At 42.6% G+C, this 239298-nt stretch overlaps 2 long non-coding RNA genes across 2 annotated transcripts; one reads left to right on the forward strand and one right to left on the reverse strand.

Annotated features, from left to right (window-relative positions):
• Nucleotides 1-7123: 7123 nt before the first annotated feature.
• LOC125642529 (uncharacterized) lies at nucleotides 7124-178080 on the forward strand. The gene is made up of 5 exons (XR_007358431.2): nucleotides 7124-7313; nucleotides 156765-156925; nucleotides 171245-171451; nucleotides 173608-173772; nucleotides 174628-178080. It is a non-coding gene; the product is annotated as an uncharacterized LOC125642529 (long non-coding RNA).
• A 50003-nt stretch (nucleotides 178081-228083) lies between these two features.
• On the reverse strand, nucleotides 228084-232458 carry LOC142073219 (uncharacterized). The gene is made up of 2 exons (XR_012669968.1): nucleotides 231696-232458; nucleotides 228084-229836 (listed from the first exon to the last, which is right to left on the reverse strand). It is a non-coding gene; the product is annotated as an uncharacterized LOC142073219 (long non-coding RNA).
• Between the last annotated feature and the right edge of the window lie 6840 nt (nucleotides 232459-239298).

Here is a 239298-nt window from a genome sequence, read left to right on the forward strand (position 1 = left end):
TCCTAAAAGACACTGAGTGAGGTTATTTTTATTTTTAACCCAGATAGAAGCCAAAAATCTCATGTGACAGCTTGCTTCATATCACAATCAAAGCATCTGCTTTTCTTTTTTGTTTAAAAAAAAAAAAGCTTCTGAGTGTATTGGGCCTTTCAGTTCTCAAGTCAACTAATTCTGATTTCAGACATGCAGTGTAATTTAAAATTGTGTTCTTACAATAGCCAGGAAAGTCTAGCGTTAATGCTATGGATATACAATTCTACACATTTTTCTGAATATTGTTACTGTAGAAAGCTTTAGGAGTTAGTCAGACTGATGTTGGTTTCAAAAACAGAATATGCCCTTTAAAACAAACCAAGGGCTTGTTTGAACTCTTAAATATTTTTTTGAGTTATTACTGTGAGAAAAGAGGTCAGATTAAGTGGAAAATGACTCCACTGTAGTTCTGAAAGCTTGGTTAGTTTCCTCTTTCACTGCTGACCTGCTTTTAAAATAGTGATAACTAAAGAAATATAAGGAAACTCAGATATATGTTTTGTTCCTGTTGTTGAGGAATGAACTGACCTTTGGACGACAAATGGTGTGTTGATGTGTGTGAACTTGCAACATTTCCAATATTGAAGAAAAAAATGTAGGTTTAAACCAGTGACTATATTTTCTTTAAATTAATTCCTACTGTGAATGCGTTTAAGGCTCTGATTAATGTCTGGGCTGTACTTAAACATTTAAATTAAACTACTTATTGTAATTAAACACTCATCTCTGTCTCTCTCCCACTCATGCTATAAATGAACTCTAAGATTTATGATAAAATTTTCATTAATCTACAGAGCTAAAGAAAGAATCTGCATTACTGTAAACTGAACAGTTAATCTCAGCTGCAGTAATGGGTCATAAACATGAATTTAAATAGAGTCTTTAAAGGATCCAAGAGTGTTTTACAAACTGAGGGCCAGGTTGTGCCAGGTGTGACAAGGTGACTCCATTGCCCCTTCCACCACTCTCTCTTCTGTGCAAAGGCTGAGAGCCACTGTATGTACCATTCTTTCCTGAGCACATGGAATTCTCTCTGCTACAATCCCTGTACAAGAAGCTCATGCCTTTAGTCTTTCATAAATTCACAGAGCATTTATGTTGTATATTGTCTTCACAAAGAAACAGGTTAAGGATTACTTTATCTAACTGCACACTTAGAATCATAGAATAACAGAGTTGGAAGGGACCTCTGGAGGCCATCTAGTCCAACCCCCTGCCCAGAGCAGGACCAATCCCAACTAAATCATCCCAGCCAGGGCTTTGTCAAGCCTGACCTTAAAAACTTCTAAGGAAGGGGATTCCACCACCTCCCTAGGTAACGCATTCCAGTGTTTCACCACCCTCCTAGTGAAAAAGTTTTTCCTAATATCCAACCTAAACCTCCCCCACTGCAACTTGAGACCATTACTCCTTGTCCTGTCGTCTGCTATCACTGAGAATAGTCTAGATCCATCCTCTTTGGATCCACCTTTCAGGTATTTAAAAGCAGCTATCAAATCCCCCCTCATTCTTCTCTTCCGTAGACTAAACAATCCCAGTTCCCTCAGCCTCTCCTCATAAGTCATGCATTCCAGACCCCTAATAATTTTTGTTGCCCTTCGCTGGACTCTCTCCAATTTCTCCACATCCTTCTTGTAGTGTGGGGCCCAAAACTGGACACAGTACTCCAGATGAGGCCTCACCAATGTCGAATAGAGGGGAATGAACATGTTCCTCGATCTGCTGACAATGCCCCTACTTATACACCCCAAAATGCCATTGGCCTTCTTGGTAACAAGGGCACACTGTTGACTCATATCCATCTTCTCGTCCACTGTCACCCCTAGGTCCTTCTCTGCAGAACTGCAGCTGAGCCATTCGGTCCCTAATCTGTAGCGGTTCATTGGATTCTTCCGTCCTAAGTGCAGGACTCTGCACTTGTCCTTGTTGAACCTCATCAGATTTCTTTTGGCCCAATCCTCCAATTTATCTAGGTCCCTCTGTATCCTATCCCTCCCCTCCAGCATATCTACCACTCCTCCTAGTTTAGTGTCATCCGCAAACTTGCTGAGGGTGCAATCCACACCATCCTCCAGATCATTATTTGAAGATATTGAACAAAACCGGCCCCGGGACCGACCCTTGGGGCACTCCGCTAGATACCGGCTGCCAACTAGACATGGAGCCATTTATCACTACCCTTTGAGCCCGACAATCTAGCCAACTTTCTACCCACCTTGTAGTGCATCCATCCAGCCCATACTTCTTTAACTTGCTGACAAGAATACTGTGGGAGACCGTGTCAAAAGCTTTGCTAAAGTCGAGGAATAGCATGTCCACTGCTTTCCCTTCATCCACAGAACCAGTAATCTCATCATAGAAGGCAATTAGATTAGTCAGGCATGACTTTCCCTTGGTGAATCCATGCTGACTGTTCCTGATCACTTTCCTCTCGTCTAAGTGCTTCAGAATTGATTCCTTGAGGACATGCTCCATGATTTTTCTGGGGACTGAGGTGAGACTGACCAACCTGTAGTTCCCAGGATCGTCCTTCTTCCCTTTTTTAAAGATGGGCACTACATTAGCCTTTTTCCAGTCTTCCGGGACTTCCCCTGATCGCCATGAGTTTTCAAAGATAATGGCCAATGGCTCTGCAGTCACATCCGCCAATTCCTTTAGCACTCTCAGATGCAACGCATCCGGCCCCATGGACTTGTGCACGTCCAGTTTTTCTAAATAGTCCCGAACTATTTTCTAAATAGTTCTTCCTTCACAGAGGGCTGGCCACCTCCTCCCCATGCTGTGCTGCCCAGTGCAGTAGTCTGGGAGCTGACCTTGTTCGTGAAGACAGAGGCAAAAAAAGCATTGAGTACATTAGCTTTTTCCACATCCTCTGTCACTAGGTTGCCTCCCTCATTTAGTAAGGGGCCCACGCTTTCTTTGGCTTTCTTCTTATTGCCAGCATACCTGAAGAAACCCTTCTTGTTACTCTTAACATCCCTCGCTAGCTGCAACTCCAGGTGTGATTTACTCTTCCTGATTTCATTCCTACATGCCCGAGCAATATTTATATACTCATTCCTGGTCATATGTCCAATCTTCCACTTCTTGTAAGTCTCTTCTTTGTGTTTAAGATCAGCAAGGATTTCACTGTTAAGCCAAGCTGGTCGACTGCCATATTTACTATTCTTTCTACACATCGGGATGGTTTGTCCCTGTAACCTCAATAAGGATTCTTTAACATACAGCCAGCTCTCCTGGACTCCTTTCCCCCTCATGTTGTTCTCCCAGGGGATCTTGCCCATCAGTTCCCTGAGGGAGTCAAAGTCTGCTTTTCTGAAGTCCAGGGTCCGTATTCTGCTGCTTTCGTTTCTTCCTTGTGTCAGGATCCTGAACTCGACCATCTCATGGTCACTGCCTCCCAGGTTCCCATCCCCTTTTGCTTCCCCTACTAATTCTTCCCGGTTTGTGAGCAGCAGGTCAAGAAGAGCTCCGCCCCTAGTGGGTTCCTCCAGCACTTGCACCAGGAAATTGTCCCCTACAGTTTCCAAAAACTTCCTGGATTGTCTGTGCACCACTGTATTGCTCTCCCAGCAGATACCAGGATGATTGAAGTCGCCCATAAGAACCAGGGCGTGCGATCTAGTAGCTTCTGCGACTTGCCGGAAGAAAGCCTCGTCCACCTCATCCCCCTGGTCCGGTGATCTATAGCAGACTCCCACCACGACATCACCCTTGTTGCTCAGGCTTCTAAACTTAATCCAGAGACTGTCAAGTTTTTCTGCAGTTTCATACTTGAGCTTTGAGCAGTCATACTGCTCCCTTACATACAGTGCAACTCCCCCACCTGTTCTGGCCTCCCTGTCCTTCCTGAACAGTTTATACCCATCCATGACAGTACTCTAGTCATGTGAGTTATCCCACCAAGTCTCCGTTATTCCAATCACATCATAATTCCTTAGGTAATGGACAATAGGATAGTAATTTAGAGACTGAGTCTATGGTGATAGTTCTCTGTACTATGAAACAAACTGAGCAAATTTAGCCATTTTTACGTAAATTTATTGCCCATTCTCGTGAAGTGTGTTTTCCACTACAGAAAACACATCTTCAATTTTTACTCGGAGAGCCTAGAAAACAAATGTTTTGCTGAATCAGAAACCTACAGTCATTTTATTAATTATAATGGTGGTAGCCACAAAGGTTCCCTGGTCTGGAGTGGTGAGGATCGGCCTGTCATTACTGCCTGGTGCCATATATTGTTGAGCAGTAAAGCTTTACACATTAAATGTAGTTTGTGTGAAGGGGAAAAGCTTTTTCCAAACCAGTTTTGGTATTGATGAGTGTGGATGGGATTCAGTAACAATCGTTTGTTTGTTTTTTGATCCATAGAAAATGTATAATATCAAAGTTAGCATTTCTTTCTTCTTAGAACTCTTTTTCAACTACTCAGATTTATGTCTATGAAGAAGAGAAAGGGATTCCATTACCATGAATGTATTAAACCTAAGTCTATACTTTAAAATATTGAATAGTGAATTAGCACTCTAACGTACAAATCGTTCACCAGGACATATGCCTATATATCAGATGTACCATTAGAATGAATTGCAATTCTGACATTAACAACCTCCTGAAAGACAGAATGATAAAATGTTTCTCAGATTTCAGTAGACCTTTGCAAAAGCTAGGTATTGTAATGGCAGGTTAACTACCTTTACGTATGCAATCAAAATGCACTTCTATTTCTTTAAGAAAATATTTGACTGTTGGCTTCTGCCTAACCACTGAAACTAATGGTAACACTTTTCTAAACAGAGAAAAGCCTGTTGGTCCTAGGAATACAATGTGAGAGTGCACCTGCTTAGAAATAGGGGCTGACTTTCATTTTTTTGGGTGGGTGCTCCACCCCCACTCTGCCTCAAGGCCCCGCCCCCACTCCATCCCATTCTCCAAGACTCCACTCTCACTCCACTTCTTTGTGCCTCTGCTCTGCCCCTTCCTGGAGCATACCCTGCCTTTGCTCCGGCTCTTCTGGCCTGTCCCATTCCCCGAGCATCTCCAGCCCACTGTGGAACAGCTGATTGGCTGGACCCACCCAACAGCTGATCGGTGGGTGGGTGCTGAGCACCCACTATTATTTTTCCATGGGTGCTCCAGCCCCGGAGCACCCATGGAGTTGGTGCCTATGAATAGGGGACATTTGCTACTGCTTCAGATAGCAGGACTGTGTATCACACAGCCTTCAAGCAAATGTGAGAGAAGTCCTAAAATGCAGCCTATACAACTCCTCAAATTGCAGGATGATTATAAAGCTAATCAAGATGAACTAATTGTGGTTGGCAGTTTCAGCTAATAAGCATCATTTCCGCACCCCACCCTCCTCATATTCACCAGTCAAGGAAGACAGAGTATAGTGAGAACATATGGTTCTAATTTATTTTATTAAAGTTGTTAACTCCCTTATACTTTTGATGTAGGCATGTAACCTTCTAGGAAGTTTCCTGTGTGCCCCACAGTTTCACCGCAGTTGGATGTATCTGTTTATAGAGTATCTGTGCAGTGACACCTGCTCATATTTTGTCCTCGAAAGTAATTTCAGATGACTGCTTCCGGAAACCAAAGCATCAAGTATCCTGGAATTGAGGGGTGCATATCAGGTAAGACAGGAGGCAGCATGTGGGGGAAGTAAGTATCTTTGTCCCATTGCAAAAGGAATGGCCCCGATGAAAGGGAATATATTCCAGAGAGGATTGCTAGAGATCAAGATGTCAGTTATGACAGACTGATGGTCCATTTGTTTGAGCAAAGATTGAAAGGGTTTTTTTTAATCTCTGTTTAATGTAAGGTTGGCTGTAGCTTTGAGTGTCTGGGCCAATAGTCCTCCAAGTCTGAATTAAAACCTATGCTAAAGATGGGCAATTTGTGATAAAACAGGCAATTAGCTTTCTCTGCTTAATTGTTGTTACTGGCAATTTCAGAGAATGGAATATCACCTTTTTCATATTGACAGTTATGTGATAGTCTTACTAATATAGGTAAGAGAAGCTTTAAAAAATCACCAGCTTTAAATGCAAAGGAGGGCTAGGGACTAGGAAGAATAAATGTTGAAGAAATGTGGCTGTTAAACTGGAGAAGAAAAAACATTTTGAGAAACATGTTTTATTCCCCAGCCAAAGCATATTCGCTGCAAATTTGAGACCCTAGGACTTGATACACAAAGTGTTCAATTCAAATCAAAGACTAACAGATACCTGTTATGTTTAAAGTGCCTTTTTATAGTAAGAGGAATGGACTCTCTCTACTGAATGGTAGGTCAGGATAAGTTTGGATGCTGAGGCTCTAGAAAACAGTACTACTACAGAAAAAGCTATGAGAGAAGTGAATCTGCATTCATTAGTGTTAATATTTTGCTTGTTGATATTTCGTTACCAGACAAAGGGGGAAAAAATACTGCTCCTAGCAAAGAGCTGCAGCAGATTTACATTTTAGTAAACATGCTAAGTTGTTCAGATGCTTGTATAGAGTCTAACTCTGTGGCTTCTGGACACCTCAGATTGAGCTTGAAAATCAATCAGAACAGTGCGAGTCATCAAAAGAGTAGCTCAGTGTAATTGTTACACAGGGCCCAGACTTTGCTGTTTAGTCAGGATCATAATAACTACTTAACATTACAAGTGAGCTTTGTACTGTGACCTGAAACCCTTTTAAGATCAGGTACTGGCAGTGTTTCAGAGTAAAGGGCACCCTGTGTTGATGATGCCCTGCCACTGCAATCTAGGATTTGACATTAAAAGTGACCCTACCAAATCTTGCCACCATGGCAAGATAAAGGGGACAGACAGTTGCTCTAGCAGCTGGATTCCTTATTTCAGCTTTCAGTGTACTATGAAGCACCAGGAACCCTCAACACCTATTGATGCAGTCTGAGTTGTGGAGCTTGGACGTTTGAAGATCATAATTTAAACGTGAAATCCTTCTCAGAAGTCAATTGATAAAGTAAAGTGAGCAGCATGGGTGTTTACATGTGCAGTGACTCAGCCTCTCTGCCATAAACAGATCTTTGTGTTGTGCACTCTCCTAGGGAAATTGTTCTGCTGCCATGTTTCCTGACACTAAATATTTTTAGCAAGCTGCATCATGCTGTCAGCATAAGGGATTGTTGAAAGGTAGAGCTCTGTTTCTTTATGATTTGGATAATCGAGGGAAAATAGTGTCCCCCATTGTGGTGTTTGGATTGTCATAATTAATCAGCTACGTGTGGAGAAACACTTTGTGGAAGAAAAGAAGAGAGCTACCACGTAAGTACATGGATTTTTCTTCAACTATCAAGAGCATTACACCAAGTTTCAATGAAATAATACAGATGAATCATGTTTCTGGCTTTTGTAAGAATAATTTTCAAGTCTAATTTGTCGTTTATTTGATGGATAGAAACCAGGACTAGAATAGGTCTATTTAGACCTAGATAGTGTTTCCCAAACTTGGGATGCCGCTTGTTCAGGGAAAGCCCCTGGCAGGCCGGGCTGGTTTGTTTACCTGCTGTGTCCACAGGTTCAGCCGGTCACGGCTCCCACTGGCCGTGGTCCCCCGCTGCAGGCCAATGGGGGCTGCGAGAAGTGGCGCGGGCCAAGGGACGTACTGACCGTCGCTTCCTGCAGCCCCCATTGGCCTGGAACACTGGTCTAAGAGAATCAAATTTTCAAAGGGACTGGAATTTATCTTGCAAAGCAGCAGTCACAAAATTTTCAAATACTTTCCCCTGTCTGACTCACAGAAAGTCTGTATACATATGTGATGAGGTGTCCATCCCACACCAGGGGGTCTGAAATAGTAAATTAAGCCAATTGACCTATAGGTTGCACCTGGAGGGAAACCAGGAGTGCTAAGGCCTAATTTGCTGGGGGAGGATCTGGGACAGGTTTATAAAGCCAGGAAGCTGGGAACAGACTGGGCTGTAGGAAGGCATTGCTTCCCTTGGGAGGAGGGTATTGTGTGGTTGACACACCCCTGGGAGGGTAAGCCAGAAGATCAGGAAAGGCTCAGGGAAAAGGTAGTAAGGTCCAGAAGGAAGCAGACCTTAGCTGCTGACTAGAGGGTCCCTGATCTGGAACCTAGAGTAGAGGGTCGGCCTGGGTTCCCCTACCAGCCACTGGGGAAGTGGCATCATAGGGGCAGCAAATGGGTGGGCTGCCTAAGACTGCTAGTAAGGAAAGACTAACCCCTCATAAGGGGGAAATATGCTGAGTGACCTGGCAAGAGGGCCAAGTCACAAAGAGGAATCAGGAACTCCTAGAGTGAAAGAGGGGCTGTGGACTGAGAGAGAATTAGACCGAGTGCAACTGCTACACGGGGCATTGGCCTGGCAGATCTAATCCCCAGAATTGCCAGGATGTAGTGCTACCCCACAGTGAGTAGAGTGCCTTATCACAACATATGGTAGGTTTTTTACATGTGACAAACTATACGTATGTCAGAACGGAGTAGTTGCATGTCTAAGGTATTAGCATGCTCATTTGATATTCTGTGGGTAAAAATATTCGTGATTAAATGTCACTGCAAATGTGTTGCAAAGAAATTGTTGACACAATTTTAAAGATGACTTTTGAGGATTTGGTCTTCTTAAATAACTGAGACTTTTGTCCAGGACACTGATTGATTATAACGTGCTGAGTTGGGAATAGAATCCAGGAACCAAACTCCCAGTCCTTTCTAACTACTAGACAACACCACCAGTGAGTAAAATCAAGTTGAATAATTTATTTGGTAGTGCTTCTGTTGCATTTATAAATAGGGTTTTTTAAATCACTTGTTACAGAACTCTTAAATACCTGTGGATGAGTCATTTTAGGAGGCTAGAATCCTTAATGGATGGATCTACTTTTTATTGGTATTGAGGGTTAACTTAATTTTATGCAGGTAGGGATCTGTCCTCCCTTTACCCTGAGATGGGCATAAACTAATAAGTACCTTTCATTCTGGGACTGAAGCTACAGCTTCTCATTTTTATACTTCCTAAATCTGTACAGAAAATCAGGTTGACATTGGTTATGTACCATGTATGTACTGAATGAATCATGCAGTACCATTTTAAGAAGTAATGAAAGGCAATTTACACAGATTATTCTATCATATATAGGTTCTTATGCCACCCTCATCAATGTAAATCGGAGCACTTTTCAGTAGTGTGGTATGTGACCTGCTGAAACCCTCTGATGGTTTAACTACGCAGTTGGGTAATGTGCTCTTTGGGGGTGTGATTTCTAAAATGCAACAACTTGCTGTGCATTAATTGGTCCATATACCGGTGTACTTAACACAGTGGTGTTAGAAACAGTACTATGTTAAAGTGCAGTAGATGTGCACCAGCAGCATCTATACGGAGCAATTAATTTGCAACATGTTGTGTGCTTTAGAAATCTGACCCCCATTGTGCACATTACTCCATCGTATAGACAAGCTACAGTACTGATTGATGAACTTTTCAACTGAATGGAGTACTAGAAATACTATGCACAATAAGTCTACTTTATATATAAGGAAGAATAAGCCAAACCTTTCTAATAAAAAGTTATGTCCTGCAGCAGGATCACACACAATACCACTATTTCCAAAGGCAGCTCATCTGATCAAGTCAAATACTATTCATTATAGTAAGTTCAGCTGTTGAAAATGCATACTGCTTTCATTTTCAATGTGGCTTTTATTTTCCTGTTGAAATCTAAGTTTATTTAACATAAATTTAGCTTATATTTTCCAGGAAACCTTTGCCCTTCGTGTATGGAGCTATCTCATTGTGCTTTTTAGGTTGTTGAGAATGTTTTCTAGATTGCGTTTTGATAGGGATATGAGAATTTGAACAGGTTATGTCCGCAGCTAATGTTGCAGTCTGCTTGTATATATTTAGGGGGGAGAAATCACTGTGAAGGTAAAGTACAAATACAAAACTGACTATGGAGGTTATTGTTTTTTAATTCAGAGCCTGATGGTTTAACTCTTAGTCTGTGCTTAAAAGTGCTACAGTGGCACAGCTAGAGCACTTCAGTGTAGACACTACAGCGATGGGAGGGGTTCTTCTGTCAACAAAGGTAATCCACCTCCCTGAGAGGTAGTACTAGGTTGACAAAGAATTCTTCCATCAACCTAGCTACCATCTACACTGGGGGTGGACTGGGGGTAGTTTGTTTTACCAGTGTCTCTCTCAGGGTGTGGATTTTTCACAACCCAGAGTCTAGCTTTGCCAATGTAACTTTTCAGTGTAGACCAACCCTTGCTCATAGTAAGTAGCACCTACTCATAGGAGGAATGCCATTACTCTAATTATTATACATCATGAGTAAGTGTTGCAGAGTTGAGGTCCAATCCTGGAAGCACTTGCCACTGGGTGTAAAGCTAACACTAGTTGTAACTGTGCTGATGGCAAAGGCACTTTCATGGTAGATTATTAGTTGTCTCTTAGGTTAGACTTTATGGCCTGGTCTACACTAGAAAATTAAGTGAGCTTAACTATGGCCTTGTTTACACAACGGTTTTGTCAGCAAATGTTATGCCGGTTTAATTAAAACTGCGGTTGCATGTCCACATTACCTCCTTGAGTCATCAGAGTGCATCCACACCAACAGCTCTTACATTGACAGAGAGAGCAGTGCACTGTGGTAGCTATCCCACTATGCAACTGGCCTCAGGGTGCTTTGGGAAGGGTTTGCAATGCCTCATAGGGCAGCTACAGCGTCACATGATGCAGGTTTCTCAATCCCATCATTCCAGGGGCATCCTAGTAGATTGTCAGCTGCTTTTTCAACTGAAGTGTGTGGAGGGAGGGAGAGGAGAGTGGTGTGTCTGGGTTGAGGGAGACAGCAGGCTCACTGACCTACCCTGAAGCAGGGGGACGTGGACATCCCTGCAAGTCAGCCCCTGCTCTGCCCAGCACAGCAGTCTTTCCCGAAGCAGCCCGCTCTGCTTGCTTGCCTGTGGTTCTGTGATTCCCTCAGAGTTCTCCCACAACCTCCTCAGCTGCTGGGGGCCACATCCTGTGCAGCTCTGAGAGCTCTCCATGCTAAGAAATGCCAAAGCAGCATAGCAGTCCCTCCACATCAGCAGTCTGCCTGCTGCTGTGTTCCTAGTGCAGGGCAGAACAGGAGCATTCCATGTTAATGATTTTCTCTTTGTTTCTAACATGGAGCAGCATGCTCAGCTGTCAGATACTTCCCAGAGCTTTGAAAGGGGAGGGGGTGCATGTTTGCAGGGCAGCAGAGATCAAAGCAGTGAGCAGAGTGGTCATGGCAGGCATTGTGGGATACTGGCGGAAGCCAGTTATGTCGACAAAACAAACAGTGGTGTCTACACTGTTGCTTTGTCGCTTTAACTTTGCCAAAAAAGCTTATACATCTCCTTGAGGTGGGTTTATTTTGCTGGCAAAACACCAGAATTTTGCCACCAAAAGTTGTGTACACACCTCCACTCTTGTCAGCAAAAGGCAGCTTTTGTCAACAAAATGTGTAGTGTAGACAAGGCCTCTTATTCTGGAAGTGAAAAATCCACACCCCTGAGCAGAAGTTAAGCCACCCTAACCCCCAGTGTAGACAGCACTGGGTTGATGGAAGAATTTTTACGTCAACCGAGTTGCTGCCTCTCAAGAACGTGGACTGTTTACACCGATGGAAGAACCCCTCCTATCAACGTAGGTAATGTTTACACTGAGGTGCTACAGAAGTGCAGCTGTACCGGTGTAGCATTTTAAGTGTAGACAAGCATTATAGGATCAGGCCAAGGTTTCTTCATTGATTATCCACTTTACTATTTGAGGGAGAGAATTTTTCTATTATAACTTGTATTGTATTTACTTTACCCCGCCCTGATACTGCATTGTTAAAGCATTTTACTTTTGTAGATGCAATAGTGATGTCAAAAGCTTCATGTTTCCATCTTGTTCTGTTTCTTTTGAAAATCTTCCATATCCGTTTTTCTAAAAAATAAATACAAATCATGGACTTTTGAAACCATGATATAAGCCAGCAAACTTCAAGTATGAGATAATTTCAGGTGCCTAATGAAGGGAGGTAGGAGATTGGGAATGGGTACAATCAGGGTCCAGTCATGCTTAATGGATTTTTTTTTTTAAGTAGTTCTGTTGGAAGGAAATGTAAAATATCAAGAGTGAAAAATTAGGAATCAACAAGTACGGTAATTAATACACTGATTTCCAAGAAAAAGCCTAGTTTTGTTAGCAACATCTGTAAGCACAGACTCCATTAATCCTCTCTAACCACACTGTATTTTAAATGCACATGATGTTTTTAAGAAAAGATGCATTGATCAAAACTGGTTAAATACGAGTTTGTCAACCTGATCTCCTAGAACTGCTATTGGGTGGTGGTGCCGTGTGCAGCGTACTAAATTGAATTGTTGGTGTTTGACTTTATAATTTTAGTCCCGAGTTAGGCCTATTATCTCCACTTTATTTTAATACTTTGTCTTACACGTTGACGTTTTTCCCCCTTGCTGCATGTAAACTGACCTTGTTCATTTTTTCCATGTTCCCATGATTCTGACCCCTTGCTCCTTTTAACTTTCCTAGCTAATTGTCTTCAATTTGTTTTCACTGTACATCTAACCTTGTTTGAGGACTGCCTTTTTGACATCTTACAGGAAATCTCTTTGCTCTGATCTATGTATTGTCTGACTTGTGTGAAATTGAATGTAAAGAATTAGTTAAGTGCTTCACATTCACAGTAAATGTCTCCTTCATTTGATCTGGAACTTTACAAATCCAGAGCTAATATGTCCTGGATTCTGCACCCTTTAGAACAGGGGTCGGCAACCTATGGCATGCGTGCCAAAGACGGCACGCGAGCCAATTTTTAATGGCACGCTGCTGCCTGCCGGGGATGGCAGACAGCAGCGTGCTATTAAAAAATCCTGCCTGGCCCGGCCTGCTCTTCTCCGACCCCCCCCCGCCCCACTCTCTCCTTGCAGGGCAGGCAAGCTTCCCCCCTCTCCCCGCCTCTTCCCCCAGCGTGCTGGGTTCCTGCCCCTCCTTCTTTCCCCCCTTCAGCCTATCAGCTGGCGGCTCTTGCTACGGAGAGGGAGAGGGACAAGCAGAGCTGCAGCATGCTCGCGCTCTCTGCTCCGGGGACCTTGGTGAAGGGCTTGGAATCGGCGTATCCCCTCCAGCCCCCTGCCGTGAGCTGCTCAGGGCAGGGGGCTTGGAGCACCCCCACGACCCCAGCCCTCTGCCCTGACTCCTGCGCACACACACACACACACACACACCCATCATCCCCCAGCTAACGTACCTGTTTCTCATTACTTTCCTATAGCCATCTGGCCTTGCCCCATCACACCTTAGACAATATGTCTACACAGTGGCAAAAAAACAACAACCCTGTGACAGTGACTCTCAGAGCCCAGATCAACTGATTCATGCTTGCCCTGTGGGCTAAAAATAGGAGTGTAAATGTTGGGACCCCGGGCTCTAAAATCTAACCAAGGGGGAATGTCTCAGAGCCCAAACATGTACAGTGCTATTTTTATCCCCAAAGCATTAGCTTTTGGGGGTTTGTTTTTCTTCCATTTGATCTTCAGAAATTATGGTCTTCTCTGATATCACCTTCTCTCTGTGCTCTGGCACCCTGAAGAGCTGATCTATATTTCCTTCCAATACAGAGATGGTCAGTTTGGTTCCTGGTAATGCCATCAGGGGAATTTCAAGCTAATTAATGGATATCTTTGTGAGGAAAAAATCTTCCACAAATTATGAGCTCTGTTATTAGCACACTTCTGTCAGTCTTCCACCGTTCTGATTTTGAGAACCAAAGCTGTGCTTGCACACTACTCTATCCACTCCGTTGTTGTCCTCCCCAAACTTGGTGTTGCAGTCCGCCATTACCAAGCAGATGTCATGCTTAGTAATATTGTCTGCCAGAGTTTGTAGGCAATTGTAGAGTTGATCTTTGATCCATCATCATAACATTCCCTGACAAACGGTGTACAATTGTCACGTTCCTGTGTCATGTTCTGAAACTTGGTGAGAGCAATCGGCCATTAACTGGCTACCAATCTGAGTGACTCTCCTGCTTTAGAAGTCATAATAAATGTTACTCTCTCTGAGCGGCAACCATATTGCCTCCCCAACTATAACAGAGCTTTGTTTTGTTTTTATAGTATTTTAAAATCTATATATGTGCACAGTATATATCCACATGTGTTTGTGTTTATATTTATATATCGTTATTTAGAGGTTCAAAGCAATAATACAATGAATACTATTACGATTTTAGGAATGACTTTGTACTTATTGATTTCCAAAATTAAAATGTCTGGGTTTTTTTTTTGGTTCGTTTTTTAAATAACGTTTTGTTTAGGGGATAGTGCAGTATTTTTACTTCTCATGTTTGAGACAGACCTGTTATGCTCCTTTGTTCCCTCTGAAAAGGAAAACTGGGCTTCTCCTATTTAAAATTCGTAAGATAAATCAGCTTTCCAAATTGCCTTAATTGATTTTTTTATACACTGCCCAATCAATGTTTCTAATCAGTTACTGTCTTATCTACTTGGTACAGTAGTTTATAAAGGAAGACAAAGAAAATCATGTTTAAAGTGCTCAAGGCTTCATATGTTCTTTTATGTGTGTCATAGACATCTCTACTTAATTTGTACAACCTAAAACAATTTTTAAAATCCAAAACCTAGTGCTCAGTTCAGTGTTTTTCACCCTCTCTAACTAGTTTTGAGTTTTGATAGAGTTTCCGATCCCAGACATCTTATGACATAACCTGAACAATATAGTTAGTCAAAAATCAAAGTAGCATGTATTTGAAGAGCAACATGCATAGTATTGATTTGATTTATTTTTAATTAGTTGAATGCCTCCAGATGATAGCGATAACAGTCTATGAAGCCACAAATGCTGAATGATCAAGTTAATTAATAGAGAGCAATGGATGAATAGGAAACAAGGTTGACAAAAGCTTGTTTTTCCACCCTCATTTGGGGATGGGGAGGAGAAACTGTATGAAAAGAGAAGTGCTGGAGTACCTTGAAAGGTAATGAAATTCAAAATGTGTGTTATAGGAACTGTTCAGTATTGAAATATTGTAGTGGGGAAAAAGCCCAATTGTGGAGAATATTCTCATGCAGAAGCATTGAGACTTTCTCCTTCAGATCGCTTGTGTCCATGACTCCTGCTATCTCTTTGTAGTTAACTAACCCTGAGTATCTGCCTTTTCTGACCATCCCCATTTTGCTATTTATATTCTATGCCCACTCGTGTTCAAGACCACATATTGCTGCCTCCATCATCCCAGTGAAGTGATTCAGATGCCTTTTAGAACTGGACATACTTTATTCTCAATTGACAAGGGCATTTTTGACAACACCAGGAAGAAGTTCCAGCAGCAGCAATCCAATTTGGGTAACCTGTCCAGCAGTGCAGAGTATTAACAAGTCCATTTCACTTGACTTTTAAGTTCTGCCCTACATCGATTTAAATAAACTATGTCTGGATCAAGAAGCATTTTGGAAGAATAGACACACAAATAATTTCTACGGGGAAATGATTACAGAGAAGTTAGCATTGCTGACATTCAAAGGGGTTGCTTTGAGGTCAATCTGCTTGAAGAGGTTGAGAACCTTTTCTCTACTCCAAGAAATTCATGGAGTGCAAGAGTCTCTTCAGTAAAAGAGGTGATTGATAGACCTCAAGACATACTAGGTCAAATCCACATACATTATGCTGGCACTGTAGTACAGCGGTAGGGGTATTGGAATGATTCACTTGAATATATTCATGGTTTGTTTGTTTTTTTTTTCTTCTTTTTTAAGAGTCATTCTCATCCTATCTGTTAATGATTCTAGTTTGTCACTAGATAAGTGCATCAAATTTACTGGGCAAACAGAAGAGCCCCCTCTGTCCTGTGTATGGGCTTGGCTTGTGTTGTATAACCTGCGGTGCATACCAACAGATAACTGGACTTGACTCCGGGCCAGTGAGCGACTTAAGTGAGTTCAACATGCTTGTGCATCTGGACTAGGGTGACCAGATAGCAAGTGTGAAAAATTGGGACAGAAGGTTGGGAGGTAATAGGCACCTAAGTAAGAAAAAGCCCCATATATCAGGACTGTCCCTATAAAATCAGGACATCTGGTCAGTCTAATCTGGACTTATTTATTGCCAGAGGAATTAGATTTTCACTTGTACACTTTTAAAAATTGCATCTCATGGTTAAAGTGGCAAGGTTAACGTCAGTTTTGTCCAATGCTATTCTTTCTTAAAACGAACCATTACATTTACGATGACTTCATTCCTGGCACCTTTTTATTAATATCAGACCTATGCAGTATAAAAAAGCAAAACAATTAGTAGTTCTATGCACACATATTGACAGCTTTTTTTCAATATGCCCATATATGATGGCAAATCCTGCCAAGAAAAAAAACTAACTTACTTCTGAAGTAAGTTACATAGAGAGAAGGAAATTGGCTTCTGTTAAGGAAGTAGATAATTAAGTTGCTACCGGTGATTGAGGAGTAAGGTCCAGTCTCTGCTAGAAAAGATTTGCTAGTATACCTGTGCTGTTTTTGCTGGTATAGCTTAAACCATAAATATTCACCAGACCAGGGGCTTAAACTTGGATCAACCACAACCTAGGGGAGCCACTAATCTACAGAGGCATTTTTATACTGCTTGGCCCAATGACTATTGAAATGTTTTATACAAAGTGGAATAGCTTCAACAGAAGACGCTGATAGAGGCCTTTTCCAGAATACCTTATACCCTGTGATCAGGGCATATCTAGGTATGTGGGGACCTGGATTCAAATGGAGTAGGGAGTTGAACCTGGGTCTCAACCATCCCAGGTGAGTTTCCCAACAACTGAGTTAAGATATACGAGGGTGTACCTCCTCTTACTAACATTTTGTGAATCTGTCCCTTTTAAAATACTCAAAAACAAAATATTTCAGGTCCAGTAAAGTTTTATTCAAACCCAAAATTGATGTTTTTTTTCAATTTGCTAGCATTTTTTGGATTTGATTTTTGGTGGTGGTTGGTTGTTCTGAGTTTGTTTGAAACTGCCAGTGAACCAAAAAAAGTCTTATTTATTATTCTATATATCATGACCCTTCTCATGTATATAGGGAAATGAACCTAATTTTCCTGGTGAAATTTCAAACCAACTATGCCTACCTGTGTTCCTCCTCAGTTTCAATAAGTTACAATTTGCTACTTTATCTTGCGGCCTAAGCAATTATGTAGTGTTAAGTGTGCTGTTAAAAACTGCAGTGTTCTACCACAGAGCTGGCTGCATCACAATGCTGAGTTAAGTGACCTGATGTATTCTGTACAAAAATGTTGTACAGATAAGTTTGAGAATTGCACATGAAAGGTGTTATGGGTAAAAATGTCCATATTTTAACAACAAATATGTGTAAGTAAATGCATGCTATTAAGGAGAAATGCATTTGCTTCTTGGGCTTGCTAAGCTGTCAGTGGAGATGCTGGGGGAAATTTACAGGGATTGGGAACAAGGGGAGGAGAGATGTAGCACAATCAGCATTTTCTTTTTGTAGTTTGTTGTACTAATAATAGGTCAAGGTTGAAGACAGATGTGTTCGTTCTTCTGCAATTATATGTGCAACCAAAAACCAGTTTTGCTAACTCTTGTGGTTTTTTCATGAGTCATGTGATATTTTTGCATCTGTCTTAAAGTCCTGGCTGCTAGAGTCATGTGAATACACCAAAATATCAGCTTTCATTTAAAAAAAAAAAAAGTTAAGTGTCTGGCTTACACAGTTGTGGAAAGAATCCAAATGCAAATAAAAAGGACCGAAAATTTATTATTTTTAAAATCCCCCTGAGTTTTGTGTCAGTCCCATGCTTTTGGGGAGTGATGCATGATGTTAGAGGTTTGAAATTGACAATATTGGAACAGAGAGACAAGAACAAAGGAAGCTTACAGATATCACTGCAACAGAAACTGTTAGCATATGCTGTCTTGAACTGGGAAAGTACAATAAATAAATAAAATATTCTTCTGAGAATGTTGCCTGCTTCTGACTCTGCACCGGGCTAAGAGGAATGAGAAATACTCAGTTTCCGTGCAACAACAAATTCTTTAAAGAGGGCACATAAGGTTCTTTGTACAATGGTATTGATATTGTACAGAAGTGTACTTCCAAAAGTAAAGCCAGGCATCCTGACAGTAATGCTCCTTTCTGGTAAATCATACCTCCTATTAGTCAAAAAGAACATGTCACTTTAAACTGGTTTCAATGTAACTATTTTTTTTAAAGTATGGTTTCCAGTAATTTCAAAGACAACTTAATCGTATAAAACTCGCAGCAAGTTAAAGTACATGAATGTGACAAATGAGCAAACATGAATGATGGCCAATTGAGGGAAGCTGTGCCAGCAGCTCTGCAAATACTAAAGCATGGCACATGGTGTGTCTTGATGAGATAGAGTGTGATGATTTTTAGCAATAAAGAGGGGTGACCGCAAAATGTAATGAGGTGAGAGACGATCTGGTTTTAATTTCTTTAGATCCTAATCTATTGTTTAAACAACTTCTTCGCATCACATTATGTAAGTATATCTTGTGCACTTCCGTGGTATGGCCCCTTTAGGTGGATGTATATATAAAATGTCTCTAGAATTAATAAAGACCTTAACTATACACAGCACATCTAACAAGTATATCTTTAGATAAATCATTCTAAATCCACAACTATTTTCATACCCATTTGGCTTTGTCTCTGACCCAATGGTATCACATTTTGATATTGTATCCTTAAACCTGAATTCTTCTGTGTTATCACTAATAAAGCTCTTCCTTCTGTTATAAACACACATGCTTCTGTGCTCTTGGACAATGTTACTTGTCTCTTGGGAGTGGGTGCCATTTCACTTATGGCTGGCTTCAGAGTTTTCTGTATATACTCCCTGATGTTTGTAGAACACTTTGGGATTGATAGATGGTACAATGAAAATATAACTATTTTTAGAATAGAAGAGAAATATATGATGCCCCCATAATGATCCCAAATTAGCCCATCCAACTCTTTGAGACAACCAGCAGGTACATTCTTTTGAAATGCTTTTTCACATAGTAATTGGAGTAGGCTGTCCTTTGAATTCGTATTCATCCTCACTGAATGTGCAGTGCAAAGAAAGAAGTCTTTGTGGGACCTATTAGAAGCTCACTATAGCAAGCAGCTGTTAAATCAACAGTGAAAAATTCCAATAGCAGTACAACTTGAGCATTAAATATAAGGGGATGCAAGCATACAGATAAGCTTTATCTGTTCGTGTTCTTAGTTAAGTAACAGCTGCTTATAGAAGGAGGTACTCTAAATTTCCACATTCTAAAAGAGCCCTATTGTCTGAGAATAAGATGACTACTCCTCCTCAATCCTCATGGTTTTTGCTCATTTCATGAACAAGTTGATATAGAAGAGATTTGTGAGCTCCAGGAATAATGGCTTTGTGTCACTGATCATATAGTATAGGAAAAAATCCACAAGTTAAGGAAATTATTCATATAAACAGTAAGGAATATTTTTCCCCACAAGGTATGAATTCACTTCCCAGCCATCCATGCTCAGGTACATGAAACTACAAGAAGAGCTAAAGGATTCAAACACCAGCTTCTATACTGTATGGTTAGAGATCAACTGCACTGTCCTAATAGAGAGAGTTGTACATAGACCACCCTCCCTTCACAGATACAACCAGTGTGTCCACATTCCTGTAGTTAAGAAGCAGTTTATTCTGAGGATAAGAACAGAATACTTGGGACACCTATTGAGGTCAACATTTTAAGTACTAATTCACCACACTCAGTGTCCGTGTTCATAAAACAGTTAAGGGAGGCAATATATTTTCAGTGTGAAGTGGCCATTTCTGTAACTCATCCATCAGAGAAAAACTATTACACGCAAGATGGAGGAGCAGCCCAGCTATTAGAAAGAAGTGTTCTATATGAACAGGGTGCAGGAGTTCAGTTATTTGTGTAATGATCCATTCCAAAGTGAGCTCTTTGACTCTTCACAGAAACAGAGAAGAGAAGGTTAGAATCATGTGAGTGTGCTTCTGGTGTATGTATTGGATAAGTCGCCATTCAGTAGTAGTGCCAGGATACAGTCACTTATTGGGCATTTCCCCAGTAGTACAAGGTGGTCTGATTTTCAAATTCAGATGTGCTTGATGTTGAACAAGCTAATAATTATGGTCAAGGTTATCTCTGAGTTCTCCTTTCTTACATCAAGTCCATGTCTCCCTTCTGTCAAATCACTGAATTTCTGTCTGGATTCAGAGTCAAAACTCCTCTTGTGTTTGACTACTTTCTACCAGATCTCACTAACAAGAAACGTTGCATGAAAAATGTCAGCATAAAAGGAGTGTTTCTTGCTGTGAGCCTCTAAACCTCCAGCATCTCGGGCATCCTTTTTTCTTAACGCACACAGTCGCATAGACAGCAAACAGTTCTTTTTATGGAAAGAGTCCTCTGAACCTGCAGAGAATGGAAGCAACAAAAACTCTAAAATGAGTAATCAGACAAGTGCAGTCTGAAGCTTGATGCTTCGTAAAAGAACTGTTGGAGTTGGTCCACTATTTCTACCTTCACTACAACCCAAAGTTTCCAACTTTCACCCAATCAGTTTCCAGCAGTTTTGTCCCTAGTATGATAGCAGAGCTGTCTCTCCCTCCTAAGGAAAAACCACCTACTATCTGTGGGCCATTAACTTTTATTCTTTTAAGGGCATACATTTGTAGTACATCAGGAGCATAACCATGAACAAAATATTTCATTGGTTGGATTCATATCTGAATAATCCAACTAAAGACAAGGTGTGTGAGTTATTTTCCCCTTTATGAAAAATCTGTGTAAATGCATGAATGGAAATATGGATGGCTATGTGTTCTGATGGTTAGACCAAGGAACTTAAGTGTCAGGACTCCTAAATTCTGTTCTTGGTATTGCCACTTGCTCACTGAGATATTTTGGGAAATCAATTAACATTTGTTTGCCCCAGTTTACTAATCTGTAAAATGGTTATTCAGTTCACTTAACTGTTTCACTTTTAACTGGGAAATCTGCTGATTCAGACCTTTCCAGGGGAACCAGTTAAAGCTTGATTAATTCTGAATGAATACCAAAGACTGCTTCTCAGTGGGGAAAGCCATTGCTACATAAGTGGGCTTTTTTAGGTGTGTGTGTATGTTTGTTTGTTTCTCTACTTCTTTGCTAATATCAATTTTCGGTATTCACAGAAAGTGTGTTCAAGTGCCTTTTCCTGTCTGCTAATATGGTCCTTCTATCCCTCCACAGTAACACTGGACACTGTGAAGGCAGCATGCTCAGTTCTTATAAGGGAATACCTCTTCTCAATGCTGCCGACATGTGAATAGTGACTCCAGTGATAGAAATCTGTTCAGTAAATTTACAGGCTTGCTGCAGATCAACAGCTCCTGGGACACAGTATATTTCTGAAACTCCTCCAGCTAACTGGGAATGCCACTGTAGTGAGACCAAAGCTCATCCCCTGGGGCATCCCAATGAAGTGGATGCTAGCACTAGTGATTTGGTCCAATGTATTGTTGATCAGTAGCAAACAAATGTTTTAGATGCAGCTTCTTCTGACAGTGTCTCAGGATTGCACGTATGTTTGGTTCAAGACAAAACATGAACAACTTCAATCTACAGTCAGTTTTGTTCCCTTTTCATTAGGAAAATGGCTCTTTTTTTAAAAAAAAAAGATGATAGATGTGTATATGGGAGAACTCAATTTCTCCTTACATTACAGATAAATATTTTGTCCTTGTGAAGTTCAGAAATACTGAAATTGGAACTTTCGAGACAGGCCTACACTTCAGCTCTCCATGAGGAAGAGAGAGGCTATTTAACCTAAAAGGGTTTACAGATTCTTTTTTTTTTTTTTTTTTTAACAAGGCCAGCTGAAGAAGAGGTGTTTGTTAGAATGCTTCAATTAGGATAGCTCAGTTAGGAATGCCTTTTTGAAGATGTCTGTTACAAAGGCAGTTGGGCAAATTTTTTTGGCCAAACAGTTGATTTGCTGAAAAATGTAGTTTCAGGTCAACCAATATTATCTGTGAGTTTGGGCTGCATTTGGTGAATAGTTTCTGCTGGAAAAAAAAAAAAAGAACTTTAAAAAAAAATGTCGAAATGTTTCAACTTTTAGTTTCAAAACTACTTTATTTAGAAATTTAGCTAGATTTAATGGTTAAAGGGTAATAAGCACCCAGAATGTAACACAACATTTTATTTCAGGTCAAAGCATTTTTGAAAGGTTTCATTTGCCCAAAAATTACTTAGGTTTTTTTTTTTTTTCATTTAAATGAGAAAATGCCAAAATCTTCCATTTTCAATTGACAAGAATTTTTCCAATCTTATTTTCCATTTCAGCCATCAGCAGAAAGGGACCAAGGAGGCCTCGTTTAAAAAAAATAAAATAAAATAAAAAGTGAGCACTTCAGCTTCCAAAATTTTAAAAGACAGTGTCTAACATGAGATGGGCAAGGAAGGAGCATGAAATTATGGGCCCCATGTATCGGATCTATATGCTTTAACTCAACAAAATGTGAGTGCATGCATGCACAAACAAAACCAAGAAAAGGAAAAAAACAAAAAAACAACCACCACAAACTGTGCATTCTTTCCCCATCAGTATTAAAGATTTGTGACTACATGGCAGCATTTACACTGTATGAACTTTATTTCCCAAAAGCATCTGGTTTCCATTTACAAGCTGCATGGAATATTCTTTCTGGAATTAGTTTGTATATTATTAAGATCAATCAGGGAAAGGAATTTTTGCATGAGAATCTATATTAAACTGCTGATTAGTATAGATTATATCCTATTTATAATCATGCTCCTTGTAATGAAATAGAGAGAACCTGAGAAGACTGAGAAGACTGCTTTGAACCTGAGAAGACTGCTTTGACTTCAGGCTCCCATTTTCAGGATCTGGACTAAGCAAGCAGCCAAGATTCAGTGGATGTATCAAGCCACTTTCTTTCCAATATGGAAAGGTTCAGTACAAAATGGTTTACTTATGCCTACATTAATAATATATGTCCCGTTTAAGTATGGAATTGGCAAATATTTGAGTCCTAGACAGTACAGATAAGTATTAATCCAGTCAGTGCTTTTTGATTCCCATCTGATTGTATTTTTTTTTAAGGCTTAGAACTGTATTCAGTTAGCAATTAATAGGTGTGTAGCAATTAATAGGTGATAACTGAAGCTAGTGTCAACAGACTGAAAAGTATTGTGGTTTGAGAGGCAATTTTGATGTCAATGTATGGTGCTTTGTTTAGATTCACCAAACTGGACAGTTGTGCAAATTCCTTTTATACAATAAGTTCTCTCTGAAAAACTGCTTGACATGAAGAATCAGCTATGTTACAACTTTCAAATCTTTCCAAGAAGCAAGGCCTAGTCATTAGCTTGCTGCTATGGTACCAGCCAGACAATTTATTGTTAAATGCTTGTCAGTAGAGAAAAATCTGCTTTTTTCTAGCAACTCTCAATGGCACTGACATTTACTCAGAGTAAATCTAACATGGATTGGTTCAGAATACCACAGCATGACAGCCGTGACATTTACTGCTGCCATACTTTGACCAATATTGTGATGATAAGGTCTTGGATATCCCATTGAATTGGTGACATATAATTTCTAACCTAATGGAAAGTCTATTTACTTTTTAAACTAAGGCCTAAGAAGAAATTAATTAAGGATCCTTCACTTGCTTCTTGATGTATACGTCATGGAGGGGGCATTAAATTCCGCCCCCCAAACCCATTTCCCCAGATGTTAGAAGTACAAGTTAGTTTCTTTCCTTTCCTTTTAGAGTCTACAAATTTGTTTGCCTCAGGCATGCTAAATTTTTAGATCACTGCATGCTCTCCAGATAGTATGAGATTATTATAAAAAGAAAAGATTATGTATACATTTCATTTTAAAACTCTTCTGCATGGGACCATGAATTGTATATAAATGTCAATGAGCCCCTTTGTGCCTCAGGGTTCCCCTTCTATCATTAAAATTTTGATAGTGCTCTGTCTGTCACAGGTGTTGTAAGGCTGTAGTCATTAATGTTTCCAAGGTGCTCTGAAATCTTCTGATAGAAGGTGCTATACAAGTGCCTATTATTCTATTCTTTTATTATCCAAATATTTTCTTTGGTTTTTATTATTGTAAAATGATACAAATAAAACATGGAGTCCCTTCCTACTTGTTTTTCCCTGCACCAGCACAATATAATAAGCAAACCTACTCCATGAAGAAAAGGAGTACTTGTGGCACCTTAGAGACTAACCAATTTATTTGAGCATAAGCTTTCGTGAGCTACAGCTCACTTCATTGGATGCATTCAGTGGAAAATACAGTAAGGAGATTTATATACACACAGAACATGAAGAAATGGGTGTTTATCATGCACACTGTAAGGAGTACTTGTGGCACCTTAGAGACTAACCAATTTATTTGAGCATGAGCTTTCGTGAGCTACAGCTCACTTCATCGGATGCATACCGTGGAAGCTGCAGCAGACTTTATATACACACAGAGAATATGAAACAATACCTCCTCCCACCCCACTGTCCTACTGGTAATAGCTTATCCATTACAATCTACATACCACACAGACTATGCTGACAGCTTGTGCCACACACTCTCAAAGAAACTGCGGAATCACCTGATCAACATCCTCTACAGCAAACAGGGAAAGATTAAGAATGAGCTCTCAAAAATGGATACTCTCATAAAAAACCAACCTTCCACACAAACTTCCTCGTGGCTGGATTTTACTAAAACTAGACAAGCCATTTACAACACACACTTTGCTTCTCTACAAAAGAAAAAGGACAGTAAACTTTCTAAACTACTACATGCTACAAGGGGCCACAGCAATGGTTCCCTCAACCCACCTAGCAATATTGTTAACCTATCCAACTATACTCTCAGCCCAGCAGAAGCTGCTGTTCTGTCTCGGGGCCTCTCCTTCTGCCCCTCCACCCCCACGAACATGATACAGTTCTGTGGTGACGTAGAATCCTATTTTCGACGTCTCCGACTCAAGGAATATTTCCAAAATACCTCTGAACAACATACTAATCCACAGAGGTCTCCCTACCAACACTACAGAAAGAGGGATTCTAGGTGGACTCCTCCTGAAGGTCGAAACAGCAGACTGGACTTCTACATAGAGTGCTTCCGCCGACGTGCACGGGCTGAAATTGTGGAAAAGCAGCATCACTTGCCCCATAACCTCAGCCATGCGGAACGCAATGCCATCCACAGCCTCAGAAACAACTCTGACATCATAATCAAAAAGGCTGACAAAGGAGGTGCTGTTGTCATCATGAATAGGTCGGAATATGAACAAGAGGCTGCTCGGCAGCTCTCCAACATGAGTTTCTACAAGCCATTACACTATGATCCCACTGAGAGTTACCAAAAGCAACTACAGCATTTGCTCAAGAAACTTCCTGAAAAAGCACAAGATCAAATCCGCACAGACACACCCCTGGAACCCCGACCTGGGATATTCTATCTACTACCCAAGATCCATAAACCTGGAAATCCTGGGCGCCCCATCATCTCAGGCATTGGCACCCTGACAGCAGGATTGTCTGGCTATGTAGACTCCCTCCTCAGGCCCTACGCTACCAGCACTCCCAGCTACCTTCGAGACACCACTGACTTCCTGAGGAAACTTCAATCCATCGGTGATCTTCCTGATAACACCATCCTGGCTACTATGGATGTAGAAGCCCTCTACACCAACATTCCACACAAAGATGGACTACAAGCCGTCAGGAACACTATCCCCGATAATGTCACGGCTAACCTGGTGGCTGAACTTTGTGACTTTGTTCTTACCCATAACTATTTCACATTTGGGGACAATGTATACCTTCAGATCAGCGGCACTGCTATGGGTACCCGCATGGCCCCACAGTATGCCAACATTTTTATGGCTGATTTAGAACAACGCTTCCTCAGCTCTCGTCCCCTAACGCCCCTACTCTACTTGCGCTATATTGATGACATCTTCATCATCTGGACCCATGGAAAAGAAGCCCTTGAGGAATTCCACCATGATTTCAACAATTTCCATCCCACCACCAACTTCAGCCTGGCTCAGTCCACACAAGAGATCCACTTCCTGGATGCTACAGTGCTAATAAACAATGGTCACGTAAACACCACCCTATACCGGAAACCTACTGACCGCTATTCCTACCTGCATGCCTCCAGCTTTCACCCTGACCACACCACACGATCCATCGTCTACAGCCAAGCTCTGCGATACAACCGCATTTGCTCCAACCCCTCAGACAGAGACAAACACCTACAAGATCTCTGTCAAGCTTTCTTACAACTACAATACCCACCTGCAGAAGTAAAGAAACAGATTGATAGAGCCAGAAGAGTTCCCAGAAGTTACCTACTACAGGACAGGCCTAACAAAGAAAATAACAGAACGCCACTAGCCGTCACCTTCAGCCCCCAACTAAAACCCCTCCAACGCATTATTAAGGATCTACAACCTATCCTAAAGGATGACCCAACACTGTCACAAATCTTGGGAGACAGGCCAGTCCTTGCCTACAGACAGCCCCGCAACCTGAAGCAAATACTCACCAACAACCACATACCACACAACAGAACCACTAACCCAGGAACTTATCCTTGCAACAGAGCCCGTTGCCAATTGTGCCCACATATCTATTCAGGGGACACCATCACAGGGCCTAATAACATCAGCCACACTATCAGAGGCTCGTTCACCTGCACATCCACCAATGTGATATATGCCATCATGTGCCAGCAATGCCCTTCTGCCATGTACATTGGTCAAACTGGACAGTCTCTACGTAAAAGAATAAATGGACACAAATCAGATGTCAAGAATTATAACATTCATAAACGAGTCGGAGAACACTTCAATCTCTCTGGTCACGCAATCACAGACATGAAGGTCGCTATCTTAAAACAAAAAAACTTCAAATCCAGACTCCAGCGAGAAACTGCTGAATTGGAATTCATTTGCAAATTGGATACTATTAATTTAGGCTTAAATAGAGACTGGGAGTGGCTAAGTCATTATGCAAGGTAGCCTATTTCCCCTTGTTTTTTCCTACCCCCCCCCCCAGATGTTCTGGTTTAACTTGGATTTAAACTTGGAGCGTGGTCAGTTTGGATGAGCTATTACCAGCAGGAGAGTGAGTTTGTGTGTGTATGGGGGTGGGGGGTGTGTGTGAGAAAACCTGGATTTGTGCTGGAAATGGCCCACCTTGATTATCATGCACATTGTAGGGAGAATGGTCACTTTGGATGAGCTATTTCCAGCAGGATAGTGAGTTTGTGCGTGTGGTTTTTGGGAGGGGAGTGAGGGGGTGAGAGAACCTGGATTTGTGCAGGAAATGGCCCAACTTGATTATCATGCACATTGTGTAAAGAGTTGTCACTTTTGGATGGGCTATCACCAGCAGGAGAGTGAATTTGTGTGGGGGGGTGGAGGGTGAGAAAACCTGGATTTGTGCTGGAAATGGCCCAACCTGATGATCACTTTCGATAAGCTATTACCAGCAGGACAGTGGGGTGGGAGGAGGTATTGTTTCATATTCTCTGTGTGTATATAAAGTCTGCTGCAGTTTCCACGGTATGCATCCGATGAAGTGAGCTGTAGCTCACGAAAGCTCATGCTCAAATAAATTGGTTAGTCTCTAAGGTGCCACAAGTACTCCTTTTCTTTTTGCGAATACAGACTAACACGGCTGTTACTCTGAAAACTGTAAGGAGAGTGATCACTTAAGATGAGCTATTACCAGCAGGAGGGCGGGGGGGAGGGGGAAAACCCTTTGTAGTGATAATCAAGGTGGGCCATTTCCAGCAGTTAACAAGAACGTCTGAGGAACAGTGGGGGAATAAACAAGGGGAAATAGTTTTACTTGGTGTAATGACTCAACCACGCCCAGTCTCTATTCAAGCCTAAGTTAATTGTATCCAATTTGCAAATTAATTCCAATTCAGCAGTCTCTCGTTGGAGTCTGTTTCTGAAGTCTTTTCGTTGAAGAATAGCCACTTTTTGGTCAGAAATCGAGTGACCAGAGAGATTGAAGTGTTCTCCGCCTGGTTTATGAATGTTATAATTCTTAACATCTGATTTGTGTCCATTTATTCTTTTACGTGGAGACTGTCCAGTTTGACCAATGATTAACTTCTCCCCTCATCCATGACTAACTTCTCCCCTCATCTTCCTTGGGCCTGCTAACCTTCATTATCTCCATCTCTGACAAACCCACTATGTTTATATTTCCTCCTATCAACTCCTGAAGTCACTCTAACCTTGCAGAGAACACACAAAGTGCCTGTCAGGATCACAGCAGGTCTGGCTGTCTTTGTGCTTGCTTTGGTCTTTGACTTTGGTGAATATCAAAGGAAAGTGTAGGTCCACTATTTAATAGGGAAGGAGAGCTAATAATAGATAACAGCAAGAAGGCTGAGGTATTTAATGCCTAGTTTGCATCATTCTTCATTAAAAAGGTTAATCGTGACCAGATACTTCACACAATTAATGATTATCAAGGGGGAAGGAATGTAAGCCAAAGTAGAGAAAGAAGAGGTTGAAGAATATTTAGATAAATTACATGTATTCAAGTCAGTGGGGCTGTATGAAATAGAGCTTAGGGTACTTAAGGAACTATCTGAAGTAATCTTGGAACCATTAGCAATTTATCTTTGAGAATGCTTGAAGCATAGGGGAGATTCCGGATGACTGTAGAAGGGCAAACATAGTACCTGTCTTTAAAAGAGGAACAAAGAGGACCTGGGGAATTACAGACCAGTCAGCCTAACTTTGATACCTGGAAAGATATTGTAACAAAGTATTTGCCATTTGTAAGCACTTAGAGAATAATAGGGTAATAAGTAATAGCCAACTTTTTTCCTGTTTTTTTAAAAACAACAACAACAACAATAAAAAACAACAAAAAAAACAGATCATGCCAAACCAGATGAATTTTCCTTCTTTGACAGTGTTACTGGCCTAGTGGATAGTTGTGAAGGAGTAGACATGATGTATCTTGATTTTAGTAAGTCTTTTGATACAGTCCCACATGACATTATCATAGGGAAACTAGGGAAATGTAATCTACATGAAATTACTGTAAAGTGGGCACAAAGCTGGTTGAAAGACCATACTCAGAGTAGTTATCAATCATTCACTCTCAAACTGGGAGGGCATATGTAGTGGGGTCAGTCCTAGTAAATATTTTCATTAACGACCTTGAGAGTGTGCTTCTAAAATGTGCAGAAGACACCAACCTGGGTGGGGTCAAAATGAGTTTGACAAATTGGAGAATTGGTCTGAAATCAGCAAGATGGAAAGTCAATAAAGACAAGTGCAAAGTAGCACACTTGGGGAGAAAAAAAATCAAATGGATAACTACAAAATGGGAAATAACTGGGTAGACACTAGTACTGCAGAAAAGGATCTGGGGGTTACTGTGCATCACAAATCGGATGAGTCAACAGTGTGAAGCAGTTGTGAAAAAGACTAATATCATTCTGGGGTGTATTAGAATTATTGTATATAAGACACATGGGGTAACTGGCTTCCTGAGGTACAGCCTCAGATGGAGTATTGTGTTCAGTTCTGGGTGCGGCACTTGAGGAAAGAGGTGGAAAAATTGGAGAAAGAATTCAGAGAAGAACAACCAAAAATGATAAGTTTAGAAAATCTGACCTATGAGGAAAGGTTTAAAAAACTGTGTGCTCATGCTTGAGCAGAGGACTGAGAGGGGACATGATAAGTCTGCAAAGGAGTGTTGGTTGGTTGGTTATTCTCCATGTCCACTGCTTCTTGTCTTACCTTCAATCAGCTTCATCTGCAGCAAGGGAGATTTAGGTTAAATATTAATGAACAATATCTAACTGTAATGTTGGTTATACACTGGAATAAGGGAGGTTGTTGAATCCTTGTCACTGGAGGTTTGCTGTCAGGGGTGTCAAGGTATACTTGGTCCTGGCTCATTGCAGGGGGCTGGACTGCATGACCTCTCAAAGTCAATGATAGTTCAATCTTTACAGGCCAGACAAATTTGATTGGTCCCAGTTTTTTCTTAGCAGTAAGCAATAGTATATATGTGCCTTATTTTCTAATTTACATGTTCTATGATAAACCAAGTAATAATCTGTTAATGGACATTGTCAGAGATGGGATACTGGACTATATGGATCCTGTGGGGCATTTTCTAGTTTCCTAAGATTTTGAAACTCCAAATATATGTAGTACCAGGTAACATCAGAATTGCTTTTATACACTTGTTTTGACACACACAGACTAGAATAAAATAAAATTCAACTGCTGACTCTACATGATTGGAAAGGCAGACACCTTCTGTCTTTGGGGAAATTAAATCTGTGCGCAGAAGCATGTTTATAGTTCAAGCTTAATGTCCAAGTTATAAGGTAGTCCGTAAGGCTTGGTAATATCAACTTCTGGATGAGAGAAACAGTCCCAGATTGAATGAATTCCCAAACCCTGTTTATCATGCACAAAGTTAACTCTCTTTCTTTCTGTCCTGCATTGTAACAACCATTAGGTCTCCTTCATATAAAACAGGCTTGGTTTTCTTTTTTCAGCATTTCCTTCTGCACTGTTGTACCTATTGACCTGACTATACTGGAGATCAGTATATAAATGTAGCTCTACTAATGTACCTATAATGGTGCAAACCTCTAATGTAGATTTGCTGCAGTGGTATAAAACAAAGCTTCTGCCATCATGGCTTTACCCCAATTTTAAACTTCCTTGTAAGTTAAAAGGAATTGGAAATAATACATTCAGGGAATCCTTTGCTCACCTCAGCTTCTTCTGGTTTCTTTTTCTTTTTCTCCTCTTTTCTTCCCACTGAGACTTTTACACAGGATGGCTGTCGGAGACCCTGCTTGTAGCATGAGGTGTCTGTTTTCCCTTTATTTTATCTCATTAGGGTCCATCAGTAATACCCTTCCTCCAAGGCACATCTGTGGAAGTACCTTGTGGTGGGAAGTCACAACACTATAAAAAAGTAACCTGGAAGGTAAAATAGTTTTTGAAGTAGCCATTGTATGTAGAGCTGTGAAGATGATTTCTCGGTTAAAAAAATACTGCTTTATTTTGAATCAGAATATAACCTGAAAATTTTAAAATTCTCAATGAAGGAAAATTCAGACATTTTCAGGTGGATCAAAATGTTTCATTTGGGAGAAAATGGAAATGTTTTAATTTTGACTTATTTTCTGTTATAATATACAATAAAATCAAAACAAATGAATTTCAAAGTAAAAAAGGAAATGTTCTATTTTTTCACCAGATGCTTGTTTCAGAATATGACCTGTTTGACAGAACCACAATTTCATCAGAATTTTTAAGTTACTTTCAATAGCTCTTGTTGTAATCAAATAATTTTAAAATGCATTAGGCCAGAGAGATTCCAGTGGTTAGGGCGTGCACCTGGGCTCTGGGAGACACCAGTTGAATTTCCCCCTCTGCCTGAGGACGGAAAAAAAGATTAAAACAAGGGTTTCCAAACTCTCAGATAAGTACCCTAATTACTGGACTACAGCATCATTCTCCTTCTCTCTCTGTCTCTGACTCGATGCGTATTTAATTCTTTAGACACAATGAAACAGTTTCAACAGGAGAGATTCCTGTATCAAAATATCCCATAGTTCCTCTCCCACCCTCATTTTGTGTGGAGTTAGACATGCTCAGAGAATGTCTACCAAATTGGGCCCCATAGGCCAGACAGATGAGCCAATCCTAGTTCCACCTGGTTTGAAGATTGCCCTGGGGTTTAGGCGCTGAGGCTGAAACAAGCCCAGCAGCAACTTAGGTGTCATGGCCTGTTTTAAAGAGAAAATTTAGATGCCAAGGTATTTGAGACTCCTACAGGATTAGGCGGCCTCTGAGTAGGTTTTTTAGAATCTCAGTGATACCTAAATTTGGGACTTAGGCACCTAGTCTTTTTGTGGTGCTGGTTCTATAATATCCACCATTCATTTTCATCTTGGGTGTTTCATATCACATTAAGGAAAAGGAAGCAGAGTCCACCTCTTTTCAGAACACAAGTAAATAACTTATACAAGAGTGAGCATTTGAATAAAATATTGGATACACCCTGTATCTCCTCAAGCACTAAGTCTTTTAATTAGGATGAACTTGATTGTACAGTTACCTGCAAACCATAAGTGGCAAGTTGGCAGGATTTGTGTGCACTTCTTACCCCGGTATCAGATATCCTATTAGTTTAAGTGGGTTCTAATAAGTCAGGAGGAGCTGGGTCTGTACCCCATCGAGTATAAAGAGTATTGACCTTGCTCTTCAGGAAGAGCACTGGAAGGTTGTTAGGAGCAGCCAAAGTAGGGAGAAGGGATGAATGCAGGGGTGAAAGTAAGTCAAGTGACTTACCGGTTGTCATAAATATAAAGGGAAGGGTAAACCCCTTTAAAATCCTTCCTGGCCAGAGGAAAACTCCTCTCACCTGTAAAGGGTTAAGAAGCTAAAGGTAACCTCGCTGGCACCTGACCAAAATGACCAATGAGGAGACAAGATACTTTCAAAAGCTGGGAGGAGGGAGAGAAACAAAGGGTCTGTCTGTCTATATGCTGCTTTTGTCGGGGATAGACCAGGAATGGAGTCTTAGAACTTTTAGTAAGTAATCTAGCTAGGTATGTGTTAGATTATGATTTCTTTAAATGGCTGAGAAAAGAATTGTGCTGAATAGAATAACTATTTCTGTCTGTGTATCTTTTTTGTAATTTAAGGTTTTGCCTAGAGGGATTCTCTATGTTTTGAATCTAATTACCCTGTAAGGTATCTACCATCCTGATTTTACAGAGGGGATTTCTTTACTTCTATTTACTCCTATTTCTATTAAAAGTCTTCTTGTAAGAAAACTGAATGCTTTTTCATTGTTCTCAGATCCAAGGGTTTGGGTCTGTAGTCACCTATGCAAATTGGTGAGGTTTTTTATCCAACATTTCCCAGGAAAGGGGGGGGGTGCAAGTGTTGGGAGGATTGTTCATTGTTCTTAAGATCCAAGGGTCTGGGTCTGTAGTCACCTAGGCAAATTGGTGAGGCTTTTTACCAAACCTTGTCCAGGAAGTGGGGTGCAAGGTTTTGGGAAGTATTTTGGGGGGAAGGACGTTTCCAAACAGCTCTTCCCCAGTAACCAGTATTTGTTTGGTGGTGGTAGCGGCCAATCCAAGGACAAAGGGTGGAATATTTTGTACCTTGGGGAAGTTTTGACCTAAGCTGGTAAAGATAAGCTTAGGAGGTTTTTCATGCTGGTCCCCGCATCTGTACCCTAGCGTTCAGAGTGGGGGAGGAACCTTGACACCGGTACTCTGGGGCCACCTCTGGGCCCCAGAAGGGGCGGGGCCTAGGGTGGAAGGGGCGGGGTTGAGGGGGTCAAAGCCATCCTCAATCCACCCTGTAAGGTAAGTGCTCCCCCCAACCGGGGTAGCAGCAGCAGCAGCCCGGGGCTCCGGGGGCTATTTAAAGGGCCCGGGGCTCCCCTCTTCTACCGCCCTGGTCCTTTAAATAGCCACTGGAGTCCTGGGGAAGCAGCGGGGCTCCAGCGGCTATTTAAAGGACCGGGGTGGCAGAAGCAGCTGGAGCCCCAGCCCTTTAAATAGCCCCAGGAGCCCCTGCTACCCCAGGGCTCCGGGGGCTATTTAAAGTGCCTGCGGCTCCCCTGCTTCTACCGCCCCTGTCCTTTAAATAGCCGCCGGAGCCCTGGAGTAGCGGCGGCGGTAGAAGCAGGGGAGCCCCAGGCCCTTTAAATAGCTGCCGGAGCCCTGCCGCCGCTACCCCAGAGCTCCAGCAACGGGGCTCTGGAGGCAATTTAAAGGGCCTGGGGCTCCAGCCACTTCTGGGAACCCCAGGCCCTTTAAATTGCCCTCTGGGGAAGCCGGGCTGCCCCAGTACGGTGCACTGGCTTTTGCCAGTACACCATACCGGGGCGTACCGGCTTACTTTCACCTCTGGATGAATGCAACTTTTACTTGGAGTTAGATTCTTAGTAAAGCTTAATCTTAGCAAGAGGGATATTTTTTTGACTCTCCATTGTGTTTGGACTTTTTGTTTTTGAGCAGCTTGGCAAAGGTACTTGCTTATATCAGACTAGCAAAATATTTAAATATGTAAATAGAAATATATAATCTCAAACGCTACAGGTTCTCAAAGTAAGATTTTTTTTCTAACGATTTGGGTTTATGTTTTGAGAGAGATACATACAAGGAGAAAATAAAAAAAAATTGCTCATTTTTCGATAGACTGCTAGTTCATTAAGAATTAGTGATCTGCTAATTTTACATACAATCTTAATGTTAGTTGCAGGTCTCTTCACACATATTTCTATATAAATGATGACTTGGCTAACTGTCAGAGAAACAGAATGACAAACATCTTCTTAAATTTTGTTTAGAATTGAAATGTTTTTAAACATTCCCAAAGTTCTGTTACAGAATTGCAATACATTACTTTTAAAAGTGGAATTTCACTATCCATTGTGGAACTGGCCCCACGAGTTTTAAATGTATTATCTGTGCATGGCCAATATCACCAGCATCCACAGAGGCATGCGTAACACAAGAACCAGAGAAAATTGCTTGCGTTCGCTCCCCACCTCTCTGCAACAAAATAGGTCTATGAAAACCTTTGGATATTTCAGCAGTATGAAAATCTCACAGCAGTAAGGACTGTGAACAAACTGTGATAATGTTTGTGAGTATAGGGATGGGTGAAATGGTTGAGGGGGAAAAAAGTGACTTTCTCTTTCTTAGTGCTATTTCTACCTCCTGACACATTTAAAGCTTTTGAAATGTTGATTTAACCTATTATGAACCATTTCCAGAAGCAATTAGATTGCCAGATCTCAGCTCGGATTGAAACCAAAAATACTGAAGCTACATGTAAAAAAAAAAACCCAAAACCTTTGTGTTCATTCCGGTGGTAAACAAGTAGTGCCAGAAATTTCAAACTTCACAGGAAATTTTCTCACAAGACAGTTAACTACAATTTGCAGATTCAAAGGGTTTGCTTGCTTCAGATAAAAAATGTCTAAGTAACCAAAATTTGTACATCCATACTAACCAAATCCAAATTCAAAATCTTTTGAGAATCACCTGTTGCAACTGTAGATTGAGTTGTCTAAACTGTTTGGGGAATAATTCAAAGTTCTAGCCTTGCAGTGTGAGACCAGAGCTGCTACAATTATGTACCATTACACATAACTGTTTAGCAACATTTGCAAAAGTTAAGGCACAAAACTGCGCCCTCTCTGAATGTCTGACTCTGAAAACTGAAACAGCATTTCAATGCTTGTATGAATTTGTACTAGATGTTAAAAATGGTTACACCCCGCAAGGCTGAAATTACTTTTTCTTCTGATTCCTTGTTTAACTGAGTTTTCCTGAATGTTAAAACTGTTGTGCAAATTGCCAAAAAAACAATTTTTTTCAGGTAATATGACTTCACCTTCCTCTCTCTATTTTCAGACTAACTCTAACCACTGTGCTAAGCTGTGACAGAAGAAGCTATGTAGAATCAGTTTGTCAGACAGCAGTTTTGTTTTAATGGCTCTTTTAAAGTTTGTGAAAAGCCTAGGACAAACTGGGGGTACTTAGGCACTGAAACCCTTTCTTTAGACACTTAAAATAGAGTCTAAAGTTAGCAGTGAGCATTCAGCACCTCTGAAATACAAGCCTCTATTTTTCAGGTGTCTAGGTTTCGGCCTCCAAGTTGGGAACATTTAGGCAAGATTTATTTATTTATTTATTTTTACTTACAAAGAGAATGCAGTTCTGTCACACTCTCTCTCATAAAGTGCATTTAAATGGCTTGTGGTGAGCCTCTCTATGACTTGGATGCCTCACTCATACCACAGCTTCATTTGTTAACCAACAGAGCAGGTTGACACCTTATTGCTTCTCATAGTGACACTGAAAAGCTGCTGCTTCCTCATATACTGAGCTTTGTTGTATTTTTCTATTTTTTTCTTTTTCCCCCAGAACACATTGGACAGCTTGTAGAGATTTTGCTGTATTTTACAGTATGCACATTTTTGATCAAATCTATAAGCTAGACAGCAGCTGTCTTTAAATAGTTAAAATGTTTACGTTTCTGTAACATATGTAGAGCAAATATTCTTTAAAGGGGACTTGTAATAATAAATTATAATAAAGGTTATTATAATGTAATATTCATAACACTGTGGGATTAATAAACCACCTGCCTTGTTTGTAGGAAAGGTGTGTTTTCTGTGGAACCCATGACTAGGAGTATACATTCGATTCAATAATCTTATTGCACATCAATAGGAATGCTGGTTGGGCGTACACAACTGCCTGAACTATTCTTATAGTGTAAAATGTATCCTGCGTTTCCTAACTTGTGAATGTAAACTCCTGTGGGATTTACGTATGTGTGTATGTGAGTAAGTGCCCTACAGTCTATCTGCAGTGCCAGTGGACTCAAGTAAATATAATTTCATTTGCAAGAGTGGCTCCAAGGCAACAAACCTTCCCAGTAGAGCCCTTGTGTTGGCTCTTAATGGCACAACAGCAAGAGCCTACTTCTTCAGAAAGATGTCAGTGGGTGCTGGGAACGGCACTATAGGCATTCAGAGTGAACCCAAAGTCCCAAGAATTTGACGCTAGGGGAGGGACAGTTGAGAAAAACAAACAAACAAAAGAACAACCTCAGGCAAAGCAGTACTGAACTCTGGTGGGAGAGCTCCAAGGAAACTTATGGCTACTCTGCGTCCCTGATTCAAAGGCCACTAAAGCCAAATAACAGAACTGAACCCGTCAGTAGTACTACTCGAAGTTTCTTTGATAGCAACTACGTAGACCTGATTCACCGCTATGTTACATACACCAACATAAGTGACGAGTGGCTTTAGAATTCCTAATTTTCTAGAAGAAAATTTGGGAGACTACCTCATGGGTTGCTATGGTAAACTGTTTGGAGATTTCTCTGCTGTTTGCACTGTCCATTTGGAATATTAGGGACCTCTTCCCACAAATACTTGAGTTTCAACTGGCCATGCGTACTCTTTAAACACACACATAAGTATTTTCAGGATCAGGGCCATTTTTTTGCCTGCTGTAGCCCTTCACTCTAGGCTAGAAGAGGCAGTCTGCTGAGGAACATGTCTTGTGTTGCTCAATAACTCCTTTCACTGGTTAAGGGCTGGCATAGAGTCCCTTCAGTACTCTTTGACAAGGAGAAAAAGGGCTTGATGGGGGAGGGGACAGAGGGACCACATCGGAGTTCATCCTTTATAAGAAAGGTAGAATGTTAACAATATAGTTTAAATTCATCGTTAATACTTGATTTATTATTAGCTGTTCTCAACCATTTCTTAATACTAAAGGATAGAAAAAAGTCATAACATTTAATTTCAGAAGCCTTCCAAAAAGCAGAGGAATCACATGCAGATAACATATTTTGAAGCTTCTCTTTAAACTGTTCAGATAACATTTTCTTCTTGGCATGAGTTATAACTTCAGTTCCGAGCTGTGTAGTTCATTTTCTAGATGTCAAGAATTAGTTATGTCCTGATGAGGTCTAATTATTTATGACTTTAAAATATAACTCTGGCACAATAAAGTGTGTTGAAGCAAAGGTTACTGTCCTTCATGGTTTAAGATAATCAAATTATACACAGGACAGTGCGGGTAAGGAGAAACAATTATCAGTCATGCAAACACAATTAAAAACAGTTTTGAAGCTTGAAGAACATTTTATTACAGCTTTTAAATAAGAATATTGTCATAATGTACAAAGTTGCTAAATAATCAAACCCCAGTCTATTGTAATGTAATCTGTTCACAGATATATTTGCGTGCGTTTTCTGTTTGCTCAAGTATAGCGTTTGGGGGCTGGGGATGAAATGCCATACTAGTTCTCACATGGAGTTCCAATCGTACAAGGTAGACACAGGAAGAACTGATGCATAAGATCAACAGCTAATTTGGTCTGAATATTTCTGGGGAGGAAGTATCAGGTAAATGTTTGGCACACAGATGTTTGCTAATGAAAAAAAGAGACAAAATAGTGACTCCAGCAGTTTGTTTACTTGTGTGTCAGTTCAGAATACCCAATTCCATTTAGTTTTATTTAAAATAGTCAAAAAACATAGCTATTCAAAAGCTTTGAGTTGTGCAACAGTTTATGTAGTCATGTGACTTTATTTTTGTTCCTATTGACCTTCCTCCAACCTCGTCCCTAATCTTTGCTTGGAACACTGATTGTGGCTTGTCAGGGCAGGATTGTCATGTCAGAGTTTGAACAAAGAGGTTGTAGTCTTGATGATGGCCTCTAAGCATTGCTGTGATACAATGAAATAAAAGGTTTCAGAGTAACAGCCGTGTTAGTCTGTATTCGCAAAAAGAAAAGGAGTACTTGTGGCACCTTAGAGACTAACCAATTTATTTGAGCATAAGCTTTCGTGAGCTACAGCTCACTTCATCGGATGCATACTGTGGAAAGTGTAGAAGATCTTTTTATACACACAAAGCATGAAAAAATGGGTGTTTATCACTTCAAAACCAGACTCCAGAGAGAGACTGTTGAATTGGAATTCATTTGCAAATTGGATACAATTAACTTAGGCTCAAACAGAGACTGGGAGTGGCTAAGTCATTATGCAAGGTAACCTATTTCCCCTTGTTTTTTCCTACCCCCCCCCCCCGACGTTCTTGTTAAACCCTGGATTTGTGCTGGAAATGGCCCATCTTGATTATCATACACATTGTAAGGAGAGTGATCACTTTAGATAAGCTATTACCAGCAGGAGAGTGGGGTGTGGGGAGAGAAAACCTTTTATAGTGGTAAACACCCATTTTTTCATGCTTTGTGTGTATAAAAAGATCTTCTACACTTTCCACAGTATGCATCCAATGAAGTGATCTGTAGCTCACGAAAGCTTATGCTCAAATAAATTGGTTAGTCTCTAAGGTGCCACAAGTACTCCTTTTCTTTTAATGAAATAAAAGGTGAAGTTCTGCCCTCATTGAAGTCACTGGTAGTTTTACCATTCACTTCTCTGTTGCCAGAATTTTACACGTAGTGACTCAGGTAGGCCTGAGTCTGTTATATGCAAGCTTGTATCAGAGGATTTGACGTTCCTATGAATAAAACCCACCCTCGCTCTCTCTCTTTTTTTTTTTTTTTTTAAATGTATAGCAATGTTTTATCTGGAAGCTTGTTTTTGTTTTGACTGTTTGGATTTGTTAATTGCATTTTCAGACAGTTCTCACTTTGCCTTAAACTGCTAAGATACTGACTAACTATTTCATATTAGATTGACATGCAGCTGACCTATGTTTCCAGAATAAGTTGTTTAATTTATCTGGCCTATTTAAGGGCATGCATTTTTCTGAGAGTTCAGGGTTCTTTTGTTAAGGGGGAGTGGCAGGCAATGTCTTTAGTGGAGGCATCTTGTCTGAGATGACCGTTGTGACAAAAATCATGTTGCTGTAGAATTTAAAAGGTGTTGTTCATGACCTAAACTGCCAATTTAGGCCCTATTTCTTACCCCTCACCCCCACCCCCATCACTTATAATTGGACTAATCAATTTGTTTCTACTTGACATGATTAAATAAAGGCATGCCAGACACTTTCCCCAGAGTTACCAGGGCAGGGTTAACGTATGCAGAGGCCAACAAAGGCCAGGCCACAGAATCAAGGAGCTGTAACCAATTCCTTAATGGGCCCTCCTGCTCCTCGCTTTCGTGAATCAAGTAGGTGAGAATCTGGCCACAAATAGTGGCTTAAGTTCAAAGGGAAGTTTATGGGGGGGGGGGACCCCTGTTAAAACTATGGAAGTGTTTGAACTCTGACATTTCCCCTTGGCCACCTTTAAACTGTATTTAAGTGTCCTCATAGCCTCAATGCATTTGAGTTTAATGGTTGCTTAACATACTTAAAGGTATCATGTTATTCCAAAGTACGTGTTAAATCACATATTCATACTGTGTAATTGTGATTAGTACTGAACATAAATGATGGCAGATATAATTAAGCTAGTTAAAAGATTAAGAGGATATAACAGTTATCAAAGGAAGCAAGACACTCTTAAAACATTTTTATCACCAACAGTTAGTTCAGGGGCTTGGCCACCATGCTGGCCAAGGGTGGCTTGAAGATGTGAAGTTCAAAGAACTATACTTTGTGACATAAGCTTTTGGAAATACTAAACCCATTCTTTGAACAGCAACCTGACCTCACAGCTGATGAAGGGTATGCAATACATTTTTAAGCCAAGGGGGTGGTCCTATCTGAGGATGGGGCAATGGAATTCACATTTAACTATGTGCAAGTAGCAAGGAGGAACAGTGGCTGATAAGTTTGAATAGTAGCCATGTGGCATTTTCCCCTATTCACCTCCTCCATTATTCAGTGTTATAAAATCTGATTACTCAGGATTTACACAAGTGAACTAAATTTCTCCCTCTGCCAGACCAGAGACCATTTTACAACATTACGAGTTTTTTAATCTTTTCAGTATCTGTATGAGCTTAATTCAAAGTCCTCTGTAAAAAGAATTTGGAGCTCAGAGGATATATCTATATCCAGACATTTGTTTTTAGCACTGCTTTCTGCCCATATTTCCAGAGCATAGGTATTTAATCTTTATGTGCTATCCCACAGCTCCACACTTATCCTCTTCAATTTCTGTTTCTGGTGCCAGTCAGAGAACTTAATAACACAGAATTTGTGTATCCAATAGTCTACATTCTAATAATATTCTACAGTTTGATATAAAAAGTTGTATGCAAAATATGCTCCCTTGACGTGGGAGGAAGGAAAAGCAACCACTGTTGGTTTTCATTGCATACTGATACTAAAGTTATTAGAACATAGAGAAAGACCAGCAGAAAGGACAACTGTCCCAGCAGCAGCAAGTTGTTAAGAGGGTGAAAAGAATACAGAATTTTTAGTCAGTTAGCACGTTCATAGATTGTAGCATTAACACTAGAATGTCACAAAGATTAAAGTTCTAGTCAGGATGCGCTTTATCAGCTGCCAGAATCAATTGCTTTTGTACAAAGATCAGTGCTGAAAACACACACGCGCCTAGATGTATGCTCTTAAATCCAGATTTCAGAATCAAGAACAAGTGGCTTCGTACTCAGAGGTGCTGATCACCTGCAGCTCCCAATCACTTAAGTAGTTTTTGTGGGTGCCTCTGGAATTAAAAGAAAATCTGGCTGCTTAATGAACAGTGATTTATTTTAGACAACCAAAAACATTGGCCTAAGGATGCATGTTTTAGAAATACTGAGCACCCATTAATTTAAACAGAGCTGATATGGGTTGGGTTAAAATGTTGTTTATGTAACAAGTGTAACAGCTGCCCTTCATTCAGGTGAAACTTAAGAAAAAGTAGTGGTCTCCAAGAAAAGGCATACTGTCAGGAGATCCACTACTTAGGCAGAGGGATTTTAGCATACGAGTGCAAGACAGCACACAGACAGACGCGGCCTGGACAAGCAGTGTGTGTGACCCTGATCCTAGGAGAACCGAAGAAAGTGAGCATGTGTGTCTGGGCAAGCTGGCTTAAGAGGCTTGGGCTGTAAGCAAACAAGCTATCCTCTGTTTGTTTTTTCCAGTATTTGGGGAAACATGACTGTGTCCGTTCCCTGTAAACAAACAAGATGGCATAAAAAATACGCAAGACTCTCCCATTGATTTCTTCTCCCTCAGGGCCCAGAGCTATGACCAGCTGCTTGGGTCAGAAAAGGTAACAGGAGTCAATAGGAACTGCAGGTGCACAGCACATATGAAAATCAGGTCACAATTGCCAGTTTAATCAAGGAAGAACATTCCCTAGTTATGAATTTTAATTTTTTTTAGAAATGGCATTATATAACTTGGGCAATGTATAACTCTGCCTCTGGTTGACCTGTTCTCATCTTTCATGGTACATGGTAATGAATAACTTGATGTTACAAATTATGCACAGTACTCCATGTAACATTGGTAGTGCAAACCCTGTATTACTGGTGGACTCCAGATTTTATTGGAAATCACCTTCAATCCCCAATGATGATTCCATATTAAGTGAGCTTTACACACTTCTTCCGTACACTTGTGTTTAATAGGCATGTAACCAGACCAATTCTCCCCACACACCCCTCACCCTGTAGAAGAGTATGTTGTAGATTAGAACCACAGGTATCTTATGGCCCACTTTTCGGTATTCTTTTTGTGGAATGGAAGAATCTAACAAACTTCCATTTTCCTAGAGACCACAAGGGTCATCTAGTCTAATCCCCTGCCAAGCTGTGCAAGATTTGTTGGGTCTAAACCATTCAAGACAGATGACTATCCAACCTCCTTTTGAAAACCTCCCATGAAGGAGTTTCCGCAATCTCTTGAGGCAGTTTGTTCCATTGTGTGGTGCTCTACACGTACAGGGTGACACATACTCCTGGGCAATAGAGAGCACAAGTTTTAGGTGCCATGTATGATCTATTTTGATGGCATAAGCACAGTATTGGCAACTCCAAGCATTCAAAAATAAAGAGACTGTATTCAAAATCATGGGATTTAAAAAACAAACAAACAAAACCTTTCAAGTTCTCTATTTGGCTTGTGGTTTTTGTTTTTGTTTTTTAAATCTTTAAGGTATTTTGAGTCATTTTTCAAGTCTTTGTCTGCAACCGGGAGGACTAGAAACCCTTTTTTGGGGGGAGAGGAAAGCTGTCTCTCTCAAACTTAGCTTCATAGACCTCTGATCGAAAAGAAAATATATCCAATATATTTTTAAGAAATGTATTCAAAATATATTCCACAGAAATAACTTCTGTGTATACATGTTAAGGTAGTTATTCATGTCTGTTATCTTAGGAGTTACATTCAGTTAATTTTGGAAACTCTTATTTCTTACCTTTGTGGCTTCCAAGTTAATGCATCTTAGACCCCTAAGTTGTTCAGAAATGAGTATTACACTGAGCTGAGGGCTGGAAAGGGCAAACTTCAGGGGGTAATCCACATTTTTGGATAAAATAGCAAAGGTTTTTTGTGGCAAGTTTTTCTACAAAATATGTGTCTGTAGGTGCTCCAAAGTTGAGCATGCCAGGAGTATTCCCTGCCATGATTGGTCACTGGTGCTGGAGGCCTCGACAAAGGTGAAGAATAATGTAATTCAGAACAAGGCTCTGCAATTTCTCCTGGCAGCCACCACCATTTGTGGGCTCTGTGCATATATATGTTGTCATACGTGCACACTGAGTGTCACTAAGGCCGTGTCTATGTTAACAGTGCTACAGTGGCATAGCTTCAGCGCAATTCCTATGGCACTGTAAGCCCATAGTATAGACTCAGAGTAGAGTAATGGAAGAGGCTTATCAATCACTGTAGGAACACCACCTCCCTGAGTTGCAACAGCTAGGTTTATGAAAGCATTCTTCCGTTGACTTAGCTGTGCCTACACTGGGGTTTTGGTTAGTGTGGATATGGCATGCCTGGGTGTTAATTTTTCACACCTGTGAGTGCCTTACCTATGTTAATCTAAGTTTTTATACTAGGCCTCAGTAACTACTTTAACTCGAAGAAGAGAGAATGCAGTGAACTTCTTCTGAGCTGTGAGAAACATGAAATCAACATTATTTAAAAGGAGTAGCTTTTGCTTTTTTTGCTTTTGTAATTAAAAGCTCCTCTATAACTACTAGACCAAGTGAAAAATCCAATAGGCCCCCACGGTCCGAATAGAGAAGTTTTCTAAAAAATAAGATACATGAGAATGGTATCCTACTTCTACAGGTTGAGAAAATACTTCAATCTAAGCTTATTTCTCTACAGTAGGGTTTTTTTTTTTAAAAAAAATTATTGGCTTTTGAAGCCATTTTTATGGCAATGCTTTCTGAGTTGGAGTCTTAATCCTTTCTTTTAAAAATATCTCATGCCAAGCATTAAATATCCAACACTTCACATTTAAAAAAATATTTTTGACAGTTTGCAGGGTGAACTGTTCTTTTTATCCTGTCCTCATATCCTGTTGCTTAGGTAATATACCACTAATGACCTCCCCAGAATTAGTCACAGTTTGGAACTTAGATTGTGGTCTTACAATTTGTCTTCACCCATATAGTTCTTTTATGTAATACTTCAAAACATTTATTTCTTGAAAACCCTCTTGCTCAGCTGTTCAATAGCTTCTACATCTAAGGATGCTGATTTCTTTCCAATCAGTGTTCTGCTACCATTTAGCCTGTCTTTCAGGAAAAGTGAATTAAATTTATTTAAATTAGAGTCTCATTTTCTTACATTGTATCTAATTGAACATTCATTTCATTTCATTTCCTCAAAAATCCTTAAGGATAAGACACAATGTCAGAATATTTGCTTAACTGAATGTTGGGATTATGAGAGAGCCAAAATAAGTTAGTTTTTGGGATTTATTGAGATGCTGCTCAACACATCTTCAGTTAAGTTGAACTACTTGTGTCACTAAGTTTACCCCTTGGTTGTTGACATGATGCAGAGAATTTGTCTAAGTTTTCTGTTCTAGACATAGCAACATTTGTGAATTGTATGACAAAATAGGTTAGGATTGCACTCTGTTACTTATGTAATGCCTATAACAATAGTATCTAGGTGCTGAAGTTCAGCCAAAGGGCATAATTTTCCAGAAGAAAATGGGATTTGATTTGGATTAGCTAGAGTTCATTCACTTGCAATTAAAATGTCTTTTCTTTGGGTTAATAATATAATCCAAACTACTGAATAATCTTGGTAACCAATAATTAGACTGTAGGCACTTTGGGGAAGGGACTTTTGTTTGTGTTTGTAAAACAATGGGACTGGGATCTTGATTGGGTCCTTTAACGGTGCACTTCTTATGGCTTATTGGGGTTCATGTCTAGGGAGAGATACCTGGCTTGGAGCACAGGACTGCCAGGAGGGAATTATATATAGAAATCTGATCTTAGTCTGGGTGAGTTCAGATCTAGATGAGGGTGTAAGGTTTAGTCCGAGGAAGGGTGCTAGCAGACATGCCTTGAGTTAGTTTCTTTATTAATAAACCTGATTCCAAAAGGGAAAATTAAATTGGAAAAAGCATCATTTGTGTGGCATTTGACTAGGAAGACTGTAACCTGGGGCTGTGGACGTACCTGCTGTCAGACTGAGGAAGCCACTGATACAGTTCCTTTGGGTACCACCATAATGTAAATGAGAATAGTAATTGCCTTACTTTCTATGTGAGTGCATGATAAACTGCTCTCACAATCTGTAGATTTATTCTCCAATCTGCTACATATCATTTTTTTGTTTTATGGATATGGTATGGGTTGGAAGGAGCATCATATAGATGGTATCAGCTGGGGAGTGAAGCTTAGCTATACGCTATTCAGCCTGATGGCCCTGTAGCGGCTGCTGAAATTGGTGGAGGGGCAAGAGACTGAGATTCTGGGTACCTGTTGTCCAGCAGATAGTTTAGTTAATTATTAGACTAACTGTCAGCACAGGTGATATAAATTGGAAAAACTGAGTGAACAGGGCAAATGGAGTCAGGTTTTTGTGTGTAATATAATTTCTCCTTGCCTTTATTGTGAGGCTTTTTTTCACTGTGTCTTTGCATGTGTGTGCTTAGTACCATGGCAAACCTAAGTAAGAATCCTTTTAACTTTTTATTAAAGATACAGAAGGAAAATTAATTTACACTTCAAAGGTTTGAAGTAAAGATTTTAACATTTTTGTTCCCTTTCCTTTTAGCGGAAGGATGTCAAATAAGGAGGTTTTCCTTCTAAAAACTGTCTTTTAGATGGTGGTAACTTTCCTTTTTGGGGAAAAGAGGAATGTAGTTGAGATGGGCTGAAGCTATAATTCCATTTTCTAGAAGATAAAACAAGACAAATATTCACAAAAACAGGGGGAAGGGAGGGAGAAGAAACAACAAAGATAAAAGATGCTGCTGCTTCATTCTCTGGCGTTGAGACTCACTGGGAACCGTACTGCTTGAAAAATACAGGCATCGCACACCGTCTTGTTAGCCATTCCAAAACCTGGCAAGCTGGTATGAGCATCGAGCATTGCTATTAGCTTTGCTCACAGCAGTGTTGCAAAATATACAAACTAAGGCAGACCCTTGTTAGACAGAAGGTAAAAGGAGAGGCATAGGAAGAAAAAGAAATAAGGTGGGGAAGAAAAAAGACACACAAAGGGTGGTACTGAGTGAAGGAACAGTCTAACATTCCAGGTGCTGTTTGGGATTGAGTCGAAGCTAGTAGAGGTGAAAGTGTCACGTAGGTCCCTCTCTCTAGGCTGATCTAATCAGGACATTTCTCAGAATCAGGTCCCAATGATGTTCTGGTAGATTGCAGGGTTCCAGCAGATGGTGAGGGTGGCAGCCATGGATGGTGATGTTTGCTCCTTTCCTAGTCACTCTTCTCCCACCCACCAGTTGTTCTCAAGCAGGTTTTCTTTTTCTGCTAATTTTCCTGCTAAAGTCTTTTCTTTTTAAGACCCTGGGAAAGGAATGATGAGTGGAACAGACCATTCATTCATTATTTTGCTCATTAGCCATAATTTCCAACACACCAATTTTGGTCCAATGACTTCCATACTTTCCTTGTTTACTAGGCATGATCTTAACGCAGCCCTTGAGTTATAGCCATAGATCTGTTTTTGTTTGGACTAATTTAGTCTGTCTCTGTTTTGCACCTTTTCCTATCAACAGGTGGTATGGTCACTGTGATATTTTATGAATTTCTGCTCACTTTACTGTGGTGCTTACAATTAGGGTAAACTTGCAGGCCCAATTATCTCAACCACATTTTCACTCCCTGGAAGTTACAATATGTGTGTGTGTTTAAACATAACTCATGGTGTAGGCTAATATTTTGGTGTCATCTATTGTATTCTGCGACTGGGGAAAAAATCTTGAGAAATGATACATCCAGCAAGCCCTTATGTCCAAGCCGTCTGTTTCCTTAACTTCCAATTTGACTTAGCAGTTGTCACGGAAGCCCTATTCCTAGGGTGCTTTGCAAATTTTCTTGTATACAGCTTACTTTGCAGTATACCACTTGATACTTTTCCGTGGGTTTTGAAATTGGTTACATTGTAACCCTTGCATTCTTTTTTTATTACTTTCCATTAAAAAAAATCATCATGGCTTTTTAAAGTGTTAATATTTTCTTGAAGATTTGGAGGTTGTCCAAGAAAGCCTGGGGAAGGGGAGGGTTAGGTGCTCCACTCACATTGGTTTCTTTCAATGAGAACTGAGTGCCTAAAATCCCTTAAACCCCTGTTAAAATTACATTTATCCATTTCTGGGCCATGGTGAGAGGAAAATCACACACTATTCTTATTGTAAAATGTTCTGACCATGTTTGGCTAGATGATGAAAGTAAGTGGCTAGAAGTTTGTCAAGTAATTAGTCCAAAGAGCAATGGGCATCTCCCCAAGCTGGAAACTAAAGGCTCGTGGAGAACAAAGTTATGAGATATTGAGGACTTTGACAATTGGGTGGGAAGGCACTGACATGTAAACATATGTGTAGAATTCAGGTATGAAATGTTTGTGGCATATTAGGGAGGCTGAGACAGGCTGACAATTCTGTTAAGTTGCTAATAACACTATTATTATTATTTCTGAGTGTCAGTCACTCCTCAAATGAAGAAAGAATGACCTTCTTTAAAAATCAAAGGGAATTTGTGCTTGTCCACTGAGGAATTATGCAACACTTTTTTTCTGTCTGTGTTACTTCCATTTAGTGCCTGATATAAGCAACATCACATTTTACTGGAGAATTTTTAGCCACCAAACCAAAAAATATCAACTATTTCCACATCTCTACTCAGGGTACAGGCTATACACAGTCTGATTAGAAGGGAGAAAGCCAGAGCTCCATAACCTGTGTCATAGTACTTGGTTGGATCCTATGTTGAGTGAAGTTCTGGATGGTTCTGAACATCCACTGAGGTAAATTATTACTATGACTGTATCTGTGTTTTTGTTTTTGCCAAGTGATTGCAACATATGACCACCAGGAAGACCTTTGCTCCTATTATTTATTATGCCATACATCCTAGGAGCCATAGTCAAGGAGGACCCCAATGTGCTAGGTGCTGTACAAATACAGAACAGGAAGATGGACACTGCCTCAAAGAGCTTACAAAGCCAAGAGATGACCAATGATACAATACAAAAAGATGGGTTCTTACTGTGAAACAATGAGAGAATATTGGTCAGCCTAATTGTCTCAGCCCACCAGTGGCCTAACCTTTGTCAAGTTTATTGTAGGTATGACTGCCTGTACCCCTGTGTTCACTCTTTCACAAGATTATAGTAAATTTTGTATGAAGTATGCCTTGAAGTATCATTTGAAAACTCATAATTTGCTGATCATTATTGTCCTGGTAAAATATGTGTGGCAACTTTGTATGTAAAGTTAAGATTCATCTGTATGATATAACTAAGACATGTTCCAAGTCTGTGGAGCGGTCACAAACCAGTTCCCCAGAGGCAGAAGGCAAGCTGACACCTCAGCCAGATGTCATCAAAATCAAGTGGACCACCACCTGGTTAAGTGGCCACGCTTTGGCAGGAAAGAGGGTGTGGGCAAAAAATCTACATCTTGACAATGAAACAGCTTGGGGTTCCCATCCACACAGATTTTCTGTTTCCTGAACCTCAGCTGGAGATGATTCTCAAAGAAGAGAAAGAAAGAACTATAAGAGGGGAGAACAGATGCCCCCAATTATTCCTCCCTTTTTCTCTGCCACAACACCTGAAGATCGAAGGAAGCAGCATTATTTTCTATTAATAAGCTTCCTACATTTGTATTAATGAATCTGCCTCTGTGATCCACTAAGCCTTGCAGAACCTTTTCAGTTCACATAGTCACTTGCCCCTTATGGTGAGCAAAGTATTGGGATATGGGTTCTATCGATGGCCCCTGCACTGTTTGGAAACCCCATCCTCTGAAATCCAGCTATTATGTCTGGAATTTTAATTTGGCAACCACTCATGGGTAGATCCCAATATTTGTTGCCTCACAAACTTGAAATTTTACATGACAGCTCATCAGGGTAAAATTTTCTGGGATGTTGGGGAGGAAAATTAGTCAGGAGTTTGAAAGTTACTGTTCTAAAAATATTTTCCTCTTGCTAACTGATTACTTTAGAGAAAACTTTCTTGGTTCACCATACTTCCAAATTAGCTTTGCTTCAAAATTCCAAGTTTGTTATTGCTGGCCTTGCTGGAAAATCCATTTTTGTGGTTTTGTTTTTTTCTGGGGTGGGGCTGGTTAGCGAAATATTGATCCCACACTATATGAAATAGCTAGAGGTTCAGAGCAGGGTGAAATAGAAGGCAAAGGAAATCAGGAGAGAGAACCTGAGAGAAAAAGGAACTGTCCACTTCTCACCAACCCAAGGAAGCAAAGAAGAGAGACCTGAGTTAAATCCTTAACTGTTCAATTCCAAACATTCTAAGGCTTTGGGGTTTTAAAGTACCGAGAATTATTGATGTTTCCTGTTTAGTGTGGTAGTTGCATTCCTCACAAACCTCGATGTGAAGAGTGTTTCAGTGTAGATATTATCTATGCCAATGGGAGGGGTTCTCCCATCTGCATAGGTAATCTACTTCCCAAAGAGGCGGTAGCTAGGTAGATGGAAGAATTCTTCAGCCAGCCTAGTACTGTCTATATGGGGACTTTGTTAAGTTGACCTATGTCTGTCAGACATAGACTAAGCTATATCAATAAGATGTACATGATTTTCTAGGGTAGGCCACCTATCTACAGACCAAAAGGCCAGGTATGACTGCTAAATCCTAGTTTTCAATAACCAGACAATCTGCATTTTTTTACAGAAACTTGCCAGCACAACTTGATTTCTAAGGCTCTGACAGTGGACTTTCCAACCCCAAAGTTCTATGCAAAGGACCTATAGTTGTCTGATGTAGCCTACTTCCATAGGGCAATAGCAACCCACTTCTGAACTAATATGGTTTCCCTGAATCAAATGTTCTGGTGCTGGAGGTTGAGTGCAAGTTCCTCAAGCAGCTCCATGAAGGTCAGTTTTCTCATTTGGAAGTTCTGAAGCCACTGCTGGTCATCCCAGGCTTCCAAAGCTGTGTGATTCCCACCCACAGTGCTGGTTCTCCTGCACCAGAAGTAACAGTCCATCCAAGTAATGGCACAATATGTCCCAGCTTTCACTTTGTGAGCTGAATGAGTAGTAATTGACTCTCAAAGTCAGCTGTCTTAGTGTCAGAAAATTCCATCCAGCATTCTCCAATTGCCTACTCCACTAAGTAGTTCCACGAGGAGCAGAACCAGATAATCATCCCATTGCGCCATGTCTTCCACCCAGTTTGGAGCAGTGAGTAGCAAGGTGATCAGGAATTTCCATCGCAAATGTGTGAAGGCGGGGGACAGTACCAACAACCCACAGCAAAGCAATTCCTACAGGGTCTCCGTATGATGTACAGAACCTTGGGATATCACCCATGAAATGGTAGCACTAACATCATGTAACAGCACCAGAATGTGGATATACATATGTATACAGTGTTATACCCATGTCTAGCACAGCATATGTAAACATTCAGTCCAGGTATGGGGAGCATACAATAGCATGTACATGATTCAGTACTCAAGTATACATGCTATTGTAGGCATAACTTATGACTTTCAAAAAACACCATAGGAAATAGAACTCTTACATGCTTTAAATGGCCATTCTTGTAAGCTATGCATTAATTTTTGAACTAATAAAAAGGAGTACAGTAATTTTAAAATTATAGATTGTCTGTATCCAATATCCTATTTAATTTAATGTTTTTATAATCAGTATCCATAGAAAAACAAAGCAATCAAAAGGTTAGAGTATTTTCATTACTTAACCACAAGACCTAGAGAATGTTTTTGCATTAATAGGTATGTCATAAATATAAAGGGAAGGGTAAACCCCTTAAAAATACCTCCTGGCCAGAGGCAAAATCCTCTCACCTGTAAAAGGTTAAGAAGCTAAAGGTAACCTCGCTGGCACCTGACCAAAATGACCAATGAGGAGACAAGATACTTTCAAAAGCTGGGAGGAGGGAGAAAAACAAAGGGTCTGTGTCTGTCTGTGTGATGCTTTTGCCGGAGACAGAACAGGAATGGAGTCTTAGAACTTTTAGTAAGTAATCTAGCTAGGTATGTGTTAGATTATGATTTCTTAAAATGGCTGAGAAAAGAACTGTGCTGAATAGAATGACTATTTCTGTCTGTGTGTCTTTTTTGTAACTTAAGGTTTTGCCTAGAGGGATTCTCTATGTTTTGAATCTAATTACCCTGTAAGGTATCTACCATCCTGATTTTATAGAGGTGATTCCTTTACTTCTATTTACTTCTATTTCTATTAAAAGTCTTCTTGTAAGAAAACTGAATGCTTTTTCATTGTTCTGAGATCCAAGGGTTTGGGTCTGTGGTCACCTATGCAAATTGGTGAGGATTTTTACCAAACCTTTCCCAGGAAGTGGGGTGCAAGGGTTGGGAGGATTTTGGGGGGAAAGACGTGTCCAAACTACGTTTCCCAGTAAACCCAGTTAGAGTTTGGTGGTGGCAGTGGATATTCCAAGGACAAAGGATAAAATTAATTTGTACCTTGGGGAAGTTTTAACCTAAGCTGGTAAAAGTAAGCTTAGGAGGTTTTCATGCAGGTCCCCACATCTGTACCCTAGAGTTCAGAGTGGGGGAGGAACCTTGACAAGGTATATAACAGCTTTAGAGAGAAGTTGCCATTTTTCAATCAAGTGATAATTACCATAGACTGTGTGTGTTCAGTGATAATTACTGCTTTGATGGCAGAACTCTCAGATGAAACTATAATTTGATCAAACCAGGAAAGCAGGATTATTAATCATGGACTCTGACGTCATCATGATCTACTGCTTTAGTTTTACTTATGTGTAATTACAGCAAAACAGAACTTCGCTATGTACTTCTCTGCAAAGAAAATATTACCACAGAAATTTTCATTTATGGAAATTAAAGTACATTAAGAGAGGTTTAATGACAAGCACGCTGTTAAATACTGTGTTGTGCACCTTCACATATGCAGATTGTATTTCCTACTTACAGAAAGAAATGACTCTTGAAAAGCAGTAGAAAGATTCCTTCCCACCGTCCAACCTAGAGAGCTCTACTTTGATTTGTTTTCCTGATAAGAGTGAGAAGCAAAGTGCTGGCTTGTTGTATCCCTGTTTAATCCTTTGATGATCAGTCTGAATTTCTTGATGTAGTACAGTAATGCAAAATGCATTATATTTCATCTGTCAGTAGCCTCTGACCTCCCCACCCCTTGACATCAAGGGATAATGACATGCAAAGTAGGTAAACAACATATGCTTGTTAGATTTCTAGAATTGAAATTGGCATCTGGGGGCGAATAGGGGAGAGGGTGTTAAATATTCCATAGCAGAACTGCTCCTGCTTTGAGTATTTATGCTAGTCAGCTGCTCACAAGAGCTGAATAACATAGTCAGACAGAAGCTTTAAGTTTAGCTTTTTCTATTATCCCCATACAGGAGGGATAATCAATGTGAAGAAATCTTTGTTTTGCATTTAATTTCATGGGTGGCAGCTAGAGAAGCCTGCCAGCTCATGATAAGAGATTGCACTTCCTCAAAATGATCAGAATAAATTATTTTAATGTCTAAGATTTCCCCCCTCCTCCCCCCCCCAAAAAAAATAGAAGACCGCTATTCTGGAAGAAATTCAATCCTAGAATTCTACTGCAAAGCAAGGGGAAGGAATGTTAAGAATATATACTGTTTTCTGGCAGTTGCAACTTTCTGCTACCTTTCTGGGACCAGTCAGTTTTCCTTTTGAAACATCAGTTGGTCTATTATTACTGTTGACTGTCACATGAGTCTCGAGGAGTAGAGAGGTTGCGCTGCACAGACAGTCCATGGGATGGCAGGAGAATGGGAGACTTGCTAGGCCCCTGATTGAAAGTGGGCCCAGCAACATGGAGGAATGGAATTGTAGAGGCTCTGGAAGGCATTTTGAAAAATGGGGAACAATCAAGCAAGATTTGAAGATGCGTGAGGACTTTAATTTTTAAAATTTTTGGTTCAAGGAAAGGGTCAATACTTGGGGATGTTTATTATACAGCTAGCAAGGGATGTGAAGGGTAACCAGAAGGGTTTCTACAGGTATGTTAGCAACAAGAAGGTGGTCAGGGAAAGTGTGGGACCCTTACCAAATGCGGGCGGCAGCTTAGTGACAGATGATGTGGAAAAAGCTGAAGTACACAATGCTTTTTTTGTCTTGGCCTTCACGGACAAGGGCAGCTCCCAAACTGCTGCACTGGGCAACACAGAATGGGGAGTAGGTGAGCAGCTCTTAGTGGTGAAAGGACAGGTTAAGGACTATTTAGGAAAGCTGGACATGCACAAGTCCAGATCTAATGCAGCCAAGAGTGCTGAGGGAGGTGGCTGATGTGATTGCAGAGTCATTGGCCATTATCTTTGAAAATTTGTGGCGATTGGGGGAGGTCCTGGATGATTGGAAAAAGGCAGATATAGTGCCCATATTTTTAAAAGGGAAAAAAGAGAACCCGGGGAACTACAAACCAGTCAGCCTCACTTCAGTCCCCAGCAAAATCATGGAGCAGGTCCTCAAGGAATCCATTTTGAAGCACTTGGAGGAGACGAAGGTGATCAAGAACAGTCAACGTAGATTCACCAAGGGCAAGTCATTCCTGACCAACCTGATTGCCTTCTAAAATGAGATAACTGGCTCTGTGGATATGGGAAAGCAGTGGATGTGATATATCTTGACTTTAGCAAAGCTTTTGGTATGGTCTCCCACACTATTCTTTCCAGCAAGTTAAAAAAGTATATATTGGATGAATGGACTGTAACGTAGTGTGACAGGGTCGGGCCAGATGGCTACAGGAGAGTAATTTTTTTTTTTCAGCAGGAAAGAGTTTTATTTGCATAACACTTAAAAAGAATCACCAAGAAGAATAAAGCAAAACTATGCAACAAAACAAAAGCAAACGCAAGGTACAGCAGCCTTCAGGAGGGAGAAGTGTTCAGGCTAGCCTGGGCCCAGAGCGGGGGGGCTTCCTCGATGCTCATGGTCTTCCACCCCCTCGAGTTACCTAGTGCCACACCCAATGTCACCGATAATTCCTCTCCTGAGAGTGCCCGACAAGATGGACACGGCTGCGGGGTGGGCGGTTTGGGGGTGGGGGGACGTACACCCACATGTGATAGGACCCCTCCTAGGAGACAGTGATGACGGTATCCACAGCGGCAATGGCTGGGGCTGGGGTCTCTCGCTCTTCCCCTCAATCAAAGGGTCAGATGGAGGGAACCGGACAGTGTCACCAAGCAGAGAACCTCGGACAGCGCCCACCGCTCCTCGAAGGGAGTTGGGAGGACGCCGCCCAGAGGAACTCCGCCCAGATATGTGAATGTACTGAGGATCGGAAAACGGCCCTACAGTCGCAGGACGCTTCATTGGCCAACCTCCTCTCTCTGGTTTTATAGATGGCTGTTTTAGCTAGGGCTAGGAGGAGGTTAACCAGGAGATCCCGCGACTTTGTGGGGCCACAGATGGGGAGTGTGTAGATAAAAAGGTGAGGGGAAAAGTGTAGCCAAAAGCATAATAAAATATTCGTGAGGAGCCAGAAAAGGGGCTGCAGTCTGGCACACTCTAAATATATGTGTGCCAGGGTTTCCCTCATGTTGCAAAAAGGGCAAGTATCCGAGATGGGGGTGAACCGTGTCAAAAACACACCCGTGCTTACAGCTCCGTGGAGGAGCTGCCAACTCATGTCCCCGACAGGCCTCAGGACCAAGGTGGAATACAGGCTGGCCCACCGGGGCTGATCACCCTCCAAAGGTGGCAGGAGGTCCCACCACTTTGTATCAGGGAGGGACAGCAGGGCGTGAAGGGTGTGAAGCGTGAGTGTGTATAGATGTTTCCGTGGCGCGATTTGGAAGCTGACCGGCTGCAGTTTGTGCAGCCGGCTCTCAGTGAAAGGGTGAGGGGTTTGTTGGGATCTACGGGGTAGGGGCCCAATTGAAAGGTCCGGCGGGCCTGGGGTAGAGGGTGGGCGGGGTGCGCCCTCACGCAGGGCTCGGTTGAGATAAGCCCGAGCAGCGGGCGTCAAGGCAGCCTTCACCTCCTGAAGTACGCGCTGTGGGGTACGACGTTTGGAGAGCCCCATGTGCCAAGCGAGCATCAGGGGATCCAGCCAGTCTCCCCGGTCGTAGTCCAGGAGGTCTCCGACTCTCATGACTTCCGCCAGAACTAAACTCTGGCACATCGAGCGGGACTCCGCCACCTGCAGACGAAGCTGGGGGTTGTGCAGCAGGGCTCCACGAGGAGATCTGCACCCATGGTGGCCACCACGGACCTGGTCATTGAAAACAGTTTCCAGGTCCGGAGGAGGTCCTGGTAGAAGACTGGCAGCCCGGAGAGGTCTTGCGGAAAACTTCTCGGACAAAGATAAAAGAGCTGCCGGTCGTATCGGAGCCCTTGGAAGCGGCGCAGGAAGGCGTGCACCAGTATGCTCCACCTCGAACTACCTGCACTATAAAGGAGCCTCTGCAGGGCCTGGAGGTGGAAGACACAGACCTGAGTGTGCAGACACTTCAGGACCTGTTCTCCTTCCTTCAGGGGTAGATGAAGAACTCCAACAGGGACCCAGTGCATTCCTGACCAAAAGAACTCTAGAATTGATGTCCGGAGGTTGGTCAGGAAACCTGGGGCCAGGACCAGGGTGTTGAGCCAGTACCAGAGCGTGGACAGGACTAGTTGGTTAAGCACCATGCTCTCCCTCGGAAGGAGAGACATCGGAGTAGCCTTGTCCATTTCCGGAGCCACTCTATCACCCCGCCTTCTAAATTTTGCCAGTTCTCCGGCGGAGAAGGGTGCGTGGCAGAAAGGTAAACTCCTAGGTAGAGCAGTGGACCCGCGCTCCACCGGATGGTCTGAAGCGCGGGTGGGAGGGAGCTCACCCGCCGCCAGTCCCCCACCCCACCAAGCCAGAGCTCTTGACCCAGTTGCCTCAGGCGGAGGAGGCTGCCGAATAGATGGCCTGGCAAGCCTCCACCCACGCCAAGTCGCCCGGATCCTGGACCACGAGGAGCACGTTATCGGCGTACGCCGACAGAACCAGCCGCAGCTGCGGCTCCCGCAGCACCAACCCTGTCAACCTCCTTCGGAGGAGACAGAGGAAGGGCTTGATTGCCAGAGCGTACAGCTGGTCCGAGAGGGGGCACCCCTGCCATACTCCTCGCCCGAAGCTGACCGGTTCGGTCAGGGTCCAGTTGAGCCTAACCAGACACTCCACAGAAGCATACAGCACCCAGAGAAAACCCACAAACTGAGGTCCGAATCCAAATGCCTGCAGAGTGCCCAGGAGGTACCCATGGTCCACTCTATCGAATGCCTTCTCCTGATCAAGAGACAGGAGGGCGAACGACAGACCGTCTCTACGCCTGAGTTCCAAAACGTCTCGGACTAGAAATAGGTTGTCAAAAATGCTGAGGCCCGGGACAGTGTAGGTCTGGTCTGGGTGGATCACGTCCACCATCACAGACCCTAGCCGCAGCGAGATTGCTTTCGCTACGATTTTGTAGTCCGTGCTAAGGAGCAAGACGGGACGCCAATTTCATAAATTGCGGAGGTCCTTCTTTGGCAACAAGGTGAGCACCGCTCGCCTGCACGAAAGAGGGAGGACCCCGCCCTGCAAAGACTCGGCCCAGGCAGTGGCTAGGTCTGGGCCAAGGATGTCCCAGAACACGCGGTAGAACTCCACAGTCAGCCCGTCCATGCCCAGAGATTTATTGGTGGGCATGCGACGGACAGCTTCCGAGAACTCGGCCAGGGTGAGAGGCAGCTCTAGTCAGTCTCAGTCGCCCACGCTGACCGTGGGGAGTTCCTCCCAGAGCACTCTGCAAGCGCCAGGATCAGTCGGATCTGGGGAGAAAAGGCTTGTGAAGAAGTCATGGGCCCTCCCACACATCTCCACCCAATCCATGAGGGGGGTGCCGTCTTCTCCTAGAAGGCAGGTGACGTGTTTCTTGGACCCCCTCATTTTCTCCAGGGCGTAGAAGAAACGGGAGCCGCGATCCATCTCCCAAAGGAGGCGGATGCGAGATCGAACAAAGGCACTTCGGGCCCGATGGTCCTCGAGGGCCCAGAGCTCCTCCTGCTTCTCCCGGCATGCTCTGCAGAGGAACGGGTCCTCAGGGCTGGCGGCCAGGCGCCTCTCCATCTCTAAGACCTCCCCGTTCCAACTGCTCTATCACTGCATTTCTCCGTTGGCTGGTGCCCTGGGTGTAGTCACGGCAGAGCTTGGTGCACACCTTCCCTAGATCCCACCATCACTGCGCCGAGGGAAAGGCACACCGCTGCTCTTGCCAGGCCAGCCAGAACTCCCGGAAGGACGTCATGAAGCCCTCATCCTCCAACAGGCTGTTGTTAAAGTGCCAATAGGCCGGCCCTGGCCCCTCTGCACGGAGGGAGGCTGTTATGGTGGCTAGATGGTGATCGGAGAAAGGGGCCCGCCGAATGTTAGAGGAGTGGGCTCGTGAAAGATGGAAACGGGGTAAATAAATACGGTCTAACCGAGAGTGGTGTGAACGATGGGCCTCCACCCGGACAAAGGTGAACGTGGAAGTGTCATCTGGGTGGTGGTCATGCCAGACGTCCACTAGGGAGTGATGTTCGACTATTCCTCGGAGAATGTTTGCCGTGGCCAGGCTCAGCTCGGCCGCTGAGCGGTCCTGCTCCTCGAGGGTGGTGTTAAAGTCCCCTCCCAGGACTAGGCACTCGTCAGAATCTAGGGTGCCAAGGAAGTTGGACACCCACTGATAGAATTGCGGCCGCTTCGGGCTCATTGTCGGGGCATAGATGTTAATGAGGTTGACCATGAGCCCCTCCATATGGACTCGGAGATGCAGCAGGTGGCCCGGCATGGCCTCAGTGACCCCTAGCACCTCGGGCCGTAGGTTGGGGGAGAACAGAGTCGCCACTCCAGCTTGTTGAATTTTGAAGTGGCTAAAGTAGACCCCTTCCCCCCACTCCAGCCACCAGCTGTCCTCGGCGGTCGGATCCGTATGAGTCTCCTGCAGGAAAACCACAGGGTACCCCCTTTCCCGAAGGTAAGAGAGCACCTGGGACCTGCGGAGAGGCATCCTACAGCCCCTGCAGTTCAAAGTTGCGATAATGAGAGGCGTCATGCAGAGGGCTGGGGGGGTGGGGGTTCCTTGTTGGCGGGGGTGTTCGCGGCCCCCGGCAGGTCGTGGAACAATCTGTGACCCATCCCTTAAGTGAGTAAATCATCACGAAAGCTGTGGGCCCGCCCGTAGGCCGCAGCACCGTGCCTTCCTTTCCCTCTACCCTTCTTTATAAGGGCCCTTGTGGCCTGGAGGATTTGATCAAAGTCCCCCCATAGCTGGAGAGCTAGCTGTACCCTGTTGCAGGAGCCATGGATGTCTTCTAAAAACTCCCGCAACGCTTTTCGCAGCTCATGGGGGGGTGGGGTTGCGATTTCCCTGTTATTCCCTGGTGGAGCTCTCGGTGCAGCCTCATGGTCCGCTGAGGCGGGCAGGCAGGGTGCGGACCACGGACGGGGCATCTGACAGGCTAAAGTTATTAGGTCCGTCTCAAGCCTTGGGGTAGAAGGGGATGGCGGAAGGAAAATTGTAGCTCCGAATGGGTTGCGGCAGGAAAATGCAAAGGCTGCTCCTTGGGGGGGATCTGCAAAAAAAGGAAAAGAAATAACCCCAGGGGCGGCAATAGCATTGCAGGAGGAGGTGGATTGGGCAGGGACAGGGGTGAGGGCGGGGGCAGAGGTGAAGCTCTGGGCTTTGGGAGGCAAGCAGATGAGGCACCTCCCGAACAGATTCGAGGGTTAAGTGGGGGGAAGGAGGCTCCCAGTGATGCTAGGCGCAGGCTCTGTGGTGGATTTGGCAGCCACGGCATCAGGTAGTGGACCACCTTCTGTAGGGTGCCCACCCGGGAAGGCGGTTAGGGGGAGGGAGCATGGGGAAAGGGGGACTGGGGTAAGTTTGCCTAGATTGAGGCCAGCCGGCAGTAGGTCATCCTCTCCCTGGGTGACCAGGGTCAAACCTAGGGCCTCGATCTCCTCATACATGGAGGAGAGGTCGTCTTCTGCCACCCCAGGGGTCTCCCCTCTGGCACCCGCTTCGACGGTCGCTTCGGTGTTCGCGGGGGGTTCGGGTGATATTCGGGCAGAAGGGGCTTCCTCAGGGGTCTCAGAGGGGAGGGTCTCCCGTGGAGGGGAGATCCTACCTTCCAGTGCTATTTTGTCTCCCCCTCCCCCCCCCCCCCCCGACACTGGTGGATGGATCTCACTCGTGGGCATAGTGGAAGGCTCAGTGTTAGTGCCTCCCTTCCTGGTCTTCCGGGGGGCCTCCGCATCGGATGGGTGCAGTGGAGCTCAAGCCTTCCGCTTGCCTCGCTTCCCCTGGACTAGGGTCCAGCCCTCCATAGCATCGTCTGGGGGCTGGTTAGCAGGGGTCGTGTCGGGGGGCAGAGGCGATGGTTCAGGGGCTCGGGGGGGGTAATGGTGAAGCAGCATGGAGGGGGGTTCTCCTTGGGGCAGGCCCTCTCCTATGCCCGGTAATATCTTTGCTGCACCCTCCTCCATAGGCTCTGCTGGATTGTTAACAGCAAGGGCGGGGCTCCCTCGCTCGTCTGGGCGTTGTAGGGTAGGTGTCTCTTGGGCCCGGGCGGGAGCAGCGGTGGATTGAGCAGGAGGAGAGGTGGTTTCAGGTGCCGGGCGGCCAGGGGCGTCAGCAACAATGGAGCCGATGTCCTGCCGGGTCTCGGGTGCCCCTCCCCACCGGGCCAAGGGGCAGTCTCTTTGGACATGCCCCGCTGATCGGCAGAGGTAGCACCGGGCCTCTCCCATGGAGTAGTAGACCCAATAGCGGGCTCCCTGGTAGGGTACTAGGAAGGACCCCTCGAACGCCTCTCCATCACGCGCCGGCGGCGGCGGTAGAAGCTGCACTTGCCGGCGGATCAAGAGGACGTGACGGAGGGTGGGGTCCTTGCAGCCCAACGGGAGAGGGCTGATGACAGAGACGGGTTTCCCCAGGGTGGAGAGAGTGGGTAACAGGGCGGTATTGGGTAGAAAAGGAGGGACGGAGGTCAGGACTAGGCAGGCACCCAGGTCCTCTAGCGGCTCCAGGGGGACGAGCACCCCCCTCCACCTCCAGGCCCTTCTCTACCGCCTCCTGGGCGGCAGCCTCCGATGCTAAAAAAAAAAAAACCAACCTTCCCGTACATTTTGGAGGCTGCCACAATAGCCGTGGGTTCTACCAGCCTCGCCCAACGGCTGCACGTATGTCTCCACGTGGGGCGAGGTGGGCACCAGGAGGCAACAGACGCCGTGCTTCCTGGTCATGGTGGGAAAGGGGCCCCGGCCGCTATTGATGGTAGTGGAGGTGGTGGATGGGCAAGATGACGACGTGGGGGGGGCTGCCACCCCCTGGGCATATGCCCTGGGGGCCGGGGGAGGGACGCTCGCAGAGCTGGTGGAGGGAACAGCGGGGAGGGATGCCATGGTCGATGACGAGGCCACAGCGGTGGGGGCAACCCCTGCCATGGAGGGCCTGATGGTTGTAGTGGGGCCCTTTCCCTTTTTCACACCCTGGACTTTCCGACTAACCCGGGGGGCTCTCCTAGAATCTGGGGGGGGCGGTGGGCGTAGCAGCGGCAATAGTCGCCCCGGTGCCTCCTGCTGCCGATGCCCCGGTGGGGGCGGTGGGAGGTGTTTTGGCAGCAGTGGTGTGGGGAGGAGGCTTGGGGGTTGGGCAGGGGTGTAGGTGGGGGAGGGGCAGCTGAAGTTGTTAGAGGGGCCTCGCCCCTCTCATTCCCTGCCATCGTGAGCAGGGAGAGACGGGGAGACACCAGAAGGCGGAAGGGGGAGGGAGAAGCAGATTAACCACTTCTCCTCATTGGGCTGCAGGCCGGGGAGGGGTGGGGAAATGGGTCGGACTGGACAGAGGGAGGAAACAGGAGTTGGGGTCAGTTAGTAGGGGCAAACTGTGGGGTGGACAGTCCGGGCCAGGGGGGACGGGAAGTGGACCCACGCGCGTTTGTCCAAAGAGTCTTGTTTGGTAGGCTGTTGTTTCTGGTCCAGATGGTGGAATCAGGGAAAGCAGCTGAATCCGGAGGTAGATGGTAAGTTGCCAGCAGGGACGGACGGCGGGGGGGCCGTGATGGTTGTAGTCGTGTGGGGAGGGTCACCTATGGATTGGGGGTCTGCTCTGTGCCACATCCCCTGTGCCCCTACAAACGCAGATAAGACACAGTCAAACTCCCCCCACACGAGAGTACAGTTCAAAAATTACTCAGTCTTATGGCCCCCTCCATGATGATTTGTAGCTTCCCTGGGTGGTTTTTTCTGTCGGCTATCTTTCCTTCTGGTTTTGTAGCGAGGCTTTCAGCAGGCCAGGAATGTCGGAGAGATAAGAAGATTCCTCTCGGCCATGAACATATCGCAAAACGGTTGGGTCTGGGGGCTTCCACTCCCCTCCTCCGGGGAGAGGGTCGGCAGTCCTCCCCCCCTCCTCTGGGGTTTCAGCTGGAGCAGTAGCAGCGTCCGAGGGCAGGCGTGCGGGGGCTGGCAGCTAGCTGGCAGCTGACCAGCACTCGAACGGCAACAAAAAAAAAAAAACCAGCAAAAAAAACAAAACGAAGAAAAAGCGTCTGGCCCGGTTGGGGGCTGGGGGTGGGAAGCTGAGGCGGGGGCAGAAAATGAGAAAATCCCAGGCCAGGGGGCTTTAGGAGAGTAATAGAAGGCAGATATATTAGCCCCAGGTTAAGGAGGTCCCTTTTCCCTGGGTAAGGGAGCAGGGAAGGTTCCAGAACAATCAGGAACCTTCTGGAGACAATTAAGACAGGCTGATTAGAACACCTGCAGCCAATCAAGAAGCTGCTAGACTCAATTAAGGTAGGCTAATCAGGGCACCTGGGTTTAAAAAGGAGCTCACTTCAGTTTGTGGTGCGTGTAAGGAGCTGGGAGCAAGAGGCGCGAGGAGCTGAGAGTGAGAATGCATACTATTGGAGGAATGAGGCGTACAAGCATTTTCAGACACCGGGAGGAAGGTCCTATGGTGAGGATAAAGGTGCTGGGAGGAGGCCATGGGGAAGTAGCCCAGGGAGTTGTAGCTGTTGCACAGCTGTTCCAGGAAGCACTCAAAAACAGCTGCATTCCACTGGGCCCTGGGCTGGAACCCAGAGTAGAGGGCGGGCCCGGGTTTCCCCCAAACCTCCCGACTCCTGGTCAGACACAGGAGGAGTTGACCTGGACTGTGGGCTCATGAAAATGGCCAAACTGAGGGCTGTTGTGAAGCTCCAAGGTGAGCAATTCCACCAATAAGTGCAAGATCCACCAAGGTAGAGCAGGAACTTTGTCACAGTGGATAGAAAGCTGGCTAGATTGTCGGATTCAACGGGTAGTGATCAATGGCTTGATGTCTGGGTAGCTGGTATCAAGCGGAGTACCCCAGGGGTCGGTCCTGGGGCCGGTTTTGTTCAGCATCTTTATTAATGATCTGGATGATGGAATTAATTGCACCTTCAGCAAGTTCGCAGATGACACTAAGCTGGGGGGAGAGGTAGATATAATGGAGGGTACGGATAGGGTACAGAGTGACCTAGACAAATTGGAGGATTGGGCCAAAAGAAATCTGATGAGGTTCAACAAGGACAAGTGCTGAGTTCTGCACTTAGGAAGGAAGAATCCCATGCACCGCTACAGGGTGGGGAATGTCTTGCTAAGTAGCAGTTCTGTAGAAAAGGACCTGGGGATTACAGTGGATGAGAAGCTGGATATGAGTCAGCGGTGTGCCCTTGTTGCCAAGAAGGCCAATGGCATATTGGACTGTATTAGTAGGAGCATTGCCAGGAGATTGAGGGAAGTGATTATTCCCCTCTATTCGGCACTGGTGAGGCCACACCTGGAGTATTGTATCCAGTTTTGGGCCCCCACTATAGAAAGGATATGGACAAATTGGAGGGAATCCAGTGGAGGGCAACGAAAATGATTAGGGGGCTGGGGCACATGACTTATGAGGAGAGGCTGAGGGAACTGGCCTCATTTAGTCTGCAGAAGAGAAGAGTGAGGGGGGATTTGATAGCAGCCTTTAATTACCTGAAGGAGGGGTCCAAAGAGGATGGAGCTAGGCTGTTCTCAGTGGTAGCAGATGACAGAACAAGAAGCAATGGTTTCAAGTTGAAATGGGGGAGGTCTAGGTTGGATATTAGGAAACACTATTTCACTAAGAGGGTGATGAAGCACTGGAATGCGTTACCTAGGGAGGTGGTGGAACCTCCATCCTTAGAGGTTTTTAAGGCCCAGCTTGACAAAGCCCTGGCTGGGATAATTTAGTTGATGTTAGTCCTGCTTTGAGTAGGGGATTGGACTAGATGACCTCCTGAGGTCTCTTCCAACCCTCATATTCTATTATTCTATTATATGGAATTTGTCCACCCACCTCCCATATTCTCTGAGCAGGCAATCTTGTTGTTTGTTATAGTTCTTAAAGGAAGAGTAACTGCCAAAGAGCCAAAATGAGCACTGTAGCTGATGTTTGTAAAAAGATTAACATTTACTGTGCATTAGAAATGATGTTATAAACTGTGACAGTGGTCACCCTTGGCTAAAGAACCTTATTCTGGCTTCTGAAGTATTACTTTAACATGCCTAGATAGCTGCCTGACAAGCACCTGGGCCTGTTAAGGCTTCCAGAACTGGTGGGAGTGTTCCTAAGGAGACCAACACCAGCAGAATGCCTGCCTGCCTTCCTCTTCAAGCCTAGGCAGGAAAGGAATGAGTAGGGAAAAGGGGCCAGATGGGAAGAAGCGGCTTGAGACCCAAGATCTTCTGATTCAAGAAGAGAGTGACTGTTTACCACCCAACCCCAAAAGGATGTCGGTATTACTGCTGAATACAAGGAAGGTAAGCCTACCTGAATTATGATCTGGGCCAAAGGGAACTTTGGAGAGCAGCCCTGTTTGTATTAACATCCAACCTCCAAAAGGAAGGGTGGACTTGAGGGACTAAAGAGTCTGTACCCTGAAAAAGAGTTAGTAACCCAGGCACAGGAGGAATCTTGATTTTTGATTACTCTGGTCTGGGAGTAAATCAGTACAAGAGTTCAAAGGAGCAGTGAGCCTGCAGGGCTGTACTGTGTCACAAGGGGGTGTGCTTGAGAACAGTGCCCTGAGATACATTGGGGTCCTGCTTTAGGAGATTTAGAACCATTTGCTTAGGTGAGTCTAAAGCCTAAAGAGTTAGGAATGAAACCGAACAAAGTGAATTTCCCTAATGGAGATAGATACAAGATTAGACCACCTACATGAAGGTGGAATTAAGGTTGACAGTACCTATCAGTAACTTAAGGGTTAAAAAGAATTCAGGGCTATTGCAGTGATTCCAGAAGCAAGCATTCTAAACCCAGAATGATTCAAATTGAAGCTTATATTTAGAAGAAATCCAAACATCTTAAGGTAAGAACTGCACCCAGTATAGGCACCCAAACAATCTTGAGCTGGCCCTGTTGTGGCGTCATGTGATCATACAATTACGATGCTAGTGTTTGTGATCCCACACATGGGTCAACATAGTCCTTTTCATGAAATACCACATGTTGAGTTGAAGCTTCAGATTGCGGTCTTGGCTCCAGTAAGGAAGAAAACCAAACTGCAGCATCGCAGCATGAGTTACCAGCTCCTGGTGGGATTTGTCTTTCACTTCAACTGCAGAAAGTTAGCTCTAAAGCTTTCAAACTGCTTTCTGACTGAATTTGTGTAGTGTGCGAGTGTAACATGAAACTCCATGGGTCCTTTCTGCAGTTGGTGCTACCAAAGGAACTTAAATTGTATATATGAGAGAGAAACGGATATGAATGTCTCGGCTATATATGAATCCTTTTAAAGACAAAATGAGTCACAGTAAGTTCCAAATGAGCCAAAATTTGCTAGATTTGAAACTTCACTGTTGAATAATATCTAGGCTCGGACCACTGACGGTCTATGAATTGAGTCTTCAAAAAGAGTTAACAGTCCAATTTAATAGCAACATTTTTCTAGCTCCCGCCCCCCACTTGTTTCCTTCAGCCTGGGCCAATGATGTGGCACACAAAGGATAAATACTGTGTAGCCTAATAAAATCCCAACACATTGCTTAATATGGGTTACGTATTAAATGTTAACAATAGATGTTCTGTTAGTACGGTATTTTACTAAAACAATGGAGTCAAGGGCTTGCATTGATAGGGTAGGTGAAGAGGTGAACTGATGGAGCAGTAGTACCTAGAGACACTATGCCTTTGCAAAGCATAGTGAATGTATAGAACAGCATACTGAACAGCATCAGTTGCATCTCCCAGTGCTCTCTCAGGGCTCTAAACTGGTATTCAGGAGGTCGACTCCATCAGATAACAGCTTTCTGGTGGTGTTTAAACTAATCCTTAGCTCCAGGAGGTACAGTCATCCATGGCTGCTTCTCACCCAAAGTAATGGGAAGGGGATTCCCTGCATACTTCTGCTGGATGGTCAGAATTTGACCCAGGTAGTTTTGATTCTCAATGGTGGCAGTTATTTGTGAATCCTATAACAAACCTTGAGTTAATTAAGTCTGCCAATCATCTAGGCATTGCTCATGATCATGTTTATTTTAGATGGGCATAAGTGATTGCCTCATGCTCATTTGTTTTTTGCACACTGTGTAGTGTTGTGTTAACTAAACTCCTACTCCCATATCGCCATAAGCTTAAGTGAAAGTGATCTATTTGGTTATGAATATGCATATTTGTGTGCAGTGAATGTGACCTGAGTAAATAATCCCTTCTTTAAAAGGGTAATAGGCCTTATCAGTTTCCATTCAGAGAAACTGCAGGCCTGGAAAATGTGTGATGTGGATATTTAGTTTTTATGTTATGTTTCTCCATCTGTCCTGTCTTGTGGATATGTTAAAAGGATTAGGACAATTTCTCCTGCCTCAAAAACAGCTCGTATAAGCATGCAATAAGAACAATTTTGGAAAAGCTATACTCAGGGAGAGTCATCAGGAAGAAAGTTCATGCATCTCTAACTCATGTCATTGTAGTTGTATGGGATAACCAATAACAGTTCAACATTCCCATTCTTATTAGCATTTTAATTGTCGAGGGATTATCTGCAAAACAATACAAGAAACACCAGTAATTTAGAATAGTTATCCCCCTGTATATACAAAGCTTGATCTTTTGAAAGGACTAAACTATTGCCAAAATTGAAACTCAAGAAATATTGTAAAGTGAGAAGTCATAAAGTTTTCTCACATTGCAATACTGGTAACACTTTAGATTACGTTTTAACATTAAAAAAATCAGAACATTTGCATTTTGTTTTACGTTTTGCACTTCATTCTGTTTGGAGCAGTTAGCTGAGAAGCTGGCAGATACACAGCAGTGTTTCCTATGTCCCATGGGAGTTTGGCAAAGCTTTGTTTTGCCATCATTTTTTTTTTATAATGCCACATTGCCTGTACCATGCCAGAGAGCAATCCAGATGGTGCTTGATTTTCAAGGAGGCCACAGTCCTTTAAGATTTGCCATGATAATGATGACACAGAGAATATGGTTGCAAAACTAGTTCTCATTGGTTCTCATGAAACTAGTATGATTCTGCAGTATTTGGATTGCTAGAGCTGAAGATGAGCTCTTGCTTGAATTGAACACAACAAAGAATTCTGTATTGGTATTAAGATTTGTCAAGTCTGTGTTAATTCCCATCTACCTAAAATTTACCACCCAAGTTTGGGTCCTAAATGTCTTAACGCTATTTTAAGTCTCTGTAATCCTGACTGTCCTCTCCTTCCAGTAAACTTCCCACTGGTTTGAGTATGTGATCAGTCCTTTAAATGGATCATTTAGGGCATAATTCACCACTTCATTACTTGAGTTTCATACTGGTGAAACTCCACTCATTTAACTGGAATTTCTCCATAGTAGCAAACAGTATGTACACAGAAGCCAACATTTTTGCACTGGGGTACCTAAATTAGTAGCTTCAGTGGTATTTTCAGGGGGACTGAGTATCTTACACCTCCCATTGACTCCAACTTTTGCCTGAATAGTTAGGTGTCTGACTTTTATCACACAACTTTGAAAGTTTTGGCCATATTTTTTTTCAATAGCATATTTTGATTATGGGTGTACTCAGATATCAGATGCTCTAGCTGACAAATAATTACAAGCTTACTCTTAAGGGTTTTTCTCCTCATTGCCTTTTTATGGTACAACAGATGCACAGAAGCTGTATTAATTTTAAGAAGGTGAGTTATACAGTATGTGTGTAATATATTACACACACACAACTCTGTTAAAGGAACATTATTAAGGTTGCATTGTAAAGTATTCAAAACCTAGGAAATGCCAGAATTAAGGTTGCCCGTGCAACTGGGACTGTCTCTGTACAGAAAATAATAAATTCACTTCTTGTTTACTAAATCTTCAAAAAAATAACTTGTAACACTCCTCCCTGCAATGGCCTACATTTCCTCTTTTACAACAGGAACAGAGGCTTTAGATTAGCAAATCTAGTCCTTTTCTTTTTAGAGCTGACAAAATCTATCAACTGCTAAGAAGTGGCAGCATGTTTGCAGAGTCAAAAGTACATGGGACATGTATTCCTTGGGTAATCTGTTCAGCTATCAAGCATGGGGGAATGGGGGGAAACTATAACCATCCTCCCATGTTCTTGGATGTTTATACTGGCTACTTAGAGAGTCTCTTAAATATGGTAAGGGACCAGTGCATCTTATATTCAGAATGTTAAAAGTTGTTCCATCTTCTCGTCATCATTGCTGTTCTTTATAGTAATGTGTACTATGGAACTTTTAGTGCATGATAGCAGGGTCTACATGGCCAGTTAGTGCAGGACAGACTAGTACTCTGTACATTCATACCCTGGTTTGCCATGCACTAACTAGCTATTTAGACAAGCCCTTAGTTTATCTTTCTGCTTTCACAGTTTAAAGCGCAGGATTCTACTGTAACCTGTCCAGAGGACATATGGACAACAGCTTTATAGTATCCTTGTGCATCATGCATGTTGTAACATTCTGCTGTCACTCTTGAAGGAAAAAAATCTGTTCCAGTTATAGTTTATATATAGTGTGTGTATAATTAACTCATTTAGCCATCACAAAAAACAGAGTCTACAAAAGTAAAAAAATGGTAATTTGAGGGCTTTGTTTTCTTGGTGCTAGTTCTTGCTAAGATTGCCTGCAAGTGGAAGATAATAAAGGTTTTAATGGCCACTCAATAGAAAAATCATGGTACTAACTTTATGCTGATAATATAAGTACCCCCAAACCATGCCATGAAGCATCTGAGACCGTGTTAATGTTATTATGGTGGTTAAGACTTTTGTGCAAGGTACTAAGGGATTGCCGACATAAGAATGTTTTAGCAGATGGACTGATATACTAGTACAGTTAAATTGATAGTATTATACAAATTTAACTCCCTGTGTGGACACGCTCATTCAGGTCCGAGTGCCTTTTTGTGGTTTAGCTTAAACCCCTTCCAAAGTGACGTAAGCCAAATTGAAAAGTGCACTCATGAATCTGAATAAGAGTACCCACACTGGGAGTTATACTGGTATAATTTATACCAACATATCTTTCCTGTGTTGACAAGCCCCAAGACGATAGCGAACATTGTAGGGGGAGGAGGGATAGCTCAGTGGTTGGAGCATTGGTCTGCTAAGCCCAGGGTTGTGAGTTCAATCCTTGAGGGGGCCATTTAGGCATCTGAGGCAAAACTTGGGGCTAGGTCCTGCTTTGAGCAGGGGGCTGGACTAGATGACCTCCTGAGGTCCCTTTCAACCTGGATATTCTATGATTCTATGATAGTGTTGACCTTGAAAAAGAAGTTAACTGGTTTATTTTTTCAAACTGACCATTGTCACTGAGTGCTTCACAATTGTTTGCTAATGAATGACAACTTGCAGCTGCAAAGTTTTGCATTTTTCAATATTTTCACATGCTATACTCAGTGCACTTTCACAGATACGCGCTAAACTGGAGTAGCATAAGCTTTTGGCCAGAGGCTGCTGTTAGGTTGGTAGCATTGCTGTTTTAATTTCAGATTTGAGGTCTGTTATGGAATCCGAACACTGAGGCCTGATCTATACTTCAAATGTAGGTTGACACCCCTTGTCCCATAGCTATGCTGACCTAGCCCCCAGGGTAGATGCAGCTATGTCAACAGAAGAATGTTTCAGTTGACATAGGCTTGGTGTACACATTATACTCCCTGGTTAAGTTGACAAAAGGCAGCTTACGTCGACCTAGCTGTGGATGTGTCTACTCTTAAATTTCACTTCTGCCAATGTAACTGCCCCATTATACTGACTTAACACCACCTTCACCTTCCACCATGGTAGGACACTTTCCCATGCCACTCAGTGATTACTTCAGCAGGCACCATTGAAGTAAATAGCCTTAGCAGCATATTGTCTCGGGTGGCATCACGATGTCAGCAGCAGCTATGCTCTCTGCTTCTGTTACCCTCAGGAGTGAGAGATCAGCTCAAAGCGCTAACACCTTTGGAAAACAGTGCCAATATTCTGTTCCACTGCCCTATATGCAAATACTCATTCCTGAGCACTTTTTCCCCAACTCCCTCCCCTTCAGGGCCATATGCACCATGGCTGGTGCTGTGACTGGTGCCATGTTGTATCAATTCCAAGGAGAAGAGAGAATGTAGTGCTTACAGCTTGTGGGGATCAGGAAGAACGAATTCAGTATCCTAAATTTTGATTTCTGTCATAGATACACTGACAATGTTACCTCAGTGTGTGGTGTTGTATCTTCAGCTGCTGGTATTGTGGCCTTTAGGGTCTCCCCCATCACAGCAGTGGAATGCCTGAGCCAGATAAGGAGGAGAAAGAAGAGGACTTGGGATGACATGTTCCAGGAGATCCTGCAAACCAGTGTTGCATCAGAGAATGAATACAGGGACCAGAAAATCACCCTGGCAGACAGCATGGACAAGGACAGAGTAGAGAGGAGAAAGGCGCAGGAAAAGGGGAGAGACATGCCTCAGGAGATGCTTGTGTTTCTGAGACAGCAAACAGAGATGCAGTAGACTCTGATGGACCTGCAGATTAAACAAACCCATGCTCACCTCCTTCTGCAGCCCATAAGATAACTCTGTATCAAGACCTCCCTACCCTACCCTACCCTACCCTACCCTACCCACGTTCCATATGGCATCAGGGGTCAGTGCACTACCCTTACCACTCCACTGGGAGACATTAAAGCAAATAACAGCTTCACATACCCTGGCCTGTGTAAGACATGTTTGGTGTATATGTGCCTGAAATTGAAATAACTGTTCTTTCCCCAACATAAGTTATGGTCCCTTAATTTATTAAGTTTTAAATGTGGTCATCTTTTATTACCTGGTTCATTTTACAGAATAAAATTCTATTTTTGGAACAAAATTCATCTTTATTCACAGCATATGCTTTCTGGTGCTGAGCAGGTCTGACACTCGTCAATTTCCTGTTGCTTTTATTTTGTCACAGAACCCAGACATCCTTCATGGACAATGTTAACAAGTGCATTAGTAGTGTTATATTTCTACACACATAGCACTCATTACAAGATGAGCTGCAAAAGAACAAGGCCAGGTAGACCACACTACAGCAACACATGCTCCTCTGGATCACTATTAAAATGGTCTTTCAAAGCCTCCCTGAGCCGTATAGCTCTGCACTGAGCTCTTCTAATAGCCCTTGTATCTGTCTCTTCCAATTCAGGAGACAGCCACTCCCACTCCACCCTGGTGGAAACTTTTTCCTCTTTGCTTCAAGGATATTATGCCAGACACAGCAGGCAGCTATAACCATGGGGATTTTTTTTAATGAGGTCCAGTCTCACAAGAAGACAATGCCAGCGATGCTTCAAATGACCAAAGGCACATTCAGCTGTCATACTACACTGCTGAGCCTGTAGTTGAAGCATTCCTTGGTGCTGTCGAGGTGGCCAGTGTACTGCTTCCTGAGCCATAGGAGCAATCGGTAGGCTGGGTCTCCCAAGATCACTACTGGCATTTCAATATTCCCAATAGTAATCCGCTGGTTGGAAAAGAAAGTCCCTGCTTGCAACTTTCTGAACAGTCCTGTGTTCTTAAAGATGCATGTGTCATGCACCTTCTCTGACCACCCCACACTGATGTTGGTACAGCATCCCTAGTGATTCACCAGCACTTGCTTCACCATAGAAAAGTAATCCTTTCTGTTGATGTATTCTGTGGCAAGGAGGTCTGGTGCAAAAATAGGGATGTGAGTGCCAGCTATTGTCCCACCACAGTTCAGGAAGCCCATTGCTGCAAAACCATCCACTTTGTCCTGCACATTGCCCATAGTCACAGTCCTTCATTGTAAGAGGCAATTAAAGGCCCTGCACCCTTGCATCACAACAGCCCCCATGGTTGATTTCTCAACTCCAAATTGATTCCTGACTGATTGCTACCAATCTGACATTGCAAGTTTGCCCAGTGAAATCATCACTTGCTTCTTAACTGTCAGTGCAGCTCTCATTTTGGTGTCCCTGCGCTGGAGGGCTGGGGCAAATTTGGCACATAGATCCAGGAATGTGGCCTTGAACATCTGAAAGTTCTGTGGTCACTGCTCATCATCCCAAATCTGCATGACAGTACCATCCCACCAGTCAGTGCTTGTTTCTCAGGCACTCCAGCTGCAGCTGCTCTGCAAACCATCTCCAACAACCTTGAATTGTTTCTTTCTGGGTCTCACAGGAATCTAGTCTCCAAGGAATCGTCATAACCCCTATGGCTTTTCTTGCAGTTCTACAAATACTGTAAGATCAGGCACCCGTGCTCGCAACTCTCCTCCCAGTAGTGCAGAGCTGTGAAGGATCCATGCTTCTGTTCCACATGGTGGACAGCAAGGAGGGACGTATGGGTTTGTGGGAATTTTGAAAAGGTGTGAAATATTACGCGATGGATAGTACTGCGCTATTGGAAGCTGAACCCATGCGCCCAGCCACCCCTGCACAACTCATTTCGGCCCTGTCAGGCATTGCTAAAACTTTCCTAAATGCTCTGCGCTGTATGGTGTTTAGCTGCACAGTGGGATAGCTACCCAGGTGTGCTGCACTCCACATCAATACAAGCGCTCCTATTTGTAGCATTCATACAAGGTTCATGCACTTGGCAACATTCAGGGCACACCCGGAGTGTTGTGTAGGAGCAGTGCACACACGGCTCCTCTCAAGGGCATGAACCTTGGAATCTCGCCCAGATGACATGAACCGTGGGAAGCCTCCCAGGACTGGGCTCAAGGCCCGAGAGCAAGGAATGCGGTAGATAGAAATTGGTAAATAAGAATGTTAAACAAAGCCAGTGTATTCCTTTTATCTGTTGGAGAATGTAATGCGCGAGGGGAGAGAAAGAATAAAGGAGAGGGTGGAAAGCTGACAGGAGCAGCCTGTTGGCAGACCAGCCTGCTTGCTTGCTTAAAGCTTTGTGCTGTCTTGTATTTGAACCGCAACAACTGGCGCCCAAACGTGGGGCCCTCAGCACTCACCTCTCCCGGCAAGGGTTTCAGACGCGTCACTCATCCACTTTGCGGATCCTGGTGAGTATTTTTTGTTGTGGTAAGTAAGGGAAGCTCCCTCTCTGCTTTGCAAGTGCAACACCGCAATGAGCTACAGTATTTGCTGCGTAAGACTCAGCATGATTGCCCCACTCGAGAACTCACTCTCCTGCTACAGGAGGTGAGTGCCCAATGTCCGTGGTACCCTGAAGCCGGAGTCCTTAAGCTAGCGGACTGGGAGAGGTTGGGCCAGACATTGCACAAAGAGCCTCGGGCGCCCGTGCAGGCTTTACATGCCTGGCACCTCTGCAGCGACGTGATACAGCGTGTCGCCTCGGAAAGGGCCTCCCTCACACCAATAGAGAGGCTGGTGATCTCACCACTCCCATCCGTTCCTGCAGCCATCCCCCATCCTGGCACTGTGACACAGCGTGTCGCCTCGGAAAGACCCTCTCCCGCGCCAATAGAGGGGCTGCCGATCTCACCACCCCTGTCCGCTCCTGCAGCCATCCCTCCCCCTGCTTTGCCCCCAGTGCCTCAATTACTGCCGCCTCCTTTGTCTTCCCCACCGGAGCCGGTGTGTGATCACCATCCCCCTGTGGGGCCCCATGCTCCGGGGCCCCCCGGGGGGTCGTCTGCGTCTGCTCAGGGGCTTTCATTGGTGCAACAAATGGCTCACGCAGCGAGGACTCGCCCAGATCTTACAGCAGAGGAATTAGCTGATCTGGTCTCAGTTTGCCCGGTGACCTGGCAGGATGATGGCCAGGGCAACCAGCTTGCAAACTGGGTCACTTTGCCTTACTCGGTGATCAGAGAGGTAAAGAAAGCGATTCGCGAGTTCGGCCTCACTAGCACGTAGGCACGTGGTCTCCTTGAAGGGCTAGGTACTGGGTACACCCTGGTCCCTGAAGATTGGAAGGTGCTGTTGCGCATGATGCTGACGCCCAGTCAGTATGTTATTTGGCTTAGTGAGTATCAGCAGATGGCGGAACGCCAAGCCCAGGTATATATAGCGCAAGGTGTCACTTATGAGCAGTTAGCAGGGGAGGGCCAGTTTGCTACCGTTCAGATGCAGTCTCAACTCCCTCAGGGCGTCTTCCCCATTATTTCCGCCTGCGCCCAGCATGCTTTCCAGAAGGTCCTGGATTCAGGCAAGCCTACAAAAAGCTTTGCCAGTCTCCGTCAGGGTGCATCAGAGTCCTTTATGGATTTTACCAACAGATTGCAGGAGGCTATCCTCCGACAGGTGGATAACCCTGCGGCAGCTCAGGAGATTCTGTTAAAAATGGTGGTTGAAAATGCAAACGAGGATTGCCACCGTGCTCTCCAGGCGGCACAAGCCGCTGGCGTTCTAGAGCTGTCGGACATGCTGCGGGCGTGCCAAAACATCGGCACACAAGCATATAAAGCTGGGGTTTTGGCCGCCGCCCTGCGGAAAAGCAGGAAGGAGGGGAAGCGTTGTTATCACTGTGGTAAGGAGGGTCACTTTCAGCGGGAGTGCCGCTCATCGACGGCACCCGCCTGCCCCTCAAAGAAGTGCCCCAAGTGTCAGAAGGGCTATCACTGGGCTAATCAGTGTTGTAGCGGGTTGGGAAACCGCACGACGGGTCCCCCCCCCAAACCCAGGGCCAAATGGGGGTGTTCCCCACTCAGACAACTGTTCCTCTGCCTTAAAATCCATAGACTCCATGAGGGCGGCAACTGCTGGAAGTGCAGGGCTTGATTTGATTATGCAGGAGGATGCTGATTTTCAGTTGCCGGGGGAGGTTTGTGCCATACCTACACAGGTGACGGGACCTCTCCCTGCCGGATTTGTGGGTCTGGTTCTCCCTCGCTCACACGCTGGGAAACAGGGTTTTTTTGTCATCCCAGGGGTCATTGACGCCGATTACACTGGCATTATTAAGGTTCAGGTGTGGACCCATCTTCCACAGTCGCTCCCGTGTGGACGGTCAATTGCACAATTGATTTTAGTCCCCTATCAGGTGCCAGCCACAGAGGATCGAGCCCGGGGCAGAGGCGGCTTTGGATCGACGCTGTCTCAGTCGCCGACTCACGACACGTCCTCTCCACTTGTTGCTCTAACAATGTCGGTCCGCCCCTCGAAACCTCAGTTAACACTTCTTTTAAATAATTTTCCTTTTACAGGGCTGGTGGACACTGGAGCTGATGTTACGATGATTCGTGATCAGGACTGGCCGGTCAGTTGGCCAACAGTTCCTTCTAAAGAGTTGTGGGGGATCGGGGGTAGCAAACCCGGGTGCCAAAGTTTGTCTTGGGTCACGGTCTCTAAACCAGGAGGCCGTGCCCTTGCTACAATCCGCCCTTTTGTGCTCCCTGTCCACCTCAATATTTGGGGCCGTGACTTACTTGTAAAGCTGGACACCACCCTCGATATTAATATATAATGGCCCAAAACCCTCCCCCACCCACCTTGCCTTCCGCATTACCATTGGTATGGCAATCCTTAGAGCCCGTATGGATTGACCAGTGGCCCCTCCCCCTAGAAAAGCTGAAAGCGCTTCATTTGCTTGTACAACAACATTTGCATGCACAGCGACTGGAGAGCTCCACTAGTCCCTGGAACACCCCGCTGTTCGTTATTAAGAAAAAATCTGGTGCATGGCGGCTGTTACATGATTTAAGGGAAATAAACAAACGCGTCCAACCCATGGGCCCCTTGCAGTTTGTGTTGCCAAACCCGAATTTAATTCCTCAAACCGATCAGCTTTGTGTGTTAGATTTAAAAGATTGTTTCTTCACAATCCCCCTTTGCCCACAAGATCGCGAAAAATTCGCGTTTATGGTGCCAGAATATAATAATCAGCGACCCTCTCAAAGGTATCAGTGGAAGGTCTTGCCCCAGGGAATGCAAAATAGTCCAACCTTGTGTCAATTTTTTGTGGATCGGGCCCTCACCCCTTTCGTGCCCAATACCCCCACACTAAAGGTCTACCATTATATGGATGATATTTTGCTTAGTGGTCCCCAGGTCACGGCACAACAGCTTGAATATTTGTCCCATATTCTCAGCCAAAATGGCCTGTTAGTGGCACCAGAAAAAATCCAACGCTCTTATCCCTACCAATATCTCGGGCATAAGGTTTTACAAACCTATGCTGCCCCTGTTCGCCCGGAAGTGGTCCTATCCCAACCCCTAACCTCGTTAAATTACAGCAAATTTTGGGTCATTTAAATTGGATTTGACCCTACTTCCGTCTCCCCACATCGATGCTGCAGCCGTTGTTCGAGCTTCTACGTGGAGCTTGGGCACCGGGCACAGTTATTGCCATCACTGAGGAGCACATTGCCTGCATTCGACAGATCAAAATTGAGTCAGCAGTTTGTGGATAGACTCACTGAGGTTTGTCCCCTGTGGTTAGTTCTCCTTGCCACCCCTCATACGCCTACTGCGGCTCTGTTTGTACCTCGTACAGACACAGCTGTCTCTATAATAGAGTGGATATATTTGTCTTCCACTCCTCCTTGGAATATTTATCCTTATTTAGACACCCTCTCCGACCTTGTTCGTAAAGCCTGCCACCGTGCAGTGCAACTCACGGGCACTGATTTAGTTGCCATTGTTTTCCCCTTATCACGTAGTGAATTTGATTCCTTGTATCACACCTCCTTGGCCTGGCAGGTTGCTCTTTGTGATTATTTGGGAGAGATTTCTTATAATCCCCCAAAAGATCCTCGGTTGGTGATCACACAAAAGGTGCCACTAATCGTACATCGTCTTAGCTGCTCTCGGCCTATTGTTTCAGCTATCACTCTTTTTACTGATGGCTCACCACATCGCGATGTTGTCACCTATCAATTAGGTGACCCCCCTCGTTGGCATTCTTGTTTTACGCTGCCTCAGCGTTCCGCGCAGTGCTCAGAACTCAGATTGATGCGGACCTCCTCCGCCTGTTTTTGTCCTTACAGTATCTCCTCACCACTTGTAATTTCCCTTATTTTGTTGCTCATATTCACAGTCAGACCCCTCTGCCTGGGCTACTTACTGAGGGCAATGCGCGCGCCGATCGCGCATTACGTGGTCAGGTCAATTCCCTTTTTTCTGACCCCATTGAAAGCCATTCTTTTTTTCATCAGTCTGTCTCTGTTCTGGCCCGACAATTTCACATTCCTGCTGATCATGCACGTTCTATTGTTCGTTCCTGCCCCCACTGTGCCGCTGCTGCCCCTACCTTTTCTTATGCCGTTAACCCCAGAGGTACTGTAGCAAATCAGCTGTGGCAAATGGATGTCACTCACATGCCACAATTCCGCCCCTATTTGTTTTTACATGTTTCCATTGATACCTATTCGGGATTCCTTTGGGCGACCCCACAGCGTGGGGAAGCCATTCCCAAAGTTATTCACCATTTGCTAGCCTGTTTTGCTGTTATGGGTCGCCCGAGCCAGATAAAAACGGATAATGCCCCAGTCTATTGCTCCACAGCCCTCTCCACCTTTTGTGCCCAATGGGACGTCCGTCTCAAACACGGGATCCCTTATAATTCCACAGGCCAAGCTATTGTTGAACGTGCAAATCGCACGCTAAAAACCTTGCTCGACAAACAATTAAAACAAGGGGAGCTGCGTCTCCGAACCTTAGGAGACATTCAGCAACAATTGCATGTCCTTTTGTTTACTTTAAATAATTTAACACTGAATACAGATCAGCATACCCCCGCGGATGGCATTTCCATAAGTCCGAGGTACTGGAAAGACCGCGTGTCTATTACCATCAGCTGCCCGATCCGCAATGGTTGGGCCCAGTACCTTTAATTACTTGGGGTCAGGGATATGCTGCTGTGTCTCTACCTGCAGGACCGTTGTGGGTTCCAGCCCAGTGTGTGTGACTGGCACTGAAACAGCATGGCGCGGCACCAGGGGCTGTCAAACCCCATACCGGAGGTTCAGCTGACCTTGGAGGAGAACGTGGTGCCTCCTGGGTCGACAGTGGCGGGACGGAGACGGAGGAGACGTAGCGTCCCAAGCCAGCCCGTGACATGGGGAGCAGTGAAAGCATTGGTCGCCGCAGCTCAATGAAGACTGGCAGCAAACCAACAGCCAGAGACTCCTGAGACTCTGTTTGTGGCCATTCTCACTCAAATCACTGCTAATTCTGTATTGATTGTGTGCCTTATGTGCCTGCTATTTCCTGTAGGAGTTGACTCGGGAGCACCTCCTCCGTTATGGGCCTGAATGACATATAACCTATGGGAAAGATTGGCTTCAATAGCAAATATTACCCACTTTTGTTTATCTGATTTTGTAGCAGCTGAAGAATTGTTAGGTACGTGCCTTATTCCAGTATGTCATCACCCTGAGGCAATAGGGAATGAGACAATGCTCGCTGCTTACGCGAACCTCTCTTCCCAGTACTCTAGTATGGCTAATTGGGGCCCGGCCAAATACATTTTACCTTCTTGGGCTTATTTTTTGCTGTTGCTGTGTGCAGTGTATTTCCTTTTTGTTAAGACGTTGTCGAGACCTGCCCTGGCAGGCTCCACAAGTTATGACCTTGTTTGTCCGGGAGTTAATTGGCTTGCAAAAGCAAATTGTTGGCTACCATGAGATGGCCGAGCACAAATAAACAAAAAAGGAGGGGATGTAGCATTCATACAAGGTTCATGCACTTGGCAACATTCAGGGCACACCCGGAGTGTTGTGTAGGAGCAGTGCACACACGGCTCCTCTCAAGGGCATGAACCTTGGAATCTCGCCCAGATGACATGAACCGTGGGAAGCCTCCCAGGACTGGGCTCAAGGCCTGAGAGCAAGGAATGCGGTAGATAGAAATTGGTAAATAAGAATGTTAAACAAAGCCAGCGTATTCCTTTTATCTGTTGGAGAATGTAATGCGCGGGGGGAGAGAAAGAATAAAGGAGAGGGTGGAAAGCCGACAGGAGCAGCCCGTTGGCAGACCAGCCTGCTTGCTTGCTTAAAGCTTTGTGCTGTCTTGTATTTGAACCACAACACCTATTGAGGAAGAATACTACTGACATGAGAAGCGTAGTGTGGAGACGCACAGGCGATGTAATAACTGTGGTGGTTGTATGGCTATGTAACTTAAGTCAGCATAATTTTGTAATGCAGATGTGGCCTTAGCTACTGTTATTTGGGGAGATGGTGTTCCTACACTGACAGTTGAAACCTCTTCTGTCAGTTTGGGCTGTGTCTACACTATCAGGTTGTGCTGGCATAGCTGCCATGACTTAGCTGTGCTAGCATGGTCTTTGTAATGTAAACATACCATAACTTCACATGCAAGGTTTAGCTTGAGAGGTAATAAATAAAAATAAAAGACTGAACCTTAAGCCATACAATACAGAGCCAAAGTAAAAACTTGTTTTTGATTCACTGACCCCTGTTGCATTTTTGTACAGCTTATTAAATCAGATTCACGTGCAAAATTAGCATTATGCTTTTCTTGTGCATTACTTATTTCAATTTCAGTCTGTTCATTACATTGTTTTCTCTCCCCCCAGACAGTGTATTGGAGTTCACTATTGGATTGCAAATGACTGTTACCTTGAGAAGCTAATAAATCAGTCCCTTTCATTTTCAAACTGTCATCTTAAATGCAATTATTTTGACACTGTCTCAGGTTCCTCATGACATGGTTTGGGTATTTAACAGCAGGGATAGGATCTATTCAATGGATCCCCACCTCTGGCATATTTAAAGCCAACCGATCTGCAGAATAACAATAAAATGATGCAATCAATATATATTATGGGCCCAATGGAAAGTGCATTGAAACCAGTAAAATTAGGCATTTTATATAGTAGTTAATAACTTAGCAAGCACTGTGCTCCATTCTTTCAAACACCAGTTTTAATCATGCTGGTGGAGCTGCAATGCTTCTGAGAATTAGATTAATTTTTACCGGTGCTTTGCTTCATGAATGTAACAAATATTGTAACTGGGTTCATGTAAACCCAGTTAGACTAAAAAGGCAATAACCACAGTTTTTTGTAAATATAATCCCAACTAGTAAAAAATGTCCATAATGAAATGTAAAGTCACATGTAACTCTGATTTGAGTGTTGTGGAAACTTTCATGCTATGAATGACATATGAACCTGGGAGGTGTGTGACTGCTTTGTACTGAAAGCATGTGACACTCACAGCTTTCAGTGGGTTTAAAGAAAACCTGGTAAAATTAGACCATAGGAAGTGAGGTGTGTTTGATTTACAGGATAAAACAAACCCACAAAGCCATATTCCGTGCTGCTATAATTGGGTGCAGCTCCATTCTGTGCTGCTATAAATGGGTGCATCTCCCTTGGTTGCAGGGTAGTCTTATTTACACCAGTAGAAAAGATGGCCTACCATTACAGTGCAATTCAAGTGTGAAGAATCCATGCAGTATAAAACTAAGGGAAATGTTACTGTGATGCCTTGCAACCAAAACCACTTAATTTCACACAGCTCAAATTATAGCCATTAGAGAGAGAATTCTGAAATGATGTGCCATTCGTCAGGCAATGTATGACATAATGATCATTAACCATGTTGTGTGATTTCAGGTTGGGAGAAGCCATAGTTAATTACTGTAGTTGTGTAGTCCTGTTTCTTCACTAGCATTACGGTTGAAATTTCCCTTGAGTTTAAAGAAATGCCACACAAATGCCTCTCTGAAAGTTTATATTCTCATGATAAAGTTCTAGAACATGCAATAGGTACATATGACACAGCAAAAAGATTCTCCAATTTATTTAAACTTCACTACTCTGTGTGGGGAAAATGCCAAAGTTCTTGCAGTAAGTAACCTGGCTAAAACAAAACAAAACAAAACAAAAATAAAAAAAAACACCCACAAACAGGTGAACTCTTGTGGCTCAGTTGTTCCTTCTATATAGTACTAGATTGCAACTGTTGCTGTGATCAGAAAGTAGCCTGAAACTAAAAAGCAGTTTCAGCAACATATGAACTTTTGCCCCAGATCAGTAAAGCACTCCTAAATCAAACAGCACTTAACCATGTGCTTAAGTTTCATTGAAGATAATAGGACTCAAGCTCATCCTTAAAGTTAAGCAAATGTGCAGGTGCTTTTCTGACTCAATGCTATATGCTCACAATGAAGACTGATTTCAGAGTAACAGCCGTGTTAGTCTGTATTCGCAAAAAGAAAAGGAGTACTTGTGGGACCTTAGAGACTAACCAATTTATTTGAGCATGAGCTTTCGTGAGCTACAGCTCACTTCATCAGATGTATACCGTGGAAACTGCAGCAGACTTTATATACACACAGAGAATATGAAACAATACCTCCTCCCACCCCACTGTCCTGCTGGTAATAGCTTATCTAAAGTGATCATCAGGTGGGCCATTTCCAGCACAAATCCAGGTTTTCTCACCCTCCACCCCCCCACACAAATTCACTCTCCTGCTGGTGCTAGCCCATCCAAAGTGACAACTCTTTACATAATCAAGTCGGGCTATTTCCTGCATAAATCCAGGTTTTCTCACATCCCCCCCACCCCCATACACACACAAACTCACTCTCCTGCTGGTAATAGCTCATCTAAACTGACCACTCTCCAAGTTTAAATCCAAGTTAAACCAGAACATCGGGGGGGGAGGGGGAGGGTTAGGAAAAAACAAGAGGAAACAGGCTACCTTGCATAATGACTTAGCCACTCCCAGTCTCTATTTAAGCCTAAATTAATAGTACCCAATTTGCAAATGAATTCCAATTCAGCAGTTTCTCGCTGGAGTCTGGATTTGAAGTTTTTTTGTTTTAAGATAGCGACCTTCATGTCTGTGATTGCGTGACCAGAGAGATTGAAGTGTTCTCCGACTGGTTGAAGACTGAGTAATTCTCCTCTTTACCTGTATCCTTAGTGAAAAGTAAGAGGTCACTTGATTACATTTTTTCCAGATTTGCTGCCCTTTAAATTTAAAGGCAATGCTTCTTTCCATGACAGTAGTCATTTTCACAAGAGGTCTAGTTAAATAGTGTGGCAGTATTTTTTTTTTTTTTCAAAACCTGTGTGATTTCATAAACATTATATGCATGGAGATAAGTTAGTGAGCAAAATTATATGGGTGACTTCGTGATGGTGTCAGGAAGGAAACTATTCCATGCAGAGCATTGTACAGCTGGGATTGAGCCTGCAAACTTCTGCTTGTGCAATTAATACCAGCACGTACTTTGAAAGAGTTTGTAGGTTCAGCAACTTCTTCAAGTACGCTACTTCCTTCCCCTTCCCACCAGAAACATGAAGTATTGTGTATTGCCCTGACAGAATACATAGATTCTCTCTTGACTTTGAGCATATAAGTAATTCCATGAAATTCAGTGGAATTACTCGTGCTGAAAGTTAAGTCTGTGCCTAATTGTTTGCAGGGCTGGGCATATAATTTTTAAATGCTTGTTGGCACTTGAAAACTGATGCAACCAGACATTACGTAGTACAGTTTCTAGAGGTGGGCCATTTCTAGTGTTACTACTGATAATTTCTGATAATAGACTTGAATATTTACAGCAAAGAAATAAACATTGAAAATTATTATATTCAGCAATAATGTTTTAATTAAGAAAATTATAAAAAATTCTAAGTGTGAATAATTATTGAACAACTTTGGTGCTTAATTAACTGTTATATTATGCTACTTTATTAGGCTGCAATAATTAATCCATTAGCAATTCTATTGGCTCAGATAAAGAAACTAATTACTTTAAATCTTCATGCCTATGAAGAGATGAAATGCATTATGATTATCATTAGAATAATTTTTACAGTAGTTTGGATAAGTAATATCCTGTTTTATTTTGCTTGTTAGAAAAGCTATTATAAGAGCATAATCAGTTTCTAATAGCAAATAGCACAGGACAATTACATAATGTAATGTGTGTTGTATCTGAAAACTCTATTTTAGTCTAATTTAACAGACTTAAATTTTGCCAGTATTAATATGTTTTTTATTTGAAATATGTAAGCAGTATACCTCACTGTTGCAAATATCAGATGTACTGTACCACAGTGAATTGGGCACCTGGAGATAAAAGGCCATAGCAGAATTTCATAATCAAGCTAACTTGTCTTATAATTTAATATTTTTAGCTCTGTTATATTTAATTAGCTCAGACTATTAATGTGGGGATAGCTATCAAGGTACCATTATGGGAGTGATAATCCAAGTGAGATGATATTGCATTAGTTTGTGAATGATTATGCTAATACAGTACTTGTGATAGGCTTCTCAGTTGATCTGGCTAAATTCTGCGGTAAAGCAGCTGAGCATTTGGTTGTTCAATAATTATTACATTATTATTGTTTGTTATTTAGATTACTATAGCATGTCGGAGCCCTAGTCATGCCTCAGGGGCCCCCGCTGCAAAAAAGTCAGTCCCATTCAAAGAATTTACACTCTAAGTATTAGACAAGAGACAACAGATGGATACAGACAGATGGAAGGGGATGGAATGCAAGAAAATGAGACCATATTGGTCAGCATGAAAAGCAGTAGTCTCAGCACACCAGCAGCCTAACTGTTGTGAAGTTTATTGTCAACATCATGCAAAGGAGAGGGATTTGAAGAATTATAATGAGGTAACTCTGGATGTTTGCAGGAAATCCCTCCCAAGCCTGAAGGGCAGTGTAAGAAAAAGCACAAAGATGTTTGTTTGAAAATTTAACAAAAGAGCTGGATTCTCAGGCTGACTGGAGGTGGAATTGATATCTTAATATTGAATAAGAGATGGTAGGTAGGGAGGGGATAGGCCACACAAGGCCTTGAAAATGAAGACAAGTACCTTATGTTTGATGTGATAGAGATGGGGAGCTAATGGAAGTTTGCAAAAAGAGAGGTGAGAGCCATGACCATAACTGGATTTAAATTGACCTTTTTCTATACTTGTCATTTTTGCTAATTATATTTATGCTTTCAATAACTAACCTGAGCAATTTGTGTCAGTTTCTTAATAAATAGCCTGCATCGATGCAGGCTAACTGCCTCATAACAAAATTGAAGTAGTCCCCCAAAACACCTTATATCAAAACGTGTTTTAAAGCTTGTGGTGTACAGGTTAGCTTGTGGTCAGTTGTTTTTGTTCTCTCATCATGGGAAAAGCAAAAATAGGTGACCCAGGGTCACCACTTGTCCTACTTTTATGCTGGGCACAAACATCTGCCCGTAGGCCTCTCTTTGCTAACATTATCCTAACTCCCTTTGTGTGTATTCCATACTTGTCCCATGCCATGTTTCAAGTTAATAAGTTACAGCAACTTCTATCAGTATTATACCCCACAGTATTATTGCCTACCAATGCATGCCTAACTGTATTAGTGGTTCAGGAGAGGAAAGGGTCATAGATAAACAGTACTGAACACTTTTATGATCTATAGGATTTTTTAAAATCCTTATAGCCACAAAGTGGAGAACTAACCAGTTGTAATAGAAAAAGGAGAGTACAGTAGATACCCCACCTACTGTCCATATTTTATTCTTTAATCATACAAGGGCAGAATGGGTCACTTGAGTGACATTATGCTTGTTAAACTGTCTTTTTGAATAGTCAGCTGCCTACGAGTCTTGCTATTTATAACCGTGAAATAGGCAGCTGTTAGTAGGAGAAATCCTTCCATTTTTCTGCCACTATTAAATACTTATTTTATCAAGTAGCATGTGTTGAAAGGGATATGGAATTGCAGAGTTGGTACAGCAGGTTAATGCACTAGAATCTCCTATGAAAACTGGGTGTAAATTTGATTTGACAGGTGAAATCCATTTGTTAATCTTCATCCTTAGTCCTAATGGACATTTTTTATGTATATAATAATTTCCACATAATTCAGCACAATTGGTACCATTAGCATCCTCTATTAAGGTTAGTTTTTCTGAAAGTCAGGCTAGTGTAGGTCAAGACCGAGGTGCATTAGCAGGGCTGTTTGTGACCTCACTCTACCTTGCTTTTAGCCATTATTATCTGCCTTTCATTTTCATAACCACTAACGCAATCAGATTTCGAGTGAATAAACTGAGAGGAAATAGAATCTTCACTTCATACACGTCAACAGATGCTTTAATTTGTGTGCTGAAGACATTAATTTGAGTGGATTAGTTATTCCTTTTACAGACTATAATCTAAAACATCAAATGTGTGCAGAAACATATGATGGTTATGTACAATTTTAGATGTGTTAACTGAATTTATCCTACTTAAAGCTGGGTATAGCAGGTTGTTAACTTCTAACTAATTCTATATTACAGAAATTCTTCCCTTCTAGTCTCCCCACAACCTTATTTATTTATTTATTTTTGGAGCATTTGGTATGACTGTGAAGTCTATTCGGATGTGACTAATATAAAGTTACCAACCATACAAGGGCAATTTGGGGTTGGTTCGATGGAAGTTTCTGATCTTTGGAAGTAAGTTCTAAGGAGACAGTTGAGATTTCCAGTAGTGTCTTCTGTTTAAATGATTCCAAATGTAATGAACTCAAGGAAAGCACACCACTTTCAGGATGCTGCTGTCACTTAATTTGGCTTGTTGATCAGACATACGCTGAATGACATGAGTGAAAGGCATATTCTTTTATTCTCCCAGATTCATTTCAAGCTATTTGATAAGGAAGGAGCTTAGGATCTCCATGGAAGAGGCATTAGTAGTCTATACCCTGTTCTAGCTCTGTCTGGGGTCTTGCAGAGGGGGCGACTTATGTTACACTGTCTGGAGTGGCTCATGACTGTGAGTGTCTACCTCAGGGCAGACTGTCAAAAGCAGGTCAGACACCCCAAACTGGTGGCATATTCTACTAGATCTCACCAGCCCAGTACCAAATATGAATTCCTAAAGTACTACAATACTGTTTGTGATTCCATTATAATAGTCTTATAATGGAATCACAAACAGTCCCCTTGGACACTCCAGTCTACTTTGCTACCCAAGCAAGCTGGGCTATGTGATAAATGGTCACTTACACCAAAAATCACAAATAGTTCAGGTTAATTCCAAGACCCAAGAGGCCAGTCACTCACCCAGATCAAGTTGCGTCCTATATCTCTTGATGAATACAATGCTGGTATCCAATTCTATACTAACTAAAGGTTATAGCTAAGGAAAAGAAATGAGTTACTGAGAGGTTAAAGCAAGTAAAATATATGTACAATTGAATCACAGTATGTAATTGCACATGGTAGCAGAGATGTAGTAATCTTCCAGTTTCCCAAGTGTCTCAGGGCTACCCATAATCACTCTGGGGATCACTGTGTTCTTCAGTTATTCTGCCCTATTGGAATCCAAACAGTCCAGAGATGAAGAATTTTTCCTTTGTATCCATCCTTATACCTTCTCACAGAAAACAAGCGGAGAAGGCCACTACCCACGTGGGCATTTTCTTTGAGGACGGAAATTGAGGAAAGCATTTAGAGTCTTTGATTTGCGATCATCTCACACAATGACCACTTGTTTTGAAATTAGCATTTTACTGTTAAAATTTTTCATTTGCATTGCACAAGCCTTTCTCATTTGGGTTATTTAGTTACGGGTGTATATACAATATAAATGTTTGCTATTACATTATAAAGAGAAACAGAGACGTAAAAACAATGTACGTAATATCTTGTTAGTTTCATGAACTTTGAACACCAAATACATTCTTATTCATTTAACAATCACTTTGATCTAGACTAATATGCAGGTGAATTGCCCTGGTTTCCAGCTGTGCATTTGTAAGTGTTTAGTGAGTCTTGGGGCTTTGGCATGAGCTGAAACCTGGTCTGCCACTGTCACAGCTTAGACAAGCCCCATGTGGGTCCTCGTATTCTGTAGCTCACTGTCTAAGCTATTTGGTGACAGGGTAGTAAGAGATCTTCAATGTGATAAGTTAGGGAAATTTGCACACATGAAATGTTGGTTAAATTTCAAGAAAGTGTTTCTGCCAGTGTTTCTAGTGGACCACAAAATGAATAGCTTGATGGCTTGACAAAGCCCTGGCTGGGATGATTTAATTGGGTATGGGTCCTGCTTTTGAGCAGGGGGTTGGACTAGATGACCTCCTGAGGTCCCTTCCAACCCTGATATTCTATGATTCTATGATTCTATGATTCTATGAATAGTCCAGCAGTTAACCCCTTAACCTTCTTAGCTTTTATCACATAAACAATTCTGGGATACTTATTCTTAGGACTAGAGGTGGGGCAACCAACACTTCTGTTTTTCTAGAGCTACATGAAGTCTGAAAAAAATTATGCTCAACTTCTTTTGGCATTTCACATCCCTCTGCAATTGGCTGCAGATACCTTTTGTCTAGTAGACAGTAATAGCTCACGTTGCTTCAAGGGCAAGTCACTCATCCTCTGCCTCACTTTGGCATGTAGCAGCTGCGTAAAGTAGTTTTGGCACCGGCCTGCAAGGTAGGAAACCTGTATTGCAATTGTGTGTGTGTGTGCATACGTGCGCACACCTGTACTTCTCCTGAATTTTGCCTCTTCATAGAATCTCTTTACTATCAAATATTTATTGGGTATCGTGGCCAGAGGCCATGTACTTTTAAGTATATGCATAATGCAGAACACTGAAAGAAACATTTAGTAAAAGGAGGAGAGTTGGAACACTACAGTGATTAGTTATCAGATTTCATTGGCCAAATTGGGCTAATGTTTGTGGGGAAAGCCCTGGGGAATCAGGGAAGTTTTTGCAGGGTGGACTGGGCTGGCACTTTTACATGGTTCAGCCCCCTGTATTCCAAGTTATCCAACTGTGGATGATGGATTTGAACTTGGACCAGCAGTTGGGTTAGGTGAACGTGATCACCTGTTAGTACCCTGGAGTGGGACTTATAAGGAGAAGCCTCCTCCATCAGAGAGAGAAGGGGAGAAAGATGCAAGGGGTCCAGAAGGGAACCAGGATTAGAGATGACTGGGGAAAAGGCCTAGCTGGACCTACTTGCACGGAATGAAGGAGCAAAAGCCTCAAGAATTAGAAGCTTTAGTAAATGCCAGGGAGAATGACCTTCCTTTTTTTTTTTTTTTTTTTTTGCAAACCGGTAAGGGGCTAAAAAAACCCTGTGGAGTAGGAAAGCCTTGTTTGCTTTAAGTTGACATTTGAACTATGGTGGTATTTTAATAAACCAGACTCCAAGAAGGGGGGTTATTTGGCATAGAAGCAGCTGAGTGCTCTCATTAGGAAGCACAACGAGCAGAAACTAAGGCAGCAGAAAAATCTCACACTGGATTGGTTAAACCTTGTTACAGAAGGCCTTTCGAGGCAACTCTGCTGTTTGAATGAGGAAGTGGAGGTTTGGCTACGCCACGTATAAGCTATCAGGTGTCTTTAAAAGTTAATATACTTCAAAAACAGCAATTAATAAGTGAGGCCTAGTCTGCTAAAGAATGGGAAATGGGCCTTAAATTCTTCCCGGGCAGTTCTGCTACCAGAGCAGGAGACTGAGTTACCCAAATCAGGATGAGGCTAGCAGCAGGAACCGTTTCCAGATGTGTTTAAAACATTATTCCTCAGTTATGGAACTAAAAGAGTGACAGATCTGGCAGCCAGAATGTTCACCAGCTGGGGCTGTGTCCAGGAGAGCAAAGGAAGTCTGACGCCTTTTGTTCCTCAGCCCGGCTCGAAAGGGAAAAATGACATCTGAACATTATTGTAATGCATTTTGAGAGTGTACATATATGAGGAAATCATGTAGTGTATTTTCAAGCTGTGACTGTATTAAAATACCTGTGTTTTAAAGTTCCTCTTTATATGTTCCTCTTGACAAAGCCCTGGCTGGGATGATTTAGTTGGTGTTGGTCCTGCTTTGAGCAGGGGGTTGGACTAGATGACCTCCTTAGGTCTCTTCCAACCCTAATCTTCTATAATTCTCTATGTCTTGCTGTCAAGGTACTCTCACATGAACAGCAAGAGCAAAAGATTTTATTGAACATGAACAACACTGGCTGTCTAGCTACAACCATGTAATTCAGTAGACAGTGTAAGCAAGTGCACTGGCAGTCCTACTGCAAAGGAGGTAAGTGCACAGGGAGTGCAGTAGTATGACACCTGTTCTACAAGCTCACATCAGGGTCACCATGCCGGCATGAGGGTGGAGTGTAGAGGGGACAGCTGACCATGTGCACTTTGCTCCAGGGACTAGGGCAGAGAGGTAGCAACCCAAGCAGCCTTCCAAGGTACCTGACTCCCCTGTTACAGGGGATATGACCCATTATCTTTTGTCACTCTTGTCCCTCATTCTCTCCAAGTCTCGTAACATCTTTATGTAAGCTCTTTAGGGCTGGGATAGGGTCTTAGGTGCCATAAAGGCATACAATCATGCTACTGAGCTGTTTTGAGGTGTAGTTCATTACCCTCAACTCTCAATGGGAATTGAGGGAGCTCATCACTTTACAGAGTCAGGCCCATCCTGAATCAATCATAATGATGATTGACAAAGTCAGTACCATAGAACCCTGGCTTGCTAGGAAGCCTGTGTAGGACTTACAAAGCTACTAAGATGAACAAAATATGTTAGTTTTAAAAGTTAAACAATTATTTCTTGATATTACCAACAACTCTGTATTATCCCTGCTTTCTTCATCACTACTGCTGTCCATGCAGCCTTCAATAAGGACGGAGTAGGAAAGTGTTGTTGGCACTTTTCCAAATCTTATTAATTATCTGTACCTGTGACATTGTCCCGCTGTTAGTCATTAACCTCGCAAAACTTGTGCCAATGATGGGGTCCCAGATATGCAGCTGCTCTGTAGGAGTTCATCACACAGGCCGCCTACATACTCAGGTCCTATTTATTAGAGTATAACAAGCAACAGATGCCAGGTGAGGAGCTGATTTAGATTGAATAAATTCCACTAAATCAGATGTCCTTGTTAGTACAGCACCATTGTTAACGTGTGAAAATTACATTTTTTTTAAAACGAACTATTATAGAACAGGTTTCAGAGTAGCTGCGTGTTAGTCTGTATTCGCAAAAAGAAAAGGAGTACTTGTGGGACCTTAGAGACTAAATAAATTTGTTAGTCTCTAAGGTGCCACAAGTACTCCTTTTCTTATTATAAAACAGACTATTGGGATATTTTTTTCAGTTTAGTGTCCAGTCTATACCAGCGTAGCTACCTGGACTTGTTTTCAGTGGAAGGAGGGCCAGGTCCATGACAGTGCAGCAATATGGTAATTTGGACATTACACACAGAAGAATCTCTTCTCTGTGTTTTTAGTCTATCAGGAATGGATGTGAAGTTTTCAGGAGTCTGTATTTTAGCCAGCTCTATAAGGATGTGCTCGAAGGTGAGTGATCTTTAAGAACAAATTAGCAAAATAGTAACTACTGTATGGCTCATGAAAGATAAAGTGACATGCCTCTATATACATGAAGCAAAGAGCAGTTTCAGCTAATCCACTGCCTGCCTCAAAATTAATGTCATGGTACATTAACATTAGCTGCGAACTTAATTCATGCACTAATGTACAGTCCCATAAGAATTCAATTTGCAAACATCTCTGTGTTCAATCAGTTCTTCTTATGTACAGTAGACATTTTAAAAACAGGTTTCCAAAGCAAAGCCATTTGATACTCACAAGGTTCAATAAATGCTTAGGAAATTGTGCACTAACATTAACTAAATCTGTTTAGGCTGTAGTATTAAGAGGGGCAAAGATTCTGAGGTGTCATGTTCCTGGAAAGACTATCAAGATTGGGGGATTTGAATGAGTTAGCAGCTTATTGAAGAGCTGGGAAATAAGCAGTACCAATGTTCTTTATCACCATTCTTCATACTGGCCATTTCATGAATCCAGGCTAGCATGTCTATTGTGCTTGTAACGAACAGTGTTTGTCTACACTGTTCATGGATACTTGCGAACGGTGTAGATGGAATAGCACCAAACTTGAGAACTCACCCACTTGACCTAGAGTGAACTACCTTAGCTTTAAATAGTGGGCTGTTATATATGGAATCTAGTGGGAGACCTCAAATGTGCAAAGCCAGTGTATTACATAGCCACTAGCGATGGCTGAATCCTTTTAACTGAAAAGTTTGACAAACACTTTGACACACACACAAAAAGGAAAGTTTTCACATACTCGGTTTTGGTTGGTGTGTTTCCTTTTCTTTTTCTTTCTCCTTTTCTAACAAACTTCAGAACAAAACCTTTGGAAACTTTAATTTTGTTGTGTTGGGCAAACTCTAATTCCCCCCACTCACTCACTTCCACCTCCTTTGCATTAGTGTGGGATGAGTTGTAGGAAGAAGTAAAGTAGAGAAGAAGTTATCCTACCAAAAATATACTTTTCAAAAAATTTTGAATTCTTCAACTAGCTTTAACAGCCACTTCTCAATTCAAAATTACAAGTACAGCATGTAGAATTTAATGGCATGTTTTCTGGATGTTAAAGATGCTTCTCATTACCATTATAGCATGTCACTTAACTACAGAGCTGGCTGGACAGTGGAATTTCTCTTCCATGGGAAATTCTGATACTTCAAAATGTGCTTGGTTGTTTTTGGAACAAAAAGCCATTAAATATATATGCATAGTTTAATATGTACAATTTAAATGGAATAAAACTAAATGAATCTAAACAAAATGTTTTTATCTCACTGAAAGAAGTTTTGACTTTAATGAAACAAAAGGAGGGTATAAACAAATTGTTTTGACTTTCTTCCATTGAAAATTGTCTGAATGACCAAGTTTCCATGAAACATTTTAATTTTGACTAAACTGCATTTTCCTATGGAAAACTATTTTGCTTAAACTTTTTGAGCAGCTCTACTTTGCGGATGAATGTCCATCTTTTTCAAAGGAATAGGAGGTCAAAGTGAAGAAAATGACTGCCTGCCTCTCTAATCTGTTTAGCGGCTCTTCCATCCCTGTACCCAACCCCTTATTTATTGAGGTTTTCATTGATATGTTCCCTGAATGGTACTGTAACTATATTTCTCGCAAGTATATTTTACCTTAGCTAATAGGTAAATAAGTGCTATTAACCTCATGAGTCATATTGTTGGAAGTCACCAAATGGTGCTGTTGAAGCTGGTCTAGCTAGTTCTGTTTCTGAAAGCACAGAATTCCGTGTTAAATTCTGAAGTGGTTGTCAGTTGTGCCAGAGTTCTTTATAGATCCTAACCATGTGACCAGTAAGATCTGTTCAGGCAGAACATGACCAAATTGTTCCTGGGTGTAGAACTACTGACTACAGGTCATCTACACAAACCAAATATTGCTATAGGGTGCCAAATGCATTAGTGTTAGTTATACATTTCATTTCTACATCTGGTCTGTAGCTACAATTGTTCCAGAGATCTTTGGGCACTGCACCCGACCCATTACCCATAGTTTTGCAAATCATTAAGCGTATCTGTAGTGTAAGTGCTGGCTAATTTTACAGTACAAAAAGAAGTGCACTGAAGGAGATTTGTATCCCTAAATGTCACATTACTTTATTTCATGGTGAACCGCATCCAACTTCTGTTCAAGTCCTGCGCAAAATGCCCATTTACTTGAGTGGGAGCAGAAACTGGTCCTATATGTATTTTTCAAGTAGTTAATAACAGAGCCATATCCCGCTGTCCATTGATGTCATTAGGCATTCTGATTAGAGTCTGCAGAAAGTGGCTAATGTATGTACCAGTCCTTTTATGCTATTTTTATTTTGACTTTCTCTTACAATAGACCACTTTAAAAAAATAAGAAATATCTAACATTGGTAGATATAGTACAGATTGCACTAATCAATGAGAGCTTCCCTAGACCTTTTTTGTTGACATGGGGATTGAAGAGTTTGGAGTTTCATTAACTGGGCCAATAGAAATGCTAATGAGAGAAGTTATCTCTTTCAGAAATGGAATTGTTCGATAATATGACCATTACTTGCCAATGTAAAATAATTACTGTATAAACCTTCTGCACAGTTTTAAGGAGACTAATAAGTGACAAGCCTTTTGCAAATAATAGCCAACAAATAAGCTTACTTCTGTCTGTAATGCAATATTGTTTTTGTTTTTTTTTTAACTTTCTCTGGCACTCATAAATAATTGAATCATAAATACATCTCTTTAGGAGTGATTCGCTGACAATGTACATCTAAATGTATCAAACTATCAGGAGAATCTAAATGATCACTTAGTTAGTTACATGACCAGAAGAATTAGCATATAGGGTTTAAGACTATTAGCCAGAGCTGAGGCTCTTAGTGAAAACAAGACTCCCATGGAAACAAATAGGTGACAGGCTCAGGTCCTATGTGTGCACTTGAAATGCATTTACTAAAATAGAAGTCTAAAGCATGCATTGCTTTACGAACAAATAGGTGTACTGCAGTGTAACATCTGGAAATGACTCAAACAAACAATTTTCTATACTTCTCTACTTTGCATGATTTAATTAGCTAACTAGTTTGTATGTTAATGCACATTTAAATGGTTAACATTTAATGAACACAAATATGACAAGAGATGTTCAAACTTGGTACTGTAACCAAAGCACCTATTGTATGTGCATAGGTTTTAGCAAAATAGAGTGGAGAAGGAAACAAAAGTATTCTAAATGCTGTACAAAGCTGTGAACATGTAAGTCTGTTCCTTTCAGACTATAACTGTCTTAACTTTGTCAGTGACCCTGGAGGAACAATTATTGGATTGAGTGTTTGTTCCATTTAATAAGGATCCTTATTAATTCAAAATTTCAAGTAGGTCTGATTGTTCCTAGAGAATGAATGTCCTTTCTAGTCAAATGATAAATAATCTAAATATAGGTGTGTTATGGGGGAATTAAATTCTTGCTAAATGCTTTTGTATGAGATAATGTTTTGTGAGTCAAATAGCAATTGATGTAGCTTTTCCTCTTTGATTCCATTCTGCTCATTCTTAATTTTTTTTCAGCTGAGAGAAGACAAATTCTTATGTCCAGACGCATTAAGGAAAGTGAAGATGCTCACTAAGCCTGTATTGAATCCATTTATAGTGACTATCTGTAGCAAGTATAGGAAGTGTTTTTAACTCTTTTACTTCAAGAAAACTTGGAGGCGATTCCTGCAGCCCATGTGAGGGCTTAAGAAACCCTGAAGACAACAGAGCCATTTTAGTTTCACTGCATTTGAGGCAGAGGAGAGAGAAAAGCCTGGATGCTAGAGAGCTCTGCTCTCTTGGGACCTCTTATACCACAATGAAAGAGTGAGAGGGGAAGGTGCGGCAGTAGCAGCATCTCTGCCCTGCCTCTTTTGGGCTTCCACCCCCACCCTTGAGCGACGCTGGGGACCGGCAGGGCAGGGCAGGGCAGAGTAGGGTGGGCTGGAGCCGGGTCTCTCGCTGCTGCTGGCACCAGGCCCCCCACTAGCCCTCCAAGACACCCTGGACCCTGCTTCCCCCTGAAGTGTGGGGCCCCCCAGAGTGTGGTAAGCCCAAACATTGGTGGAGCACGGGCACCACAGGCCCATATAACTTGCCACCTATGCCGGTGAGAGGTTACACTAAAATTTTAAGCTATTCCTGACATGTGAAACAGCCCCACTCTCTGCCGAATAATTGGGTGAAACTGTGCTCTGCTCTTAGCAAGCACACATATCCAAATGATTCTGGTTTTCCCCCTAGACCTCAGGGACCACCACTGCAGTGAAACACTTGTGATCTGGAGAGCACACTGAGACTACATCTATGCTTCACACCACCGGCATCGGACTGTAGGTTGTGTGTAACTACATGCTGCAGTGGAAAGCAGTGTGTCCACTCTGCAGTGTATAGCTACATGTGTCAGCCTAAGGCTCTGACACGAGGGAGGCAGTGGGGAAAGGCTTTAGCAGCAGGAAACTGCTAGACCTTGTGCCTGCCACCTCCACTTTGCCAGAGTCTTTCCCCACTATTGGAGCCTTTCTCTGTGGTGGGGAAAGGCTCAGACAGCCTCCAGGCAGTGGAACACTACACTGCTAAAAACAGCAGTGTAGACATAGGAAGCATGGGTGTGTAGAAAGCCATGTAAGATGCATATCATAAGGCTCTGGTGTGTCTTTACTCTACTCACCTAAGCAGTGCCTCACCGTCTACATTGCTATCTATACCCATGCTGGGCGGGGCGGCATACAATATATGTACTCTACACTCCACCGTAAGAAGTGTGCACTATTGATGTATGCTGAATATTGGATGTTATTGAGAATCCTGGAGTCTCACTGTTTCTAGAATTAAAAATTTAATTATATATATGTCAGGGATCGGCAATCTTTGGCACGCGGCCCATCAGGGAAATCTGCTGGCGGGCCAGGACTGTTTGTTTACCTGCAGCGCCTGCAGATTTGGCCGATCACAGTTCCCACTGGTCACGGTTCGCTCTTCCATGTCAATGGGGGATGCAGGAAGCGGCGCAGGCTGAGGGATGTGTTGGCTGGTGCTTCCCGCAGCCCCCATTGGCCTGGAATGGCGAACTGCGGCCAGTCGGAGCTGCGATTGGCCGAACCTGCAGATGCTGCGGTTAAACAAACTGTTCTGACCCACCAGCGGATTTTCCCTGACGGGCCGCATGCCAAAGGTTGCCAATCCCTAATATATATATTTATTTATTTTTACCAAAATATCATTAAAGGCTGGCCCAATCCTGGTGAAGCTGGATAGAAAGCCAGTCACCCTAAAAGCTAATGTGCAGAATCTAGTACACAGATATCAACATGGGTAAGAAATTTTGGAGTTATAATTTTATTATCTGCTGATTTGATATCAATCCTTATAACTGACCAGCCACTTCAGATGCTCCTCGTGAATAGCAACAAGAACGTTAAATTCACAGATTTAATGTGAAAGTTATGATGCTTCGGTCTTAAAGGTTTTATGAAATGGGCCGAATAGATGTTGAACAGTTACAGGCTCGGACTATACATGTCACCTTGAGCCAAAGAGTTGCAAAAATATTGAAACCTTAAGATTTTAGAAACAGAACTTTTAAAATCTGATTAGTCAGACTTGACCAAAGACATCTTATTGGTAAGCTCCCCATGTAGGGATGATATGAATTTGTACATTGACCATGTAGTTTAAAAATATACTATTTTTTACCTTCTGTGGTTTCCTCCCACTGGCTGCCTTACCAGTAGAGTATACACATAAATCTGTGTTCCGTTCCTCCTCTCATATGTCTGGCTTCTCATGGAGGAGTAACCATTGTGTAATATCTGTTTACTATCAATGCTGTGTCTGGAAAGCAGCATTGGGACTAGTAGGTTTGGCATTTAGATACAGCGTATCAGTGTGTAGCCTGCTGAGTGGAGAGCAAATCAAGTAATTTTTTTAAAAGTAGTTTACTTCCAGGAAGTTCACTTTGGTCTTTGATGCAGTCAGTTTTAACGGAATGGCCAGATTTATATTGCTACGCTGTATAATGAAATTGCTAAGCCTTCATTATCTGAATAGTGCTGTGATTCATGCTAGCAAGTGACTAAGAATTATAAAGCTGGGGGAAAGAAATGAGCTCTTATGATGATGATGGCTCTTCAGTGTTCCAGTTATTATATGGAGATATACTGACGAGCCTTCATTTGACATCAAATTCTTCAGATCTGAAAATACAGTCGATGCCAATTTCTGTGTCTCGTTTAGGAAGCCGATTTTAACTATTTTTTTTCTGAATTCAGTCCTCAGTTTGATACATTATCCCACTATTACAAATATACTCAGAATATTTAACTGTTCTCAATAACTAATGGTGCCATAGAGAATGGTACAACAACAAATGATAGTTCTGATTCTTCTTCTGTTTGGTGGGATGCAATTCTGGATTCGTTAATAGTTTGAATGTTAGCAGATGATTGAGTCACTTCTCCCCCTTTCATTGTCTGTCACTCTTCTTCCACAAACTAGAACCCTGATATAAAATCTGTCAACAGTATTCTAACTATATTGCAACAGAATTCCTCAAGAACCTTGCAGTTTATCACTGCTGTTGCCATCTTTCAATGACCAGTCCTCTCAAACAGGAAGCGAACTGATGTTTATCTTAATCACTTTGGCTAACTTTGGGCAACTGTACACTAACATCAGAAGGAGTTTAGAACTCTGCCATGAATAGAAAATTATAATAGACCTTATCCAAGGGATGCTAATATCGACTGTTATGCATGTACTGTTGAAATTAGTATTGGGTGAGAGCCAGTGATGAGCTGCCAAAATCTTAACAACAGGCTCCTTCGTCACCCCACAAGGAGGTCGTTGCCCACCCCTGCCCCCCGGGACTCCTACCCCATTCAGCCCCCCTGCGTTCCTTGATGTCCCCCCCCAGGACCCCTGCCCCATCCTTCCCTGTCCCCTGACTGCCCCCAGAACCGGGCAGGAAGATCTCGTGGGCCACCGTAGTGGGTGCCCACCCCATCCCTAAGAGCCAGGGGCACCTGCCGGGAGGTGAGGTGGGGAGTCCTGACGGTGCTTACCTGGGGTAGCTCCCAGGAAGCATCTGGCAGGTCCGTCTGACTCCTAGGGGCCGGGGAGCAGGGGGAGCGGCTGCTCCCCCACTGATCACATTAAAAGTGGTGCCTTAGGTGCCGACTCCCTGGGTGCTCTGGGGCTGGAGCACCCATGGGGAAAATTGGTGGGTGCAGAGCACCCACTGGCAGCTCCCTGCCCAGCACCACGCCCAGCCCCAGCTCACCTCTGCTCCGCCTCCACCTCCTCCCCTGAACGCACCACCCCGCTCTGCTTCTCTGCGTCCCTCTCCCCCCCCCCCCCCGGCTTCCCACGAATCAGCTGTTTGCGCGGGAAGCAGGGGAGGGCTGAGAAGCAGGCCACGGCTTCACACTGAGGCCGAGGGTGGCGGAGGTGAGCTGGGGCGGGGAGCGGTTCCCCTGCGGCCCCCCCCCAGATTACCTGCTGTGGCACAGGTGGCCCTTTCCTCGCGCCTCCCTCCCGCCGCCCCCGCCCAAGCTCACCTCCACTCTGCCTCCCTGGGCCTGAGTGGGAAGCTGCCGCTTGCTTCTCAGCCTGCCCCGGCTTCCCGCGCGAACAGCTGATTTGTGGGAAGCCGGGGAGTGGGCGGAGAAGCAGAGCTGGGCGGCGCGTTCAGGGGAGGAGGCGGAGGTGGAGCGGAGGTGAGCTGGGGCCGGGGGTGGAGCGGGGAGCTGCCGGTGAGTGCTCTGCACCCACCAAATTTTCCTCTTGGGTGCTCCGGGGTGGAGCACCCATGGAGTCGGTGCCTAAGGTGCCACTTCTGGCCGGTTAAATTTAGAAGCCCTTGCGGAACAACCGATTCTAAAAGGGCTTCTAAATTTAACAACCAGTTCTAGTGAACCGGTGGGAACTGGCTCCAGCTCACCACTGGTGATAGCACAAATGCTGAGAGTGTGACAGTATGAATGTGGATGTTGCACAGGGAACATTTAGCTGTGAGTAATCCAATTGACCACTGGATGGCACTGTTCAATATAATATGTCTCCTGGAAGCTTATTGCTATAGTGCACAAACTTTAGACTTAGAGGACATTCTAGAAATGACATTTAGCCCTGGTCTACACTAGGACTTTAGGTCGAATTTAGCAGCATTAAATCGATGTAAACCTGCACCCGTCCACACGATGAAGCCCTTTATGTCGACTTAAAGAGCTCTTAAAATCGATTTCCTTACTCCACCCCTGACAAGTGGATTAGCGCTTAAATCGGCCTTGCCGGGTCGAATGTGGGGTACTGTGGACACAATTCGACGGTATTGGCCTCTGGGAGCTATCCCAGAGTGCTCCATTGTGACCGCTCTGGACAGCACTCTCAACTCAGATGCACTGGCCAGGTAGACAGGAAAAGCACCACGAACTTTTGAATCTCATTTCCTGTTTGGCCAGCGTGGCAAGCTGCAGGTGACCATGCAGAGCTCATCAGCAGAGGTGACCATGATGGAGTCCCAGAATCGCAAAAGAGCTCCAGCATGGACCGAACGGGAGGTACAGGATCTGATCGCTGTATGGGGAGAGGAATCCGTGCTATCAGAACTCCGTTCCAGTTTTCGAAATGCCAAAACCTTTGTCAAAATCTCCCAGGGCATGAAGGACAGATGCCATAACAGGGACCCGAAGCAGTGCCGCGTGAAACTTAAGGAGCTGAGGCAAGCCTACCAGAAAACCAGAGAGGCGAACGGCCGCTCCGGGTCAGAGCCCCAAACATGCAACTTGTATGATGAGCTGCATGCCATTTTAGGGGGTTCAGCCTCCACTACCCCAGCTGTGTTGTTTGACTCCTTAAATGGAGATGGAGGCAACATGGAAGCAGGTTTTGGGGACGAAGAAGACGATGATGATGATGATGAGGTGGTAGATAGCTCACAGCAAGCAAGCGGAGAAACCGCTTTTCCCGACAGCCAGGAACTGTTTCTCACCCTGGACCTGGAGCCAGTACCCCCTGAACCCACCCAAGGCTGCTTCCTGGACTCGGCAGGCGGAGAAGGGACCTTCGGTGAGTGTACCTTTTAAAATACTATACATGGTTTAAAAGCAATCATGTGAAAGGATTACTTTGCCCTGGCATTCGCGGCTCTCCTGGATGTACTCCCAAAGCCTTTACAAAAGGTTTCTGGGGAGGGCAGCCTTATTGCATCCTCCATGGTAGGACACTTTACCACTCCAGGCCAGTAACACGTACTCGGGAATCATTGTACAACAAAGCATTGCAGTGTATGTTTGCTGGCGTTCAAACAACATCCGTTCTTTATCTCTCTGTGTTATCCTCAGGAGAGTGAGATATCATTCATGGTCACCTGGTTGAAATACGGTGCTTTTCTTCAGGGGACACTCAGAGGAGCCCGTTCCTGCTGGGCTGTTTGCCTGTGGCTGAACAGAAATGTTCCCCGCTGTTAGCCACGGGGAGGGGGAGGGTTGAAGGGGTACCCACGCGGTGGGGGGAGGCAAAATGCGACCTTGTAATGAAAGCACATGTGCTATGTATGTAATGTTAACAGCAAGGTTTACTCTGAAAGAGTGTAGCCACTGTTTTATAAAATGTGTCTTTTTAAATACAGCTGTCCCTTTTTTTTCCCCCACCAGCTGCACGTGTTTCAATGATCACAGGATCTTCTCCTTCCCAGAGGCTAGTGAAGATTAGAAAGAAAAAAAAACGCACTCGTGATGAAATGTTCTCTGAGCTCTGCTGTCCTCCCACACTGACAGAGCACAGACGAATGCGTGGAGGCAAATAATGTCAGAGTGCAGGAAAGCACAAAATGACCGGGAGGAGAGGTGGCGGCCTGAAGAGAGTAAGTGGCGGGCTGAAGACAGGGCTGAAGCTCAAATGTGGCGGCAGCGTGATGAGAGGAGGCAGGATTCAATGCTGAGGCTGCTGGAGGACCAAACCAGTATGCTCCAGTGTATGGTTGAGCTGCAGCAAAGGCAGCTGGAGCACAGACTGCCACTGCAGCCCCTCTGTAACCAACCGCCCTCCTCCCCAAGTTCCATAGCCTCCACACCCAGACACCCAAGAACGCGGTGGGGGGGCCACCGGCCAATCAGCCACTCCGCCACAGAGGATTGCCCAAAAAAAAGAAGGCTGGCATTCAATAAATTTTAAAGTTGTAAACTTTTGAAGTGCTGTGTGGCATTTTCCTTCCCTCCTCCACCACCCTTCCTGGGCTACCTTGGTAGTCATCCCCGTATTTGTGTGATGAATGAATAAAGAATGCATGAATGTGAAGCAACAATGACTTTATTGCCTCTGCAAGCAATGATTAAAGGGAGGAGAGGAGGGTGGTTAGCTTGCAGGGAAGTAGAGTGAACCAAGGGGCGGGGGGTTTCATCAAGGAGAAACAAAGAGAACTTTCACACCGTAGCCTGGCCAGTCATGAAACTGGTTTTCATAGCTTCTCTGATCCGTACCGCGCCCTCCTGTGCTCTTCTAACCGCCCTGGTGTCTGGCTGTGCGTAACCAGCGGCCAGGCGATTTGCCTCAACCTCCCACCCCGCCATAAACGTCTCCCTCTTACTCTCACAGATATTGTGGAGCACACAGCAAGCAGTAATAACAATGGGAATATTGGTTTCTCTGAAGTCTAAGCGAGTCAGTAAACTGCAACAGCGCGCTTTTAAACATCCAAATGCACATTCTACCACCACTCTGCACTTGCTCAGCCTGTAGTTGAACAGCTCCCGACTACTGTCCAGGCTGCCTGTGTACGGCTTCATGAGCCATGGCATTAAGGGGTAGGCTGGGTCCCCAAGGATACATAAAGGCATTTCAACGTCCCCAACAGTTATTTTCTGGTCTGGGAATAAAGTCCCTTCCTGCAGCTTTTGAAACAGACCAGAGTTCCTGAAGATGCGAGCGTCATGTACCTTTCCCAGCCATCCCACGTTGATGTTGGTGAAACGTCCCTTGTGATCCACCAGAGCTTGCAGCACTATTGAAAAGTACCCCTTGCGGTTTATATACTCCCGGCTTGGTGCTCCGGTGCCAAGAAAGGGATATGGGTTCCGTCTATGGCCCCACCGCAGTTAGGGAATCCCATTGCAGCAAAGCCATCCACTATGACCTGCACATTTCCCAGGGTCACTACCCTTGATATCAGCAGATCTTTGATTGCGTGGGCTACTTGCATCACAGCAGCCCCAACAGTAGATTTGCCCACTCCAAATTGATTCCCAACTGACCGGTAGCTGTCTGGCGTTGCAAGCTTCCACAGGGCTATCGCCACTCGCTTCTCAACTGTGAGGGCTGCTCTCATCTTGGTATTCATGTGCTTCAGGGCAGGGGAAAGCAAGTCATAATGTTCCATGAAAGTGCCCCTACGCATGTGAAGGTTTCGCAGCCACTGGGAATCGTCCCAGACCTGCAACACTATGCGGTCCCACCAGTCTGTGCTTGTTTCCCGAGCCCAGAATTGGCGTTCCACAGCATGAACCTGCCCCATTAGCACCATGATGCGTGCATTGGCAGGGCCCATGCTTTCAGAGAAATCTGTGTCCATGTCCTGATCACTCACGTGACCGCGCTGACATCGCCTCCTCGCCCGGTATCGCTTTGCCAGGTTCTGGTGCTGCATATACTGCTGGATAATGCGTGTGGTGTTTAATGTGCTCCTAATTGCCAAAGTGAGCTGAGCGGCCTCCATGCTTGCCTTGGTATGGCGTCCGCACAGAAAAAAGGCGCGGAACGATTGTCTGCCGTTGCTCTGACAGAGGGAGGGGCGACTGACGATATGGCTTACAGGGTTGGCTTCAGGGAGCTAAAATCAACAAAGGGGGTGGCTTTACATCAAGGAGTATTTCAGGCAGGACTTCACGGAGAGTTCCAATAAGAAATGGTGCACCTAAGTTATTGTTCTTATTGGAACAATGAGGTTAGTCTGGCCTCTGATTGATACATGGCTAGATTTACCTTGCTGCACCTTTTCTGTGAGTGACTGCAGTGTGACCTAGAGGAATGAGTCCTCTAGACAGGGGAAGGGGAGAAGCAAATGAGAACAAAACAAATCTGGTCTATTTCTTGTTTTGATCCACTCCATCTATCTTTTACATCTTTGGCTGGCAGCAGACGGTGCAGAAGGACTGCAAGCCATCCACATCTCATGGCTGCTCAGCAGAAGACGGTGCAATATGACTGCTAGCCATCCCCATCTCTTGCCTGCCCAGCAGAAGATGGTACAGTACGACTGCTAGCAATCCGTATTGCCTGCCTGCTCACCATAAGACGGTTCAATAGGACTGACTGCAGGACTAAAGAGAATGACCTGGTCAAGTCACTCCAAACTTAGTCCCTGCGCCCATGTCTGTCCAGGCGCTCCCGGCCGACGTGGCTAGGAGCACCTCGGACATGACGAGGACGGCTACAAGTCATATTGCACCGTCTGCTGCCAGAAGGCAATGGGTTGCTGCTACTGTGTAGCAATGCAGTACCGGGTCTGCCAGCACCCAGGAGACATACGGTGACAGTTACCTGAGCGGGCTCCATGCTTGCCGTGGTATGGCGTCTGCACAGGTAACTCAGGAAAAAAGGCACGAAACAATTGTCTGCCCTTGCTTTCACAGAGGGAGGGAGGGAACAGGGGCCTGACGATATGTACCCAGAACCACCCGCGACAATGTTTTAGCCTCATCAGGCATTGGGATCTCAACCCAGAATTCCAATGGGCAGCGGAGACTGCGGGAACTGTGGGATAGCCACCCACAGTGCAACACTCCGGAAGTCGACGCTAGCCTCGGTACTGTGGAAGCACTCCGCTGAGTTAATGCACTTAATGCACTTAGAGCATTTTCTGTGGGGACACACACACTCGAATATATAAAATGGATTTCTAAAAAATTGACTTTTATAAATTCGACCTGATTTCATAGTGTAGACATACCCTTAGGGTCGCTGAGTGCATTGTCAAATATAACAGTTTTTTAAAGCTAACACATAATAATCCACAATTTAACAGAATTGGTATTAGAATTAGCATATTAGGTGACCTACAAAGCCGTTTCAACAGCACATGCATCTTGTTGGATACTCCATTAACATACCAAACTCGGTAACTTTGTTTTGTCATAGAACTAATTTTCAACTCTTCCTGAATTAAGCTGTTTTATCTAGGTACTTGTATTGCCCCCACAATCCCCACCAGGGGGTTTGCGTGTCCCCCACAAGTAAAAACAAATAATTTCTTTCCTTTCCTGATATAAAGAGGACTTATGGGGTTGTTTTAAAGAAACTATATAGATGGGATTGCAGCAAAATACATTTTGCTGTTGCTGCCTTAACATAGAACTACAGAATTAAAAACCAAGTTAAGGTCACAATCCCCCCTCTTGTTCTAATTCAAGATTACAGGTGCCGTTATAAAGTTAGTGTAGATGTTACTGTGTACTCTTTTGAATAGTCGTACACAAAAACTATTCTCAGTAAAATTAAAATGTAATCATTTTCATCCATAAGGACAGAAAGATGATGGACCATTCCTTTCTGGCTTCTGCAAAATGATCAGGGAAAGAATCACAGCTATGAGAGACACAAGCATGTGTTTTTTAGGCCTTGTCTACACTACAGGGGGAGATCGATCTAAGTTACACAACTTCAGCTTCGTGAATAAGTTGACATACTTAGAAGTCGACATACTTAGATTTACTTACTGCAGGGTCCACACTATGAGATGTTGACTGGAGATGCTCTCCCGTCGACTCCCTTTGCGCTTCTTGTTCAGGAGGAGTACAGTGATCAGCGGTCGATTTAGCAGGTCTTCACTAGACCTGCTAAATCGACCACCAATGCATTGATCGCTGTGTGTCGAAGCCCTGATAAGTGTACACAAGCCCTTAGGCAAAATAACAAAAGATAAACTATTTTTACAATGTACTGAAAGTCTATATGAAAATGTAAAACAAATCACACATGTTTTAATACATTCCATGTTCTCAGACCTTTTGTACTTTCACAAAGAGCAGATTGTGTTGGGTAGCAGTTCTATATTTTGCCTGAACATTTTTAATTAAGGGTTGTTTTTTTTAAGCAAAGAAACGTTGTTATAAAAAAAATGTATCTGAAAGTGTATGTTTATAATAATTTAAAAATTTTTAGTTTGGACATTATTGCTACGATTGTATCAACAATATTGTAGTGAAGTCAGAACTTCATAAGGGGAGTGAGGGAGAGTAGATCGTTGGTTCAAAATGTCTTCCTTGGTGCAAGAGGGAAATAGTACAGAAGGGAAGCTACAGAAGATATATTTATATGTTAGCAAGCATAGATATTGGTAAAGCTATGCTTATTTTATTTTTGCTGGCTTAAGCTTTTTGTACTGCTGTGTGTGGGTGTAGCAGGGTAGGCACCTGCTCGGGCCCAGAGTGGTTTAAGATAGCCCTGGGAGAGGGCTAGGGTAGAAGGAAGGCAGTGGGGCTGATTGAGGGCCACACCCCAATCAGGGCCCAACTGGCTCTATAAAGGCTGTGAGCCAGAAGCCCAGGGAGAGTCTCCCTCTGCCTGTAGAGGGAGAAGGACCTGGCTGCAAGGTGCTGAGCAGGACATCTAGTTTGGAGCAGGACTGGGGAAAGGCCAAGGGATCTTGGGAGCTCTGGCCTAGGAAAGCCCCAGGCTGTGGGCCTGGTAAGGTCTATTAGGTACAGGGGTTGCAGGGGCAGTCATGGGTAGGCAGAGGCAGCAGGTCCAAACCCAACCTTGCCTGTGATGAGTGGCTCATACTACAGTCTGCCCCAGGGCACGGAGGCTGGCTGGTGACTGGCAGGAGCCTACGACTGAGGTGAGGTAGGGGTAGTGGGTGTGGGGGTCCCCTGGGAGGGGGAGACCCAGAATTGTGGAGTACTGCCACGGGGAAGCACCTAGTGAAAGGGGCACTGGGGTCCTTGGAGGGACACGGGAGCCAGCAGCAAGGCGAGACACTGGCCTGAAGAGGCCTCTCCAGAGGCTGGAATGCTAATTCCCTGAGACGACCAGCAGGAGGCACCACTGGTGAGTCTGCGCCCGACTACAGTGTGGGAAAAGATGATTTTGACTATGACTGACTGTCCCACCTCACTCCCTCTTGTAATACACAGGGGCTTCTTTTGCTAAGAGTAAAACCAGCATTGGCTTCATTAGATCCAAGGTCAGACCTCATTCCTTGCTGTTAATCCTCACAGTACATTAAGAGATAGGTGGTTTTACTAGAAATGCTACATGTAGTAACGATCACATCTGTGCATGGTCCTGAGAAGTGTGTGAGGAAAAAACTGATGTACCTCCTGCATGCATTCAAGGGATTTCTGCATAATACAAAATGTGCTAAGCAAAACTGAGAAGTAGCTGAACAAGTTTTATGCAAAACATGTTCATTGAATCCAATGAGTTACTCATCTGACTGCATTTGTTCCTTTTTGATTGCTTTTCAGTTTTTGTTACTATTAATGTTTGGAGGGGGATTTGTCATCCTATTTCTGGTTGACATATATTAACTGTGTGTGTGTGCTTGGAAGCAAGGGTGATAGGCAGGAAGGGTGTAGCAGGGGTGAAAGCCAGTGCTAAATAATAGGGTGATCACTCACCATGTAAAGAGGAGAGAGGCTCAAGCAGTGTCTGTTTGGCCCACTGCCTGAGGACATTTTACATTGGTTCCATCCGCAGAACAGGAAGCGAATTGTCTGCAATAAGAACTTGCATCAGGCAGCAACCCCTTTATGGAACCATCACTGTATTTGACACATAGAGATGTATGGTCCTGTTGCTAGCTGGTAGCCTGCCAGCATGATGTCTATGCTGTTTAGAAGGAGCATGGCCTTCAGCCCCATCACTATTCTCAGTGAGAAGCCAGGAACCAGTAGTAGCCCTTGCTAGTCAGGCAATACTGGCAAAGTAGTAATCTATAAATTACAGACCTGGGTAACTTGCTCCGCCACACACACAAAGTGACTTCTCACACACAAAAAATACATGAATGATACTTTCTACATAGAAGAGTTGAGTCACGTGGCCCCCTGACCACATGACTTAGCTGGCAAATAACAGCTCCAGCACCCAATTCGGCATCTAGAACACTTGGAGTGATCTCTATTAACTGCTTAAGAAATGCTTGGGCCCTAACAGTTTCTTATTAAACGATGCATGCAAAAATTATACCCAAACAGGTTGATAAGTGTCAGTTAAGACCATTTGTGGACAGAAAGAAGTGCTAAATCAGACTAAATTGGTTGAAACAAGGAAGAATCACTAACAAACATTTGCTGAACTGTTCTTAATACATTTATTATTTGTATTACATTTTTTACATTTTGACATTTTGACATTTTTTATGTCAAACATCTTATGGTGAGCAGTCAAACTCAGAATTGGCTTATTTTTCATTCACTATGTGATGTACATTGTTTGCTAAAGCTCTGAACTGAATACACTATTTCCACTGACAATTCAATGTTTTACAGATTCAGTGGCAGGAGATGGGTGTGGAGATGGTTTTTGTGATGATTTGGGGGATCCACATTCTGGGTCTAACAGATTGCCTTATATGGGATTGGGAAGGAATTCTCCCTCCCCCCCCCCCCCGATCAGATTGGCAGAGACACTGGGCATTTTTCACCGTCCTCTGTATCCTCTGTAGCATGGGGCACAGGCCACTTGCTGGTCTGAACTAGAGTAAAGGGTGAATTCTCTTGTGAAGTCTTTAAACCATGATTTTAAGACTTCAGTAACTCAGAGGTTATGGGCCTATTGCAGGGGTGGGTGGGTGAGGTTCTGTGACCTGTGATGTGCGTGTAGTCGGACTAAATGATCATGATTCCCTAAGGACTTCAAGTCTATGAATCAGCCATATGCTTTCAAGAGTGGTGTCACATCCCCCTCAGACTAGAAGTAATAGATTGATTAATATGAATAGCTCCCATTCCAATGGGAGCACTGGAGGATGATGGGATGTGGCCGCATTCCAGGTGAAACCAGTTTTCTCCAACTTCTCTGCAGTGGGTTGGCATATGAAGCAGTGGAATTTCCTCAGAAAGGGGAAACCAAGAAACTAGGTCTTGGTGCTAGCCTTTAAAACCACAAAAAGAAAAGGAGTACTTGTGGCACCTTAGAGACAAACAGTAGCTGAGATAAAAGAAAGGAGAGGGACATGGTTTTGTAGCAGAGGGGTGGCTCTTGGCTGAGGGACCAGCTGAGGAACAAAGAAGATGGCTGTGGGGAAGGTGGGGGGCGGGGGGGAGTGAGAGACTCAGGACATACAGATGGGGACATGAGCATCGGTAATGTGGGGGAAGGGGAAAAAGAGAAACTGGGAAGGTAACAGCTGCAGACACAATTGCTTATGTAGAAATCCCAGTCACCAAGGATGGATAGACAAGCTATGGTTATGGTAAACTCACTAATTTTTGGAGCAAGTGTTGATCTGCTCAATGTCAGGAATAGGGCAGTTTCTTGAAATCAGATATGGATGGAGAGTATCCAAGCATAAAACTGAGGTTATAGTAACCGAGAGTAGCCTACAGCTGTCTGGAACACACAGCATTTTCATGGTTCCAGCCGGTAACAAGTTTTCAGTGTTACGTACTGGGTGGAGTGGGATGGCAGAGAGAGGAGAATTTGGGCACTTTACAAGCATATTGATTGGTGCGAAAAGAACCAGTGGGTTACTAGGCTTGAGCAACTTCGAACAGCACTATCAGAGTTGGGATCAGGATGTGGAGATTTAGGAGGCTCCTCTAGTTGAGGGTAGTGAACCAACAAGAAAAAAGTGGCCAGAAAAGAGAGAAATAGAGAGTGAGAGAGAGAGTTAGTCAACTAGATGAGAATTGCAAGTACTTGTGATGACCTGGATCTAAGTCTTTATTTAGATGATACTGACAATTGCAACTTGGAATGTATGTTCCAGCCTGTGTGCACCAGAGTCAAATAATCTTTCAGTTTTTAGTGGGGCCAGGTCTGGGTTAAGTGGGGATCCAAGAAACATGATGAGCTCAGAAGGACTAGAGGAAGATCCCATCTTTTTAGTCCACCGGGCCTGATACTTATGATGGAGTAGGTATACTGTTATGCAATATCAGTGCAGAGGGTGGTAGAACTGCAGCTGGGAAGGGAATTATTAGCTGATTTCTGTTTGGGTATGAAGTATTGTTGTCATCATCTACATCTTGCAGTGTCAGAAGCTGAGGAAAGATCTTTTTATTGAGGTTGCTTCTTTTTTTACTGATGTCTTGACAGTTGTTTTTTATGAAGGGAGGGGTAATTTATGTAGCTGCTATGATTGACATAGTGAAGCAACCTAAAGGATTATGAGCTGATGAAACTTACAAGCAGTGTACGATGCTGTTGGGTTAAGGATGTTTTTGGGCATCCACATTTCAGAAAAAAGGCAACATTTACATTTTTAGAAAGTTATTGCGCAGTCCATTGGGTACACGTGACAGCTACCTCAATAACTGAACAAGGTGCAGAGCAGCCTGATGAGTTTTTGGACCACTGCTTGGTCTGAATTGAACTCAGGAACTATGTAACGGAGACCTTTGTCTGAGGTTATTGGAAAACAAATACTTAGTAATTCAGTTGCAATTAAAAAGGTTGAAGGCATCTTTATGGAACGAGAAACAGTTTAGGAGTTTTATGCATCCCAGATGGCATGATGGGGATTGATCAAGCCGAGACTGGCAATCTCTGTACATCCCTTTTCAGGATGTCTGTATACAACTGATTACAAACATTATTTAGCATTGCAGAGCCATTTGAGAGCTTCATAATCTACTGAAAGCTGGGGGATGCATAGAAATAAGGATCCTAGAGGAAGTTAAGAGGGAAATGGTTCAGTGTTGAAGGAGAATGCTGGAATCAGTTAAAATTACAAAGGACATTATGACAATAAGTTGGGCAGCTCCCTCTGATATGTTTGCAAGATCGAAGGAAAAGAAACTACAGTGGGATATGGTTGGGTCAGAAACCCTAGTACTGGACAGGTCTGTAGGGACCTGTTGGCTTGTTGAGGATATGTCCTGAATGTTACCGTGAGATAAATCTCCCCCCCACCCCCCTTTCAAGAATCAGTTTTTGAATAGTATTGCAGGTTTTCTAACATTGGCAGAGGAGGAATGGAACTCACTTGTGAGGCCCGTTGAGGAAATGGAGGTTAGTGCAACTGTATTGTGCCTGAAAAGAGAACTACCAGGGATAGACAGTTTAAGTGTGGAATTTCTGTGCTTTCAATGATGCCTTGTCTAGTGGCACATTGGGAACGTCCTTTTGTGAAGTCCTTTTGCTTTTTTTCTTTTCCCCCTAAGAAGGGGGTTAGGAAGATACCAGGAATATTGAAGGCCTATTGGATTACAAAATGTTAGCTTCCATTCTTGCCAAGAGATTGGGGAAAATAGCAGAGAAATTATTGCATCCCAGTCCTGCTAATGCAGTTAAAGTTTGTGCAATGGCGTATGCTTTGTGTAGTTTGCAGGAAGTATTTGAAATTTTGAAACAGGGAGAATGGCAGGGTTTTGTTTTGGCTTTGGATCTGGTCAAAGCTTTCTATAGAGTGAAACTGCCTACCTTAGAGTTGGTCCCGTCTCGATACAGGACTTGTCTATGTGATCAACTAGTTCACAGCAAGCTGGGGTGTGAATCTAGCCTGCTGCAGATTAACTGTCCATGTGGACCCTGCTGATATGTGTTAACGGTTTCTTAGAGCGCTTTGAGCGTACTCCCATTTCGAAAAGGACCGTATCCTCCCCCATAGTTTGCAAACTGGCTATGGATTGTGTACATTGACTCTCAATGCATCATTTTATAAATGAGTTGAGGGGAAAGTTATATGGACACATTCTCGGGTAAGACAAGGTTGTCTCTTGAGTCTATTGTTTTGTTTTACTTTGGACCTTCTATTGGTGGCAGGGTATGGTAAGAAAGGATTTGAGTATAAATGTATGGATTGAAGGCGAGATGTTTGACCTGTACAGACGTCACAGTGCTGGTGGGCAGTGGATAAGATTGGGATATGTATTATTGACACCTTAAACAATTATTCAGCTGGAGCAGTAATCAACATAAAGAGCAAGCCTTTGTGGGTGGGGACTTGGGGATATTTTGGAACAAAGCTTCAGACGTGATTTGGTTGCTGAGTTGAACTGGAAGACGTGGTTTGCCTCCTGCCAAGTTAAGGAGATTCAGTGAAAGAGATGCACCCTGACTTTGGCAGAAAAGTTGAAGTTGGTTAAAACATTGCTGTTTCCTCATTGTATTTATGTGATATATAATGTTTATCCTACCCTGTGAAAATTGTTGGTCAAAGTGAAAGGGTGATTTTTTCTTTTCAGATGCTCTGGGGCAATAAGCATAAAGTAGTGTCATCCCAGTCAGTTAAAGAAGGGGGTTTGGGAATGATATGCCCTGAAGGTTTCTTGATATATATATTTAATTTTCATAGGGTTTGTGCAGCTGCAGATAGGGGATAGCCACTTAATCTCCTATATTACGGGGAAGAAACAGGGGAAAGGGGGCAGGAAATGGGGGTCAGACCATAAAAGGGTAGTTTATTCCTGCAACAGCCCTGCAAGCTCCCTCTTACACAACTTGCTCCAAGATGTATTTCCCCAGCATTTGAGATCATGGTTTGCAGTTTAGAAAATCACTACCAAAGGGTGCTTAAGGACTATTTCTCAGAATGCCATTTAGTGGTACTGAATTGCCCAGAAGATTGTATCAATGGGGCATTGTTGTACTTCTGAAATACTAGCATTCCCTTCAAATACCAGGATATAAGGTGGTGGATATTCAATGGTAAATTGTGGGTTAGAGGTAACCTATGCCTGGGAAGCACATAGAAGAAGAAGGCTGCTTCTAGGAAGCCTGTGTGGATCAGATGAGAGAATGGAACACTTTTTTTATATTCTGCTCCTTTAACCTCTGCATTTGGGATCTGGTGATCTCAAAACTGAGAGTCACGCTGTTGCATGGCCATGACTTTTAGACTTCTGGAGCTTTTCAGGGATCAGAGGATTCTGCATCTACCTCGATAAGCAAGGTCAGACATTTGTTGCATATTTTCTTTCAGACTCTTGCTCTTAATACTACCTATGGGAGAGGGGGGAGCTGCTCACCTGAAAATCTAGTTCTTGCAATTTGCGCAGTTGTTTAGTTGCTGGTAATGGAGAGAAAAAAAGGAATGGGTTTAGGGGAATGGTGGGTATCATAGGGACCTAGAATACCAGATTCACCTTCTAGTTTTCAGAACAAAGACTGGGATGGGGAGAGTTTGGGTTGTTTCTTTCTGCATCTGTGACTTGCCCTGATTGTGACAGAAATTTTTGGTTTCTGCTTTGAAGTTTTTATTTAAAGATGACCAGAGATTTGGGGGAGAAGTCATGTGCTGGAGAGGGAGTTCCTGGACACTCTAGAACAGTGGTCCTAAAAGCCGGTACACCGCTTGTTCAGGGAAAGCCCCTGGGAGGCTGGACCAATTTGTTTATCTGCCGCATCCACAGGTTCAGCCAATCACAGCTCCCACTGGCCGCGATTCACCACTCCATGCCAATGGGGGCTGCGGGAAGCGGTGCGGGCCAAGGGATGTGCTGGCCACCCTTCCCACCGCCCTCATTGGCCTGGAGTGGCGAACCGCGGCCAGTGGGAGCCGCAATCAGCCAAACCTGTGGACGCGGCAGGTAAACAAACCGGTCTGGCCCGCCAGAGGCTTTCCCTGAATAAGCAGCGGACTGGCTTTGAGAACCAGTGCTCTAGAAGACTCTAACCAAATCCCAAAGAATGTCCAAGTGGTGAGGAAACCAATGTGGGGAGCGACATAGAGATGATTTATTGTTTTGTCCAGGTCTGTATCTTTTATGATATCTAAAATAAAGTGTGTGTGTGTGTGTGCGTGCACTTCAACTATCATGTGTTCCTGGGGAGGTAAACCGTAACCCAGAGTGCCCACGAGGCTGGAGCTCTGAGGAAGGTGCTTAAGGGTGTCTGAGGGTGGGGGGTCAGCTTCTACAAAGAGGTAACGGACAGTCTTCCCAGGAAGTGTGTCAGAGGGGCCAAAGAAAAGAGACTGTGCTGGAGTCTACCCAACCCAAGAGAGGCCTAAGAGCGCACAGGTCTAGAGTGGTGGGACTGAGAGTGCAGGGAGTGAACAGGTGAGCCTGATCACTTGGACACCAATTAGTCCTCACCTCCCCTTCAAGGTAATTATCTAATCAGGCTGGGTGAGAGAGAGAATTATCCTTCTTGGCTGATGGGCTAAAGAGGCACAGGAACAAACTGCAAGGAGAGAGAGGAACAGGGCTCTGTGAGCCCAGCTCCACAGAGGCCTCAGGGAAGGGAGACCTCAGGTCCTGAGGAGAAGGCCAAAAGCACAGATGATATTGTAAATAGACTGTTGCACGGGGACTGTAGTGGTGGTGTCGGTGGAGGGAACTCAAATGGCACTGGGAATGCACAACCAGAGGAATCTGTGCAGTTTCTGCTGGTAAAGAAGACAGGAGCGAAGGTGCACCTTGTTACAAGGAGTCAAACGCTGCAGCCTGGTGAGCGACCAGCAAGGCGACCTTCATCAGGGCTGTGGCAGTTCATGTGAGTGCAGAATTCTTACAAAGCAATTAGACTTCTGAAAAAACAACAGCTGAGGGCCTGTCATGAGGTAGGAGGATTTTTTTATGCTCTCTCTAGACTCATTTTCTCCATATCTAAAACGAAATAACAAGCAGTTGTGGTTATTCAAGCTACTGATAGATTTCAAAGTCCAGATTGCGAGTATTCATGTATCATTTCATCTCTGTGGTGTCAGTTGGGGAGGCAATGTGGCTCACACTATAAGGGCATAGTCTGGGCTTTGGGTGAACTGTGTTCTGCTCCTAATTCTGCTGTGTGACCTTGGGCAAGTCACTTTACTGCATCCTTTATTTTCTGCATGTAGACAGTAAGAGACAATCCCTATTCAAAAAGAGCTTACGAGTACAGCAAGTGGCACAGTGGGGCCCCTATTTCAGTTGGTCTCTAGATGATATGATGAAGAAGATCATTTTACATCAGTTAGCTGAACAGAGCAAAACAGAGTGAAACTCACCTGAATGTTCCATTTCCTGCTGTCTACGGGTGTGATAAGAATACCACAGTTATATCTTCATCCAAATGGAAGTCTCTTCTACCACACCTCTGGCCAACATAAAAGGTTTTTTTGTTTGTTTGTTTTTTCCCTGGTAAAGTGGGGACATGTTGCTATGTGAATTCCATGAATTTCTGTTGCTTTTGTACCTGAGAAATGCTGTTCATCTTTAATGGAGGTGATTCTTTTGTCATGGAAATGTTCACTAACTAGGAAATTCAAAATGCTGATGTCACATTATAGTATCTATTCACAGATATTTGTAGCCATCATGAAAAGCTGCTGTTCTGAGATACAGTGAGATAAGTGAGGTACCTTCAATTAACATATTGGAATAGGCAGAATATGTGAAGAGTGATTTAAAAATATAAGTAGACCATATATGCAAATATTATATGAAAATGGTGGTTGTTCTTAAACATAAAAATGTTGTAGCCACTAGTCCATACACCTTTTAGAGTCAGACAGTTTACTTTGTTAGTTAAGCAGCTGCTACAACATGTGTAGCAACTGTTTAACCTTTTTCGTATTCATTACATATTATACATCTGTTTATAGTGATGTGAAGGCCTTCTGTTTGTATATGGTGAGATTCTTCATATCATTGCAATCTTAGTAGTAATCCTCATTTTTTTAATATTATATATAATATATACACACCAGGGATTGGCCAGCACATCCCTCGGCCCGCGCCACTTCCTGCAGCCCCGATTGGCGTGGAACGGCGAAATGCAGCCAGTGAGAGCTGAGACTGGCCGAACCTGCAGACTCTGCAGTAAACTGTCCCAGCCCACCAGCAGATTTCCCTGATGGGCCACGTGCCAAAGGTTGCCAATCCCTGAGATAGATTACTCACACACACACACACACACACACCATTTATCCAGGCAAGGACACTATTTTCACTGATGCCCAACACAGCAATGAGAAATTCGGTTATTTTCTGGTTGCTGTCCATCTTTCTTTATGAAAAGAAAGGGGATAATTCCCATTGCTTGTTATGTTTCTTGCACGAACTTAAATTAAAAAAAATTAATGTTCAAGGTTTGGGGGAGCTGTTTGAGTGCATAAGGTGTGCATCTCGAGCAAGTTTCTGCTCTAAAAGTACTTGCCATTGGGAAGCTTAGACTTGAAATTAGACGAAGGTTTCTAACCATCAGAGGACTGAAGTTCTGGAATAGCCTTCCAAGGGAAGCAGTGGGGGCAAAAGACCTATCTGGCTTCAAGATTAAACTCGTTAAGTTTATGGAGGCGATGGTATGATGGGATAACAGGACTTTGGCAATTAACTGATCTTTAACTATTCATGGTAAATAGGCCCAGTGGCCTGTGATGGGATGTTAGATGGGGTGGGATCTGAGTTAGGACAGAGAATTCTTTCCTGAGTATCTGGCTGGTGAATCTTGCCCACATGCTCAAGGTTCAGCTGATTGCCATATTTGGGGTCGGGAAGGAATTTTCCTCCAGGGCAGACTGGAAGAGGCCCTGGGGGTTTTTCGCCTTCCTCTGTAGCATGGGGCACAGGTCACTTGCTGGAAGATTCTCTGCACTTTGAAGTCTTTAAACCATGATTTGAGGATTTCAATAGCTCAGACATAGGTCAGGGATTTATTTTAGGAGTGCGTGGGTGAGATTCTGTGGCCTGCATTGTGCAGGAAGTCAGACTAGATGATCATAATGGTCCCTTCTGACCTTAATATCTATAAGCAATACAACTAGGGCTGTCAATTAATCGCAGTTAACTCACACGATAAACCTCAAAAAAAAATAATCACAGTTAGAAAAGGAGTACTTGTGGCACCTTAGAGACTAACAAATTTATTTGAGCATAAGCTTTCATGAGCTACAGCTCACTTCATCGGATGCATCTGATGAAGTGAGCTGTAGCTCACAAAAAAGCTTATGCTCAAATAAATTTGTTAGACTCTAAGGTGCCACAAGTACTCCTTTTCTTTTTGTGAATACAGACTAACACAGCTGCTACTCTGAAACCTGTTATTAATCATACTGTTAAACACTTTGTGTTTTTCTACATTTTCATGTATATTGTATTCTGTGTTGTAATTGAAATCAAAGTGCATATTTTTGATTATAAATATTTGCACTGTAAAAATAAAACAAAAGAAATAGTATTTCAGTTTACCTCCATAAAAGTGCAGTACTGCAATCCTTTAGTTGTGAAAGTGCAACATACAAATGTAAGGTTTCAGAGTAACAGCCGTGTTAGTCTGTATTCGCAAAAAGAAAAGGAGTACTTGTGGCACCTTAGAGACTAACCAATTTATTTGTTTTTTTTGTTTTTGTTTTGTTTTTGAGTGGAGTTATGTAACCAAAACAAAGTGAAACTTTAGCGCCTACAAGTCCTCTCAGTCCTACTTCTTGTTCAGCCAATTGCTAAGACAAACAAGTTTGTTTACCTTTACAGTAGATAATGCTGCCCTCTTCTTATTTACAATGTCACCAGTAAGTGAGAACAGGTATTTGCGTGGCACTTTTGTAGCTGGCATTGCAAGGTATTTACATGCCAGATATGCTAAACATTCGTATGCCCCTTCATGCTTCAGCCACCATTCCAGAGGACATGCTTGCTTCCATGCTGAAGATGCTCGTTTAATAAAAAAAAAGTGATGATAAAACTTGTGACTGAACTCCTTGGGGGAGAATTGCATGTCCCCTCATTCTGTTTTACCCACATTCTGACATATATTTCCTGTTATAGCAGTCTTGAATGATGGCCCAGCACATGTTGGTTTTAAGAATACTATCACTGCAGATTTCACAAAACACAAAGAAGGTACCTATGTGAGATTTCTAAAGATGGATGAGTGTGCCCCGTCACACTCATCCTGTACCGGACGGGAAGGGGTTAACACCACATTTTGGGCTGAGGGAGCCACACCCCCTTCTCCCTACTGGGCATGCTCCAGGTGTACCAGTATAAAAGAGCAGCCCAGCTCAGTCAGGGGGAGATGCTAGCATGGAAGGACATGTGTCAGGAGCTCCTGCTGAGGGTGCCTTCCAGCCTGTGCCAGAAGGAAGTGGAGATGTGGACCACAACCTCAGACACCAGCAGCCCACAGAGCCCCAAGGAGCAGCCAGTGTGGGGGACCAAAGAGATCCCAGTGCCTCCAGTAGTACAACGTCCAAGACTACAATAGGAAGTGACCCGGGGCAGTGTCGAAGTGCTATCTCCCACTGAGGTAAGCTCAGTGTATTTCTGAGGGATTCCTCACTGAGCTGGTCGTTCCACCATTACTAGGGTGCTGGGTCGGGGCTCAGTCGAGTCGGGTGGGTCCAGCCCTCCTACCTGGGATGATGGCCCTTCTGCCAGTGACCCCCATAGACTCTGGCCATTGGCCCACACTGCCTGGACAATAGGGGTGTATTTCATAGACTCTGGCCACTAGACCACACTACCCCGAGTGAGGGGGGAAATTTGTATGTACTCTGTCCATTGGCCTGCACTGCACTGACAGTAGGAGCATGTTTGAGCTCTGGTCATTGGCCATTTGAGGGGTGATTCTATGAACTCTGGCCATTGGGCAACTCTATCCCACAGCTAAGCCCAGATGTGAGGACTTGAGCTGGGGGAAATAGGCACATAAGGTTTGTGCACCTGCTTCTGTTCCCCGAGGAAGGCTGGCACACTCACCCCACACCGGACAGGGCCCACCTTAATCGTGTCACAGACTCAACTGAAGGTTTAAGAATCTGAAGTGCCTTCTGAGAGGGATGAGGTGTGGAGCATGCTTTCAGAAGTCTTAAAAGAGCAACGCTCTGATGAGGAAACTGTACAACCTGAACCACCAAAAAAGAAAATCAACCTTCTGCTGGTGGCATCTGACTCAGATGATGAAAATGAATCTGCATTGGTTTGCACTGCTTTGGAAAGTTATTAAACCGAACCCGTCATCAGTATGGACGCATATCCCCTGGAATGGTGGTATGAATCACAATGGGACATCTGGCATGAAGGAAGAAGGGACATCTGCCACATAAATATCTTGCCCTCACTATATAAATGTATAATCTGACCCAGAGCTGGTAAATCTTCTTTTGCACTTAAGGAAATCCATATGGCCAACGCATGATTGTGCCTTTGGGAAGCAAATGACTCCCCCTTTCTCCCCCCACCCCTCAAAAAAAATCACTACTGGCTTTGCAGGTATGTATTAGTTGGAGGCACTTCACTTTCAACCGATGGGTGAAGAAATGCCACTCAGTAGTTTTCTATTTCATTTTACTTCTTTATAAAGGAGTACCACACAGATCTTAAACTCTCCACATTAAAAAAGGAGATAAGAAACAGTTTGTTAGACCTTCATGTTTAGTTATTTATTTGTATTACTTTAGCATCTCACAGACCAGGATCCCATTTGTGCTAGGAACTGTACAAACACAGAACCAAAAGATGGCCCCTGCCCTGAGAAGGTTACAACTTAAATAGGCAAGACATGCCTATTTCCCCACTCTGTGACTAACGCACAAGCAGAGTGAAAAATATGATTGTAGCAAGCATCATGTTGTTGCTATGTTTGATTATGGGTATAGTTAGGAGTGGATACGCTGAAGGAAGGTGAGGGGGAAAGAGAAGGGGAGAAGAGGGCATAAAAAGGAGTCCTACTGAGGTGAAGAGGCTGTGAGGGGGAGAAGAGGGGACAGTTGGTGCAAACAGCCAATCAACAAGGAGCAGAGAGAGTCTCTACTTTGGCTGCTTGTGCCCCTATCAGCAAGTGCTCCATATGGTAGGCCAAGAGAAACACTGTCTGGGTCCTAGTGCTGCTAGAGTGAATGGACAGGGTGTTTTCTATACACTGTTCTGGGTACAGAGGATGGCTCCAGCTAGGCCCCATTGGTCCCCCTTACCCTCTCCAGTGCTGCAGTCCCTGCATTGGCTACTTCTGCCACTATTGGCTACAGCCTCACTATTAGACACTGCTTAGTTTTTCTTTTTCTTTAAGAACAGACTATCATGCTCTTCTGTTTTAGGCAGCCAGTATAATTTGGGTGATAGTCTGGATTTGACACCCGTTGCAATCCATCATTTGAACAGCTCATTTTACAATGAAAGCACTAGCCCAGCTGCTGTGGCCATTTGCCTCCAAAGATGAACACCATTCTTTGAAATACTAAGCACCATTTCTACTAAACAAATTTTCTGGATCACCAGAACTGTGTCCAGAAACAATTTCAGAGCCACTTCATAGTGGCAATACAGATAATGTCATTGTTCATCCTTCCCCTATAGTTAGCGAACTGGAAAATATTTTATTCATGCTTGTTCTATTGCTTCTGTTATTGAAGAACTCCTCTTCCAAGTGCAGTGGAGGCTAAATTCCCTACAGTCCTTTTGCTTGTATCCTCATTGCAAAAATGACCTTAATCAGGTGACTACTCACAATTAAACTCTAATCCAGCAGTTACAACACCACAAGGTCTTTTCTACTGGCCTTCTCGTATAATACCTTAGTTGCAGGTGGTGGCTCTTAATAGCACTGCATATTCCCAGAATGTTTTCAGCCAGTCGCACTGTTTCCTCTTGGCAGCTCTTCAGGGTGTCAGCTTTATTTTGATTCTTCTTTTCTGTGCTTTAGGAGTTCATGGAGATTGTAGCTATGCTTTACAAACACTTAAATTTTTTTGTACAGGTTTAAGTTAATAAAAATACTGAAAAGTCAGAATCAATTAAAGGGAATAAATTTCAAACATAGTAAATAGAAAATATTATCACTAAGTCACAGACACAGCCCTCATAATCCTGTTCTTTAGAGCAAATTCCTGCTTAATTGCCATGCACACATAGATATAAATATGGAAACTTGACCATTAGCTTTATTTCTAATTTCTATTGCAGCATCTTAGTCTGGTATAAATTATTTAGTTTTTTATTAGAGATGCAGAAGAAGCATGAGTTACCGCTACCCGCATGAGTTACCATTAAAACTAGTGGAGTCCACTTAGAACAAAGGAATTGTATATTTCCTCATACAGGCTGCTTTTTGTTTAAAGTGTGTTTTTTTTTTTTTTTTTTTTTTTTTTGTTCTGAAAAGTGACTATCTACAATGATGGCATTGTTGCATTCTAGATCTTTTGTTTAAAAGAGTCATATAAAAAGTATTCAGTTTACAAGTAGAAAGCCTTTTTTCTCACTAGCTGCTGTCAAAGTTTGACTCAGACTCACAATTTATCAGACCACTCTGTTTTATTAGCAAAGCTGCTCTGCTAATACATTTAGAAGTGAGCCCCCCCAAGTGGGGCTTGTGTCTCTTAATTTATACAGTTTTTTGGAGAACAAGTTACAGACAAAAGAAGAAAAAGATTTTAGTCACCACCCTTCGAGATCCCTGAGACCAGTCACGTATCTTCAATTACCTGCCACCCTTAACAATCTCCTTTAACAGCTTCCAGTTCACTTAATTAATTGCCCTTCACACCTTCCATTCTGATGCCTGCTTCTTGGAGCCAGCACGTCTATCTTAATTGCTTCTCCATTCAAAAGCTAACTGTCCCTACGTGTGCTCCCTCAGATACTTTGTAACATGTTTTGGCATGCCCTCTCATATACAATGTATCCAGCATGTCCCCTTATACAATGTTATACTTCCACAATCTCCCCTTTTGGTCAAGGCTACGCCCATGACCAATGACTTACTGGATTCCATACATCAATCGTTCTTTTTCATTACTTTCACTGGTGACATTTAACATTAGATTAGCACTCTGGTTAGGGGTGACCTGATGGATGGTGTGTCTTGTGCAGTTTTGGATACAACAAGAAATCAATTGGAAACACACACAGGTTATTAGAATTCCAAATAGGATAGTCAGGATTCCTTGAAACAACCAGTTTCCCAGACTAGAGAAATTGAATAAGTTACTTATCCATTTCCACAAGGAACTTGGTTCTTCGTGGGGAAGGTATGCAATTTGCTCCAGATGGCTAGCACGATTTATTACCTCATTAGTATTATCAGGTATGTATACACAGCATTCTGTTCCAATTAGAGCACAGGTCCCTCCTTTGGCTGCCAGTATTATATCTAATGCCCGACGGTTTTGGAGGGCCACTTGTCGGGCTGCTCCTGCTTCTTTGGCTAGAGCTTTTAAGCTCTCTCCTGTTTCATTGGCCATGATCTCAACCACCGCTTGTAACCTTAAAAGCCTTTTTGCATGGTGGATTACCCCCCCTACTGGGATTAAAGAAATGCCAACAGCTTCTTCCCAAGTTAGGGGGCTTATGTTATCCACATACCATTTAGCATCTGGCAAGTCCCTCCTTTTTCGCCTGAAATTACGGAGGCTATTTCGTGGGAGGGATTGAAGCACCCGGAATTGTGGGAAAAGCTGAGCAGGATAACAGATACCTGACCAATTTGCTGGTAACACAGTGTAAGCATTTTCCCCACAAACCCAATGATGTCCCATTAAAGCTGGGAAGGGTTGACTGCAACCCTTTGACATGTAAGAATTTACGAAGGAGGAATAGTATCCCCCAAAGGGCACAGGATGATTTTCACTGGGAGAAGAGGTAGCATTCACATGACATTTGTAGATGGTGCTGTTTTTCTCAGGGAGGCTGTAGGAGGAGCAAGAGATTGAATCTTTGGTTTGATCCCAGGTTGAGAGGAAGTTTATCTTTCCATACCCGGTTCACCATTCTCCAACCTTTGTTTGAATAGTCCTATACACCATGGGACACGATGTATTGGAGACAGCTGCTCCTCCCTAGATTCAGCCCTGTCCCATTACACACCCAGCACCAGTGGCCCTTTCCTTTCACCACACTTATAAGTTTAGGAACATATGTTTTTCCCAGCCCCCAAGTGTCATTTTCCTTCCATGTCCTTTTAAGTGGATAGGGTTCTCCAGCAAGCTCTGAGGAATTCAAAGGGATTGCCATGGTGGGGATACTAGCTTGTGAGTGAGCTAGGATGTGGCTGCAGACCCAGCAATTAGAAATATTCAGGATCTGGGCTATCTGCACCTGTTGTTGGATGAAAGAATTGTCACTGTCACTCTGGATTCCCCAGACCCTCAGGACACAGTAGCTGAGGATTAAGCTTCTCAAAGGACACATGTTGGAAGCAGGACCCTTTCTGGTTCCGACAACCCCTTTCGAGGGAACCGCAGTCACGGTTTTACGTCCAGCAGGCGCTAGGCTCACTACTGCTTCTTGTTTGTTGAGTCCTGCTGTCTGCTTGCTGTCTGCTTACCCTCTGCTTCTGGCAACCCTTACGAGAGCACAGATTGTAAGGTATTGCAGGCTGTTCCTCTTTGTCTTCTGGGGTTGAAGCTGGTTCTGCGTGGTCTTGCAGAGGTGCTTGGTCCCCTTGAGGTGGCGCTGGCTTACACTGTGAGGCGTGGATCCATGCAGCGATGCCGGATAATTTCACTGCTGTCTGGGTGGTGAGCAGTACCTGGTATGGACCCTTCCACCGGGGTTCCAAGGCGTGCTTCCGAAGGTGGTGCCGCAGGTAGACCCAATCACCAGGCTCAAGAGTGTGACAGGCAGCAGAGGTGGGTTCCGTCAGCCAAGCTGCTCGCACCTGCGAATGGAAGGAGCTCACAGCTTGCATTAACCCTTTGCAGTACTGGAGGAGCATGCTGTGAGTTAGGTTTAGGTCTGGGGCTGGGGTAATAGTAGCCGTTGTTCACATAGGGCGTCCCATGATGATTTCAAATGGACTCAATTTGTGTCTCTGGGATGGGGATGACCGAATTTCCATAAGGGCCAGTGGTAAAGCAGATGGCCAGTTTAACCCTGTGGAACTACAGATTTTTGCCAGCTTATTTTTAAGCACACCATTTCGCCTTTCAACTGCCCCTGCACTCTGTGGATGGTAAGTGCAACAGGTGGGTGACATGTAATACCTGGTTTAGATGTTGAACAATTTTTCCAGTAAAACGTGTTCCCCGGTCACTAGGCAAAGTGGCAGGAATTCTTTGGTAGGGGTTTAACAGACATTTGCAACGGACAATGAATCAGCTTTGCGACAGGGAAAGGCTTCAATCCAGCCCGAAAACAGACATATTATAACTGAAATGAATTCATATTTCTGACACTTTGGCATTTGTACAAAATCAAGTTGCCAGTGTAGAAAAGGGGCTTGAGGCAAACCCCGGAATCCTTGTGTTACTTTTACAGATTTACCTACATTGTGGCTTTGACAAGTAACACAAGCGGCACAGTGGCGGGTTGCAAAAGAGCTGAAATGGGGAGCCCACCACCCTGCCTTACTCATAGGAGAGACCATCCCCTCCTTGCCGACATGCGAAACACCCATATAGCAGGGCGGCTAGAGACAGTGAGAGGGGGGGCTACAAAGGTACCGGTGGGTGATCGCCAAAGGGAATCAGAATGCAAAGAGCAACCCAAAGCACTCCAGGAGTCTCTCTGTTTCTGGGGCAGAATCCTGGAGCTGAGCGAGATGAGACAGGGATGGTGGCGTTACAGAGACAGAGAGGGGACCAAGAAATGCTTCTGGTGAAGTTTTTATAGTGGCAACATGTTTTGCAGCAGCATCAGCAAGTGCATTACCTTTTGCCACCTCGGTGTCTGCCGCTGAGTGGCCAGTACACTTAACAATTGCCAAGGCAGACGGTAGTAAAACTGCATACAGGAGGGCGGCAATGTAGGAGCCATTCTTGATAGGGGTACCAGTAGAGGTAAGAAAACCTCGAGCCTGCCAGAGGGTGCCAAAGTCATGCACAACCCCAAAGGCATACCGAGAATCAGTAAAAATAGTGGCAGAGAGCCCCTCGGCTAGAAAGCAGGCACGGGTTAGAGCAATCAGTTCAGCCACCTGGGCAGAGGTCATAGAGGGTAAGGGCGCAGCTTCTATGGTCTCAGAGAGAGAGACCACAGCGTACCCTGCAGGAAGGTGGCCTTGGTCATTTCTATAACAGGACCCATCAGTGAATAATACCAGGTCAGAGTTAGGGAGAGGTACATCTGAAAGGTCGGGGCGCGGGACAGTGATAGCGGAGACAGTTGCAAGGCAGTCATGGGGTTCACCATCACTAGGTAAAGGAAGGAGGGTAGCAGGGTTTAACCGGGAGCAGCGCTTAATAGTGATATGTGAGGCTGAAAGCAGCAAAAGTTCATACCTAGTGAGGCGAGCAGAGGAGAGGTGAGCAGTGTTGCGTTGCAGAAAGAGAGTTTCCACAGAATGGGGAACCATGAGAGTGAGAGGAGAGCAGAGGACAAGGGACTCAGACTTGATCTCGACCAGGCGCGCTGCAACAGCTACAGCGCATAGGCAAGGGGGTAAACCCTGGGCTACAGGGTCCAAGGTTGCAGAAAAATAAGCCACCGGGCGATTTCTGTCACTGTGCTCCTGAGTAAGAACCCCGAGGGCACAAGCAGATTGTTTGTGACAGAAAAGGGTAAAAGGCTTGTCATAGTTAGGTAACCCTAAGGCAGGGGCAGAGGCTAAATTCTGCTTAAGGGAGATGAAAGCAGCATTTGCTTCAAGTGGCCATGGCATGGGGTTAGGTACAGAGGATCGAGTGAGTTCTTGGAGTGGTTTACCCAGAGAAGCATATTGAGGAATCCATTGCCTACAGAACCCTGTCATGCCTAAGAATTTTCTGACCTGGCGTGGAGAGCAAGGCTGGGGAAAGCTAAGGATGGCTTGTACCCGGGCTGGATAGAGTGTACGGGAGCCCTGGGAGAGAAGGAAGCCTAGGTATGTGACAGAGGTTTGGCAGAGCTACAATTTTGTGTGAGAAGCCTTATGACCCTTGTTTGCTAAAGCTGTGAGAAGTGTTAGTGAATCAGTTTCTGAGGCAGACAGAGAGGGGAGCACAGGAGTAAGTCGTCCACGTATTGGATCAGTGTGGATCCTGATGGGGAAAACCAGATCAGCGAGATCCCTGGCTAGGGCTTGAGAAAAATAGGATGGACTCTCTGTATACCCCTGGGGAAGGGTAGTCCATGTATATTGCTGACCCTTGTAGGAGAAGGTAAAGAGTTACTGGGATTCAGAGTGAACTGGGACAGAGAAGAAAGCGGAGCACAAATCTACAACAGTAAAGTGGGTTGCATTTGGAGGAATAGACGCTATGCAGCAGGGTTAGGAACCACTGAAAAAGAAGGTATGACAATATGGTTAATAGCTCGAAGGTCTTGAACAAATCACCACGATTTGCCATCAGCCTTTTGAACTGGGAGGATAGGGGTGTTACAGGGGCTGGAACAAGGGACAATAATTCCTTGTTCTTTTAATGCAGATATAACTGGAGCAATCCCAGCCTCTGCCTCAGGATTCAAAGGATACTGAGACAGGCGAAGCAGAGGTTTGGAATTGTCTACAGTAATCCGAACTGGGTCAGTATTTAATCGGCCCACTTCAGATGGGTGAGATGGCCATAGGGAGGAAGGAACCTGAGAGATTAGGTGCTCTAGGGACAGAGTTAAGGGACAGCAAGGGACCGGAGTGGAGAGGGAAGTTTCAGACAGCAGGGAGGCTACAGAATCGCATAAGGAAGACTGAGGGATTTGCAGATAGACACCATCTGGGGAGCAGTAAATAGAATAGCCAAGTTTGCATAGCAAGTCCCGTCCCAGAAGGTTTGCAGGGGTGGAATCAGAGAGGAGGAATGTATGGCCTTCAGAGAGGGGACCGACCTGAACAGACAAAGGTCTTGAGAGGGGAAAAGAGGTAGGGATCCCTGTAATGCCAACAGCAGACACAGATTTTCCAGATCGGGGAACCTCAGGCAAGTCAGTGGTGCGGATTGTAGAAAGAGAAGCTCCAGTATCAACAAGGAAAGGGAGAGAGAGATCATTTACAGTCAGGACACATTCTCCAGTAGGGGACAGAGGTAATAAGGGAGCTAAAACTTTGTGAGGTTCCCCAGCATCCTGTCATTGTTGGGGTGAAAAATAGGGTTGGGAATCAGCTGGAGGAACCAGCGGGGGGTTCACTTGATTTCCCATACAATTATTAGGTCGTCTTGGACACTCTTTTTTTCCAGTGTCCAGGCTGTTTACAGTAGTTACAAACCCCGGTTAATCCAGCCCCCCGCCCCCTTCCACAACCCCGTCCCTGTCCCCGGTGTGGTCTGCTTAGTCCTGAATAATGCTGTATCTGCAGAGCCATTAATTTTTGGGAGGACTGTTCCTCCTTTCCTTTTAAAGTGCGGTGGCAATGCTCTGCTACTGCCAGCAATTTGTCCATGGTTTCAGTTTCCCATCCCACACTTATTCGTTTTAACATGCTGCCTGTGGCAGGGAGAAGACCATCAACAAATGCATGTGCCAAGGCCCCCTGCCCATTTACATCGGGCTCTTGTATTCCTGAATGTTGTAGGAAAATATCAGTTAGCCGGGACCTATAGTCGCCTGGGCTTTCTCCTTGCCCTTGCTTACAGCAACATATTGCTGTCCAGTTTGTTTTAGGAGACCACACTTTGGGAATGGCTTGATGCAGGTGCTTCCAAAGAGCCATACACCGGTCTCTGTATGCCAAATCTGGGCCAGTACTTTTTATGGTTGAGTGGCATGCCTCAGCTGGCCAGTCTGCGGCAGCCAACCATTTTTCATAATAACTGGCAGGAGCTAACAATTTACACAGTTGGAGGAGATCTGTCTCAGAGGGTTCATAGGTTTCACAGATTAACAGAAACTCCTCAGCAAATTTGACAGAGTTTTCCTATGGTTTGGGAAAACTTTTAACTATAGATAAAAGTTCCGTACGAGTCCAGGGCTTATAATCCCATATGGACTCACTTTCTCCCAGTTTAAGGACTCACAAGGGTGCCACAACAGTTTGATCAGAGTCTCTCATTAACCTCCCATCAGGTTCTCTTTTCCAAGAAGAGATGTCAAGAGAATCTTTGCAGTCTGCTTTGGATTTCTTCTTCATAATATTTTGCAGAGCTGCGAGGCCAATGAGGGTATCTTCTTCACTTTCATTATCTGTAGTCACTGAAGATTTTTCCTTTTCTGATTTCTTATTTGCGCAGGAGTATGGTGGGGGTTGGGTTTGATCCGGATCATTACACAGGACTGGGCAAAGGGGAGCGCTCGGACTAGTGATGGGAGAGACTGCATCCAATTGAACTGTTAGTTTTTTGATAGAATTTTTAAGAGAGGTGAGTTTTGACTCAGTCCAGCTATGATTTGCCTCTTCCCACCACTGCATGAAGCAGTCTACTTCTCCTCTCTCCAATTTGGTTTTTGGGAGGATGAGTTTGCTTTTTAAAGCATCCACTCGATCCTTGACCCAAGAACCTAACAGTGGCCACTGTAATTTGGGGTTCTCTAGAGCTAATTTGGACCATTCTTCAAGAAACCTACAAGAGTCCGGACCCCTCCTAAAATACATAAAATAAGCTGGAGTTCCCTTAGGGAACTGTTCTACCTTAGACTTCTGATTACCCATCCAGGAGGACTTCACACAGCACTCACACAAGAAGGAAATTTGGGCTCAGCAGAGCAGTACCCGGTGCAACACACAGAAAGGAGCCCACAGGCTACTGCCTCAATTGCCCTTGCTTTCACACCAGGGGTTATACCCAAGGCGTGGTGCGGCTGCAGCTGTGCAGATTCCACTTATTCAGACCGTGGGGACGGGGACCCCTTGGTCAGCCAGTCTCCGGACAGAGATGGCTCCCAGATTCACACACACACCACGGGGAAGACGGATAGACACAAAGACAAGACAGTCCTCAAACCGGTTAAAGCACAAAAATAATAATTACCTGAGATGTCTGATTCCAGAAGCTGGATCCAAAGACCCCTACCCGAACAGAGTGGGAACCAACAAGTTCAATGGCGTAGACTGTGCTGCTGCTGTGTACCTTTCTGCCTTGTGAAGGATCGCTTGGACTAAGCGTCCAGGCGCCGGCTGCCACGATCGTCTTGCAAGGCAGTCAGGGATCACACAGCCTCAGTGAAGCCGCTTGCCATCTCGATGGAACCTCCAAATTGTCAAAGTTTGACTCAGACTCACAATTTATCAGACCACTCTGTTTTATTAGCAAAGCTGCTCTGCTAATACATTTAGAAGTGAGCCCCCTGAGCGGGGCTTGTGTCTCTTAATTTATACAGTTTTTTGGAGAACAAGTTACAGAGAAGTTACAGACAAAAGAAGAAAAAGATTTTAGTCACCACCCTTCGAGATCCCTGAGACCAGTCACGTATCTTCAATTACCTGCCACCCTTAACAATCTCCTTTAACAGTTTCCAGTTCACTTAACTAATTGCCCGTCACACCTTCCATTCTGATGCCTGCTTCTTAGACGTGCTGGCTCTATCTTAATTGCTTCTCCATTCAAAAGCTATCTGTCCCTACATGTGCTCCCTCAGATACTTTGTAACATGTTTTGGCATGCCCTCTCATATACAATGTATCCAGCATGTCCCCTTATACAACGTTATACTTATACAATGTTATACTTCCACACTGCCCAACTCAAAACTCATGTTGGAAAGGAAAGTGGGGTGCTAACTGTGTTGCACATCATCACAAAGTTTCTTCAAGCCAATGATGCTCTCAATGAGAGATGTGACAACTCCATTGTCTATACTGTAATTGCACAAGTATATCTGATATGAACTTAACCCAAATGTTTGTTTGGGGACAAGAGCCTTCACATTCATGCATTCTTTATTCATTCATCACACAAATAGGGGGATGACTACCAAGGTAGCCCAGGAGGGGTGGTGGAGGAGGGAAGGAAAATGCCACACAGCACTTCAAAAGTTTACAACTTTAAAATTTATTGAATGCCAGCCTTCTTTTTTTGGGCAATCCTCTGTGGCGGAGTGGCTGATTGGCCGGTGGCCCCCCCACCGCGTTCTTGGGCGTCTGGGTGTGGAGGCTATGGAACTTGGGGAGGAGGGCGATTGGTTACACAGGGGCTGTAGTGGCAGTCTGTGCTACAGCTGCCTTTGCTGCAACTCAACCATACACTGGAGCATATTGGTTTGATCCTCCAGCAGCCTCAGCATTGAATCCTGCCTCCTCTCATCATGCTGCTGCCACATTTGAGCTTCAGCCCCCTCTTCAGCCCGCCACTTACTCTCTTCAGGCCGCCACCTCTCCTCCTGGTCATTTTTTGCTTTCCTGCACTCTGACATTATTTGCCTCCACGCATTCGTCTGTGCTCTTTCAGTGTGGGAGGACAGCATGAGCTCTGAGAACATTTCATCATGAGTGTGGTTTTTTTTTTTCTTTCTTTCTAATCTTCACTAGCCTCTGGGAAGGAGAAGATCCTGTGATCATTGAAACACATGCAGCTGGTGGAGAAAAAAAAAGGGACAGCAGTATTTAAAAAGACACATTTTATAAAACAGTGGCTACACTCTTTCAGGGTAAACCTTGCTGTTAACTTTACATACATAGCACATGTGCTTTCGTTACAAGGTCGCATTTTGCCTCCCCCCACCGCGTGGCTACCCCCTCAACCCTCCCCCCTCCCCGTGGCTAACAGCGGGGAACATTTCTGTTCAGCCACAGGCAAACAGCCCAGCAGGAACAGGCTCCTCTGTGTGTCCCCTGAAGAAAAGCACCGTATTTCAACCAGGTGACCATGAATGATATCTCACTCTCCTGAGGATAACACAGAGAGATAAAGAACGGATGTTTGAACACCAGCAAACATACACTGCAATGCTTTGTTGTACAATGATTCCCGAGTACGCGTTACTGGCCTGGAGTGGTAAAGCGTCCTACCATGAAGGACGCAATAAGGCTGCCCTCCCCAGAAACCTTTTGCAAAGGCTTTGGGAGTACATCCAGGAGAGCTGCAAATGCCAGGGCAAAGTAATCCTTTCACATGCTTGCTTTTAAACCATGTATAGTATTTTAAAAGGTACACTCACTGGAGGTCCCTTCTCCGCCTGTCGGATCCAGGAGGCAGCCTTGGGTGGGTTCGGGGGGGTACTGGCTCCAGGTCCAGGGTGAGAAACAGTTCCTGGCTGTCGGGAAAAGCAGTTTCTCTGCTTGCTTGCTGTGAGCTATCTACAACCTCATCATCTTCTTCGTCCCCAAAACCTGCTTCCGTGTTGCCTCCATTTCTGTTGAAGGAGTCAAACAACACGGCTGGGGTAGTGGTGGCTGAACCCCCTAAAATGACATGCAGCTCATTATAGAAGCGGCATGTTTGGGGCTCTGACCCGGAGCGGCCGTTTGCCTTTCTGGTAGGCTTGCCTCAGCTCCTTAAGTTTCACGCGGCACTGCTTCGGGTCCCTGTTATGGCCTCTGTCCTTCATGCCCTGGGAGATTTTGACAAAGGTTTTGGCATTTTGAAAACTGGAACGGAGTTCTGATAGCACGGATTCCTCTCCCCATACAGCGATCAGATCCCGTACCTCCCGTTCAGTCCATGCTGGAGCTCTTTTGCGATTCTGGGACTCCATCATGGTCACCTCTGCTGATGAGCTCTGCATGGTCACCTGCAGCTTGCCATGCTGGCCAAACAGGAAATGAGATTCAAAAGTTCGCACTTTTCCTGTCTACCTGGCCAATGCATCTGAGTTGAGAGTGCTGTCCAGAGCAGTCACAATGGAGCACTCTGGGATAGCTCCCAGAGGCCAATACCGTCGAATTGTGTCCACAGTACCCCAAATTCGACCCAGCAAGGCCGATCTAAGCACTAATCCACTTGTCAGGGGTGGAGTAAGGAAATCGATTTTAAGAGCCCTTTAAGTCGAAATAAAGGGCTTCATCATGTGGACGGGTGCAGGTTTACATTGATTTAACACTGCTAAATTCGACCTAAAGTCCTAGTGTAGACTGGGGCTTAGGGATGAGGAGACCTGACTACCAGGAATTTCACCAAGAATAGCTAGATTGTGTATTAGCCACAAGCCCTCAAGAAGGGGGAGAGCTTCATAGAGGCAGGACACTGGCTGCTGGTTACTTCAGGCAGCAGGCCGTGCTCCACCCTGTGACATTGCATTCTATATGATTTTAGGAAAATATGCTAATGAGTGTGAATATAATGTAACTAGAATATGCTTCATGCAAAAGATCTCTTGTAAGGTATCACAACAAAGCTTATAATCTACTGAATGTGGTCATCCTATTTGTATAAATGTATCACTCTTGTATCTGAAACTAGAAATATGAAATATAACTGAGGGCCTATTGTAATTTATGCAAAGTTTGGGCCATTAAGGGTGGTTTGGAATCTTGATGGCTCCCATCAACCAGGACTATTGACTGTGGATGGCTCTGGTTTCTTGCAGACCTTTCTGTGAGTCAGGCTGGGAGGAATGAGGGCTTGGAGTCTTACAGTGACATGTGATCATGTCACCTGAACTGGAATCCATCTTTAACCTGGTGCTTTTCCATTTAAAAGGACGGGTGGGAACCCAGAGAGGGACAAAGAATTCCCGCTTTATGCAAAAGATATATAAGGGGGTGGAACAGAACAAAGGGGGCTGCAGTCATGAGAAATCTCCTAGCTACCACGTGAGCTGGAATAAGGGCTGTACCAGGGGAAAGGATTGTGCCCAGACTAGGAAGGCATCCAGTCTGTGATAGGAGCTTATTGAAACATCTCTGAGGGTGAGATTTTTATCTGTATTCAGTTTTCTTACTGTATTAAGTTTAGACTTGCGTGTTTTATTGTATTTTACTTTGTTCTGTCTTATTACTTGGAACCACTTAAATCCTACTTTCTGTATTTAATAAAATCACTTTTTACTTATTAACCCAGAGTATGTATTAATACCTGGGGGGAGGGCGGGTACAGCTGTGCATATCACTCTACCAGTATTATAGAGGACGAGCAATTTGAGTTTACCCTGTATAAGTTTTATACAGGGTAAAATGGATTTATTTGGGGCTTGGACCCCAGTGGGAGTTGGGCATCTGAGTTTTAAAGACAGGAACACTTCTTAAGCTGCTTTCAATTAAGCCTACAGTTGTTAGGGGATGTGGTTCAGACCTGGGTCTGGGTTTGCAGAAGGCTAGCAGGTCTGGCTCAAACCAGGCAGGGCACTGAAGTCCCAAGTTGCCAGGACAGGAAAGCAGGGGCAGAAGTAGTCTTGGCACATCGGTTGGCAGCCCCAAGAGGCTTTCTGTGATCCAACCCGTCATACACCCCTACTCCCAACCCATTCACCAGAGTGATGAAGAAACATTACGCTGCCCTGGCAACGAGCGATGAGGAATCACTCCCAATGGTGGAGGAGGAGAAGGCACGTACCACCAAGGCTGGGAGGATATCGGCCACCACTCTCAGGAGAAAACATAGGGTAGTGGTGGTTGGAGCCTCTCTTCCAAGGTAGATGGAGACACCCATCTGTCAGCCTGACATGGCATCTTGGGAGGTGTGCTATCTGCCAGGGGCCCATATCTGATATGTTACGGAGGGATTGTCGAGGATCATCCAGCCCTCTAAGTACTACCCCATGCTACTCATCCATGTAGGCACTAATAATATTGTCACATAAGACCCTGAGCAGATCAAAAGTGACTGTAGAGTTCTGGGAGTAAGGGAGAAGGATCTGGGGGCACAGGTGGTGTTCTCTTCAATCCTTACAGTCAAGGGTAGGGGCCCAAGCAGAGACAGATGCATCCTGGGGAGAATGCCTGGCTGTGAGGATGGTATCACCAGGAGGGCTTCAGCTTCCTTAACCACGGGATGCTCTTCTGGGAAGAAAGACTGCTAAGCAGAGATGGGGTCCACTTATTGAGCAAAGGGAAGAACTAACCTAGTAAGGAGGGCTTTAAACTAGGTTTGATGGGGGCAGGAGGCAAAAGCCCACAGGTAAGTCAAAAACAAGGAGACCTGGGAGAAGGGTCACAATCTGTGGCCAGCATGGGCGGTTATAGCTGGGATAAGGGAGAATCAAATCAGTATCTTAGATGTCTGCATACTGATGGGAGAATTATGAGGAATAAGTGGGAAGAACTAGAAATGCTAGTCAATAAACAAAACTATGACATAGCATCACAGAAACTTGGTGGGAATAATACACGACTGGAATATTGGTATAGAAATGTACAGCTTGCTCAGGAAGGACAGGCAGGGAAAAAGGGAGGAGGTGTTGCCTTATATATCAAAAATTATACACTTGGACTGAGGTTGAGATGGAAATAGGAGACTTGTTGAAAGTCTCTCTGGATAAAAGGGTAAAAAATAAGGGTGATGCCATGGTAGGGATCTAATATAGACCACCTAACCAGGAAGAAGGGGTGGATGATGCTTTTTATAAACAACTAACACAATCATCTGAAGTACAAGACTTGGTGGTGGTGATGGGGGACTTCAACTACCCAGACTTCTGAGAAAATAACACAGCAGGACACAGATTATCCAACAAGTTCTTGGAATGTTTTGGAGACCATTTTTTATTTCTGAAGTTGGAGAATGTTTTAGATTTGATTTTGACAATTAGGGAGGAACTGATGGAGAAGTTGAAATGGAGGGCATGTTGGGTCAGTGATCATGAAATGGTCAGAAGGAAAACAGCAGAATAAAGAATATGGATTTCAAGAGGGCAAACTTTAGCAAACTCCGGGAGTTGACAGGTAAGATCTCATGGGAAGCAAGTCTAAGGGGAAAAACAGTTCAAGAGAGTGGGCAGTTTTTCAAAGAGATGTTATTAAAAGCACAAGAACAAGCTATCCCACTAAATAGGGAAGATAGTAAGTATGACAAGAGACCACCCTGCCTTAACCAGGAGATCTTGAATGATCTGAAACTCAAAAATTCTACAAAAAGTGGAAGTTAAGTCCAGTTACAAAGGATGGATATAAATAAAGAACACAAGTATGTAGGGACAAAAAGACTGCCTAGGAAGGAATCTAGGGGTCATAGTGATCACAAGCTAAATATGAGTTAACAATGTAACACTGCTGGAAACAAAGCAAACATCATGCTAAGATGCATTCGCAAGAGTATTGTAAGCAAGACACAAGAAGCAATTCTTCCACTCTAATCTGCACTGATTAGGCCTCAACTGGAGTACTGTGTCCAGTTCTGAGCACTACATTTCAAGAAAAATGTGGACAAATTGGAGAAAGTTCAGAGAAGATCAACAAAAATGATTAATGGTCTAGAAGACATGACCTATGCAAATAGACTGAAAAAAAAATGTTTATTTAGTCTGGAGGAGAATGAGAGTGGACATAACACTTTTCAAGTACGTAAAAGGTTGTTATAAGGAAGATGGAGAAAAATTGTTCTCTGTAATCTCTCAGGATAGGAGAATAAGCAAGGGGCTTAAATTGCAACAAGGGTGGTTTAGGCTTGACATTATGAAAAACTTGCTAACTGCAGTGTGGTGAAGCACTAGAATTACCTAGGGAGGCTGTGGAATTCCCACCATTGGAGGTTTTTAAGAGCAGTTTAGACAAACACCTGTCAGGGATGGTCCAGATAATACTTAGTCCTGCCATTAGTGCAGATGACTGGACTAAATGACCTCTCAAGCTCCCTTCCAGTCCTACAATTCTATGGTTCAGGGTAGGGTTTAGAGGTAATATGAATGCTGTTATGTAAAGCTTTTGTGAAGGATGAGGTGGATGTGAGAGGCTTATTAAACCTTAACCTTGAAGTGTTTAACTAGGTTGAAGGACAGATGCTTGGAAGTGTAGTTTTACTCTTCGGCATATTCATTTAAATGCATATCTAATCTTTGGACCAGCCTTTCCAGGCAAACTATTTTTTGTTAACATTGATTTTGAGTAGCTTCAGATTAGCAGAAATTAAATAGCCAACGATGAATTCTGTAGGCGCATAATGTCACCACATCCACCGTAAAAACATCTTAAGCTCTAGTTTAGAAACCAAGATAACCAATGATCACCCTTCAGAAAATGTGTTTGTATGAAGGCTCAGCTTTTGCAGCCCCTAACATAATTCTAGCAAATGTATGTACAGAGAGCACTGTAATAGCAAGTTCATCATGGTGCTCATGGAATTTCACACTACAGAAGTTGCCAAGGCCATGTCTACACTACCCGCCGGATTGGCGGGTAGTGAGCAATCTATCGGGGATCGATTTATCGTGTCTAGTGTTGATGCGATAAATCGATTCCCCGATCGCTCTGCCGTCATCTCCGGAACTCCACCACGGCGAGAGGCAGAAGTGGAGTCGATGGGGGAGTGGTGGCCATTGATCCCGCACCGCAAGGAAGTGATTCTAAGTCTAAGATACGTCAACTTCAGCTACACTATTCTCGTAGCTGAAGTTGCGTATCTTAGATTGATTTCCACCTCCCCCCCAGTGTAGACCAGGCCCAAGAAAACTAAGTAAAGTTAATATTCTTTTTCAGCCACAAGTCTATTTAGACCTTTTACATTCAAAGTTCAAAAATACTTGTACTGCAATAAGTTATTTAAAACATGATCCACTTACTCTAATTTTTTTTAAAAAATCATTGTAACACATACGAAAAAATTACTCATCTTCCATACATCACATTTCTCATCCCTAAGGAATCTCTAATAGTCATTGTAGCAAAACAATAATATAAATACTCAAGCTACTTATGACTGTCAACATCATTTATATTGTTTTAGTGACAGAAATAAGCTGCTTAGAAAAGACCTAAGAATTAAACTGCTTAATCAAATCAGTACAAAACTTTCAGCATGTAGAAGGCCGCCTGCATTGTTTGTTTTTTAACTGCATAATGGTTGGGTAACTTCACTTTACCTCCTTTAAAAATGTATTTAAGTGGTTGGTACCTTCATGAAATTATTCTTTAATCTGGTGATTTCTTTCTCTCTCTTTTTAGAGAGTAAACCACAATCCCTTCAGGAGCATTTTGTAAAATAGAGTGAACTTTGTAAGCATATTACATAGTACTTGCTGTCTCCATAAACAGGCATCTTTTACCATTCCTTCCAGCACTATTGTAGAGTCATCTGTCTTATGCTCGAATTATATTATAGCACACTTTTTTTCCACACAAACATCCTTTGCCTTGGACAAGATGTACTGTTTGCTGTTACAGAAAGGTTTAGTGAACTGAATTATTAATTATCTCAATGCCAGCATTATCAAACTCAGGTTTAGGTTCTTAATGAAAACAACTTTAAAAATAAGTTTAGTACTGCTTACTTTCTGGATTAAAAAAAGTTGCTGGCCTTCTGGAAAGTTGAATGTTTGCCTTAAGTGCAACAACTATGCATTATGCAAACCTGCTGATAACAAAAAAGTATTTTGGAAACCCCAAGTGGCTGGTTTGCGTACCTTAGGAGGTTAGGCTCAGATGTAAAAAACCAAAAAAAAATATTTCAGCCATATCTATTGGAGCTATGATAAAGGAAAGTAATAGTAGTTTTAAAGTTAATAAATAACATACATTCAGTGCTCATGAACAGTGCCAGATGGGCCATACTGGAAACTGAAGTGTTGGGTTTATCTACAAAACAGGTAGTGAAGACATGGATTTCCCCACGCTAACCACGTAGGGGGTGAAAACCTTCCCCCACATGACTGTAATACGGCTAACATTTAACATGGTCTGGAGAGACTACCTCTGGGTCAGCAAGAGGATAATGTAAATCCCCAAACCTATACAGTTCAAGACCTAGGTCCTGAAATGGCCAGCAATGGTCAAAGCCAAATGTGATAGCCATTTGATATGGACACCTATCCTTTAGGACTGAGACCACCACTGATTTCTGACAGCTATCTAATCTTAACAAGTAGTCACTTCTGAACTGGACAATATTCATATTAGCAGCTTTGAGGTGAAATGCTGATTTTTCAGTTTACCAACCCCCTGAGATACATAGTGTGACAGGGCAAGGCCAGATGGCTACAGAAAAATAGTGGGAGATAAATATATTAGCTCCAGGCTAAACAAATTCCTGGTACCAGGATAAGTTAAATGGCAGCTGCTCCAGGTCAGTTAAGAACTTTCCAGAAGGCAGGGAGAATGCTAGGTTGATTGGGACACCTGAAGCCACTGGCTGAAACCAGTTAAGAGCCTCCCAGTTAGGAGCTGTGGAAGGAAGTTGTGCTGTTGGAGAGATTGAGCAGTACCCACCGTATTGGGCACAAGGAAGGAGGCCCTGAGGTAAGGGTGAAGTGGAGCTTGAGGAAGTGGGGGCTGCTGTGGGGAAGTAGCCCAGGGAATATACATGTACTGTTTCTAAAAGTTCAGCTACCATAGCTGATACTATTAGGGTCCCCTGGCTGGAGCCTGGAGTAGAGAGCTGGCCCAGGCTCCCCCCTTGCCCTCTTCCCCCCCCCCCCCGATTAATCACTGAGACTGGGAGAAAACAGAGACTTTGCAAGGGAGGATAGCTTCTCCTCACCTCCCTTGTTGGCTTATGATGAAAATGACTCAGTAGATTGTGACCCTTTTTTCTAGAGAGAGAGAAGGGCCACATGGAGGGTCACAGTAAGCCTCTGAGGCTCGCGAAATCCACCAGGAAATGTCGGACCCACCGAGACAAGGTCAGAGCTTTGTCACAATAGGTTTCCTGGGTATCTATAGAAGTCACTGATCCTACCTTTTATTTTTTAAATGAAAAATCAAGCTATACTAATACAGGATGGCTTGTACTTATACTATGTCTCTTTGGGGAGTATTTACTTCTTGACACGTTCTATATCAAGGATCCAAAAATCAGGAAAAAATGACTAACTTGAGAAATAATTGTAATCACTTATCTGGGGGATTTACATAAGGCTACATCCAGGGTATTTTGATAGTTTTCACCTTGGAATGGACAGTTATGGAATGACCTCATATAAGACCTCTCTTCCTAATCCCAGGCATTGGTTGCCTTATGCCCTGAAGCATGAGGGTTTATTTACCTTTATTTTTTTTATCCTATTTAATGTAACTGAATGTTCTTATTCATATAAAAGTCTATTCCTCCTTCTTCTAAGTTCTGTTAAGCTCTTGGCTTGAATAGCTCAGAACACAAGTTAAGTGTGTCTGCATTTACGCTGCAAAGCAATATGGCTTGAACCCTGGGTCCTGGCTTGACTCAGGCTTGGACCCTCCATCTCCCTGGGTAGGAGACCTGAATTAGCACAATTTGTGTGTAGATGGACCGTGGGGGTGGGGGTTAAGGCTTGAGCCTGAGTTTGAATATTGCAGGTAGCCATACCACTCGTGTTTTAAATTCTCATTAACCACAAACCTTTCAAGCAGCTAAATAAAACCCAGCTTTTCAAATGTGTTAATCACCCAGAAATTTCCTTTGTGACACTTATGGCTAGATTTAAAACAAACAAACAGAAAACTTCCTGAGGTACCTAGATGGGAGCTGAGCTCTTTAGAAAATCTGTCCCCAGGGACTCTGCTTCCAGATATGGACATCTTTAATAAGCAGTCTAACTGCTACATTTGGACAGTCAAATAAGCATTTACTCAGAGAAAACAATTAATGGTCTAAGTGCTTTTTAAAGTATTGATTGGCAGAATATGGATTTCCCACCAAGGCTCTCATGTTTCAGAATCTGGGCCCTGGATCATTGGAACAAATATAGGGGTTCCCTTTTACTCTTTATATGTCGTAATTTAACACTGTGCCTTCTTTACATGGTTAGCAATATAGTAAGTTTGTTTATGTGGGGATAGGGGATTTCTAGTGAACAGTTACTTTTTATTCCTTATTTTTAGTAAATACTGCTTATCCTGCATTTTATGAAGATTTTGGGGGTCATGCTCAAAGCCACATGCTTGACAATATGTTGGACTGGGAAAGTAACTCTGGAGCAGTCTGAGTTTCCACAGTGGTGTTCTGAATCACTCTGTTTTCTTCAGAGTGCTGTTGGTGGAAGCACTGGTGCTGTGTTGATTTTGATAAATGCATGTTGCACATGAATGAACATGAAGTTCATCTAGTTAGGAATGGAGCTATTTCAGTCAATTAGAATAGTAAGTGTGGTACCCCTGAATTTTCAAGCTGATATTTCAACACCCTAGCCTATTTCCGTGAACCGAAGTAGAATGCTGGCAGCCAGATGCCAGTTATTGCACAGGCTGCAGGCATTAGCTAAGAACTGACAACCTCATAGCTGGGGACCAGGTATTAGTCTTATAAGATTGTATTTACTGTTTTGACTCTATGAAATGCTTGTATTTTGCTGCATGCATTAATCTCCCTGATAATATCTACATCCCCTGTTAAAAGGTAATATTTAAGTGTTTGCTCGAAAACTGAAATCCGCACTGTCTGAAGAGAACAATACCAAGTGTGAAATACTAGTTGGCTACAGGAGGTGTTATCTCCTGCCTAACAAAAGAAGGCCCAAAGATACTAGATGAGCCATTATGGAAAATCAGAGGACAAAAGACTTTGTTGATTGGTCCCCCCCACACCCATGGGGAGGAAAAGTACTCCTGAACTCATCCCACCATCCTGAACTCTGGGGAAAGGGAATGAAAATCTCTGACAAGAGGAAACAGCATCTTTTGAATGTTTGATCTTTGAAGGGCCAGAGATTTCTAAACTGAAGCCGGAGATCATCCGGGTCTTCCCTGAAAAAGACTTTGATCAGAGAGATCACTACAGCTCATGTCACTCTCTTAGGATTTAGATGGTAACTCATTTGTGTAATATATGTTTACTTGCTTTAACCTAGTTAATAAATCTTTAGATAGATCATTACATGATTGACTACAGGTGTTGTCTTCAGTATAGGATCTAGAGTACCAATTGATCTGGTCTCTTGGGATGGGAAGCAACCTAGATGTGGTGTGATTTTTGGTATAAGTGACCATTTTCACTAAATCCAGTTTGTCTGGAGAGTCTGAGGGGATTGTCTGACTCCCTGGGGAGACTGTTATAGTGATCCAGGAGTTCACATTTGTTACTGGCTTGGTGAAATCTAATCATAGAACATAGCACCTGTTTAGGGTGTCTGTCGTGTTTTTTGACAGTCTGTTCTGCAGCAGGCACTCTCAGTCGTGAGCCACTCCAGACAACATGGCACTGATGATAGAGAGGCCAGGGCTACACTTAGGCCTTGACTACACTTGCAAGTTAGAGTGCATTAAATCAGCCTCGGGTGCCCTAACACCTGAGGTGTCCATACTAGAGCTCCAGGACTCTGCAGCTGGAGTGCTCCTGGTAATCCACCTCCATGAGAAGCATAAACCTTGCTCCGCCCTGGCTGAAACGCCTGGGTGTCAGTGTGGATGACATGTTGCATTACTGTGCTGTGCTTGGCCTCAGGAAATGTCCCACAATCCCTTGAAGTCAAGTGGCCACTCTGGTCATTATTTTGAACTCTGCTGCAGGCATGCGGATATCCCCTTTCAAAGCTCCCTGTCTGAGAGCCGGCATGCTTATCTGCTCCGGGCCAAAGCAAACCATTAGTGTGGAATGCTGCTGCTGCCCAGGCAGGGGGTGTGTGTGGGGTGGGGAGCTGATCGGGTTTCCCCCCTACTGCTGTCTGAACTTAAAAGACCGCGTGCTGACACACACTCTGCCCCCCAAAACACAGTCTCTTCCCCCCAAATACACACAACGCACTCCCTGTCGCACTCCACATCCCCCCAATTTGAAAAACAAGCTGCAGCCACTTGCACACTGGGATAGCGTCCACAATGCACGGCTCTCTGTGGCGTTGCAAGAGCTGCTAATGTGGCCACGCCAGTGCGCTTGCAGCTGACGGTGTGAACACACTACAGCGCTTTCCCTGCTGTTGTCTCCAAGGGCTGGTTTAACTCCCAGCGCGCTACATCTGCAAGTGTAGCTGTGCCCCTAGATAGACCAAACAACCAGTATTTTCTTTAATCTCACACATGAGAGCAAGGTAGGTAGATCTTGTCATCTAGACATATGTCACTTATAAAAATAAATGCATACTTCCCCCTCCTTGTTTTAGTACGATTAAACATGAAGTTGATTGCTGGCTGCAGAGTTGTTCTTCCCAGATCCTATTCTCTTGCCCTTTGCATGGGCTGCCCATTGTTTTACTGTTTTGTAATTAGTTTTAAGGTTTTGTTTCAAATATTTTATTTAATTTTCAGGGAGGATCAGTATGCAAGGCTTTGATAGGCAGCTTGAACTAAAAGCACCGGAGAAGGAGTCAGTTTAGGCATTTTTAAAGAGGCTTCTTTTACCTTGCACATATGTAATGCATCACTACGTATTGTGCTGTGCAAGATCAAACCCAAAGGGGTAAAGAGCCCATTTGGAGAAGAAAAACAAATGTGCAAAGCACCTTCTCAATCTCCACAATTATGGTAGACACAACCATGTATCTCTTTGCCCACCCTTTTATTTTCCAGACAGTAGAATGCACTGTGTGCGCTCAGCTGGGGCTATGCTCCTCTTTTTTTTTTTTTTTTCTTCTGCTAAAATTGCTCACTATTGTCACCCCCTCATGCAACTCCTATGGTAGCTGTGATGCTGTATCGAATATGTGGAACACTTTGATATTGTTGATACCGTTGTTATAAAATTGAAAGGAATCTGACCAGATATGCCATGTAAGATATCTCTGAAAATGTTATGATTTGCCAAGTATGATGATCTTGTTTATATGTTTGTATCCCCTTTTGTATTGTGAGTTAAATTTGTATGGCATGTCTGTATTTCAAAATTTGTGCTGTTTCTTGGTGACACCCCCAGACAGATTGGCATCAGCATTGCCTAGTCTGTTTGGCCTTCCCGGGGTCATCACCTGTACAATGAACCCATTGAAAGGAACTAGGGAATACACCTTATGAGTCAGCAAGGCATGTGGTATGAGAACTCCAAGACTTTTCCATGCCATGTGCTGGGCAGCTTGTGTTTTGCGACCAAGGAAGTACAAGCCATGTGGCAAAAGGCAGTTGCATCATCTCCATTTTGGATCCATTCCTACTTCTTACCTCTGGAGTAACTTTTCTACAAACTGAAGCTCTGAACAAAGGACTGAATGATCCATCCAAGCTGTGGATGTGTTCCAGGGGGCTTTTCAAGTCAGCAAACTCACCAATATTGCTGATATATGGACTTTGAAGTCTCTGTATGTATCTGAGCACTCTATCATTTAACAACTCTCTTCTTATTTCTTTTTTTATAAACCTTTAGTTTTAGACACTAAAGGATTGGCTAGCCATATGGTATTTTGGGTAAGATCCAAACTAATATTGACCTGGCAATGGGGCTGGCCTTTTGGAGTCAGAAGAACATTTTGTATAGTGAGCAGAGTTTTTAAATACCTTCTCACTGTACTGGATGTGTGGTCTGATTGGGAGCCAGAGCACAGGAATGCAATAAAAGAGGCTGTGTGATTTCTTTTTTTCAGCTCCTTGATAACCAGTCACTCATTGGTGAGTGTAACTTCAGTGTTACTCCCAAACTGGTGGTTATCTGCTCTCCCTTTTGCAGTCTGCCATGCCCTGGGCACCCCTGGGTCACAGTAGCAGTGGACAGAGCACTAACATAGAGATTTGGGTGGCTGCTGGCAGTAACCTTCCTGTTGTCTAAACTTACTCAGACCATCTGTAAGCAATAGTACGGTTGCTGTCACATTGTCCAGAATAATGTGCCCAATGTTGCTACTGCAGGCAGAGTGAACCCAGAAATAGCAACAATAGCCTTCTCTACCCGACAGAAACTTACCACTGTAAGAAAGCTTTCAATTGTTTGTAAAATATTTCACCAGACCAGCTGGTTCTTAACAGAACTGGGTTTTCAGCAGACTTAAGAACAAGTTCAATCTATATCAGTGGTGGGCAACCTGCAGCCCATAGGCCACCTGCGGCCTGTCACAGTAATTCTCTGGCAGGCCACCAGACAGTTTGTTTACATTTTCATGGCTGTCCACAGCTCCCAGTGGCTGTGGTTCGCTGTTCCCGGCCAATGGGCGCTGTGGGAAGCAGTGGCCAGGCCCGTGCTGCTTCCCGTAGCTCCCATTGGCTGGGGAACAGTGAAATGTGGCCACTAGGAGCTGTGGGTGGCCATGAAAATGTAAACAAACTGACTGGCAGCCCACCAGCCGATTACCATGATGGGCTGTAGGTTGCCCACCACTGGTCTATACCATTTCCATCTGAAATAGGTTAGTGCCAATGTTAATGTGTAAAAACTGAAGTGATTCTTCCAGTCATCTGCTATTATCCCACAAGGGCAGCACTGGCCTTTCAAAATCCCCTAGAATCCATTCCTCCTGGACTGCACTGAGGATCTATGGGATAGTTACACAGAGGTCATTGCCACTGTTTTAGATTAGTGCTAGCATGCTGTGACGCATGGCTAGAAAGGGTTAAACATCCTGCAAAATAAACAACTCAAATTTGACTCTTAAAGATGTGGGGCGGTAATGGTTGTGTTTTTGTGTATTTACATATGTATGAGTAGGGTAGACAATGTAATCAACAGTCCCTGTCTATGCTGTACTCTGATAATTCAGAAATCAAAAGAACACCCTAGCATTTAAATGAATTGTAATCACAGGATATCTCTGTATTCATCTTGTGATGGGTTGGATCACAGAAACCCCCTTGGGGTTGCCAAGTGATGTGCCAAGACTCCCTGCCCCTGCTTTCCCTGCCAGCCTGGGACTCCAGCACCCATCTTGTTGAGCCAGACACGCTAGTCTGCTCCAACGCAGACCCAAGGTCTGAACCATGTGCCCCAAAGCTGCAGACTTAACTGAAAGCAGCTTAAGAAATGTTCCTGTCTTTAACACTTAGATGCCCAATTCCCGATAGGGTCCAAACCCCAAATAAATCCGTTTTACCCTGTATAAAGCTTATAAAGGGTAAACTCATAAACTGTTCACCCTCTATAACACTGCTAGAGAGAGATGCACAGCTGTCCCTCCACCCCGCCCTCCCCCCCCCCGGTATTAATGAATACTCTGGATTAATTAAAAAGTGATTTTATTAAATACAGAAAGTAGGATTTAAGTGGTTCCAAGTAGTAACAGACAGAACAAAGTGAATTATCAAGCAAAATAAAATAGAACATGCAAGTCTATGTCTAAGAAAACTGAATAAAGGTAAAAACTTCACTGTTAGAGGAATTCCAGTAAGCTTCCTTTTACAGACTAGTCTCCTTCTAGTCTGGGTCCAGCAATCACTCACACCCCGTGTAGTTACTGTCCTTTGATCCAGTTTCTTTCAGGTATCCTTGGGGGTGGAGAGGCTATCCCTTTAGCCAGCTGAAGACAAAATGGAGGGGTCTCCAAGGGTTTAAATACTTTCTTTTGTGATTGGATACCCCTCCCTCCCACCTGTAGAAGTCCAGCTACAAGACGGAGATTTGGAGTCACATGGGCAAGTCACATGTCCATGCATGTCTCAGAACTTACAGGTAGCAGCAATGGCTCACATGCTAGCTTGAACATCCTTATGTTCTTATGTGGATTGGAGCCTCCCAAGATCCATTGTCCCTTAAGTGCTTCTTGATTGGGCACTTAATTTGCACATTCCTTTCTCAAGAAGCTGACCAAATGCTTTACGAAGGCTATTTAAAAATCAAGCTAGTATCCAGCCAGCATTCATAACTTCAAATACAAAATGATACATGCATAAAAAATAGGATTAATAGATTCAGTAGATCATAACCTCTACAGAGAGATGGCATATGTAGCATACAACATATTATAGTTATGTCATATATACATTCATAAGCATATTTCCATAAAGCCTTATGGGGGGGCGCCATTCCACATCTTTTTGAAATGTATAGCAAATCACCTGTGAATGGTGAAGGAACAAGCCAATTGCCCTATGTTAATTTGTATAGCTAAGTACCGGTGGTGGACCCCCTTCAAAATCATCTTAATTACCTTTTGTTCCCAGAGGAACTCCAACTTGTCAAAGAGAACATAAAATTATATAAAAGATCCTTGGGTCCTGATTCTGTCATCTCAGATCTGCTTAAGCTTCATCCGGGGGAAGTTTGAGTTGAAAAACTGAGGTTCCAGTTGTGCTGGTATGCCCTGAATATGATATTTGGACATTGGACTATAACCTATAAACTATTTCTAAAAGCACTCTTTGCAACTACAAAGCTCACCGTCTCTGCTATGTATCTGAACTTCAAGAATTAAACTCATGTCTGTCCGTCTATTGATCTTTTAACCATCCTCTCTTTTGTTTTTTAATACATTTTAGTTTAGTTAATAAGAATTGGTTGAAAGTGTGTATTTGGGTAAGATCTGGAATGTTCAGTAACTTGGGAGGTAATGTGTCCAATCCTTTGGGATTGGTAAAAACTTTGCTTTCATATGATGAGATTTTCAGAAATCATCATATTTGACTTAAGTACCTGTATGGAGGCCTCAGGCTGGATCACTTTAAGGGAGCTGTGTTGTTTGAACTTCTGAGTAACCAGTAAGGTACTTAAGAACCTGTTTTATGCTGTCTTGGTAGATCTAAGTATTGAATTATCCAGCAGCTTTGGGGTTTGTCTGCCCTATTCTTTGCAGTTCACCCTAATTGAGTGACCTCAGCTGGCCCCGACTGAGACCGTGGTCACACGTTGATACAGGGCAACCCTTCAACCATGTGTGTTTTTTGTTTTGTTTTGTTTTTTTAAAAAGGTAGTGAGAATGTGTAGAACTCTACATACCCAAACCATTTCATTACAACAGGTTCAATAACAGACAGTTCAATCCTCTTGTGTAGAAGGAGTGTGTAGGACATTTGGAGAGTGAAGAGTAGTGTAGACACAGGTCTTAGTGTAACGCATACTTTTAGTGATGCTGTCTGTACCTGATATTTTAAAGTTTATGGACAATAAATGTACTTTAGCCTTACAGACAAACTGATGCCATTTGTTTGCATTCTTTGCTCCATCTGGCAACCTTGTGAAGAAAATTGCGGTCGCCATTACACCCCATTGGGCATTTTCTCAGGGAACAAAGAATTACTTCTGGTTGGTGTTTCCTGGTACAACGGAGTGATACCCACAGTGTTTTGCAAAGAAAACTTCTGTTGAGTAGAATGCAGCATTCTGCGGAGTCCTGTGCAAAATTGGAAACAGATGCTCTCCTATAAAATGCACATTCTTGGCTCAGTCAAGTTGGCACACAAGTGATCAGGCTGGCTCTGGTGTCTTTGTCTAGTGGAGTGAAAAGTCCCTTTTTTAAAAAGAGCACAAAGGGGTAAAATTGTATAGGAAAAGTGATGCTGAAACAGGAGCAGTTCTTTTTAAATAAGAATGCAGAAGGCAATTACTATGCATAAAGTAGGACCTTGTTCCTGTCTATCAGTCAAGTGACAATGTAATGAAATGATTAGAACACAGCTGGTCAGGAAACATTTTTCCTGAGGGGTGGGAATTGATTGACAAACTAACACTGTTAACTTTTGCCAGTGTTTTCCTTGGAAATGTTTTGCATTTTAGTTAATCAGTGTTCCTGGTTAATAAAAGCCAAACATTTCTGATGAAAGCATAAACTTTTTAGTGAACTTGGTTTGCTGAAAACATTTTAATGAAAAACTCATATAGAGCAGGTTGAAAGTTGATCTCTTGCTCCCTGGGCTGCCAGGTACTGAGACTTGCTGCACAGGAGTTTTGCTTGCCTACTGGAGTGACCCCTTATGGATGACACTTGGTGCAGCACTGATAAGTTTTAGAAATAGAAACTATATTACCTAGGCCACAGGGGCTTATGAGAGCAGTAAATCAAACCACAATGAGTGGGTTCCCATAATATATAATCCTCCCCCCTCTATATTAAAAAATAGAAGGTAAGGTGGCTCCTTTCTCTGATCCCCAATCACTTACAAATAGAATACAGGGGGGCTGAAGAAGAATGTCTAGACCTTAAGGGCCAAATGATTATAAACAAACTGTGAACATGCAAACTGTGAACATGCAAGTTTTGCTTGAGTCCAGCAAGTAATTCTTCTCTTTAGGCCAGTGGTTCTCAACTGTGGTCCACCGCTTGTTCAGGAAAAGCCCCTGGCGCACCGGGCCGGTTTGTTTACCTGCCGCATCCGCAGGTTCGGCCAATCGCAGCTCCCCACTGGCCACGGTTCGCCGTTCCAGGCCAATGGGGGCTGCGGGAAGCAACGCGGGCCAAGGGATATGCTGGCTGCCCTTCCCGCAGCCCCGTTGGCTGGGCACAGCAAACTGCGGCCAGTGGGAGCTGCAGTCGGTCGAACCTGCGGATGTGGCAGGTAAACAAACTGGCCTGGCGCGCCAGGGGCTTTCCCTGAACAAGCAGTGGACCACAGTTGAGAACCACTGCTTTAGGCTAAGGCGCAAGAATAGAGCTGCAAACTTCATGGCTGTTAAATACCCTGCTACAGGGGAGTTTGGCCCACAGCCGTCTTATTCCTCCCCTGGCCCTCTCCAGTCTTCTCCCATCCCCTTAAATAACTTGTGGTCTAGGGCAAAAGGAGCATGTTGCACAGGGCGCTCCACGTACTTTTATTGCTTCAAGACAGTGGAACCACATCTCGTCCTCTGTGTTCAGTCTTTAAACAGCCACGGAAGATGGGGGCAGGATTTCCCCCTTAGCAACTGGTAAACAGTACAGACTGAGGGATCATTTCACTTGCCTCAGATTTTCATCCATGTCTTTGTTACTCTCTGAGGCAACATGCCTTCCAGCCAAATTATCCTGTATTCTGTTTCTAACAGCAGTCTACCTCTGCTATGGAATTCCCTTTGATATCAATTTCTGTGAAAGACTTATACTGGGATGAAACCCAGAATACACACTGGGGACCTGCAGTAGAATCTTCCAATACTAGGTCCCTCTATTCACTGCAAAAACACATTGGAAAAGAACTGGATGCTCTGTTCCCAGGGGTCTGTAGGGCCAATTGTACTGTAAAGTAGCAGAAATATGTGATCCTGCTTAGAGTTTGATAACCTTCATGGTTATGAGAGTTTTTTGCTGTGTTCACAGTGCTGAGAGAGTCCTGGCTCACTCTTCATTCTCTGGATTGCAGCAGTATTGAGACACAAGGTGGGCGCTTGCTAAGCATTGTGGCTGCCCCAGCACTCAAAGTGCTCCTATGGATTCTGGCTGGAATGTAAAGCTTTCCTCCCTTGGGATTTAATTCCATGGCTGTCACAGATTTTCAGCTGCAAACACACCTACACGGAGGCACTGGCAGGTGCTGTCTGGCCCGTACACTTCAGCTCTGTAGGCCTCTGGTGCAAATCGCTCACTATTTTACATTTAAGTTGTTACATGTTAAGTTGTTACATTTTATTAAAGACCTACAACTTCCAAAATCATAGAAATGACTGAAAATGCAAGTTTTCTCCAAAGGCTTTGTGAGATCTTGCCAATGTTATTCTGAGGGAAAACACTGCAGTATTTCTTTCGTCTGCCTAAAAGGTAGTTTCACTGCTATTTGGAATGACTGAACATTTTTACCTTTTTCTAGCATCCAGTGCTTTTTCAAGGTGTGTTCTGACTTCCAGTGAACGAGGTAACCATGACTGTATTCTGTCATTGCTAATGTCCTCATGCTTGCCAGCTGTACTTCTTAAGGCCTTTAACTGAGTGACTTTATTTGCAGCACACATGCAAATGAGCTTCCAGGCTCCAGATGTCAAATACTGGGACAATAAAAATTGTCAAGTGTTGACATGGGACAACATGCTGCTGCTGTCTCCAGGAGATCATGCTCAACTAACTAACACAACATTAGGAATAGTTTTAGAAAGAGATGGGTTCTAAGCAAATATTACCCACATTTAAAGTTGTTTAATTTACATCAATTTCTGCATCTGAACGATATATAAATATTCATGATTATACCACTGTAGTTTACATTATGTGATGTTTGATGAGATGAGAGAGAGATCTGGCATAAATATTTTAACTCTTCTAAATATGCAGTGAATTTGATTCCCCTGTGATATGGTACTCAAAATCCTATGAACAGAAGAAAACTTCATTGTAAAAGTTCTATTAGTAAAGGTAATGACTCATGCAATCGAAAGATATTTACTACTGGATTATCCAGGAGTGCAATGAAATTGCTACCTATTTCTTGTATTTATTTAGCTTCTGTGCTCTTAAACCCTGGTTAAAATGTGAGGGGAAGAAATTGGGTTCTATAAACATTGTCATTGCCACGAAGTTACCTGCTTTCCATTCTATCTACTTATATATGGTGATGAGGACCATAGAGAGTCATTAAATTCTCACTATGTATGTGTACACTATAGCAAGCAGAGTCTTAACTAGTAAAGCAGACTGCCAGCACCTACTTCCTTGGCAGAAATACTTTCTTAGTCTAATGAGCCTGATCCAGCATCCATTCAAGTCAGTTGGGAGCCTTTCAGTTGACTTGAATGAGCGCTAGATTGGATCCTGATGCAATACATTCCCCTGTTCAGTATTACCCATGTCACTCTCATCAACTTCAAACTATCTTTCTGTAGCTGGCACAGAACTGTTGCTACAGCTGGGTAAGAAACAGTTTTCCCATCCCACAAAAATGTTTTGAGATAGATAGATATATTTTAAAAAAAAGAAGCTCTTGCCCTAAATCAGATCAAAAAGTTGAAATGTTCTCAAACCAGAACTCGGGGCGGGGAGAGAAAGAAAGGTCTTTTTTAGTCTACAGTTACTAATGTCTCAAAATGAAAATTTGACTTGAAAGAATAAAACGTTCCAGTTCAAAAATATTTAAATTAGATGTTTCAGCAACTGTGGGTCCGTCCCTCCCCCAGAGTTTCAGATTGAGAGGTTCATCAAAACTTGGCTCACTTTAGGTTTCAACAATTCAGCTTTGTGAGTGTGTGTGTGTGCGTGTGTGTGAGACAAGTAGTAAGTAGAAAACCAGACCAGCTGTATGGGCGCCAGTTTTGGCAAACACATCTGGCATTTGACCACCTATTCCTCTGATGAGAGCTTCAGTTCTAACGTCTAGCAGTAGAATTTCTGGCTGGAAGATGGTCAGTGTTGAAAAACTATGCTGCTTCTGCATCCGGTCACTTTAGGTCTGGTTGCAGACCCTTAATGCTGCCTGTGACAGTCTATACCATTAGGTTCACCACTTTTACAAAACCATAATAAATTTTGTACAAAAGTATGCCTTTTGAGGTATTATTTTAAAATGTCAGAATCTGCTGAATATTCTTGTCCTGGTAATATGTGTGAGACAACTTTGTATGTAAAGTTACAAGAATCTACTGTTTAACATTGTTATACATGCTCCAAGATTAAGAAAACCAGGCCCAAACCAGTTTCTCAGGAACAAAGGACAGACAAGCACCCAGACAGGTGTTAAAAAACTATCACCTGCTTAAGTGGCCATTCTCCCGCAGAGGGAAGGTGTGAATAAGAAATTTACATTCCATCACAGGGAGAGCTTAGACCTCAGGTCCACAAGAGACTACTTGTGGCCTGTACCCCAGCTGGGAGAGTGGTATAAGAATGAGAGATAGTGGCCTTCAAATCAATTCTCTCTCCCTGCATCTCTACTCACGGCAGCTACAATGCTTGAAAGACTGAACTGAGGAAGGGGTGGTCCTGGCTGGAAGGCTTTTCAGCCAGTAAAGACTACTGTAAACATATTGTGAGACAAAACCTTTTTGCTTTAAAGTTCGCTTAGCTTGTTAAATTAGGTATTCACTTGTGTTTTACTCTTTTATTTGTCTTGTAACCAATCCTGACTTTTACGCATCATTACTTGTAATCACTTAAAATCTATATTTCTGTAGTGAATACATTTTTCTTATTGTTTTATTTTAGCCAGTGTGTGGGAAAACTCCATTTGGGTTGGTCCATATAATTTTCCTTTGAAGGAATGAGGGCTTTTCTAGGGGCTGGTATTGTTCAGGAGGGTTTTAAGCAGTACAAGATGCACATTTCTGGGGGAAAGTCTGGGACTGCTGGTGTTGTTCTGCAGTTTAATTTGTGAGTGGCTAACTAGTAGTACTCAATAGTGTTTAGCTGGGAGTGATTTTACATGCAAGAGGCTGTCTGTGAACACACCAGGAGTGGATGTTCTTACAGCAAAGTAGTGTAAGAGGCACCCCAGTTTGGAGAACTGAAGGGACACAGCTGTTCAGCAATCCAGATGTACCCAGGGCAATGTCACACTGCCTCTTTATGTAGATTGCATGTAAACCTCAGTTATGCAAAGAGCTCACTAACTTTACTAAGACTGTGCTGGTATAGTGGTTTGCCAACATGACTTTTTGCATGGTTTATTGCAGATCAGGGACTTGGATTTCTATAAGAGGTGTCACCTGTGATACTTAGCGTCTTTAATCGCTTATCAGACATTGTTACTTGTATTTAGCATCTATCCCAGACATGGTGAGGAAGGACAACTAACTTGATCTTTGCTGCTGTGTTTGTGTGTAACCTAGCAGAAAATCTCCACTAAGAAATTGACTTGATGATAATGGAATTATTTTCAAAAGTGAAAAAGAAAATAACAATTCTCATTTTGCCTCTATGCCCTGCTGGCCTACTGGTTCTGTTTGAAGATGACCACACAATATAATTAAATATTATGGGTTTTGGGTTTTTTTGGATACTGGATTGAAAGCTCAAGTAAATAGCCACCGCCTTTGAAATGCCTACCTGTAATGGCATCATGGTGCCAAGTGGAATATTCAGCCAGCTAGAGACCTAGAAGCACTTCATGAGAATGCAAAATCAGTCAGTGCTACACTTGGCTGATGCAGCAACGCAAGATGTTGAACACTATCAGGTGGTCGAGGGACATCTACATAGAACACATCACCAGACATTGACAATACCAGGAGAGATGAGCTGGAGTGCTGATGAGATGTGAAATCAGAAAGTAACTGAAATACTTCCCTGGTGGATTGTATTTTCCAATGGACAACCTACCCTAAATTCTTAACTACTGAAGGACAATCTTCACTTGTTGATATATTTTGCTTTCCACAACCAGCTCTCTGTACAACTTTTTATGAGTGATATAACCCAAATACTTGGATGCAAATATCTAAACCATATTATTAAATTTATTCACCTAAAGTTGGGTTATTGCTGATTTATGCACCATATGTACTTTAGGACTTTTAAAACAAACTTTGTGGATAATCTAAGCATTATACCTAAATGTACAAACACTCTTTTCTTTAACCTGTGTACTACATAATTTTTTAAGATTAGCTTTAGTAATTTTTTTATTCCTGCAGGATTGGAAGATATAATCATTTCTGTGTGGTGGAGGGGAACACCAGAAAAAAACAGCAAAAGCTTCCACAGATTTAGAAACACAAGTGTAACCACTATATGTCTCACAATACTTCTGTGATGTAGGTGAGGTGGGTTTTTTTTTTCCCCCTTTGTACAGATGGAAAATAGAAGTTCAGCATCTTAATTGTCTTACCCCAAATCACTCACACTGCAACAGTCCTGGGATTACTGTCCTGGGCTCCTGCCTGCCAGTTATATAATTAAGCCCTCCTTGTACCCTGTGACTTATTTTTTTTTATTATTTTTTTTTTTTGGTCGTGAACCTGTGTGAAAACCCAAATAAGTAAGAAAACTACACCTTAAAGAATCATACCTATTCTGAGAAAGAGAGGTTTTATCAGAACCTGTGAAAAGTTGGCAAGAAACCCAACTGCTTTTTTATTGTCATTCATGCTGGAAAACAGACTCCTTCAGATTTTGTGGTGGAAAGTTTTTTTGCAGACATCTTTTCTTACTGTGAAGGAATTCTCATTTTACAATTTTAAACCGGGTTGTTGATGTTCCAGTATTAATTTCTTCAGTTGACTTAAGTGCTGAACTGGCTTGTATGTCTTGGAAATCTACGCTATTCTCTCTGTAAACAGCATTGTTGTATAAGAAGGTATAGACAACATCGGGGATGGTTAATAATCAGCACCCAGGTACCATGGTGGTGGGTATTCCTGGCAGTATTTGGGCCTCTAAGTAATTTCACTTTTCATAAATACCTACCAAAAATAATCAATCCGATGAAGTGAGCTGTAGCTCACGAAAGCTCATGCTCAAATAAATTGGTTAGTCTCTAAGGTGCCACAAGTATTCCTTTTCTTTTTGCGAATACAGACTAACACGGCTGTTACTCTGAAACAAATTTTTACAGGAAGTTTCCTGTGGTGAGAAGTATTGCTATATTATAATTACAGTGCATAGCTTGTTAATGATGTAGTGTGACAAAGACAATTTGTTGTCATACTTGTCATTACTATTAATGTGCTTTTTGAAGGCAGAATATAATATAAAGCTTTAGTCCCAGCCTGTTTTTAATCTTGTATTAGTATTATTGTAACTGTAATTACATACCTATAAAACCAAACCAGAGATGCAATTTTTTGCTTCCCTTTTAAGAGACAATATAATATTTTCTTCTACTACCTTAATGTTGTGAAAACCTTACCCTGAGCTTTCAGAGAAAAGGAATGTTTCAGTAATTGGATAAGTTTGTGACAACTTGTTATACTTTATTAATTATGATTCTTAATGTAGAGGAAATGACATATCTCTGTGTTTTGAATTCAGTTGCCCTAACAAAGCTAATTGCTCCTCAAGAGATGCCAACCTGGAATGTGCTGGGAGTGTGAAATGAACAGTTGCTGACTTTAGTATCTTATTTTCCAGAGAGTTACCATTTTTCATGTAATTAGCCCCAATGTTCTTCTTACATTAACAGATCAACTAATAATATGTTACGCCTTAAACGCCAATAACAAGGAAAAATGTAACAAGGAGCATATTCAAAGGGCACCAGCTCATTACAGTAAGAGCACTGATAGATACAACATAGTTAACATTTAGACCTTCACAAAAGCATATTTACATTGCATATACCATTCTAATAATGAATTGTACATTTATGGATTTGTCTTCTACTTAGCCTAATAGTCAGTTTGCTGACCTGAGTTCTCTATTTCAATTGTTGCATGGTTTCCAGAAATCTTAATGAAGCTTTCAGTCACATGCTAAGGAGGAGAAAGCACTCCTTTTCCATACACATACTTATCCAACACATACTTAGTTGAAATCCAGGCCAGAGCAATTAAAAGATGTTTGGGGTGAATGAAGGCCACGAGTGGGGTGTGAACTATGCAGAGCTCTGAACGGGATGACAAGAAGCTTGAAGCAGATCTCAAAGCCAGAGAAGGGATTCAAAGAGAGGAAAAGACTAAGTCTAAGAGCTAAGAGAGGCAGCTTTTAAAAGCATCAGAAATTTGAATGGTTTGGAGGGGTGCAAAGTGAAAATGCAGTAGTCAGGTGGAAGCTGTAATAGTGAAGGCAAGATATCATAGCACTGGGGATAGAGAGGAAAAGATGCATTTCCAGAGATGCTCTACAGAGGACCAAAAGAATTTGGTAAGAGCCTAACTGCAGAAGGAAAAAAGTCCCAATAATAATATAACAGTCAATTAACACAGTGATGGTGAATAATTGACAAGCAATCTATATTAGGTTTTTCTATTTTCTAAATATTTCTTCCCTAAAATATATATATTTCAAGGACCTGATCCATCAATATTAACCTGTTTTGGGTTTATATCATTGCTGAGAAAATGCTCTGTGTGGCTAGACAGGAGCATCTTCTGAACAGTGTTGATTACAAAGAAATGTATATTCCAGTCTCTTGGCAGAATTATCCCACAGTGGGTTTGAATAAAGATTTAGATAAAAACGTCTGTCAGAAATGTTACACAGGGCTGAAAAAGTCTGTTTGTTCATGGTATGCATAGGCCAAAATCCACTGATATATGCGATCTGTTGTATGTAACCGGCACACATCACATGTCCACTGCTGTTAAGTGATCTGAGACTTACCTTGTGCTATTTCTACTCCTTTCTGAAGAGCAATTTAGTCATTAACGTTTGCTTGGCAATGAGGTATTGTACTAAAACCTCTTCCTGACTCAGAAGTATGTTTTAATGACATATTTATTTCTGTAATTTTCTGTAAAATCAAAATTGAAAACATTGCAGATATATTTCATAAAGCAATAGCAGATATACTCATGCTCAATATACTGTGGGTGTGTTACTTTTTAGTCCATTATAATTATTTTATGATGGCAGTAGTCACTTTCCATGAGCAGTGCATTGTTGACTTGTCAAAGCTTCCCCCTTTAGAGATCAGGAAATATTGCACTGGGCCATTGCCATCGCAGGCAATCATTTCCCCATTTTGATGAAAATCAGTTCTGTGTATGGGTGATGTATGCAGAATGACTTCAAAGCTTATTTAACATGAAAATCAAGTGTAACCAAGGCATAAATCTTCATAGATATTGGTCTTCATGTCCAAAAGGTTTTGAAAATATTGCTTTGACAACAATAGTGTCTTTCCATTCCAGCTCTTTTATTAACATGACTTGCACAGGCAAGGATTTCTTTACAATTGATTACAGAAAATTAATGTTTCTCAGTTAAGGCAGAAAATAGAGGAAGAAATTAAGAAATGGCCAAAAGAAGATAAATTGCTTTCAAGCCTAACTGACAAGCTATTAAATCCTTGGCACTGGTGACTTCAGCATATCCACTGCTGGCAATAAAACTGGAGCCATGAAAATGTGGCACTGATCAAGAATAAATTTCAGATACATTTGAAAAATCCACTATAAATCTTGACAATGCCTTCGAAATGGGGGTGTTGTAACTGGGAAAGTCTCCCCACTTGAGGGGATGATGGTGATAATATAAATTCTGCGCATCATTATGTACTTCAGATAATTCCAATTAATGCAATGGTGTAAAATTTTCTGTAAAGGCCAAGAAAGTATTCCCACTGGAAGCTGATATTCCTGGCAAAATGAATAGGGAATGTTATTTTTAAAAGTGCATTTTTGTGTGAATTAAGGATGCTGAATAGACAGCCTTATAAACCAAAGTAATCTCTATTGGTGGAAAAAATAAAACATAGGCTGTATCAGTACAAGCTTCTCATGCTGCTCTAACAATCCTCACTGACCCTGAATTGCAGAAGTGAGTCTCCATGTTCTGTAAAGTTCTTCCTAGAGCTGTTTATTGAGAATGCTAACAGAAGTGGTAATTGTGGATGTCATGGGGTCTGGAGACCTGTTAACTAAACTGAACTGAAACCACCAAATAGCTGGCAGATGGTAATGACTTCCAGTCATCCTGGGCTGAGTTGGATCACTAAGAACTGGACTAACATTATCTGCCTGTATTTACATAAGCCATTGAATAACCATTTGTTCTTAACCTGCCTTTGGTCTTTACAAATCTAGTCTTTGGTGTGTCCAGGACATAATGTATCCTGGACATAATGTATCCTTTACCATTCACTGGAGCTGTCCAGTCCTCTTATATTAATTTAGAAGGAATAAATGTGCCCAAAGAGTCAAAGGTGTTAACATAATACAGTCGCTGTTCAACATTAAACAGTTTTAAATAAGGTTTGGGGATTGGTATACAGAGACCTCAGGCTGCTTAGTATCCTGGCAAACACACCATTAAACATCCTTTTAATCTTGTATTAAAGATACAGAAAAGAAGGAAAATTAGCTAAAGCATTCGAAATGTAAAGTGTTAAATAAGGCTTTCATTTTAACAACCTCCTGTGTTCCCTTTCCCTTTAGCTGGAGAGAGGTTTTAGAAGGGGGGAAAGAAAGCCTTGTTTGAAGTCCCTTAGATTGTATCAAAGATAACTGTGCTTTTTGGGGAAAAAAGAAGTTAGTTGAAAGGGGCTGCAGCAGTCATTGTTGCTGCTGTTCAAGTCTGATCTTGTTTCCCAGAAGACAAAACAAGACAAATGCACACAAAGGGGGAGAGAAAAGAACAGCAAGGATAGAAAATGCAGCTTCCATCTCTGGTGTTGACTTTCACTTGCATCCTCATTGCTGAAAAACACAGGCATGGCACATGGTCTTACCAGCCACTCTGAGACCTAGCAAGCTGGTACCAGTATCAAGCCATTTAAGTCACTATATTTTAGCTGCCTCTTTGGTCACAGGCTCCCAACGGTGTTGCTAAATATACAGTCTTGGCTGGCTAAGACAGCCTCCTATTAAACAAGGCAAAAAGAGAGAGAAAAGAAAAAAAGGTAGGGAACGAAAAGGACACCTTCTGTGAGTGTGAGAAGGAGACAGTCTCACCTTGCAGGTGGAATTTGGGGTTTAGCTGGAGCTGGTGATGTCGTCTGGTCAAGATACCTCTCAGGATTAGGATGGAAAAAGAAGGTCCAGGGTCTCAAGAGAGGGGCAGCCATGATGGTGAAACTCACTCCTTTCCCTTCTTTCAGTCAGCCAGTGTAGAGGTAGCTTCTGTTCATTAGTCTGTACTTCCCCACAAAACTTACACTCACTTTTTACAGCTGAGCGCACAACTAAGGTAAACTAAGGTAGGCTCCCTGGGATGTAAAGGAAAGTTGTTGCATTGAGCATATTAACACTCGGTATACTGACCAACATATGGGATTTCTCCCCATTTAGATTCCTCAGTACTAAATATTTCATATGCATTGTAACGTTAATTTAGTTATTTAACTGTTACTTTTACAACCAAAAACTGAAAGCCAGATCTGTTTAGCTCAGGTCTGAATATGCTAATACATAATCACACTGCTGTGAAGTGAGGGATACAGCTTCCTTTACCACGTGCAACAAAGAGGAGTTTTTTTCCTAAAATTTCGTGACCGCCAGCAAAATTAAAAATCAGTTATTTGCAGAGCTCTAATTACCACCCCAAGCACATATGTTAACGGCTTTTCTAATTTGTAAAACAACTAAATTATTATGGGGGATTCACTATCCAGTCCTATTGCCCAACATTTTAACAGCAGAGAGCTTTTTTTCCCCCTACAGTTTGCTGTCAGACAGGGGAGAATGGGCAGAAGAATTTTTCCCTGGAGCAGTTGAACTAGATAGGAAGAAAGGACTGATCTACTAGTTGCAGAATGAACTACCAGAGCTCCAGAAGTATGGGCACTAGGCGAAGACTTTCCAAGCGAGGAGCCTAAAATCAGGTACTGAAATCCATATTTCAGAGCTGAAATAATGAAGCAGATTTTCAGAGGTTTTGGCAGCTCTCACTGAAGTCAAAGGGGAGCTGTTGAGTACTCAGTATTTCTGAAAATCTACCTTACTTAAATTCTTAACATTTAGGCTACTATCTTTGCAAATTTTGACTAGGGCTTTCTGTCACTTGAAGGTCAATATAAATATAAGTTTAGGCAATTTCTTACAATTTTGATTCATGTTTTGTTTACGAGTTTGGAGCTAGGCCTGTGCAAAATGCTTGTAGCAATTTAAAAACACCCCTCTCCTGAAGCTTAAGCCCAAGTTTCCCCTAAATTGTTCATGGTTAGCAAAACTTTTATCAAAGCCTGAGTTGACTAGAAACTCGCCCTTCTAGCATAACTTACTGCTAAATTGAAAAGAAACTCATAAAACAAAACTACTTTTTTGCAAAGCCGTAATCACAACCTCTCCTGCAAAGACTTATGCACATCAGCAACTTTATGCATGTGCATCCCATTATGTTCAATGGGAATGTTCCTGTTCACAAAGTTATTCATATGCATAAGTCTTTGTAGGATCAGGTCCTAATTTAAAAATGAAAATCCAGGCTTGCATTTTTTTCTGAAAATGTGAAGGATGTGTGGGTAGTAGTATTCCTGTTTGCTCATTTCATGTGAGCTCATTTAATCTTAAAATTGAGGGCATTTTGCGTCTCAACTCTGAAGTTCAAATACTGCTCTGACTTCAATAACGTGAAAATTTTTTTTTAAAGAGGTGAAAATTTTAGGCCACTGTGAAGAAGTGGACATTTTCTGTAGCATCTTTGAATCCTATGTGTGTCTCAGTTTCCCCTACTTTTTGCATGGCTACCTGGGATGGAGGAAAAGGACTAAGTTTGCTCTGAGGACAGGCTCAGAGCAAGAGGTGGATGTGTGTTGCCTAGCTGTCTGAGCCTGAATGGGTCACAGAATACAAGGACTGGCTGAGGTTGGCTCCATATCAATGGAAAATCTAAGACAACAATGGAAAAGCCAGTCACCAGGATATTGACACCTATCAGTTAACAACCCAGAGGAAGATGGATTTCCTCATCTCTGAGTAGGAAAGCTGGCATAGACCCCAGCTCAAGAACAAAGGAGTGGAAGCCAAAGTGTTGGCTTTTGGAAGGCACTGGGGCTCTCACCTGGAAATTGACCTGGAGGCCAGACTTTGGGGGATAGAGAGAGAGCCTGAACATGAGGTTCAGTACAACTTGGCTGGGGCTCTGTGCTAACCAGAATGGACTATAACTTTTGTTTCTCTGTGCTAACCTAAGGACTTCCAGATTCTGTATACCAGATGAACAATAAATGGTTACCTTGTTTTAAAAAGGCTGCCTGTGTCACTGTAAATACTCGCTGAGAGCATTGCACACAGTACAAGGGCTACAGTACAAACTTCCTTCAGGACTCTAGCTTGGCTAGATTCACTGCAGGGAGCCATGAGGAGAGACTGGACACTGTGCCAAAGGCCGTGGGCCTGCCGCTGAGGAACTGTGTGGTTTCTTGGGGCCTGGAGACTGGTGATGGGCTGGAGCATAGATCAGGCTCTGTACCAGTCAATCCTAATATGGTGTAAAATTACGTAGCTCTGAAGTCAATCAAGCTACTCTGACTAAAGTCAGATGATGATATGGCCTATCTGTGTGTGTGCGCGTGTATTTTGCTGTTAAAAATTCCTTCTTAACTTTTATTATTGCTAAATTTTGAACAACCAAAAACAAAACATAAACTTAAGAGGTATATTTACTTCTCTAACCAACAATAGGCTAGCTAAGCTGTTTTGATCTTCCCTCGTCAATTGCATAATCAACAAATTAAAACAGTCTTCCTAAGGTTCATTTCAGTTAAAAACAATTTATCTTGCCAGGAAGGCTAGTGGCAAATCAATAAGTCTGCTATCTGACCAAGCAAAATGGATTGTTCATTAATAAAAATGAGTGAAATTTCTACTCCATTATATTCTCTGTGACTGATATTATTGCTAATATCCAGTGCATAAAATCATATTTGATTTTACAGAGCATCTGTCATAATTATGTGCCAAAGTGCTCTACAAAGTAATTGGCTGGTTGTAAGTAGTGTAGTGATTGTAAAGGAACAGGTGACATGCTTCACTCAGAGCTAGATGGACTTACACATAGCCTTGTACGAAGGATGGTTCATAAATAGCGGCACACCAGCCCTGGGATACACTGTGATTTGGAGACTGTTTGTTTGCAACATAATGTCTTTGGGGATGGTGCAGTTTACAGCCTGCTTTAGCAGCTGACTCAGCTGTGTTGGCCAGCTAATAGGAATGGAGCTAAAATTCCAGGCATTCCCTTGCTCAACTTTTGCCTCCCTATCTACCATCTCTGCTAATGCTTGTGCATGCTCAGTCCCAAATAGCCTGAGTAAGGGTGAAATTGGGAATCCTTAGTCCAAATCACAGTTCAGCCCTGCTGTGCTCATAAGGAGCTAACTCCTGCTCTTAGAGGTGTCCATAGCAAAACTGCCATTGATTTTAAATGTGTTCATGTTGTCATCTTCTGTTTGCCCAAATCCTATACTTCAAACACAAACACAATTCCCACTGACTCCATAATGGAGTTTGGTCCAAATGAAGACTACAGGACTTGGCCCTCTAGATATTATTTTGATTTGTACAAAAATTTTAGAAGAAGCTGCTCTGCCTCCTCCACAAGAGCTTCATAACCCTCATCAAGGGAGGGCATCTCTCCAACAAGGGTGGTAGATGGAGAATACGTACACTCCCTGCACCGGGAGCTTTTGCTCCCACATTCCAGGAAAATATACTGAGCAATCTACCTTTGCCCTTTGAAACATCGTGTACTCCAGATATTAAAGCACATCTCAGACCACAAGAGCCAAGTTCAGAGGTTGCTTTAGCCATCCAAATGTACCAGTGGAGTCTCTGGAAGTAGAAGGTAATGAGGGATGTTTAAAGGGGCTCAGCCCTCCCCATCTAACTGGGGAGCATGGGACCAGCCAGATTGGAAGTGCACTGAGCACTAGCTCCTTTTGTAGGCTGCCACTGGAACGTACTACGTATGTAGTAAAAACTCAAATTCTATATTCCCTGGACCACAACTAGTGATGGAAAGAATCTATCCACTTTAGCACACCGCTCAGAAAACGCCATTGCAAAGTGACACGAACAGCCAGTAAAAAACCACTTTTTGCTTTTACTGCAAAGTGAAGTCATGATGTATAAAACTGAACTTGGTGAGGCAATGAACACTGTTGATAGGCCTATTGTAGATCTTTTTTTCTTTTTTGTAAATTCCAGGAAGTCTGTCTTTATTACATTAAAACTTTAGAAAAATGATATTTCATGCTACCGTGTGGTGTTCAAGATACCAGTTGCTGAGATAATTGGTTTGCACAAGAATTAGAAGAGAACTTGCATGAGTTCCTAAATTAAAACTCTTCTCTCTTAAAGGAATGTTCTTCTGAGTTGTTCTTCAGGGAAACAAAAATTACAGGGAATTAATTAAGCATGAACTATTTACAGGGCACACTCCGGCAATATCCGGCTTTTACTGCTGGGAGAGTTACAATGTTGTAATTCTGGAAAGCTGATACATAGCACTATGGTCTGGTAAGAGCTACTTAAATAAATGATACATTTTATATTAACAATTTTCTTAAGAGTCTTGATAGGTGGAATACCATGTGCTTGAGTCGAAGATCTATGGTCTACCATGAAAATATTTTTCAGGGAATTGGGTGTAACTTTTGAAACACTGTAAGCATCTTTTTATGTATTATAAATGTTATGCTAGTTTCATAACATTTATAATACATTTTCAGTCAATTGCAAAAGAAGCAATAACTACATAGATTAGTAATCACCGTTCTGTTTTAAAAATTAAAATTTAAAAGCTTTCTATACTGTTGACAATTTACGTTATGTACAATTAGCTTTTGAAATGTGGAAAACAGGGACAGAACAGTTGCATGCATCCCTTCTGAGTTAAATGGAAACTTGCAAGTTCCATAGTCATAGCTTTGTGAGTGCTTTTACTTTCAGAGATCAAAACTGTAGAGTTGAAATACATGCCTTTTATTGTGGGCATTGACCTCTTGTAGTACCTCATAACTCCATGCCTGCAAATATTTTGCTCTGTAAGTTTTATGCAGCATGTCTTTGTTGTAGAAATATCACAAAAGCAGGACTGGAAGGCTGAAGTCTCATAAGATTCCTCTAAGGTTTCTAGTTGTTCCTAGGCTTGCTCTGGTTGTCCGTGAGATCAGGTTTTCTTGCTGCCCTTGGTTGCTTCCACATCTTAACATGGCCAAAGCCAGAAAATACAGCAAAGCAAAAAAATAAGTAAACCCAACTACTTTAAAACCCAAAGGTAGAGTTTGTTGGTCACTACAGGTAGTTGTTGTTCATTGTGTATTACAGTAGCATCTAGTAGTCTAAGCCAAGATTGGACCCCAACATGACAGACATTGTACAGGGAGTCCTCAGACTCACGATGCCCAACTTACATTGGACACCACTTATGACACTTTTCAATTGACTGCCCGTTTCACCCCTACAATGCTTGTTTCACCCTTATGACAAAAGCCAGCCTGGAGAACAGCGCACACATCACATGCTGAGCCTCAGCCAATCACTGATTTCACTCTTCAAGCTTTCTGATTGGCTGAGCCTGGGGCCAGGAGCCCAAAAAACCCACAAGCGGCAAAGCTACCCAACAACAAGCTACCCTAGCTGTGGAAGCCAATCAGACAAGTGACTGCAGGGGGCTCCCCTCCCTGCTCCATTCATTATAATGCAACCACAATGTTATTTATAAGCAACTCTGTAAAAAGCAAGAAATTCTGTGTAGTATGTTGCTGGCATTCTGAGCAGCCGCCTGTCTTGCTGCCTGCCTCCCTGGCTGTCTGCCCGCCCAGCCTGTGTTGCTGGCATTCTGTGAAGACTCCAGAGAAACCTGCAGCCCAGACTTCAGAGAAGCCCCCAGCCAAGAACCCTTAGAAAGTTCCGGAAAGTCAAAGCATATGTGATTTTATATGTTTGTTTGAATGCTGTTTACCAAATAAATACAATGATGTTGCTACATTAGTCATCTATAATTCATTTAGTACAAAAATCTGGGTTATTGTGGTGAAAATAGTGCATCAAGCCTTGGTTCAGGAACCAATCCCCCCTTTATATCATTGATTCCTATGGGAAAAGCTGTTTCGACTTACAATTCGTTCCTCAGAATTGCGTTGTATCATAAGTCTGAGGACTCCCTGTACACTCACACAGTAAAGCAGTTTGTGACCTAAAAAAGAGTACAATCTATGTTCCTGATCCAGCAAAGCACGTAAGCATGTGTTTAACTTTCAAACAGGTGAGTAATTGCTTCAGGGTTAAATAGATATGACCAGCAAAAGCTAAGGAGGAAGTCTTGGTTTTACAAATATGGAACTACACATACAATATTGTAAAATTTCTTCCATAAAAGGGTTTATAATTTTTACGTATCGTCTTTTTGGTTTGGTCTTTAAGAAGTTGCCATTGGTTATCTAAACAGACTCTTAAAAAACAAATACAGATGCAGATGAAGTTGACAGTCCCATGAAAGTTGTTTTTCTGTGATTAAATCATTTATGGGAGAATCTATGCATGTTTCCCTAAGATGTCTTTTCCTTGTTTTTCTAATTTTAATTGACCCATTAAAACATTATTAGCTGGAATAAATTCACTATCCGCTGCTAGGTTTACAGCCTGACTAAGCAGCACATCACTCAGACTTGGTTCATTCAAACTCTTGTTCCAATGAAGTTGGAGATTTACTAAAGTTCTTCCTTGTCACTTCTGCCCAGGCCAGAGGTGACACTTAATATTTAGGATGATTCTTCCTTATTTCTTTAAAGTTGACTGTTCTTTCCATAAGACAGTTGATCTAAAATGCCTACCCTCCATTTTGTTGCTCATATGGGCTTTTTAAAATGCCTGTTGTACTTATCAAGGATGCTAATTTCAGCTTTATGACCCATGCAAGATGTTTTGTGGGTTTTTTCACATTTTGTTCTATGCAATCCGTTTTTTGCTTTGGTTTAGTTTCACAGAGTATCTATACTTATAGTAGGCTTCTTATACGATTTTAACTTTCTTTCTTTCTGATATTAACCTCTCTAAAAATGTTAAGGGAAATTAGTTCTGTCCAGGGAGAATTTCTCATTCCTTGGTGGATCTTGTGTGGTTATAGTTACGGCATCATAAATGGCAAAGATAAATTGGAGCAGCTCTAGAAATCAATATACTATATTATTCTCAGCCAGACTCAACAGCTCTCAAAAATCTGTGGGTCCAGAGGCTGCAGGGTACTCTTTCCTCTGGCAGAAGCCTTCTGCTCCTTAGTGGCCAGGCCCAGAGTGCACCAAGTTCAAGAGAGACTTGCATTGTCCAGAATGATCTTTGCCTCAGGCCCTGTGTGCAAAGACTCACACTGTTCTGACAGTCTGAGGGGACAAAGCTCTTTGTAAACTTTCTTGCATCCAAGGCAATCTGCCTTATAATCATAGGATTGCAAGGTAGGTGAGGTAATATCTTTTATTGGACCGACTTCTACTGGTGAGAGAGAGAGAGAAGCCTTCGAGCCACACATTGTACTCGTAGGAAATACAAATGAGCATGCCGACACTGGACATAATGCTTTCTAGAGACTCTTAAATTACACTGAAATCAAAATTACATTTTTTTGACCGATTAGAATATTTTATACTAAAAATTTATTAAGTCATTGAAATGCAAAATGGAGCAAAATGCTGTATATTGTGACTTAAGATAAGGGCAGCACAAAATATGGCTGTTCATGCACAATCTTTGTTATCACGGTGTATGAGAAGAATGCTACAGTATTAAGTACGGTGGCAAAAACTATAGGTAAGGTAAAGAATAATCTACATTAATGTCTATTTATTTTTTTCTAGGCATCTCAATATTATTAAACACACCTCTGTACCTCCCGGGGTCACCCCTGCTATGACTGCTGTGGAGCACTGTCCAGAGGGTTCCTGCAACATTTTGTACCCGGGAGTGGTGGTGTGAGCTTCACAAACTTTCATCCAAACTGTGAAGCTCTTCTGATTACGTTGTGGCAAGTCCTCCTTCCTCCCCAAAGAAGAGAGCAAGAGTCATCCTCTACAGAGAAATTGTCACTGCTGCTGGGGGGGGGGGGGTAAGGGCATGTAAAAATTGATCAAGCCTAGATCAGTGGTTCATTCAGGATTGCCCTGACATTCTGTTCACATCTAAGGGAAAACGTCATCCTCCTTCCCAGCTCCCTTAGTGGCTTGCTTGATCATGATAGTGATCGAACTCTGCTAAATCTGTGATTGACAGTTAATGATAAAATATTGCAATGTTAAGTAGCGCCTATATTCAGCAGTGGATCAAATTAATGAGATGAGGCAGTGGTATGAGTGTGACAATAAATATCATACTATAAAATTAATGAGCTCCAAGTATAATATTTGGGCTAAAACAAGGACTCTGGCTGCACATAGGCTCATACCAGAACAGTATCATCTCCTTCAACTCTTAAGTACCCAAATGAAATGCCCTCAGCAAGGGCCTTCAGTGCTCCAGTCTTGACTTCTCATCACCTTTACATTCTACAGGACTTGTGGGGTCTTAACATTTAATTTAATGTCTGTAAAATGGCTCTCTAGGTACGGTGATTTTTCAGTGTGCACTATACTTTCCAGATGTGGGACATCCATTCTGCTTGCTGGTAATGGGGTTTTGCCTGGGGTTCCCACTGATCCCAATTCGAGTAGAGTGCAAAGCTACTTATTGGACCTGGTTCCAAAGCCTAAGGACTAGTCAACAGAAGTCTTTCCATTGACTTCAGTGAACTTTGGCTCAGTCCCTTGATGAACTAATGTCTACCCAGGTCCACATTCAAAGTGCCTAAGCCCTGATTTTGGCTCTTTGTTTGTAGTCTTTTCTGATCTGGGGGGTTCACCCCACAGTAGCCTAGAAAGGGTCAGTGAAGCTGGCAAAGGGCCAAATAACTGGATAGACCACAGCTGAGGGGCCTAAGTAATGCCTAAATGATGATGGAACTAGCTGTGAAGGAACAAGAGCGGCTACTGTAAAGCCAGGAAGCTGGTAACAAAAAGGGGCTACAGTGTGGGAGCCTGTAGCCACTCTCTGGACATTTCAGAGGGAAACAGCATGTATCGTGAGACTGTGATACCCCAGAAGGAGAGAATTACAGTGACCTGGCTGGAGGGCCAAGTCACGAAGAGATAACACCCTGAGTTGCAGAGAGGTGGAAGGGCATGCAGATGAGCAGTGGAAGGGGGCATTGGGCCTAGAAAGAGCTAATCCCTGGAGTGGCTAGGAGGAGGCATCCTAGTAGTGGACCTGTGACACCCTCTAAACATTTTTAACAACCAGGTTCATCTAAAGAATCAAAACCTGTCAGGGCTTTTAAAATTGTCAGACTGGTTTTGTTTTCATGAAAATAGCAGAATCCTCCATAGTGGTGACAGTACATTCTTTTTCGGTAATCCATTTATTATGCAGCTGCTGTAGGAGCAGCAGTGATCTGTGTGCTACGTCAGGTTTCAGAGAGGGAGCCGTGTTTAGCCTGTATCCGTAAAAAGAACAGGAGTACTTGTGGCACCTTAGAGACTAACCAATTTATTTGAGCATAAGCTTTCGTGGGCTACAGCCCACTTCATCGGATGCATAGAATGGAACATATAGTAAGAAGAGAGATATAAGAGAAGGTGGAATTTGCCATACACTCTGTAAGAGGCTAATTAATTAAGATGAGCTATTATCAGAAGGAGAAAAACTTTTGTAGTGATAATCAAGATGGCCTATTTAGACAGTTAAGAAGGTGTGAGGATACTTAACATGGGGAAATAGATTCAATATGTGTTATGACCCAGCCACTCCCAGTCTCTATTCATAACATACAGATCACTGCTGCTCCTACAACGCTCTGCCCCTTGATCTATGATCATTACAGTAGTTGTTGTCATTGTAGGGCACAGGTGATCTGTTGCAAACAAACCAAACAATCATAACCAGGTGAATATAACTAAAACCGTTACAAGTGACTAAACACCAGCTATAACATAAACACAAATGCAAACAATCACAATAATAATAATTGGGAATACAATAAAACCATCACCATCACAATAATTGGGTACATCAACAAACAAAATGAGGCCCAAGTCTGTTGCTGCAATAGCCATTAAACAATAAAAGTCACTGCGGTCTGGACCTCCTTAAGTACACACAACAAATAAGATTTGTAGGGGTACCACAGTTGTCATGTAAGGGTAAACTGATTTGGAAGATATGTAGTAACAGAGAACTTGGTGAAATTGCTGATACTTAAACTAACATTTAGTTGCTAAAATGTTGCACAATTCCCTATTACTAATAGTTGTTTTCAAGAGGTCAGTAGGGGTGGGGGTGAGGACAAATCCAAGACCTGAAAGATGGGGCCCATGAACTATCCTTCAGGACTTGGGGAAGTAGAACCTGGGTGCACAGAGGAAAGTGGAATCAACAATACAAGAAAATGTAACTAACAATACAAATGTATAAATAGAACTCAACAACAAAATGATTATTAGAGAACCTAATAAAAAATAAACCTGATGCATTGGGGACTAAAGTCTTTTGGACAGAGGTAGATGTGATTGATAATGTGGTTGGAGATGGGGAAAGTAGAGAGAGAAAAAGGCATTTACGCTGTCTAGTGTAGTTTTCCCTCTCTCTGGGCCCAATGCTAGCACAGGACACCCACCAGAGACAGACACAGAACATGGGACACAGAACATGCAACACTGAACACAGACTTTGTCGTGACTCTATAACCATGGTATTTCTGTAACTCTTCAGCTGGTACTAGCTCTCCAGATCTTCCGGTTCGGAGGCTGAAAGATAGAAGCCTAGAAACAAATTAGCACAGTGCTCCCACTGTGGCAGACCCTACTCGTTTGAGTTGTCCACGGTGTACCCCTTTTTCCTCTGGGGTTTTATCTATGCCACCTAGGGTTTTTGCTAACTCTATTGCTTGTGCAGGAGTCCACACAGTCTCTGCCACAGTGTGACTGGTGCTTGGGGCTGCTCCGCCTGCTGCAGGCACAGGCCCATAGTTTCGGACCACACTCCAGACCACCGCAACGTGGTGTCTGGGGTCCGGCCATCCAGATCTGGGGGATCCAGATCATACCAGATATCCCTGTCCCAATCATCGTATGGTCCCTCACCCCCCTGGACTTTCACCCCAATGGCAGTGACCCGGGCTGAATAAGCCCCCCCAGACCCTGTTCTCCCGGGTGGACCTCTCCAGGACGAGATCCTTCAGGCAGGTAACTGCCTGGCTCAGAGTGGTGTTCTCTACTTCCACCCGCTCCCGCTCCTCCTCTGCTGCCACCACCTGTACTGCGGCTACAGAGAGGGAAGACGCCTGAGCACTAGCAGTCAGAGCCTGCGCCTTCCACATATTCCGTTCCTTCTCCAGCTCATTACATCGGTCCTTGAGTGGATCTATTTCAGTGGCGAGCTGACTCTTTGCAGCTTGTCATTGCCAGCCTGCTGCACAATCCAGTACCGCCTTATTGGGACCATATATAAGTACATATTTATCCGACATGAGCAGCAGTTCAGGAATTGTACTCCCAGGTGGAACCACCACTGGCATCCAGGGGTCTGCCCCCTCTCTTTTGGAGCCATTCTAACAACACCCCGGGCAGCGCCGCCGCTCCCCTAGGCGGTGTGTTTTCTCGCTTGGGCTGCTTCGCCTTTTTCTTCCCCTTGGCCCACAGTGGCATACTTAACAGCGGCGTCCTTTTCTCACTGCAGTGGGTTGCTAGCCTGCCACTTTTTCACACAGGCTCAAGCTGGACCGCTCAAGAAGGTATTAGGGGCCACCAGGGAATTTACACCTAATTCTCTCCCTTGCCCTACACCGGTACACAACAGTGGCATCCTTTTTTCCTTGCAGTGGGTTGCTAGCCTACCACTTTTTCACGCAGGCTCGAGCTGGACCCACTCAAGAGACCACCTGGGGGGCAACAGGGGATCCCTACTCTTGGGTCAAATCCTCCACTAAGCTGCCTGCATTCTCCACCTGTTATGTTACCTGAATTGGGCCAGCTAGTAAGCTTAGGGAGGACTAATGACACACTAGAGTTTGGCAGAAAGCAGCACATTTATTATACTGATGGCTAAGCTCACAAGAAGGTGGGGCGTGGGGGGAAGCCACTTCACAAGTATTCAAAGAGGGAGAGGAGACAAAAGTGGTGGGAAGTGTAACAGGCCTTTTGAGCATACAGGTTATACAGAGCATACAGATCACTGCTGCTCTGACAACAGCGGCTTTTTGCATGCTCTGATAATGGTCATAATTTTACATGGGAACTATGGATTCTAGCTACCACAGTATTGTGCAAGTGACATGGGTCATCAATGCCACATCATTTGAGTATAATACTAAAATGTAACTCATTACCACTTTTTTAATATTTGAAAAATAGTCATGTGGCATGTACAAGATCAGTTGTTATGACACATTACAGCACAAATCAGTGTTTGACCTTTTATAAAATAATTTTATGCTATACACTGTTTTTATAGGGTTTAATATAGTATCACAGGCTTTAAATCACAAGAGGCTATGAAACTTTGTAAAGAAGATTATAAACCCAGCAGACATTATTAATTTTACACATGCTGGTGGAATATAAAGGATTTCTGAAATCATGAAGCAAAGAAACGGCATCAGAGTAGGTGTAGACTTTATTGAAATGTGGCTATTAAGTTATTTATTATTTAAAAGAACAGATTCCATAATACTATTTCACAATAAGGATGTCAGAATGGTTGCTTGTAAACTGGCTGAGTATTAGACACTTGATTATTATTTCTCAGTCAAACTAAATTCAGATAGGGGAAGTCTTGGCACTCACTTTCTGCTAATGCTTGATTTTCTGGTAGAGAAAGGAGTTAAGAGCAAAAATTCCAGGCTTCCACATAGTCTGCATAAAAGTTTCTAAGAAACACAAATACCTTATAACTTAGGTTGATAAAAAGTTTCACTGAAAGCAGGATGGAGGTTTTGTGTTAATTTTTCCTGCATTTCAACCCTGCAATATTGTGGACTAAAGAACTTGATGTCATTGTAGAGCACCTTGAGTGCATTTTTATTATAAATTTGGGGGAAATAACATTTTTGAAAATTTCTCATGAAAAATAACTGATATTTTTGTTCTTTTTTACCTGTTCTGTTACCAACCTTTGAAGGGAGTAGTAATTTAAATCCCTATAACATCAGTTTGAGGTTAATCCTAATTCATGTTATGTGGCCAAGAGAGAAGCAAACTTCTGATATTAACAATATTGGCCTCAATTATTCAAAATTAATGCAAGTCTCAGATTCTTTCATGCCCCCTTGCAGACATCATGAAGAGGAGGCTAGCGGGGCAAAGGTTTCTCAAGGCAATGGGGCACAAATCTTTCATTAAAAATGAAATGCTGTATGGATCGTTGCTTTTTTACAAAATATGTTCCAGTGCTAGAAGGGGTTGTGTATAATTGACTAGAAATGGCTGAGGAAGTGGTTTCAAATAGCTCCTGCTCATGCTTGGTAACGTTTTTGAACCTTGTTTACTTAATGAAATCTAAAAGAATAATCTGGGCACATTCTTAAATATGAGCCCTCCAAAGAGGTAGTGGTGTGGGAGAGAAAGTAGTTGGAACTCTGTTGCTTCTGAATGAATGCCTCAGGACAGTACTAATGTGCCACATTTAGGAAGAGGGATGGTGCTGAAATTCTGAACGTGGTCATTAAGGATCCCATGGCACTCATTAAGGGTGTGAATTCCAGAGACCATCTATCCAGGTGTTCACTAGGTACTTATATCTGGTCTACCTAAATTAACCTGGCAGTTGCAATTTGTTTAGGGGTTCTCCAGCACTTGTCCTAACCTAGCATAACTGTTCGCTGTTAAGCTGCTGCACTCCACTGCAGAGGAGGGGCCTTGTGAAAGAATAGTTTAAGTGGTGATTGCAGCCTGAGATTTTTAGATGGAAGTAGTTATGTATGTGAGCCATATTATCTAAAGCTTTGTTTTGTATTCTTACCTTCTACATTTAAGGCCACCTGGCTTCATTTTAAGATTGTATTATTATGATTCAGTGGAGCTCATAAACAATTATGTATGATATAGTCCACTGATAATTCCCAGATTGATAGGACTTTGATGCAGAAAGAGAATAGGTTGACAAGACAGTACTTACACAAATCATACATTTTGAGTAAAACCTATGGATTACTTTGCATGGATGGCATTAGTCCTTTATTCACTATTTCAGTACGAGACTGTTTATGTAAGCGGAAAACCTTGCTCAGAACAATGGAATCTTAAATACACAATTTCTTACAACCATGTATAGTTCTAATGTATGACTTGTTAGGAATTGCAGAACACATTCCCTTGAGTCTAGGAACACAACATTCATAATTAGCTAGTAAAACAGACAAATTATTTTTACTCATGAGATATTATGTGCTTGAGTGTAAATGCAAAACTCAGCAAGTAAGAGTCAGTAACAGACAGGAAACTACTTTCAGTCTTAATCAAATGTATTTGCTTTTTGTTTGCTGCCGAGGAGCCTCTCAGGTATACCTTTTCCTCCTGCAGTGCAACAGTGACCATTTTTCAGTAAGAACAAATTAAATTGAATACAACCATAGCTGCATCAATCAAGCATCTCTGTAACACTGTCACTTTTTAACTTGACCCCTTTATAGGCAGTAGACAATTCAGATTATCCAAGCATACATGTTAACCATTCAGTGTCAGCTGAAATCAGCCAGGGGACTTTGGCCAGCTCTCGACTTCCGGTTATTATCTTTGAGTTTCTACTGATATTTTCAGGATTACATACTTGGGACTTGGTTCAATTTAAAACTGTGTCTGATGTCTTGCTTCTGGAGGATGTTGCTTACTTCTAGAAAGTATTTTCTGAAGAGAACTGGTTGTGTGATAATTATTTTGGGCTGCTATGATTACTTATGCTTTCTGCCTTTCAAAGGCCAGAGTCCTAGACCACAATTTTCAAAAGTGACTACTGACTTTTGCTATCTAAATTTTGGATGCTCAAAAGATCACTTAAAAGGGCCTGGTTTTCAGAAAGTACTGAACAGCTACCATCTGAAAAGCAGTCTCCTTTAAAGTGTCCGAAGTTAGGCATTGTTAATTTTTTAAAATCTTAGGCATGGATTTTGTTTGTGTTTCTAGATATCCGTTGAACTCCAAGGTATGGTGTTGGGAGAGAGGTGGTTGGAAATCCCCCAGACAAACAAGATTCTTAATGCCTACCAAAGTAAAGCCACCACAAACAGCAAGGGAGAAAATTGTGTAAACACAAGAGTGTATCCTTTTATCATCTTTGATCCAAATGTTGCAACATTTCTCTAATCCAGGGAATGTATATGAGTAGTTAAGGTAGTTGAATAACAAACTACTTTGTGAATATTTTTGTAAATAAACATAGTGAGCTTGTTTCCCATTGGCGGGGGGGAATCATGATTCTGGAAAAATTCCTGAATTTAATACAAATGATTATTTGTCCCAGAAATGCACTATTTCTGTTTAAGAAGCAGACATTGTCTCATGTGACTTGCTGTTTGTGTTACGATTCACTAGTAAAGATTTCCATGTCTGACACAAGAAGAAACAGCCTCAGTCACATGATCGAGCTCAGGGAGAAAGTCAATACCCCTATCACTGACTCCATAGGCTACTACTACACCACAAACCATAGGCTGAACATTCTTAGTACAAACTTTCTGGTGAGTACTAAGGAATAATGAATGCACGGAGAGAAATCAGTACTGGTTTGCAAACGAGTCATGCTTGGGAAAAAAAGGCAAAAATTGTCATTTTGCCATTAATGCTCAACTCAAGGGCTCCATCCATCTCCCAGTGAAGTTAGTGGAGGAAAAACCGCTTAGACTTCAGTGGCTTTTGTTTATGGCCCGTAGTTGATATGTTCAATATCACAGCACATGCATTCAACCACCGTGTACCTGAAGCATGAAGAAGCAGTCAAATGACTCACATGGTGCTTCTGACTGTATTTTGGATCTGGCTCTCTTTCCCAGTTAAAAATATAAAATTGCATAAATATATATATATATTACATCTCTATTCTTTTGATGTAATGGTTTGTCTTCATTTTTCTCCTGCTGAGCACTATTCTTAGAAAATGTTTTCAAATATTTGATGTGAACTGTGGATGGTAGAGTATTTTTTTTATTAGTGGCTAGTATAGTTGATAGCTTGTTTGAATGGCTGGGGAGGGGGAGGGTTGCTTCATTAGAGCCATCAAGATGTACATCTCTCTGGCATATGGTATCCTGTCATCTTAATAAATACTTCCATTTAATGACCACAAGCAAACCTTTGCTGATCTCTGAAAAGAAATAAATAGGGATGCTCACTCAAGTATGCCCAAAGCATATCCCCATCAAACTGTCACGATGTAATTGAAATGGGAGGACTGGGTACTTAGTCTGCTATGACCCTTTCAGTACATATTTCCACTTTGAAATGTGTGTTCTTGCTTTTTTTCCCTGAGTTGATTTATTATAATTCATTGAGTACACCCCAGGAAGCAAATGGTGACAGTCATCAGCCTTACAGTATACAGTGTCAATGAGGCTTCTATGTGTTATCTACTAGAATTCCTTCTGGAAAGTCTAAGTTTCACGCAGGGAAAAATCAGAAACAAAGATTCCTATGACAAAAAACACACTTGTGAGCTTCAGTTACAATACAGTGGTTATATTTCTGGAACTCTTGCAAGGATGCATCTAGTACAGTCAGCTAGTGTGTCAAACATGTGCAACAGGAATATAAAGATTAAATTACTGTAGCTCCATCTACAGCATGGTGTTGGAGGGCAGAGTGATGGTACTAGAAGAGCCCAAGGCAAGGGAGGGAAAGGGGATCATAGTGCTTGATGCGTACAGTGGTTATAGACTTTCTCACACATTAGCTGCAAGCAGGAATGTGGGATTATGATGAGGTGTCCACCCCACATGAGCCCTGTGCAGGTTTATGAGTGCCTGGAGGGCCAACTAATCTTAGATGCTACACTTAGAGGGAAGCCAGGGGTTGATCAACACTAATTGCAGATGAAGACCAGCTGTGGGAAGAGCTGGACTAGGAGTATAAAACCAGGAATTGAACACAGGAAGCAAGTCTGCAATCACTCATTAGAAGGAAAGGGAGTTAGCCAGGAACAAGGAGGAATCCAGGAGAAGAGTAAGCCCTAGGGTCCTGTGCTGGACTAGGGAGTCTGGCAAAAGGCCTAGAGGGGTGAAATATTATGGGGAGCTGAGGAATCTCTAGTGGTAAATCTAGAGCTAGAGAGGTGGGGTAGGAAAGAGCCTAGGGAAACAGAACCAAAGTCTGAGACTGAGCAGACCTAGGTTGCTAGTCATGGTGTCCCTAGGCTCGAACTTAGAGTAGTTGGGTCCTAGTAGCTGGAGTCCTCTACCAGCCGCTGAGAAAGTGGTACGGGATGTAGAGTTGGAACAGAAGATTGCCTGAGATGACATTCTAACAGCTTGTCCAATGGGACTTTCTTACCCTAGAATGTGGGACTGTTTTGTGACCTGGCTAGAGGGCCAAGTCATGAAGAGAGAGTACCCTGAGTCACGGGGGGAGAGAGGAACCACAGCATGAGTGACTGACAGACGGGGGCCCAAGATGGGGTGAAAGCTAATTCTCAGATCCAGCTGCGAGGAAGCATGTCTATGGTGAGTAGGCCCTTTTACAGGGATTAATCAGTATGAATTCATGAAACCATGAATTGATTATGGGCATTATGTCAATCTTTTTTTTTCCCCAAGGCAGAAATTATCACTAACTAGAATTAATGTTTATCTACTGCTTTTGAATATGCAGATGCAAAATGCATATTGAAAAGTATTGCTTTTTAAACAAAGAGAATTTTATCAAAATAGATGATCCAAAAATGAGTGCAAGTGAGATAAAGCCCTGCAAAACATGAACAGACACTTGTCTATCAGGTGTTTCTATGCGTAGAGCTTTAATATGCCATGATGGTTGTGCACTATTGCTGGGAATGCAGGCAGAGACCTCTACTGTACCTGGCACTGGGGACAGCCCCTCTCTGTTGTATATGGGCGAAATTCTTAACCCTTCCTGTTCAAGTAAAAGGACAAAAACGAAAACACTTTGTAAAAGGACTTGGAATGGATGAACCATACAGTGACCAAATTCATTAACACCTGATACCTTTCTTTGCATGGTCCTGAAGGCAGCTATGGAGGAAAACTAGGAGTTTTTTAGTAGCTTCTATGTATGACTCGTTGTAGACATCCTTGGTTGTCCATAGGCTTATGAGTGGACTAGTTTTGATAGCACCCCTATTTCTCTGCTGGGTTATTTACTGCCATGTTTGTTGTTACTGCTTTCATGCCTGCTTGTGGGATTTGTGCTGCATATCACTGGAGTAGCTGCCCCTGACTTTGGAGAATGGGAATACAACCTCACTTACTTCCAGTCACTCAAACTCTAATATTAATGAATGGTGCCTGGGACTGGGATGGAAGGTAGCGATTTTACTTCCTGTTTTCTTTTTACTCCAGCTGGCCCTGTGGCAGAACCATCAATGCCCAGACTGAAAACTGCACATTTATAGAGCCTTCTGTGCCTTTAGCAGTGTACACTGCAGGTAAATGAGATGCTATAAACCAACTCAAACCCTCTGAGAGAATAATGCATTGGAGTGGTAAAGCTCTAGAAGTACTTTACACAGCTTTCTGTGAAACATGATCCACATACCAGGTGCTTGCAAAACAATCAAACAGAAAAAAGGCCAGGCAAACCAAAATAGCATATTGTCTGTAATCTTTAAATAGCTTATTATCCATAGTAAGTGTGGAAAATAAACTGGCAGAGGGAATTTCCTGGGAATTAGTGACCAGTACGGTTAATAGTGCTTTACTCTGCCTTGGACCATCAACTCCTCATAGTTAGTTATTAATCTTAGGATATGATGCACACCTCAGTCTGTAGTTTTAGGATTGTGAAATATGATCTTTTTAAAAGAACAAAAATACACAATTCTCATTGAAGTCAAAAGAAATGCTCCCATTGACATCAGTGGGGTCTAGTTTAGACCCCCAATAAGTTAAAAATGTTTGTGCAATAGTATGGTTCTTCATTTGTGCAAAGAGCAGCTATAGCAACAGTATTGGTAGCAATCATCACCAATATACATCAATTGTGACTTGGCAGGATTGCCTGTATTTAGAGAGAGGAGTAGGATAAGCAGTCACCATTCCCCTTGAGTGTTTGTCCTCTATGCTAATACTCCCAGTAAAGGAGACTTGTAAAGGTGGCTTTTGTGATATGAATGAAAATAGCCCACCAACCTAATACACATAGGCAAGATATCACTTCTTGGGATATTATGGTCTTTCTATTAATCATGTGACTTGCACTTGAAAACAGAGCTTTACGAAAACTGAAAATGTCTTGATAAAGATCTAATGTTTTGTATGGTGAAAAAAAATCTAATGAAATGAAAAATGCTGACCAGTGCTACTTGAGGAGAATGAAGATTTTTCATGTTTTGAATACTTGAATACAATTTTTTGTGCAAATTTGTATTTCGAGGCCTTGACTAAAGGCAAAGGACTAAAGTAGGTGCTTAATTTAAGCCGGGCAAGAATTGGGGAAGAGTAGAGAAGGATTCCTTTGAGGTGACATTTACAAAATATTAACTCTGGTATGCTGAAGAGAGAGAAAATGCCTTTCAGTGTTCCTTTCTACAATGCAATGAGCATGTATTAGAAGAAAATATTCCCTGATGTTAATCATGCTACTTGTTTTCAAAGGTAAAGTGATATTGTATTTCTAATTGTATATCCAATTCCTGTCCAAATATATCTGCACCACCTGTTTACTTGAAGTAGAGTTTGTATTACAAGGATGTGATGCTACATCCTTCATATTCTTCATAAAAATATTATTGTTATGCCATATTCATATATTTGAGATGTTTTATGCAAGGTGGGACATGTGAGGTATCATTGGAAAGGTTATGATATGCTGAATGTGTTTATCTAATATGTATGTATCATTTCTGTATCTGAAGTTAGGAATATTGACTATGTAACAATTACAACTATGTGTGTACTTGGGGGAACACCCACCAGACAGTAGGCAATCAGCCTGGATGGGCCATTAGTATCTTTAAAGTTCTATTGTTCTTTCTTAATCTCCCACCTTCCTGAGAAGCTTCCTAGGATGCTGCTTTGACACTACAAGGTCATGTGATGTCACCTGGTACAGAGTACCACCTTGGACACTGCTGGTATGTTTTCAGTGGAAATAAAGGATTCCTGCCTTATGTAAATCCTATTTAAGGCTGGGAAGTGAGTCAATCAGGGCTCTTCTCCATTGCTTCCCAGTCGAAGAAGGAAGACTGCTGAAAACACACAAAGGAACTAAGCTGGGGAAAGGCAAGGGCTGAGTCCAGGCTGAGACAGGGGTCTAGCCTGTAAAGAGAAATAACTAGAACTCTGAGCTGCAGAAACTCTGCAACCTGCCTAAAATGACATTTATGGTGAGAAATTATTATTTGTAACCTGTTTCTTTCGTGCAATAAGCTTAGTTTGTGTGTTTTGTTTTATTTGCTCAGTAATCTGCTTTGTTCTGTTTGCCATTCCTTATAATCACTTAAAATTTACCTTTTATAGTGAATACACTTATTTTTTTTGTTTATTCCAAAACCCAGTTTGTGCAATTCGTATCTGGGGGGCAAAAAGCTGTGCATATCTCCCTCCATATTGAGGGAGGGGGCAATTTTATGAGCTTGCACTGTACAGATTGCTCAATACAGCATAAGACAATATTATTTTGGGTTTACACCCCAAAGGAGGTGTGCATGTGAGTGCTGGGTAAATCCCCAAGCTCAATCCTCCCCCACACAGCTGATTTCAGTCTGTGTCTGCAGCTGGGTGTAGCCTTACCTCTGTGTGTGTGCGTGCTAGAAAAGGCTTGAGGGCCTGGCACAGCAAGGACCGGGGGAGGAAGCCCAGGCTGGTGGAACTGGGAGGCTCAGTGGGACCACAGCATATCCTTTTGTACCCTGAAAGGGGAGATCCAAGCTGTCACAGTGGTGCAGCAAGCAGGGTGATCTGCACAGCTTGATGCTCTGAGACACTGGTTATGATTTTAAGTGAATTTTAAGTGTGCTGGCTAGAGAACAGACAAAGTGGTAACTGGTTTGTTATTTTCTGTTCGCTTATTTCGGGAAAGGGAAGTAAGTGTAAGCAAGTTTTGCCTGTTAAGGAGTAGAGCGTCCCTTTTTTCCCTGACATCAATTTCCTTTTAAGAGTCGGGTAACCATCTTTGATGTTGAGAAGTGGAATGGATGATTTATATTTCAGCCTTATTTACAGTAGATGGACTATGTGTTTAATGACAATTGTATGGAAATTTCCCAGATGAATATTTATGAATGTGAAATATGAGTTCAGTGCTTCCGGCTGTGTGTATTGCCACAAACATTTCTTTGAACGGCTGTATTGAATTTTGTCAGACTCAGCACAATTGAGAAATCTTTCAGGGAACTACCAAACTGCTGCTTCTGTGTGTGTATATATATGTCCCTTTGGTATCTTATAATAAAGACTTGAATACGTACTGTTTTACTGGCAGTAAAGCCAGCAATAATGTCTTAGTAGAATCAGAAAAAATAACTAAGCACCCTAAATGTCTGAAATAAAGAGATAATTGAAATTACTTTGTGTTTAGGCCTCAGCAGTTTCCTGCTTTATAATATCTCAGGTGATCATTTATACTTAATGAAATGCAATGAAATGAGTATATTATTGATTTAGAATGTAAAAGTTTGGTTTGAGTCTACCGTAGGTCTCATTGATACATAGAACATTTATGAAAGAAACAAATTGTTTAAATTGCATCTTATTATATTCAGTGAAAAATCAATAACTCACTTGCATAGGCCCATCTTTCAAGCTTTGAAAACAAATTTGACGGGCATGTTGTATTAAAAAATAAAAAGCCAATTTGTAGTCTGAAAGTTGCTTGTCTAGAAGTCAAGTCCAGTGGTGGGTGTAGCCAGTATTACCACCTCCAAGTGTTCAAAAATCACATCAGCCCTCTCCCAAATTATGAGATTTTTTTAAAATAACTTTTGAGATCCCTTCATTTGTCTTCTCGTGCAGTCTTTGTGGGTATGTCTACACAACAGGTCGGAAGTATGATTCCTAGCTTGGGTAGACATGGAGTGCTATTTCAACATGCTTAAACCTGGCAGTGTGACTGCAGCAGCATGGGCAGTGGCTCCAGTATGTATCTAAGGAGTCACACAGGATTGTACATGGTTGTAGTGTATAAAGTGCAGAGTCACCCTGACTTCTAAGACTAATTATGCCCTCAGGTATCTTTGTGTAACACACTTGGAATGCAGAGGGAGTTGCTCACACATCCATGGGGAGAATTTCGTCAGTTACACTAATTAACTTCTGGGTCTACTGGTGCACACATAGTTTTCTGGTACCATGGGCTTCAACACTAAGAGTCTCATTCCATTTCTCTACCCTTTACGAGTAATGGAAGTCTGCATTTAAAATTATTAATGTACATCTCTCAGAGGGTACACTCGTCAATGCATAGAAATTCTCCATTAGCCTTATTTCTGGGCAACCTTAAAAGGGGAGAGTGGATTTCTAGTTATTTATAGTAAGGGGTTGGGGGTGTGTGTGTTTTTGTTGGCCCTTTGGAAATATACTTACTAAGGACCTGAAGTGTCCTAAAAATGACAAATTAGCAACTGAGATGCATAGTTTTCAACACCAAAGGGCCTGCTGCGTTTTATGCAACATTTTGGAGTGAGTCACATGGACTTGCGGGGCTCACGCTCGTGTTCTAAAAATAGGTGTATAGACCATACTTTGAAGTTGAAACTCTGGCCCTGAAGTCTGGGAAAGGGGATGGGCTTCATAGCCTGAGCTCCAGCTTCAAAGTGTTGTCTCTACAGCTAGTTTTAAAGCACCAGTGTGAGCCCCACAAACCCATATGTTTACCCAGCCTGGAAAGCTTGCTCCTGCTCACTCCAAAAGTTTACAGTCTAACCATTTTCATTTTTCAGAGTAATGGAACAAAGGGAAATAGTACAGAGCCCTTCAGCAAAAACTCCTAACAGCTGAGAGCTCAAGAGCGGGAGAAGGTGGGTGGGCTGAACATTTACAGTTGAGAACTTACATTGAGGCTCTGTAAACACAAAGTAAGGGAATCACAATTTAGGTTATGTGATGTCTGCTGCCTCTGCAAAATATTAATTGTTCTATTAGCTTCAACATTGGCTTTCCAAATTATTTGCCCAGTTTCTACTGAACTGTGGAACCATCCCTGTAATAACACGTATTATTAGATCCTATGATCCCCATCTTTGTTATGGTATTGCTAGTTTGATTCCAGTTCACTTCAATTCTGTTGGAATGTACATGATTCTCACAGAAGTTGTTTGAGGCATGTACATTAGTTTCCATGGAGATTCAAGACTTCATTAAGGTACATTAGTACACATAGGAACACACTTGAACACTGCTGGTATGCTGAAAAGAATTATAGCTATATGTGATTCTTTTGGTTCATGACTTCTATTTATTTTATATAGTACGATTACTAAAGAATCTGAAGGTGGTTGTATGAAACAATCAATTTGCTGTTTACATTGAACTGCAATGAGGTTGAATATTTGGAAAGTTAAACATTATATGTTAATTCCCAGAAGGGAGGTGGAGGAAATAAGCCAAATATCTGCTCATCTCTATAAGCTGGAGTTTATCAATTTGAATTAAGTATAGTGTTTGGCCTTTAAAACCAGCATTTTGTCTGAACAACCAATTTCCTTTCCACCTCTTCAACTTTTTTCTGAATAGCGGATTCTTTTATCCACCTGTGGTTCCCCACGTTTCTCCCCCTCGCCCCAAGGTAGCTGATGTGTCATATTGCAATGAGTCATTTTGGGGTTTTGTTAGTGTTAAGGAATTATAGCCCACAATATGACAGCTTGGCTGAGCAGTGGGAAGAAAGGTACTAAAATTCTTGACTTGAAGATTACAGGCAATAGTTGCTAGAGATTTTCCCCACTCTTGAATTTAGTTCAACTGGGATAATAATTTAGAGGAGAGTCAGGTATTCCAGTATACTGGTCAAACCACCTTTGCAATTAAAGTTGGGTGGGGGGAGGAAGGGTGTGCATGCAATTCATCAGCTTCGTCAATTCAGACAAAGGACCCCACTGCTTCTTATGCAGTGAGGGCCTCGTCTTGAAAGCACAGTCAAGCAATGCTATAAATTGTTGATTTTTGGAAGGAGGAACTTTATATGTAAACTCTTCTGTAGCAGGGATGATTTAATTCTCCTTCTGCTTAACTTTGGAGGGGAAAAAATTTACACAACTGGCTACCAACAAGTGCAAGCACATCATGGCTGATAGGAGAAAATATTACATTTGTGTGTGGATGTGACATTTAACCAGTACTGAATTTGTGTCTGAATTCAGCCTCTCTGAAGGTACTTGGGATCACTCAGAAAGGAACCTTAAAAATCACATTTCTGATAGTTACACATTTGAGTATCAAATTTGACTTGAATAGGAAATTTTGCCTGAGCAGCCATTGCAGAACAGTACCCAAAATATATAAACAGAATGGCAACTTTCTCTTACAGGTAGTGGAATATGTATAGTGGAATTGGAGGGGAATAACAAACAAAACTGAAACATGCCATATACAAACAAGGCAATAAAAGATTAGCAACAGAACATACTGGTTAGATATAGAGGATTGGCTCATATAAATTTGGAGGTGATTGCATTATACTCAAGCAGGGAATAATTCACCACTTGGAGTTGAATGACTTTTGTAGTAGTTTGTCTATTAAAGGAAAATGTTTTCAGATGGAAAGGAGGGAAAGGATGATGGCTTTTTAGTAGAAACATGGGGATGGCACTTAGGTGGTATGACTTACTGGATCTGTCACGTTTTCTTGATCAAATCACTTAATGTCCTGTGCCTCTCTCATCATAGTAAAATGGGGATGATATTAATCTACTAGTTGTGGGTAAAATATAGTATTGTGAACCTACATGCAATATCTGGCACCTAGTTTATTACAGTGATGAGGATGGTAGAAATACCTAAGAGATAAAAAGAACAAAGCAGTTTAATTCAATGAGAGATTAAGTGGAATTGTGAAATGATTCCACAACATGCCATATCAGTGTCACCAGCACAGCCTATAGGGTGTGCACTGATCTCACTTTAGCTATATATTAGAGTTTTGACCTGTATTTCCTAGACCAAATGCTTGATTAGTTTTCTAAGAGTCACAAAACAAACTCAATATTGTATGACAAAAACAACAAACAAATACTGGTGATGTCCTTTTAGTAAGCTTGCACTAGCTTTTTCAAACTTTCCTTTCCTTTCCTCTTGAATATGTGCCAGTGTTTCATTGGCTTTTCTTTGAATCATGAACTAGAGCAGTGTTGCACTAGGTTTTACAATCTATCATGGAGGTAGGCTTGTTCAGGAGAGGCCTTTTAAAATGAGAGTTCATTACTATACTATCTCATAACAAACTGTGGTTGCTATGTGATAAGCTTGGTTACTGCACAGTAAAATAAAACTGCCATCGTGCCAATATAGGTTCAAATGAAAAGGATAGTAATATGATGAAGGCTACCTTCCAAGAATTTAGGGCTACCTTCCAAGAAAACTGCCAGATAAATATTTGACTATGAGAAGTTCAACACTGAATTAGACAAAAATCTTATGCATCCTTATGATTGCTTAGGAATTTCTGCAGCACTGAAATCTGTTACATGTGTAGTGTCCAACATTTGAGCCTGAGGGACTAACAGGTTAGTTCAGAAATGTCAAGAAGCCATAGTCAATAGTCTCAGGCACATGGCCTGCTGCCATTCATGCTATGGAAAAGGAGCAGAAATCACAAGGAAAGGGATTCCTGTGTGGACCGGCATTTCCCTGTAGGTGCATAGCCAGATTCTACATCAACCCATGGTTTCCCCTTCTTGTCCCTTTTTGCTAGGGGCTGTGTCTGGAGGTTGATGCAATCTGACTATCCTCTGATGGCATAAGATCCCCAGGGATTGTTGCCAGCTTTCATCGTTATCGGGATTGGCGCAGAGAGTTGGGGAATTGTAGTTTGTTGTCTTTTTTTCAGCTCTTCCTTGAGAAGGAAAGGAACCATCTTTTTGATGAGAGTTCCCCGCAGACTGCAGTAGCCGAGCTCTTATCCTGGTCTCTTTCCAGCATGTCAAGAAAAGAAGCCAGGTAGTACCCAGAGCTAGTCTTCATTTTTTCAAGACAGCAAGTATCCATAAAGGGAGCTACTGTGCAGCTGCAGTAGGGAAGTGGCAGGAAAAAATGCTCCTGGGTCTCATGAGAGCTGCTCGTGTGGATGCACCCCAGATATTATGCTTTAAATTCATAATTTAATAAAAAGTTTCTAAACACAGTTGTCCTTGCGTAGGACACTCCTGATCTAGATGTTTCCAGCATCTAAGTGGAACTTTAAGTGCTCTGAACTTCTCAGCCAACCATGTATACAAAAATTAAAATCAAGTACTTAGCCACCCATAGAACTGTCCATACACCAGTAACAGCTAACTTCCTGCATTAAAACTCCACCCAGAATCCAACCTTGTTATCCCCAATTCAGGAACCTACCACCTCCCCTGCATGCCCAAGACAGAGATTTGGACTTTGCAGGATGACCTATGCAGATAGATTCCCCACTGTTTAGGTTCTTTGGATCAACCCTGCTGGTGCTGGAACACATCCCTGGATGTTAATGTAGTACAGTCCCGAACAGGGCATCATTTTGCAGGACTTGGATTCAGTCCTGAACAGCCCTGAAAATTGAATGTGCACCATAATACCTGGTCAGTTTCACATGAGGGGTTGATGCTATTTTCATTGGTGTCAGCTGAAGTTTTGTGTCTGGAGTCTGATGCCAGCAGGATGGAACTTGTGTAGTGTAATGGAAATTGACATGTTGGGAGTACTAGTCCTTAGGAATTTGAGATTTTTTACAGCATGAAAAATTGTGCAGTTATACATTGCTCAAGCTGTGCTTTTTCATGTAGCCTCCCATTTGCTCATCTTGATAACTTGTAAAATATTCTTCTACAAATATTGCATTAACTGGCCTGTGGCTTCCCAATGCCAGTCAGCTTCCAATAAATAAGAGCTTTGGGCTTAAATCATGGCTCTTCAGAGGACATTGCTCCTGTATTCTATAGCAATGTTTGTAAACTTAATGAATATAACTTTGAGTTGATCCCCAGTTCTTGTTTTGTGTGTTGGGGGGGTGGGCTTGGGGGGGGGGTCTTACCCATGTTAGTCATCAGTTAACTTCTACATCCAAAATAGTGGTAGATCTCTTGATCATCTTAGTGCTTCACTTTCCAGCTAGGGAAACTGCATCCATGTGTCAGGGAAGCATGTACTGTGATGAGTTTTTTCTGATCATACTCAGAATTCTGACACAGGAAACTGATGAAAAAATATATTAAAAACATAACTAATTTCTCCATATTTATTGCACCCCTTTTTCTGTTCCTCCACATACAGAGGGTAAGCCATGGAATCTATATAGAAATCTGTACATGGTCTCTTGCTTCCACCTTTGCTTTGCAGCATTTATTTCACTGTTACCTCTGTGCACAGCAACACAGTCAGGTTAGGACCCCACAGCAAAGGTGTAGCAGAGGAGCTAATGAATTAGGCATTGTGTGGATCTATATACCTAAATGTTCCCATGTTAGGGTCATTGTGGTACCCACCACTGCCTGGGTTGTACTTGTAATAATATTTTGCACATGTAATCGGCTATGTAATTGCTGTATAGATTTTAACACATCACATCCCAGTTGTGCGGTTTTATGCTTATTGTAGAGGCTAAAGAAACTGCCCAATCATTTCACACTTCTGTCTCAATGGACAGGTAACAGTCAGAGTGCCTGCATAGCCAGCTTTGCACTTGGTAAATTTTTGGTGGAAAGCCTGTGCCTTATGGCTTGGCACAGGAGTGAGGATGGGTAGGCAGCATTTGGCTTTTCTAGGAGGCTTTTTGTGAAGATGGAAAAGAACACACTTCCATAAAAGTGGTTATTACTTTAAAAATGTAGTAAATCCACAGCTCTCCTACAACTCTGAATCATTGGAGACAGGTTGGAGCTTCAGTACTGGATTCGCTTCTCTTGAGCCTATTGTTCAAACAGTCTTTTGTAATAGAAAACAAAAGTAGAAATTTTTTTAAATGTATCTGCAGGGACACTTTGGAGGAATGACTCCAAAATGAGTTAGTTTCATTCTTTCCACAGGACCCTGCAATGAGCCTGTGGTGAAGTCTACCACTCTCTTCAAATAACTGCACAGCACCTGCATTTAACAGCCTGTCGCATGGTAGGCACACCTCGTCCTCCTAAGGGATGGGTCGGGGTAGTGACACCACTGTGGTTACAGTCTATTGGTCTATCCGTAGGCTGAGAGCAGCATAGCTCAGAGGCTGGGATCAGTATGGCGGCCCTCAAGTGCAGGGCTGTTTGGCCTAGTGGCCAGAATCTATGCAGCTGCCTTTGGGGTCAGGGCAGCGCAGTCTAGTGGCCAAAGCCAGGGAAGTGGACCGCCACCTAGGGGTGAGTGGCAGCCGGGTAGGGGGACCCAGGCCCTCCTTCTCCACCAACCCCCAGGCCAGGGCTCTATCAGTGATGGGGGTGGTCATCACCCAGTTAGCAGGGAATCCTACCGTGACACGCTGACCTTACTCAGGTGGTAGATACCACTCCCCCCACCTCCCTGGGCCACTTCCTACTACATCTCGTGAAGTAACCATCCATACAATATCAGGGTCTCCAGGTTCTCTGGCGGGTAGAGACTGGGAGTGGCTAAGTCATTATGCAAGGTAGCTTATTTCCCCTTGTTTTTTCCTACCCCCCTCCCCAGACGTTCTGGTTTAACTTGGATTTAAACTTGGAGAGTGGTCAGTTTGGATGAGCTATTGCCAGCAGGAGAGTGAGTTGTGTGTGTGTGTCCCTGGGAAAAAAAAAGGGGGGGGGTGAGAAAGCCTGGATTTGTGCTGGAAATGGCCCACCTTGATTATCATGCACATTGTAGGGAGAGTGGTCACTTTGGATGAGCTATTACCAGCAGGATAGTGAGTTTGTGTGTGTGTTTTTTGGAGGGGGGTGAGGGGGTGAGAGAACCTGGATTTGTGCAGGAAATGGCCCAACTTGATTATCATGCACATTGTGTAGAGAGTTGTCACTTTGGATGGGCTATTACCAGCAGGAGAGTGAATTTGTGTGTGGGGGGGTGGAGGGTGAGAAAACCTGGATTTGTGCTGGAAATGGCCCAACTTGATGATCACTTTAGATAAGCTATTACCAGCAGGACAGTGGGGTGGGAGGAGGTATTGTTTCATATTCTCTGTGTGTTTATAAAGTCTGCTGCAGTTTCCACGGTATGCATCCGATGAAGTGAGCTGTAGCTCACGAAAGCTCATGCTCAAATAAATTGGTTAGTCTCTAAGGTGCCACAAGTACTCCTTTTCTTTATATCATCTATGTGATACTTTTTGCTTTTGTTATACAATAGTGCCTTTCTAAGCTACTTTCTTACCATCCATGTCAAATCACGCATTGTTCTCAGAACTAAATTAATGTTCCCTTTTTTAAACTTCGCACTTACACTAAAACCCTATTTTGTAATTAAGGTCAGTTATTCAATTTTCTAGTTGCTTGTTAGTTACTCCTGCAATGTTTTGAAACAAAACTTAACTTCAGTTATGTAACTGTAGAACACCACTGAGGTCTATAGGGTTGACTGTATATAATGGAGGTCCAAATCTGGCTCTCTTTGCCCCACCCCCGGCCAATAGTGTGACCTCACGATTCCTTTGAATGTTTCTGTCTTTAACTCTTTAACTTCCATTCTTGAAAGGCAATTTCACTCACCAGTAAGTTTGATATATTTTTTTTTCCATATTGGTTTCATGCAAAACTCTCCCAATGTGACTCCCTTGTGTCTCTTACAGGAAATCAATTTTCCTCAACATGGATTAGATAGTGCACATAATGTTCTAGTCCAGCAAAATATTTACTTATCCATCAGTCATGACTGACTGTCTTTTGAGCAATAAAACCTCAGTACATGTGCAGAATTTCTGGGGGGAAAATACAGAACAAGTCCTGCTGTGCAAATAGATCAGCATCATAGGATGGTGTATGCATAACTGATTAATAATGGCTTTGAAGAATGCGATGTATATTTGAGCTATTTTTTATTCCTTTTAAATGTCAGCTCAAAGGTATTTAGTTACATACTTTAATGAAATTAGACCATCCTAATTTAAGTTTAAATGTCCAAATGAATGAGAAATCTACAGTCCAATAGCAAATTCCCAAATTTGGGTCATAATGGAATTACACTGACTTGAAATGAGTCTTATTAATTTTTTTGTCATTATTTGAGATTAAATTAGGCCCAGAAAACTTTCAGCATCTACATCAAAGGCAGTGAAATATATATAGGCACTGAGCATGAATTCAGGCCTTTTTCAATAGCTGAAAAGTTATACAGACACTCATAGTAAGCTAGTGACCAGATAGCTTGCAAAGGTAAGATCTACCTTCCTGGAACATACACAATCAATAAAAGTCCAAGTTATTGATAGAAAAGGCAAGGAGCCACTATGCGTTGACTATTTCTGAAAACATTAGGGAGTGACTAGCTCAACTTGACAAGTGGCCACTGCAACACTTTGTGAGAATGGAGAGATTTGTACAAGTGTGAAACTTTTTTGTAATTTGGATGTTCAGCTTGTTTGTTATACATGGTTCTGTGAAGAGACCCGAAAATAGGGAATGTTTCCATTTATAACCTCACATGATTCTTAACTCATCCCATAACTTTTATTTAATGAGTTAAAGAGAATTATCATTTCAGTAACACTCAGGGTCTATAGAGATTGTTTAAGCAGAAGTGAATGATGACCCCGAGTGGCCAGACTTTCCAGATACAGGCCAGACCTCTTGATAAATTAGAGCAAGAAAGTGTCGTCTTTTCTCTGGCTCTTTTTTTCTCTTCCTCTTCCTGTCTTTGGTTTTTGAAGCCGAGCTATAATCATTCTCATTGGCATATTTTGAAGAGATATACAATAAAATAACCGGTTGTTACCCTTTTGTCCCTCAGCTAAATGCTTAAATCTCTCATTTCTTCTCAGATTTTTTGAGATTCAATCAGTATCCATTACAGTAACCTTGATTCTTCTTCGAGTGATTGTTCATTTCCATTCCAACCAGGTGTGTGCACGCCAGCCGGAAGATTTTTCCCTTAGCAGCGTCCGTAGGGTCAGCCTGGGCGCCCCCTGGAGTGGCGCCTTCATGGCGCCCAATATAGGGTTCTGCCAACCCTCCACCCCCCTCGGTTCCTTCTTACCGCTGGTGACAGCTAGCTAGAACTTTGATCGCTCCTTATAGCAAGCACTTTAGCATTGTCTGATAGCATATCATGTGTATAGTTTTCTCAGTTAGTTAATAGTTTTTCCTTACAGTTAATTCCCACCTCCTCCTCCCCCCCCCGCACCGCTGACCATGTTTCCCCTCCTGGGGTATGCCTGGGTCTCCAGGGTTGAAGCTCTTGAGGCCCATGGCAAGTTTATGCCCAAGAGCGATCCTCACTCTACCTGCTTTCGGTGCCTTGGCGAGAGCCACCAGAAGGAGAAGTGCCACATCTGCAAGGGTTTCCTCCCCAGAACCCTTAAAGACCGGGAACAGAGATAAAAAATTCTGTTGATGGAGGCAGCATTGAGGCTAAACTCCGACCTGGGACCCACTGAACTGGCACCAAGCACGTCCTCATTGGTGCACAGTGCTCCGACACCAACGGCACACGAAACAGCCCCGACTAAGGCCCCCCGGCACCATCATAGCTTAGGCCATAAGAAGTTGGCCTCAGCACGGCACTGCTCTCCATCCCCAGTGCCGGTAAAGAAGAGGAGGCCGGTAAGGGGTCGATCACCCTTCTCGAAGGCTAAGGGATCTGCGGTATCCACTAACGTGTCGAGGCAGGCCGCCCCCTCCTTGCCTCCACCCAGGGTCTCATCAACTCCTGCCCCAGCCGGGATCCAGTTGAGTCCGAACCCTCCTACGTCCCCAGACAACCAAGGGGACATACAGCTACCATCGACGTTGGAGGTATTCGAGGCGGCCACAGACCTGATGCTCCTCCCGGTGCCATCTTCCCCACAGAGGAGGGACAAGTCGCTGGATCCAGGAGACTGGTATGCCACCCTCGACTTGAAGGACGCGTATTCTTACATCACAATAGTCCCACATCACAGACGCTACCTAAGATTCGTGGTGAGCAGTGGCCACTATCAGTCTGCCGTCCTCCCATTCGGACTGTTGACAGCTCCCCGAGTATTCACAAAATGCATGGCAGTCATCGTGGTGGTCCTGCGCAAGCGCCAGATACAGGTTTTTCCTTACCTCAATGACTGGCTGATCAAGGGATGCTCAAGAGTCCAAGTGGAGGGTCAGGTCGAATTCATAAGAAGGACCTTCCTCGAATTAGTTCTTCTCCTAAACGAGGCCAAATCTACTCTATCCTTGGTGCAGAGGATAGAGTTTATAGGTGTGGTCCTAGACTCGGTTCAAGCCAGGGTGTACCTCCCGGAAACCAGGTTTCGCTCACTAGGGGACATCATACAGGGCCTCACACAGTTCCCCATGACCACAGCAAGAAACTGCCTAAACCTGCTGGGTCACATGGCTATGTGCATTTACGTGGTACAGCATGCCAGACTCAGACTGCATTCCAGTCTTGGCTGGCGTCAGTGTATTGGCCAGCCTGAGACGCTCTGGACAGCATCATAACCCTGCCCTGCCCGGTGTTGGACTTCCTCCTATGGTGGCTCAACCCATGAGTGGTTTGTGCGGGAATGCCCTTTACCAGTCCTCAGCCCTCTCTCACATTGGTGACAAACACCTCGGATCTGTGCTGGGGAGCTCATCTAGGGGACCTCAGGACTCAAGGCCTCTGGTCTCAGGTGGACCTCACTCTGCACATCAATGTCAGAGAGCTGAGAGCAGTGCGCCTGGCATGCCACACTTTCAAAACCCACATAGCAGGCAGGTGCGTATCAGTTCTCACGGGCAACACCTCAGCAATGCTCTATATCAACAAATGCGGGGGGGTGTATGCTCCTCTCCCCTGTGCCGGGAAGCCCTTACGCTGTGGGGCTTCTGCATAGAGCACTCAATCCACCTGCAGGCGTCATGCCTCCCAGGTGTGCAGAATGAGCTGGTGGACAGTCTCAGCCGGTCCTTTCATGGTCATGAGTTGTCCCTCCAGCCAGATGTGGTGAGCTCAATCTTCCATCTCTGGGTCTCTCCCCAAATAGACCTGTTTGCCATTCGCGGCAACAAGAAATGTCAGCTATTCTGCTCCCTCATGAGTCACAGCCCGGGGTCCATCATGGATGCGTTCCTCCTCCCATGGGGGGGGCTGCCTGCTCTATGATTTTCCACCAGTTCCACTGGTCCACAAGGTACTCCTCAAGATCCACAGAGACCAGGATCAAGTCACACTGATAGTACTGGCATGGCCGCGCCAGCACTGATTCACATCACTCCTGGGAATGTCCATAGAGGCACAGCTCACTTTACCGCTGGTCCCGGATCTGATCATGCAGGACCATGGCCAACTCTGACACCTCCTGAATCTAGAGTCGCTCCACCTCCTGGCCTGGATGCTCCACGGCTAAACACCACAGAGCTGTCCTGCTTGGACCAAGTTAGACAAGTCCTCCTTGGTAGTAGAAAGCCCTCCACTAGGGTAACGTACCTTGCCAAGTGGAAAAGGTTCTCTATCTATCTATCTCAGCTGGCCACTGTTGCTTGCCCCTATACCGTTCATATTGGACTACCTTTTTCACTTAAAACAACTAGACCTGCCCTGTCATCAATAAGGATCCACTTAGCCGTCATCTCTGCCTTCCATCTGGGAACTGACGGCTTCTCGGTCTTCGCAAACCCTTTAGTCAGTCTTTTCCTCAAGGGCCTTCCCGCAGACACGTCAGCCTGTCCCAGCCTGGGACCTTAATCTAGTCCTCTCCAGATTTACGGGCCCTCCTTTCGAACCACTGATGTGCTCCCTGCTCTATCTCTCATACAAGGTCGTGTTCCTCATGGCAATCACCTCAGCTAGATGGGTATTGGCGCTGAAAGCCCTCACGTCCGAGCACCTTTACAGTTTTTCATAAGGACAAGGTCCAACTCAGACCTCACCCAGCCTTTCTCCCTAAGGTTGTCTCCCAGTTTCACATGGGCCAGGACATCTTCCTCCCAGTGTTTTATCCCAAGCCACACTCGTCTGATAGGGAGCACAGGCTGCACTCACTGGATGTACGTAGGGCCCTAGCCTTCTACAAAGAGAGGACTAAGTCATTCCGGAAGTCTGTCCAACTCTTTGTGGCTGTGGCGGACAAAATGAAAGGTCTCCCTGTCTCTTCTCTCTCAGTACATCTCGTCGTGGACCACATCCTGCCTTCGGGAGCGTTACAACCTTGCGAGGGTCCCCGCCCCGCCAATTACCGCCCACTCTACCAGGGCCCAGGCCTCCTCAGTGACATTCCTGGCACAAGTCCCCACCCAGGAAATCTGCAGGGCAGCTACATGGTCTTTGATACATACATTCACGACTCACTATGCAATTACACAACAGGCCAGAGATGATGCGGCCTTTGGAGATGCTGTGCTCCAATCAGTGCATGACTCCGACTCCACCTCCTGAGCTTTAGCTTGTGAGTTACCTGGTTGGAATGGACATGACCAATCACTCGAAGAAGAAAAAACGGTGACTCACTTTCTCGTAATTGTTCTTTGAGATGTGGTGTTCATGTCCATTCCAATAGCACCCTCCTACCCCTCTGTCGGAATAGCCAGCAAGAAGGAACTGAGGGGGTGGAGGGTCTGCAGGGCCCTATATTGGGCGCCATGAAGGTGCACTCCAGGGGGCGCCCAGGCCGACCCTACGGACGCTGCTAAGGGAAAAATCTTCCGGCTGGTGTTCATGAGGCACTCGCACACCTGGTTGGAATGGACATGAACAACACATCTCAAAGAAAAACAGTTACAAGAAAGTGAGTCACCGTTTTATTTGTATTGCCTGTTTGTTAGAAAAATATAGTAGGCCCTAACCCTTCTATTTTCAGAGTTTTCCTTTTAGGGATGGAATTTTAAATGTTGAGGGTGATTTTTTTTTTTTGACAGTGCAAAATAGTTATTTGCAGCTAGACACTGTATAGATAGATGCTATGCCAAAAAAAAAAAAAATTCTGAACATTTCTCTGCCTCAACCTGCCATTCCAAATACTGACCTGAAGTAGAGCTCTGTGCAACTTGAAAATTGTCTCTTCCAGCAACAGAAGTTGGTCCATTAAAAGATATCACCTCATCTACCTTGGTTGTGTCATATCTTGGGACCAACAAATGCTGCTATAACAACACTGCAAATTCCAAATACTGTCAGTCATCCTGCCAAGCTGTGTAGTTCTTTCAATATGGACAAAAGCCTGATGCCGATCATATTACAATCAACAAACTCTTCTGACTTGTGGCCTGTATGATGATGACTACAATCAATGTCTCATTGCACCCTTTCTCTGGCATTTCTTTGTCAGTAAATGAGGCTAAATGGCATCAGAGAGAGCCCAATTTTCATTCATCACATTACTCTGATTTCTCCATATTCAAGGTTTGCATTGTGAAATAATGTAAATCATTCCTCTAGTGTATTGTTATATTTTGAAGTGCTATAGTCAAACAAGGATGAAAAATGAAATGTTAATTTTCTCTCTCAAATATATACCCTTCATTCCTCACAAGCAGGCTTGATGGCTTCTAAGATGTACTTTCCAATAATTTTATGCAACACAAGAAACACTGCAACATTAGTTGAATATTAACACAAAAAATACTTGCTTGCTGTTTTCAAGTGAAAATAAGGTGAAAAACTTTGAGGTTTTGCTAACACAAAGTGATTTGTAAATCACCATTAACTTTTAACTGAGAAGGAAGAAGGTCTGAGAGACGTGGGTTCAATTCCTCCTCTACCCAAGGGGGGAAAGGATTCAAAGAGGGGTGTTCTACGTCTCAGGAGCGTGTACTACCACGGGGCTATTTTGATGTGCGTACTGTCGATTCCTCCTGTTAAAGTTGTTCCAGTTTGGATAACTAAACAGTCAGTGGAGCAGGGGGACTGCACCCTTGATTTTTCACCTCCCAGTCATAACAAGGCTACAGAGTCAATCTTTCTTTCTGGCCCAATGATTCTTTAAGTATTTGCAGCTGCTCCACTATGGATATACACTTAGCCATTAGGCTAGAGAAAGAGAATGCGTCTACAGCCTGGTGGTTAGAGCACTTTCCTGAGTGGTGGGGGACTCCTGTTCAAATCTTATCTCCCCCTTTCCCAGAGGTGGAGAATTGAATGTGGGTCTCCTACATCCTAGGAAAGTGTGCTAATCACTGGGCTTCACCACCACTTCCCCACCTTTCCATTCATTGTATTGGGAGCCTAGGCAGCTAACTAAGGCTTTGTGAATCATGGTGTGTCCTTGTGGAGGTTTTTCTAGGAGCTGAAAAGTTAGACATTGCAATGCTCAGCATCACAACACCTAAGTACCTTTGTGAATCTGGGCCCAAGACTCTTCTAATAGCATTTATAGTTCTGACACTAAATTATTTGGGAAGGGACCGTGCCTTCTGACCTGTCTGTATAGTACCTAGTACAATGGGGCTCTTTTTCTGGGCACTTCTGTAGTGCAAATATTTAATAATTATAATCTGAAAGATGCCAGTCAAAACCTGATCCAGCTCCCACTGAAGTAAATAGGAGTTTTACCACTGACTCTAGTGGGAGAAACAGCAGGGCCCCTTCATGTTTGCAATTTTCTTGTTTTCCCGACACTACTCCCCACTCCAATACAAACCTACACAGTTTGAGCTGAAATAACTGCTCAGCTTTCTATATTGCTACAATTACTTAACCGGTAGAGATGTGCAGTTCTTAGTACCTGAAGGTATGCAGGATACATCTGTGTTGTTGCAGTGTTGTGTCCTGACCATTCATGTAAAATTTGGGGGTGGGGAGAAAAACACATTCAGAAAATGTTATCAGGTGTCCCTGGAGATGCAGCTACAGTTAATATTCTGCTTTCCTTTTATAAAGAAATCAGGAAATAGAGGAGTAAGTCCATTACAATTCTGAGGCATTAGTGCAGTCAGCTGAATATGACATGACTGCATTTGAATATCTGAATGTTAATTGGATTGATGCTGTTAAAGCAATTAACTTATCAGCTATTTATGACTACAGTTAGGCAACTACAATAAAGTAAAGTGGTTAAAATCTTTCTGGTACCATCCTCAGATAATAGAGGGCAGATCAGGATCTCCTATTAAATAAGCACTGGGAATTATATAAATATTAATTTTTAACTATTTCACAAGCAGCAGCCAACATTCATTTTCTGTAGCATATGAACTTTAACCATTTATATTTAATGCATTGCCTGTAAACTGACCACATACGTAAATTGTCTTCAGGCTAAATGTTTTAACAGAGAACACAAATTAATTTATTTAATGTTTTAAGAGTTGGTTCTGAGGAACAATTTATTATTTACCCATTAGGGAGTCTTGTTGGTCTTTCCTAACAAACAGCAAATCTAATTTTCTTTAAAAACAAATTAATTATTCCTTCTAGCCAAAAAAACTACATCATTAACCTCAAAGGCATGCTAATAAACAAAAATAATTTAAAAGCTTTATTAAGTTCAATTAATTGGTTGTAACAGTCTAATTTTGTCATGCTTTGGTACCCAGTGTATTGTAAGTAATTTTGATGATCTCCAATTCAGTTGAGCAAATAAGTCTGCATACTAAAGCGAAAAATGAGTTGTCTTGATAATTACAAAAATCATTGGCCTGTTTGGTATTTGTGATAAATGGGTTAATTAGCCTTTCTTTTATTGCGCTGAGAGTTTCATGGCTGCAGAACAATGGTAATTTATTTTACTGTGAACTAATAAATTCAAATTCTAACTTTGATTGTTCACGATAAATTCCTTAGAGCAACTGGACTCTGCACGAGATAAGCGCTGTTGTGAGTAGCTAGTTACAACTGGATTTTTTGGTTCAGATGTTATGCTTTCTGTATTTTCAGCAGCAATTAATCAGAAGATGTGATTAATACAATTCCTGTTATTCTGCTGATCTTTACCCAAACATCACAGGTATTTTTGTACCAGATCAGACCAATAGCTCATCTAGTTAGCCATTGTGGAAAACAGGATACTTAATACTACATGCTTCAGAGGAAGGTACAGGACAATCATAGAATATCATGACCAAATGGGGATTTTTTTTCCTATCTTCCTTCAGTTAATGGTTGACATAACTCCAAAGCATAGAGTTTTAAAATCTGTCTAATGAAACTGTGGCTGGTGTAATACATTTAAATACCTCATCTTTTTTTTTTTATTTTTTTTTAAAGTTTTGTTAAGTTTCTAATCTCCATCTTGAGACAATAAGTTCCACAGGCTAATTATCCTTTATATTTAATTGACCTTTCCCCACTACGAAATATTTTGCTTTTCAATGTCATTGGAATGGCCCTCTTGTCTGTCTTTCAAGTGAATAATTGTATATAATTTGCCATATCTGTACCATCCATTAGGCCCGTCATCTCTTTTCAGCTGAACAGTCTTAGTTTAGTCTCGAACAGTTCATTGCCCAGCTCCATGTCCACCCTATTTGTCTCCTATTCATTTTGAGATAGAATAGTTGGAATGGATCATGTTTAATGTGAAGGTTTCACCATTGACTTGTAGCACAGGAAAATATGTACGGACCTGGTTCTTAAAAATGTTTGGACACATTTACATAAGTGGATGATCATCATATCTGCTCCTGATCACATGATTGCCAAAAGCTGGCAATGGGCTGATAAGATCATGAATGATAGATGTAAACTGGATAGCCAGTGAGATCACGTCAAGGACCTAGCTAAAAATTGAACCATTTGGAACTCCATCTTCAAGGAAGCTATATCCCTTTGGGATTTGCTTTGATGTTGATGGTTATATCTGCAGTATTTTCTATCTCTTCGCTCATCCAAACATTTCTATTTTGTTGGCCAATTTTTTAGCAGTCCACAGTGACACCTATATCTCTTATTCTGAATGGGTGTAGTTAATTTAGATCCTACCTATATGAATAAACAGTTCATATTATACCTTAAAATGTGCTTTATCTTGCATTTATCAAGACTGAATTTCATCTGCCATCATGTTGTCTCTTCACTTAGCTTTGTCAGGTCTCTTTGAAGTTCCTCAAAATTTTCTCTGTAATTCCCTAAAATAGATCAGTGGCACCTGTTAGCTCTTTAGCCTTTTTCAGATTATGAAAGGCTTCGTGAAAACAATAGTCTTATTACCTCACTTAATATTTTTCAATGTTAAACATTAACTTCTTCCAACTCTTGTCTTAGCCAGTTTCTTATCCATACAAGTACTTTGCCTCTCACCTCAGACTGCACAAAATCTTGAGTTGGCCAATGTGAGGGACTTGATGAATGGCTTCTTGTAAGTACCAATATATTATAGCAGTCATCACTGGATGATGCTTTTACATATTTTTTCATGTTCTTTCTTTGTGTATGATCAAATGCTCAGTCTTGGGAGGTTGTACTCTGGTGTTAGTGTTAGTGAAAAAACTTTGTAAGGCGCTGGAGAAGTTGCTCTTCTACATGGTTTCTGGTTAGTTACTTCTTTATGCAGAGTTGCGCCTTGGGAGTCAGGTACTGGTGTTGGGATGAGAGTCCTGAAAGCGAGGATGACCTTCATGTTGTTTGTGATCACTATTATCCCAGAATTGGAGTTTATGAGCTTCCTACACAAACACATCCAGGAAAACTAATCCAAATTGAATAAAGGTGTTTGTTTGAAGTGGATTATGTAACTGCATAAAAATGGGGATGATGATGTTGAAAATTAGTGGCCTTAATTTGGTTTATGTTAATTCACTTCCAAAGTGAATTAAACTAAACTGAATAAAGCCACTTTAATTCTGTTAGTGTTCACATAGAGGTTTAATGCAGTTAACTACTCCACTTTAAACTTGCATCTTTCCTGGGAAGTCCCCATGTAGATAAGACATAAGTGTAAATAACAAACCAGAATCCATCACTAATTTATCTTCCATTGGGAAGTAGACCTGCAAGGCCTTAACAGCTGCTACCACTTGGCAATGGATGCTAGTATTAGAACAGAAAGTACTGGGAGAAAAGGCATGTTATCTGCTTATCCTTTATCTGCTATTTTGCTGACAAACTCCAAGAACTCAAATAGATTTCCTGAGGCCCTGGTTTTAATTTAGAGATTTTGCTCGTTTGTCACCATCAAATTATTTATTACTTTTTTTAGGTGGGTAGATCTATTTAAGGATCACTCCCATTAATGCACCTGATTCAGAAGGTAAAGTGTATTGGTCTGTAACTGCCAGTATCCTCCATGGTGCCTTCTTAAAATACCAGTGCAACATTTGTTACTCTCCAGTGATCTAGTTTATTAGTTTATTTTAATGAGATTCCATATCTATGGAGCAGCTCAGGTACTTGATTCTTAAGTTTCATTGTGTATGCACTATCCAGTTCTGGTGAATTGTTTTTTTCCTTCAGCTTATCAGTTTGCAGCTCTTGAATCTCAGAATAGGAATAGTAGTTTAAGAAGTTTAGGCCAGTCATTATGTCTGCTGCTGCCATAATGCAAATGTGTTAATATCTATCTGCTGGTCCACTGCCCATATTCTGGGCAAAATGCAAGTGCATAACCCCTAGTTTTTCCTCACTTACCAGATCATGAATGACAAAGTTTTATCATCTGCAGCCATCCCAAAGAGAGCCACTAAAATAAAGATTTTCCTCCTCTAGTGCATTCTGTTAGTCACCAACCTAATAAGTCATACCATTTTTTCCCCAATAGAAGGGCACTGGGCATCAGTATAGTGTTACATTATACCCTTGATTTTAGAGCTGTTACATTATACCCTTGATTTTAGAGCTTTGTAATTAAAGCAACCATAAGGCTTGTTTTGGCTGCCAACATACAAGTGGGTTTTGTCTAAATTAAGTGGTTGGTGTGTAAGGGGGGCAGTATATACACTCCCTAAAATGAGCCATCTGGGGAAGAAAATTACATCTGAACTTTTTCCCTGTGTGTGACATTTTAAGGGTGACAGATGTTTTAAAGTAGTGACAAAATATCCTATTAATATTAATTTTGGAGGAAAGGTATCCTCAGAGCCTGAGATCTCCTGAAGAACTTACTGATTTTTAACTACAGTGATTAAAAATAGTAAGTTGGACTTTGATTTACATTTTAAAAATAGAATAAGGAGCATGCTCCCAATTAAATATTCTGGACACTTGCCCAAATAAGGAAGGTATTTGAATCTTGTTGACACAGTTCATCAATGAATGATGTTTATACCAAAGATACTTGATTCAGTATCCTTTCTAAAAAAGGATAACTAGAGTTGCCTCCTGCTGTTGGTGAGTTCAATAGGAACTTTTTCGTAGACTGCAAAAAGAAAAGGAGTACTTGTAGCACCTTAGAGACTAACCAATTTATTTGAGCATGAGCTTTCGTGAGCTACAGCTCACTTCATCAGATGTATACCGTGGAAACTGCAGCAGACTTTATATATACACAGAGAATATGAAACAATACCTCCTCCCACCCCACTGTCCTGCTGGTAATAGCTTATCTAAAGTGATCATCAGGTGGGCCATTTCCAGCACAAATCCAGGTTTTCTCGCCCTCCACCCCCCCCACACAAATTCACTCTCCTGCTGGTGCTAGCCCATCCAAAGTGACAACTCTTTACATAATCAAGTCGGGCTATTTCCTGCATAAATCCAGGTTTTCTCACATCCCCCCCACCCCCATACACACACAAACTCACTCTCCTGCTGGTAATAGCTCATCTAAACTGACCACTCTCCAAGTTTAAATCCAAGTTAAACCAGAACATCTGGGGGGGGGGGGGGGGAGGGGGTAGGAAAAAACAAGAGGAAACAGGCTACCTTGCATAATGACTTAGCCACTCCCAGTCTCTATTTAAGCCTAAATTAATAGTATCCAATTTGCAAATGAATTCCAATTCAGCAGTTTCTCGCTGGAGTCTGGATTTGAAGTTTTTTTGTTTTAAGATAGCGACCTTCATGTCTGTGATTGCGTGACCAGAGAGATTGACAATCTCTTCAATCTCTTCAATCTCTCTGGTCACGCAATCACAGACATGAAGGTCCCTATCTTAAAACAGAAAAACTTCAAATCCAGACTCCAGCGAGAAACTGCTGAATTGGAATTCATTTGCAAATTGGATACTATTAATTTAGGCTTAAATAGAGACTGGGAGTGGCTAAGTCATTATGCAAGGTAGCCTGTTTCCTCTTGTTTTTTCCTACCCCCTCCCCCCCCCCCCCCAGATGTTCTGGTTTAACTTGGATTTAAACTTGGAGAGTGGTCAGTTTAGATGAGCTATTACCAGCAGGAGAGTGAGTTTGTGTGTGTATGGGGGTGGGGGGGATGTGAGAAAACCTGGATTTATGCAGGAAATAGCCCGACTTGATTATGTAAAGAGTTGTCACTTTGGATGGGCTAGCACCAGCAGGAGAGTGAATTTGTGTGGGGGGGTGGAGGGCGAGAAAACCTGGATTTGTGCTGGAAATGGCCCACCTGATGATCACTTTAGATAAGCTATTACCAGCAGGACAGTGGGGTGGGAGGAGGTATTGTTTCATATTCTCTGTGTATATATAAAGTCTGCTGCAGTTTCCACGGTATACATCTGATGAAGTGAGCTGTAGCTCACGAAAGCTCATGCTCAAATAAATTGGTTAGTCTCTAAGGTGCTACAAGTACTCCTTTTCTTTTTGCGAATACAGACTAACACGGCTGTTACTCTGAAACTTTTCGTAGACTGCATCACAAGCCAATTTACACCTCTAATAAAGCAGATATTTTAAAGTAGCTTCTTTAACCATTTTCTGAAAGGGTCTCACTTCTTACTACTTTAATCAAAAAGTAAATCTACCTTCCTTGTCCAGATGCCTGCTTTAATAGTCCCTCTCCTTCTGAACTGAATACGTAGTAGATGATCGTGAACACAGAAGGCTGCTTCTCACGAGACATGCAGTATTTCCAATCCCAGAGGTTCAAATATAATGAGTCAGGCCCCTGAAAATCATGAGATTGGCTTAAAAATCAAGCGAGTTTGAACAAATAATACATATAGTTATTTTTCTGTTGCCTTCTGGTTTTTTAGTTTTAGTTACACTCAGGTCAAGATTTCCAGATTTTCTCCACAAACCTGAAAGCTCTAAATTTACTTTTTATAATGAAAACTGAGATTCTCATGATTCCAGGATCTGGGCCTTTTTAAAAAAATCACCAGATATCATGAGACAAACATAGCTGGAGTTGATGTAACTTAGGTTGACTTACCCTGTGTCTTCACTGTGCTGCATTGACAGGATCAATTTCCTGTCGACTTACCTTACTCCTCTCAGGGACTTGGAGTACCGGGGTTGACCGGAGAGCACTCTGCCATTGATTTAGTGGGTCTTCAGTAGACATGCTAAATCAACACCTGCTGAATCAATTGCAGCAGTGTCAATCTCCTTGGTAGTGAAGATAAACCCTTAGTGATTACCCAGAATTAGGTAATCTGCCACAGTCCAGAAAATCACTTAAACATATGGTGGAGAGTTTGAGGTTGATCTGAAATAATTTTATAAATGTGACATATCTATTAAGATAGTCAATGCATAGCTATGTTGAGGTTCCTAGGAATTGTGGATGGTATTGGATCAATTTAATAAAGGGATTGTTAGAAAGAGCAAGCAAGAAACAAAACAATTACCAGAGATAAGACATTTGAATAAGCAACCTCAAAAGAAGTCTAGGTACAGTGATCTGACCATTAAGTGGGAAAAGGGTATTCCAAGGTGTCAGAGTACATGGCTGGCTTGCTAAGGTTGAGGGCCTAAAATCAAAAGGATGCTAGACAATTAAAAATTATGGGGAGGGTGCTGTGGGTGGGGGGTTCAATATTTGGAGGCTATTCACAGACAGCAGCAGTTCTCCGACAATGGCTCTGAGGGATGCATTTGGGACAGATGGGCTTGCTAAGGCTTTGAGAGAAGAAATAAGCTTGCGGTGAGGCCCAGGTATGCAGATTTGTGTGGTTCTAAACCTTTTGTCTCCTTGTTATGGACCTTTCGGTGAATACGCAATATTCTGTTTGGAAGGGCTGTCATGGGTCACTTTAATCAGCTGCTGGTCACAGGCTTCATCAGGGAGATTCTTTGTAGGTTCCAAATACAGTTGGGCTGGTCATGCTGGAAATGGGAGGCCACCACCCCAAGGTTCTAGAGTAGCAAAACTGCAGGATCCCACCCAAAGAGAGGTAGTGGGATGCACTCAAGTAGAACTGCAAAGGGGTCTAAGGCACCACTTGCCCTCTACCTGTGATGAGACTGTGGGAATAAGGGTTGTTGTAACCTGGTGATGCAGTCTAAAATTGGGTTAATTGCAGAAAGCTACTCTGAGAATAGTACAGGTGTATGTGTGTCACTTGAAAAGCATGCCCACAGAGAGACTAGGGGAGAGATCATAGGTGCAGCTCTCCCCCAACCCATAACATGTGCTTAACTTTAACAATGTGACTAGCTCCATTAAAGTTACTGGGACTACTCAGATACTTTACAATAATCTAGCACTTAAGTGCTTTTATCGACTGGCTTCTTATCTGTAGGTGGTAAAATCAAGGGTAAAAGCATCTTGGAAGCTTTCTGGATATAAATTAACTGCTCCTTCCAGGTAAATGGAGTTCTGTAGGCAGAAAACCTGACAGGATTGGGACCTAAATTATTCTCAGCATTCTTCCATCAGGACATTCTTCAAAAACAAGATAGAAACATTAACAAGTTTTGAAGATTCTCTTTTTATTAAATGTCACATTTTTCATCATTTTAGCACTATCATAGAAGTTGGTCTATATGGGCATATATTAATGAGGACTGAAAGACCTCAATAAGTGTGTGTCTGAAATCTCTCCTCAATCCTTGTAAAAGTGTAATTCTGATTTTGATCAGATTGGACTGTAGTGTCTAATGACCAGCAATAGGAAAGCTGATGAATTCCAGTTAATACAAACTTCCAGCCATTTCCAAATTGCTGTTCTTCTGATGCAATTTTGTATTTAAATGGGATGTTTCAAAACTGCTTCTGTCAAAGGAGCACACATCATAGAATTCAGCTGTTACAAGGGGATTCAACAACACTGGAATTCAATATAAAAAATGCTGGCTATTGAATTACAGTATTTGAATGCGAAGTGTCAAGTGTGCTGTAATGTGTGAGCAGGAAGATAGTGTGTGGTTTGCTGTATTATGACAAAGATATCACATAGTAATGCTAATGTGTTAACATTCTTATTGAAGAGCTAACATATACTACATGGCAGTTACCAGTAATTCATTACATAATTTGTCAATACTTATATATAGTTTTTGATTTACAGGCCTTAAATGACTGTTTACTTGTTTTACGTGCCATTCTTAGAGGTTCTGTTTTAACTATGATAATAACATTAGTGGTGCTATAATGCTGCAGGTGCTGCGTCTATTCATATTTACACTATTTAATTTTAATATCCGTACAATTATTTGGACTTGTATTTCAAGACACAACAGTCCTGTAAAGTAAATGGCACAGGCTGGTTTCATTATATGCACAATGTGGAAGGACAGAATGCTGACACAGGATACATTTTCACAGTGAGCAGCCTCCGTGAGCTGAGAGTCTCTGAGCTTGGGCTAACAGACTTGGGCTCACCGGGCTTACGCAACTGCATTAAAAATAGCTGTGGAGAGAGGCTTCAGATCCCAAGTTCCAGGCCCAGCCACAAGGTCTATGCTGCTATTTGTAGTGCAATAGCAAAAGCCCAAATCTGTCAACTCTGCTGCAGGCTGTGTCAACATACCTGAACAGGCTGGAATTGTTTACTTGCACTGTACTAAGCCAGGCTGCTGCAGCAGGTGCACCTTCACCACAGTGAGATGTGAGACCCAGACCTTTACCCCTGCTCATACCCTGTGACTCAGAACTATTCAGTGGCCAGGCCTCCTCCCCCCCCCCCCCCCGTCTCTGAAGCACCAGCACCCATATAGCCTCAACCTCCTCTCAACCATGTGAGCTCAAGGAAGAGAGAAACTGTGCCGGGGGCAAGTAGAAATTTGGCCAGAAAAAGCAGATTTAAGCAGCAACTTTGGATGCTGCTGATAGTGGTGCTTGACGTTTTTTTTTTCTTCTCCCCCACCCCTCACTGTTTACTCAGCACATTCTTCCCCCACTGAATGGCTCGTAATGCCAAACCCCTCTATCTCACTCTCTTCTCTTCAGGCCCACTTCACTTGCCTCCTTTCTTCCCCTTCTTCCTTGTAGTTCTCCTTTCCCCATCAATCTTCCCCATTCCCTTCAATATTCTCTCCCTTCTTTTGTCTCTGTTTAGCTAATTCCTGCCCCACCAAAATCCCTCCCGGAAATTGTTACATGCATTTAACTAACATGACACTTACAGACCATCACCCTGCATGTTGCATCTCTTCCTCTCAACCCTTCTTTCCCTTGCTTGTTTAGACTGTAAGGTCTTCAGGACAGGGTCTTCCTGTGTTTATACAGTGCCACGCACAATGGAACCGTTATCTGTTGGGATCCCAAAGCACTACTGCAGTGCAAACAATAGTAATAAATGGAATGCTGACACAGAGACAATAGAATAGTTCATTTGCAATGCAACTGGATTACGAAACAGAAGCAATTCTGAAATAGTTAAATATATATACAAAGCCAATCTACGTTCTCCAATCTAACAGGTTTATCACGATTGCTGATCTTTACCCTAAGGTTGCTATATCCTATTGCATGTACCCTAGTTATTCCTGAAAAAATCCGACATAAAAAAAAAAATCATCTGAGTCTGCCCCTTACCCCACTACACAATGTCATGGAGCTACCAATGTCATGTGAGTTCTACATAATAACATCTGGATGTATGTTGATAGTGTATCTAAAGGGCACTATCTATTGGCATGAAAGTATAAGGCATGTATTGCTCACAAGTCTGTAAATTGTATTGGACTGAAAATGTCTGCAGTTTGTTACATAGTGTTACATTCACAGGGTCTGGTCATAGTGTTACATTCACAGGGTCTCAGCCCGTAACCGTTCCCTTGGGAGTGACCCCTTTAATATGCTGGACCCCATGGATCTACACAGTTCCGCAGAGGAAGATCTGTAGCCTCCAAACTCCAAAATTGGGCCTTTGGGCACCAGAAATCCTTGTCTCTCTCCATAGATCCTTGCAATAAGTCCAGTCAAGCCATCCTCCTGAGGGAGGCTTGTTCTTTGTTCCTTTACAGCACAATGCTGCTGTCTGCAGCCAGGCAATCTTTTCAAAACAAGGTAACCATTCACTAATCGCCTGGCATACAGTATCTGAGAGTGCTTAGGTTAGCATAGAGAAGCAAAGGTTAAGACATAGTCCATGCTGCCTAAAGTGAGGGCTCCTCCAGAAATAATTTTCTCTTCCTTTCTTTGTCTCTGTTCCTTTGTCTTAGACTCAGGTGAGATTTCTGTGCCTCTGTGAGTTCATCTTTGAAAGGTCACCTGATGCCTTTTCCCTTTGTTCTCCAGCTCCGGGCCTTCTGTCTGCTTCCAAGCTAAGAGGTGGGGTTATTTTTCCTCCTTTTAGCTGTTAGTTACTAGGTATGTATGTCCTGGCCACTGTGGTTTTTATTTTCTCTTCTGGATCCTCTGTTCATGTGTGTAGATGCTGTTAATTACTCTGGTCTCCAACCTGGAAACTACATGAGACGAACACCTGTCTCTTTCCTTTGCACTCAGTGTGAAGCAGTACAAAGCACAAAGGGAAACTCAGATGTGCATAGAAAATCATAAAAATATTACCAGAATACCCACTTTTATCACACTTCAGACTCTTAACAATCCTGCTGCCTTAGCTGCAACATTTAGATCAGCAACCTGAGGAACCTGGTAAATCAACATATGCAAAAGTGCAGTGGAAAAACAATTCTCTGTGGAAAGATTACTTGAAGTATTATAACTTCCATCTGGCATTCTGACAAATAAGGCAGGGTGTGTGTGTGTGTGTGTAATATTTGGTTAAGATTAGAAAAATATAAGAGATCAGTTTGTGTTAAATCTGAGTTTTAACAGCATTGTTACAAGGAAAATGGTAACACAGTCCAAATGAAAGATGTGTTTCACTGCTCATGTTTTTCTCTATGGCCACATCTACACTGGGTGCTACGGGTGTGATTCTTGTGCTTGTCTGTACATAATCGCACTAGCTCTCATCAAGCTATGGTAACAACAGTCACGGAAGTAGTTTCATCAGAAGCATGGCTTAGCCATGCTGAGTATGTACCCACTTGAAACCGGTGCAGCATAGACAGAGTCCCAAATGTAGCAGGTGACTTATTTCTAATAGTAGATTAATGAATTTCAAGTAAATTGGGCATTTAATGTAGACAATTGTGAGGGCCAAAGGTATTACATTAGAAAGATGGCCAAGTGGCTCTCTACTAGGTTTGCTAAGTTATTTTAGTTCTCTGAGTAGAGTAATTGGTCCATGTTGCAATGTGAAAGAATAAATGAGTCTCAAGTACTCTTTGAGTTTTATTGACTAGAATATGTAAACAAATATAAACTTAAATATGTCACTAAACTACTCTAATTTCAGTAAAACTAAGAATGATACAATACATTGATCAAATCAAGGTCACAGTTGGGATTGAATCAGTAGATCAATGAGTTAACAATGATGTCTTAGATAATCAATGTATCCAATCATCTACTTAAAGCAATGGGCAATCAAATCTAATTAGAAGGTTGACACAACAAAGACTTTTTTTTGTTAATCCTGCTGTGTGAGATTGCAAGAGGAGCCATTTTCCTTTCCTTTGAAACCTTAACTAATGTCCCTTGTACAACAGTGACCTTGAACTAGCTGGTGAAAGACATAACTGTCTATTTCTGGTCTTAGACTCTTGAGCAAGACGGCCAAATGCTGGACAGGCATTGAACTCAACTTGGATAGCCTTAAGTAAGATCAGAGACCAGATTGATTTCTTTATAATTCCACTTTCATACTTCCTCAAATTCCACTGCTATCCCAGAAGCTACTGTTCCACTCTTCTTACTTCCCCCTACCACAGTAGCACGAAATGTACAAAGATGTAGAATGGAGAGGAATTTCTGATCAATTCTCAATAGCAGCTTCTGAATAACACCTTTTTTATCCTTGACAGAAATCACTGATTTCAATAATGGATGTGGGAGTGTGGGATTTACTTTTATGAACCATTAATGCCACCATTTCCCCACAAACATACACATTCACTGTCTACATGTTCACATGCTGATGGAACTAGAAAAGGTCCGTCTCATAAGACAAAAATCAAGAGTCCACACTTCTGCTTTGTTTCCTTGGGATCTTTAACTCACCAGAACCAGGTGATGGAGCAAATTGGTTAGATCTTGAGTCTCTCAAGCATGCTGGCATAGCTGATGACTGGAGTCTTTCACCTCTTCGTCCTCTGGATAGCTTCCCAGAGAAGAGAGGGGCTCTTATTGTGGGGGTGGTGGGGTGGTGGTGAACTAAGAGTACATCCTCCTTGAGAGTACATCCACATGATCATGACCTTCATAGGGGGTAATTTTCTTTTCCCACTTTCTTCACCACAGGAACCACCTTCATGGTTTAAAGGCCAATTAGATGATCCATAGCTCTGAATACGGCGAGCATAACTCAATCTTCTTGCAACAGGCAGGCTTTAGGTGTTAGATCATTATGGAAAGTTCACTCATGGATGACTCTTGCCTTGCAAAATCCACTGATGCAACCACACGAAAGATGTTCTCCCGAAATACAAAAACAGTGTAGGTGTGGGACCCCCTGCTGGAAAAACTGATAGCAGCCTTCCACCTGGGGTAACAAAGATGAAGGGCAATTTTTAGCATCTTGAAAAATAACTGATAGCTCATCAGCACATACGCTCATGAATCATTCTCTCATTAATCCATGAAAGTTACTGCTTTCTAGAATTCCAGAAAATTTGGGAAGTAACTATGGGGGCCTACCCAAGAAAAATGTTTATGAGCTACTCTAGTGTGTCTTGACCTAGAGACACAGCTGGTTTTACCTCTTGATCAGAATAAATTCCATTCACTGTAAAACAATTAGTTTTCCCAGGACCAATTCAAATATGGGCTATTTCCTTCATGCACTTCTTTTCATACCATAAGAAATCAGGGCGTGCAACAGAGCCAGTCCCTGGGCAACGTAACAAGCTCAGCTGGCCTGTAGTTGGCTGTCTTATGGTCACACCATCTAATTGGCTGGAAGAATCAGCACACCAGCTCTTAAGTCCAGCAGCAGTGGCAGTAGCTGTCCAAAACATTCACCCATGGTTGTGATAGCACCTTCATTTTTCCAGCCATCCTCCTTCCTTGGACCTATCCCTTATCCTGCCTTGCCTCACTCCAGGTAGTGTATTTCTGACCTTTGGCTCTAACTCCTGTCTACAGATGCTTGTTCTAACTGCTAGGCCTGACACCTGCTCTGACTGCTAGGGATGACCACTACCCACATCCTGGTCACTGACACACATGGACCTGTTAGTAATTCCTATTGTGTGCATTTATATACACACTTTCCCTCTTTAAAGGTAATATTTTTTAGTAAAGCCATGCAGTTGGATAAAGTGAAAATCATATGTTCTATTACTTTCCGTTACCACCTCCCCTGCCCCTTTTAAAATGTGCTAGTTGCCCAAGATCATTTATATAACCTTGAATAGTTTCTGGGATTCATCCTTAGCAGAATAAAAATCAAATGTTTGTTTGATTTTGTGTACAGTGGGCACAATCCTGCCTCCTTTTATTCCTACAGACAGCAACACTTTTTTCATATTCTCTGCCTAGCCTTTTAGGGTGTGGGTTTGTTTTTAACTCTCTGGATTAGTGGCCTTTCAGTGCAACATGAAATAGAGAAAAGTTAGGTATTGTTATGGCAAAGATAACAGTAAAAGGTTTATTGTTCTATGATTGTTTGAAGGATTTCATTAAGTACTACCTATTTATATCAAATATCTATCTCTTGCCCTGTAATTCTCTACATTAATTGCCTCTATTTAAACAGTCAGTTCTCACTGTAAGATGAGGTGAGTTATTTCCTATCCTAAAAATAGGCAAATCAGTGTCGAACTGGTATTTCAACTACTCATAGCAACCACAGTGTTCATGGATACTTCTGTAGATGAATTTTCAAAAATAGGTTTATCCTTTATTTTCACATGTTGGAAGTTTTGTCTAAATGAGGAGTGCAGGGTGAGGAACTTAATTTTGTCTGGTAAGTCAAGTAATAGATAATTTACTTATGTGAATGAGGCAGATGAAATGTCTTGAATCATTTTTCACTAAACACACATGAGTGCTTTCCTAACAGATTTAAATCTATCTTTTGAAATGTCCTGCAAAATAGGCCAGCTAGGTTCTCAAGAGACAACACTACACACTTTACTAAACAAAATCAAGGTGGATGGTGATGGCTGAATTCCCTGTGTTGAGGACGCCTGCTCAGTCATTAAACCTACCAGTAAAAGTTGAGCAATATAATCATAAATTAGATAAAACAACTTTATATTCCATTACAAAGGATCTTTCTAAAATCTGCAGCCTTATTTTTCTTAACTCTGTATCCTGTAATAATCTTTGATGACCGACTCTTACCAAACTATGCCATTCTGTCCTTTTCTCAGTCACCCATAAGAAATTGAAATGAGGGTGACCAGTTGTTCCAGGAACTGGTTTTTGATTAAACTATAACCACTGTTCTTACTAAAATTAACAAAAAATGCCATCCCTTAGATATTGTCATAAGTGTTTAAAAATACCTCTGCATTGCTGCTATTTTCAGAGACATTGTTCTGGAACCTTTATGTATCACTCTTTAAATGTGGAATATACATACAGGTTCACACTCAGTATGTGCTATTAAAAACTGGACATCACCAGCCATAATTTTTGAATTTACTGTGGTACTTCCCATTTTTAATAGGTGCTGGTTTAGTTAGTTTTGATGTGTAGCGTCTGTATATCAATTTCATTCAAGCAAACTAGATAATGTATTATCACTTATATGATTTAGAGGTCCTAAATAAGATCAAACCCCTGTTGTTCTAGGCACCATATGAACATATAACTCTTACTCCGAGAGCATAGAATCTAAGAAGATCAAAGACTGGGCACCGTACACAGAGGTATAGAAAAAATGACATAATTTGCCTAAGGTCACACAGCAAATCAGTTACATAGTCGGGACTAGATCCCCAGTCTCATCACATCCAGCCCAGTACCCAAGCCACTGGACCATGTTGCCACTCTGCATAGCCTATACATTTTTGGATAGGAAAAGATGGGAATTTAGTCACTAGCCTGAAGCTATTTTCAGATGCAGTCTATTCATCTATTAAATGCACCCCTGTGCAGAGACCTGTACAAGGCTATGTCTGACTTGGTTAACAAACTGAAATTCTTTACAAATAAGAGACAGCCACGGGGTTGATATCATGCTATACTAATCTATACATGTATTATTTCTTAAGTGTTACAATGTTCAGTTAATGGACTCAGAATACCTTTTAATATTATCTGTTGGTACAAAGTAAGTTGGGGTATTTTTTTTTTGAGTGAAACACCTCAAAAGTGCCCAATTTTCATAAACGTGCCAGTTGTATTCTCTTCCATAATTTCACATTTTTAAATGCAAGTGTCGTACTTAGGCTACAGATTTCTTCATGCTGAGAACATGCACATGTTAATACCTTCCTTTTTTCAATCATTAACTATCCACGGCAGCTTAAAAACCACCTCATTTGACTGTGATTTCTTCTATTTTCAAATTACAGGCCAGATTCAATAATTTCCAACAGATTTCATTGGAGGCAATATTCTTCACATTTCTCAATTCCATTTCCTACGCCTTTTCCCTTCACAACTGGAGGAGAAAACCCCGTCCTTGAACCTTCAATACTAAGTCTTCATGGGGTCAGTCACTGAAATCATCCAGCAGCAATAGACATATTTGATAAACCTAATCCAGATATGCTGTTTCCAACATCTTCATGCTGAACTTAATAAAAAGGGGATGATCAAAGAATAATACAGGTCTTTTTAGTACACTAATTTTCCAATCCAATAATGATTCCATAGCAGAGTTATTTGGACAGAAGCTATTAAAGAATTCCAATATCAACTATATTACATTTGCCAAATACTATAATTTTGATAGATAAGATATATAGTGGTCACGCTTAAACTTTTCAATTTCCTCTATAACTCAATAATGCAATACAACCTCAATGTCCTCTTGTTCACTTACTAGAAATATGACAAATATTGCAAATACTATCTAGTTGCAAAGGCAAAATTTGTGGGATTTCTACGGACACGTTATGGCACATCCAGGCTCAAACAAACTGTGTTTTACTATGGCTAAATGTATCCATCTAGAAACAAAGAATGCAGGCCATACTTACAGGATGGGGGATTCTACCCTGGGAAGCAGTGACTCTGAAAAAGATTTGGGTGGTGATGGAGGATCATCAATTTAACAGGGAGTTGCCAGTGTGACACCATGGCCGGAAGGGCTAATGCAGCTCTTGGATGCATAAATGGCAAAATCTTATAGGAGTAGAGAGGCTATTTTACCTCTATTTGGCACTGATGCGACTGCTGCTGGAATAGCATGTCTAGTTCTGGTGTTCACAATTCAAGAGGAGCCACAAGAATTATTTTAAAGGATTAGAAAACATGACTTATCATGATAGACTCAAAGAGCCTAATCTATTTAAGAAAGAGAAGGATGAGGGATGACTTAATTATAGTCTGAGTAATAATGGGCTCTTAATTCTAGCAGGCAAATGTGATGCAATGGCTGGATGTTGAAGCTAAAAAAGTTCAGACTAGAAATAAGGTATAATTTTTTAACAGTGAGAGTAGTTAATCATTGGAATAACTTAACAGGGGTCATGGTGGATTCTCCATGTCTAACAATTTTAAAATCAAGATTGGATGTTATTCTAAAATATATACTCTAGGAATTATTTGGGGGGATGTTCTATGGCCTGTGTTACACAGCAGGTCAGCCTGGTTGATGACAAGAGTAGGAAATACTGAGAGCTTTTTATTCCCATTGTTTTTAATGGGGGTCATCCATTTTGGAGCTGGTTTTGACCAACAAGGATGAATTCAAGATCATGATCTCATAGATTTCAAGATCCTATGTGAAGGAGGACATGAGAACAGCAAAACAAGGACCTTGGACTTCTGAAAAGCAGATTTCAACTGACTCTCAGAAATAGTAGGCAAAGTCCCATGGAAAGACCAATTTGGAAGAAAAGGAGTTAATGGGGGCTGGCAGTTATTAAAAAATGTAATACTAGATGCTCAACATCAAACTATTCTGATGCAGAGGAAAGATAAGCAACCCACATGGATTTATCATAGAACAAATAGTGCCAAACCAGTTTGATTTCCTTCTTTGGCAGGGTAACTGATTTACTGGATAGGGAGAATGCAGTGGACATAATATACCTGGACTTGAGCAAGGCTTTTTGACACAGTCCCACAGGACATTCTGATAAGTAAGCTGAGAATGAGATCTCAACAGATGAGCGCTCAACAGCACTACCATTAAGTGGATACATAATTGGCTAAGCAACCACAAACAAAGAGTAACTGTTAATGAATGGTTTCAGAATAGCAGCCGTGTTAGTCTCTATCCGCAAAAAGAACAGGAGTACTTGTGGCACCTTAGAAACTAACAGATTTATTAGAGCGTAAGTTTTTGTGAGCTACAGCTCACTTCATCGGATGCATACAGTGGAAAATATAGTGGGGAGATTTTATATACACACAGAACATGAAACAATGGGTGTTACCATACAGACTGTAACAAGAGTGATCAGGAAAGGTGAGCTATTACAAGCAGGAGAGTGAGGAGGTAGAGGGGGGAACCATTTGTAATGATAATCAAGGTAGGCCATTTCCAACAGTTTACAAGAACAGTAGGAGGGGAAATAAACAGGGGGAAATAGTTTTACTTTGTGTAATGACACATCCACTCCCAGTCTTTATTTAAGCCTAAGTTAATTGTATCCAGTTTGCAAATTAATTCCAATTCAGCAGTCTCTCATTGGAGTCTGTTTTTGAAGTTTTTTTGTTGCAGTTGCCACTTTTAGGTCTCTAATCGAGTGACCAAAGAGATTGAAGTGTTCTCCGACTGCTTTTTGAATGTTATAATTCTTGACGTCTGATTTGTGTCCATTTATTCTTTTACATAGAGACTATCCAGTTTGGCCAATGTACATGGCAGAGGGGCATTGCTGGCACATGATGGCATATATCACATTGTAGATGCGCAGGTGAACGAGCCTCTGATAGGGTGGCTGATGTGATTAGGCCCTATGATGGTGTCCCCTGAATAGATATGTGGACGCAGTTGGCAATTGACTTTGTTGCAAGGATAGGTTCCTGGGTTAGTGTTTTTGTTATGTGGTATGAGGTTGCTGGTGAGTATTTGCTTCAGGTTGGGGGGCTGTCTGTAAGCAAGATCTGTGAGAGTGATGGGTCATCCTTCAGGATAGGTTGAATGATGTCAGATTGAGGGAAGTCTCAAGTGGAGTTCTACAGGGGATCTATTCTGGGTCCAGTGTTGTTTAACATCTTTATTAATGACTTGGATGTAGGTATACAGAACGTAGCGATCAAGTTTTCAGATGCCACAAAGCTAGGGGGGATTGCCAATACCTTGGCTATACATAACAAAATGAAATTCAGCAAAGACAAATTAAGGTGCTACACTTAAGGAAGAAAAACCAGATGCACAAATACAAAATGGGGGGAAACTGGCTTAACAACAGCACTGCTGAGAAGGATCTGAGAGTTGTGGTGGATCACAACCTCAACATGAGTCAGCAATGTGATGCTGCTGCAAAAAAAAAACAAATACAATTTTAGGTTGCACTAACAGAGGCATAGCATGCAAGCCACAGTAGGTGACAGTAGCACTCTCTTCAGTGCTGATTTGGCCACAGCTGGAGTACTGTGTCCAATTTTGGTCACCAATGTATAGAAAGGATGTAGAGAAACTGGAAAGGATGCAGAGTCAAGAGACAGACATGATCAAAGGGATGGAATGCAAGCCATCTGAACAAAGGCTGAGGGAACTGGGTATGTTGAGTTTGGAAAAAAGGAGCTTAATGGGGGATATGATCTGGCCCACCAGCCATTTTAAGCCGGCCCTCAAGCTCCCTCTGGGGAGTGGGCTCTGGGGCTTGCCCCACTCCAGCTGGGGAGCAGGGTCGGGGTTGCTCCCTGTGGCTCCCTGAAGCCATGGTATGACCCCCCACCCTCCGGCTCCTACATGCTCCAATTGCCCCCCTCCAGTGCTCCAATGGGAACTGCAGGGGCAGTGCCTGTTGAGCAGCATGTAGAGCAGCCTGGCTGCGCCTCCGCCTAGGAGCCAGAGAAGGGACAAGGCACTGCTTCCGGGAGCCGCTTGAGGTAAGCACCATCTGGAGCCTGCACCCCTGAGCATCTCCCCATGCCCCAACCCTCTGCCCCAGCTCTGATCCCCCCCGCACCCTTCAAATCCCTCGATCCCAACCCAGAACAACCTCCTGCATCCCAAACCCCTCATCCCCAGCCCCACCTCAGATCCTGCCCCCCCCAGCCGGAGCCCTCACCCCCCCACTGCCTCACCCCAGCCCAGAGCCCCCTCCTGCATCCTGAACTCCTCATTTCTGGCCCCACCCCGAAGCCTGCGCCCCCAACCAGAGCCCTCACCCCTTCCTGCACCCCACCCCAATTTTGTGAGCATTCGTGGCCCTCCATACAATTTCTATTCCCAGATGTGTCCCTCAAACCAAAAAGTTTGCCCACCCCTGCTTTAGAAACTTGAAAGACTGCCATAAAACGGTGCAGGAAAGTTGTTCATTTTTGCCACAGGGAAGAACAAGAGACAATGGGTTCAAACTACAGTATAGCAAATTTAGATTAAATCTCAGGAAAAACTTCCTAACTGTAAGAACAGTAGGGCAATGGAACACACTGTCTCAGGATACTGTGGAAGCTCCTTCCACTGAAGGTTTTCAAAAGGAGGCTGAATAGCTGTCTTTCTTGGATGGTTTAGACACAACAAATCCTACATCTTGGTGGGACTAGATGACCTTTGCGGTCCCTTCTAATCTTACGATTCTACCCTCCATGGGTCCTCATGCCGTTCACCTGGATGTGTTCTGGTATTTTTTTTTGTTTGTTTTCTTTTTAGTTTTCTCAATTCTTGATCCTGCTTCAATTAGTAACTCTATTGAATTGGGTATATGTCTCTGAGGTTTTCAGACAAGTGGAGCTGCCCCAGTTTACAGCTTTTACATTTATTCCTCAGTAGGTGGTCAACAGATTGGCACAAGAAATGTAGAGTTCACTTCTTTATTTTTCATACCCATGGTACCCAGTAAGCTGCTGCCAGAAGACTTCTCTGTGTTCTTGGCATAGTTAAATTTCCTTCAGTGTAAAACTATTTCATTTTTGTTTTCTTTCTACTCTCTATAGGAACTCATGGGAAACACATGAACATCTGAACTTTGTTTAAATAGATAAACCCTAGCTCAGCCATAATGATTTTTGGTCCATATGACAAGTCTGCTAAAGCAGGACTCTACACTTCATTGCTGTGTTAAAATGCCTCCTGTCTCCTGTCCAGGTGACTTTTTATTTTTTTCCTAAGTAATCGGCAACTCTATGTGCTTAAAATTTGCACTTCATGCTTTTGGACATTCAAATAACTGCATTTCTCTCAAGGTCAAGCAACTAGTTGTTGATTTGTTTTAAGGAAATAAAATTAGTCCTAATCTACGCTGGGAAAATTATAGCTACACCAGCAAAACCCTCCTCGTATAAACACAGCTCTCGCAGTAAAGTGCTTTCTGCAGTATAATTTATACCAGTTTGGTGGGCAAAATGAATTCTATCAGCCATGTTCGTAAAGCATCTCTTCATTCTTCCTCCCACCCCCCAAATACCTATGCTGGCAAAATTTTCTAGTGTAGACCTGTCTTTACAGAAAACACTGTGTAAAAACATGAATCATATCATTTTGTTAATCCAGTTTAAACTATTTATCTTTCTCCAGTGGTGCAAACTGATTTTTTCCAGCTTTTACTGCATAGCACTTCCCTAGTTCTGTAAAGTGCTTTATTCATGTGGCAGTCTCCATCTGTAGATCTCAAAATAATAGTATTTATTATTGATAACATATTATATTCAAGGTACTTAGAAAGAACTTAAGAGGCAATGGTTTCCTGAGCAGCCGAGTAGGCTTCATATAGAGGCACTAGATATTAGCATTTGGGACTTAGCTTTGCAAAAGGATTTTAAATGCTTGACCAATGGTGGTAGAAGTATAATTGTTAGATGTTCCTGGGAAGGCTTGTGAAGTGGAGTCTACCTCGGAGCAGTGGTTGGAGGCATTGCCCATTTATATTTTTCCTGAGAGCATTATACAACATTAGAAAGGGTCATCTTGTTCACACACAAGGGATTGCAGGCTACTGAAGTTCTCTATAGTCTGCCCCTCTGTACATTTTACCTTTCTTTTCACAATAGCAGTTACTATCTTAGTATTGCCCTTTTTTATAGGAAGAATTAAAATTTTATATTTTTATTTTATGCCCAAAAAAATCACTGCATTCTTTGACAATACATCCAATAATTCCAAACGAATCTGAGTAGATGTGTTTATGTAAAATGTAATTGAAAAGTAATTCGAATTGCTAGTTTTAAATTGAATTTTCTGAAGGAGTTATTTTGTTTATTTTTTGAAAAGTGTGAATAGATTCTCTTTCTGTGTGTGTGTGTGTAACAAAAAGATTGAAATAATTATTTCCGTATGGAAAAATTATCTTCTCGGTTGAAGAAAGATCCAAGAGAAAAGAAAAATTAAAATGACTTTTAACTATTAACTATTTTAACTATTAACTTGAAGGGACAGTTGCCTCGAAAATCATACTTGTATGAAAACTTTGTACCTACTTATTTAAAGCAAGTACTAAATTGCTTTAATTGAAAGTAGCAATTTTTCACCTTTTTTGCATAATGCATTTCACTATACCTCCTGATGGTAGTCCATTGCTGGCAGTGTTTGTCACAATTCTCATCTATGGCTACTCATGTAACTCTGGAGTCCGAATTCTGATGCACAGAGTCAGCAGTCTGTATCTATGATATTTGACAATGCAGCTCTGTGGTGCCTTTTACCATGGAGCTTGGAGACAATTTTGTTAATCCCGCTCAAACCTCTTACATGCTGATCTTGTCAGAGACAGCCATTAAGTCCTGTTCTGAGCCACTGGCTCGAGTTCCTTGAGATTGATGCCAGCCCACTGGAGACTGCTCTTCAGGTTATATTTGAAATGCTTATGTGGATAACACTTCTTTGCTTTTGCCCTGACTCAGCTCCCCTTACAAGAGCTATTTTGGGAGACAGTGTTCTTCCATAATGATGACATGTCCGGTTCATGTGAGTTGTGCTATCAATAGAATTTACTCAATGCTGGTTGTGTTTGCTCTCTGAGGGTCCTTAATATTGGTTGTTCTGTCCTACCAGCAAATGCTCATTATTGAGTGGAGCGTGTACATGTGAAGTTTCTCAAGATGTTTAATGTGCCATATATAAAGAGTCCAAGTCTCAGAACCATACAGGAGAGGTGTTAGAACCACTGCACTGTAAATCTTCAATTTGGTGGAGAGATGAATGTTGTGTTGGCTAAGGAGTTTTGTTTGGAGTCGGCCAAGGGCCTGCCTGGCTTTACTACTTCTGGGGGCAATTTCCTTATCAAGGGAACTGTTACTCAAGATGGTGCTGCCCAAATACTTGCACTGATCCACATTTTTCAGCCATATGTCTTGGATGAAGAAGGATGGCGCTTGGGCATTGGAAAGAGGTGCTGGTTGGAACAAGCCCCCTGTCTTACCGAAACTGATGGTAAGGCCAAATAGCAGGGGTGCTTCAAAAAAACCTATCAATGATGACCTGAAGGACATCATGTCTATGGGGCATCAAGACACAGTCATCTGCAAAAAGTGCCTCGACAAGAAGTCTCTCTAGCATCTTGGTCTTAGCACTGAGTCTTTGAAGGTCAAAGAGGGAGCCATCGACTCGGTAGCAAATATATATCCCTTGATCTGTGTCCATTGTGGCATGGCTGAGGACACAGGCAAATAACAAATTGAACAGCTCTGGAGCAAGTACACAGCCTTGCTTCAGTCCATTCATGATTTCAAATGTGTCAGAAGAGTCACCTTTGGAGAGCTCTTGCACTGTCATGAACCTCCTTGGGCAGCCCAGTTTATGTAGACTAGCCCATAGACCCTCTCTGTTGACTATATCAAAAGCTTTGGTCAAGTCGATGAAGACTGCATAGTTCTGCTCCAAACATTTTTCCTGGACCTGCCTTTCAACAAAGGTCATTTCTGTAGATCTACAGTCTTGTCTGAAACCACTCTGTGCTTCTGGCTGATTCTCCTCAGATATGTTTGCAATGAGTCTGTTCAGTAAAATACAAGCTAGTATTTTCCCTGCTGATCAGAGGAAATAAATGCCTCTAGATGTTAATTGGATAAGATTTCCAAGAAAACATCTGCAGAATATTTTTGAGTGAGAAAGCCATTGCACAGGGGCAGTCCCATTCTCTTGGCTGCGGAAGCCAGATTCCAGCGGTATGAATGATTGTTATGGCTGGGGATTTCCTTAGCTGTAGTGGGTGACCAGGACATTTTCAGAGCCTTGTCATGCTCTTTGTTCCCTACGGTGCACTGCTGAACTGCCTTCATGGACGTTGAATCATAAATTGATTTCTTCTGCCCAGTCTGCTTGAACAGTTTTTGCATTCTAGAGAGAGGCAGTTTCCCTATCTTGATGAGGGTAAAACACCCATCGGCTACCCTCACCTCGTTTAGCCAGCTTGTTGAAGTGGTTTACCAGGGTGTGGTTTCTGTTGCATGCAAACAACTACTTGGAGCCACAGAGGAGAGCAGGCTGTAGGTGGGGACCAAAGCAGATGAACTACTCCCTAAGGAGCACAATGTGTTCCTCCAACAGAGATACTACCCTTCCTGAATAGCAAGTTTCTTTTTGGCTGAAAAAGACACTTGAAAACCATTTAAAGGCATTTATTAAAGAGCTAAAAAATAATACATCCCTCCTTTCTATCTTGGTGAGGGAAAGAGGAGAGAAGAAGAAAATCACCAGCAGAAAGACAATTCCTGATGTCTACTTCATTGTTCCATGTAATTCCTTTATCCTCTCCACAAAGAATGCACATGGGGATCGTGCTTTGTTGGGGAATGAAGGTATGGGAAGAGGAGAGGACTGTTTGGGGTGAGGGAGAGTTGATTGTGTGATGGCTTCAAACAGAGCACTCAGAGCATGCATCAGCCATATTGCTGTAGTTGTTGCCCGGCCCTATAACAGAGGAATAGCTTGAAATAGGTTGTGAATCTGACCAATTGTCAGTTTGAAATTGGGAAGGAATTTGGAGACAAAATTGGCAAGGTGTCCAGCGGGGGATTTTGCCTCCTTGCAGGATCCTGGAGGCCTGCTTTTGGGCTGATAAGGAGAAAGGTCAGGAATTTAAAACATATAAATTTATATGAGCAATTTGGGTGGAGGTGGGGTCACTGCCAATGGTGGCTTCCAGCTCCTCATACAAGTGACAGATCTTTGGTGCAGCACCAGAGTGACTATTTGACTCCCTTGCCCTCTGGTACACCTACCTCAGATCCCTTATCTTCACACGGCACTGATGCATGTCCTTTTGTAAACCTTCTCCAAGATGCCACGAGAGATCTGACAGTAGGGTATCAAAGTTTCTATGGCTGGAGTGGAGCTGGAACTGCATGGCCTCCTCTCCCCACAGTGCCAGTAGATCCAACAACTCAGGTGTGCACCAAGTGGGAAAGCATTTGCTGCATGGAGCTGCCATGGTCAGCTGGAAAGACAGGATGAGAGCCGTCCACACTGAGCAAACAGGAAGTGGAATTTCAAAAATTCCCAGGCCTTTAAAGGGGGAGGGGCGGATGCCTGTGTACCTGGGTGCATGGCAGTGGAGTCTGAACTGCTGCCCAGAGCAGTCAGGATGGGCATTGTGGGACGACACCTGGAGGCCATTTACAGCAACATAGCCAAGCACGGTGTCTACACTGACATTTTGTTGGTATAACTTTGCTGCATAAATCTCTATGCCTCTTGTCAAGGTGGTTTGGTTTTGTTGGCAGAAGGAGCATTGCAGTGTGTACACCTCTGCTGTTTTGTTAACAAAACTGTCTTGAGTACAGAAGGTCTCAGAGGGACTTTTTTCCAGTAGACTAGCATGATTAGTGATTTTTCTTTGTAGGAACTGTAGCTAATTTTATGAATGCAAAATAATAGTTGGAGAGCATGGTAGAAGTTGCAAATCCATTAAATTCACCTAGTCTTAACTGTAATTTTTGCATATTTTTCTAGTAAAGAACTGAACTTCCAGAATCCAAATGCTAGGGCAAATTCAGCTCAACATCCCAACTTGCTGCTTGGAGGGCAGGAAGACCCGGGGTGTTAGATCCTGAAGAATGTCTGTCTTGGAACCACACTTTTAAGATTTTAAATGTCCTTATATGGGATTGCAGATTAAATCAACAAATAGTAAGAAACCTATCAACATTATCACATTATTGGTTCCTAATTTCCAGTGGCCCCCTAGTGTGTTTCCATTGACTTCAAAGGAAGCAGCTGGTGCTCAGCGTCTCTGGAACTCAAGCTCTCTTTTTAAGTGAGAGGAAGGATAGCATTGTTAAATAGAGGACTTGGTCTCAAGAAATATGAGATCTATTCCTGGTTCTGCCACAAGCAACCTTTGTGACCTCAGGCAAGTCCTTTACCCTCTTTGACTCAGTTCGACAGCTGTAAGAGAGGGATAATATACTTCCTTTCTCCCAATCATTGATCTTGTCTTTTCAAAGCAAGGACTTTCTTACTATATTTGTGTGGAGCCTAGCACAGACTAATTTTAAGCACATTCTGTAGAAAGTTTGGCCTTTATTTTTAGGGACAGCAATAAAACACAAAAATAGTCACACACAGTACCTTACAATTCTTGAAGTGATTAAGTGATTTATTTTTATGTAGATAAAATAAAGAATAATTTTGTTTGTGCACTGAGTGCTCATTATATTTAGCAGCATATTTAAAAGTGATGATCTTTTCAGGCTCTCAAACTTCCTCACAAGTCTAGTCCCTTCTTTCTCCATTACAACTTTGAAAGGATTATTCAGATGTTTTGTAGTCCTAACTGCACAAAGCACATTAATCCTATTGTTTATAGATCATCAGTCTCCTGGCTACTTTCTGCTTGCAGGCTCCCATCAGGCAGTACAGGCACATCCTGGTAATCTCAAAATCCAAGAAAGTGCTGTCTGGCAATCAATATCTGCCTGCCCTCTATATTTACTTTCCACTGCTTGCATATTTTAAAATAACAGAACTAGCCCCACAATTTTCTCTCTTGCACAATACAAACTGACTTACAAAAAAAATATAATTGGTATCTGTCCCTTTCCCTGCTGAGCCTGCTGATGCCGTCTCTTCTCCTGATCTTTTATCTTTTGATAACTCCAGAGGATTCACCTTTTTGCTCTGAGACAGGAATGCTGCTCAGAAGTCAGTATTAACTGAGTAGAACAAGGCAAAGTTCCAGGCTGTCAACTGCAATGAATAAAGGATATGAACACATGTTTCCAAAGCCGGGGGTCTGAAGTCAGGGTCCTAAATCTGTATCTTGGCACCAAAGTAAAAGACCTGATTATTTCCCCCAAAGATGCTGAATACTCACCTGATTTCTGCACCCAAAAATACCAAAGAAAGGCAAGATCAAGCTCACAATATTGTATTTTATAGTTTGGAAACTACTTGGACAGAGACCTGTCCTTATTTTGTCTGGTCTCTGACACTAGATCACTGTTGCTTAATCTTATGGTAACATGGACATGTATATGATATGGATTATGGGAGATGCTTTCAAGTCAGCCCTTCTCTTAAAATGCTATATGAGCTCACCTACTTGTTAGACATTCTTAAAGTGTATTACTCTGAGAAAATATTACTGGTAACTTACAAGGGTGGTTTTTTTTTTTGTTTTTAATGGAACCAAACAGTTGCCTGGTTAGATTAGTGTTATTTATAAGCTGTGTACTTACAATAGGAGATGCCCTTTTAAACAAAGTGTTATTGCAGTCACATGTAAATAAGCATTAAGCAACAGGGATTCCAAGATCATTTCTTTGAGTGTTTGTTTTCTTTTGCTTTCTAGACAAAGTGGGGCTACTGTCATCTGCTAATGACACTGTGGGGTCATGCACAGATGCAGAACTTCACTCTCAATGTAGCAAACTCTGCTCCTTGTAGGCCATATCTACTCAACAAAATACAATGATCAGGAAACACTGTTACTGGATTTAGCTGAACTGGTACAGAACATGGAGGAGGGGGAGGAGGTATTATCCAGCCTCTTTGACACTATGAAAGCTGGTATGTTGAAGAGGCATTGGTGCTGTGGTGAGTGGTATTGTCTCTAATTCACCCTTCATTGCCTGGTTCATGGTTTCCTGATTCTAAAATCAGATACAGCATAGATCAATGGCAATACTTCCCTTTGGGTGAGCAAGTTAGTTCTGATAATATAGTTTCATGAGCTGGTTTGTCTGTGCTTTTGGAGCTAAGGCCAGGTGTGTGTTCCCAACTCTTTTCTCCCCCTCTGCGCATGCACCTCAGCCCTTTCCATTGCTGGGCTAAAAAACAATTTTGTGTTTCCAGTTCAACCAATTCGTTCGACAAGGATGTTTTTCTGGTGAGAAAGGCAGGGACCCAAGTGTCGTGGGCAGGGGGCGAGGGCAGGGAATTGCAAAAGCAGCTCTTAGAAATGGAGAAAATTCTGCTACCCTTTTTCGTTTTGAGAATTAAAAATCTGAATGTTCCGCAAAGCGAATAGGCTGATTAGTTGATTTGTCAGAAGGACTTCTCATTGCCATCTGCTAGATACACCTGCATGACTATTTCCCTGCAAAATAGACCTCAAAATAGATATACTGCCTGGGTGTAATCATTACAGAAAGTTAAAACTGATTATAAAAGTGGTTTTGGTGCTGTATTTGAATTATTACATGCTTTATTGTGAACAAGCAATCAGTCAAAAGCCCACAGCTAAAAATATGATCAGAATGTGGCTTATTTCTGATTCTGTAGGTACTACATGTTCCTATAAACTTCTGTTAGACTCAGACTAAGGATGGCATTTGTTTCATGATGGAACAAAACATGAGCCTTCTTTTCTTGTAGGGACACTGATGTTGTGTTGTCCTGATGATTGAATTTGGGTAGTGTAGGCTGAAAGCCTCATTTGCACCACTGTATCTTTGCTTCAGTGATGGAGGATCAGGTTGTTGAACTATATCTGCTGTGTTAGACTGAGTCAGGGGAGGGGGGACAAACTGACAGGCACAGGGAGGAAAGTGAGTAATTTTCTCATGGTGCCAGAGTGAGAATTCAGCCTGAGAGCAGGGTAGGAGGTAGTACTATTCTGGCTTATTGCTAAATTAGCACATGTGTCTAGAATGTCTCAACCAACTATTGGTTCACATTGATCAGGGCAAACAATATTTTAAACAATGTTAAAGGGTTTTCTGAACTGACATTTTATTGCTTTAATGATAATGGAAACTTTCAGTCCTCCTTATTTTTCAGACCTTTTTAGTTTAACTTAGTTCTTCCTATTTAAAGGCAGCATAAAAAAAAAAAAACGGTGTGATGGCCTTTCCATTCCCCATAGGGACTTTGTGCAGAACTGATTTTTCAGTTTGGCAACTGAACTAAAAAAAATCATTTTGTTCTTGTTTTTGTGTTTAGCAAACTGAAAGTCAAAAATGTTTTGGTTTGGGTCAAACAAAACATTTCATTTGGCCCAAAATGAAATGTTTCATTATCAGGATTTTTTTAACTGGTTGTTCATATAAAAATGCAGTAAAATTCTAAAGAAAAAGGGAATCAAAATAAGTGTTTCATTTTGAAAAAGATGAAAATAAATGTTTAGATTTTGTAAATTTTCTGCTTTTTTCAACTAAAACAATGCAGCAAATTTGACTTGAACTTGCAAATTGTTTCAGTCAACCCAAATCTGCATATTTTTTTCAGAAAAAGCAGGCATTTTTAAAAAAGGCATTTTTTTAAAAACCTGCCCTGTTCTGTTAGCTGTGTACCACTTCTTTAGGCTCTTTATAAAATATGAAACTTTATGTCCAACTATTGACACTCCAGCGGCCATGTAGTTGATGATGATAAATGACGATAGCTGAACTATAACAGCACTCTTTGGACGCACCATTTGTTTTTCTTCGTGCCATTTCCCCCCACTATACACAAGCTTAAAAATCATTAGAAAGAAACACTTAAATTGCTAGCTAGCTATTAGGGTGGGCTAATTTCATATCCTAGAGCTACACCTTGAATCTCATAGCTGTTGATCAAAGGAGGAAATTTGATACCTGAACTCTGGTATTATAGGCTACATCCACAACTAACATATGTTCAGGAAGAATTACCAAGACCACATAAAAGGTCTTTGTTCTAAATTCTTCCCTCAATCCATACAAGCCCATAAACTTAGTGGAGCTGAGGGCAGGATTTGGTGTGTTATGTTCTAACTAGATTAGACTACTGGTATGTTTGTTCCACTGGATATTCTCACTTCAGTCACTGTCACAGAAATGGTTTCATGTTTGCCATTTCTTGTGTTCTGCTTATCATAATTTATTACCTCTAAGAAATTAAATGCCTCTTATATTTGACCTTTTAAATATTTTGCATTTTGATTGGATGTCCATTACACCTGTTCCCCCCTGGTTATATGGCCTACGAAAAAGGGGGAATGTTAATGGCCCATGTTTAAATTACTGAACATCATAAAGGTCAAAGTATAGTTTACTGTCTTTCACAGAATTTGTAATGGGAAAATTTGTGTACTTTAAGTCATTTCCATACCAAAACTTTGACCTAAAATGGCACAACATAAATCAGTTTCTTGGGCAGTTGTGCAAATGACAGTGTCAAGGTTCCTTCCCCACTCTGAACTTTAGGGTACAGATGTGGGGACCTGCATGAAAGACCCCCTAAGCTTATTTTTACCAGTTTAGGTTAAAAACTTCCCCAAGGTACACACTTTGCCTTGTTCTTGAACCGTATGCTGCCACCACCAAGCGTTTTAAACAAAGAACAGGGAAAGAGCCCACTTGAAGACATTTTCCCCCAAAATATCCCCCCAAATCCTACACCCCCTTTTTTGGGGAAGGCTTGATAAGAATTCTTACCAATTTGTACAGGTGAACACAGACCCAAACCCTTAGATTTTTAAGAACAATGAAAAATTAATTAGGTTTTTAAAGAATAATTTTAATTAAAGAAAAGGTAAAAGAATTATCTCTATAAAATCAGGATGGTAAATACCTTACAGGGTAATCAGATTTAAAACATAGAGAATTTTTCTAGGCAAAACCTTAAGTTACAAAAGACACAAAAACAGAAATATACATTTCATTTAGCAACGCATTTTTTAGCTAGATTACTTATAGATTACTTACTAACTTTACAGGAGTTATAAGGCTGCATTCCTGATCTGTTCGCGGCAAAAGCATTACACAGACAGACCAAACCCTTTGTTCCCCTCCTCTCCAGATTTGAAAGAATCTTGTCCCACTCATTGGCCATTTTGGGTCAGGTGCCAGTGGGGTTACCTTAGCTTCTTAACCCTTTACAGGTGAAAGGGTTTTGCCTCTGGCCAAGAGGGATTTTATAGCACTGTATACAGAAAGGTAGTTACCCTTCCTTTTATATTTATGACAGACAGTATGAAGGTACCAGTGGAATCAAGGACTTCAAATTCTAGGGCAGTGGTAGAATGGTATCAGCTATGGAATAGAAAGCATCAGTCATTTTTTTTTCTAGACTCCCCACTCAACTAGCAGCACGTTGAATACTACCATACATTTCTCCCCACTTCACAGGTTATGGGCATAGATTCCTGACTGTCAAATTCTATATTAGACTTTTATTAATGAAAAGAGTCATTGCTTCCTGCCTATATTAGACTTACTATACTATTATGTTTCATAATGGCAAGACAGTGGTATGCTGTTGAATTTTGGGCTGAGGATATGAGATGCTTACATTTTTAATTTTAAGGTTCCTTTTATTATCCAAGGAACAAGATTTTATGCTGTTTCTCAGTAAGAGGAAATCTGCCTCTAGGGATTTTCATCCCTCCCCCACGCCCCACTCCAACCCCATGACTCAAGGCTAAAACTCTTTCTACTAATTTTTCTTCTAGAGAACGGTGCTAATAACACTAGAATGTTATTGTATGTAAATATTGTATGTAATGTAAATATTGTATAATCTGAAATATGCCATTATCAAAACATTTATCTTATAAAATAGTTTTGTGAACATGAAGTCCCCTTCAATTTCCATTTGAGCCAGATCCTCAGCTAGGGTAGATCTACATAGCTTCACTGAAGTCAATGGTGGATTAGTTAGTTAAAATCTATTGGAGCTAAGTTGCTTTAACCAGCTGAGGATCTGGCGCAGAATTTCTGATGACAAGGAAACAGTTAAAATATACTGAATACTAGCTATGTCCCTCACTGTTTTTCAGCCTCCTTTCCTAAAGATTGTCAGTTAAACTCTTCCTTTGTCAGTTCCTCTCTATTTCCCAGCATTTCCATATGATCATAAAGCTTTGAAGATGTCTCTGTGATTTTTTTTTCAATTTTTTTTAATAGGCTATAGGGTATAGTACACTGGTGTGATATTAATGGGCCTAATTGAGATAAAGTTTAATAATTTTTCCTCACACACTTCATCATTAGGCCAGTGGCACATTTTACTGTCATCTCTTCTCTGTGGTGGTTATATTAGCTGCTCCTAATTATAATTAAATGTTTTAAAGATAGGTGGGATCTCATTAGCTTCGCTAGGTGGCTGACTATTTTTTTCTTAGTTCCAAGTACACAGTACTTTCATCAGTATAGAGGATCAACTTCCTTGACACCATGATCAACATCAACTGTCAAATCCTACAGACAGCTATAAGCAAGAGACCCAGAGCTCACCATACTTCACCTTCAGATTCAGCACCCCCGCCCCTCCCCAAACATACCAAGAAATTTACAGCCAGGCATTCAGATATAACAAAATATGCTCCAAGGAGAAACTGCAGGATACACACCTTAAGAACATAAAACTGCCTTCACTGAACAAGGACATGCCATCAGAGAAAGAGGTCACATCATGGAAGAGGCCACCCAAATATCCTGAGAGAACTTACTTCAATACAGAAAAGGGCGGGGGGAAACAACCTTCCAACTACACACCCCGAGTTGTCACCTACCATCCCACAGTGGAACCCATATGGTGTATCATCAAACAATAACAACCCATACTCAATGGGGACCACATCTTGAAAGAAATCTTTCCCCCTCTTCGGGCCTTCCAACAACCCCCTGTCCTCACCAAGCTAATCATCAGAAGCAAGCTCCCCACAGACCAGGACCCACCAACTCAAAGCTGTACCAGCTCCTGCCATAACAGATGCAAAACCTGCAGACATATCTGCACTGCTACAATGATCAATACTCCCCACAACACAACTTTTAAGATTCATGGGTCCTACACATGCCTATCACAACATGTGATGTACTTCATATAGTGAATTATTTGTCCCAATAACAACTATGTGAGTGAAATCAGTCAAACACTGTGTGCTCTCATGAGCTCACACAGGAAAATGTTAAAAAGACAAAAACCCTCTATCATCAATGGGCAAACATTCTTTACAAAATGGTCACTCCATATCTGATCTCTGTCCTCTTCCTGGGGAACCTGCACAAAAGACAAGTCTGGGAGTTTAAATTCATAACTTGGCTAGACACTGAAAGTCATGGTTTTAATAAAGACACTATATTAGTGAGTTATTACAACAATCTGTAACCTGCTAGCCCCCCTTTTGTCTTATGATGTGTTAATGAGCCACTTCACCTTGAATAGTCTCTTAGAATATGCGAGGGAAAAAGTGGATGAGATAATATCTTATATTTCTCTAACTCTTGATGGTGAGAAAAACAAGATTTTGAGCTTACACTAAGCTCTTCTCTCTCTCCAACGGATGTTGGTCTGATAAAAGATATTACCTCAACTAATTTCTCTTTATAATATCCTGGGATAAAGATGGCTACAACAACTCTGCAAATAACTCTTAGAATATGTTAACTACTTAAAAAATCTGTTTCACCTCGTATTTAGCTGTGACACTCCTCAGCACCTTTTTCAGACCTGAAGAAGAGTTCTGTGGAGCTCAGAAGTTTGTCTCTTTCACCAACATAAGTTGGTCCAGTAAAACAGATTACCTCAACTTACTTTGTCTCTATAATATCCTGGTACCCACATGGCTACAACACCACAAACTATAATGGATCTAGTAATTTCAGTTAACTAGAGTCTTTGAAATTATTTAGCATCTTTGCTGTTCTTCCACACTGTGGGGTTATTTTGAGTCCCTTTCCTTGTAATTCACTGTGATATTGCTAAGTGAACAGAAGAAATTATGAGAGACCTTTGTGAGCCTGATCTTGCATCAGCTCAGCCTACACAACTCCTTTTGCATGCTGAGAAGCTGCAGGTTCTGGCTATCGGTTTTGAAAAAGAAAATTATACAAGTTAAGAAGAAGTGAGACAAACACCTGTCATGAATGGCCTAGATAATAATTGGTCCTGCCTCGGTGCAGGGGACTGGACTAGATGATCTATCAGGGTCCCTTCCAGTCCTACATTTCTGTGATTCTGGGAATTTATGTAAAGTGGTCTACTGGCTCTTTCTGTGTGCCCTCCGGTGACAAATTGGAGGATTGGGCCGAAAGAAATCTGATGAGGTTACAAAAAGGACAAGTGCAGAGTCCTGCTCTTAGGACAGAAGAATCCCATGCACTGCTACAGGCTGGGTACTGACTGGCTAAATGCCAGTTCTGCAGAAAAGGACCTAGGGATTACAGTGGATGAGAAGCTGGATATGAGTCAACAGTGTGCCCTTGTTGCCAAGAAGGCTAATTGCATATTGGGCTGCATTAGTAAGAGCATTGCCAGCAGATCAAGGGAAGTGATTATTCCCCTCTATTTGACACCAGTGAGGCCACATCTGGAGTTTTGCATCCAGTTCTGGCCCCCTCCCCCCGGCTACAGAAAGGAAGAAAGGATGTGGACAAATTGGAGAGAGTCCAGCGGAGGGCAATGAAAATGATTAGGGGACTGGGGCACATGACGTACGAGGAAAGACTGAGGGAATTGGGCTTATTTAGTCTGCAGAAGAGACGAGAGAGGTGGGATTTGATAGCAGCCTTTAACTATCTGAAGGGGGTGGTTCCAAAGAGGATGGAGCTAGGCTGTTCTCAGTGGTGGCAGATGACAGAACAAGAAGCAGTGGTCTCAAGTTGCAGTGGGGGAGGTCTAAATTGGATATTAGTAAAAACTATTTCACTAGGAGGGTGGTGAAGCACTGGAATGGGTTACCTAGGGAGGTAGTGGAATTGTTATACCAATAAAATAAAAACCAGCAGAATCTTATTATAGGGGAAAAGGCAAAATGCCACATTTATTGTGAATACAGAAAGAATCCTAGTAAGCAGTTAGTTATAGTTATAACATTCCATTCAATTTCATATTTTTTCACACATTCATACACACACACACACACACACTCTGCAAGGTTGTTATCACACTTATCAGCCTTATAGTTGCTCGTACCAAGCCACTGGCCAGGTGGCCTGGACACGAGGAGGGAGCAGGGCCTTGTCAGATGCACATCTGATGCTCCTGGAAGTTGGTTTGCAGAATCAGACCCCAAAGTAACTCAGTTTCTAGAAAAAAAGAAAAGGAGTACTTGTGGCACCTTAGAGATTAACAAATTTACTTGAGCATAAGCTTTCGTGAGCTACAGCTCACTTCATCGGATGCATTCAGTGAAAAATACAGTGGGGAGATTTATATACATAGAGAACATGAAACAATGGGCGTTACCATACACGCTGTAACCAGAGTTTCTAGACTAACCTATCCATTCCTAGAGTCAATTTTTATAGGAATTTATTCCTATGCCAGTCTATGGGAATTGCTTCATCATGCTGTTGCTGAATCAACCAGCAGATGGCACATTCCTGACGGCTCCGTGCTGCCAGATGTTATCTTGTTCTTTGGTTCTCCCATCCTTGAGGCTGTTGGGTGGATTCCAGCCTGCCCTCCGGGGGTCCTCTGGTTCTTTCCACTTGACGCCTTCTTCGGCCGATCGACACTGGATTCTTAGGCTGGCACCTCCCTGATCATTCATTTATTATCCACACCAAGCATCCATCCACATACATCCTCTATCTCTATTTTAATCACAATTGTTAACAAAGCAAGATAAATACAACAAAAGGGCTGGGAGTCTCTATGTGCTGTTTCTGTTACAAAGAATTGCTTTGAGAACAGACTCTGTCTTAGGATGTACTAACACAACTAGCAGCTTGCAAGTTTCACACAGAGCAGGAGAGAAACAGTAAAAACAAGAGACCGAAAACCAAGAGACCTCTTAATTAGTAATACCCGGGAATTTAAACTGTGGGGAATGAAACTCATTTGTGATTTTAATACAGAACTTCTTTATTATGATCCAACAGTATCTCCCTTTTGACACTAAGATTTATAATGGTCAGTGTCACTTTCTATGTAGCCTATTCAAGAGAAGGTACTGTGAGGCAATTTGAGTTTGTGATTCCAATTCTTCCCACATACATGATCCTAGTGATGTATCTTTACTACAAGGTTCTGGGGCAACAGGCAAGGTGAGGCACATCCACTTTTGAGGAGTCCATTCGGTACAACCTGTAGTGTCCAATAGCTTTCCTCCCTCCTGTCCCAGCCCACTGGCTCGAAGTCCAGGGTAGCCAGAAGGATCTCATGTGTAATATGGGGAGCGGGCTAACCTTCCATACCTTTGCCTCCAGAGACTGTTGGCGTGCAATTTTGACAACAATTTCCCCAATTAACAGGTTTGGTTTTACAATGCTTGAAACATACTGCATCGGTTTGTACTGATAAGTATCAAACAGTGATCTTTTTTCTTTGTTTTTTATTAGGCTGTCCTGTAACTGGGACAGAGAGCTTAATTTATTCTTAATTACCTGCAGGTCTGCAGTATTTTTTTTAAACACACAACAGTGCTAGGAACAAGACAAAACACAAGGCAAAACATAGAATACAAAACACAATTTCTATTGTGACAGTAGATTCATGGTATTGGGTTGCTCTTCAGCTGGCATCAGCTTTTCCTGATTTTCTGAAAGACAAAAAGAACATGTTTCTACCCCTTTTGGGGTGGCAGATTTATCATTTAAAATATTTCTTTTACAAATACCCTTGCTGATTGCAGGCAAAACAGAAGAATTACCCCCACATTTTCCTGCGTGTGTTCTATAGGCAGGCCAGATTTCAATGGCTTCTATCTTTTAAGGGTTATGGGGAAATTATCCCACTCTTTAGTCATTAAATCCATGAGGTGGGGTACCTAAGTTTCCCTTCTTATAAGTTTATAATGTTTTTCCTGCTGTGTTAAGCTTTTAAGTTTATTTACAGGTAATAGTTGAGAAGCATTATTACCATATGACCTTAAAGGATTTTTCCAAAAATCATACACACTATATATTGTTACAGGGGTGCTTATTATCATTAAATTTATTAAAGTTATCTTGTTATCCCATGCCTTTTATTTAGACAATTTGTTTGCTGACCAGGTATGTCCTTTATCTGCAGCTCCTTTGTGCTGCTTTCTTTACCAGTGAGGTAATTTGCATTTTCACAGCTGCTTTCTGGCTTGTTTTTGGATTTAAAGCCATCAGCAGCTCCAGACTCTGTCTTAAACAGGACACAATCAACTTTTACCAGAGTTTTGATTACTTTTCACTTTTAACTCCTGCTCCCAAAACACACAGCGATCTCAAAAATGGCTTTGGAGCCCTAATAGGATTTTAATTAAGTAGCGTGGTATATTTACATTTCTTTTACTCCTTCTACAATATACATGGCACATGTTCTGGGGCAAATGCACATTCCTTCCATAGTTTAACTTCTATAACATTATCCATATAAATTTTTACATAAGGTATAACTATTTCTTTTGTGCTTACAGAGTTTTCATGTACCTTTTTCCAAGTGGCAGTCTGATTACACAGAGCCATTTTAAGGCTCAGTGTTTCTAACATTGCTTTTTTTTTGTTTGTTTTGTGCACCTCACCTCTGCTTTTGCTTCAGAGGGGCACTGTCTTTTTTTAATTTCTTATTTTTTTTACTACAGCTTTTTCTGCTATTTTGTTACCAAAAAACCCCAAACAAACACAAAAAGAATCCAGAATCTTTTCCTATTCTCCTGATTTTGACTGCCCTGCTCAGCCACAACTTAACATTTTAAATTTTGTAAAGCACTGAGTTACCTCTTAAGGGTTAAATGCCAAATCCCAAAGCCAAACAACACTAATCACCTGTATCTAGCAAAAAGGTCTGTCAGTTTTGCAATTTTGAATTAAAGAGTCAAATGGATTTTTAGTGGCATTATTTAAAACAAAAACAAAACCACTTGGTCCTTAGAACTTTACATATTTACACACAGAGATAGATACATACACATTTTCTTTTCTTTAACATCCCTTCCACACTGCTCTGTTTTTACATCGTACATTCCCTTTATACATTTGAGGCAGTTAAGTTCCAATAGAACCCTCTTATGTTCTTTTAGCAAATTTGACTAAATTGTCCAGTCAAATGATTTGAATCAGATCGTTTATTTTTGCCTGGCTAATTTACAGATATTCCTTTGGAAAAGGGCCCATTTTTCCTTCAGAATGGCTGCAAAGAAACCAAGAATTCTTTTCCTCTAACTCTTTTTCTTTTTAACATTTTCACAAAGTTTAACTGCTTAATTCCCCCCAGCCTCTGCAGAGTTAACTTTTCACTCTCTTTTCTCTTCGTATTTATGCCTGGGGGTACTATACATAGGACCTTCTCCCCTTTCACCAGCTGTAATGGCTGCTACCTGTTTAGTGGCAAAGCCCACTTTTTGTCTCAGACTCTTAATTAGTGACTCACAATGACTATGATTTGCAGGTGCTCTGCCCTGCTTCAAGGTTAATTTCTTTACCATACCTTGGAGCACATGATTCTCTTCCAATTTTCTCAGAGGCTTTAGCTTGGTCTGTAGGAATCTTTCTCTCTCTCTCTCTCTGCATTCCTGGAGTGCCTCTTTCACTATTTCCAGCTGACTCTGGGTATTTCTAGCCAGCACCTTCCAATTGTCTGCTCTCTTTTCCATTTGGTTTAGCTTTTCCTGTAAAGATGCCTTTTCCTCTTTACATGAAGACAAGCGGAGGTAAGAATCCTTACATGCCTCCCACAACAACCAAATTGCTGTTGCATCTCTTTTGGCAGCACTAGAAGGTTTGTATGTGAGGATATACTGAGCCAATCTATCCTCTAGGTCTGAAATAGTGCAGACATCAGCTAGGGCTTGTTTAGTCCAAGGACTGTGCTCAGATTTTTGAAGGATTTGTTTAAAAGGTGTAATTTCTTTAACAAAAGGTGAGGTTGGAGTTCCTTCTGACTCCATTCCTCCCTCTGGTACCAGCTTACCCTGTTTTCTTTTAAACATCTTAACACAGGTCTTTCAATCTCTTTGTCACTCCTGGTATTACTCAGTGAGTAGATTCTCTGATCCTGCTACTCCTTGTTCCAGCGAGCAGCACTGCCTGGCCCTTAGGCCTTCTTGTTGTCCCTGATACTTCAGTGAACAATAGGACTTGGATTCTATAATTGTAGCTTAGAATTGTATTATAAGTTTCTTATTTTCCTGCTACCTATCCGGAGGCCAGCAGGTTTGGTTAATCAGATCATATTATGCCAAGTTTACTTGGTGGTGTGCACCCCAATATTTACAATAACTGAGTTTTTTTTACCAATATTCCCCCTTCTGCAATTCTCCACCAAAATGTTATACCAATAAAATAAAAACCAGCAGGATCTTATTAAAAGGGATAAGGCAAAATACCACATTTACTGTGAATGCAGAAAGAATCATAGGTTTCAGAGTAGCAGCCGTGTTAGTCTGTATTCGCAAAAAGAAAAGGAGTACTTGTGGCACCTTAGAGACTAACAAATTTATTTGAGCATAAGCTTTCGTGAACTACAGCTCACTTAAAAGTAGTTAGTTATAGCTATAACATTCCATTCAATTTCATATTTATTCATACACACGCACACAGGTTCTGCAAGGTTGTTATCATAGTTACCAGCCTTAAAGTTGCTCCTACCAAGCCACTGGCCAGGTGGCCTGGATACGAGGAGGGAGCAGGGCCTTGTCAGATGCACATCTGATGCTCCTGGAAGTTGGTTTGCAGAATCAGACCCCAAAAGTAACTCCGTTTCTAGAGTCCATTTTTATAGAAATTTCTTCCTATGCCAGTCCATGGGAATTGCTTCATCATGCTGTTGCTGAATCAATCAGCAGATGGCACATTCCTGACGGCTCCGTGCTGCCAGATGTTATCTTGTTCTTCGGTTCTCCCATCCTTGAGGCTGTTGGGTGGATTCCAGCCTGCCCTCCGGGGGTCCTCTGGTTCTTTCCACTTGACGCCTTCTTCGGCCGATCGACACTGGATTCTTAGGCTGGCACCTCATTCATTTATTATCCACACGAAGCATCCATCCACATACATCCAGTGGTGAGCTGGAGCCAGTTCACACCGGTTCGCTGGAACCGGTTGTTAAATTTAGAAGCCCTTTTAGAACCAGTTGGCTTCTAAACTTAAACAATGGGCCAAAAGTGGCGCCTTAGGTGCCAACTCCGTGGGTGCTCTGGGGCTGGAGCAACAACGGGGAAAATTTGGTGGGTGCAGAGCACCCACCCACAGCTTCCCGCCCGGCCCCAGCTCACCTCACCTCCGCTCTGCCTCCACCTCCTCCCCTGAATGCACTGCCCTGCTCTGCTTCTCCGCGCCCCTCCCGTCCCCCGCCGGTTTCCCGTGAATCAGCTGTTCACACAGGAAGCCTGGGAGGGCTGAGAAGTAAGTGGTGGCTTCGTGCTCAGGCCCAAAGAATCGGAGGTGAGCTGGGGCGGGTAGCGGTTCCCCTGTGCATCCCCCCTAGGTTACTTGCGGCGGCACGAGCGGCCATTCTCGTGCCCCCAACCCCCCCCTCCCGTCCCAGCTCACTTCCGCTCTGCCTCCGCCTCCCTGAGCCTGAGTGCGAAGCCACCGCTTCTCAGCGCCCCCCCGGCTTTCTGCACAAACAGCTGATTCACGAGAAGCTGGGAGTGGGGGAGGGCGGAGAAGCAGAGCGGGGCGGTGCATTCAGGGGAGGAGGCAGAGGCGGAGTGGAGGCGAGCTGAGGCCAGGCACGGGGCAGGCAGCTGCTGGTGGGTCCTCTGCACGCACCAAATTCTCCCTGTAGGGGCTCCAGGGCTGGAGCCCCCACGGAGTCTGTGCCTAAGGCACCTCTTCTGATGTGATCGGTGGGGGGAGCAGCCGCTCTGCCTGCTCCCCCCTAGCTACACTACCCCGCCCCTAGGAGCCAGAGGGACCTGCCGGATGCTTCCCTGGAGCCGCCCCAGATAAGGATGCCTTCCCCACCGGGAAGGCTGGGACTCCCCACCTCACCCACTGGCAGGTCCCTCTGGGTCTTAGAGGTGGGGTGGGGTGGGCACCCAGTACAGTGGCCCACAAGACCCGCCTGCCCGGTTCTGGGCATAGTCGGGGGGGGTGGAAGGGGCAGGGGTCCCGGGGGGACATCAAGGAATGCGGGGGGTTGGATAGGGCAGGAGTCCGGGGGGGGGCATGACCCCCTCATGGGGTGAGGAGGGAACTGGTTGTTAATATTTTGGCAGCTTATCACTGCATACATCCTCTATCTCTATTTTAATCACAATTGTTAACAAAGCGAGATAAATAGAGCAAAAGGGCTGGGGGTCTCTGTGTGCTGTTTCTGTTACATAGTATCGCTTTGAGTCTCTCTCTGTGCCTAGTTGTTGTTACAAAGTATTGCTTTGAGAACAGACTCTGTTTTAGGATGTACTAACACAATTAGCAGCTTGCAAGTTTCACAGAGAGGGAGAGAGACAGTAAAAGCAAGAGACCAAAAACCAATTAGTAATTAGTAATACCCTTGAATTTAAACTATGGGGAATCAAACTAATTTGTGATTTTGATACAGAACTTCTTTAATATGATCCAACAGATCTCCATCCTTAGAGGTTTTTAAGGCCCAGCTTGACAAAGCCCTGGGTGGGATGATTTAGTTGGGGTTGGTCCTGCTTTGAGCAGGGGGTTGGACTAGATAACCTCCTGAGGTCTGTTCCAACCCTAATCTTCTATAATTCTATGGTTTACTCAGAGAACCAGTAAGGGACTTGCTATACCAAAGGAAATTCTCCTTTATAAAGTTCTCCTCTGTTTTTGAGATGAAGGTTGAGATTTCTTGCCTCATTTCCCTGTGTAGCATAGTATGATTTGTCTCCTTTCAACACAGACTCATTATTCACTTTATATTTACTTCTCAATAAACATTTTGCTTCTGTTACCTAGCAGCCCCTCTACCGTGTTCATAATACTGGAAGACTGGGATAAATGCTTAGCAAACCTGTTATAGAGATGATAGTGTCTTAGCTCATTGTTCCCCATTCTTCTGCCTTGTGTCATCTGGGATTAACAGTTTACATAGTTTCAACCATTGATGCTGGTGCATGAGTAGGGATGCAATCCAACTGTCTCTCTCAGCTGTGTTCTCTGCAGTTTTAACATTTTTTTCATTTGACAGTAAAGTGAGCATGATAAAGACTGAATAGACTCAGGGAGCAGACCTACTGAGTAAGAAGGTGTTAGTTTCTAAGGTGCCACAAGTACTCCCATTCTCTCACTGTTTTTCTAAACCTAAACTAGGAATTATAAGGAATTATTTAGGATCTTTTTGTAAGCATCTAAATCTGGCCCAGAAATGTATGAAGTCATTCTGGAGCACTGGTGGTCAACCAGCGGCCCGCAGGCTGCATGTGGCCCATCGGGTAATCCCCTGTCGGGCCGCAAAACAGTTTGTTTACATTGACGGTTCGCAGCTCCCAGCGACCTCGGTTCACCGTTCCTGGCCAATGGGAGCTGTGGGAAGCCACTTCCCACAGCTCCCATTGCCCAGGAACGGCAAACCGTGGCCACTGGGAGCCTCAGACGGCCATGCCTACAGATAATCAATGTAAACAAACTATCTTGTGGCCCGCCAGTGGATTACCCTGGCGGGCTGCAGGTTGCCCACCACTGTTCTAGAGAGTGCAGAGTAACTTACTCTACTTATAATACATATGTCCAGGCCTAGGTGTCACCTTATTCATGCATCCAGACTGAAACATTCAGGTCTCAACTTCCCTGAAATGTGCGTCCTGCATTCGAGGTTCTGCGTGACTCCATCTCTGATTTTCATACTACAAAGCTGTCTATCTTTAGGGTGACCATACATCCTGGTTTTGGCTGGGACAGTCCCTTTTTTAAGCCCTGTCCTGGCCGTCCTGACGGTTTTTTTTGTTTTTTTGTTGTTGTTGTTGGGTTTTTTTTTTTTTTTTTTTGCAAAAATGAGTATTTGTCCCGTTTGCTCTTGCAAACTTGATCCAAGCAACAGGACAAATGCTCACTTTTTTTGTCACATATGGTCACCCTACCTATCTTGTTTGATCTATGGCAGCTGTATGTACCCTTGTCCTGAATATGCTGCCTTCTACGTCTTTGAAAATGCAATTATCTGGTTGGCTTTCAATTCTATTCTGCTGGCATTAAGCCTGGATTCAAAGAAAGAGGTGGGAATGCCTTGGCATTTGTTTCATACTTTGTAATACCATCTGGTGTCCAGAGCGGGGATAACAGCAGCCTTTTTTTTTATTTTCTGTTGTGGAAAATAGGTACTTGCTGTCCTTTTCCATCAAGGAGAACCAAAAAAAAAAAAAAAAAAAACCAAAAAAACCCCAAAATAAACCTCCATATGAGTAAACTGTTGTTGTTTTTTTTAAGATTCTCTCTTCAAAGCAATGCATCCTAGCAGATAGGTGGACTTCTTTTGTTCTAAACTTGAAGAGCACATATGCGAATCATAGCTTCATACTATACATGCAGTCTTGTTCTTCAATGAATACTGGAAGAGGGTTGCTGATCCCATTTGGTTAGTCAGCGTGGGGTGGTATAATACTCTGGTGGGTTGGAAGAAATTGAGTTATAAATGTCATACTCTGCGGTGCTAAGCACCTTGCTGCTTTTTTCTTGCCATCCTCAAAATAAGATAGCGTCTGACCATAATGGAACATTATGAAGGTTATTGTTTGTAAAGGATTAATTAAAGTTTTTATTATGTTCATAAAATCTCAGTATAAGCAACATCAACATCCAAACACCCTATATGTTAGAATTCTTCTTGGCTGATCAGACTGTACATGCTAGCAGTTACTTTTTTGTTGTGCAAGGGTTTGAATGCTGTAACATAAGTTAAAGGTTTCAGAGTAGCAGCCGTGTTAGTCTGTATCTGCAAAAAAAAAAGGAGGACTTGTGGCACCTTAGAGACTAACAAATTTATTTGAGCCTAAGCTTTCGTGAGCTACAGCTCACTTCATCTGCTGCAAATATCTAAATAGGCAGTTGGCTCATTATCAATTCAATTTGTAGTGCAGATTATAAACAAAAGTCTTTGTAGATGCATATCTTCTGTTACTAAACTTTTCCCTTGGATATGTACACCAGTCTCCCTTAATGTTGATGAGAGTCCGGTGTGCACATTCCAGGGTGATGCAGGCTGTTGTCACAAATTCATTGATTATCCTCTCCACTTTGTGAGGCACTTAATAAAAATATTTTTTTTATTTATGAAACTAAGAGCCAGATTGGATTACTATTGCTCATCTTGGGTAGTACTTTAAGTCCAATTCCTGGAAACATAGGTACCTACATTTAAGCATGTGGCAAATGTAGTTAATTGGATAGTCATGTGCTTACATGTTTTTGAATTGAGACCTTAATTTGCCAATACTCTTAGTCTTCCCCCATACACTCTACTACCAGTGGGGTTATTTAAGCAGAAAGTTACTATTCAAGATGAGCAATGGTTGCAGAACCTGGCACTAATTCCTTTAGCCTCACGTGATAGTAAATTTATCACAAGCCTGAGCTTCCATGAGAGGGAATTACTTTGGTTTCTTAGAAATTTTTTCTTAGCTGCTGACTTGGGACTAAATTAAAAAGGAGGGTGAAGATATATTTGTTTGATGAAATTATTTTCTAATATTGGGTGAAATTGGGTCCATAAAAGATTAAATTTTGATACAAACAAAGCAGACATAAATGTATTCCTTTCTAGCCACTTCTCCTGTTTTGTGTGGTTGGAGTATGGGAAACAACTGACTGATTATTTTGTATTGAAATTCATGCCAACTTGAACCAGCTATGTATTTATGAACCTCAATACAAATCTCATCTGTGATTTCCACCTGGAGCTCCTGTTCCTGTTTTCTTGTTATCTCAGAGGAATTTGTCCTCTTGAATTTAATAAAAAACTAAACCAAAATATGCAGTTTAACTCCTCGCCCCCCTTAAGTCTAGTAGATTGTTTTCTAGGGGACAAAGGGGGATTGTCACCCATTCAAAGGCTTGATCTCCGTATTAACAGTGTATTTTCAGTTTTCTTGTCTTGGTAGCTTAGTCTAATTGACCTGCCTTGGTAAAATAAGCCCCTTTCCCCACTCCCATCCCTCTCTCCACTGACCCTTAACGTAGCCATCAAAGAACTGGACTCGGGGGGGGGGGGGGGGGGGAAGGAGAACCAATGCTTTCCCTGCCTCTTCCCTGCCATTGTATTCCTTCATCCAAACTCACCTTCGCTAATTGTTCTGGATCTTTCGGAAGCTTTCATCTCCCTCTAAGTGGACCAGTGACCTCATTAAAATAAGTCAGCCTTCCTTACCCCTGGGAGCCAGTCAGCAAACCTGCTCCCAACACAGCACATCCCCTTTGCACACACAGCAATCCCCATGGTAATTCAGGTAGCAGTGTGAACTGGAAAAGCTCTAGTGGGTCCTGCAGCAGCTGCAGTGTGAGCCTCCGATGCCAGCCTTGTTCAGTGAAGGAATTACTTTGGTTCCTCACAATTTTAGGATATTGATGTTGATCACCGAAAATACTTTCAAACTACAGAAAATGCTGCAAGAACTCAACACAAAAAGCAGCCATGTCGGACTGAATATTTACCGCTCCAAAATGAAATGTATGCAGTCTGATACCTTGTCAAAGGCCCAAATAACAATCAAGGGAGAACAAACAGAAGAAGTTGAGCAATATGTCTATTTGGGCCAAGAAATTAACATGCATCACAATCAGGAAGGTGAACTCTCACAAAGAAAGAAAGCAGCTTGGTGTGCATTCACATCTATCGAGGATGTCCTCCAAGGAAAAATCAACAAGGCAATATGTGCCAACCTCTTCATCTCAACAGTACTGCCGGCAATGTTGTACGGCAGCACAACATGAGCGCTGATGAAGACAGAGGAGCGGCAATTGTCTGTCATGGAGAGGGCGATGGACAGAAGAATTCTGGGAATTTCAATCTGTGACTGAGTCCCCAGTGAAGTGACCAGACAGCAGAGTGGAGTGAAGGACGTCGGTGTTGAGAGCAGGCATAGTAAAATGTGATGGGCTGGGCATGTGTCAGTGAGTGAGGCTCACTGACAATCGATGGA

The sequence above is a fragment of the Caretta caretta genome, chromosome 9, assembly GCF_965140235.1.
Source record: "Caretta caretta isolate rCarCar2 chromosome 9, rCarCar1.hap1, whole genome shotgun sequence".
Taxonomy (NCBI): domain Eukaryota; kingdom Metazoa; phylum Chordata; order Testudines; family Cheloniidae; genus Caretta; species Caretta caretta.